General features: G+C 39.8%; 1 protein-coding gene across 3 annotated transcripts; it reads right to left on the reverse strand.

The window, feature by feature from the left end:
* Window positions 1-7,891: 7,891 nt before the first annotated feature.
* On the reverse strand, window positions 7,892-159,307 carry RUNX2 (RUNX family transcription factor 2). 3 transcript variants are annotated; one of them, XM_059830384.1, is made up of 7 exons: window positions 159,250-159,307; window positions 95,876-96,159; window positions 88,397-88,553; window positions 82,634-82,738; window positions 43,650-43,823; window positions 33,471-33,632; window positions 7,892-8,370 (listed from the first exon to the last, which is right to left on the reverse strand). In XM_059830384.1, exons 1-7 carry the CDS (start codon window positions 159,305-159,307, stop codon window positions 7,892-7,894), a joined length of 1,419 nt encoding a protein of 472 aa, XP_059686367.1. The 3 variants fall into 3 exon arrangements, with proteins under 3 accessions (XP_059686367.1, XP_059686376.1, XP_059686384.1); XM_059830393.1 differs by lacking the exon at window positions 159,250-159,307 and having other exon boundaries at window positions 95,876-96,052; window positions 96,083-96,175; XM_059830401.1 differs by lacking the exons at window positions 33,471-33,632; window positions 159,250-159,307 and having other exon boundaries at window positions 95,876-96,046; window positions 96,083-96,175.
* Between the last annotated feature and the right edge of the window lie 129,051 nt (window positions 159,308-288,358).

Raw genomic sequence — 288,358 nt, forward strand, 5'->3', positions numbered from 1 at the left:
ACTATCCAATGGTGTGAGACCAAACATTGGATTTGTAGTAAAAAAAGCTAAACGCCAACAACAAAAAAAAAGTTCAAAGCTCTCTATAAACACTGACAAAGTAGGGAAATAGTAAATTCCCTGTTCTATATTTAGGGAAACTGAGGCATAAAAAGAAGAGTCCAAAGCTGCCTGGAGAATCACAGATGACGCCGAAATTTCCCATCTACAGAACAAAAGCTAATTTGTCTCACCTTTACCAGTTCTTACAAATATAACTATAGGGATTTTATTTTATTCTCTCACCCGGATTGCAGTAGAGAAATTCAAGTCCACTTGAATTCCCAACGAGGGAAATTCAAGTCCACTTGTTATTTAGGTAACACGCTCGACATTAGAAACGCAGGTTGCATCTACCCTAAGTAATATATGCAAATAATCTGCATGAAAGTAGCAGGGCAGGCCTGAGAACTTCCATTTTAAATTCTAGCGTAGGCCCCAAGTTACTTTGTTTGCACTCCATCAGATCACCAGATGTGTTCTCTTTGTATCTCACAGCCTTATCTGCTACTGAGGCCAACAGCTTCCTACTCCCAGAGGGGTAGATGCCGACGTCTCCCCCTCCAAGGCCGTTATAAGTATCACAAAGACACCCCATGGGAACAACTCCATACATCCCAGACTGATATTGCACCAGTAGATCTACAGGCAAAAGATTATAAATAGAGAAGGCCAAAGACAGCCCTTTTGAATGCTAAATATTTAATTTTTTGCTTTAACCTTGTGCTAAAACTGTTCTTCAAGATGTTGAGTAGAAATGCTCAACCTGCTCCCAGTATTTTATCCGCCACGGAATTTCCTATATAGAATAACCTAGTCTAAGATTATGGGTTTCTAGTGGATTTGCTTATAATTTTAACCTGTCCCACAAATATTTCTGGTGAATAACACTTTTGGGCTGTTCTCTGCGAGCGTTCAGCCAAATGGTGAGGGCCTGAGCTGCAAAGCTGGTCACCCACACGGCACCATGCCCTCTCCTACCCAAATATACGATCTAGCGTGACCCCCCCAAGTGCTTCAGAGCACTGCTGTGACTTCTGCAGAACGTTGGCCATCTGCGAGCGGTCGCCCAGGGGAGGGATTTCACCCCAAAATACTGATTCATTTCCTCCTGACCACGCAGAAGGTAACTAGATGGTACACATCAATGCTTGGATATAGAACCGAGGTTATTTCCTCCTTTTCCCCAGTAAACAGCTTGATGAATTTTTTATTTGGGGCCAACGCAGGGCTTGGTGCTGAACCATAAAGTCAGACCCTGCTCCTTCTCTTCCCCCACCTCTCCCCAAGAGCTTGTTTTAGGCACAAAAAAGGCTGATTGAGGCCTGTGGCTGCCAGCACGTGGCTGCTCTGAGCCCCTCCGGTGTTGCTCACAGCCACAGGAAATTAAAAAGTTAAACTCGAGGCCAACAGGGAGAGGCAGCGCGAGATGCTGCCCGCCGTATGCACGCTGCGTGGGACCGGCAAAGGCCTGACTCCAGCCATCCGGAGCTGACGTTCAGCCGCACACCCAAAAGCAAGAAGCTATTTACTGACATCAAAAGATGGGGAAGACAACGGTCACCATCCCTTGTAGGAAGCGGCTTTAAATCTCCTAAAAGTACTTTGAGTTTGATCTCCCCCCATCGCTCCACATGTCTCCGTATTGGGCAGTCCTCCACGCTGACCAGTGGTGGTCATGTTGCCTCGAGAGCGATTGGTTTCTGGCTAAGGCAAGAGAACGAGAGTCACCTTCTCAGGCTGCAAAAGGGTAAATGAATCAAAAAATCAAAAGCAACACCCCCAGCACGATGTATGATGGGAATTGCTGTACTGGATCAGTGATGGTTTGGCTCTTCCAACCCTTGTGCTGACCATGTCTGCCGCAGATATCCCAGGGAAACGTGCCAGAAACCAACAAAAGAGAGGGATCACTGTAACTCCTCAATAACCTGCCGATGTAAGGATTTCATCCTGTCAAACCTCCTCCTTCAGATTGGTTTTAGCTGAATATGTGTTATCCGTACAGCCACGCAAGCAGTTTTTAGCTTAGACAACAACCTGTAGCAGGTAGGTCCTAGCCTGACTCCGAGGACCATGGGATAATTTGGAGAGGACCGTAGGAGGTCTCCAGCCCAACCTTCTGCTCAAGCAGCCTCAGGTCCGGGGTCAGACCAGGTTGCTCCTTGCTTTACCCAGTTGGGTCCTGTAAACCTCTAAGAACAGAGGTGGCACAACCTCCCTAGGCCCCTGTTCCACCACTTGACCATACAAAATGGTGAAAAATGGTTTATTTCCCTTTATGATCATCTGGCTTAAGTGACCACGAAAGCAAGAATATAATGAACGCCCCTCTGTGCTCTGACTAGCTGAGATGGGTTAACCTATGTACCAGAGGGCAGCAGAAAGTCTTAGTCCCTCCAAAACAATTTATATAGCGATTACACCACAGAGCATTGATTGGTTTGCTTGGTTTCTCACTCTTGGATAAAGCTTCCTTAAAATCAGGACTCAGATTATGGGCTGGAATGAAAGCACTCTTGAAATCCCCCAAATATTATCTCAATCTTCAACCACCACGCAAGAAATGTGTAGGTCCACGGTAAAGCCAACAGAGCTCACAAAATCAGTTATTAGTGACATTTAAACTTCAGAGCTTGAAATGATCAGAACCTCCTGCCTCTCTGTGCTACTATTTCTCTTTTGCAGACTCAAGAAATAGCTAAAAAGGGTAAGAACTCACTATGAAACCATGCCCAAGCTTGCAAACAACTCCGGTCCTCTCCTTTCCTCCTGCAGACGGTCTTGGGTGAACTTAACCTCACCTTCATTAGCTGCATCTCCTCCTACCCCTGACACTAGGCTGGAGGAAAAATAGCCTCCTCCCTCAGTCTCCTCCCTATCCATATATCTTTTGCTGCTTGGAAACTATTCTTGCCCCAGGCCATGCAAATCACAAGATTATCTGTAACTGCATTCCTCAGGTCTGACCAGGAAGAGGTGGGGATAGCACAACCCCCATCCTGGAAAAGCACCATAAACCCCAATCCCCCTGCCCCCAGTTTGGGAACCTATCCCAGCTTCACCTATACTTCAAGCTCTGCCCACAGCGCCATAGCACCAGGATGTCCTGGCTACTGTCAGTTGTTAGGTTTCAGAGTTAACAACCTAGCAAGATGAATGGAGCAGTTTGCACTCCTCTAAGAAACACAAGTTTCGATAGTGTGCAGACTCAGGAAAAGAAGCAACATTTGAGATCAGATTTAGAAGGTGTCCTTCACCACCCACAGGCCTGGAAACTTGCTTTTTATATGTAATTGAAAACTCAAGCGTTGCAGAAATTGATGGGGCCACCACGGAAGGGCGGCTACTGTGTCCTACCGTGTACATACTTTACCCTGCCTGGTGCTAAAGAGGAGACAGCGGAAGAAAAAGAAGCATAGAAGAACATTAACAAAAAAAAAGCCATTTTATTGAAAATGAAATTCAAACTTCAAATTAATATTACAATCATGAGAAAATGCCAAACAATTCAATTTACAGTTGCAACATACAATACAAATAGTCCCTTTGAAGTTGAAGTAAACTGATCCACAATCATTGTCTGTGGCATAAAGCAGAGTGTGTTTGTACAATATGTGCATGAAAAGCAAATCTCGGGTGACAGCGTTTGAAAAAATAAAAAATTAAAGCTTGTATTTACACAAAATGCTACAAATATTTTGTTCCAGCGGAAATTCAAGACTGGTAAAGCATATTTAACAACAAAAAAAAAATTGGAATGTCACTCATATTACCTAAAAGAAAAGTAACTGTAAAAGTATGGTTTTGGCTGATATACTTAAAAGTACTGCATTAAAAAAAAAAGCAAAGAGTTATCTGTAAACATGGAAGTAAACAAACATCTAAAAAAGTTCTCAGAAAATGTTAAAATGAAATGCATTCTATTTAAAAACAACAAGAAATTCAGGGGGTCAGAGAATGGGGCTTCTTTGAGCTCATGGCTGATCCAGGTTTTAATTATTGCTTTTGCTCATGGCTTGTTGGCCGCGTGCAGCCCGGCGCGGGGCTGAGCTTTGCTTTGCTAAGTGTGAAAGTGCAAAATTTTCCCCACTCGAGATGGTACCTGCGGAAACCGGTAAATCTTTGCTCGGGGGACTGCTGGCAACGCAGTTCAATGCTAAGACGCAGCAGCTGGTCTTTTAAAAGAAACGACAAATGCCACACGCATGATGCCGTGGGTTAAATAATTTGCTTTACTCTTCCGTCCCGACCCGCTGACCCCGATCTGGTTACCCTTAGGAGGAGGGAGAGGAGGATTTAATCCTCCGTTCGGCAAAAGGGACATCGTGCCTGTTGTGCTGGAAGTAAATCTTTGGTAGGATAAGAGAGCTGGAAAGTAAAAAAAGGCCATTTTTTTCTCTTTCAATCTATGGCCGCTGCCAAAGATTGCCGCTCACTGAAGGGAAGGGCTGTCGTACCTTTGAGAAAACTCCCTTCTGTCGATGCTAAGCACCTCGCAAAACGTCAAATCATCTGATATGATTTACTACATGGCGCCGGTTGGGTTTTTTTTTTTTTTTTTAGTCTGAAATCCTGATTCAAGAGCATTTCCAAATGAACTCGGAAGCATTTCCCGAAAGCTTTGATGAGCGTCTCTGCCTCAGCCTGTGCAACTCCCTCTGTGACCAGCCTGACGTACCGCGAGAGATTTTCCAAAGGCACCAGGAGGGTTCAGGAGCACGGGGGTCTACTGAAAGTCAAGGGGCTGGTGCTCCTCCGTCCATCAGTACTTAGAAAATCCTTTCTTTCCTATCTCAAGCAGGCAGAGCCAGACACCTGCCCGCACGGCCAGGGAAGCGGAGGGCACGGATCGGGCACGCGCACCTCGACCGGGCAGAGAAAACGTTTTCAACGTCTGTCCCTAATGGTCCAGTTGAAAAACCGCGGGGACACAAACAGAGTCCTGTCGGTACTGAGCAAAACAAAAGTCTGGTTTGTGCTGGATTTATCCAGAAACAAAAACCAAGTGCTTGAATTTTACAACAAAGTCTTAAAAAAAAAAAAAAAAAAAAAAAATCTGGGTTGCTGCCTGCAGCCACTCTTAACAACATTTCAACACAAAAGCACCCTAAAAATTACTTAATATGCATACAGTAAACCTTAAAAAGCCCTTCTCAGCAATAACAAATAATGTACAAATATAGTACCTTTTATTAAATAGGAAACAGCTTGCACTGGCAGTACATCTTTTTCTCTTGCTTACTAAACAAAAAAGAAAACTGAAATGTGTAACCAGACACTGGCTTTTTAAGTGCTGCTGAGACTAACAAACGTATTTTACAGTTACAAATAAATGGACAGTGGTATGCTTCAAGCTACCACAAACCAACAATAAATAGAATCAATTACAGCTTCCATCTTTGAAGGAAAACTAAGTATTAGAAGGAAAAAAAAAAGTGTCTTACTTATACTTTAAGCATACTTGGTATACCACCTTTAGAAGGCAAAGACTTTATTATTTTTTTTTTAAGAGCGCATCATCACGCAAATCGGAGGGATGTAGCATGCTAATGTCAACTCGTTTAACAGCTTTGCTATTAACGAGCGGTGACGGCGTTGTCCGGCTCTGTGTGGCTATGCCCACCGTTGAGTTATTGCGATACTTTGGAGGTAGCCAAAGTACAGCCAAGGAGCGGCGTGGTGGCCGGCAGCCCCCGAGGAGGCTGCGGTCGGCGGTGGCTAAGGCAGGGGAAGGAGGGAGCGCCGGCAAACCCCATCAGCACGTGCCAAACATCCCGCTAAGCCAGGCTTAACATAACCCGCTTGGGGACGGCACGGGGAGGGCGGTTCAGCTCCCACCGCATCCAGCCGATGCCGCGTCGCCGCCCCGTTTGCCGTAGCAGCCCTGGGCTGGGCAAAATTTGGAGAGTTTGGCGGCAGACGGGTTGGTTTAGGGTTTCGGGTGCAATTTGCTTTCCCCGAATCGCGCCTGGGAGCCCCAGGGTGGCTTTTAAGGTGACTTTTTATCTTCAGCGTTTGCAGAGGTGAGTATCGCTGCCCTTGGGCTTCTCTCTCTAATACGGCAACAGCCACATCGGCTTCAAAGTCAACACAGCATCCTTATGGCTCTAGCATTTAATGCTAACGGGCGGTGATTCGCTACCAGGCAGTTTCTGTCTCAAGTTTTGAACCTTTTTATTCCATCTAGTGGGCTGAAATTGCAAGGGGAGGGGAAAATGTTTCCCCAATTCTCCCTTACTCCCACTTCTGAGATATATGACAATTCATTATTTGTAAAATACGGGCTTTGAAACGGTTTTGATTTTTCTCTGGGGAAAAAAAAAACCCTGTCTAAATTCAAATCATGCTGCCAAACCAGAACATTTTCAATGTGAATATTTTCAAATTTTGAAGTTCTGAGAAAAATCCTGGGAGAAGAAGAAATCAGGGGAAGGGTGGAAAATATTTCATCCTTCCTACCATTTTTCCAGTGTCTCCACAACTACTGATTAAAAGGCAAGACTGTGTTGAAGGCAACCAGACAGCTAATAAAAATATTTTAAACACAATATTTCCTTCATAAGTTATATAAAAAGATCCTACATCCAAAAGCATTTGATGTGGATGCATTTGGGTTGGGTTTGTCGTTTTTAAGTCACATTGTAAACTGGTTCACACTGGAACTGCTTTTCAGAGTTGGGTAAAGGTTTGAGGTTTGCACCATTGCAGAAATGTAATAAGTAAAAAAAAAAAAAACAAAACAAACTACTTTTAGAGACCGAAGTCAATATATCATTACATTAAGAAACGTTTAAAGGGTCCAAATGTTATTAAATAATTATAAATATTCTTTTAAACTTATATGATGATTCACGTTAGCAAACAACCTCAAATTTTACACATTTATAATTTAAAAAAAAAATAAAAAAGAACGTAGCCGAACACAAATACTATGTATACCATTTTGGCTCTAGTAATATATATTGCCATTTTCATATTTTGCATAAGTAATAACATTTTCCTTTTTGTTTTTAAAGGTTTTGGTTGTTATTTTTGGTTTTTGGCTAATCGAAGGCAAAATGAACGGATACAAAAGCAAAAAGGAAACCCCAGGGTTGTCTAACCTAACTTGAAGACTTGTTCTCTTTAAGTACCCAAAAACAAACCAAAAAAGCAATGAACACAGAGAAGTTCCAACTGTTATCTGCAGCAAGGCTCGGACAGAGTTTTTTGGGACAGCTATTGTCATCTGAATGTATCATGGCAAAATGGAAGCAACTCGATCTTTGCTTTCCTTTTTATGTGCACCAATACAAGGCAGTTGAATTGCACTACGGGTGTGAAGAGGGTCCCATACGTTGTATGATTGCAACTGTATCTGGAGTTCATGGTTAGGGTTTTTTTTTAATTAAAAAGTAAAAGGGAATGCAGCCTTTGCCTTGCATCACCATGTTTCTCCTGATAGCTGGGGAGTCCGTTCTCTCCTCATTGGCAAAAGTACTCACTAGTTATTACAACACTCTAGACAAAAAAAAAAAAAAGGGAAAAAAAAAGGAGGGGGTGATTTTTTTTGGTGTGTGTAAAAAGTACATTTTAAATATAAAACAAGGCAAAATGGTTCCAAGAAAAAAAAAAGTATGTGCTTTGATCCACATAATCTGAAACATGGATTGTGGTGTGTTGGTAACTCTTGTGTTATTTATGGCCATTATCATCCCATCTACACAGTTGCACATATCGGTAAAATCTATTTTAAAAAAAAAAACAAAAACCAAAAAGCACAAAAACCAGGCACTTCGTAGTTAGTCGACCGTTTGTTTGGTTTGGTTTTTTTTGGCTGGCGGATGTCGGGCCGGCTACAGAAGAAATCTCAGTACGGCCTCCAAACGGACTCATCCATTCTGCCACTAGAATTCAAGACGGTTGGGGAGCTGCTGTGGCTGCCATCCGCCTCCACACCGTCACTCTGGTTGGGCAAGTTAGGGTTTAACAGCGTGCTGCCGTTGGCCGTGGTGGTGCACGGAGGAAGCATCCTGGAGGGGGAGCGGTCCCCTCCCGGCACCATGGGGAACTGGTATGATCCTGACGAAGTGCCATAGTAGAGATATGGAGTGCTGCTGGTCTGGAAAGGTCCACTTTGGTTTTGGGAAGAGCCGGGGTAGGGTGGTGGTAGGTAGGTGTGGTAGTGAGTGGTTGCGGACATACCCAGTGACATGCCTGAGGTGACTGGCGGTGTATAGGTAAAGGTGGCTGGATAGTGCATTCGTGGGTTGGAGAAGCGGCTCTCAGTGAGGGATGAAATGCTTGTGAACTGCCTGGGATCTGAAAATGGGCCCAGCTCTGAAGCACCTAAAAAATTATAACAAAAGACGGGGGAAAACAATTCTGTAAATACCAGTTTTTGTATCAAGTGATGATAGAATTTTATTTTGCTAAGAAAACCCACTTCTTTTGGCCCCCAAGAGAACAGCAGATCATATCAAATAATACATTGCAAGGAACAGAGTCATACACCTGTTTTCTACAAGTGCTGGGCCAAACTCAGCCCTGGTCTAACTCCACCGATGCCAATGGAGGGAGCAGCATTGCCAACCTGAAGCGTTCAAAGGTCACAAGTCAGGCCGGGGGGAAAAAAAAAATCTCAAAAATCAAGAGATTGAAAGAGCCAAAAAGAGAAAGGTGGATTTGGAGTTGATTTGCCTTCTGGTTTCCGAGCTTTGAGGGTTACGTCTCTCTGGGTTTTTGCTACAGCCTCTCAAAAAACTCAGGTCTGGTTGCACACGAAAGCCGAGATTCCCACCTCAGCACACGCCGTCGGGAGCTGGGGTTTCAAGAAAAGCAGAAATTACCGTGCAACTTGTAATAAAACTACAAGAGTTGGCAACACCGAGTTAGTTGCACCACTGACACCAGGGGAGTTACACTGGGGGTGACTAAGCCCCTCTTCTTGCCTTAAATCCATTTATTTAGGTGAGAATCTGCTCAGCTACTTCCTATGGCCAAAAAACATTATTTGCTGCATCTGAAGGATGAGCGAGGCCACTGAGCTGATAGCAAAGATGCAGATTTTACTTTTCAGTGCAGTCGATGGAAAATTACAAGCCCAACACTCTTTTTGCCATTGAAAGAAGTTCTTTTCGTACGTAGCCTGTGCAGTCTGGTTGAAAAAAAGACCACACAGTTTATGGCTACTGTGAACGTCTGGATGGTAACGCTGTGAATTGGAGTCTAACGCAAAACAGGGATGGGTAAACTCATTTTGCCTAATTTCTAATCCCACATCAAACACCCACAGTTTCGGAGCAGAACTGGAAAGCAAACGTTAGTAGCTTGGTGATCTCCTTAGGAGACTGTGGGATGGACAGGAGCAGAAGAAAAAGATGGTGAAAGCTCACGTTGAGAGCCAGAAAAGTGGCAAACAAAAAGGCTGTGGGAAAAGGGACAGGGGGAAAGAGAAAAATCCTAACGAAGAAGTACCGTGCAAGAGGGAGGGAAAGGCATCGGCCAGTATGCAGTAGGTACATATATATACATTTTTATAGAGATGGAGCTGGAAAGAGCAGGGTATAAATAAAGGGGAAAAATCATGAAATCAAATGGGCTCTCCCTGCGCTTCCCAGCCGACCCTTCTACAGCTTTACAGTCCTCTAGATCCAAGGGTTCACCCATCTCTTTCCCAGTCTACTGAATCCGATTTACCTAAAGAGAAAACGCGGCATCTTCTAGATGCCAAACTGACGTGCTAAACACTGAAACACCCTGTGTATCCTCAACGTAAGATGCAGCAATGCTTTTCCTTGTAGATAGGCTTTGGATCTGACCTGCCGATACTGCTGCGTAGAAGGAAGGTCCCTCCAGCCCTTTTGCCCTTGGCCCCCTATAGCACCCACAACGATGGTTGTTACCGTAAGCCACGGACTCGGCAGACCCTGCCACCTTGTGTGGCACGTTTTGTGATTTAGATCACTATTCTCTCCTGTTCTACCAGCTCATTCAACCCACGCCTTCAACGATAGCTAAAAGCAGCAGGCACAGCTCGGGTTCAGGCTGCAGGACCTGGGCCACCGCCAGCCAAGCGGCCAAACCACACAGCCTGAAACCCGGGGATTATAATCCGCCGTCTCGAAAGATGTTGAGTACACAACTTTAAATGGGCAGTAAAAGCCCATTTTTAACTCCGATGACAATGTGATTACTATTATCTTTATCTGGAACCGAATCAGTGACCTACGGGTGAATGGGTCTGTCTCCATCATCAACCCCTCCAACCACAGCACCATGGAATGTAATATAACTTGTACCTTTACAGCAAACACTCTACTACTTGATGCAACTTCTTTCGTTCCCAACTGCAAACAATAGCCAGAGGCAATACCACCCAGATTCAAAGCTGTAATTTTGGAACACTATCCTTTATATTGTGAACAGGTCTGATACGTATCTGGAAATATAAGGTTAGAACATAATTTCCCCAGCTGCTCAAAATACTGAGTTTCAATCTGCTACCGCTTATACTCTTTTTTTTTATTGTTATTGCAACTCTCCCAACATGAAGAGAGTTGCTCTTAGTTTACCCTGATAGAAGCTAAACAAGAATTTTATAATCAAAGGTAGAATTGGTTTGAGTGTAAGGGTGTAGAAGAACACGGGCATTTTTGGTTTCTTTGCAACCAATACTTCTTTTTTATAAATAACAAACTATCCACACAGTTCTACACATTAAAAGGCAAACTCCCTTTCAGGGCTAGGTCCAAATATTATCTGCATGGGTGCTGCCAAGACATCACGTATGCGTCAAACGACTGGGAGTGTGCACACCACACGTAGGCATTTCTACTGTGGGGCTACAGACCTCCTTACATACCCTAGTAAATCCACACTTGTTTGTTTTTACTGTTGCTTGTAAAGCACAATCCTATTTACCCAAAGGCCAAATAACCATAACCCTTTCTTATCTCACTCATGGCTGGGTCTGCACGGCTCCTGCACACTCACTTCTCCAACCCCCCTTTTGCCCAAATGCCTTTTGCCGTCTCCGTAACTCCCTGCACTAGACTGCGATGTGTTCCCAGCCTTCTGCATCTCCGTTGTGTAAAGGCATTTTTGGAGATCAGAAGAAGTTTTCTGTGATGCCTGTTCTAAAGCCTCCTTCCTAAGTGAGTCCAGAAACTTTTTAAGAAGTCACCTCCAAAATTCAGCTTCTTGCCATCCTCACCGCTGTGCAATCTCACTGATGCATTTTCACCTTCCTCCTCCTCCTCTCTCTGTGCTACCTCCTTATGTTAAGGTTGCTTTTGGTTCTAACTTGCAAACACCAGATGCATATTCATTTATATATGTTTAGCTCTTTGCTGGACTGGGAAGATAAATAGCTCTTGCGGGTATGGCACCCATCTTTGTATATCTAGTTGCGTACAAATAGCGATGTCGATCAGCAATATAGTAACATGACAGCGCAAGTAAATAATTTATTTATTCCTTTCCCCAGCAGGATTAAAGATTTATGCTAATTTTTCCTCCGTCAGAGCAAGAAAACAATTTGCATCTGTGAACTCCCACTCTCGTGATAGCCTGTATTAAATGGGTGAAGCACAGATCCTCCGCCCTACATCGTGGCCGCAAGATTGTGAAACCACGCTTCTGTAAAGAGAAAAGACTTTATTTTGTGCCGCCAGAAAGAGGAACACTGCAGCAAGCACAACAAGTGATCGTCTTTCCCTACGCAGTCTGATCAGCTCACCGTGCTTGACAATACCAAAAAAAAAAGAAATTAAAAAAAAAAAAACAACCTTTACATCTGAAGGAGCCCGGGTTAAAGTGTTTGTAAATCTTCCAAGCTGATTCCTCCCTAATGTAACCTGGCACTCAAGTTTTCTGAAAGCTATACCTTTAGAACAGAAAAGAGGTAATGTTAATATACCAATATATATGCTAACATCCTAGATTCAAGAATACTGCTCCAGTGTGTTTCATATTTAGAATAAGAACAATTAAAATTCCATGTGGTTTCACTTATTTTGATGCAGAAGCCTCATTAAAAACCCTAGACTTGGGCATTTGCCAGCAGCCGACTAAAATGGTTTTGCATTCGTGCTTAAAAACCAATTTTACCTGTTGCAGCTTTGCAGCTCTACCGTTTACAGCTGAGCGTGTACCGTGGTCATTTCTCTTTTTCGGTTTACAGATGCCAGCTAATGCCAGTTAATGTTCATTTCTCAATTAATAAGCTGTGCTTGTGGTTTGCAGAAAATAAGGCAACAAATTTCTGCCAGGTTTACAGCACTTTGGCCAATCGCTTCCAATTATTGAAGATCATAACGTACTGTGAATAGATTAACTCCTTGTGGGTATAGCAAGCTGACATCTACTTTAAAGGGTTACAGGATAATTTTATAACTTGCAAATATTGCAATTTGCTCTGTCATTTTATGCTATAAGGTCACTACCAAAAAAACCCCGTCCCCTTGGCATACTGCACATGTCTGATAGGGAAATTTCTAGCACATCAGGTCAATGCATAATCTTTGGATGCAAGAAAACAGAATGGTGCTGTATTTGAAAGTCACCGAATAGTCTGTCTCAAGGAAATTCAGCTACATATAGTTAAATAAGTTTACCAGTAGCTAAATTTGTTTTGGGGGACTTCAGTGTTAAGACATTCGCTGAAGCAGATACTAGATTTTGTGGTTTTTTGTTCAATAGTTCAATTCAGGCTGGGATGTAGCACTAATTGATCTATTAAAATCGTTTTTTTCCTTCCCTAACATCTACGTCTATGAATTATATGTGCAGCTTGGATTACTTACAGCTGATAATATCGCCTCGTATGAAGCATGCCACACACTTCACACGATGAGACGATTTTCAGTCTCTCCCAGCTTTGCCAAACTTTAAACGTTCTGGCTGAAATTGTCCATGCTGGGCGTCTGTCTCAGGCTAAATTGTGATTTATGCATTTATTTGTTTTGAAAATTTCAGCTGAAACTCTTCTGCTGGGAAAAATATATTGTTTTACTAATCTTAAACTCTGAGGAGCCTGCCTTTGAAAAGCTGTACCAGTTCCATGCTTTGAAGTAAGGACTTGAACTTTGGAATAGGAGTGGCTTTTGTGTGAGAGACATTGCCATGAAAATCCAGCCAAATATGAACAAATCATAAGCATTCTGCCTAAAAATGGGCAGAAGAGTCTGTGCCCTACAAAGCCACTTGTCCAGAGGCTGGAATGAAACCCAGGAGTCCCAAGTCCCACTATTTTTTCTGCAAATATTGCTGAAATATGGGGACATCCCCCCCACCCCGTGCCAGTCCGGATCAAGGATCGGTCCACGGGTGGCTCCATTCACCGGCATGGCAGAAGCCTGAGTAAAAGGAGTCCACGGGGATGTTTGTACGATATTGCAAAGAAAAATTTGGCAAGGCGGGGTTACTCGGGGTTTGCTTTTTTTAGAAATCTGAGAAACTATAAACACAACTAGAGACAAACAAAAGGATATTATTAAGGTTACCATGTGAAGAGTGAGAAAGTGAGGAAATAACAGCATTCAGGTTACTTCTCCGTATGCACTGCGATACAGCGTTCAATTACAGGAGAGGTGCTATTCCTTCTGCACGACCCCTCCTGCGGGCAGCACACAAGCTGACCTCCTCTGGAGATGTATCAGAGTTGAGGAACAGAGAAGACCCTCGTCTCTATATCCCCCAAATCCACGGCTGGAAGAAATCAGAAGGGGTGAAGTGAACAAGGCGAGGGAGACCCGATTATTTTCCCGAGCAAACTGGATTTTCTATGTGTTTCTGCCGCACAGCTCCTACGTGACTCAGCTGAAATCTCTCCGAATCACATTTTTATTTCTCTCATTTTCCATGCCCAGCAAAGACGTTGCCTTCCAATTTGCACGTGCGCTAAATATTCACAGCTGCTGCTGAAGCCAACAGGAGCTCAGGTCTGAACATAAGGTTAAAGACAGAAAAAAATTCGTGATGTAGGTGTCACAAAGAAGGTGCACTGAATTACAGGAGACCTTAGAGTCAGTCTCAGTACTCTTTTTAAAGCGGGTTCTTCCTTTCTTGGGAATATTGCACTGCAACGCACTGTATACAAATGCAATGGCAGAAATATTAAGAGCAAAGCCCGTCAAGAAATTAAGAATTCCTTCTTCAGAGCAGAATTTAATGCTCTGCAATAAACAAGGCCTGGGGAAATGCAAAGAACAAGAAGAAAACAAAATATTGAAGAGCTGCTCATTAAGTTAGCACTGTCCATCCTGTGCACTGAATGAGACAGGAATCCCGTGGGAAAAGTATCATGTGATCCTGTAATTAAAATCTGTAATATAATGCATAAGCAGAATGAGGCTGATTTAAAGTAACACCGGCAACAAAAGTCCTGACATTTCCCAATTTCTGAGCACTTAGTTTTGCAATCTTAAGGATTCTTTGCAATACGTTTGGATGGAGGGGAGTGATTATTTGCTAGCTGGAAGTCTGTTTTCCCCAAGCATCCTTCTGTATTGGGGGGAGAGCGCTATTTTGATCCTCATTTTGTTAAATTCTTGTCACCTGCCTCTGCTAATCAGTGTTTAGTGAATCACACAGAGCACGATCCTTCTCCTGCCACTTTCCAGGCAAGACTTTGATTCTCCAGAGGTGCCGTACCACCTTCCCATTGGATGCCGCTGCGGGATGGAGCCTGGGACTGCAATTCCCAGGGATCCCAAACCACTTCTTCATGTATCTATTCCTTGCTGTAGCCATTAGGTCCTGATCCCACAAACCTACGCTGGTGCTGAGCTTCGTGCTGGAGCGCAGGGATGCTCCTCCCACACATCTACCACCGAGCACGCGTCTCCGTGCTGCAAGGGCGAGAGTCCTGCGGCGCCGCAGAAATAGCGCACAGGGCTTCTCCCTCCCGGGTTCTTTCGGGATGAGCGCGCGTCGTCTGGGTACTTGCAACCATTTATCGTAGGAAATGGTGTGTTTTCCAATGCCCTTTCCCTCCCTTTAATTCAGGAAAAAAAATATCCGGAAAATAAAAGAAAAAAAGCATTTTACATCTCTTTTTTTTGCATTTTTTTCCCCCTGGTTACCCCAAGCAGGTCTCCTGGCAAACAATAGCAGCAGAAAAGGTGTGAACTGAGCCCCCCCTCTTTTCTTCACCTCAACAAGGTGTTAACTTCAAGGCCTAGCTGGGACCATTTAAACTGCAACATTATTAAGCACAGCAGTCTCACAAAAGCCAGAGGGAGGAAGGAACATTTTAACCCCTGCAGAGCCTCGCACACAACATGCAAGAACCTAATTCTCACGTATCTCGTCTCGCCGTCCCTCAGCACCCCGGTTCACACGGTAAACTGCACGCTTGTGCCTTCTGGTATTTAGGTAACAGGACTTTGGCACCTAAAATACCACAGATTAATTTGCAGATAGATGTTTTCACTGAATTTATGGCACGGCACCTAAGCCCTTTGCTGGGAGAAACACCCCATAAATAACGTAATTAGCAGCGACCATTAAAGTACCGCTCGTGCAAATAAAGGAGAGCGTTTCCCAAGCTGAGCTGTTACATTGCTTAACGGCAAAACCGGGGTTTCTTTGCACTTCTACAGCCTGGGCTCCATCATTACCTGCCCTGCTCCCTCAACAGGACTTTTCTGCTGGTTGAACTGTGCTGGAAGAAGGCAATTTTCTTTAGGCACCTAAGTCTTGCTGGGTGATGCTACGCATCTAAACACAGGCGGCTGCTGCCTGCACCTCCGGAGGTAGCTCATCTTAAATTCAGCAGCGTGAATGGGTAGAAATTCCTCCCCTGTGTGGAAAAAAGCAACAACAAACCCCTCCTAGACGGACTGTTGGGAGCACAAATGGAGCTATGAAAAGCATCAGTCCTCACTGTCTCATTTATAGACGTTGCCTCTTGTGCAGCTTCACTTACACAGGGCTCATAAACCTTTCTAACGAGAACCACAGGAGGGGGACAAATGGTCACGTTACAGAAATACGTCCTCGGTTGGCGATTGTGACCTGCCACTCACGGATGCCCGTTGACCTGGTGTGATGCTCATTGACCTGGCGTGATGGGGAGTCTCTGAACTTCTCAGTCTTTGCTATCTCATCTCAGTGACTTGAGTCTTGAGCTGTGGTGGGTGATTCAGGTGGAAAGGCATTGGTAGTATATCAAAATCCCCCCGCCCGTTAAAGCCTCAGGCCATCTACGCGCTACGTTGGAAGCAAAAAGTCAATAACGTTTCCTGGAAATAAGTCTAGCAGCTTTGCAACGCTGCATGGCACAAACACGCACACAGGCGCGTATCACCCTCCGTTCGGTTTTCCCCAATTTTTCCTGCCTGAATTTCAGCCGCTGCTATTTTTTGCCAGCCCCAGCCGAAACGCATCAGAAGGAACATTTGAGGCTTTTCTTGGATAGCAACCTCAGTGGTGGTGTGTACAGCAAGGGGGTGAAACCGCAGGGTTGAGAGCTGCAACGCATGCACGGCGATGGCGAGCGTCAGTACAAGAATCCTGTATGAATCCAGTGAATGGGAAGATAATATACATTGGGGCTAGCAGCCGACTTTTTTCTTTTTTTTCAGAAAAATGTGCCTTAACTATCCAGTATAAATATTTGTTTCCAATGTTGTCATGAATTGTACTTTTCCACTGCATGCTAGCAACTCAGAAATACCATCTGATCCTCAAGCAAACACAAAGAAACTATGTTTTGCAGGGGCGGGGGGGGGAAGCCCTTGGCATTGCTCTGTAATTTCACCCTTTAAACCCCTCTTTTTTCCTCCCCATCCAAATTTTCTTTTCGACTCTCATTCAACTAATACACGTCCCTCCTGAGGACAGAGGATTCCTTGCTGGTTCTTGATTAAGAGTTTTTAAGAAGCCGGGAAGGAAGATAGTCTTTGAAACTGGATCTACTGTAGGATGGGAGCCAGCACACAGGACACCGTGTCTTTCAGAGAGGGCCACACACAGTGCCACTCCAGTCATATGACTTCTCTGTCACATCCTGAAGCCATTTCCAGCTCGTGTGCGAGTTTGTACTCCCATTTAGAAGAGGATGGGATATATTGGGAACACACATATGGAAACACTTTCAGGGAATCAGTTTCCATGAAATCCATAATGAGCCAAGTGGCTTCAGATGTGGCAGCGTGCCTCAGATTAGCCAAAAAAAAAAAAAGGGAAAAAAAAAGAAAAAAAGAGAAAAAAGAAGGACAAATCTACCCTTTCAGCCCTTATTTCAGTTTCAAGGGGCAAAAAATAAAAAAAAAAAAAATTACAAACCACTAATGACTTATGGCTACCAAAACAGGGAGCCACAAAAAAATACAACTAACGAGAGCACTCCTCCCTTCCCCAAATACCAGCGCTGCTATCAGCGCTCCCGCGGCTCCCAGAAAGCCCTCCCGGCATCCGCCGGCGCGCCGAGCTCGCGCGAGGCCGGCAGAGCCGTCGCCCTGCCTGCGCCAGCGCACGCGGGTCGGGCAGGGCGCCCGCCCTGTGAGAACGTGTGCGGGCAATTAAAAGCGTTTCCAAAAACTGCAGCTCGGTGATAAACTGTTAGTAAATCTCCCGAGAAAGGCTGGATCCAGGAGGGACGTCCTCTGGATGGCGTCGACTGTACCTGGGTCATATTAAAAGCAGGATTTATGGTGGGGATGATGGCTTGGGTGTTAGGCAGCGATGGCAGGCGGGGAGTGGATATCAGCTGCCTGACGTGCTCCAGCAGCCCGGAGCCGAAGGGCAAGAGCAAGCCCTGGTGCCCTCGCCGATGGGTACCAGCCAGTGGGAGCCGGGGAGCGCGCAGCCCAAGCCGTGCCGATCCCAAAAGGCACGGCAAAGGACCGGAGGCCACGTCAGTCCTGGGCAAGAGGGAAGCGGCCAGCTCATCCGAGCTAGTGTGGTGCCGGAATAATTTTCGCATGGCTGAGGAAACGGGAAGAAGCACGGAGCAAGTGGCAGGAGTTCAAACGGGAACTGAAGAGATGCTACGTGCATCTCTGTGACAGCTAGCCGCGTTTTTATCACGAGAAAATAACCAGGAATTTGGCTGCTAATTGGGGCCGTATCCTACAAACCCTACTTTTCCTGACAAACAAATGACTCCACAAATAGTCCCTCTGTTTTCAATAGGGTTATTTGCGGTAGGAGGGACCACCCAACACGAGAGGATCAGGCCCTCTGCTCCCTCGCTCTGCAGCTCGCTTAAGCCTTCCACAGCCAAATCCGAACACAAAAGCCCCCACGAAGTGCACAGCCTTTTCCTCGCTGCTGCTGGAAAAGCCCTGGATGAGAAGCTCTGTGGAAAGGTCTCGTGTGCTATTAATATGATGCTCTCCCCGACTTCCGCCTCCGAAATGGGGATTTGCGAGTTGTTTCTCAGGCTGTTTCTTTCCACACGAGCCTCAGCACAGTAAACTAACTGAAAACTTCTGCATCAAGGAGAAGGTCTCTTTTAAAGTTTTGCTTGGCTTTGCTTTCAAAGAGTTGTCTGTATATTTTAGAATATGTAGAATTTGCCTTTGATTTAAACCTCTCTCTTAACAATAGACAAGAGACGATTTCTCTACTGAGCGATTTAAACAAAAACAAACATATTTTGGTTACCCAGGCCTTGTTCTCAAAATGCCTTTTTTTTTCCAGAGAAAATCAAACCCTACAAATTGTTACGCTTCTGGCCAAAAAAACTTAAATTCACAAATGTAGATAGTCCCATTTTTTTTTTTCCTGAACAATATCCTACACGGAGGAAGAAAAGGCACCTCCCCAGCCCCCCGACAACCCTAAAACACGAAACCCCCCATCTAAACAATTAAAAACACACTCTTCCCCTTGAAAATAACTTCTCCCTTCAACGGACATTTTCAGCCTCGGTCCCACATCCAGGACCATGATGTTGGGTTTTTTTTCTCCTCCCTGGCATGAAGTCCTGTGTCCCCGAAGGGAAAACAGACACACCTCGTCCGGCGGGGAGGCAGCTGGAAGCGGCTGCTTGTGTTCGGAGCGGGAGCTGCGCGGGAGCCTGCAAGAGCAGCCGCTCCGGAGGGGATAAGGGCGCTTAGCCCATGGAGAGCTTCTGGATACTGGAGAAATGAGAGAGGAGATACCAGGGAGGCATTTCCATCTTAGGTTAAGGATTTTAGCAGCAGGCAAAATAACGCTGTTGGAGTGAAAACAGTGGAAAATAACTCACCCAGTGACGGCCAGAGTTTTTTCCCTTACAGTGAGAACACGTTTCCCCCAAGTAACACGAGCAGCGGTAACGTCAGGCTGCGACAGAATTGTCAAACACATCAGCATGACTCAAGACCCACCGGTCAAAAGAGTTTCAGGATGCTCAGGGTGTGAAGGAGCCCTGTGGGGAGATGTGTGGGCAAACACCGAGCCAAACCCCTCTCACAGGGCAGAGCGAGAGCGGCTCAGGGACGTCACGACCCTCAGCATCGCAGAGGCAAAGCTGTGGCTCTCGACAAGCCGCAGAGCAGGACTCACCGCTGTGCAATGCAGACGTGCCCCGAGTCACCACGAGCTTCGGGGAGACGGAGGAAATCTTTGCACGCGACCGCTGGGCTGTTTTCACTAGAGCTGCTGCTCTTGTGTCTAAGAGTCAAAACCACTGACCAGTGCAAAGACCTACAGAGGTTTCAGTCCATGCATTTAGGCACTCGATTAGATACCAAACTGCCGTCAAATTCAGCAGGACACAGATTGCTGAACACGGCTGTATAGCAGGGCTAGAGGCACTGTATCCCTTTGGATATTCAGCATTGCACCACGTTAACAATATACAATTTTCAATCTCATTTAATAAAAGCAGTGTAAAGCCCTCCGCATTATTTTTTCATTCATTTCAGATCCAACCTGAGTTTCTTACTAAGTTAAGGCAAACTACTGTAAGCTAAGTTTCAATCCATTTTAAGCTTGTCCACACAGCATCTCCATTCATCAGCTGAGCTGAAGCTTAAACCTGCCCAACTTTGAACACCTCTAAATAAATGCTTCTTCTCCGTAGTGTAAAGTCTGAATATGGTTTTTATCCTCCCAGGAAACTGGTGATGAGAAAGAGAAACAGACTTTGGTCTGTAATAGCTCACATCATAAACATGCTTTAGGCTGTTTGCTCTATGGCAACTTAGGCTATCCCACTGGCAGCTCAAATCACTATTGGTGCTCTAAACTGAAAATCCAAGTTACCACGTCTCAGATAAACCACAGTAACAGTCACTTGAATGGCCACAGCTCATGGTAAATGTGAGATTCTACAATTCTGTGACAGGCGATTAAGTTAAGACTCACCGCCTTGCGCTTGCCATAGGCTGTCGAAATGCACACTCCTACCGAAGTCTAACTAAGCCTGTAGTTAAGTCAGGATAACCTGGCTAGTCTCTGCATTTGCTATATTCCAAAAGAGAGCCTGGAGAACTTCTAATGGGGCTGGTAAAAAAATAAATGTATCATGGAGATATTGCACAGGATAATTGCATATTGGTGGGGAAAAAAAAGCACATTATTTCGAAGTTTAGAAAGCCCACTTATCCATTAAGCTGTTAAAAGGGGAAATGTGATGCATTGCTTTCTGTCTCTTGCTGCTGATTTGTTTTGTGACTTTGGGCATATAATTTGATTTTCCTGGCTAAATTTTGCTTGCTATAAGATGGGTATTTTAATACTTTGTACTAGCCAAGTGACAAAGGTCAGGAGCACAGTTTGGAAAATGCTATGAAATCCTTTGTTGGAAGATGTTGTAAAGTCACAAAGATTAAAGGCAAAACCCATCAGACATTTTTTATAAGCTCTTCAACAGGTGAAGACACAGAAAAGGTGAAAGTCAGACAGAGTAAAGAGAACTTGGCTTAAAATAAGCTTTCATATGCAATCCCGATATCTGAAATAAAAAAGAGGCGTACAAAGGCAGCCTGAATTATCGCCTTCAGTTGTCTTCATCTGCTTGAGAAAGCAACGGCTAGAATTGCTTTAAACTAAACGCCCTTCCAGCTCATCTGCAGAGCAGACCGGCGAGAGCAGAAGCTGGCCCGGCTGAGGACCAGGCGCCGTGCTCCAGCTCCACTGCGGCTGGAACGGTTTCCTCCACGGGCAAGCAGCCTGTCCTCAGAACAGCTCCAAACCAGTCTGGCCCACCTACGTGGGCCAGGCCAAACTAGGAACTGCTTGGGCTTGGACTACCCTTAAATCCAGCTTCCTATCTAATTTTGGAATCTAATATGACGGCTCCTAATTAGGCTCCGGTGGTACTTAGATCCTCCCCTGCGCTCCCTTTCACCCATTAAAAAAACAACATGGGTTGGCTTTTAGCAAGAATCAAAAAGAAAACAAAAACAAACAAAAAATCCCTTTAGAGGGAGATATTTGAGAGGAAGAGGGAAGAAAGGGGGAAGAGAGGTGCCTTTTTCCCACTGCCAGGATTCCTTCTGTGGCTCCTCCGGCCATGCCAGCATCCACATCACAGTTCCCGGGGACTTCCTCTGAGGAGCTTCTGCGAGACGCCTCTTCCAATGAGCCATTTCATCTCTGGCATGTGTTGCAGAGATTTGGGGTCAGCAGCCCTCCTGGTGTTTTTGAGGCACTTGCTTCCCTTCCTATTTGGTAAACCAGCCACCTTTGCAGACGGTCTAATTTTCAGTCCTCGGTCCCTAGTCCAGACCCCAGCCTTTGCAATCTGCGCCCTAGAGGCTATTTAAATGTTTATGCTCTTTCACACAGAGGTTTCTACTCTATACCTTCCCTCTGTCAATGCTGACAAACCCTACGCAGCTCTAGGTCTATTCACCACGCTGCAGTGATGACTCCCACTTTATGGCCAGCAGTCTCGTTCAGAAGCCCAGGGATATTTTGAACGTATTCATAAAGCCCCCAGCAATTCTCAAGCATTTACTCATATATTCATTTATCATGTTAGCTTTGAGTTCCTTTGTTTTTAAGTTTATTTTCTAAAAACCTTTTAAACTGCACCAAAATGATCTATTTCAACCTTAGCGAAGTTTTTGGCTGGGATTCTTCCTTCTTTGGGACATGGTTTTATTTTTGTTTTCAGTGGCAGCAATACACATAACTAGTTGGCTGCACTTAACAGCAATGACCTGCAGATGTTCAATCCTATTTCTGCACAGAGGGGCACAGATCATATGATCGCATAAGGTCCCTCTCAGTCCTATATGACTACGACACTACAGACCTATAGGAAATAGAAGAACTGATCTAGCGGCTCCTCTGGGGTTATTTGCACCTACCTAAGGGTGAGTAGATTCACAGAGGTCTACTAAATACAATGATGCAGATATAAACCTACAGCTTTGGAAACCCCTACAACTTGGGAATATAGGCTGGATATTAGGAAAAATTTCTTTACTGAGAGAGTGGTGAGACACTGGAATAAGCTGCCCAGGGAGGTGGTGGAGTCACCATCCCTGGAGGTGTTCAAGGAACGTGTGGACGTGGCATTGTGGGACATGGTTTAATGGGCATGGTGGTGTTAGTTGATGGTTGGACTTGATGATTTTACAGGTCTTTTCCAACCTTAGTGACTCTGTGATTCTGTGTGATTCTGTGATTCTGTGATATATATTCAGGTTTTGCACTCCAGGGGAGCTGAGTGACCACTTTTGGCCATGCTGAGAAGGCGATGGGTCCTGGATGGACCCTTGGTCTAACCTGGTGGGGCTGATCTTCTGCCCCACTCAGCTTTTTCAATGATGATGCTGACCAACACTGCTTGCTTCTTCCTACAAGCTGTAACAAGCGGCTTTGTGCTTTCTTTCCTGCTGCCCTTGAAGCCTGGTAGGAGGTGAAGAGCCACAGAGCTATCTCAGTACCCTCCTTCAGACATCATCCTTGCACTCCCTTCTGACCCATGCTCACTACCAGCGGCTCTAGCGAGGCTGCAGCCACTCCTACCACCTTGCTGCCTCTCTTCATCTTTCCTCAGTTCCCTCTTGCATTCTGTTGTACATCTTGTAACCAGTCGTACTGTATTTAAGAGTGCAAATCCATAGAGGACAGAGCTGACCTCTCTGTTTTTTCTTCCTCTTCTTTAATTGTATAGTCCTTAGCACTATGGAATCGGACTTCCAGACGCTACCGCAATACAATATTAGCAGCCGCTGCCTATCGCGTGGTCAGCGGTGGTTCCAGCAAAGGCCCATTAGCTACTCACACACACAACCATTACTTTGATCACTGAACCACAGCGCCTGCAGTAGCCAAACTTGGGTGCTCCAGCTAAAGTCAAAACCTCACGCGAAGCCTTGTCAAGGGGACTGGCAAGGGGACTGATCTCCAGTTCGTGGAAATCTTTCAATCCCACGTTCAGCTTTCGACACAACACAGAACATCATTACAACAGGGAATTAAAAACGGCTAGCGGTGTTTTTACAGACACCTATCACCTAAAAATGATGTGCCTTATACGTTTGGTCATGTACCTGTGCTGCAATCCTGTTTTCCAAGCAAACCCATTCGGCAGCCTAATTATATAAACTTAAACCAAGGTGGACATACCTTTAGCTGCTGGCTTCATAATATTCTGCCAATTCTAGACAGTGCTTATTTAATAGAAAAGGGCATAAAAAAGCACTGATGCCTATGGATCAGACAGCGATGGCCCAGTTAACCTTTAAAAATAATGAGTGGAAACCACGCATGTGGCATCACTAGAGCTTGTACAGCGACTTTTCATCTGCGCTAAATGAAAAAGGCTTTGTGGGTACTGCTCTTAATCCAAGCATACCACCCTCCACTTACCACCACCAGAGAAATGTGATGTTAAGAGGCAGAAAGATCAGCGTGAGATGCCCTACCCCTCCATTTTGCTTTCTGAATTGATCCTTGTTTTAAATCCCCCGGGCTGTTTTTCTCTGCTGGTGCTCCCCTTCTCTCAGCATGATTGCTCCTCTTCCTCACACAAGCTCAAGGAGGCTTTCTCCAGCTGCCTACACTCAGCACTTCCATATTACAACATAACATGGCAAACAGTCATGGCCATCACAGGATAAAAGGTCAAGTGGGTGGTTAGAGAGATCTTTGGGAAAAACGACTGCGAAGCCTGGAGGTGACATGGCCCAGACAGGGCTGAAGACATAGCACACTGACTCCTCTCCTCCTCCACAAGCACCTGTAAAATGCCACAAACCCCCCTGCATTAAGTGTATGATACCTCTTTTGCCAGAACTAAACTTCTTCATGCAATGACAGCATTGCCCGGTCCAAGTAATCCCAAGGGTTTAACGCAGTTTCAGCTCTCTAGTTGCAAATTTGCCGGTGGAAGAATTACGAACACGGAGCGCAACAAGGCTGCTCTGGCTGGGTGTCTGCCACCCAACGGGGCCACAGCCTGAGCTCTGAGCTGCAGGCTTCTCTTTGCTTTTGACAGAGCAAATGCTAACTAAACCTGGAGGAAAAAGCCCCCGTGACTATAGCTGTGTTTCTTAAAATGAAAGGTTAATCAGTGTATGAAAACTAGGGGAGAATGCGTATCTCGTTGTCCTATTCCTGTATCTCCATCTAGGGCAGTGGGTGAGGAATTAAATTCATTTTGTTAAAAAAAAAAATGGGAGAGACTTTACAATTGGGCAAATATAAAAGCAGAAGAATCCCTAAAGGAATTGCAGAAGCCCACAAAGTCAGTGAAAAATGCTTTCTCAGTGCGTTTTTTCAGGTGGGTTGGAAAAGTAAAGTCCCACTAGTAATTCAACCAAAAATAACTCCTTTTCAGCGGATACCGTAGGAGTTTGGCTGATTACAGGAGGGAACTTCCACTATTTGATAGATCGTAGCAAACCTACAGCAAACTTAAATGACCAAAACATTTTTGCACAGTGCCCCTCCAGCCTCCCTGCAAGTTAAACCAGTTCTGCGCCCCGCAACGTCCAGTTCCCTGTGGCTTCCGCCGTCTCCCTGAGACCCACCACAGCAACCTCCTTTCTTGACCACCTCCGCGTTGTATCTGTCGCCGCCACAGGAACCCACTCGAACCTCAGAAATAAAAATCGGCGCTGCAAACTGGCAGACAAAGTTATAGCAAGTTCAAATGAGTGGAAACTAAAGTTAGACAAATTCACACTAGTAATAAGACCCACATTTCTAAAGCGAGCTTAATTAGTGTTTGTAACCAAAGGTTGCGGGGGAGTTTGCGTCCCTGGAAATTTTTAAACGAAGACCAACCGAGTTTTCATGGTGTTTTTTTTCTCAAAGTTTATCCTCAAGTTCAAATGAGAGCTAATTTGGGGCAATCTTACAGTTCAAAGCAGATGATAACATGGGCTTCACTGTATTAATAAGCTATGAATCTCTCTGTGGAAAGCTCTTTATATCAAAATTTCTGCCCTGAGCTTTATAGACGAAGCTCCACCACTGCTAAAAATCCTTGCTGTCCCCAAAACCTCCCTGGAGACAGAAGGCCCATTGAGCACTGCGTGGGTGCAGGGTCGGGTGCCCCCCGAGGGGACCCTGCACCGCCCGCACACCGATCCTGTGGACATGGGGAACCTGTCCCAAGCTCGGGAAGGCATCGCCTGCTTTGATCCCTTCCCTCGCTCTTTTTGAGTCAGTCTGAAAGCAAGTATTAAGAGATTTCCAGATTAGCGTCCCCAAATACCCTCCCTTTATGCATATGAAATAGTTCCTTCTCTCTTAATAACATCCTTCTTTATAAGCCACGTGAAGGTGCGCACCTTCATTTTATCTCATTCATCTTCCTCTCCTTCGCTGCCTACGCTGTTTTCTTTTGTACAACCACAGAAAGCCTGAACCGCTTGCAAGGCTCTTACCTTCTCTTTCGGTCACCAGTATCAGCCCAATATAACCAATATCAACGCTCTTTTAAATCTGACAGCCAAGCTGGCATGACAAAGGATCCTTTTCTGCTAAAACATCCATCAAGAGGGGAGGAGATTTGCACATCTGTAAAACGGGGCCAACAACCATTACTAAACCACTTGCAAAAGGTGTTGCGAAGCTCTGCTAGGCTCTAACACTCCCTTCCCGACCAAATTCAGCATGCTCAAGTTCTGCGTGGCCAGAAATGCGAGGGAATTCCGCCGAAAGTCAAGGCAGCTCCAGCTAATTTCTACCAGCGGCAGTTTTTGCCTCTTAAATTGTGGTTTTTAGTGTAAGATTTGCAGAATTGGGCCTTTTAAACCATACAGCTCCCGGAGGGCATAAGATACTTTTCTACCTATCTTGTACCAAACACAGTCCCAGTCTGAGAAGGACCAAATTCTCCCGCATTTTATGGAATCATTTCATAAATTCAGCTTGTGCAATTCATCAAACCAAATTCAGTGCAACAAAGAGTCAAGGCCACAGAGACTTAAGGGCAAAATAAGTGGTCCTGATCACCCTATATGTACCAGAGAGCTTCATGTACGGAGCTAGATTCCGTCTACGTATCAGGACACACGCGGCCCCGCATCAGCCACCACCGCTGGCTCCATCCTAAGTAGAAAATCAACAGCGATTCCACCAAGGGAATGGAGAAATCATCATATGCCTTTGCGCAAGGATGAAACAAAGAGCTCGGTCCCACAGCCTTCCTGTTAGGAGCTTATTGACTTCGTTGGGAGCACACATCTAGGTAATGGCTCACGATCTGGCCCTTTGAAAGTCTGGAATCGAGCGCCCGGTTGCCCCGTTAACAATTAGCATTCTGTTTACAAAACCCAGCAGAGTCAGTAAGAATAATCATTACAAAACATGCTCAGACTGTGATTCCGGTTTAAGTTAATATAATTTTAATGAGTTCTTCAGAAAAGGCCTGGCACTTATGGAAAAATTTCCTTAATTAATATCAGACCCTAAATTAGTAATAAAAAAAAGCCTTGAATATCATTTGGTCTCAAGCTGGAACTAAAGTATGTTTTGGCATCATTACTAACTGTTAGCAGCAAGTTCTGGAAACAGATGCAAATCTTGATATGTGTCCTAAATATAAAACACATTGCAAAAAAAAGCTCAGATAAAAATATATCTATACATCCACATATATTTGAGTGTGCTATTTCCTGCCTGTATCAGCAACAAATTTATTCCATTTAAAAACATTCCACTTGTTTCTTTTTGGTATTTTTTAAATCCCTTATTTCAGGAATAAAACTCTTTCCCTCTGCCTTCATTTTTCCTGTTTATTTCCTCTCCCGACAGCTGTTTTAAGTAAATGAAAAGGGCTTAAAGACACGCATTATAATATTCAAACGTCTGAAAATCAGCCCGCTTGTTTTACCACCTAAATATGGGTATAGGTGCCTAATTTGAGGCCACCCACGCTAGAAAAATTTGGCCGTCGTCCTTGAGGTAGGGATCATGCAACGCATCTTCTGGACAATTACTCCAATGAGAGATTCTACCCAGCAGAGAGGCTGCTACTGAAACCCCACAGACGAGTGCCAAGGTGCCGAGATTCCCAGGTGGCACCAAGTGGGCAGGAGACTAAAAATGGAAAACCTGCGGTAAACAAAATAAATAGAACCACTGAAAAATAATGAAAAAAACAAGGACAAGTTACAAGTTTAGGGAGGGGAGCAAAATGAGCGGGTTGTTTCTGAAGACCCGAGCTCCCCCAAGTTCTTTACTTTGCCTTAACTCAGTGTCACCTCGCAGGGAAAGCATTGGAAATTAGCTAGGAGAAATGGAGACAGAGACAACCTTGAGTCTTTCAGCTTCCGTTTAAAAAAAAAGGAAGACAGAGTGAAAATTGTTATAGTCACCAAGAAAAACATCACAGCGTAGCGAGTGCACCAGAAACAGAGCTGGCTTCTTGGGTTTGCCAAGAGCCTGAGACAATATTGCTGAAGCGTGAACTGCTCATTCATTTCAGGAGCTGCTAAGACCAAGGCCGTTGCTGGCAATAGCCGTGGTATTAACCATTTCTCTGCTTCCCACAGCACATAAAGAGGAAAAGAATTGTATTTTGGAGACAGCACTAATGCCTTCTCTTATTACAGGACCCGTCCTGAATTGTGCTTCTTACCCACAACATTTAATGAAGTTAGTAGGAATTAAGGGATGCAAGAATAGCTACTTCACATAACCACAGTTTTTACTTAGCGGCTGTAAAGTTTTCTGAGCTCCTTAGGAGAAAATAAACAACTTTTCTTTCTTAAAGTTAATATTTTTCAAAGACCAGCTCCCCCCCAAGAGGGAAAATCCTTATTATAAAGTTCATGCGTGTATGTGACATTAAGCAAAATCCAAGGCACTTCACATTCAGGGTTAGAAACCAGTACAGGACCCCAAGAAAAACCAGCCCATCGCTGTGAGCCACTTTCTCGTTAACACAGGAACACTAAATCCAGAGGTTCAGCTGGATCTGCTTCCGTTGTACGTGGGTTTTTTATTTTAAGATTTGTAGACTTAGAAGAATGAATACTAAATTGTGTAAAGGAACAGTATTGTCACTGATTAGGGCATGGCTGACATTCGCAGGGTTACATTTACACTTGCCAGCCCTCAGTGAGATGGAAGAACCAGAATGTTAAACTCAATATCTGATGAAAGTCCAGGATGGTCCAAAACGATGTGGTGGTATCTACAGAGCGAGACGAATTAATGGGGAAGTTTGGCTACACTCAAGCTAGCAAACAGCCCAGGGTCAGGGCCCATTCTCTGGCTCTAAATCCAGCTGGGATGGTCTGGCCACAGCTGTAATATTAAATCCTTTTAGCCTCCACAACGGGGTGGCTGCCTCTGAGCTACTCACGGGAACAGCTTCGGGACTCTGCTCATTTCCAAACCACGGCTGAGACCCGTTTGCGACCATGCTGGTCAACCCCACTCAAAATGAACCTCGCTGACAATTTTACAGTACCGGTATTTAACAGCCCAGGCCCTACCACTGTGTAATTTATTGACAGAGGTACTACTTTCTGGCCATTTTAGTTCAGAGGGATGGGGCTGCAAACTTCTTTTGTTTAGAGGTTGAGCCTGGCGTGTCCCTCACCTATCTCAGCATGCCCCTCATCTATCGCAGCGTGTCCCTTTTCAATGACACAGTAAATACACAGACAGCAAACGCCGCCCTGCACGATGCGGGGTCTCCACCGCCTGGGACAGGAGAGTTTGACCATGGTGGCACAAGGCCAGCATCCCCAACTGACAACTGGCTGCAAAGGGTGCGAGCCCGGGGCTGGGAAAGGTAGGTTTGGTGATTCGTCCTGCTATTTAGATTCAGTTTTCATTTTCTCCTTTGTCGTATGGGCATTTGTCAAACACAATTGTGTAGGACAGGCTCTTCCACAGCCAGCACTGAACGTGCTCATGTTCCACTTGCAGGGCAGGTCCTCCAGCATCTTAAGACCTTGACCCCGCAAGCCTCTCTCAAAGGTGAAGCAAAAAGCAAGAGACTAGTGTTTACACAGAAGGGTGAGGAGGTCAGGAAAAGTGTAGGGGAAGAAGAAGTCTCCCCACCTCCCTTCTCAGTATTCTCAACAAAATTAAATTCAAGCTCAAACCTTGCAATCGCAGAGTAGGTAGAGGTCAGGGTGAGGCTGGGTAAAACCAGGACTGAAGTGTAACAAGGCTGTGATATGGATATGTTTATGGGACAGTTAAATCAGCTCTTAAATCACCTCACCAAAGGCAGACTATCAGATCAGACGTGCCTATACCTGAACTACTCACCTAGGCTCTCTTTAGAGCCTGTGGAGACAAACAGGCTCTTCCAAGGCACTGCCAGGGACCAGTACAGCTCATCTCCAGACTGGTCAAGTCCTGCAAATGCCAGTTTGTCCCCACTGACTCAAAAGGGAGCTGAGGGTGACTGTCTCAGATACGGACGTCTACCCTGGGGACATCTATACCCATACCTCCTTCACCGGCTGCAGAGCAGCCCGCTCGTGACTGCAGGATCAACCCGACCTGTACTCCCTGCTCTGAACCTTGCATGTGCCGAGGACCTGCTGGATCAGTCCCAAAGCTTTATGTAAAATGGCTGTGATGTGTATTTATATGAATCATATACATTAATTACATAATAGACACTCATGCTCCCCATCCCACATGCACTTTGGTTATGCATAGGACACAAAGACTGAGTGCATTCGCTATGAATCATGCAATAAGACTATGTCCCTCAGGCAAAACTCTCTCTAAAATGACCATGTTCATATATTCCCATGGTTTCCACTACAATATTGTTTAATTAAGAATATTAATCTGCTGGGCCACCAACTTTCACTGTCTTCTGGGGAAGTCTGAGCAGACAGAAATTTTAATAAAATATGGGGAATCCTGCTCTTTTTATGACTGAGTTGGTGCAATAAGGTAAGTCTATTGCATGGCCTTGTGAGCTTATTTTTTATTTACTCTTGATAAATGAGACTTATGCACTCGAGAGATCTTTGGTTCAGAAGTTGCATGAGTGATGCCAGATAATCTTTTTTTTTGCTTTGCTTTTCAGCTATTGCTGTTGAATACTGCCCAAATATGTGTGACACATCATTAATTAGTTGTACGACATTGCCAATAGAGCACCGGTCCCCATTTGGAGAAAAAAAGATGAATACCTGAAGTCTGACAGCTGTGGACACTCATTTGCACGTGCCTGCCGCATGCATGCAAACATTTCAGTCGTACAAAGAAATCAGTCTCGACACCGACATGACCAGTTCAGCCACATTACACCAGCCTGCCCGAGGAACTCCTCAGGGCTGCAGCCTGCTGCCCTTTTCCCCTCTCCCATGGGACGGAGAACTGCACCAACTGCTACGGCAGTGCCCCGTCACCTCCTGTCCTACAGCCCCAAACCTCTTCTGAGGCTCAGCCTAATCTGGGATTGAAACACAGGCGTCCTCATCACCAAAAGATGTACCCAGCCCAGGACGGGGAGGAACATCACCATTTTGGCCATGAGACGGATGTGTTTCTGGTCGTGGGAGTACCAGGAAAAATAGCTCTTGAGGGCTGCCACTGACAATACAGCCAGGAACCACTCTTTTGAAAGACACATTGTGTTATTAGATGGCATATTTTCAATGTCTGGGTGAGCACAACTTAAGCAGTGGTCTAGGGAGAGCCGTGGAGGCCTGTGGAAAGGCTGGGTGATGTGAAATTGTGGCAGGTAGGAAGTCCTGTGCCTGTGGCTGCGACATCCAAGGCCTAAGGGGAAAGTTTTCCCCATTTTTCCTCCTGCATGATGTTAAGCAACAGGCAGTAAATATGGCATTCATTAAAATTACCTTGTATACTTTTAACAGCCTTGATAATCACATTTCTGCCACTGTATCGGAAAGCAAAGTTTGTTTTTATTCAAGGCCTTGTAAAACTAATTTCTCCCTCATGCACAGGAGGTGCCTGAAGTTTTCTAATGTTTTTAGTGTTTCTTAGCAGTCATTTTTTCCCCCATCAAAGCTCTGTTCTCCTCTGAAAGACCTATCAAGTAACCGAGTGGAGATTCGCATTTCTCCGGGTGCGAGGGACAAACTGGTTGCTGTAAGGAGTGGCTTTAAACTTGCATTTCTCTCTCTACTTTATCCACAAAAAGGGTCGGATCCCGCCCTCCCTGCCTGTGGCACTGCTAAGTAGAAACCCTTGAGAGGAACCGCAGGGTTTGCAGCCGGGGCTGCAACGTGCCTCCTTGCAGCCTGAGCGTCAGAGCTCATCCTCCACCCGGGAACGCTGCTCTGTATTTCTGAACGTCAGCAAACACTGCAGACAACCTCTGGCACTTGTGGAAGATCAAAGTCCCCTTTTTCAATCTTAAATCTAACTGGAAGCAAGATCCCCACGCTGGGAAAAGGTAAGAGCATTGCAGAGGCGTCGGTCGAGCCCCCAAAAGATGAAGGGCAAGAAGCGTGAAGGCAACCGACTGTAGAATACAGCAGGAAAGTTCAGTCCGCGGCCACATAATGTACACAGCCAGGTCTTTTAGTCATTCTGCCTGTGCCCACATGCCAGGCGCTCACGTCTGAATACACACAGACAAGCAAGGGCTGCAGGGCAAGTAGGCAGCTACAGCTGCCGCAGTCCCAGCCCGGCCTCTCCTGGAGGTATCGCTGGGGGCACAATTGCAAAAATAACCCATTCGACAACACAGACCATCAGCAGGCTCCAACTCAAAGGGAACCTGTTTCGGGCCAAACAAAGCATTTCCTCAGCATCAAGCCGATCGAGTTTTTTGAACCAAGTCAGCGCATTGCACGGAGAGCCCGCAGGAACCTGCTCCACCACCCTCCAACCCTCGGCCCACATGGAGACGTTTGGCATCTCGGAGGAGGCAGAGCACGCTAGGGCCGCAGAGGTTTTTGCAGCTGTTTGTTCAAGAAACAAAGCTTCTCTCCTCCAAGATGAAAGAAATCAAGGAGTCTACGCTAATCAAATCCTACATGCCTGCTGGCTGAAGTTCAGCTTGTCGGTGATGCAGCTCAGTGGAGTGATCAAGGTTTCCAGCGCTATGGGCTTGGTGGAAGGGGAAGACACGACAGCAAGAAATTCACCTGGCTGCGAGTCAAACAGGTGTATGGCAGCAGCATCCAAGATTATAATAATATCTTGCAAACATGCAAAAAATAGATGTAATAAGACTGATTCTTTGGTTTTCATTAATGAATCATAAAGGCTTTCTTTACATTACACATGCTTTTTTGGCATACGCTGCTAATATTTCCACACTTGCAAGGTTGGAGTTTTAATACTGAGCCTCCCTCCCCTAAGGTTCCTCATTTTTGGCAAGATACACAAGGTGACTGTGTGCCATGACAGGCTCTATCTTACTTTGGGGCAATCAGATTACTTCACACAGATGGTTTTATCACTGAGACCATTAGAGATGAATTGCACAGTATGTAAATGTACATTTGTTTGATAAAAAAAAAAAGTCTTAGTTCCTCACTGCTGTCTTGTCTATGTTCCTAAATGTGTTTCCTCTCTCCTGCATCATTCCAAAGCACAATTTGTCCAATCTTTACCCTAAAGTGACTCAGCTAGTTTCTGATAGGCATCTTAAGTACACATTAACTAAGGCAATAGGCTTTCTTGAGCTACTGGATTGAAATGCAGAAGAATGAACCTTAGCCTTAACTATTGAAGAAATAAAGGCATCTATCTGTCAGGATGCCTAACATCACACACAGCACAAAAGTAAAGCACCAAAAAATAGAGAATATCATAATTACTTTAAAACATGCAAGTAAACATCCTCTTGTAGGGCAAAAAAAAACCCCAGAGAATTTGTTCATAGAATCAGGTTCACGATTTAAAAATAGTCTGATCTGAAATGGACCTAGAGACATTCAAATGATACATTCTCAGAGCAACACAGCAGCTCTTCCACTGCGGGAAAAAAGGGACTTTGACCCCTGCCCACCATGCAGTAACCCTGTTATCACCGACTGAGCTTTGCTTTTCTTATTAAGGTTTGTCTGAGGCCATGGAGGCAGCTTCTGCCAGTCCTGTTCCTATCTGCATAATTGTTTTAGGCAAAACACGGTCTTTACCTGAGAGGCGTCTGGGCACATCGGTAATGGCTGGAAGTCCTGTGCCTCGAGTGGAGGACAGGGGAGTTGTGGAGTGAATGGACGGTGAAGTCATCTGGCTCAAGTAGGATGGGTAAGACTGGTCATAGGACCATGGCGGAGATGACTGCGCCTGCCTGGGGTCTAGGGAAAAAAACAAAAAAAAGAGAACATTTTTAAAAAAGGAAGAAAAATTTTAGGGCATCAACAACCTAATTGAAAGAGGTGGGATTACTGAACATCATAGGCACATCAGGAATGAGAACGTAATGAAACACAACCTGTTCCTCTAGGACTCAACCCCTTCAAGCCTCGCTCTGTGCTCTTCCCTCCCCATACCAATTTTCTGGGGAAATGAACAGAGCAGTGAGCAGAGTTTTAAAAGATCTAGCAGCTGTGCTGCAAATTCCTGGTGTCTCTCATCCAGGTCTAACAGCGTGTTACACCAAGATTCGCCAGCCCTCGAGGATTCGGACAGAGAAGCGGACAGCAAGTACAAGACGCAGGTCTGAGCTTAGGAAGTGGACTTCAGAGGTGGGGAGACTCTACAGTCAGCGCTTGGCATGCCCGTCAAGTTGTTATCCAGTTCAAACATTACACAGTAGTGTTTTCAGTGCTGAAAATACTATCCAAGAAGGAAAATGTCATTAATCTTATCAGCATCCGCCCAAAATGTCACATTTGGATGCTGGCCAACCTACCTACAGTCACCTCAATTACAACAACATGAAACCAAATGGTTGGGGTAACTATCAGAAACTAATGATGCCTTGTAATGTACTTGCTACAGCTTACTATGGAGGAAATGATTTTAAGGATAAATACAGTTTATTTTTTGCTGAAGCACTGGTGGATTGCACTAAGCGAGAGAGAGTGAGACCTAGTTTTACTCAATGGTGTTTGGATTTATAAACCATTTGCTCTCAGTTAATATCTGGTGATAAAGATATCACTGAATGCCTCGTAAATTATTATTTTTATTTCTTTACGTCGATAAAAACAAAGCACTTTCAACCCCAAAGTTTGTTTTGGGCACTGCACGATAAACAGAAAACTATCTCTGAACTGGCTCATAGAAGTTGTAGCACATCCCTCCAAATCCGCCCCAATATTTTCAGTGAAGCACATCAGGTCCACTCAATTTGGAGAAGCTGCTATATCAGAGCAGTGTGCTAAGGCCCGACTTTGTAGACAGCAATGTGATAGCCACATGGCATAAGCAAAGGCACTTTTTCAGGAAATTCAACTTTTTTTTTCAACTCCTTTCCCGGCTCTTATACACAGCAAAACCTTGTAGTTTCAGCTATTCCTTGTTTATTTTTTCTGTTCAGACATGATTTGTTTGAAGAGATGTCTGGAAAGCAGATACATCCTTGAAGCAAAATAACTATACAGATACATAAAAAACCCACCAACTTTCCAATTTAATTTTAAGAGGATTTTCCTGGAGTTTGCCATTTATATTAGAGCTGAGTAATATAAATGGTTAACGTAAACTCCTCAGAAATCCGAAGGACACTTGATCATTAAACGTAATGAACTTCTTTGTTTTAACAGTTTCAAGGCTAGGGTTGTATAGATTGGCGCAGGTTCAAATTTGACTGACTGTTCATTGTTATATCTGATATCGACAGATTTCTCTGCCTCATTCCACTACTGTAATTCACCATGCACTCAATGGTAAATGATCTTCAACTGGGAACGGAAAGCCTAGGCTTGCTGGGAAAATAATCTTAAAATTAATGATGTGTCAGGAGCACAATCTAAAATCCAAGCTCCTTCAAACTCCAAGAGCTTTTCAAACTCTGCTTCCGAATCCAAAACAGAGTCCCTTAAAGTTTTGGTTTTAGGTCAGCTCCAATGCTGGAAGGAAATTATATAGCAGGTAAAGACTGGGAAAAAAAAAGTCATGGCAGAGGATGTTTTTACAGGATTTTGGTCTAAGATGGTGAAAACCTCAAAAAAGGAGCTGTCTTCTGGAGGTTCATGCCACTTCTGGCAGTGCAATCCTCATGGCATGAGAAGATGTTGAGCGTCTCTGGCACCCTCACCACTTTGAACACCCACGCTAGACTTGGGTTTTACACCTAACAACATCCTTAATCCAACAACTGTGAATGGCTGTGTGGACACAAGGACAAACGGCCAGAAGTGGTCTTCCAAAGGCTCACGTGGTCTTTCAAAACAGTATCTCATACTGCGCTGTCAGAGGCAGAATATGGGGCTGGATGGACCATCAGTTGACCCAAAAAACATATCATATATTCTTACAACATCTAGTTTAAATTTATACACGGCTTCTATAGCTCATTCCAACCTCAGAGCGGCAATACCACATTTCTTCTTTAGATATATATATATTAGATTTCAACTCTCCACAAGTCCAATACTGTGAGATTTTAAACTGCAAAGTGTTTTACAGAAAGAGAAAAAAGAGGATGGACTGTTAGTGAAGACACTGTGCTGTGACTTAACTGCTTCTGGCCGTAAAGCAGTTCTCCTGTTGGACTTGGGTAACTCACCCAACCTCAATTTGACGCAATTTCTACCTGAATTTAAGGACAATAATGATATATTGCATATTTACTTGGTCATTTCTTTAAGGTGCAGGCACTCTCTGAGTACCTTACTCACCAAATGGGGTGCTTATCTTGGCTGGAAGCTTTCAACCCAGATATTCAGGTGCAAACTTCAGCCCCTCTGAAACTAGAGTGCAAGCAACTTAGCTCCAGGGAAAGGAGATCATGTCTTCTCAGGGAACAGGAAATAATAAGGAGGAAAATCCTCAACCAAATCGAACATCAGATGATGCATCAATGCTCAGTGACTGAGGAGAAGGTCAGAATACCCCAGGCTGGAGGGTTACTGCGATTCCTCCACACCAAGGCACAGCTGAGGTCATGGTCGAGGCAGGGTGGGGAATTTTGCCCTGGGGCTGACTGGCTTCAAGAGTTATCTTTGGCCCGTTAGGAAACCGAAAAGTGAAGATAAAAGTTTCACCAGATCCTAGAGCAAATGGCCTAAAACCAGCCTCTGCTGACTGATAGCAGCCAAGGTTTGCATGGACATGAGAGGAGAGAGCAGTGAAACGCCCTCGCCTTGCCAAGTCAAAGGTGATCTGTTGGCCCACAGGGTGAATGTCACTGCTCAGCAGCGTTGCCCAATCCCAGAGTAAAATGTCGCAAGGCAGAGTCCAAAGCTGCCCCGTCTAGTCCTTGAAGGTGGACATGCAGCTGGGTCTCACGTGGCACCCTTTGGTCCCACCAGCAGATGTTCCTCGCAATGCTGCTGGAGCAGAGACTTTGGCCGCTGAGGCCCAACCAGCCCATCTCCTCTGGTCCCACATGCCTCCAAACCAAACCTCCTGAGGGGAAGGAGGGTTCTGGGGGCACCACGGGGAGGTGCCAGTTGCCAGAATCACAGAATCACTAAGGTCAGAAAAGACCTGTAAGATCATCAAGTCCAACCACCAACCCAACACCACCATGCCCACTAAACCATGTCCCGCAATGCCATGTCTACACATTCCTTAAACACCTCCAGTGATGGTGACTCCACCACCTCCCTGGGCAGCCTGTTCCAATGCTTCACCACTCTCCCAGTAAATAAATTTTTCCTAATATCCAGCCTGAACCTCCCCTGGCGCAACTTGAGGCCGTTTCCTCTTGTTGTATCGCTAGTTACATGGGAGAAGAGACCAACACCCCCCTCACCATAATCCCCTTTCAGGTAATTGTAGAGAGCGATGAGGTCTCCCCTCAGCCTCCTCTTCTCCAGACTAAACCAGGGCAGATCCATGCAGATGCTTCTGAGGAAAACACAATGATGTCCTTAGGAGGGTCACCTCCTCCTTGCTCGGGCACAGAAGGGGTGGAGTGACTATTGAGCACATACCAGTGGGGAAGAAGCTACAAGCAGATTTGCGAGAGGTTTTCCTTGGCTGCCTACACCAGAGACCAGTTTCCCTGTTTGCTCCAGCTGGTGGGATCGCATGTGTCCACCGGGTCCCTGCGGGCCAGGGGCTTTGCTCCGTCACCCGAAGCACCATATGCTCTGCAGGCACAGCACGTCTTCCCAATTGTGAAAAGCCCAGAACTGATGAGAAACCTTAGAGCTCTGAGGCAGAGCGAATGTGGATTCCTCCCTAAAGGAATCCTCCAAAAACAAGGGAAAATGCTAATATAAAAATACAGCGAACAGCTCGGGAGAAAGCCCCCCATCTTCCCCTACGGCAACCATGGGGAAGGGCTAGCAGAGCATTCAACACCAGTAAAGGAGGCAGAGGGCCACTCTGAGTTGGCATTTGCACTTGAAAATTTTGGAGTGATTACTGAGAGCAGTCCTCCTTTTGTAAACATTTCTGTTATGCCTGCGTGGGTGTGAAGAAAAGTGCGGCTTTCAGCATATTTGTTCACAACCAGGGCATATCGTGTGTATGCTAAGAAAGTCTGGGCACAGCTCGGCTGAAACAAGTCAGTGGGGCGAGGTCTAAACTAATGCACAAACAGCTCCGTCCTGTCTGCACTTCCAGGTAAATCTTGCCGAAGCAGGAAATAGTGAGTATTGCAAATTATTTTGTGTCTAGGTTTTATTGCCACATTTAGAGTCAGTGGGAGATATACACGGTTCTTGACCCTTGTGGTCTGCGATTGACTGCATCAATGGACAATGGACATTGATGCTTAATGGACAACAAGCAGTTTTAAAAATCAGTCTAAGATTGGACGCACTGTATAAAGCTAAAAAAAAAAAGAAAGAATAAAAAAAAAAAACCCAGTGACCTGTTCTTCCACTGATGACATTGGCTCTCCAGCAACATGACTTCTCTTCCTTCAATGAAAATGTTCTGAAGTGTCAATGGAGAGAAGAAAAAACCCACAAATAGCCCTGAAGAACGAGTTTTTCCACTGCTTTGGCACTGGATTATGAAGCACACAGATTTACTATAGAAAAAAAAAATCAATTTCCCATTTCCCAAGCTGAGTTACGTGATCAGAGCACGATCGCAGGCTCGCAGCTCCTTGGCGTACCGTCTATAACGCTCCACATCACACGCATGCACCCACTTTGCAAAACCACCCTCATTTAAATCCAGCCATCAGTTCTAGCACTGGCTGCTGCTGATTGTATTAGTGCTACTGTCGATACTAAAACCCAAGCTGTCTGGAGCTATCTTTGGTAAACACAAACCAAATATCCTCACTTCTGAGCTTAACAAAGCCAAGATGACTTTTTGCATGAGTAACCCGACTATTGTTGTAACACCACCCCCCAGCAAAACAACAACAACAAAAATGCAACCTCCTCCTCTTCTCTGCCTATTTCTTAGACATTTTTAAAAGCCCAGGGCTTGATCTGCATTGCTCAGTTCAATCAATGAAGTCAAATCCAATGGAGTTACACCCCAATGTACAGAAGTGTAATTGAGACCAGATTTTGGCCTGAAGAACCTCTAAAACCATTTCTCCTCCCACCCCCCCAAGAGTCACTTTTCTAAGAGAAAAAAAAAAATAAACTGAACAAGTCATGCCAGTAGGACAACTAAATTGTAAAGGCGGGGGTGGGGGGGGATAAAGTTAAAAGAATACTTTAATAGGAGGGACACAAGCTTTACCAAATGGAGGTTCACGATGGCAACTCGCCAGTCGCCTGAAGGATGCAATCAATTTGCATAAAATACAGCAGAGTGCAGCCACCCTTGCGTTCATGGCAGCAGAAATCCCAACTCCACCACCTCATTCGCTGAGTCTTGTAGCTTTTATTCCACGTTACAGTGAGCTGAAGGCATAATTCAACCTATAAGCCTATTATTTGGGCTATTACTAAATTATCTGTTCCAGGCAACCATGTACTTTGTCTGATGCGCTCTCAGATTGATGTGCACCAGTTACAAACTGGTGTGTGCTTCAGCGTGCTGCTGGTCCCAGGTGAAACACAGCCAACCCCTGGCAGGGCACTTGCATAGTGTCGGTCTAGTAACAGCTACACGGTTTTAGTTTCAAACCTGTCCTGCAGCTGATGGTCTCGGAGAACAGACACTGGTCTTTGAGGCTGATGCTGCACAGCTTCATATCCAGAGCCCAGACATCCCTGTGAGGAGCACGGCTTTCTGCCTTCTTCCTGGCTCTGCAAAAGGGCAGCAGGGATGGAGGGATGTGGGGCAGCGTCCAGCCCATTGCCTGCAAGTCCTGAATGGGGGAATTAAGAAGGGCCCATCCTCATCCTCCATCTGAGAGTGCTTTCTGCCCACGGTCTTCCCAGCAGACTCAGTTTACACTGTCCCTGAAGCCAGTCCCTGCCTGCCAGGGGAGACGGGTCCCCTGACTATCTTCCAGGTAAGCCAGCTTTGAAGCCTTTAAATCTGCTTCCTACAACCCTAAAAATGATGAGAAATGAAAGCGTAACGTCCCTGAAGTGCGTGGGGAGGGAAAGAGGAAAAGGAAAAAAAAAAAAGATTTCACAGGACCTGCTTTTGAGTGCTGTTATTTCAGTGATGAAAGTCACAGGTTGCCTATAGATCAGACGGTGCCACAGTGGTGATGGAGCATGAAACCTCACTTAACTCCCACTTCGCGGTCCCTGCAGCCCAGCCGACGGGGTCCTCGCACCAACCGCATTCCTGCCGTTACTCCCGTGACTCTTCCTGGCCGATAGAAGCTAATCCTCACCGGCTGCGTTTTAGAAAAACAACAGTTTTCCTCGTTTCATAGTGAAACACTGATGCAACAGCTCAGTGTCTGAACGGGAACGTAATCGGATACATGAGCAAGTTGTGCGAGTGCCGTTAGGGAAAGGGAAAAAAAATAAAAGAGCAAATATACCAGTATCCAAATGTGAACAGACAGGATTCCTGATTTACGGGCAGCAAGCGGGGTTCAAATTGAATCTGCATTGCCTCAGCGAAGGCATCTGCTTATTGGACGATTTGTTTTTTAATGACCCTTCAATGTTGCTTTTGCAGAATCCTAGTTAAAATGCCATGTTGAATAAGGGCAACTCTGTGCCTTGTACTGCCACAGCCCAGTCCTGTGGTAGGTTTAGGACTGTGCCGTGATTTGTAAAACCTGTACTCTGATACTCTGGGAAAATAAACAGAACCTAGGCAGAGAAAAGAAATACAAGAGCGAACCCCGAAGTGCTGAGTTCTTTCAGACTCAGGTGTGGGCCAGCCAGGCTTGAAATATTTTTTCTGTTTAATCATGCAATAGCTATGCAGGACCTCAAGTGGAACGAAACAAAAACAGTTTATGTGCTTACTAGCAATAATATGGATTTTGGCGTAGGAAACCAGTATTTACTGTTAAAGTTATTAGGAATTAATTATTTTCCCTAAATTACTAGGTAAAAAGATTAAGAAACAAAGGTATTTCTAAAGGAATGCTTGGTTAATTCCAATAAAGGTAATAAAAAAATCCTTGTTTTTCAGACAAGGGTCTATTCTCCTTTCAATACATACTCAAGCCAAACCAGCCCAGTGACCATGTTAAGAAGCCAATGGGTAATTCCCACTGAATATCGCACCACAACAAGGAAACTGGTGGAGGTGGACAGCCCAAACAGCTCACTCCCTACTACCACACCAAAAGGGCGGACGTTTAGCAATTTCCCATGGTCACCTAACACTCGATCAAAGAGGTGCCTCGTCTGCGGCGTCAACTTTGTCTCTCGTTGGCACGGTTTGTGTGGCAACGAGCATCCATTCATCCCAGAAGAACTCGGAGGGACTGTCCGCAAACAGCATCCGAGCACTTTGGTGGAACATCAAAGCGCATAGAGCTTTAGAGATTACAATCAACGTCCTGAAGAGCACCAAAAAGCCTTGTGGGGATGCCAGCACAATTCACAGGGCTCGCACCGATGTAACATGCTCACGCTCACCACCTTATTAAATGGGAGGGCTACCGGAAAGGTAACGAGTAGCCTTTGAGGGCTGGGTGTTTGACTTCTAAATCGAGCAGGAGACAAGCGTGGGGAATAACGTGGCAAATACTGTATTGGACCACAGTACAGCCCCGTATTCACTGCAAACTTAATCAGCAGCCGGGTCCTCACTGTTTTGGGGGAAATGAGAACAATTTGGGTGGGATTCTAAAGTATCCCACGGCTGTGAGTTTATTCGGCACATAATCCACAACCGATGGGAAAATCAGCCTGCCTTCCTCGGTTCAGCTCACCTCCCCCTGCCCTACCAGCACCACATCTTCCCTCTCTCGATGAAGTCTCAGCTGGTACTGCAAACTGCTGACTCTTAAATTTGCAGAGAAGACAGCGAATGCCACACATCTTTGCTTCCAGTCAGGCTTATTTAAAGCTCATCTGAAGTTTTCACCTCCCGGATCTGTAAATGCTGCTGCTGATTCACAACGAGGCAGAGAAGTACTCCAGTAATCAAAGCCAGCAGAACATTTTCTACAGGAGGCATTTATGTGAATGGGAGCAGCATATGAGGTTACACTTAGCTAGGAAGAAAATTACAAGGGGATCTCAGTTCTCGTGCTTCAGGGCATAAGCTGATCACCAGATGGGGTCAGGAAGAATTTCACCCTCCTTCGTTCCTAGATACAGTGTTGCATAATAGGTAAACTATGGAGGCACGCTATGGAAGAAGGAAAGAAGCTGATCATAGCCCTGGATTTTCCCCTTGCTTTCTCAGGAGCTATGTCCCCAAACACCACCAGACACAAGACAGTATTAGAAAAAATATTGGGCTTTAGTTTGGCAGTTCTTACCCAGAAAATGATAAGCACAAGAGCCCTGACTTCACATGTCCAGCTAACAAAACATTAAGCCTGGCCAAAAAACCTGCTCTGGGAAGCTGGTGGGCAGCAGGTACCTTGTAATGGGTACTATCGACATATTTAATATTTTATAAACATTTTACACAAGTTAAAGCTAGATTTCTAGATCTGGAAGAACTTTGCCACAGCTCATGGGAACAATTTTTTCGTTTCAATTCTCTGAATGCTTTGGGTTCAAATTAACCCACTTACTTCTCTTTCTTACTGCAAATTAATAAACCAGTGGAACTTAAAAAACAAGAAAAAGAAAGAAGAAGAAAGCCACAACACTTTGTTAAAACCGCTAAGTTTCAGCTGGTATCATGTCAAAACCACTTGAAACATGAAACCAGAAATCTTCCTAGGTTGACTCAAAGACTATGTCTATACTAGGAGTGCTCTACCAGTGAAGGAATACTGGTATACAAGATTGGCAAAGGTCTCCAGGTATAGAGGCAACTATAGCAGCAAAACTGAGTTTTAAACTGGTCTAGTAAACTGAGCCAAGAGTTTTGTTGATGGACTTGCATCTAGGTGAAATTCTCCAACAGCTCTAGCACGTGAGTTGGTCAGGGGCAACACCTCTTCACATCCTGGACAGATACAAACATGTCAGCACAAGTTTTGAGTGTAGAAATGGCCAAAATTAGGTAGAGGTTGTTTTGACGCTCTTTTTGAAAAAAAAAAAACCCAGCTCTGAATTTAGAAAAATGACAAAATCAGTTTATTTTGTAGGCTTCACAGTTCTGTTGCGAACTTCTGGCATAGCTGCAGTTAAACATCTCATTTCGGTCTTATAATCTGTGACACATGGTACTTTATGATTTCTCTCAGCACAATGAAATCTGTCTCTCAGCATGCAATCATAAATGTTGCATGCAACCCTCACAAGCAACCTTTGGAGATTTCTCCATAACCCAGTTCGTTTATTGTAACAGTGGTCAGCACTGGTGCTAGAAGGAAACCGCCATGTGAGAAGATTGTATTATTATTCCAATAGAAAGACCATTAAATGCTGGCTGCTTCCCTCAACACCAGTGCACAGTAAAAAAGCTGAATAAAAATGTTCGTTCTAATATGTACTATTGCACACACGGAGGAGAAGGCAGAGCAATGTGGCAGTTAGAATTTCATTAGATTCCTACTCAATTTACCCAGATTGACTATTTTGGACTATTTTGGATTTACAGCAAAGAGATGTTTTAAAAAAAAGAAAGACATTTTCAGCTTCAAACACTATAGAAAATTCCACTTCCCGCCTAGCTTTGCTTGGAACACATCTCTCACTCTGTAACAGCCTCTTTTACTGCAGTTGAGACACAAATATCCATAAGCAATTACTACCGTTGCCTGTGCAAGTCAAACCTATGGTTCTGTCTCTTACCTGTAATCTGACTCTGTCCTTGTGGATTAAAAGGACTTGGTGCAGAGTTCAGAGAGGGCCGTGGGCTCTGGGTCGGGACCCCTACTCTCATACTGGGATGAGGAATGCGCCCTAAATCACTGAGGCGTTCAGAGAACAAACTAGGTTTAGAGTCATCAAGCTTCTGTCTGTGCCCTGGAAACAGCAAATCATAAAATAAAAGCGTTAATAACAAGATTTAGTAATTTAACACACCCAAAATAACCCCAAAATGGCCTCTAAGGACCTGTTATTAGATTTAATGGACTTATAGGTATCTCAGCTACCCCCGATAACACAGCGACATCGGTGGGGGGATTTGTGTTTTGGGCATGGTTGTGCTGGTGAAAGCCTTATCGAGCACAACTGTGCCCATACAGATGTGTAACACGCTGCAATTTGGATCAAAGTAAACACTTATGAGGACACCCACACAAGGTCTTTTTTAGTTATTTTTTTTCCTCCTGCTTTAACTACACTAGGTAGCTAAAGGGGCAAACTTTTTTTCCAAAAGCAAGCCTCATACGTAAGTACAAGTTATCGAGTGGGACAATTACATGACTGGTTTATATGTTGTGAATTTTTGCTACGAAAATGCAAGCTTTTCTTCTCCCCTTATTTTTTTTCTTTAGCTCTGTCACAGTTAGTCATTAGCTTTCATTCTTCGGGTAGATTTTCCAAAAAGTGAATAGTCGCTGTCGTTTGAGAAGAGTGGTATCGCAAGGAAAACCTTCAAAGCTGCTGGCCAAGGTTGGGTCCTACACTCCCTTGCATGGTCAGCCTTCCTCAGTGCTCCTACTTCTCCCCCCAAAAGCAGGCTAGCTGCCCTCGTGCCATACGGCCGCCTTGGGAAAAGTCATTTACGGGTGCTCGGTTGTCAAAATGTAAAGGGGAAAAATGACAAAAGCAACAGGATGCCCCAACTGGTACTGCTCATATTGTCATCGAGATGTTTCAAGAGTAAAGGCTTTATTTCTCGAATTGTTGTATTTTTGCTCCTAGGTTTAATTTCTTTCCAAAGTAGTTATAGGATGCTCCTCGCCCAATGGCGCCTTTGAATGTGAGGCGCAGAGGGTGTTATTTCTATCATTCAATATATATGGAGAAACAGGCATGCATAGAGATTAAGGTCAGGACTAATTTTACTTAACTTCAGCCATTCATAAATCAGGCATCTAGTCTAAACTCTTCTAATGTAGACTTCCTCTACAGTTAATGGAAAGAAATAGCTACTTCCAGAGGGCAATTCATCTCATTTGTCTCTGACACCAGTCTTAAAAGGGGATGAGTCACCTTCTGAATTTGCTTTCTCTTCCTTCTCTGATCAGAGAGGGAGCACACATGACTAGTTTAATTAGACACCCTCACCATTAGTCAACATTAAATGGAATGAATCGTACTCTAAGTTACCGACCAAGGTCACACAAAAGGCCTCTGACAGAGCTGAAACGGGGGCCCAGACCCCGTGATTGCAACCCAGAACCACAACTGCCTCCATCTCTGTAAGCAGTGCCGGGGCACAGGCACGAGCAATAGGTGGGTAGGATATTTTTATGCTTTTAACAATAAGAAGGGTCCCTGGTAGGGCTTGGGCTTGAACCCTTCCAGATGGTCCCCAGTGGCTTCAGATAATCCGCGTTGTCCCTTAGCAGTGTGAAAACAGCCATCTGCCTAGAGGCTATGAGACTTCAGCTTTGCAGACATGGACAGATTGTCCCATCGGTCTTAGGGCCAGAGAACCAATTCTGATACTGGTATTTATTTTAGAAGTATAAATGAGGCCACTGAGTCTTGAGACTGAACTATCAGACCACTGCTCTTAAAAAAAGCACCTTTCAAAGGTATCTGTCATCACAGTACTGATGTACATGGGTTCACATCGTTTAATTGGGACCATGGTGCCTACGTGACATATAGGCAATGCAAGGTCAGTACTAGATGGCTAAATCCAAACTAGATTCAGAGGAATCATGGTTCTAGGTAGAGAAGTGAAGGATTCAGGTTGAGAGATGAGAAGAAACTGTATGGAATTTAATTTTGGAGAAACTTCTCTAGCAATTTAAAAAATTTAATTAGTTGACCCATTATTTTGTACTTTGAAGTATGATATTTCTCCCCCAGGATGACTCAATGTAAAAGCACGGGGTAGGCGGGAGCTTTCTCATTAAGGAGAAGGTGCTGCTCTATGTTAGAGCTGACACTGGTGGCTACTCCTCTCTTCAGGAGGTATCAATCACTTTAAATGGGGAACCATTTTTGGTGGACTTGTAACAACTCCGTAACAGCAGCTTGATTGACAGAGTAACATCTAACCTGGTAGTCTTTAGCATTATCTTTTCAATCTACTTAAATTACAACTTGTACAAGTTGGGTGCTGCTAAACCTGAAGAAATGACTTTCACACACACACACACAGAGTCAGTATCCTCTTGGGATTTCTCCTTCTCCATCTTCTTTTTCTCCACAATTTTTATGTAGTTACTTTTCCCTTTGCCAGTCGTATTTTCCACTCTGTTTTTTAAAGACATCTCCTTCTCCTCCCCTTTTCTCTTCTACTCATTCCTAATCACATTTCGGCAAATTCAAGAGGGCTCAAAATAAGGCAAACATGATTAGCCTATCTCTGGCCCCACACGCCAGGGCTGACTTTATCTGGGGATGAATCTACCCCCAAAGTGAATTTTATTTTGAATTTTCGTAGAAAAAACCTGTGCTGTGTTCATAGAGTGCCTTTTTTTGCTAAAGAATCACTAACAAACCAGTGCACAAGCTATTTTAACTGTCTTCAGATAACTCAATGAACTCTTGTTCTATAGGTCACCACTCCTGCACCAACCTGTGCCTGATAACCCCCGGCTTTGTTTTCAACACGCCCTGTTTGCCCATGCATAGCTTTGCTAGAAAAGAGTTCATATTTAATTATGTGTATTATTATTATACTGCACTAGGTCTATCACAGAAAGACAAAATTCAGCAGGATAGCAGTGCACTTTAGTGTAGGCAGGGGGAAAAATAAGAAAAAAGAGGGAAAAAAAGAGAGGAAAGAAAAGAAATAAGAAGAAAGATTCCCACATCTGCTTGAATTGAAATGATCTAGAGATGTGTGGGTTTGGGTGTTGCCACCTCCCCCCCCCCAAAAAAATGTAGGGAAAAGAGAGCTCCATGCACATCTGGAAGACCCCAGGCATCAATGGAACTGCAAGTCCCCAGAAACCAGCAAGGGGCTGAAGGCAGACTTGCCTTCCCCTTCTGGACATTTAAAATTTAGGGTTGTAACACGGAGTCATGTTGTGACAAAGAGATCCACAGAAGGAGCCACACTCCCCCAGTGAAATGTCCCAGTGAGATGAGATTACACTGCAGCTTCGCACGTTATGGGTTACTATGCTTTGATAAAAACTAAGACATGCTCACATGGAAAGCAAGCAGAAAACTCAACAAAACCTTCATATTCAGGAGGTGCTCACAAAGAAGTGTAGGCAACTTAAACAAATCTCTTGCCCTGATTCCTGTGCAGAAAAAAAAATCCTATTAAGTACAGAGGAGCCATGAGGTACGGGCTGAAAACACTCTAAAAAGGCCTTCCGAGTAGCACATAAGCAGCAGCAATGAAATATGCGATACATGTTTAAAACTCATTCCGCAAGCTGCTTTTCATCTCTCATTGATATATGTGTCCGTTGACAGAGAAATTCCTGATCCCAGGGGAGTGGGCTAAGAAAAGCTGTATTCCTTGGTCTCAGTCATGAGGCGTAATTTTATTTCAGGAAAAAAGATTAGGGTAGCAAGTGTGGATAGCTCAAGGAGAATCTGTGATCTGCTGCAGCAGCGAGTACATTAAAAAGCAATATAAAAGCTACATAAAAAATAGAATAAAATAATACTGCAGCTATCCCACTGCCTGCAACACTGCATTTAGGGCCAGTTGCTCTGCTGCAAAGACGATTTTGTGGAATAGATTGGGCTTGGAGGGGGTCAAAATGGTTATGGACACAGGCAGTCTTGGGTACGAAATGCAGTCAAAAAGACTGAGGCTGTCCCGTGAGTTACTGAATAAGGATGGGACCCGGTGGCCATTGGAATAGATTAGGTCACAGGCAAGGAGATGGGAAAGAGATGAGAAAAATTGGGAGTTAATAGACAAAAGCTATACAAGCTGTTCTGATTTGTCTGTTGTGATAGTACGAAACCCATTAGATATTAGAAATCCATTATTTGCTCCAAAATAACGAGAAATGTTCTGGTCTCTCACCGCTACGCAGCTGTTTCAAACCAAACACCAACCTGAGTATTAGTTCCTGGAGATTGAAAGCATTGCCATTAATCCACCCCAGTACCAATTTTGGCCATTTTACATGACCCAAACCAAAAAATAGTACTGAGAGAGTGCAATAAAGTCAGGGCAAACTGCAGCTAGCCAGACAGTGCCTCCACTGCTGCTTGAGCTCGCCAGTCCAGGACGGCCTCAGATCACGTTAAAATGGCCCATGGAAGCCAATGTTCAATTATCACATCCCAAGCATGGCAGAAGATGTGAGGAGGCTTCATCTCCAGCTTAATCATTTCAGTTTAAACTAAACGAAGGAATGTCTCCCAGATCAAAGCAAGGCAATCTTGAGTCTGCTGGATGTGGTAACTGGAAAGGGACGTGAGCTCGTCTCTCATCACTGAACTTCCACCGCTCCGCTGCAGAAGTCAAGATGTAAATTGGGCCATGGAAGAGGCTGACTTGCAGAATGTAAATGTGGTGTTGATGCTTGAAGATTTTTACCTCCTCGGGGAGGAGGGGTGCGCGTTTTTATCTTTCAGCTTGTGGGTGTGGAACTGAAAACTAATCAGATTATGCTACACGTGGCCTCGCCAGATGCTGACACTCAGGGACTCCCTTTCTTTGTACCGTGTACACCACCCGCCAGTTTTTTTGTGTGTGTGTTTTTTCTTTCTGGTACCAAGGAGATCTGGTTACCAGATTTTCAACAGATGCTTTTATCACTCTCAAGTGGGTTAGCTATTTTCAGTCATCGCCCAGTTCTATCTTTTCTGCTTTTGCCTTAACAACAAGAAGTATCGTGGGAGTCAGGTGTCTCTGTAAAAGAGCCAAGGGAAGGCAGAAAGGTCATGAAAGCAAGAACCTGGGCTCTCCTGCTGGGGACACAATTGCTGCGGCATCCCAAGCAGAACGGAGGGTAACGACCCAACATAAAATACCACCACGGTTTGTGTTTGCTGTATGTCATGAGGGTGCTCAGCATCAGCTGGTGAAGTTTGGAGAGTCACTCCATGGGGTGACTACAGCTGGAAAGGGCAAACACAATAAAAATCCTTTGAACGCCAGGGCCAGTAACCGAGGCTTTCTATGGCTCTGGGTTCAGTGCTGAGATTGAGAAAGGAGAAAACTTTAATGGAAAAGGGACTTTCCTTCAGGCTAAGGAGTGGCAGAAAGAAGAAGAATCACCTGGTTTACAAGCTATGAATTTCTAGCCTTCCCTGACTTCAAGAGAAGCACATTAGAGCCCAAGAACCCAAGTTTTGATTATTCCCAATGTTCTCCAAAGGTGAAGTGCTTCTCCAAAGGTGAAGTGCTTTAAAAAGGTAAAGAATGGGCACATTTTTTCCTACTAACGTTTTATGTCTTTGAGACAAGCACTCTGATTATGTCTCTTTTAACACTAGCACAGTGGTGACACATTTCTGCGTACATGCTGTAGAAGACAATTTCACGCCGCAAAAAAGATAAGTTATGTGTCCTCTGAATTTCATCACAAAATCTCCTTAAATTCTTTTTAGATGTCTTCCTGCGTTTCATCCCATTTGGTCCTATGGATCAGATGTAAGTGGGAGATACTGATATGGGCTTGACTATGAATTCAGCTACAGGCTTGTAAAGCTGAAGTCAAGAGAGCCACGTTTATGCCATGGTAAAAGAGTTGAGACCTGAGCCTAAGGCTTCTTCCACAGCTGTTGTGCTGGGACTGAATAACGCTGCGCATTCAGCATGAAGCAAAAATAGTCATTGTTCTGTTACAAATTTCAGACAATACATCATTGCAGCAAGATGTCACTCCAAAGCAGTGTCAATCTATGCACTGGAGGTAAAAATAAGAGAGCCATAAATCAGCAAAAGCCCAGAAGACGAACGTCAGCTCTTTGCAAAGAAAAAAATCTCTGAAGCAAGTCGCAGGAGTCCCTCTTGTGTCCCTTGTCTTGTGACAAACTCTCATCCCCGGGCTGGCTTCCCCCCCCAGTCCTACTGAATGCACCCAATCCAAAGTTCATGAAAAAAACCCCAAAACACCAAAGAGCCAAACAGTTTTTACCCAGGAAAGGGAAAAGTTTGGAACCCTTCCAGTCTCTTGGGTAAAGGCACAATTATGAGAAGAAAAATATAATCCACCCAAGAGACATAATTACATAATTAGGCCATAGGCTGTGCATAGGAAAGGTTCTTATAGTTCATAAAACAAGGAGCTACATAGGTGCAGTAACTGCAGTTAATTCACTCAATGGAGAAAAAAAAGATGTTTGTTTTTTAAATAGCTGAGGGCACCACTTTGCATTAGACTGAAGAGCTTATTCTCCTGACTGTACACAGAGCCCTGTTAGTGTCAACAGGAGTCACTCAGACGCAGGCAGAAAACAAGACCCTGTCTCTTTTTGTTCTTAAAAAAGACATATTTTTTACCCAAAGCAGGGAAGCCCTGTGCCTGAAACTACTGCAGAGAAATGGGAATAAATAAAGACAGAGGAACGTACACTGTGGATGGGCTCAGTTCCTATACAACGGATCTAATGTGGCCCATTGCCAAAACCCCACTGAGCTCCTCCTCCCTGACCCCTGCTCTCCTGAAGGTCTGCAGACTACTGGTACGGCTCCAAAAGGGCCAGATCCAGCTCCCAGGGGAACCAGTTACGCTACCGGCTTCTCGGAGCTGTGGCTGCAACCCGGGGTGAGCAGAGGCAAGGGCAGGTTTGAACCTCAGCCTAGAGGTCAAGCCCGTGGAGCATCTCTGGTGTCGATGGTCATCTCCCCACTGACTTACTGGGAGCAAATGCCGACTCAGCTCATCTCGCAGGCAGCCCGCCCAGCACGGGACGCAGCCAGAGCTTCCAGCGGGCTGCAGGGAGGAAGGGGCAGGAAGGGTGGGGGGAAACAATCCCATGGGTGTGTAAGCTGTGTCCCTTCGTGCCCACGGGAATGACTCTAACTCAACCATTGCAAAGCCTTTGAGGATATAAAGCGCTATCGGTGCTTTTTAAAATTTAGCTGGGGTCTGCGAAACGCACGCATCCAGCTGAAAGACAGACCCAGAGGTGAGGGTTTTTCAGCAAATGGCAGCAGCTGCAAAGGAGCCTCTCGCTCCCAAAATTTCTCTATGTAGAGAGGTGAAAAACGCCTGCTCGGAGCAGGGCTCCAGGCCGCTCCTCTGGCAGACAAGGGACTGATGGGGGGCACGTGGCAGGGGCTGAGCTGGCCAGGAAGCTGTGTCAAAGCACCAAAACCAGAAGATTTAACGAATGAAACCAAAACGGTGCTTTGAGAAAAGGGCCCAGCAGAGCAGGAAGGGGCTCGAGCGGGATTGCTTTTGCACCGGTTCCCTCCCACCCTTCAACTCATCCCAGCGTTGCAGGACCCCCGCTGCCCTCTGCTCTGCCCCTCTGCTGCGGTACGGCTCGGCTCGCCCGTAAACGAGCAAGGTCTCCCCTTGCTGCAGTGTTTTGGTTTTTTTTTTTTTCTTTCTTTTTTCTTTCTGAAAAGCTTTTGAATTCTGATTTGGATCTTACGCTTGATCTCGAACATCAGCACAAACCGGCCGGGCCGGGGAGGGAGCAGGTGGGTGGGACCCCCTTGTGCGCGATGCTCTGCCTTCACCTTCACGAACATAAAGGAATCTGTGTGCACGTGTGCCAGGAAACCAGCTAAACATTGCTGGCATCGCTGCTCGGAGACATTCAAGACAACTCATATAAACAGAGACTGTCACGCAAGTCTCGGTCCCTGCCTTAATTCCCTTTGCATGCTGGTACCTGTTACGCTCTCCCCCTTTTCCTCCCCCTTTTTTAGCAGAAGGGGAGAAGAGGGAGAGCAAGAGCTGTCCCGCAAAAGCGCAAGAGCTCCTCATTCTGACTTTATCATCCTCATCTTAACCCAGCAGTACCTTTGAGGAACAGGGTTTCCTCCCCTCCCAAAGGTAGCTATCCCATAAAGAGCCTTCCAACTTCTATTGCTTGCTGCAGCGACCGGCAGTAAAGATCACAGCAAACGAAGGGGGCGAGAGGAGGGGGGGGAGAGAAAAAAAATCTCCTTGAACTGGCCTCCCTCCAGCTGGCAGGAGGGGATGGTTTTCTTAACGCTTGCGAAACCTGATTACTTTAGAGGAATGAAAAGGGGGGGCGATGTAAACACAGCTATTAAACCAGATTTAAGGCGCTTAGTTTAAATCTAGTCTAAGCGCTCTCCGATGCTACGCTGCTCTGCTCTCTAGAAATCAATAAGGTGCATTTTCATTTTTTGGTTTTGTTTTACACTCCCAAACCCAGGAGCGTATTGCAGGCTGAACACTGCCGTTACAACGGGATTTCAGGCATGGACGAAACAACAGTTAAGAATAATAGATGGATGTGTGCGTGTTTGCACTGTATCTTTCAACAGTTTTGCTGCCCTAGAAGACCACCGTGTTTATATCCATGCAGCAGGTTTTAAGCAGGTTGTTTAAACTTGATTAAAGTGGGATATTTCTAAAATAACCTTACTAATACAATTCAGATGGCTAAAGAAACCTGAAAACATGGTTAAAAATAAAAAAGATGCCATTTCAATCTACACTGGCAGGGGTAACATGATATAAACTCCAAAAGAAAACAGTCTTTATAAGTTCAACTTGAAGGATTATCTTGTGTATCAGCACCCTCTGTGGCAGAGTAGCTTTTATCCACGTATCCACCCATGTTAATGCTGTTGCACAATTTACTCCAGCCATGATAGACAGATAATTGCTTTATCCACCCAAGTGTAATAAACGGAGTCTACTATGTTAATCCTTGTATTCTTATTGTCTGCGAATGCCAAGTAAGGGAGAGACGTACGCTGAAAACCCTACCCTCTCCTTCCAAAACTACTGGAGTTTACTCACCCTCAGATCTGCTAAAGTGTTCTTATTGCATTCCACTCCTCCGCTTGCAGCGCCAAGTATTTTGAGTAGTGTCAAGTTATTGTTCTATAAAGGGCACCTACACTCAGGCTATACGGAGGCAGAAGCCAGGATGCAGGAGCCTTTAAAAAAAAAAAACCCCACCATCCTCAAACATCTTTTCCTACTCAGTAAGTAAAACAGGCCAAGTATTATTTGTTCCTGGGCATAGCACAGAAAGTAATTAACCTGTCATCCTAAAACTGGACATCTATTCAGTTTGTGTGGAGTCTGTCTGACTGTCGAGAAATGTCATTTAGCTGCTGGCCCATCAGTGTTTTCCACAAATATCTATAAAGATTTTTTATTCTGAATGTCAAAACCAGGCGTATCCTTTAAAAGGTTTACAGATTCCTGGTGGCTCCATGAGCTTAGGTTTGTGGCATCAAATTTGTAATGACAGTTTGATGGATGTCTCCCTTTCTTCCTCCTGAAAGGTATACAGAATCGGTGGTTCCCCCAGTAAAAATTATGCTTAACGCTGTTCTTCGCTCTTATTTATACACCCAAGTGTGTCAAAAAGTCTCGTGCTGCTGGCAATGAGCGGGTTTATTGGGGCAACTTTCACGTTGCAGAAGGTATCCAACTTTCTGTGTAGTCAGAGCACTTGCACAAGCACCTACACAACGCGCAAGTTTTGAAGACGGACAGCCTTAAGCAGCACATAAATGATGCAGCTGGGCTTAAGAGAAGAAACGTTGGCCTAAAGATCCTGCCAACAATCCGAGAGGTGAGCTGCAGTTTTTATTCCCTTGCTATGCTCCACCTCTATTTGCCAACGCCAGCGGGGGCATTTCTGTCTCAGGTGGAAGCTGGGATGGACTAACCTCGGCTTCCAAGTTTCTGAGGGAAAGAAAGTGTCCTTTAAAGGCTAAAACACAGCCATAGGGGATGCATAGATGGGAGTTCGGTGTTACAAAGTTGCTTGCTAAATATCACTAGCGATATTGAAAGGGAAGGTATTTTATGCGTCTTCGGCCAATTAATATTTATTATTTTCTTTAATAACTTGGACGACGCAATGCAAAGCACGATTATAAAATCTTGAGATGACATCCGATAGGGAGGGGAGCCCTCCAGACTTTGGAGAAAGGGGTCAGAATTCGAAACGGTCTTAGCAAATTGGACAAATGATCTTTGACCCATTGTTAGCAAAATTAGCATGCAGTAAAAGTTAAGCGCAGTGTATTACACTTGGGAGCAAGAAATCAAATGCTCAAACGCACCACAATGACAAACCTATTAGCCAGCAGCACTGCGGAGGACGATCTGGGGGTAGCAGCGAGTTGCAAGTTGAATGTGAGTCAATAATAGGATTCTGTCTTTTTTTAAAAAAACAGTGAAGTAAATGCAGTTCTGGGAAAGATTACTGGGTAAGTTGCATAGAAGACACAGAAGGTAACTGTTACGCCCCGCTCAGAAGTGGTGAGACATCAGCTGGATTGCTTTATCCCGTTCGGGACACCACCCTCTGAGAAAGATACAGACAAATGCGAGAGAATCCAGAGAAGAGCAACAGGAGTGATAAGAGATTTAGAAAGCATGACCTACATGGAAAAGTTGAAGGAAATACATTTGTTTAGTCTAGAAAAGAGACGAGCAGGAAAGGACATGATAAGAGTAAAATGTTTTCTAAAGAAAATGGTAATCAATTGATCTCTATGTCAGCTGAGAACAGAACAAGAAAAAGCTGGCTTCATTTGAGGTAGAGGAGATTTAAGAGATTAATGTACGGTATTAGCAAACTCCTTTTTAAGTATAGAAGAAAAAAATACAAAACCCAGACTTGGTAAGTAAGTGGAAGGCACAGTACTGGAGGATTTAAGAATTTGGACAGATGTCAGTGATGATCTAAGTATATATAATACTTCCTCTGAGGAAAAATGGACTAGGTCGCCTGAGGTTTCTTTTAGCCCTACTGTTCTAGGCCTGAGCGATTGTCTGTGCTTGGTTAAGTCACGTACACAATATTTTTAACATGAGTACATTAAGTCAGGCAGCTCATGCTAACCGTGGGTCTGATGCTGCAAAGAGTTCAGCATCTCCAGCTGCCACGAAAGGGCACAGTGAACTGCAGGCTGCGGCTGCTTAGGTATTCCAGACCACGAGGCACCTGAGTTTGGAATCGTCTTAACCCCTCTGGGCCAGGGTTTCCTACGGCTCTAAGTTCAGAATAACCGTCATTTCTTTGCCTCACAGTGGATATTACCAGATTGATGTCACCCTTAATTTAGCAAGCATGACTCTGAGCTTCCACTAGTTTTCGGGGCAGACCAAACGAAGTAAAACTAGAATTTCACGCCCAATGCTCGGGAGTGTTCCTGCATTCCCAGATGAAGGTCCAGAAGACCATTAACATGTTACTAGTCCACAACTGGTTTTGGTTGTTGCTTTTCTGCTTTGCATCTGCTGGTTACTCGAAGAAAGATGGTGCCATGCAGAGTGGCCCTGGCCATCCTCTTCTGCTAAAACCCATGTGCTCCTCTCCATGCCAATATGAAGAACAAGGGACATCAAAATGACAAACTTCTTGGGGGAAAAAAACCCACTAAGCCTGGAAGCAAATGTTTTGGACAACCTATGTCTTCTATGAGAGTGTAGGGAACTCCTCAACGCAGTGAGAGACTATAAAATCCTGGGATTTTCCAAAAGACAGCCTCATTATTTGCATTATTTGCTCCTGGAAGTGCTTCATTCATAACTATCTCCACTGGATTTTTTTTTTTTTCCTTTGGCAGAAAAGAAAAGAAAAGCTACATTCTGCTGTGAGCTACAGAAACACAAATCCCATCCTTGCTACAACAACTCCAGCCCTACATACATTCATCTCACAATAAACCCCCCGAGCCCTAAGGCTGGCTGCCTCTACCCCGGACCGGCTGCTTAATAACATCATGCCCAAAACTCAGCAAAGCATTGCAAGCGCATGAGATGCAAGTCGTTGGCCAAAGTTAAGCCTGTCCTTACGGGCTTTGCAGGTAGCTAATTCAGTGCCTAAGCCGTGTGTTTAACCCGCTCAGGGGCGATACCTCCTACCAAAAGCCCCGGGGGGACAGAGGGGAGGGAGATGAGTGACACAACTGCATTTGGCTGCAAGGAATGTAATATTTTTTTGAAGGGTTCTGGCAGGGGGCTGACCCTTTTGCCGACAGTTGTAAAGTTTGTTTAGTAATGGGGAGCCTCCCGTGAACTTAAAAACAATAGGAAAACAGAGTCCTGGAGAATAAATCTCGCCCCCTGCCCCAGTTCCCTGTGCGTTTGGCTACCAGAAGGTAACAAATCCCCAGGAATGTGGGCGGTGGGGGGGGGGATGCGCCTGCGAGACGGAGCTGGAGGGTGGCCAACACAAGCAGTGGGTGATGCCATTCACGGCACCGTGAACTGCGCCGATGAACACTCGGGGAAAGCCTGGGAAAGGCTGGGGCTACCGCAGGCAAGATGTCCCCTACGACTGCTTCTGCGGGAGCTCTTCAGGAGCTCGTCCCACAGAAACCCCAGATACCTCTTCTACTGCTTCCAGCCCTATCAAATTTAGTAGAAAGTGGGCTTCTCCTCAAGGCATGGAAGAGAAGATCGGTCCAAACAGGACCTGATTTTTATTTCTGAATTCATGAGTCTCCCTTGCCCATACACCGGGGGAGCTCAGAGGGCATTAATTTCTAGTCACTGGGCAGGACGTAGCATACGAGACAGGGAAACCTCTGTCTTATCACCAGTCCCCTGAGCTGCACAATCCTCTCCCAAGTTCATTTTTTAAAGAAGATTATAGCTCACAGGCTTTACTTTGACCCTGTTGTAACTACTCAATCATTTCACTGCTAAACAGAAATCCACTGGGGCATTACATTGTGGGTGCAACCCAGTGGAAAAAGGAAAATCAAAGAAACAGAAGCTGTAAATGCCTAGTTATAAAAATCACAAGTCGTTCAAATGGGCAGCTGTGAAGTTGATAGTTTTCAAAGATGTGCACAAGCACATACATACAGCCCTACCTATATATATATATGCTTCGAGCTTGGAAAGACGTTAGAACGCGTTGGATCATCACTGGCACAAGCTTTGAATAATCTCTAACTATTTTATTATTATTTTGGTGAGTCATTAAGTTTGGATGCCCACTACAGTGCACCAGTGGAAAACATCTCTGCAACGCAAAAGTGGCAAGGATATTTTATTCTGCTCTCTTAAAACAGGCAGAAATAACACTAAAGTACTTAAATTCTGGAAATACTCATCATCCCTGTGCTATTAATATCGCCTCAATAGCTCATTCTATTTAAAGACAGTTTCTTTCTTTGGGTTTTATTTTGCGGGTGGCAAATCCTTATTTAATTCGCAGGATAAAAAAGTATGAACCTACAATTGGAAAAATAGGATTGTATGGGGCCCAAGCCATCCACCAGAGCCATGAATAGAGGCTTTGCCACCGCCTTCAGTGGGAGACAGCCTGGCCCTGAAGTCTTTACAGCTTGCACAAATTTGAATTTTATTATTTGCTTTGTTTTTAATGTCATATGACTCATTTTAAGGAATAATATAGCTGCTTCCACTGCAATAGTTACAGTTCTGTCTCTGCGAGGCCAAAACTTGATCCCTCAGTTATGGAATTTTAGATACAAACTGTGCAGTCTACCTTTTAGCCCTACTGCTTGCTTTTTTTCCACGGACAAAATAAGGCACTCCCAAGCCACTGGCACCATTTATTAGAGGACAACACATACATATGAGGGTTTCCTTTTTCTTCAAGCACAATCCTGATTTAATTCCATCAAAGAATAATGGAAAATAGAACGCAAAGTGTTCTTCCCCTTTTCTCCAAGAAAAGTAAAAGAAGCAACGCTGGTGATGCTGAAGAAATTGGATATCTTTTAGAGGTGCGTTGCCTTGGGTTTTTTTATAAGTGAAACTCATCTGTCTTAACCAATTTAAATGAAGTAAAAAGGCAACAACAGAAAAGAGGGATAGAAAACTTTTTCCAGCTTCAACACAAATTATGAGGAAGTCAAAGCTTAAAAAAAGAAAGTGATTTTTTTGGTAAAAGTCTACAGAGAGCTCAGGACTATGACAAAGGAAGAAATTCGGGTTTTAACTCTTCTTCAGGTAGGATGGATTATTTCTTCCCCTTTCGCTCCAGCTTCCCACAAGGCCCATGGGATAGTTCTCCTTTTGGCAGCAGAAAAGGAGTTGGGCTGTCAGTGTCCCCATCACTGACCAGTTTTGACGCACACTCCCTTGACAACTCCCTGTGTGCTAATGATTTCCCTTCGTCAGAGGACCAACATTAGACTAGGACTGAACCCAATTTCTAACCCCTGATGGATTTAGATGGCCAAACTACTGCTGAGGGTGGTCTTCTGTCAAGAGGCCAAGTCTACCCCCCAGCATCTGGCAGCATTGCCAACAGGACATTGGTTTAAGATTATGTATCTTCTACACAGTAGACAAAATATGCTCCCTTCTCCATGATAATGATATTTCACCGCATCATTTGAACAGTGCATCTATTCCTGACACTCACTCTCTCACCAGGTGTGGTGATAATTTACTTCCTGCACATCACTCGGATTTGAAAAGTGTTTTTTCTGGTGTTGCTTTCCTTTTATAAAGTTTCTCGATAGTGTTTGAGAATGGCTGATATTACTGTTTGCTAATGTTTTGATCATGCTTCTTGCTTTCTTGTTGATTGTGGCATAAATCTTCACTAAAATAAATGGATACACATTGGTATAAAACTTATGTAAGAGAGAACTGTGGCCGCTGAATTTAAAGTGAAAGTCAAGGCTTGCTCACTTGACAGTTAAGATAACTGTACCTTTACCAAGCTCTGTGGTTTTCACACCTTCGTATTTAGTGTTTGGACACTTCCTTCTCTGCTTTCACAAAAACAGTGATACGAAAAACTGGTCAAAGGCCTTCTCCTGTATGGAGCAGCTCCTCTTCCCCTGCCAGGCAGCGCTGGGTACCCAGCTCCTGATGCCTGCTGGGAATATCCTGAGCACAAGGAGCCAGGACCTGCCCACGCCATCCCCGGCGCAGGACTGCGGCACCACGGTCCCACAGCACGGCAGGGTCAGAAGTGCCGCTGCATTGCCAAAAGGTATCACATCCCCCATCACGTCAGACCAGGGTAATCCCACCATCACCTGGAAAAGTGGCAGGAGATGACATGCCAGGGAGAAGGATGAGGCGCAGTGTAATTAAAACCCACCCTTTGTCTTTTATTTTGCATGTGCGTTAACTGGCCTCGTTTAAAGTAAGGTAACATCATTTCCACCGGCTGTAGTTTCTAGAAGTACCGCTGCTTATCCTAAACTTAAGCGTAACTCCTTCTGATGGAGTTTCTCTGTTATGCAGTTTCGGTATGTACACGTGATGGTACATTCCTGCCGTGTCTCTAATTTTGTTCAGAGACAGCACCATTCATTGCTGCTTCAGTACACTGAAAAGCAAGCGTATGCGTGTATGCAAACAAACACACCAGCACCCTCACACATGCTAAAAATGACATTTTTGTGTCTGCTCACAAGGAAAAAGAAGGATTAATTATGCACAAACGTAACAACTTTCTCTAACTCTGCCTGAAGATGTGAAGGAGAAGTGGCCCTGTAATCACGTCTCTTCTGAGAATACTGCCATATGGTTTTAACAGAGGTTTATTTCCTGAAGCAAGAGAGGACTGCAGATTCTCAATCCAACTAAAATAATTATGCAGACAATTTCACTCCATTACTTTCAGTGGAACCCAAGCTGTGTGGTCCTCACATGCTTGCTGACACCTTTAAAGAGACATTAAACCATTTTTACATAAAATTCCCTTAATGGGTGGGATGTAGGATGAATTCCCTGGAAGATTAGCACCTGTCGCATCGCATAAGGCTTGCCTCTGACTGCTGCATTAATTCCCTTCGGTTGGTAGACAGCAAAACTGTGCTTGAAGCCTCCAGAATACGGAGCAGCGAAGCATCAACCGTATCTCTGCAGAGGGAAACTTCTCCCCTTGCTGAGGTTCGCAATTATTTTACCTCCCACGTTTGACCCTGAAATAGCACAGGACTGAAGTACAAATGGATGCCCCACGTTACAAGGGAATTGAAATATAGCCTTAAATGACAGCGTTGGGTTATGCTATGAGCACAATGTGGAGACTTTGCTGAGAACTTTTTCAGAGCTACCCTGGGCTGCTGATCTTTCCCCTCAGCTAGACAGATCGCAGTATAAAACTTCCAATCTTTCAATCAACAACAGGTAAAAATTCAGGCAAAATAAAACTGCTTTGACTCGAAATAATAAAACATGTATTAAAACATCACCTATCCAACTTTGAATGCAAACTACAGGAATCCTGTAAAAACAGGGATGGTAACCAAGACACACAGTGATTAAAGGATATTTTAAAGGGAGAAGAGAGACCACCCTTAAAGCATGGAAATATCCCTCTTGGACTAAAACGCAATCTGGCTTTTTTTTGGTAACTGTGTCTGATTTTAGTTACAGTAGCTAGTTTACGGAATTAGCAAACATACTACATTTCAGACTAGCATATCCAATTAAATTGGAAGAAAGCATACACATACTTCTAGTGTGCCAATCTGCCTATGGTGTTAGAAAGACATAATTCCCGGTAGCAAAGGGGTGAGGGAAGGGGAAGAAGGTTTGCCACAGGATCAGGGGATTTTTCATAGTGTAAAACACTAATTTCTTCAGATCAAAAAGGTAAATCTAAAGGAAAAAGCGATCGGCACTATGAGATCGGATCTGAAATCAGGTATATACCAGCGGCAAACCACAGGGCACAACCGAATAGTGCCCGGGGTTGTTTTCTTGATGTTTTGAAAATCTTGGTGCAGCTTGAGGCCGCTGAACGAGCACCTTCCTCCACCGGGCACGGGAGCTCTGCAACGGTTAATGGCACGCGCTGCATGTGTGTGGCCTGAGCGGCGAGGAAACCGAGCAGGAAACATGTTTCTAATCTTTTTCTAGTGGCAACTTCAACATTATGCTACAGATAAATTATGGTAATGTAAATAGTAAAATCCAGTTCTCAATTCTTCGGCTCTGCGTCTGCCACCACCTTAGGTTTCGGCAGGCAGGACGGGCACAGGATGCTCTGCTACGGGGCGGAGGTTTTGTGCTCAACTCCTGATGGTGCCATGTGCAGGGCAGTCTCCTCTCCGCCTTCTCTCCCACGTTTTATCCCTTTGCATTGTAAGCTCTGGGGAATTTTCTCCCATTTCAAGTCTGGAGAGCACGGTACCGCAAGATCCCCCTCCTAGCTGTGGCATCGATATGTCTTACTACAAAGCAATTGGATCTCTGATAAAATTGTAGAAGTGTATTGACCACTATCAAAGCTGCCCTTACTAATACAACCAAATAAGGTTGATTTGTTAAATCAACAGTACTTTCTCGGTCCCATGCCCGAGCAAAATATTCTGACTGAACCTTTCAACACAGTGAAGAAATACTGAAGACGTTAGCAATGGCATTGTCTTTCTGTAATACTCTAAAAAAAGCTAGGAACATGTTTTTGCCCAAGCTCGATTTAACAATGCTCTCTCTCCTCCCAAACCTTCTGTTTTCAAAAACAAAACCTAAATTTCGGGCCAACGTTTCCTGTGGTGATCATTGTGGTTAAACAATATTTGTGAGTTTTGCATGCTTGATAAGGTCTCTCAGCAGAAGAATTGCTTGTCAACTGAGGTGTGGCAAATGGAGATAGAGGTTAAACCCAGCAGAAATGGCCAGATCCAGTTTTCCTCTGAGCTCATGGCAGAACTCCCACTTGCTTCAAGAAAAGCAAGATTTGGGCCAATACAGCTATTCCAGTCAGCGTTGGGTTTTGTGAGAAGAGGGGCGGCAGCTTTTCTTGCGTTAATCACTGAAACAGGAGGAAAATGCTCAAAAGGATGAGTGCTGGGGTTTGGCCAGCTGCACCTACTCTTCACGCTGCATGCCACAAATGTCTAAAGTGGATCTTGGGGAAATTACCCATAGCGGTTTTGAGGTTTTAAATAAGGACCCAAAAAAAAGACAGGAAAACTGCACTCGAACACTGATTCACTCTATAAATTGATTTAACTTTCTGACAGTTGAACTTAAGGTTCAAAGGGGCAACCTGTTTTAGCAAGATGCCACCCTGCTTTGAAATCATTTAGCCAAAATGCCACCTTCTTCCTCGAGAAGATTTTGGCTCTCCAAAAGTGTTACCCATTAATTTTGAAGCACTAGAAGTCATATATTCAACACACTTTCTTCCCAGTCTGACATGGACAAGTGAGACCAAACCTGCATAGAGAGCTGCTCAATAGGCAGGACCATGACTATAAGAAGTCAGTCTTAGATTAGTAATAAAAACAAGCGCCAGTGCTTTACAAATGATCAGGAAGGATTAGTGTCCTCGCCACTGAATAACGTCAGGTAATTTGGGGACTTTGCCCAGGAGTTAGGAACTCGGCAGTCATATAAAAAAGTGCTAATCACATGAAGCAGCAGTGAGAACTCCTACGCCTGTGGTTATAATGGCTGGCATTCATGGGCCAACATCAACGTACTGGTGAAACTACAATGAGATCTCTGACCACAAACGATAACAACCTTAGTTTTATGCCACGCCCTGAAGGCAAGACTTTGGAAAACGCCAGTCTTCCCTTGGTCTTTTCAGAAATGGCACAGACTGTTGGTTCCTTATCTTGATGGGGATTTCCAGTCATCTTATTTCTTTAAGATGGAACCTGTAAAGCTTTTTTCCCCGTACCTGAACACACTGGATGCCTGTTTACCTGACTCCTACATGCAAGTTTGGGCTCTCTTGTCCATGTCAGACTGGGGAGAAAGTGTGTTGAATCCATGACTCATAATACACCAAAATTAATGGGTAATACTGTTGGAGAGCGAAAAGACTCTCAAGGAGGGAAAGAAGTCTATCTGCACCATATTGAGGTCTACAGGAAATTGCCAAAACTGAAAATAACGATTTAATGGGACATTTCATCAATTAATCTTGAAATTATGGGCTTGTTAGACATCGTTCCCTTCCCATCAGCACTGCTCAGAGTTTATTAGCAGGTTCTAGAGCACTCTAGGTTATGTTCTGTCCCATGTCTTAGAAATTACTGAACTTAAATCAATGTGATTAATATGATCATTCAAAACGTGCTGGATCCTTGGCTTTTAATGGAGCAACTAAGAGGGAAACAATTTATCAGCTAGCAGCACAAATAAATAGTATTCACATATTTCTTTCCCTGCTTTTTTCCATGTTTGATTCCTTACAAACCTAATCCATTTTTTTGTCTTCCTCTTTTTTATTTTTCCTGCGGCTCCCTCCAGAAAACAAACCAACAGAGACCAGCAAACATTTCTTCTTTGATGTTTTCCATTCATCTTATTTTTCACTCCTTCTCTTAGCATTTGCTGTACAAGTATTTTTGGGTGCTTTTACCTCCTCCCATTCACTAACAGTTCACTGCTATAGCTATAATAGCGCTAGAAATTTAAGTCTACTTTCTCAAAAATTACAATTTTAGTAATCTGCTCTGCTTCTCTGTGAACTGTAAGCCTTTAGAGATGGGTACGCTACTGGAGAAGTTGTTAGTTAGTTATTTCTTGGCTGTACCAAGTACCCTTTACACTATGGTTGCACCCTGGCCAACGTGTGGTCCAGGAGGAGAGAATTCACCATTTCCACAGCTTTCCTTTTCTACCTGAGCTTTTCTACACCAGCACTTCAAAGAACGGGGGGGACATGTGGGACAGTAACACACAGAGGAACACACCCGGCATCCCAAATTACTCCCATGTGTTCACTGTTGCTAATGAAAGACGAGGTTAGCAAATAGGAGAGGCTCCATTTCAGAAATATTTATATGGGCAGTGTGAAGAAGTGACAGAAAAGTAAGTTATTAATTACAAAAGACAACAAAAAAGGTCATTGCAATACTGTGAGCCAAATCGAAATGGGATTTCACAGTGACTGTTCTGGTACCTTGCATTTAGAAATGCATCGAGCCAAACTTTTTATAAACAACTCGACAATTTATTACTGTCTGTAATGTAGAAATGAATTGGCCAAAAACTGGCAAAAAAAAAAAGTTTTTCTCATTAACGTCAGGCTGCAGAATTCCAGATTAAAACAGCCTGGAGGCTTTCTCCCCTCTAATAGACCTCAATTATTTTTTCCCTCTTAGGGGAGAAATGACCAACGAGGCCTTGCAGCAGCAGGTTTACGGCTAGCACCCTGTCAACATTTCCAGGAGAAGCCTCTCTTTTCGGGGTTTTCTGACACTGTTGTAGAGCTCACTCAGACTAACATTTTTTTTGCCTAACAAACTCTATAAATTTTTAAATAACGCGTTAAAAAATAGATCTTGCTTAGGCACTCAGCTAATGGGAACTGACTTTTTTGGAGCTCGCTTTCCGTTCCCGAAGCAGAAGCCGATCTCAGCGAGACGTTTAATCGAAACCTGGTCACTGTCCACTTCACAGCCCCTGCTATTCATCACGAAGCTCGGACGTGCCGTCAGCATGGGGGGTAACCCAGCCCAACACAATCGGGGCTGCGTTCAGGCAGCCTCTTCAGGTTGCAGCTGTGCCAGCTGACGAGGTTATCGCGCCTGGCCTCTCTCCCCTGTTAATCACTCAGCTTCGACCGCAGCTACCGCTGATTTGGAGCAGGACTCTGCTAAGCCAACTCGTTTTGACTGATGCTGATTAGAGGAGCACTGGGGAATGGTGTCCTCCCCTGACAGCACAGCCGTGGCTGGAAGAGGACACACACGGGTCTCCCAGCCCCTGGGATTTCTCCTGCTAGAGGACGTGCAAGGCAAAGCGATTTGCCTTCCTTGGCATGGATTTATTTTTGCCCCAGTCTACAGGGCTCACAAATTTCCCAATTTCCCTGGCGACCTGCAGGGAGGCTGAGGCACTTATGGCAGATGCCTCCACCTTGACATCTTCTGCCTTTCCTACTGTATTTGCAGTAGGTTCTGCTATCAGCTTCCTGCACTGGCCACGTCCTTGAGAAATGCTAATGCAAAGTCCACCTGAGCTCAGGAAAGAGCTGAACTACCTTCTTCTCTTTTCCTCCCTTACAAAAATTGTATCTTAATCCCCAGGAAAAGCATGGAAGTTTCCCCATGGACATGCATGTTTATGAACATCCACGGACCGCCCGTATTTGCATATCATAAGAATCAAATGTCGTTATGGACACCAAAAGGGTAGTACAGGGACAGACACCACTTGCTAGACCATCGCAGACACAGAGTAGAGGAATGACCCAGAGGACTGCGAGTTTAGGAACTGGAAATCCTGCCTGCTCAAAGGGGCTGCAGAAAGTGGAAAAACCAAACTCACCTCTTTCTCAAATCCCTTGTCTATGGAGGGTTATAACATGTTAAGGAAGAGCGGATTAAGGATATGTTCTAATAAATCCAGAGGTACAAGTTTAGATAACTCACTCTGAGTTGAAACGACTAAATGAGTTATCATTCACACCGCAAGTCAAAGGCAACGCTAAGCTGCGACTTACTGAGCCAGACTCAGGGCTCAGTGCCCACACTCACGGTGCAGTCCCACTTTCTCGCACGGAGCTCAGAATCATGCTCATTGCCTATGCCCCGGAGAAGTGTTGCAACTTCGCCCTACTCAGCAAGCAAAGGAAGCCACAGGGGATTTCAAAAGCAAATTTCTTAAATCAGCTCTTGGCTGCTATATACTAAATATTATAGATTGTGGGAATTAGAGGGTTCAAGGTAAACAAATGCAGAATATCTGAGAAGTCAAGGCTGGTAAAATTCAGGGCCTAAAATACCTATCAAAGTCTCTCTAAAGAAGTCTCTCCCTGACCAAGCTGAGAATTAAAATAATTTCTGTTTTGAATGAGCCCCTCAAAACGCTGTTATTCTGTGAGCAACAGTGCTTGTGGGGCTGAGAGAAGAGAACTGGCAAATTGTTTTTAGGTAAGCCAACAAACCCAGCTATGTTAAGGGATTCAACAACTAATCTTTAAAAGAGAATGTAAATGTTGATCTAAAAATTGGCTTGACTATTGCCAGTACAGGACCATACTGATACACAGCCAAATTCCTGGGGTGGAATGGGTTACCAATGTCCCAGACCTGGATGGTAACCATCTGCGTGTGTGCTCACTGCCTGTGGCAAGTGTGTAGTGATTCTACTTATCTTAAGCCTCTTTTATTGAGGGCTAAGCTAAATCAAATCAACTTACATTTATGTGGGGCCAAGAACACCTACCGGGCAGCTGCTGTGGTTCAGCTGACATGTGGAAACACAGACAACCCCTGTAACTTGATCATGCGTCTAAGCCCTGAAATTTTCTCGGTATGGACTCAACTGGAGGCTGAAATTAAGTACAATTTCAGGTCTACCTTCTTTCAGACTGAAGTGGTGCACAGGTCTAGTGTTAACACTTCACAGTAGAGCAAATTCCATGCATACATACCAAAGCTATAATGATTCTGTAAGTTAAATATAAACAGTTTTGTTTGTGTTGAAATATTTGAACATCTGTCTACAGTGTTGGGAGCCCGAATAATAGAAGTACACTACTGCACAAGAATCAAATGATAATAATTATGGAATGGAAAACAAAAACTCATGATAGGCTGTTTCAAAAGCACACAGTACTATTATGTATATGTATGCATATGCAGGCATACAGCATAATAAAAGAAAATGCAAAAAACTCAATAAACATCAATAAGAAAAATTTAAATGTTGAAAGTCTGTCTCACTGAATAAGTGAGGCTGTGGTTGGAAACACAGCAACAGACATTTATACTCAAGTCTTCAACATTTCAACTGTCTTTGCAATGTAAAAACAAGGAAAAACAATGGTGCTCTCATGAAAAGGCCAAATTCACAATGCAGATACTGCTCCTCCCCATCAGGCAGGGTATTTGTTATTATTTTAAATGTGCAGAGTCTAAAAAGCTATAAAAATATTTGAGCGTGGTGCGTATCCTTTTAATTCTGCACATACTCATCTTGTTGTTCCATCAAGCACTTGGCATCAAAGGTTTTCTTTATGTGCAGGTGTGAAAGGTGTGTGCACAAATCAAGGAACTATCTCACTAGCTATTCAGTCTGAAGGAGCACATGAAAGAACCTGATTATAACAACCCAAGGGATTCATTTTTACTCTGAACTAGGATTCCTGGGCTCCAGAGCTGCTCCTGCCCTCTTTGCATATCCAAGACTCACGCTGACTTCTGCAGGACTTTTGCAGGAGTCCCCCTGCTAAAGAAATGTGCCCTTACTGCAGAGGGGGATACAAACAGCTACGTCTGCCTTTTCTGTTAGCAATTGCCGTCTAAAAATGTCAAATGTATTGGGTGAGATTCATTTTTCAGATGAGCTGCACCTCCTAACGGGTGCACGCGATCTGTTCGAATTTATGTATTTTTTCAGTTCCGATAGGGAAGTCGCCTTGCCCCCGCGCAGCGAGGTTTGCCAAGGCCCATGCCCTCCCTGCCGCTCCAGATGGCTGTGACTTCAGTCATATATTCTGGCCAGTCGTCTCAAGGCTGGGGTTAAACAAGCAGTTTGTTCCTCTCTTACATAAGCACCGAAAGACAATACTACATTCGAGCTCATAAAAATATTTTAATTGGTGATGATTTCCAGACAACTATGTCAAAATTAACTCGGAGTTGATGCCCACTTGCTTAAATTTCATTCATCTGGGTTCAAATTATTTGCTTAAAAGAAGAAACATTTCCTTTTATACACACTTTGGTTTCAACCTCCAAAACCATTGCTAGAAATTAGTCCTAACCACCCAGTCAGCTGCCTCAGAAACCAAGCTCAAATCCATCACTTTAATGACATCAATAACAAATACACAACTTTAAACCCTATTGTGAACAGTGGCATACCGAGGAGCATGTGTAGCTGTCATCTCGTTAGTCACTAGAAAAACACCAATGAAACCAAAAGAGCCTAACCATGACAAATTATTCAAGAGTTTAACCTGAGACATTAATGAGAGCTAAATAGCTTGTTTTCATGCTTGCTTAAGGAGATTTGTTTAAAATCCCACCAACCTCCCCTGAACGTCGCTTGGCGAAGCCGTTCATTCTTGTCAAGCTGGTTTTCCTATTCCAGCTAAAACAGCAGGTTGCAAATGTTTGGTTAAGGATGCCTGCCTTCCCCACCCCTCAAGACACACACGCGCACGGAGGCAACCGCGCCAGCTGTAAAGCTTCCTCCCCTCGCCTGCACAAAAGCGGCCGATTCACTCCCCAAAGTCAGCAAACGTATGGTTGATACAGCATATGCATTGCGATCATTCAACAGTCAGGGGTATAAAAGAAATGTGGAAAGAATATCTATCTATCCAGGAGTTTAATCTTTCCAGACTTTCTACTTTGTCTGGTTTTCAACTCTCCGGGCTGTACTAGCGTAAAGCTCCTAAGCAGGGACTAGAAGAGCCTGGTACTTGCCATTCTCTGAAAGCAGCACCAGGTATTTTACTCTGAGTAAGGACTGATTTAATGAGAGGCTCACTCCTACATGCCACCTTTACCTCCTGCAATGTCTTCAAGGACTTGAAGGAATTGGGGTCTGGAACAACTACGTATACGTACTACAACTACAAACACAGAGCAGCAACATATGGAGCTCAAAGCTAACAGGATAGAAAAAAAGCCTACTTCTTCCCATCTTGAGGATGGACAAATATGAAATAAAATAAAATAAAAAAAAGTTTCCATTTATCAAGGGAAACTGAGACTTTCTGACTCATATTGAGATACACCTTGGGTGGGAATATGCCTTATAAACATAACTCAGGTAAACAAACACTTTTATTTTCACCATCTTCCTATATCCATATCATCCCTGAAGTAGGGCAGTGCCCCTATTCATACTTCACTCAAGGGGAACTGAGGCTGAGAGAAAGAGGTACCCAGTTTCCACTGATATCAGCAAGTTTGGACATCTGCTTAGAGGGATTTTCAAATGCACGAATGTCATAAAGACGGCAGAGGCAGATGACAGACCTGGAGGTCCCACGTTCAAACGCATCCGTCACTGAACCATCTTCCTACATCCCTGCCTTACTCATCTGGCCACAGAAAGCTGGTCTTCAAAACTTCCTGACATGAGAATTAAAGAACGAAAAACAAATGGCATAGCGTAGGAGTGTTCTCTTTAAAAAGAAACATTTCTTCTAACAGACAGCCTTTATGCTGATGTTCCAAATATGCTAACATTGCTCTTTGGTATATACAGTCTAAATCGTCATTCAAACAAGACATGAGGAGGCTTCCAAAACAGGAGCAGTCTCAAATGCACTCCAAAAAACTGCATTGTGCTCCAATGTAAAACTATTCTTCAGTCCATATGGGAGATCTCAAGTATTTGCTGAGTCTGGCTTTACTTTTAATGGAATTTACGTTGGAAAAACCATTTTATTTTGACCAGATTGGATTTTATGCCAAAACTTTCTTTTTCTTCTTTTAAATTTTGGGCCAAATTTCACTTGACAGTATCCACTTTGAAGAGATGACCAAGTATAGGCAATTGTTCCATGTTGCATTTGAGCCCTAAAATCTAATCTCTCCCCAAACTCGTGTCCTTATAAAAATGTGAAGCCTTCTCATAACTTTAAGTCGTTCTGCATACTGAACGTAAATTAAGTGAGGGGTTTTGGAATTTTTTTAATAACTCGTAAAGTTGGGAGGTTTTCAGCGTCGATTCTGGAACCGAAGCTCAGGGCACACTGAACTAATTTAAAAATGTAAATGTAAAAAGATATGACCCATAAGTGACGAATTAAAGAGGGAACGTAAACGGTTTGCAGAGCGCGCTGCCCTCCACCGCTGACTGCTTACACAGCGCGGCTACTCCGGGGTCAACATTTTCTGGCAGCGCCAGACAATAAAAAACGCATAAACTCGCCGCGCATGGTAAAGCTACTGTGTCTGACAGAACACTAGCGCAGAGGCCCGGAGAGGTGACTGAACCCTGGCTCCCAGCTGCATCAATCCCTATTTTAATCACCCTCCTGACAACACTTCTCTTTCAGCTCTCAAGCTGCTTGGCTCCCAAGGATGGGAACACCGTCATAGTAAAAGACACGGGGAAAACCTTAAACAAAGTTGTAGTAGCGGGGGGAATAAAACTGCCTGGGAAGGTGCCTTTTGCCCAGCACTGAAATGGGTCTCCAGAAACGGTTGTTTTCGCTTAAAATAAAAAACAACGCAGCAAACCGCTCATCCCTGAGCCCTGTTCCAGTCAATGGCAAAGGACTCGCCACGCAGCGCCCTCCCCGCAGCGCCATTTCTTGAGGCAGCTCCAAGTAAGAGTGTGTTTTGCACAGAAAGAGGGAAAGGTTTCTGTGCGGGAGCAGATCTCCAGTATAACTTGCAACACTGCCTGCTTCTGATCAGCTCCTCCAATTTACAAGCCCGTTAAAACAACGCTTGTCGCTGGTTTTAAATGGGCCCAACATCTTCAGCAGCTCTGAGTCACGTAAAAGAGGAGAAGGTAACGCCAAGTTTTTTCACCGCCTGACACCAGACTATCCAAACCACCACAGACCGTGCCTCTGGATGCCCCCATCGCCCAGCTCAGTTGTGCAGAAGGACTGGTCATTTGCCCCGGATTTTACATAGCTCCGCACCCTCCCCGGGAGGCTCTCGGGAGCCTGAAGTGCCTTCCTCTGCATTCACTGCCTCCAGCTGCGCCTCGGCGATGAGACTGGCTCCGGGTTTTGCCCACCCGAGGTTTGGGTGCTGCCTAGACCCGGGTTGTGGGACTCAGAGCGCAGTGCACAGCCGGCCCCAGAGCTATTGAGGGCAGAGTTTGGAGGGGTTTTTTCAATGTTCATTTCCTGTGGTGGTTGTTATTAAAACACAAGGGGGTTTTGCCTAAGAATACTCCTTTTCAGAAGCACGGGTGCCCAGGGTGGGTCTCCCAGTGTGGCAGAAGGGTGCCGAGGCGCGGGAGCACTCGCAGCGAGGAGGCCCGGCTCCGCACCCCGGGCCCGCTGGAGGAGTCACGCTCCGCAGCCCAAACCTCTCTCGGCCCACGCTCCCTGTGCGTTACAGCCTGCAACGTCTGTGCGGCCTGTGCCAATTCAGTTGAAGTGTACGCACACCAAATTACCCCTCTGAAGAGGCTAAGGGTGGGGAAGGAGAGTCCTGCCAAACGCTGGTGCCTGGAGGCACGCTGCCTTCTCACCCGCAACGCCTCCAGAGGCCCTGCAGGCTGCGGTGGCCATGGCTTCATCTTCTACAAAGGCTGCTGCCTCCTCCAACACGTCCCCAGCACGCGGGCAGGAGTCACATCATGCTCTCCTGTGCTGCTGGAGATGGCACCTCGTTCATCGCCCGTCGGTCACCAGCCAAAGACCTGACCTGTTAAGTCAACGCCGGAGCTGCTGCAGCCCACGGGGAGACCCTGCCAACTGCCGAGTTCATTTTCTATGCAGGATTTCCACTGAAGCTAATGGATTATTTTTCAGTGCAAATTAATACCATGGTAGATTAAACATGTTAGAGGTGGGGCTGGTAGGACTGCCTATCGTTAAAGTTGCCCAACATTTCCCATTACAAGACCCAATTTTCAGCCGCTTGCAACTTCACTGAACTTTGACTGTTTGCACTCCGTTTTTTCTTACATGAGTAAGGAACACATTTCTTCAGTTTCAACCAAAATGGCTCAGACATTCCTGGAAATGAGTTAGCTCAGGGAAAATGTAGCGCCTCGAAAAACATTTTTGGCAATCTTTTCTTGAAGGAGCTTTTTTGTCACTCTGTTTTGGAGTGGAGATTTGAAACTTGGCTCAGCAGGTTGGGTCTTTTTTTTTTTCAGAATCTCTACGACAATCCAGCCAGATTTGGTAAAACTATAAAACTTTGAAAAATAAAATTTCATAGAATGGAAATTCCTTAGATTTTATCAGCTAAAAGCTTTGATTGCAGCTTGGCAAAGGTAACTGATTGCTAGCCCACAGATTTTATGCTCCTGCCACACAATTTCTTGTTGTGACAATAGTTAAGCTGCTTAAAGTGTTCACAGATCATATTCACGGCATGTTCGTACTCTTCCCAGTGCCTGGTATGAGACCTTCAGATTTATTCTTCAGAAGCACTGACCATTCACCACTAACTCAACCTGAGAGTGGCATTTTGAACATATAAAGCACTATATATTGTTAGATGTCTAAAAAATAAGTGGGTGTGCTCCATCCCACAGGACATTGCTGTCCTATGGATAAATCAGCACATGATCTTACAGTGAAGGACTGTTTTGTCCCACACACATGAGAGGCATGAATTAAAGTTGGACTGATAACCATAATCTTGGCATTTCCCAATTCTGACGTGGACTTTTCCTACTGTAATTTTTGTCTGTAGCGTGTGCGTGAAGTAAGACTTAGAGCTAGAGGTATCTGCCCTTTAATCAAAAAAGATCTATTTCTTTTGTAATTTATCTGATGTGTAAGTACCCCCTTGTTACATACTTTAAATCTACTGTTTATTCCCTTTCACACCAAATCACAAGAGAAAAATAGTTCTCATTTTCATTCTTAATGTTGCATGGCATGTATATAGTTAGTGAGGTGTTTACTTTGCATCCCACACAGAAGTAAACATGCTTCTTCAGAAAGCTTCCTTCATCCTTGAGCCGAGTCTAAAGAACAGTCACTGTTATCTGGATTTTGCAAGCACCAAGTCCCCACTGCTCTCTCCTACCTGGCTGTAATAAGGACCACCTCTGCAAGCCAGCTGCTATCGGGTTTCTCTTTTGCTGCTATCTTTCCGGAATAGCAAATATCAAGAAGAGTGAAACGAATAGCATAGATCGGTAAGTCCGCATACACGCAAAGTGCAAACCCTACTACCTAAATACCGAGCCTCAGCATCCTTCACGTGCTGTAATTCTGCTGTCCTAATTCTCAGGGATGCTTATGACTGTGTGTCATACCGCAGGCAATGCATACTGCTGCGTGAGACCTCTTCATGGCACTAATAGGCATACCCTGGGCTCACTCTTCCAAAGCAAAAGATAAAGGCTAATTAAACTGTCTGACTTTGCCGTGAAGTTGATGAGGATCACGAATAAAAGCCAGACTACTGCTGAGCTGTGGGGGCCACAGCCTTTGGGAGAGGAACAGTAACAAGCACATCAGCATGGGGAAAGACATTTTAAACCACGATGGACATTTCTGCACCGAGTGCCTGAGAGTTTCAACCAAGCAGGCACGGAAGAGGACAACAGAAAAGATCACGCATTCGTTATTTATGTCGAACGAGGAGGGGTTCACCAACATCCTAAATTGTGACAAACTTCAGAGAGCAGCCCTTCAGTGTGGCTTTTGAAAAAGCAGGCACTTAAGCCCTCTTTAAAAAGGTTTCAAGAACAATAAAAAGGAGTATAAAGAAGCATTTCAAAGCTGTGTGCTGCTGCAGTTGCTGGTAAGCCAGGTAGCTCGCTTACAGCCGATGCGGGTATCTGCACGGCACTGGGTGCTGGCCCTGTGGTCCCCACTGCTCCACGGTCCCTCTGCAGTCACGAGTTCACCGTCACTCACCTCCAGAGATCTGCACACTGTCTCTTGTAGATACTTAGGGTGGGAAAAACCAGTTTCGACACATGCATACATCTCTCTCTTGACCGCAACGGGCCAGAGATGACTTGCTGAGACACCGTATCTAGTTTTTCGATAACTACAGTTAAGGACAGTCAATCCACCCTGCCTCTCTCTGAAAATTTTACCCTTATGCCCTTTTACAAAAAGGATTTTCATTTTGACTGCTTAGCTGATGAATTAAAACACTGAATAATTTACATTCACAGCTCTATCGCTGAGCTCTCCGCTGTAGTCAACACTTCTGTATACAGAAGTGGTAATTTTATTATAGTGTTGGTTTATACACAATTGTTCAAAGACATCAAAAAGGACCAAAAGTGGGACTGGACCCATAGTGCAGATCATCAAAGTCGAAGGTGACCAGTGACCAGTGTGAAAGCAAAAAGTATGTTCCACAAATCCAGAGTTTATGGTGAAAAGTGACCCAAGGAATAAAAAATCAAATTATTCTTAATTTAATTGGCATCCTAGAAACCCGGAACCAACTCTATCGCACTTCATATGTCTACAGCGCTTGATAAATTCACTAGGTGAATTAATTGAAGTATGTTGTCGTCTAAGAATCTGAATCTGAGTCCTTGATTACATATGTACATATGGAAAAAAAATAAGTATTCCATGTATAATACTCTCTGTACTCCTAACCAGTGGTTTGTACCACACAGTGACTGTGTATTGTATTTCCAGGCCTCTATTCTTTTCCAGCTTCTATACTACTGAGAAACACAGGTCTGAATTTTCAAAATACAACAAACAATTGTGAGTACCATCCCTTTTTGGTGGGTAGTCTCTGGATTTCTGATCCCTTTTAATACAACCGGTTAAAATTGGGCTTCTTTTGGAAAGCTAATCTAGGATTTACCATAGGTAAACAAACACATACCTGGTACTGCATCAGTGCCTGCAAGTGCCTGCTCCTTTCCAAGAACATGCTGCACCAATGTGAAACTGCTGTATATAATTGTCTACCTGTCTCCTGACATGTGAAGTGATTCTTCTGCTTCCATCATTCTGACGGAATATAATGAGCTAGAAGCCTGTTTCTAGCAAATTAAACTACAAATGCAAGAGCTGGACTCATCCTTTTCTTCCACAGCACACTTCTGTGGTGCTTGTGGAGGCGATGATTTTCCCGTTGAGCTTTACGAGTAATGAAACAAAACACCGTCAAGTGCCTCTGACTGCACATGACATTTAAGACCGTGTCTACTACTGTGGGAATGCAAGAATGGGAACGTGTATGAAGATTTAAGGAAGCAGACAGCTAATTGGCATTACTCACATGGATTATAGACAGGCAGGAAGAAGATTCTACACTTGTAAGCACCCTGATTAATACCTGTTTGGCACCCTGAAGTTAAATTAGCAGGGCTACTAAAGAAGCACGGTATTATAAAGTGGGAGTAAAGTTCACAAAATGCAGGTATGAGAGCTTGAAGAGTGATGGAAGCAACAAACATTTATGCCGGCCATAATCAGGTAAAAGGGTTTGCCTTCCCACGCTGCGGGAAAGATTACATCTCAGAACCAAAGGAGAATGGGCAGCATGTTAAGTTTGCTTAAGGAAGGAACAATTAATATGTTCTGATGTGAAGCAGGAACACTGGAAACATGGAGTATTTCCCAGTGTTACAAAAATCTTTAAATGTGTTCCCCAATATTCTCCACCTTTAGGTAACACCTATAAAGTGTATTATCACCTTTATATTGTTTCTTATGCAGCTGCAATATTTCAGTTAGTGTGAGAATCTCATTGAATACTATGCCTACAGCTAAATAACCTGAGTTTTCATCTCAGCAGTTCACACAAACCAAGCTGAGTAGGACCTGAGCAGTACCTGACCACCGAAATCCTGCAAGAGGTGATAATGATGCCTTAGTAGGCAGCATCATTTTTTTACGGTACATCTATTACACTCATTATGGCAGCTGTATAGGCACTTCAAAGTCAGCTTTAAACAATTCTTTACATTGTCAGAAACGTAGCACGGACTGTTCACAGTTTAACCGAAGACCAAGCATCCACCCAAGAAGCTGGGCAAACGGTTAACCCATGCTGAGCTCTGTGTTATCTGTGACCGCACTGCTATCACTACCTGGGCTACCTGCTTTAAAGCAGGTCCTCTGAATTTCACAGCAGTCATTAGGTACACCTTAGGACTACAGTATCTCATAATCTCATCTGATTTCAGCCATCTCAAAACCAGGGTGCCTAGTCTAGGCTAGTCATCTAGCCTCCATTTATAATCAATGGAAAGGGACGGATAGCTCTAAAGGGCAATTCACTGCACTCTTAGATAGACATTAAGATAGGTGGGATGAATCACTCTCTGCAAGTGCCTGTGTCTCTTCATTCACTTCAGAGGAAACCTACCCTACGTGTCTAATTTTTGCAGAGCTGAAAGCCACCCTCAGTCGACAGTGAGCCACTATTGTGCTGAGTAAGGTGGTCCACTGTAGATGAGATATGTAACAGGGGATCTGAGCAGACACACGCATTAAGGAACCCAGTTCTTCATAAGAGTAAGGTTTCCAGCGTCCCAAACACACTGCAGCATGAGATCATTACTAAGTTTCTTCCCCTGAAGTTTCAATTACGTATGATATTCTTCCTCATTTCCTCTTCTGCATTCCTTGTCTGATTAAATCAGCATCTGTGTTTCACGTCTGGGATGACCATGTTTCAGCAGAAAATGAAGTTTATATGGAGAATAAAAATAAATTTTATACAAAATTTATAAAGAAATTTGCCATTACCAGCAAGGAAGAACTGTGTAAGTACTCTACTTACACTACTCTGATGCAGCGTCTCCCAAACGTATTTGCCCTGTTCCCTACTTCCCAAACCAGTCTGGAAAGTAGAGGGAGAGGTGTAAGAGGTGCTACATCAAAGTGTGAGAAAAAATCCTTATATTATTAGCAACAAGCTAAAGGCATCACGCAAGTGAAGGTCTACAAGAGTTTAAGTTCTCTTGGGAAGAAAGTATGGAACAAAATGCTCTCTTACATGACTATGCAGCACAACTATAGCAGTGTGGGGCCATGTTTTTATTTGTCGCTTGGAGAGACCTTTTGAATACAAGCAGCAATAGCTGCAATATCAAAAAAGCACTGTGATGGTCATCTTACATGCCACATGTACTACGAATAGACTGTTTGGGAGCAGTGTTCCCTCTACAATGGGATGGAAACAATCTGTTCTGTTGACAAATACAAACCAAGACTGCATTACTATTGGTGAGGACGTCTTAGGGAATGGTTTTATGCTCAGACTTGCCCATTTGTTTTACATAACCTTCTAAAAGTCTTTTCCCTCTCCCCGTAACAGTGAATACGTGGTCACTCTGTCACCTCCCTGGGCAGCAATGTCTTCCTATGGAGAGAGTCAGCCGGTGTCACGTAGATGACTGAGATTTCAGAACTGCAGCATACAAATTCAAGCCATGAGTGAACTAAGTAGGTTTCGCTTTCATCTTACCCTACGTACTACACCAGCAGATAAAAGTTATGATCACCGGAAAAGAAATTATTTTTACTCTCATAGTCTATTCCTCAGACGATGAGTTTTTATGCACCAGCCCCTCCCCAGCCGCAGTGGGAAAAATAAGAACTGACTGGTCCTTGGGATGCAGCTACCACCTCCGACAGCCTCCTGGTCACCTTGTTCCAGAGGCATGCATCGTGGTCGGGGTAACTGTAAGAAGCTCTGCTCTGTGGGTTACACACCCATCTCAAACGTAAACCTAAACCACTGGCATATATGATGTCTGCCACCTTTGATGAGGTACACTTGAATCATCCCACCAGTTTCTTACAGCCTCTGGGAACGCTCAGGAGCTCCTGTCCCCGACTAGTACGGTTTTGTGAAATTACACATTTGCAAAAAATAAACCAGCAGCAAATGATAGTGAGTGAAACTATGATGTCTTGCATTTGACACTGCAAAAAGGACCTGGTGCTGTACCACTGAAATCAGAAACACTACAAGTCCTTACTGGGGACCTGAGCACAGGAGGTCAGGTCCCAGCCTGGGAGTGGACTCTGGTCATGCTCAAATATGCTAACGATAGTCACAGAAAAGAACCTAAACCCCATAGCATAGCCACGCTGAACTTTTCTTTGGCTGTATAATCACATTTTGCCTCATTTCTTACAAAGGGGCATTATAACACAAACGTTAAGCTTTACAAAGTCATTTAGAGCAACTTGCAAACCGCCAGACCGCCCACTCTGCCTTCCTCTGCTCCCACTTACGCTGGGATAAATCCGGAATAACCCAGCCGATCTCAGTAGAGATTTGTCACTCTGAAAGACACCAGTGCGAGTCACAGATTTTCTAGCTTCGGTTTGGATGAAAACCCAGGACTCGTTCATCGTATCTCAGGGTATTTAGCATTGCCTGTAATTAAAAACCTCCTCGCCGTGCCAAAAACGCATGCAGATGCAAACTTCCGTGTTCAGTGTCTGCAACGCAGCGCTTGAAAAAACTGCGACGCTACATTTACAGTCTGAGGAAGATGCACAAAGTAGGACCTGCCTGTAAAATTTCCTCTTGTTCTGCAAACTCTCTCTCTTTGCACTGCCCCAATTTACCACGGTGCAAAAACCCCACAGTCAAATCAATATATTCTTGGGAAGGAAGGGGGGCTGGTAGAGTGGTTTTTGAAGGCAAGCCAGAGAATTTTCTAAACGGGGGACACACAGCGTGTTTGAACTGCTGTGATAATTCTGCATGAAGAGATGTTAAGGATCTAGCTCCTTGCTGTAGCATGCCATGTGTCCCTGAATAAAATTACTGCCATGCAGGCTGTTAGCAGAGGAATGCGTAAACAGACAATGTATCCTTGCATCAGTTCCACAAAATGTTGCACAACACAAATGCCTCTCGATGTGTCATTTCCTGCTTGGCCACCAGCCCAGCTCCTGACAGGCAGTCAACAGAGAAAAAAAAAAAAAAAGGGAAAAAAAAGAGAAAAAAAATTAAAAAAAAAAATACTGAAAGATTTAAAGCTGTTCTACTCCAAAGCACATTCCACTAGCCCCAGACTTATCCCTCCACCCTCTGCCTTTGAAAGAAAAGAGGGAGAGCTTCCTAAAAACTGTTACTGTTTTAAGTGGAGGAATCTCAAAAATCTCAATCAGTTATCTGTGTTTTATAAGCCGGCTTGGCCAAACAGTTAATACAAAGGCTGCGCAGAACCTCTCGCTGGCTTTCGCTGGCTTCTGCAGCGTGCACAGACAAAAAGGCGATGTTTGCTCATACCTTTCATCACGTGTGCACCTTGCAAGCTGCAGAGAAATACTCGGGAGCTGAATGAAATAAAGCAGTTTTCTCCTACTGAAACGCTTCAGTTCAAAGCTCAGAACTACTTTTCCATTCACGCTGATAAAGAAAATTGCAGTCAGTGACTTTGGAGACTACCTTCCATTAGAGACGAACTAAAGTCTTTGGAAGCCAGGCAAAATATAAAAAGATATAGACTTCTCCTCCCTCCTTCCACATAATTTCCCTCCTGACAGGGTTTCTACCAAAAGCAGTCAGAAAGGAGGACATGTCTCCTCTTCGAAAGGTACCACTACAGAAGGGCAAATCATTATTTCTGTATTTGCAATGAGGTGAGGCAAAGGCGTTAAAGGGGGGCTTAGGTAAAGATTTGGGGGGGTTGTTGTTTTTTTCCTCTTTTACTTCCTTTACAGTGATCTCTTGCTATCTGTTGGTCAATTATGACCTCATGACAACTTATTTCTCCGGAAAACTTCTTTCAGCCCTCCCAGCTGGAAGGCAGCTAGCTCTGCTGGCTCAGATGTGCGTATGGCAGAGGTTTTATCCTGGATATGAGGAGAGAAAAATATCTGCCAGATTTCCCAATGATTCCCGAAGATCTTATACAATCCCATCTCTAGAATCCACCACTCAGAGTGCAATGCGCTGTCTCAATCCAGCACAAAGACTGTGCAACACAGTAGATGTCCCTGGATGGTAATCTAGATAGACTGAAATAGATAATTAAAAATAAATAAATCTTTTCCGAGGAAAAATCATCAGAAGACCTTTTCTCATATAGAAACGGGCAGGTTTTCCTAACAGAGCAACCTGACATCACTGTCTCTATTAAAATATTTTAAAATAATGACGGAAAGGCAAGGCAGCAAGCTTCTACAGGCATGTGTTTAATACGACTAAATGGCCCTTACATTTAAGAACCTGACTTTCTGAAGTGCTGAGCATCCAAAACACCAACTGGAGTCACGGCATGCCATGATGCTGCGGCACTCTTGAAGTCAGGCTCTAAATGATTGTGATATCTGTCACGGTATTGCTGCCGCTGGAAAGCATGCAGCATTCGTTCGCTCAAGTCAACTTGCCAACAGAAGGTCAGAGTGCCTTGCCTATAAACAAGCCTTACAAATTCACGATCTAAAGCATGATGTCATGTCTTAAAATGATAAGCTGGCAACAAAGTATATGACATTTTGTAAAGATGTGCATAATTTTATGTTTACGCTACTTAGAATGAAGGTTCTAATAAGTCATCAGTTGTGTTCCTTTAAAGGGAAGTTTTATAACTGAGATGAATCACAACTGCAAAAGATCAAAGTTAAAAAACATCAATGATGCCATGGGGTACTTTTTAATCTTGTAATGAATGATGATCATGTGCTCTTATGAAGTTGGTCCAACTGCCAACGCCAGATGTGTATATTAAGAAAAAAGTTGTTTGTGATGTGACAGCTCTGGTTGAGCTGCCAGAGAGAGGAAAACTAGGATAACATGCTTGACATGTCGAAGTGAAATACAGATCCTGGCAGAGAGGGGCACTATTTGCCGATACATAACTTGTGAAGAAAAACACATTTCCTATCAGAGCCGCTCGTTGACTTGAATTCCTTATTGCCCCCAACCACCTAATTTTCCTTATGCAACATAAATGCCAGATACACTTCTTGAACAATTTCTGCCAAACAGTAATAAATCTGCACGAGTGCAGGGGCTCTCAGAAGGAAGCAGAACTTCAGTGAAACTCCCACAGCTCACTGGAGCTACTCTTTCCCTGAAAATTCAAGTTTAATAACTAGTCATTCTGGAGGTGTCGTAGCCTTGAAAGTATCAGACTGCAATAACAGAACTTGCAGAACCAAACAGACCCCAGAGTAGAGCTTCACTAAGTATTTAAGCAAAATATTAAAATTCAAATGGACATTCAAGCTCAAATTTGGCTTTCTTTAAAAAAAAAAAAAAAAAAAAGATGAAGAAAGATGCAGTAACTCCATCTAGGCTATAAGAACTAAGTTACTGAGCATTCCTAGGATCAGCTATTCAATGAGAATAGCAGACAGGTATCACGTACAGAGGCCTTTCAGGTCTCAGTTAAAAAAACTCCAGCAGAACTCGGAAAACTTAGTAAGTTACATGAACACAGCCTCACTTTTAATCCACCGACCACCAAAACAGTTAACCCCAATGCAAGCAGGTTCCCTTTCTGTGCTACACAGGGTAGTCCACGCTATCCTCCACATCATTTTCAAAGCGCTCTGCTCTTTCACAGCACTTGTGTCCTCTGCTGGGAGATTCCCTCTTTTGCGGATGCCTCAATACATACATGGAAGCAGCTTCCACATGGGAATGGCTAAATGATATATAACTTATTGCCTGATTTTTACTCTGTGAACGCAGTTTGCCCAGTGTCTCCAAGTAGCTCCTTCATGGAGCACGAGCTGCAGGTGAAAATTAAAAGTGGGAACTGATTCAGCTTGGGAGAGAAGACAGAACAAAAATCCCCTCACTATGACAGACGGACACCTCAGCTGTGAGCAGGCAGCAATGCAAGTATCTACGTAATGCAATTTATCCATAGCTACTTGCTTTTTCTTTTCTGTTATTCAAGGTGAAACTCTACAGCCTGGACACTTCTTACAGAAGGCATTTCAGTTCCCGTCTCTCAGTGTAAGAGGAGGTGACACCACAGCGTGTATTAGCCCGAGAAACACTTAACTGCATGAATTCTGTCTACATCTTTCTACTTCTTCTGTCTTTGTGGTATTTTAAACAGAACTCCATGAAAGCTGCTTAAAGGTCTCATTTGTATGTGCAGATCAAAGGCAAAATAATTATTTGAAATGCTTCCATTATAGGGATTTTTTTTAATGTGGTTATTCATAAAATAATTCTTAATCTCTAAATGTAATTTAAATACAGCTATACCTGGTTAATCCAATCAATTTAGAAAGAGTCGTTCTAGTTAGATTAAGAAAAAACTCAGAACTGGCTCATCAGTGATACCCATATGATGTGAGACTGGTTACCAGCTAAATGTGCTAGACAGAGAGACAGATGTATAAATCATGATGGATTAACCAGACTTGACTGTATCTAAAAATAAGTGCTACCCATAAAACTGCTAGAACATGGCAAACCACAATCGTCATAAAAATATAGCCAGTGATCATTGCAAATAGATTCCTAGTGAGTTAGGAAGGTGCACTGCTATGAGTTAACACGCTGACTGAAAATCTGCTGGACTGTGTTTAAATAAAATATACTTTCTGTGCACAAATAAGAAACAAAGACTGTGCTGTTGATGATACACTGTTTTTTTATCTTCCTTTGGCCCCCAGGGGTCTATGATGAGTCCATAGCTGAAAACCAATTTCAGGTATGATGAGATTAACCAGGTGCATTAATTATCTGATGGCAAAAGAATTTAAGGGCAAACAAAAAGGCACTATATTATATGTTTTCTCTCTGCGCTAGGACTGATCCTGAAAGATCAGTCTCCTATTTTGTTCTAAGCATCTTTAGTTGGAAGCTTATGGGAGTTTAGGGAATTCAGCATGTTGCAGGACTGTATCTATTATGCCTAAATCAGATTACATATAAATGTAGTGGGTTTAGTTCTCATTTACACTGGCAGATAATGTATCAAGACCTTGATGTGAATGAGAATCAGGTTCGTGATTGCCCAAATTCAGCCAAGCACTTAAGTGTGTGTTTATTGCAAGTATGTGTGTGGTCCAATAGACTCCAAATTAAGCATGCGCTTACATATTTTGCTGAGCAAGAACCAGTGTTTGACAAAGATATATATTTCACTTATGGGTCTCTGTTAAACAAAATTAAGCAGACATAAGTGCAAAAATAAGAATATAATACTCACTTCTTGGCTCCCTTGGCCCATCCACTGTAACCTTTATAGCTCTGTGGTATGTAGCGACTTGGGGGGGATTTGTCAGGACAGTTATTGTCAAAGTAAAGCTCTTCCCTACAAAGGGAAAAAAACAACAAGGAATGAGTGATTACAACATGAAAACAGTCACATGCATGTTCAGTAAAGAATCAGAGACGTTTAAAATTATTCCCTGTCGTTACCACAATCGTGAAAATTAAAAACATAACTGACCATAGGAGTTTTCCTCCCCTTCAGTTTTACTCTATGTCAAGAATATGTCCATGTGTTGACAATCTAAATGTTCCTTATTTAATAATGGGTCATCATACAATGACAGAACAAAAGTGATTCACTGCTGAGGACAAGCCAAATTCTTTGCTGTATTGAAAGTGGTGTAAATCCAAAGCAAGTCAGATAATTTAAAAATTTACTCCAGTTTTGCAGCTGTGTGACAGAGAGCAGAATGTGGCCACATGTTATTTACTTCACACAGTTTTATCATTTCATTTGTTTGACTTGACTACAATAAGATGAGGAAAGAATATATTTTCCTCCTGGGAAGCATTTTAAGAGGGAATCAGTGTCTCCTGTCCTTCATATGCCAGGGGTAATGCGATGACATCATTATTACTGGAACATCATACATACTTTTTTTCCCTACATATATTCCATCCATGAAACACTAAGAAAGCCCCCCAACTTTCCCGTGAGGGTGAGAAACTGCTGTGTGCACGTACGTTGCTATCGTAAGTCTGCTTTTTTTTTTAATTTTTCAAAGTTCAAATTCACACAGAGATTGCACAAGATCATCCGCAGCCTTTAGCTGAATGAAAACGTTAAAAAGAAATAAATAAAGGGAGCTGCCTGCGTCTGAGTGCACATTCTCACTAGGCGCTGGCCCCCGTTCGGGAGACTCACTGACAGTTGTAATCTGTTAGATATGCAACGGTTAGTCATGTCAGATAGTCAAAACTGAAAACTGTTTCAAGACAGGAAAAGGTGGGCGTACAACAGTGACTCAATAAAACAGTCAGCAATCTTCAGCCTTCACGCTCATTTAAGCTGCTACTTTACCAGACACTTAAAACTCTCTTTCCCCCCCCTCCCTGTGCGTATACGTGCATTTTTGTTGCTAGGGCTTTTCCTCTTGCTGAACTCTGAAGGCATTCAATCAAGACACAAATCTTAAACGATATGTAACAGCGCAAACTTAATGCAGTTTTTTTGAGCCTAATATAGAACAGCTTATATGTAAGGCATAATACAGAACAGAGCTTTGGCTGTCAAATCTAGTAATTGGTCTTTCTTTCTGGTCCAAGTCGTATATCCCCCAAACCTGCCTGAGACACGCATCATTTATTATCAGGAGTGCAACTTCAAACTGTCTTGGCTATATTTTTCACGAACTAGAATGTGACATGGATTTTTTTCAGGGAAATATAACTGTCATTTAAAGTAAAATGATTTTCCAGGTGTAGCTGCGCTCCAGCTGTGCCCACCTCTCCGAGAGATGCAGGTTGGGGGGGGGGGGTCAGGACCCCAGCAAAGGGGCAAAAATCTCAGGAGGCTGAATTCTGCCTCAGTGGAGATGCACGGCTGAAGGTGGCTTTCCCCAGTTTCATTGGGAAAGGGATTATTTCTCAGATCTTTTGAGAGGGATCATCACAGGAGGAGAGTCAGGTGTATGTAGGACGTCCACTCTTTGTCCAGTCCTGCCCGTCCGCCGTCCCCGGAGGTAAACTGCGTGTCCTGCCAGAGTACAGCGTGTGTGTAGGCAGCCTTCAGACACAGAGCAGCAGCCCTAAAGAAGCATATAGTGTCTCCACGCCTGCTTGTTTAGGGCTGAAAAGGGTCTGTGACTTTTATCCTTCTCCAAGCAGGAATTCAGCCTGTTGCTTGGACATATATAAATTCGCCAGGGTCAGGTTTAAGGCCTCCTTCAGCGCTAGCCTATCATGTCAAAAAGTTCTGACTATGCAATTGTGTGATGATGACATTCAGATCACAGTTACCCATATAAAATCAGTAGAATGTTATTGGTAACAAAGATACTAAAGGGATTTTCCATATACCTTTGAATGAAGAATTTGGCCTTCCAATGCTACCATTCTATTTATATGCCAAATCAGTATAAAAGCCTATCATGACTAAAAATTCACCTGACAAAATACACTCTTTGTAAGACCCTGTAAAATCATGTCTGCGTGATTTTCTGCACTAAATATATCTCCACGGGATACAGTGGCCAGAAAAATTGCGTTCCTTCATATCCAAGAGCTACGTTTTGACCTCGCCTGTGAGCATTTCTAAATTATCACCTCTCAGCAAGCCTAAGCTGAACAGGTAAGCATCTAATTTGAAAGGGAAACTGGTTTTGTTCCCTAACTGGGATTCTACCAAAAGCATTCACGAAGTAACACTGACGAAGCCCCACCGCGCTCCGTAAAGAATACGTGGCTTCGTGGCGGGGAGCTGCGCGGCCCTGCCAGCACACTCAGGTTCCTGAGCTTTCAAGAGATGATTTACATATCACAGGACTAAGAACAAAATAAATTCTTAAGGTCCCCTGTTTCAGTGATGCTTATGCCTTCCACAGATATTTCACAGATATCCCTCCTCAGCTACAAAATCCTTTAATGCACTTTTTATCACCTTTCTTTATTGCCCTTAGTCATTTCAACTATCCACTTTTAGAGGCTAAAGACTAATTGTAGTTCTCTTTTATTAAATTCCCCAGCCAAGCAGTCATCTGGCACTATTGCTTCAGTGTGTCTAAACTGTGCATTCTTTGTTATTCACACATGTGAGCCGAGCTGACACAGAGGAGGACGAGATGGACGTATGCTGAAGCACAAGGCAAACCCCAGAAATTAGCCTGAAAGGAGACTCGGCAGCTTGTGCGTGTTGCATATTTTTTCAGTTAGATGCTAATGTGATTAAAGTATCAGGACACAACAAAATTAAGGTTATGATCCTTTGCTTATTGAAGACAGGAATTCTTTCTTCTCCGCGCTGTGGATGGGGCTTGTAAAAGTGAGCTACCGCCTGAAAACCACATACAAACAACTTCTGCATTCACATAAAGCGCCCCGGTTACTTATTCTTACGGATCCAGAAAAGGTGTTTAAGAGAAATTATACAAACAAAAACGTGAAGCTTCTGTCAGGCAAGCAACATGAATATGTATAAAAATCAAGTTTCTCCATTGAGCCATGGGAAGCAAGAGAAAACGTGGGAGAGGAGGTGAAGTGGTAAGTTGATGATTCAGACTTCACAATCAAATTTAGAGATACAGAGATCAAAGAGCAAGCTGTTTAGAAAGATGTAAATCTGAAGTCAGGAACAGGTGTGGATTAGTTTCTCGCCACCGAAAAATGATTTCTTTATTACTTTATTTTTCCTGTTCCACTTCAAGACCTGTACCTACCGATATCTGTCTACGTAAGGAGCTTTCTCACTTCTGTTTGCAACTACTGCTTTCTTTCCCTGCTATTTTAAGCAGAGTTCTAAAAATCTATCATTAATGATAACTCCTTCTCCTTCGCTCCCTCTCTCTCTCCCCCCCTCTCTGTTCTAAGTCTGGAAGACAAGTCTGGACCAATTTCTCCATCCTGCCTCTGGCAGCAGAATGCAGCATTTCAGATCCTCCACCGAGTCCCGGCTGCTTCAAAGGAAAAGCCCTACTTTCTTCCGTTAAGATCATAAGAAATATAGGGGGAGGGGGTCAGCTCTGTTTGGACATAATTACACTTCATCAAAAGAAGCTTTCTTCATCTTCCATGCGTGAAAAGTCTGCAAGCAGTTAAGTCTGTCTTTTTTCTTCCTTTTTTTTTTTTTTTTTAAATATAAAAATTGCTATTTGGGAAACTAGCCAAAACTCAGAAAGCCAATATAGTAAAACAGTGCACACCCTTTGTTTTTCTTTGAAGTCTCTTAAATAAATATGTTGAGGGTTTGAAAAGTACACTATCGCTTTTCCATAGATTCTACTCAGATTGATCAGAGAAAAAGTCTATTCCAAGTCTGCTAGGTACAGATAGAAATTAAACTACTGGAACTAAATTTTAGGAGGTTTGTGTTTGTATGTGTCTGTAGCCGTATCTACTGAGGCTTTAGGTCCTCTATTTCATTTCCTATGCTTTAATCAAAAGTATATATCATAGGTTTCAAATGAAATTCACAGATCAGAGGTAGCACGTCACATTTCAGTTCTTTTTCAGCACTACTGAAAGACTGATACACTACTGAACTTTTACTGTAAGGCAGCAGTAGTGATGGAGCCAGAGAATTTTCAATCCTAATCCATCAGCAGAATAACAAAGCAGACTGTTTTTTTTAAAGAAAGCAAGACAAATGGAAGAGTCAGGTAACACCTTATCCAAAAGGGCAATGAACTCCATATTTATATTGCATTACTTTTGCAATAGTTATTCTGTATTTCAAGTTACCCTTTATTATTGATACTTTTCAAGTTGTAAAATGATAAAGAGAATCATTGGCCAGGTCATTAAAATAAAAAATAGCCATTGTAAGCCACACTTATGGAATCATTTTCACACAGCACTTGCAATTGTAAAAGTGTGCCAACTGATCTAGACTATCTAGGCCTCTGGCATATGTTTAATTTTTTTTTGGACAAATACTCTTTCCCTCCTTAAGGTGAATTACAACTGCTTTCTAAAGAATATTACTGTAAAATTAGCTTTAGTGCTAATTTCCCAACACAGTTGTTCAGCTTCTATTGGTTTGTTTTGCCCCATGCAGGGCTAGTTTAAAAAATGAATAATTACTTCAAATACATAAAGGAAAAAATATGTAGGTTGAATCAATGACTGATACAACAAACCCCTCTGAAGATTCCCGCAGCAAAAAACTGAAGTGCCAGCTTTCTTTAAGCTATCCTTTCCATCATTACCTCAAATTTGAAAGCAGCTACCAGACTCTTAAAGAGGAATTCTTGCAAACTTACAATGATTACAAAGGCTTTCCATAAGTGCAGTGCACTTTCCAGATTATAGGAAGCTCCTAAACAGCTGGAAGACAATGACAGCGCTCTACATCTTCAAAAAAAAAAACAACCTGGAAGTTACCCTGTCATTTAAACTACAGGTTAAGCTTAGTTCAAGGCCAAGCTTATCAGCAATTCATAAAAAGTCAACCAGTTTACTAAAAAGAAAAGTACAGCTTATTTTTGCAGGTCATATGCAGTTTGACTGTAAAGGGCAGGGAAGTCACTAGAAAGCTTCCCACCAATAGCTGTAAGCCTTTAAAGATGTAAGCCCTTAAAGAATACAACCTATAGCACATGTGATATGCAAAATCCCCTTAATTACAGGTCTTCTACAACAACTTCAGAAGCAGCTCTACTGCTAAAGGGAATTCTCCATCTCTCATTGCCGTGGCCTGAGATACGCTCTCTGACGCCACATAACCCAGATCACAAATAACCCCATTCCCTTCTACCTTTGCTGTGTGGTTAAAACAGGGAAGCAGGTACTCTGCGAATCGTTTTTCAAAACCTGTGTCTGGTAACAACGTGCAGAGATGTGAGGAGTCAGGAAAACTTAAGAGAAACTCTTAACTTGGTTTGCACAAATGCTGAGGTTTGCAAATAAAACATGCATTCATCCCTCCAAATGAAAGGCTGACAACGATTTATTTACAGATTAACCAGTATTTCATTGCAAAGTAAGTTTGACGTCTAGACCTTGCTCTTACTTCATTACGGACATGTAAAATGCAGTGGCCTACCTCTTCCACTTCTGCCCACAAATCGTAAGTCATTAAATCTGGCCACCTGGTTCTTCATCACGGCAGAAGCGTTTCGCAGCTCTGCAGAGTAGTTCTCATCGTTTCCAGCCATGACGGTGACCACCGTCCCATCGGGCACTTCTCCTAAGGCCACCACCTGTTAAAACGGGAAGACAACCACAACGCGTGAAGCAACCCTTGGAAAACGCGTGTCTCCATCCCAGCTTTGCAGGCTGCCACGCTCATTACGAAGCTCTGTGGCAGCTTCTCCAGCCCGCTGTGGTGAAGAGTCATATATTAGCTGAACACAGAACAAAGTGCCACATCAAACAAAGAAACATCTTGTATTGTCTCCCTTTCTCATAGCCTAATAGGGAGTTTCTTCTTTGTTACATTTCTTCAGAAACATTCAACATCCTTATGCAGAGTGTATGGTTTAACGCTTCCTGACGGCCAACTTTGCTCTTAGCAACCAGCGAGAAAACATGAGGCATGGCTCGTATCCATAAATTATACGCGGCAGCGCATTTGAAATGGAAAGTTAGAAATTACTATTAGCAGCCATATCACCCAGATTCGGTTCTACTTCTCTGCTGGTTGCACCCATCACTCTGACCCCGGAGCTCCTCAGGCTTCAAGCTAGAGAGAGAAATCCCCGTCTACCCATCCCAGGAGCGGCACCAGGGGCATCAGCAGACAAAGCTCTCCACCCAACGCGCTGCTGCGATGGAGCGCTTTGTGGCTGGAATTCAAACTCTTCAGATGCAATATAAAACAAAGGCTGGATTTCCTCGCAGGCATGTAAATTTTCATAGTGCTCGCAAGAGTCGCATGTGGTTAGCGCTGATACCTCCCTCAAATTCCGGGATGGGTGAACAGAAGATATTCAAGTATTTCTCCTTATGTTTCAACTAGCTCATAGTCTCAGTTTTATGCTTCAGTGGTTGTATAGTTCTCCAACACCTGATTAGATAAACGCCACAGAGCAGACAGCTCCTGTCTTCTAATTTGAAAACACCAGGGATATCCACAGTGTTACTGCACCGTCACTTTTTAAAGTAAAAATAATGATAAACAGGAATACTAAGTTACTAGGAAGAAAACACACTTGTTTCTTCACATGGGGCAAAAAAGTCCACAAAAGTATCAAGAAAATAAGTTCCTTTTGCCCAGTTAGCTAATACTGATGCTGGAAAGAAATTTATGACAAAAAGAGATTCACAAATATTGCATGACTGAGCTCTAACTTGAAAAAAAAGAAAAAAATCTTGAGATACAAAGTCTGTCCCATTGCGGTTTCTACCAGTTTACATGGTCAGATACTTTTTACATTATTCAGAGTAATTTATTCTGCCTCCTGAAATATATATTACATTTTGTCATAAGCCCTGCTTGAAATGCCTTTCCCATAAATGACCCTGTCTGAAACTAATAAATGCAGGTTGCCCTTTAATATTAATTGAGTAGAAAGAATGAGGAGTTCTGAAAATATCGGGAGAGCATTATGTGGCCCAGTGCACTGTACAATGTTTCTCTAAAACAATAAAAACTAATCACAAAGGTATACAAAATCTGAAAATATTTAAAATAGACTATATTACTGAAAATTAGAGCTCATCTTATTTAAAAGAAATATTGAAGAGAAAGAAGAAAGCAAAGCCAAAGCGCCGTATAAAAAGGATCTACCCTGGTGCTTTTCTCTTTTTCCATGAAACACCAGGTAATACCACCCAAAACTGTAAACTGAGTTTTGCCGCAAAGTACTGTGAGGTCTCTGTCTATCGAGCAAAGGTTTTACTGTAAAGCAGTATGAACGTCCCTGAAGATAAAAACACAGGAACCACCGTTGTGGGTAAGATCTGAGGTCCCACTAGCTCGCTGCCTTGGGTCTGACAGCAACCAGGTCTGACTGCTTCAAAGCGAGGTGTAAGGAATAATAAATAATAATCAAATGACAAATAATAATCTGCTGAACAGACTAGAGGGCTGACTCTAACCCTTAATAAAGGGATATTGGCTTAAACTCTAAAGCGTGGGGCTTGAGACTACTTATAAAACACTCCCTTCCCAGTTTGCGATAGAGCACGTTATCTCTGGACAGTCTTGTCATGCACATTAGCGGCCAGGGGAGTTGCAACCTATGCTTTTTATATCTCACGAAAGAAAAAAATATCACATTAACTCCAGAAATGCAAAGAAGCTGAGAGCACAGGAGGAAGTGCGAGTCTGCCAGGGGCCTTGGAAGAGGGAGCGAAATGACTGCAGCCTCAGCTCACCTCCTTCTCTCTAGGTACCCAGAGCACGGAGCGGGCGGCAGCATCCCGTCTCCATCTCAGCCTGGTCTCCCCAACACGGGTACAGCTTGCAACACCTGGGCACGAGGCGGCAAAACCTCTCACAAGGCCCCCCCGTCCCCCGCTGCTTTTCAGAGGCTTCCTCCCTACCCTTCCCACTCGACGATGTCAGTTCAATTTGTCAGCTCAGACATCAGCCTGGAACTGCACGTGCCGCTGCCAGAGTCACCGGGCCGATCGCGCCTCATCGAGAACTGCATCATCACTGAAGCGCACCGGCTTTTGGATGCAGTATGATGCAATGTCGCTATTCGTCTCGCTGGGAGAAGACCGAAGGAAAAGACAAACTGAAATCAGAGGTGAAAATAAAAACTCTGGCTAATAAAAGAAAGTGATAAAGGAAGCTCCCCTGCTATGCAACAGGAGTAAAATGCTTGTTCTTATCCTAATGTCATACTTTTTGGCCGTGAAATACCAGAAGACGGTTGCACACGTACATAATGGCACCGGTTAGAAAACAGCTCTGGAAAACAAGTTGGAAACCTGGCGAAACACATAACATTTTGAGAATTCTATAAAGTAACTTCACATACTGAAAGGCTGTTGGCATAAACTTTGATTTGGTAATTTTATGCCACGTATCAATCCAAAATTATTTACACATTCGTCGAAAGAGGATTGTAAGTGCACTGTGAAATGAATAAGGACTGCGTAAAAAATGAAAGATTAAAAGTAGCCACAGTGCACATTCCTTACCTATTCTTCAAACACAAATATCTCTACTATTGCAAAATCCTTATTTTCCATATTAAACTACCTACACATTTTGGTGATTAAAGGTAGATTTTGCTTTTGCTATTTTTTTAACTAAAGCTCAAAAAAGGCACATGAAGTCAGATGAAGCCACAAAAGAAAACCGAACCAATTCTTACCAGTTGAAAATAACTACGTATTTTTTGCGTAACACAATTCTCGTCTGGTTGGGCAACCTGTTTGCCCAGTTTCGGTCCAGTGGGATTTGAACTGGCCAAAGTATGTACCCTAAAGACGGAAGTTATAAGCACGATGCAAAACTACTATACAACAACAGGTACTAAGACTTTCTGCAGAGTAAAATGCTTCTTCAAAAAAAAGCTAGTGTACATGCTAAATAGTTCCTCTAAACATTGATATCCACCACTTCAACAACTTCTCTTGGGAAACACTGAATTCAAACAGCCTCTGAATGAAAAGTCTCCCGTATGGAGAACGCCTTTTCCAGAGATTGCCAAAAGAGCATCTGATACTATTAAAAATATTTTAATGTTCTGTAACTTAAAACAGAATAACTGATTTGCACTGCTTTTTGTTTCAAAATATACATCTGGGCTGACAATTTATACAGCAGGTTTCAGCTTGAAGCTATTTAAAACAGCTGAGTTATAAACTCTGAAAATTGGGGTTTGGAGTGGAAATGCTGACAGACCCTTAACTACTGTGGTGCTACTGGGGAGAGGTTTTAGACTTCACGTCCCTTCTTTTTCCCCCTGCCTGTAGGTCCTCTAAGGCTCTTTGCTACTATCAGCATCATACAGAAGCCCCTTGTGACATCTACCGCGGCAATTTGGGTCTGTGTGACTTTCAGTAAAAACTCCCAGGCAGACACATAAACAGAGGGCCAAATTCTGACAACTCCACTCCAAGAAAGTACCTCTGGCTATTAAGATTAAGAAGCGAATATGATTCGGACGTGGGTGCATAATATCCATTATTTTATGCCGGAATATTAATAGATAGTTAGAGCTATATTAATAGGTACATGTCGAATACTCTTCCCCACAAAACCAGTTTGCATTAGCAATCTTATTATTAGTACACCCGACAGGGACTCCCTCCCTGTATGTAAATATTAATACTTAAAATTCAAATCTAATACTAAGCCAACATTATTCCAAAAAATTATAATCAAACCCAGCACTGTTTATAACACACTTCCTCTCCTGCATATGATTTATATCTGTTTTTTTAAATTAAAACAGTGCTATATCCAGAGTACTTTTTAACTAGAGATCTCTGCGAGAGAATTATGACACACTTAACACACCACTCAAAACATTATCATCAACATATTATTTATTGCCAATAAAACTTCAAAAAGTGTGTTGTCTGTGAGCTATTTTACTTTCAAGTTACTGTTTAGCCGAGATTTCTCTAGCCCAAATCTGTCTTTTTTTTTTCCTTTTCAGAGATCATTCCCATTCTGCTATATCACAGTCAAGTGTTTCACTGTATGATACATGCAGCTTCTTCCATCTAAATTACCAGTCAGCTTCACGCAAGTTACATTTGAAAAATGAAATATTTTTTTTTAAAATGGTCAAATCACTTCAACTGAGTTTCAAATTAATTTACCAGTAAATAAGGGCATATCTGTCTTCGGCACGTTTTAAAAAGTACGCGTCGCATACTGCGTGTGAAAACACCGAGGCACCCACAGCGGAAGGGTGCGAGGGGCGACACATCCTCCTGCTGCATCAGTAAGTTGGGCAGATCTGTATCTCCCTGTCAGCAATCAAATATAGGACCCAAACATACCACGGATAAATATATATATATATGTATGAACACAAAAAGATTGGGAAATGGTCTAATGCTTTTTCTATCCTTTTATCACACGTATGTATTCTTATTGTAATAATATTCTAAATACTTTAATATTTCATTTAGATCTTTCCCTTATTCTAATGAACTGTGACCGCATCCTTTGAATTGCTGTAAGGTAGGAGAAGGCTCAGACGTTTCAAATGAAAACTGTGAGTACGATAATGTAAGAGCTCTCGCGTCCCTTCCATAAAGATTAAGTATAATACCAACTTAATCTAACGCTCAATTAAATTATAATCACAATTCTCCAAAAGCTCCTCCTCCTCACCCGGCAGCCCCCGTGAATCAGAATCACCGTGATCCACACCTGGAGAGCCTTTGAGCACTACACGGAGTTACAGAAAGAGAAGACACCCCGTTTTTCTCCTATTTCCACCCAGTCCGACCATCGCGGCCCGCACAAGCAGGCCCCGCGCAAAGGCTGCCTCTGCAACTCCAGGCTCTCCAGGCTGCTTCCCCCATGCGAGAGCCCTTTAGTCAACTCTCATCCGCGCCCCTATTACACTTCCCAAGCAAAGCTTCGTCTTTATCACCAGTCACTTTAACGCCAGCTCATTTAAGCGCTTCAACTAATTTCTCCCGGCTAAAACGGTCGTGATAACATGGCTAGCAATCGGGAGACGCAAGAACGTGCTGGGTGAGACCGTTTCCAAACTCTTCCACCTTTTGAGCGATTTCCAGGCGCGTTCTTTTTCACGCAGCGGGTGTGGGAGCGACGAGCCCCTCGCAGGGCCACCCCACCCCGGCTCCGACCCCACGCCCCGCTTGGGCAGGTGCTCTGGGGCACCCGAGCCATCGCCCTCGCCCTACCAAAGGCCACCGGAGAGAAAAACCCAGCGGGAACACTTTCAAGTATTGCTAGGGGAGGAAAAGGGCTTGCTTTAAAGCATGCGATTATTGTTGTTAGTATAGTTTTTTAAAAAAATCTTTTCCTCTCGTTAGCACGCCGCGGGATGTAGACAGAAGATTGAAAGCGGGGTCCCCGGTGGAGATCGGGGTGGTAGTTGCGACTGAAGCGTGCGAGCCCTGCCAAGGAGAGCGTCTTCTGGCCAGACACTTCCTCGCTTGTCCACCAGGAGAAGTGAAGGGGCCCCGTGTCCCCCCCCAGAGCCCCGTCGCCCCCTTCCCAGCCCCATCTCAGCCCGGGCTGCCTCTGGGGTAGGGGGGCAAAGCCCCGGCCCCCCCTCTCCCACACCAGCGCCCCCAGCCTGACCCTCGCGCCCCAGCCCCCCCCCCCTCCCCCAGCACGCTTCGAAGCCACCCCAGATCTCCCAGTTCCACCCCCGGCAGCGGGGGGGGGGGGGGGGGGCGGGCAGGGACACCCCCGTGGGTGAGGTACTGGTCTTCTCAGTGGGGGGCACCCACTCTGCACCCCCACACTGAGCTCCGGCGGATGGGTGAATCCCGCCTTCCTCGGGGGGGGGAAGGTGTTTTTTAAAAAATAAAGAAAAGCCCAGGAGAGGGGTCTATGGGGAGGTGGGGGTGTCCCTGGGGGTGCTGCTGGGGGGGGCACAGGGTGCCCAGGAGCTGCGGGGGGGGGGGGCCACGCCGGCACTGCCCCGCGGGGATGGAGATAACGGGACGGCTCCCGGGGGCGCGCGCGCTGAGCCGGCGGGGCGAGCGGGAGAGGGGAGAGGGTGCACTGCAAGGGGGGGGCAGCGGAGCCGCTGCGAGGGTGCGGGGGGCAGAGCAGGCACTGCAAGGCGGGAGGGCAGAGCAGGCGTTACGGGGGGCACAGGGAGCATCGCAGGACCGGGGGGCGCAGGAGACACGGCGGGACGGGGGGAGCACAAGACACTTTGCAGGACGGGGGGCAGGGGAGCCACTGCAGGACGGGGCGGGGGGGGTATGGGAGGCACTGCGGGGGGTGGACAGGAGGCACCGGAGTGCGGTGGGGGGCGAGGACGCTTGGCAGGACAGAGGGGGGCACAGGAGGCACTGCAGGACAGAGGGCACAGAAGTTACTGCAGGACGGGGGGGCACGGGAGGCACAGCAGGACGGGGGACGGGGGGGTACAGGAGGCTCTGCAGGACGGGGACGGGATACAGAGGCCACTGCAAGACTCGGGGCGGGGGGGTACAGGAGGCATTGCAGGACTCGGGGGGCAGAGAAGCCCCTGCAGGCCATGGGGGCACCGCAGGCATTGCAGGACTCGGGGGGGGGGGACACACAGACACACAGAGGCCCCTGCAGGCAGGGGGGCACAGAAGCCCCTGCGGGCGGGGGGGGACACCGGAGGCACTGCAGGACGGGGGGGGCACCGGAGGCACTGCAGGACTGGGGGGCTGGGGGGCACAGGAGGCAATACAGGACGGGGAGGGGGGACACACAGAAGCCCTTGCGGGCGGGGGGGGGGGGGCACCGGAGACACTGCAGGACGGGGGGGGCACAGAAGCTCCTGCAGGACACAGGGGGCAGGGGAGGCATTGCAGGCCTGGGGGGGGGGCGGGCAGAGAAGCCCCTGCGGGCCGGGGGGGCAGAGGCGGCTCTGCGGGGGGAGGCATCCCCGGCCGGCGGCGGCTGCGGGAGGGGGTGTCTCACCTTGAATGCCACCGGGAGGGTCTTGTTGCAGCGCCAGTGCGAGGGCAGCACGGAGCAGAGGAAGTTGGGGCTGTCGGTGCGGACCAGCTCGGCGGGGTGGTCAGCGATGATCTCCACCATGGTGCGGTTATCGTGGGGGCGCAGCCTGGGCACGGCGGCCGCCGCTTCTTGCTGCTGCTGCTGCTGCTGCTGCTGTTGGGCTACTACGACCGGGCTGACTTCGCTCATCTTGCCGGGCTGCAGGCTGCTGGAGGGGGGGCTGAACCTCCGGCTGGTGCTGGGATCTACGGGAATACGCATCACAACAGCCACAAGTTAGCGAATTGGGGGGCGGGGGGGGGAGCGGTAGGGGGATCGCTCGAGGAGGCGTGTAGTGGGGGGTGGGGGTTGTAAAAAAAAAATATCTGGCGAAAAAAGGGGTGAATGAAAAAGTGGAGGGGTGAGGATAAGGGGCAAAAAAGCAAATCAGGCAGAAAAAAACAAAAAAAAAACCAAAAAACCAAACAACCAGGAGCGGATTAAACGCACGAGAAAAAAAAAAATCTCAGTCTGTTTTTGTTTGGGTTTTTTTTTAAAAGAAAGAAGGACGGGGCGGGGGGCGATGCCGGTGGGGGCGTCTGCAGCCTGGAGCAGCGAGGAGACAGAGTCTGGCTGCGGGGTCCGGGGCTGCCCCTCTTAGCACAGCCCGGCTGGAAACTGCATGGTCCCGGCTTCTGCCCAGCTGCAAAACGCTGCCGCTTCTCCTCCTCCTTCCTTCCTTCCTTCTCGCAGAGTCTCTCTGCTCTTTTCCCTCCTTCTAGCCACCGCTTCTTCCCTCAAGCGCTTGAATTTCTTTCCTTTTTCTTCCCCTCCCTCCCCGTCCTCTTTTCCTTGTCGGATTTTCAGAAGGTTGTCTTGGGAGAAGTAAAACTGGCGGCTGGTTCAGCTTCCCGGGCTGCTGCTGCTGCTGCTGCTGCTGCTGCTGCTGGTGGCGGCCGCCAGAAGAGGAGCGTAACTCCCAGACCCGGCGAGGGGGTGTTCAGGGGAACGTCCCGGTTTCCTCCGAAGAAATCTTCCTCCTCCGGACAGGGAGGGAAAAAAAAAAAAAAAAAGAGGAGAAAAGGAGCAAACAAAAAGTCTCGCCGGGACAGAGGCGAGGAGCCGCTGGGCTCCCCCGCTTATTGCCTTTGGCTTCAGGAAGCGGAGGGAAGCGGGAGCTCGGGAAGGGGCTTGGGAAAAGTGGCTCCCCCCTCCAAAAAAAACCCCAAAAAACCGGCGCTCCCCAAGCGATTTCGGCGTGGAAAGAAAGTTGCTGGGGTTGTTGGGGTGAGGGGGAAAGTCACAGGGCTAATAATTAAAAGAGAGGCTTTAGCCGGGTCCTTTGGGAGGATCAGGGCTTAAGAAAAGTTGAACTTTCGGATTGCCAGGGAAAAAAAAGCGGGGAGCATAGTTGGGAAAAAAAAAAACCACCAAACCACCCCAAAACACCCCTCCTTAGGCTGATTTCTAAAATATGACCAAGTAAATTCTGGGAAAAGGCAGCCTCGGTGCAGTCCGGTCCTTTTAATTAAGTCGCTGCTGGATCCAAGTCCGTTGAGTTGAACAGGCTACCAAAAATCTTTCTTTTTTTTTCCGCCCTTGATGAACAACAGCAGCAAAAAAATCATTAAAATGTCGGTTTGTTTGAGTTATTTTTCTTTCTGAAAAATCGTGTTTTTAAAAAAAAAAAAAAGCAACAAAAACCAACAAACTTCTTTTGGGTCCCAAGAAGTTGAGGTCGGGGAAGATGAAGGAGCCGAAAAAAAAAAAAAAACCACGCCACAGTTTTTTGGTCCTGAATGTGGTTTTTGGAGGCTGGGATTTCTAATGATTAGGTTTTTGTGGTTTATATATACAGGACTCTCTGGTTAAGGCGATCATTATGCTGATGAGAGTCAGCAGCACGTGGTGCTTCAGTCCTCAGACTTCTGCAGCCTTCAAAATAAATACAACAATGTGCATCCCCCACAGGAGGAGAAACTTCGCTCTGAGCCGCGCTCACCCACGGGGAGGGGGACGGGGACGGGGACGGGGGGGAGCAGGAGACGGGCTCCGAGCTCCACTTCTCTCCGGGTTTTTTCCATTAACACTTTTAGGCTTGTTTGTTTAAAAAAAAAAAGAAAAGAAAAGGAAAAAAAAAAGGCATGAAAAATCTTGTTTGCAAAAAAAATAATAGTAAGAATAATCTGGTGCCAAAGGGTTTTTTTTTTTGCTAAGTCTCCGGTAGTCTAAAGCCTAAACCATTTCCTTGAATGAATGAAAGCTATAAAACCCCCCTCAGACTATTAAGGTAAAGGGAGTCTGGTTTGTTTTCTCCCTTAAAAAAAAAGGGCAGATCTTATTAAAAACAATTTACATACCCAATAGTAAAAAAGTGTAAACGCCTCCCAGCGCAGATAACAACCTATCACAACCCTCCCTCTAATTTCTAAGGCTTTACTCCGACTTGCTACTTCCACCTTCTTGTACAAAGTCGGCGCTGCCTGGGTGCTCCTTGCTCGCCGCCTGTGTGTGACTCGGGGCGGTGTCTGTCTGTCGGTCGGTCTGTCTGTCTGGGGGGGGGGCGGGGGGCATGTGTCCTTTCCACGCAGCCTTTGCAAACCGTAAGTCCGGCACTCTGACCCAGCAGAAAAGCCAGGTTTGTCCTGCCTGTCCCCCCCTTCTCTTCTCCCCCCCCGCGAAAAGCACGGCGGAGCAGCCCGGCCGCCCCACGGACACGGGCACGGGGGGGGGTCTATGGGGGGGTGAAGAGACACCCCCGGGGCTGTTTCCGCGCCCTGTGGACCCTCCGCCAGCCCGGCCGGCAGCGCTGCCCACCGCGCACCCCGCGGCCGCCTTCCTGCCCCCCCCCCCCAATTTCTGCCCCCCCCCCCCCGAGGGCAAACCCCCCGGCTGTGCGCGGGGGGAAGGTGCGTGCACAGGCAGCAGCCGGGCTGCAGCGCTGCTCCTTCCGTCCTTGACTTTAAAGAAGAATGTGAAAAGATCTGATGTTCGGTCACAGGGGAGAGCTCTCGCTCCGCGCACCGCGGCTGCCGCCTCCGCTCCGCTCCGCTCCGCGCCCGCCCGGCGCGTCCCGCCGGGGACGGCGCGGCGGGTACCGGTCTCTGCCGTTACCCGTCCACTCCTCTGTCTTTCCCACGGGTAAAATGGGGAGTAACAGCCCCTGACCCACTGCCTCGCAGGGATCTATGTCCTCTTCTTTGTTTTTGTTTTTCCTTTGCTTTTTTCCCCCCCCCTTTTTTTTTTTCTTTTCCTGGCCCAGCCTTGGAGGGACCGTGGAAGTTTTGTATCCCGGTATGAAAATGCAATCGCTCTGGATAACACCGCAAACCCCTCCTGGGCTCGCCCCGCTTCTCCGACATCCATAGGGGTCTGCTGTTCCCCAAAAGTGGCCACAGGCATTTCCAAAAGGCAGTTACTCGTCACCTCTAAGGACTAGCATATTCAGAAGCTCGTTTGCTATAGTTGCAATACAGAAAATAGATTTTTTCATAATTATTTTGGTAAAATGTTATGACCATAGGTTCTTTCGGCTTCCCCGCACCCCTTTAGTTGGAGGGGAAATATATTCCATTAGAGCCATTCCAAAGGTGCTAGAAAGGAGGCAAGAGGTTGTCCTATATCCAAATACTATATAAGCCTGACAATCATGATTGATTTTATTTCAAACAAGAAGATACATTTCCACTTTTAGTCACAGTAAAAGTTTTACAGTCACCTCTCTTCCTACTAAAATAAAATAAAAAGTTAATTAGGATAAACTGAAATAAGTTATTGGAAGCTACCAGTGTAAGGTCACTTAAAATAGTCCATGGTTATTTATAATGTCGAAATAAAATTTTCCACTGAACGCCCTAACAAAGTTTCAGGTATCTGGCACAGCTGATTTTCAGTCTCTGTGCAAAAATATCTTTCTGCTGAACATTTACACATTTAACAGGAACTTACTACAGCTTGGAACAGATCACAGCTCGGAGCACTAGAATTTTATTTAAATGGTTATGGACAAATTAATAAAAGTACTAGTAACGTTTATGGACCTGCATAAAAGCTGGATGGGATTTTTCAGAAATAGTAATTTATGTTATGATATATATAATCTGGAACGTTGGCTTGGATCTGGCTGAAATGGAGAGCAACCCTGCTGCTTGGCTTTCCTCGGGTTTTATTTCAGAACTTCTTGGAATTTTAGCACTGGTTGCAAAATGGGTCATATTTTAAGATGTTAGAGAATTGTAGGAGGTTAGTGAAAAAATGTGCTTGCACGGCAAATTATGTCTTAACAAACACCTTCAGGTCCACCTTAGAAAATAGGATTTTCATTAGTATGGCTACATTTGCTGCAATTTCCATTGTCTTTTCGCTTTTTCAGTTAAACTATGTTACGAATACAGCCATAATTAGATTGCTTTTGGACAAAAAGGTAATGTTTTAGAGAGCACTGAGTTTGTTTACTGTTACATTTATAAAGCATGGGCCCAGCACGCTCCTGTTGCAAGCATCGCATGCTCAAGGTGAAAAATAATTGTCAAATTTGAAAGATTCTAACCTGGATGATGTTCCCTGAATAAATAGTTTCGATGCCAGTTTGTTGGGCTGGAATGCGCTGTAAATGCGACGAATACAGGATTTATTTTGAGCTTCTCTGTATGTGTAAATAGCCTTTGTGAAACGGGGGTAAATGAATGGGTTCACTGGGTTTGTTATTGTGTTGGATATTCTTAGTCAGAGCAACTACAGCAATGTCAGCAATTATTACTATAGTTAACAACTTGCCAATATTCTCTTTCCAAAATCTACCTTCCCAGAGTTTTTTATTCACTTGTGAAAATGTTCATCGAGCCAAAACGTGTGACTTAAGTAAGCGTAATGCTAGAGAAGGTTTTGCCCAAATTTCCATTCATTTCAGTAGGGGTAAGATAAGCTCCAGTGTCTCTTGGCAGCACTTTACTTTCGCTTTGGTTGTGAATTGACTTTTTGCCCAGCTATTCTTTGCTTTTTCTTAAGTATGACAAATAGTAACTCTAGATTTGCAGGTTATTTGGTTTGTTAAGCAGGCATGTGGTAATGAGTTCTGTAACGACAACATTCCTAGTCAGACTATGGACTACTATGGTTTGTTTAACTACTGTGTCCCTGCCCCACTGCTTTACGGCCCAGATAAAAGAAGATTCTTTGTGTCCCAAAATTAGTCAAAAGCATTTAATATTTCAGCACCACGCACTGGGTTTTAGTGTTTATAGTCCCTGATACAAACATAAGCATAAAGGTTTGAAAGACAGGGTAGAAAATGATTACACAAAAAAAGCCATCTTGAAAATATGACTTTTCCCCCAGGATTTTCAGTAGGAAGTGAGGACCGAGAGCTGAGACTCTTGTGTTCTGTCTCAGGATTTGATGCTGGCTTGCTCTGTGACCTCGGACAAACATTTTAGCAAGTTGTCCTTCAGTATAAAATAGGGTACTAACTATTACCATATACTTTTGAGATATAAAAATATGTGTTAAATTCTCAGAAGTCCAAAGATTAGCAGGGTTCTGTGTCTGTAAAGCACACCAGTAATACCAGGAGGAAAATTCTAAAAGCTGGTCAGAAACCTGCTGTGTCACTACTGAAAAACTGTCGGCTTTTCCATGGCACACAGTGAAACGCACGTTATTCAAACAACAAAGTAAATAGTTCCTGCTTCTGATTTTTTTTCTAAATGATTTATTTTCTGCTTCTCTAATAAGGATGGACTGCAAGCCTAGGTCTCAGTCCTACCGCAGGGTTCTCCCATTTCCCTCCCTGTCTGCAACCTCTTAACGCCCCATTGGAACTGCGTGTATTTCAATGAGGTTTAAAGCAGCAAATGACCGTGGCATCATTGCGCAGGAAAGAAACGTGGGCCTACTTGTCATCTTATAACAGCGTTTGAAAGAGAAAGTATGGCCTGTGTTTTCTGGCAGTAAAAACCTGAATGTATAGTATGATTAGAAAAATGTTTGGCCTTTTTTAAGTGATTTTTTTTTTTTTTTTCTTGCAACCTGCAAACTAAATATTAACTGTAGAAGGTTGTCAGGGTCCCCATAGTTAGGGACAAACTCGTTTTTTTCATGGCAAGATTGACTTTGTCCCTTTCCATTAATCCTCCCCCTAACTTCTGTGTAACTGATTTCAGAATCGGGAAAAATTAATTTTTTTTTCCTTGAATGATTTCAGATAAAATCAGCGCATTGTTTTAGAGATATGAAGGCTAAAATATGAGAGCTTAGATTTTCTTTTTTCCCCCCTTCTTTTAGCATATATAAAACCAGCATGAGCCAGAAACTTAACGGTTATTTTTTCTGTTGACCTCAATGAAAACTGGTTCCTTTGACTAACTGTGGGGAAAGTGGGTGGTAGAACTGTTTGTAATTAGAAAGGGTTTATACATTTGGAACCTTGCAGAGTCCCTAAATTTTGCATGCTGGTTTTTAAGAGACTAATGAAGTGCACTCTGGCCAGATACAAGTTCCATAAAGCTCACACAGAAGATACTACAAGATGTAAGTCAGTCGCGAGTGGGAGAGGTTGTTTTCAGTGCTCCCAACCACAAGCACACCACCAGATTCTCGCATTTACTGTCTCAGCATTGCAATGGTGAGGATTCTCATTGTAAAGCTATTCTCAAGAGTATGAAAAAAATTTCAGGCAGATTCTTTGTTAATAACATGACTCTTGAAGCTGGAGCAATAGAAAAACAGCGAATAGTGGTAGACTTGTTCTAAAAAGGATGAAAACATACAACATTGAAAGAGGTGGTGCAGTCTACAGGAGTGTAATAGAAGAAGAAAGCATGTGGTAATGGCAAATGTAGGGTAAACATAATGGACATAGCAAACCAACTCTTTGAGGAACTATAAAAATTAGCCTATTTTTGCCCTTTCTTCCCTGAAAATTCACTCATATGATGAACTAAGCGTAGTCAGACCAGACCAGAGGATCAAGAACGTAATCATATTTACAGTATGACATAATGTAATCCTGAAAATGCTGAGCATCCTGCTCATATTTTAACATAATATATGTGTGCCCCGGATTAGGTGGTCTTAAGACCTTGAGTGTGTGGGGCATAACACAGGATCAATCCCTTAGTTGACTGTTGCGGAGTTGGCAGCCAAGTCACAGGAGACAACAACATCAGTCCAGAAACAAGCCATAAGAGCAGATGACAAAACATTAGACATCACAGGAATGATTCTCTCTAGTAATAAAAGACAAAGATCTGGCAGAAAAAATATTATAGGTGAAGCTGCCAGCAGTATCTGCAGTTAAGCTTGTCTACCGCTTTCCCGTATAAGACCTTGTTTTCACTCACATAACGTTGCCAATTTTTAACTGTTCAGGATGAGCTTTTCAATCCTGAGTCTGCCTCAAGCTGAATTTTTTGGAAACTTCCAGCAGAAATACTTCTGCTGCTTCTAAGATCGGCTTGAAGAGAAAACACATTGTTTCACAACAGTTTAAAATTTCTTAGAATCATCCCAATATCTATCTCAGAGCCGGGATGGGAAGTTTTACTAAGGAGGAGAGGAATAAGGCGGAAAATTCAGATAAGTTCCTTTTGTAGCCCTTGACCAAAAGGATCCACCCGAACTTGGCCGAGTTAGAAGTTGCTGCAAATTGTTGAGGTTTCTCTTGCGCGTGCTCAGTACAGATGGAGTAGTTGGCAGCTAAATTTTGCAAAGCCTCCATAGCAGCACTGGGCTTGCTAGACTGGATTGGATCTGTAGTCAGTCTAGTTTGACAGTAGGCTGCACTAGATGTTTTAGAGGAAAGGATAAGAAACCCTAGAGTCAGCAGATAGATATGGGATCTATTCCTCCTTTACGGTCTCATCCTAGTTAATAGTAGCTTATAAAATATGATCAGAATGACTGTCAGCAGTTCAGTTTTAAATTGTGTCTTTTAGAAGTCTATAATTCAACCATAAAAATTCCTTCCAGGCTGAAATCTGGCTTATACTCTCAGTTCAGAAGTCAAAATTCTCTACAGATTTTTTTAAATAGTCTGTTTTGAAGTGATAGAAAAGAAAAAATAGTCATGTACAAATTCTGGACATTTCTTTCATAACGCACCTCATAATTCAGTTATGATAAGTATGATAAGTTTTAAACTATTTGTTTCAAATGCTGGTCAGGCCCTAGAAGGAACGCAAGTCGTTAAAATCTTCACCATTAACACCAGACATTCAAATGTGAATAAGATTCTCTGAGCTCAGGATATTAGTAGTAGTATGATATTAGGAGCTTATGTGATGTAATACCAAAACCTGTTGTTCTAGTTTATCTTATAAATATTTAGATAATTTATTGAATGCATGCATATTGAAAAGCAAGGGAGAAATCCTTCTGTCCTTTCACGACAAAACTCATCGTGAAGTCAGTCACTCAAATGTTTTTCTAATTTAAGCATAAGAAGAAAGACATGACCTGGAAGTATCCAGGAGGAACAAGTAAGAGGTCCTCAGAGGGGGCAAAGCAGATGCAAAACCTTTCTTGGAAGACCACAGCAGCTCTCATTACTACCAAGCTTCCCTTTGTAGTGGGGAAGATAGAGCAGCTCTTCCCATCCTTGGAACACTTTCAAACATACTGTGCTTGGCACCCTGAGGTTAGCGTGATTTTTGAGCAGATAAAAGCCCGTTACATGAAAAGGCAGATCCCACCCTCCTCCTTTTTTTTTTTCCCCTTGGTAAGAAAGAAAAGCCTTATTCTGTCTGCAGTTCCACTGATTTCAATGGGAGCCTTCATGGAATAAGGTGCTGCTTCACAGAAGAGAAGCAGAGGCAAGCCTTTAGGTAACTTGCGACTTTGGGTTGCTCTCCTTATCCTTTCACATTTCCGTACCTAAATGCCCATCTTGCTGAAGAATATGTAAAGTCTTACAGCTTTTCATTTCCACTCCATTTTAAAGAGCTAGAATATTTTGTATTTTTAGGCACGAGAAAACCATCTTCCACTGTTTTTGACAATTGAAGAACACAGGCTGAGGGAATCAGAGGAAAGCTCTATTTACTAAACACCACATGTAGATTACCACTGATAGTTTTTCTAAGGAAATTTATGACCTGTGTGAAGTAAATAAACTCCCTTGTTGGTAAAGAATCTGCAAGCCAATCATTCATGCTTGCTTAGAGACGTTACTGTTCATGTTGCTTTTATGTGGAAGGCTACAGTAAAAGGTGATGTTATGTCTAAAATAGACAGTCAGCAGCTGGGGAAAAAAAAAGCCATTTCTGACATTACTTATCATGAGATTCTTGCTAGATTATGGCACATTCACTCTGATTCAGGAAAGAAAGAAAAGATAATCACAGGACAATTATAATTCTTGTAACTAATATGTTATCTTCATGCACGCACTTGCATGCCTAGCTACATTTACTGGCAAGTTATGGCATTTTACACATCTGAAATAAACACAGAGCTCTCAGTATGTTCAAAATGTTTAGTAAGTCTGAAAGCTGTTTGCTCTGTATCTCAGAGTAAATGAGAATGGGACAGGCAATTTTCTTCTCCTAGCTGCCCATCCTGTACTCCTATCATTACGCTCCTTCCCTGCTCCCCTTCCTCTCCCCATTTTAAGCTCTGGATCCAATAGAGACATAACTGTTTGAGGCAATCATGAAAATCAAATTAAGTGTTTGTATATCATGTTTTCAGAAACATTTGTGTTTTTCATGTACAAGTAACTCGGTGGCTTTCAGTGGTACCCCTCTTGATTTATGCTAGTGTGAGAAGAGAACTGGGCTGTTATTATCGATGAAGTCTGCCTAATTTAATAGATGCATGCAATACATGTGCTTATTTTCTTTAAACTCTCATACATGAAATTATTAAAACAACCTTTAGTAAATACTATTCTACCTATGCGAGTATTCTGAATTTAAAACAAGTCAGTGCCTTTCTGAGTGATGATCCCATGTCCTTAACTCACCCCAGTACATACGCCAGCACATATGCCATGTAATGTCACTGGGGCTTTGTCTTCTTTAGAAAAATGATCTGGTTCTGACGAGGGGTGTCAAAAATAGTTTTGCACCCTCAGATCCACTCAAGTAGTAGTAGAAATGGTTGCCTCACTGGTGTGGTCAGGTAAGTTCATTGCTTACCGTAGCAAATCATGCCTGTCAAGGGCTCATGGCACAACTTGCCTGCGTAGGGTTTCGCTCAGCATGTCTAGAAGAATTTTTTACAATAGGTGTTGAACTCAACTGACATTGTCCACGCTGGAAGAGCAGTTGTTTTCAACACCACTCCAAGACGTGCGGACAGTGGGCAGGCATTTTGACAACAGTTGTCAAAACCATGTGATTTGTCTGGGGTAGGTGCATACCTGCTGAAATATTGACACTATGAAAGGCTCAATTCAGTAAACCTGGGACAGTGCAAAGTCTGCAGCGTCAGCATGGACTGTGACTTTCTAAGCTGACGTACACTTGCAGGATACCAGAAGATGATGAACAGGATTTTTAATATGTTGTCACTTATCATCTACATAAGTATGGTATGCAAGGCCACAAGACAATCATCAAAACTGGATGGTTCTTATTATTATGGAGTCTAATTTAAAGAAAAGTTGACTTTGATAGAACAGTTACTGGAAGAAAATACCCATGTTACAAGTAAGTGATCAATACTCTCATCACATGAAGCTAACAACATAACGCATAATGCTGAATCTTGCAGCCCCTTCATATGCTAGGTGCTCTTCTGTGCTCTTACATGAAAAAGCGTAAGAAACTATTTTGCCAAACCAGACTGGACCTCTGCTGGTATTTCTACTTCTTAGATGTTTGTTAATAATTGACCCGCTCCATGGAAGCATCATGAAAGAAGTGGATTGTAATAGAAGTTTTCTTTTCCTATGGTATTTATTTTTGCAATTGTGCAAAAAATAAGCTAGTATATGAGGAAGGAAACTGAAGCAGAAGTTATTTTCAAACTTATAAAAGATGCTGTTTTGTATGGAAGAACTTCTAGTTGACCTTTGCGATGAATGCCATCAAATAATATTTTGGCCACAAATGAAACAACATTTTTAGAAGGATTAATGTTTAATCTATCTGTCTGTCTATCTGTCTATCTGTGCAGGATTTTAAAAAGACTGAAGGAAGCTAGCAGCTCACTCTCACTTAAAAATGCATCTGTAAAACTTGAAAGCTGCGCAAGAGCTTTCTCTACTGCACTGGATGCCATTAGCATTAGCATATTACCACAGAAAAAGAATCTGAAGTAGACAGTGAACTTCATAAGAAATCTTCCAAAAGCCTTCCATCCCTCAAAAACTTTAATCCCCAACAAGAACCTGACTTTCAAAAAACCCACTAAAATATATGAACTGTTCAGTACGCTTACAGAGTTGATAACAGTAAGAGTATTTTTTGATAATGAGAAAATCCAGAGCTATATTAGATGGGAGAAAGTAATTTTTGAGGAATTTTGAAACCCTGGAGAAATTTCAGAGGGGTCAATCACTGCACTTATACACGGGGGATTTTTTTTTTTTTTTTTTGCATTGTCTCTTTTTTTTTGGCATTGGTGCAGGTTTCTGTCAGACTATGTATCCTATGGCATTCACACAAGATTGCACAAGTACCATGCAGTCATTCTTTGTTTTTCCTGGTCCTGGATGTTAGGTGAATGTGAGCGTTATAGAGAAAATGGGCACTCAAGAATCTAGCTACTTTACAAATACTTTGTAACAGAGGGATAAAAAAATATGGCAAGAATGGGGACAGAAGCTCTCCAGATTCAAGCATTCTGTATTGGCACTCTGTAGCAATACCCAGTAAAAATGCTTTAGCTGATGCCAGTTGTAATATTGGTTCATTGGAAAGGGTGACTGGATACGTCCTTTGGCTGATCTGAACATATTGCCTATAGTTTAAAATCAACATCTTAACTTTTTAATGGTTTAAAAATGTATCTAATTCATTAGTCTAAGAGTATTTTAAAATGCTTCTGTATTTTCCATCATGACGGTAAGTTGAAACTGGCAGAATGGAAATTGGAGAGAAGTAGCAAAGAAATAAAAAAGTACCCTGCTCTGTTTCCCAGATACAGAAATGATCAAAGCTGCCAGAGAAGCACCTTATACAAAAGGAAGACTGTCTAGAGAAGAGGTAAGAATATTCTCAAGAGCTCTGCTGAAGGCAGTGCTTCTTATCCAAAAGAAAGACAGAAACGTGGAATTGTACCCTTCCTTTAAAACTAGGTCTTGCCACTTTCCTCTGTGTTACAGATCACATGTTATTTTACACTGGAAGCTTAGTGCTAACATCTAAAACCTAAGGGCCAGGTTCTGCTCTTAGATATAAAAGCACAACTCCAATGAACTCAAAGAGAGCTGTGTTCACATGTTTAGCAATGGAATTTGGCCCTAAATATTTAAACATTTATTCAGAGAAAAAAAAGCTTTTCTGATACATTTTTATCTCATATCTAATGTACACAGATTACCACCACTGGGCACCCATGTTACGGGATAAAAAGTTTTGGGGAACCATAAACTCAGCATTCTACCTGCTCTGCATGGTCAGATAACATGAATTTGTTTCAGGACATCATAGATGAAATTAAATCCTTCGCAACCTGTGGCAGATGTTAGTTATTCTGCAGTCCAGGAGTAATTTGATGCAAATTCCTGGCACTATTCCTATATTTCAAGAAATTACTGTTTTGAATGTACTGATTCTCAAAATTTTAATTATATTAATTTGCAATCCAAAAAGAACTAATATCCTCTGCTTATATTTCCTCTGCGGAGGAAAGCTCAGTGTTCTGGCTAATTCTCACTTATCTTTCAAAGGCTTATGACAGAGTCCATAATAACCAAACCATGCCATTTGGAAATGGTTAACCTGAGGATCCCACCTGCTCTCCATGGCAAAATGACCTCAGATGTATTTTTGTTAAGGACACAAAGGATTCAGAAACTTGTAAATTTTCTTCAAGCAACGTAATACTCCAATTTCTATATCTAACATAAGAAAACAATAACTACATATACATATTATTTTCCTTGGACAAATGACATGTGGAGGAGAGCTGGGTTCCAGGTTCAGTCACTTAGATTTGGTTGTCTACAATACAAATGTTGACATTTAAGCTACCTGTTTAAGTTCCCATTATACTCAATAGTGATCTAAGACTCAATTCACTTGCCCAAAATTATGTCTCTAGTGCCATTACAGATGCCTTGGGCTACCTAAGACATCACCATGGGGCTGGCACATACGAGTCAGGACCTACGTGAGGCTCTTTCCTCTTTGGAAAGGCAGATGGAGGCCAGACAGCACAGCCCAGAGTGCTTGACATCATAGGTAACTAAACTCAGCCCTAGTAACTGCATGCAGTCAGTGGCTTCTAGAGAGCAAGTCTAATGAGCAAACATAGGTGTCTACTTTTGAACGAACTGAATCGGTCTTTTGCCTGCACTGATCATGTTGGCTGGGTTTCCGTTGACCGTAATGGGAAACTAAACACAGCCCACACGTAGACACCTAATTGTAGGTGACTGCACCTGACATTGAAACCTACTCCTGATATCGTAGTTGCCAGAATATATACTTTTATTAGAGTAATGACTATGCTTTTGGTTCAGCCTGGGTTAAGCTACTTTGGTCATGCATTTTGTACAGTATGGTGATTTCAGTTAAATGGTGGCAGGCAGGAGAGCAAGAGTAATGGGCAGATGCGATTACATGGTGATGAAACTCTCTTGAGGTTGTTTTGCTTCAGTGAGTTCCTTGATATCCATATGGACAATGTGTAGCTAAAGCTGCGACCTGCTCCCTAGCTAGAGGAGACTCTGGCTGCTAGTGTTGGCTCTTTCCCTTGCTTGGGAGAATTGGAGCTTTGCCTCCTCTTTACCGCTCTCGTTTTCAGGTGACCAGAACATCTAGCATACTGCCAGGGTGCTCTTTTCAGAGCTGCATGTTTTTTGGGCACAGTCAGCTTCGTAAGAAAGACTTTGCACCAAGACTTAATTTCTGTTGTTAGAGCCTTTTGGCTGGAGCTCCCTAATCATAGAAGTCACCCTTGAATGTCTCTGGCTATAGAAGTGCAATGCAGGATGTTGCCAAAATGCTGTGACCATTGTAGGAAGTAGGTAGGAACAAAAGCACCTGCAGATTTGTAAGTTCATCAATAACCACTTGGGCCTTCTGTCCAGGTCTTGCATCAGTGCTAACAAGGTAAGTTAAGAATGATCCAGGACCAAGAAATTCTTTGCTGGTACAAATCATGATTTTGGTTTGCTCTGGTGGTTATCTTGGTTGAGATCAAACCTCAAGCATTACTTCAGATAATATATACAATTATTAGCATAAGTTTCCTTGACTGTGTGTGGAAACTCCCAACCTCATTTGTGGAAGCCATGGTTTTGAATAGCGTACAACAAACTAGCCTTATTTAAGCTATAGTCTCAGTCAGTGCCGTTGACTGGAGAGGCTGAAGGAGTAGGTGGCTGGGAAAAGGACCCCTCTGAGTAGTTTTTCTTCAAGTGAATTGACTCAGATCAGTCAGGAACAAAATTCTGCTTTTATTGCATTTTCTATTATTTCATTTGTATGCTGCTTACTTAAGGGTGTGCCTACGGTGTTGACTTCTGAGAGGAGTGTTAATACATGTGCAAAATTACTATTACAGATTGAAGCTCTTGGTCACAACTGGATTACACAACACACACTTCTATCTTCAAGATCACGATGCTACATAATTCTGTTTCTCCAGGTCTTTAATTTCCAGTCATTGGAATTGCCTTAAATCATTTTGGCACAGAATACATAATTATTTTCATATTGTGCTAGTCTACTCTCCTGCTTTCATCCATATGAGCCAGGAGTGAATAAGAGTTGGCAACTTCATACTCAACTATTATATTGCAGAGTACACTTTAATCAGCACCCTAATAAATAGCACGCCCAATTAATTGGGACATTTGCCAGCAAATCAATTCACTTCCCTACACTTAGATGGCTGTAAATGATGGATAAATAGCATGCTTGCTGTTGTCTGCGAGCGTATTAGCTGTAATTAACAGGTATGATTTGGTGTTTGCTGGCATGTGTTTCCTCAGTAGCAGTCTGCTCATTTTTGAGTAGGCTCCCTGTTCCAGTGCAGTTGCTAAAAATAAATAAAGGACAGATTTCCCTTTCAGTATTTGCTTAAATCTATGTAGTGCTTTTGTATTAAAAAAATAGTTAATGTAATCTGTGTATTTCTATGTATTATATTCCTATATGGTTTTGACAATAAAAGTGATAATTTAATTAGCATGTTTCTGGTTTAATTAGTATAGCAAACAGGACTTTGCCATACCATGGAATAATTTATAATCAAGGGAGAGATTTCTGCTGCAGCTTTCTAACGCTACCTTTTTTACCAGGGGTTGCATGGTGGTTTGCTTTAAAGTGGTATTTCCTTGAGGGAGATCCACAGAAGTACAATCTATTTTCTGATACTGGTATACGCTATGATTTACTGTAGGCACGTGACACTTTCTCTTATTTGGACACCCTTCGCCAAAGAATAAAATAAAATTGAACACAACAATCCTTTCTAATCCCTGCATTCCTCACAGATTGCTTTAATGGAGATTGAAAAAAATATTGGATATAAATGCATATGAAAAGGGAAATGGTACTGGGGAAATCTCAACAAGGGATCTTAAAAACCAGGATGGCTATGGATCAGCAAAGGGTAGAAACATTTGTGTAATTAAAGGAGAACATCGTTTGTGGGTTATCTGAAAAGGATTGTCCGTGTTGGCATTTACTTTGATGTGTTGGCAGGGGGAAAAGAAACCACCCTGTACCACTGCATACGGTTCCTTATTAGTTGTGGCTTCTGCAGAGGCTCCATCTCTCCTTCGGAGCATGGAGGATTTCTTTCATTACATAATCTGGATACTTTCTTTTTTTTTTAAACAGATTAATTTTTTTTTTCTCTTGTGTGTGCAAATTCTCTTTGCACCAATGCTTCTATACTGAAGTTATGCCAAAGGAATGCAAGCGTCTAGAGTAACAATGGTTCATTTTCCTTTAATGACTTTGTCGACAGGATGGAGACATTTTTGTGGTGTGATGAATTCACTCGGTCTCCCGTTGTGTTTTCTCCACATGCTTTGGAAACTCTCTCCCTCTCTTTCTCTGAGAATTGTGGCCATCCACTCCAGCAAGAGCTTCATTATTTTATATTCATTGTATTTAAATGACACCCCAGTGGTACTGACCTCCTGGGATGATTGATGTAAATTATATGCTATGTAGGGGAAAATAAAATCTTTTTCTGACTTTTTATGTTCTGCAGAGAAATAAAAAGTGAAAACAAATGACAGAGAAAATCAGGCCTATTCAAAGTGAAACTTTGTAAGCATTATGGTTTGAGCAGACTCCAGTTTGTAAAAGTGCTGAGACAGTTTATAATGACCTTACGATCCGAAAGGTGACCTGAAAAGGGAAAATAATTTTGTATGTGCCCTTTTTTGGTTCTGTATAATGCATAGCAAAAACTTGCTCAGTTTTTTTTTCTTGTCTGTGAAGTACAGTAAGAATTCAGACTCAAGTAGGGAGCAGCCACTGCACTTTTACCAACAATAATGCACAGTACTAGAAGGGACATTGTGCCTCTGTCCTCCTTCCTCCTGTCTTCTACTGAATTTGTTTGTATAGATTTAAGATTCCATAGCCAGGAAGTATCTGTCCTGCTCAATTACTCTGCCAGGAGTTACCACCTATTGAAGCAGCAACAGAGGGTATGTTCTTTCATCAGCCCAGCTCATCACTGGGCACTAACTTCAATCAGTTCTGAACTAGCAACCTCTCACTACGGGCAACATGGTTTTGCACAGCAACAAAATTTGTCAGAAAATGTTCTGTCGGTGCTTTTTCAGGCACCTCACCAAGTCACACTGCCTCTATTCAAGCTCCTGGAAATTATGTAATTCACATTCAACATGCTCAACCATATTATCCCAGTAATTCCCTTATTAAAATTACCATATGGAATTGGCATAGTAATTTCTCTCTGTTTTCCTACTAGTCTGTCCTACCAATTCTGATATATGCGTATATATATGGTATATATATATGGTATAGAGACAGGCATGGTACATATCGTAGAAATGTCACCAATACGCTGCCTTGCCTTCCTCAGTTTAATGTAAGGTTTTGGCGAATCACAGAATTTGGCTAAAAACTTGAGTCGCCCCAAGGAAGGCTGCAGTACCTTTCGTAACTTGACAGAACGCTTTGGTTCTCCTTTTGGCCAGGAAAATGCTTATCAATAACCCTGTTTTGGCTGGGATTGCCCAGGTGTTTTAAAACGCGTAACAGGATCAGGCCACCCTCCTCGCAGCAGTAACTAGACTTTGCTGTGCATGCCAGAATCAGCAGCGCGAAGCCCCTTATTCTCTAGATTATCTTAGCTGCTTGGTGTTTTGCCCTGTTGCTGTCAGTGCTTGGGCTGGTATCGGCTTTGCTTTCATAGTCGTAAGCAACAGCAGAAGGGAGAGCGGCTGGCAGCGCTCGGCAGCGAGCAGCAGAATCGCCTCGTCTTTCTGAAGCTGACGTGGGAGGTGGGAACGGGAAGGAGACAACGCGGAGGGGGCTGATAGGGTGTTTACATGAAGTAGTAAGAAGGATGGGGAGTGAATGGTAGCCAAAGAAAAAAAAAATAAGGGTAGTGGAAGGAAGCTAAGGGAAAAAGGCAGAAAGTAAGATGACTTTCAAATAAGCTGATGGCCCCTAGAGAGTTAAGAACATTGCAGGGGTTGCCAGAGCTTTCCTCCTTCCTCCTTTTCTTATCCCTCAAAAAAAGACAAGTAAAATGCTACGATGTCCATAAAATTACAAAGTCTGTAAGCTGTCAGTTTCTTAGAACGAATCTGGGCAGAAATAATATGGATACTCTTCACTGTGCAGGCAGGAATTTGAATTAAAGATGGACTGAGAGGGGCAAGGCAAAAGTGACTGTAACTTTGGAAGTTATACACCCTGCAAACCTTCAAGAAAAGCAAGATTTTTGCATATGTGGTGAAGAAAGCACTAACAGTTACTCCATTTACCTCTGTTGGTCACATTTATGAATTCCTGTTTATACCACGGTACAAATCAGCCCGCCTCCTAACAAAGGTGCGCATGTACTGGCAGATGAGTGGGATGACTGAACGGAACTCACAAAACCCTACAACTGTGAGGTGGTGAAGAAAGAAAAGGAGAAAAGAAAGGAAAGGGGGGTTAAATGCTCCAGCTCGCCTAGTCGTGCCCTTCCCCTTCAGGCTGTTGAGCTGACAGGAGATGGGAAGAGGAAAGCCACCACTGCCAGGAAAGGGAGGGAAAACGTAGGCCCCTGCTGATAGATGGAAGGTGTTTAACCACCTCGACGCATTTAACTACCCTGGTATGGTTGAAGGAGCACAACTTGCTGTGTTGTAGTAGGGATCCACTGGTATTTCCAAGGGCAAAAATGTACGCAGATAGCTATTTTACACAGCGGGGGGAAGACACTGTTTTCAAACACCTCTACAGTGCTGTAGCTGCAGACATGAGGGTGCACTGAGGTCAGACACCTGTGTAAGCGCACACATCCCTCTGCTACCGAGAATCCACCTCCTCTCCCCAAACCTCTCCCGGTTTTTAGCACTCGGAGCAGCCCTGAAGCCTCTTATCGCCACCCTCCAGCGACGCCCGGCGCTGAGGGGGAAGGCGGACGGCCATAGCTGCCCAGGGCCTCCCCTCATGCGCCAGGCAGCACCTGAGCGAGGCGGGCCGGGGAGAGCGATCCCGCGGCGGGCTGAGGAGAGGGGCGGAGGAGAGCGGCGGAGGAGAGCGCCTGAGGAGAGGAGAGCGGCGGCAGCTGCCGCGGCGGCGGGGAGGAAGCGGCGGCGAGCCCCGCCCCGGCCGGCTCCACCCCTCGCCCTGGGAGGCCGCGGCTGCCACACAGCAGATGGAGGCGGCGGCGCGCCGCGGCCGGTGTGTGGCGGAACCGGCCCCTCCCTCCCGCGGGCGGCGCCATTTTACCCCCCCCTCGCAGCGTGTGCGCCTCAGCGCCGGAGCTGCAGCTGCTGTGGCGGCGGCGGGGCGGAGAGGCCGCCGTTTTTCGTCCCCCTCATTTCTTGCCTCGGTCCAGGCAGCGCGTGGAGGGGAAGGGACGAGGTTCAGTTCCTGCCCCTCGCTTTCCCCTTTCGGATAGCCGCACACGGGGTGGGGGGAAACTGGGCACCACCAAGCCAGGCTGCTCCTTCCTTCCTTCCTTCCTCCGTCCCTCCCTCCCTCCCCTGCACACCTCAGCCTCCTCCTCATCCATCCATCCATCCATCCCCGGGGGTGAGCCTTTGAGTGAGTCACCAGCGAGGGCACGCAATTAGACAATGTGTTGCTGTTAACTAACTTAGCAAGGCTGCTCGTTTTCGGGGCCTTCAGAAATATTAACCTCGCGGGTTCCAGTCAGCGATACCTGTGAAGCGCAGCTTGGCGGGAGGGGGCGGCGGGAGGCGGGGGGGTGCCTGTGGGCGCGGGGGCTTCCGCTAACCCCATCTATGCTCGCGGTTTTGCGTTCCGCAGGTCGCGCTGGCCAGAGGTGAGCAGCAGTGCGCGGAGCGTAACCGCCGCGGGGTATGTGGCCGGCAGCCTTGCGACGGGGCTCCTCCGCGGAAAGCGATCCGCGCTGGTGTCGAAGCCAAGATGCTGGGAAGCCGCCCTGCCTTCAGCCCAGGCAGCGATGCTGCCCGGTACCCGGCTGCCGGCTCGGTCCCAGCTCTGCAGCCTCCTAACCCTGCGATTTTTGGGGGGAAGCGCTAGACCTGGCGTTACTCGCTGCTGGGAGGTTGCAGCGAGCGGCTCTTGCCGTGTTTCGCTCTTGCGTTGCTTTTCTTGTGGCCTGCGGGGTCGTTACACACGTTGGACCTTGCCCTCTTCGTTTTGTTGTCTTGCAACTAATCGTGAGGGTGTTTCTAGAACTTTTTTTTTATTGTAGGCTTATAATGATGTGACGGAGGCCAGGCTTTGGCCTGCAGTATGCCATGTACTGTTGGGTATTACTGATTTCTTGTCACTCTGATGCTGTGTAATGTCCGTAGTTTGTAATTTTTCTCTGGAGAAAGTGGATTTTATTTATTTCACACAAACAGGTGTGGCAGTTTATTAATAGGAATCCTGTAATATTCCTTATAGAAATTATTAGTCCTTACAGAAACTACTGGTAAATGCTAAAAACCTAGGAATAACAGCTCGTCGAGAAGAACACTTCTCTATGTAGGCTTGAAGTGGTTTTGCCACTTACTAACTATATTTTTATGTGTCCTATGTACAGATCAAGTGCTTATAAGTGCCTAGAAATTACACAGATGAATGCTTCCCAGTCTATGAAGGCAAAGCACAATATACATGCAAAATATTTATTACTGCGTTTGTGAAGGGGAGGAAAGAACCTGATGTTGCAGACAACCGAGTTGGCTGCATGGCATTAGTACTAATGATTTATTGTGAGACATTTCATTTCCTAAGAGTGAATCTGTTTCAAGGTTTGCAGTGGTGTTGGTGATATGCTTAAATTTTCTTTTGAAGTCTTTGATCTAACTCCCACATCATTCTATTTCTTGGTACAGGCCTCTCTTTCCCTTTGGCTTAAGGCACTGCACGGTGTGCAGTGCTAACTTACTTGGCAGGGTGTGATGCACCCTCCCTTTCTGCCGTTTTGCATATCTTTCTTCTTTGTTGGCCAGATCCAAATGTCATGGAAGGCAGTGTCAGTCTTTCTGTTAACTTTGGTGGACTTTGCACAGGCTCATATTTGCATGTTACTAATATGCAAATGAGATTTTATTTTATCTTGGTTCCTTTTTGTCCTGTGTATTGTTGCTGTATAGATGGGAATGCTGATGTTAAAAGTAGCATTTCCAACTGTAGCAGTATTTATTTATGGTTTTCTGAGAGCCCCATCTCTGTGAGCCTTGTGAAAGTGCGAAAATGTTAGGTTTCATTTAAAGGAATTCTTAGCCATGATAATTCTGAAGCAACGCTTGAGGTCTAACCAGAATATGCTAAAAAGACATAGGAGGGAAAACTCAAAGTCATGTCTCTGAGAAGTAAATAATAAATCCTTCTATGCTTTACTGGCGTTTTACTTGTGATTTTCAAAAATACGGATTTGGAAACATTGCTTAAGGTTTAACAGGATTCAGTAGCCTTTAGATTATTTGCTAAGCCTCTGAGTGTCATAACCGACTGAATTACTCTCATGGGCTCAATTTTGAATAACAGAATGGAGCTGTCTGAAATTTGATTAGTCAATTAGTAACTTGTCAGCATAAGCAAGCTGTAATTTAGTAATCTACAAGTGTTTTAAGAATTACTTACATATAATAGTCTAGAGCAATGTTCTACTGAACATTGTTCATGTTGTTATTGCTGCTCTGATGTGATGCCCTTAAGCAGTGAGACCAGCTAGACAGTGTCTTTCTAGGTCATTATTGCAAGGGTGTTTTAAGGAATGAGGCCAAACCCAAGCAGTGTAATTATACCATAGAAACTAATTGAGTTGATGCTCTTCTTGCATTTGTGAAATATCCAAATGTGTAGATATATGAAGTATGTAAAGAAAAGGAAACTAGTTAGGCCTGTGTTCTCATGGAACCAAGCAGGAGTGACTCAGTTATGAGCTTATCTGGAGCTGATCAGAAAACTATGTCAAAGGTACTGAAACGTATATTGATTAGATCTGTAATCTGTGCTTCAGATACTTGGCATTTGTAGTGCTACATGTAATCATTATTAATTTGAAGTAATCTTAGTATGTATTCATTTGCAAGCTGACGCAGAATAAATGTCTACTTATAAATAATCTTTGGCTTTTCTCTACCCCTGTATTTTGCATACGTTTGAAGTATTACGTCTGATTACAATCAGACATTCACAGAGTCAACTGCAAAGTTTCTAGTGCACACAGCTCCTTAAACTGTCATAGCAGATGTAACAGTAATGGTAGAAAGAGGCCAAGAGCTTGTATGGAAAAGGTTATTTGAAGCACCTGGGTATTGGCCTGACTCTTGCAAATGTCTCTCAGGTAAATAATAAGAGTTATTAATACAGTTCTCCAATGTTAAGTGCTTTTAAAAATCACATGCTTAAATAGCAAAGAAAAATGTGTATTTTTGAAATAAAGAAGAATACATTTTAGGAGAAACCTACTGGACATCGTCTGTGACTATGAGATCACTGAAGGGGGTTACTGTCCTGAATGTTACTGACTTGCTGTTAGAACTACTTCTTAAGAACTAATTTTCATGGTTGTAATTTATGTTAAAGCTGTGGCTGTTTTTCCTGTAGCTTTCCTTGTGCTAGGTGTTGTGCAAATAAGCAACAATGGAGGTAAACATTTTCTGCTCTAGAGAACTTAGTCTTATGGTGGCAAGCAGTGATTTCAGAAAGGAGATGAACAGTTCAACAGTAAGAATTGGAGAAAATTCTTACCATCTCAGCTATGTATTTGGCTAGTCATTCTTGATTAGGAATTTTTGATACATGCATTGATGCCCTAACTTGAGGGCAGCAATGGGGCAAAGTATGAAATTCCTTATACGCCAGAAAGTTCAATGAAGGTCAGGGTGGAACTATATTACAAAATTATTTTAATTGTTGTTCAAATAGTGAACTAAACACAGTTCAGGGTGGTGTGAAAGGAGGAGGATCGATGTAATCAGTGTGATAGGTTGGGAAGATAATACCATCTTGAAAGGAGTTGAACAGGTGAAGGCAGGTGAAGGTCTAGAGAGAGAAATTACACCCAGGAAAGTATAGTTTAAAGCTAATGGTTAAGAAGGGGGTAGATTTGGTTGTGCTTTACAGAGAATCCAGCTGCATTAGTGAAACCTTGAATTTTAAGTTACTTTAGATGGAACTAATGGTAGAGGGGAACCATGATGACTACAGGATCTCCTTGTTGGCAGATGAGCAGTAAAGCATACTGGCAGAACTAACTTGACATCTGCATATTCATATAGGAGTGTTTTATTCTTCAGAAAAAGCAAAATACTGAGTAAGTTACAGGTTGGGGTCTGTTCATCTTTGCATGCTGGAGTCAACTATGTAAGTTCCTAATGATTTGAAGCCATTTTCTATCACAAGACTTGCAAGCACACCTTATATTTCCTTCACTGAAAATTGTCAGTGGTTACCCCAGGAAGGTCATGGTTGCTAAATTGCATGTCTATACAATTATTAAATAATTGGTATGGAAGATTCAGAATACTACTAAAATAATGCATTTTGAAAAAATAATTGCTAGTCCGAACAAAGTTATGGTCACAGGAGCCAGATTCTGGAAGCTATGGAAACTTCGCTGTTAGTTTCAGGTTGTCTGGTCTTCCCGCTGTTTTGCTAAAGCATTTTTAGGAAGCAAGAAAAAAGTCATTGGTACTTAATTTGCAATGCCATTAACTGCCAAATGTGGCATGGAGTTCTGCAAAAAGTGCTGCACGTTCAGTTCAGAGGGAGGTGGGCATATACATCAGATTAATTTTCCCTGCTTTCTTGGTTAAAAATAAATTAATTGCTTCTGGGGAAGGACAGAGCTCTGATTAGACTAGAGTTAGAAACTCTGAGAGAAGTGTTTGTAAACATCTCCAGATGTGGAGGCAAACCTCTCATGTAAGATTATGCTGTATGTTTCTCAATCTGAAATAAAATAGTTACATCTGTGTGTTAATATTCTTTCAGTAGTCCAGACCATTCTGTGGTCTGTTTCAGAAAAGTCTTAAATAACTGTCATGTCTAACTCATGGATAGACAAATAATAGCTTAAAATATGACGACATGCAGAGTAATTTTAAGTAAAATGCAGCAGTTGTTATGCAGAATAGAGTCAGAAGGTTATGCTTTAGTCTGTAGTTGGTTAGTGACTCTTCTTTCCCTGCAGAGTCGGAGAGAGAGAGTTGTACTTATTTACTGCTTTCAGTTAAGGTCTTCAGTAAAATGAATGCACAAAGATACTTTCTAATAAGATGTAGAAATGAACGTTAAGGATTATTTTATCTCCATGGATGTGGAACAGGACAGTTTTAAAGATAAAATCAATAAGATACATTTTATTCCTTGGACCAGTATCTATGCTTACCTGTATTTGAAAATGTTTCAAATCAGACATGCATGTTTCTTCTAAATGGGAATGAATGACTGAGTTGACTTGTAAAAGGAAAGCGGGAAATGATGTTCAGTTGTGTCGCTTATATTTGTGTGGGCTTTCCAAGCATGTTTCATTCCAAGAAAGAGTGTCACGGTTAAAGATGAAATGCTGATTTGTCTGGGTGGTGAAAGCTGGGCTGTGCATTGACAGCTATAAGATGAATATTTCTTTCTGGTATTCACTTTAAAATAAAACTATCATAAGCATCTAGTCTATCAGGTAATAAATGGAAGCAGCAGTAGCAGATGTAATGTGTTACCCTTAGCATGAATAGTGCATGCATTCAACTTTGTGATACTTTGTTAATTAATTAAAAAATGAAAGAAAGCTGAGATTGCATCGCTAGCTTTGAACAATATTATTGTATGCAGACCTGATGCAGATGTGTCACTGCCTGCCCACAGATGGCTTCTAATACTGGATTCGGTCTGGCTGTTCCTTGAAAGTTTGTGCCTTTGCTTTATCTGCTTGGCTTTTAAGAGGCCGTGTTTAGGGAATATGGAAGTTATCTTATAGCCTATAAGCAAAGCCGTTTCTTAATTCTTACACGAGAAGCTGATTTTTTGGACCTGAACAGGTTAGAGAATGATAAAGGAGGTTCATTATACATTTTGAATCATTAATTTGTTGTAAGATCTAGGTCATCTGTGCATTGTGCTTATCTGAGACCCTTTAGAGTGTTTCTAGTTCCAGCCAGCTTCAACAGCTCAGGAGAACTTAAGGACTTAATGCTCTAGTGTTTTAATTTTCAGTTATTCCATGCTACTGGGATAGTGGGTGATCAGCAAAGCAATATATGTACTCCAGTATTTGATTATGGATTATTGGGTTTTTTAACTTGCCTTTTTTAAATTTTTTTAAATAACTTTGAGCATACATTTAGAAAGCCAGTCTTGCATGTGTTCAACAGGGTTTATGGTTGTGTTTTGTTTTTTAAGAGAAGTGCACCAACAAAAATCTGTGTTTCCTGTAGGTAATTAAGTTCTTACATCTCCAATTCTAGATGACTCTTACCTTATACTCTCTTGTCTGCTGGAGAGGCCATGCATACAGTTAACTAGTCTGTTACCACTGAGTATTTTATCTAATTACTCTGAAGTACAGGGTGTGCAAACAAAAGCATTCATTTTAATTTTGTATTAATTCATAGTCATCTTGGCTTTTATTTCCTTCCTGTTTTGTTTGGGTTTATATAAATGAAAATACATAGTCTTTAAATTTTTGCATGATTTCAGGTTATATGCAAAATGTATTTGTGAAAGGCAAGAAAAGAGGACTGATGCAGTAACCACATTAGATGTATGTTTGATGAATTAAGTAATCATAACAGTATATTCTACTCTGATGTGTTATTTAATGTAAAAATCTATGCAGAGACACTGCTTTTTTGGGTAATTCTGCACCTCTTTTTAGCCTGTAACAGACATCAGATAAAATCTGTGAGATTCCACTTTTGTTTTAAACTTACCCAGTTTAGACTTATGTCCTTTTTTTGTGAAGTGAAAGCTGTAGTATTATTAATGTTTGTGCTTCCTGATTGAGTTTAGAACAACTATTGAACAGATGTATTGGAGGACTGTTCTGTAGTGACTGTGTGGATGCACCCTTCTCTTAGATCCTCGTGTGTCATTTTGGCAATGGTGGTTACTGAAAGTATTTGAGTAGTATTTCAAAAGATGGAAGTGTTGACTCTGTGTGCGTGTATATATGTTATTTTAAGACTGCTTACGTATGCCCCAAATGATACGAAATAGCCTGGAGATTTGGTGCGCTATAGTAACGGGCTAAATGTATAGCCTGTATATTAAAATCAAGTTTTAGGAGCAGTAGAATTTCAATTCTTACATGTCTCTCAGCTGGATCTTGAATAAATAGATGGGTTATACAGCTCACTTATAGATTGGACAACCATCAATGTGAGTTAGTATTGCTTGGCAATTTCCGAGTGGATATGGGTATGAAGGATGGCTATGAAATGAAAGTCTGCCCAGGTATCTTACTTTGGTGAGAAGGATGGGCCTAAACTTGATGAGAAATGACAGACTTTGTTTCCCTCAATGGAGAACTCTTGTTCTGCTGATTCATACGGAACAAGTACTGTTTCCTGTGTGACTCTTTAACGTAAAAGACATTGAGATTACAGTAGATGCTTTTATATATTTATACTAATATATATACCTTTTAATGTATATTTTTTTAATTATACATTTGATTGCAATATTTGACTTATGGGAAAAGAATTTGTAAAAGCTGGACCTATTTGGATAGGAACTCATAATTACTAGTCCAAATAGTGTTAATCAGAAGTTATCTTCTCCTTGCTAGAGTTCATGATTAAAATACGGCATGTTGAAATAATCTATGACCTAATCTGAACATCTGAATTCATTTTGTAGAATATGGCAAACAGCTGCATTTCAGTTCGGAGCTAAAACAAATACAGTATATTGACCCATTGAAGATTACAGTAGGCTTTTCAGTTCCATGTTAGCTGTACTTATTGAAGAAAATTGATTTGAGAGTGCTTCTGCTTTTGAATGATTTTTTTTTTTAATGTCCGGAAGAAAGGAAATAGAACATACGGACAATGGGACTTTGATGTGTGAAGAAGCTAATTATCTAAACCATCAAACAAAACGTGGGCTGTGGAAGTAATTATTGTGAAGGGTCTGACGAAGCCTGACAAGCTGTTGGGTTTTTATGTCAAGAAAATGCTGTACACCTGCTTAATTTGAAAGTTAAATCATTTGATTGCAATAGGAAGACCAAGTTTTTAGTGAAGCAGTAGCTGATAAGCTTTCAGCTCTCAAACCTGATACTTACACAGATGTACAACCCTCCAAGTTTTTTTAATTCAACTGTTCTTGTCCACTTGGAGGGCAGGAACCTTAAAAAGTGTTTACTCCAAAATAGGACACGCATGAATCACAAATGTTACGCTGTGAGGAGGCAACTATGGAATTGTGTCCCATGTTTTTTGGGAATTTTGGGAGAATGCTTCATAAACTAGCGGAACAGAACCTCATGGATAAAGGAAAATGTCTGCCCTGGATTTAAAAAAAATAGCCATATGCTTTAAAAGATGTAGTTAGTTGAAAAAAATTTAAAATTAAAAAACTAAGTCTTTGTATGTTATTCAGTTTTTAAACTTTAAGGCACATATGATTGGTATGTTTCAGGATTTTTTCTACAGCTGTTTTAGAAAATATTAACTGAGGCGTTCCGCTAACTACTTTCTTGAGGGTCTCGGTAAAACATGGAATTTACAGTGTATTAATTTATATTTAGGAATATTAATACTGTGATATTGGATATAAATATCTAGTTACTAAAATGAATTGTAATCAGTCCCAATCAAATAATGAACAGTAAAACATGTATAAATTTCCAAATCTTTGGGCTGTTCCTGGGTACCATTGCAGCTTCCTCTTCACTCCCTTCCATGTGTACATAGACCTTTCCTAGAAATACTGTCACCTTCCTTCACGTTACAGATGGTTTTTACTTTTTTTTTTAAACTCACTTATTTGACTGTTTAGATTGTATGACTCTTTGGTAACTGCTGATTATGGCAGAATCCTGCCAACCCTTAAGACTGGTGTGTAACTACTCGTGATTAAAATCAGACTTCAGTGGGAGTCAACTTGTGATTAAAGTTACACATGTGCATAAGTGCTTGCAGGATGGGCACCTAAATTAGAATCTGCTTGAAGATGAACAGAAGTCTGTGAAAATCTGCTTGAAAGCATTAATAAAAAATGTAAACTTATATCTGAATGCATAAATTTCTTACTATTTTTGTTGTTCATCCTTATGCTGTTATGTCATTAGCCTTTCAAAACACTAATTCTTTTGTTACTTTTTGGAAGTGTCTTAAACTTTGTATTTGGAGTATTACAAGTTTTCTTAAACCAAAGCATAACATCTGTGATTGATTGCTATGCTTTTAATGGCATTTAATATAAATCTAGTCATGTACTTTTAGATTGTTTTTTAGAAAATAAATCTATCTTAACTGTAAAATTTCGTAATGGAGAAAGGTAGGACCTCTTTAGAGGTCTTACAGCAAAGCAAGTTATGTAAACATACGGTTTTCATTGTCATTATACTGCTACTACTAATAGTACAAGAAATGAGCAGTACAACTCAACTGTTACTAGTGTGCAGCAAACTAGAAGAGGAAGAAATGTGGGAATATATCCTGTTTATTGGGAGACTTACACAGTGTGTGCGCATCTTTGTTAAAAATTTCTTGAAGGGAAAAATGAAATTCCCTATTCTATATTCATAGAGTTTTCCAGAATTAGATAAATTTTGGTTTGTCAGTGTTTTAGTAAATTACGTTATCTTTAAAAATGAAATCATTTAAAGGCATTTGATTTGCCTTTTATTAAAGAGGAAAATGTAGATGTGTTGGTTAATTCATAGAATAAGAGCAGAACTGTCCTGGGTTTGGTTTGGAGTTTTGAATGAGAAATTTGTAGAGAAAAGCCATAAAATCTTTTGTATAAAGATAGTACCTTTAGTGATATAAGTATTATGATGATGATCAGGTCCTGATTTCTAACACATTTCTGTTATGAGAACTTGAGTAATACATGTACATAAAGCTGGTGATTTAGAAAGGAAGCTTGTGATCTTAGTGCTCATCAAGTTTTATCTGGCTTTTTCTGAGATTCTGTTTTACTCCTTTTAGTCTCAGTGGAGACAGTATGGATGTGATTTACTAGTGCTTAGGATACCGCAGGAATACAAAAAGGATGTTTTGTGTATCAAGATACTGGTGTCTAGAATACCATATATTCCAGAATAACAGTGTTTTTCTCTTAATACTTTTCCATTGGTTGTCCTAGGTTACCTCTAAATGGGTTGCTGAGATGATATTTTTAAAAATAGCACATATTTCCAATACTTTGCTTACAGTAAACATCAACTCTCTTATGTTTTCTGTAGTGTCTCAGATAGGCATCTTTTTGCATGCAGAGTCTGCACATTCAAGTCTACCCCAAAAAAGCTTTTCTTCCCTTTTGAATATCTGCTATGAAGCATACATATGCTCTCTTTAAAATAAAATGTAAGTATTTTAAGTGTTGTTATTTCTTTGTTTACTCAGATGAGCAGCACTGTGGCTAGCCCGATGTCAACGATTGCCTCTTCAAGCAGTGGAAGAAAGTCGACAAGCTTTACGCCTGAATTGCAAAGTATGATGTAAGTAATCAGTCAAAATAACTGGTGATGACTACATTTTGTATGTGTCTTTTAGCTGTTTTTTTAGGATGTGTGGATAGGGGGGATGGAGTGGTGATGGGGAAGAAGAACAGGTATTAGTGATGGAACTGTTAGTATTTTACTTCTGATTTGTAAAACATCCAGAAGTGAGTTAGATTAATAAAAACCACATGCTGTGTTAAAGGGAGAGAAAGTCTTGCTGAGTAAAGAAATGCATTTTTAATATTACTTTAGAAGTCATTAGAGACCTATATTTCTCGGTCCTTCATCAAAGAAAGCAAAGCTTCCTGTTGTCATATATGCTTATTTAAATAAATATTTTGTATTACCATCTTTCAGTGCTGCTACAGAGAGGTAGACTGCTGAGATCATAATATTGCTGATGAAATTAAGATATGGAACAGTTGTAAACAACTGGGTTTTGACAGATAGGAAGTAAAGTTGTTTAAAAAGATAAGTTATTTGTTGTAAATTAGCAGTGGGCTCTTAGAAACCCAGCTACAAGCTGTGATATTATATGACTTTGTAGTTTACAACTTCTAAAACCTTGAATGTTATCTAAACAGGTGGGGTTTGTCAGTCTTAAAGGTACTTGCATAATCAGAAGGATTCCTTCTGTACAAGAGGTCTTTATCTTGACTGGTAACCTGATACACTGGGCTGACTGCAAATCTTAATTTTCTGGAAAGCAACATATTAATCAAAAAGTTTCACCTGCCACTATATGGCGTTTTCCCCCCTTCCTATGTGTATCCAAGACACTGTACTGTCAGGATGAGGGCAAGGGGAAAGTAATGAGCTTGTTTCCGTGTGGATCCATGCTGCTGACTTATCAAACACTTTAAAGAATATCTGAACCTAGAGCTAAAAGATATCTAACCACTAAGGTTGCTGATAGCTTGGCTGTAGTGGCTCATGTCTAAATTGTACATTTTTTAAAAAAAAATATATGATTATAGATGTTACTTATGGGAAGGGGAGAGGATGCACATTTGCCAATTGCTGAGGTCAGCTGCACATAAAAGGGAGCTTTTGTTTTATGAAATCTTGCGAAAGTGTCTTAAAGGGTTTTTCCCTATGTTCATTTGTCAGAGTTGAAAACGAAATGAAGAAAGCTAGTCCCAGAGTACTGAGACATAAATCCGTGGTTTCAAAAGATAGTGGTAATCGTTGGCTCTTTTCACTAGTCTTAGCTCTGAAACACTGTCCAGGATGTTGTTTAAGATAGGATGAGGTAAAGTAGGATGAACTTAACAGGGAATTAATTTTGGGCTACTGATCTTTGCTTTGGCAAGATAATTAAAAACACTCAATATTTGAGAGCTGCTTTTTACAGTGTTTCTTCATATTTTTTAAAATCAATTTTTAATCAGCTATATAAAAATCAAAATAGTTACACCATCCACCTTCTGACCCATAGATGGGTATTTATGTTTTAACGACAGGGAAATTTTATTTATTAAAATTATGGATGCATCCTGACTCTTACAGTGATACTATTCTTTTGGTCATTAATTGTTGAATATCTATTAATTTGTTTGCCTGTGGCTTCTAATATATTACCTTGTGCGAGTTAAAATTTTTAGATAGTCTTGTCTGAAGTGTTTTACTCACCTCTTTCCCCTTTCCATTGTGTTGGAGCTGAAGATTAGGATAGGAAGAATGTTAAAGCTTTATTTTTATTATATTTATAAAAATGTATCAATATATATAAATACTTTTTTCTGCCAGTTGCCTTCCATAACTATAAAGAAGTTAAAGTATTTCAAGCCTTCACAAATAATAGTTATTTACCTGCCTAAAAACTGCATTTTGCTTTTTAACGTAATGGAAATATTTAACATTTTAGTATTGCTATATCACCCTAGATATGCTCTTTGTTTTTACTTTTTTTGTCCTCGTGAAGGAGTTCATTAAGGAGCGAAAAGGTGTTTTAAGTCACTTTAGGCTACATTTGAACTGCCGTTTTGTTTTGGTCAATTATGGACATGACAGTGCAAGTCCCCCTACTTTCCCAGCTCTCTCTCACTCAAACTGTTCCAAACAGTCTCCTCTGAGTCCTCATGGCTACTTTTAGGAAATACAGGATTTTACGCAGATTAAATGATGTTGAAGAATCATGTCTTGCTCGTTCCGTCATATGTTGTAGATTCACCTTCACTGTTGTGTAACATTTTCTATATGGGCAGTAAATAGTAAAGGAATGACTTGCCTCTGTTAAATTCTACAAAGAGTTCCCTGTCCAAAAGTAGAAGATGCAATTTGTTTTCAGTTAAATGTCCTTAAGAGACTACTAGATTGTTGTTGAGTGGAGCATGGGATACATTCCACTAGAATGTTTTTCAGTATAATGTAAATGAGATCATGAACTGTTTCCTGTGCATTGAATCTTCTGAAGTAGATGACTACTTTGTTACAAACCCAGTGGTTTGCTGTATTGAGTTCTTTTCAGATGGAAAAATACTAGTCCTGTCCTTCAAGAGAATTCTCTTTAGTTATTGTTCACATCTATTGTAGTCATCTACACTGGAAAATATAAGTGTTGTTCTTGGTGGAGAAAAAAACCTGTAGCTGTGTTTAAAAAAAACAAAAGAGCAGCCGTGAAGTGTGGAGTCAAAGAAGCATGTGCATCAATTCGGATCAGTATCTGGGGATACTGCATTTTCTTTAATTGTGGACTTCCTGATAAAGTATTTTGAAACTACCCTCTCCGCCAGTATACACACGATTCTGTCAGAATGTAGAAGTTATTGTTGGCCATATAAATGGAAGAAATAGACATTTTCCTTTTGCTTTAGAACTGGTGCAGTTGTACTTTGAAAGCTACGCAAACAGATCTTCTGTGCTTTAGAGTAACCATTTTCACAGTTTCATTAAACTGGTAGGAGCTGATGAAATTCCTTGAATGTAATGACCACATTGAAAGTTACATTTTTATTGTTTGCTGGAAAAAAAGGAGACTTTTGAGATGATAAAGTGCCAGGGATGAACCATGTGGAGAAAAAAATGACAGTTGTTTCTTTTGGCCAGGACCGCAAAGTGAAGTTACCACTTTAAAAAAACTTTCCAGGCTCTGACAGAAGCTGACATTTTTTATAAACTACATAATTTAGGAAGTTACAGATTCTCCCATTTAGGCAATTTATAACAAATCCATGCTGACATATTCAGATCCTGGGAAACAGTAAAGGCTGGAGCATTACACTGCAGAAAAGGTAACAGCTTTCTTAAAAGAAAATAGAGACTATCTCTGCATAGTTTGTTACTGTGAAGTTGAGTAGGAGCACCTATTTCCTATGGATTGTCATCCATACGGAGTAATGTGAAGAGTAACTTCAACTTGTCCTGCCTTTCTCAACAAGAAAATGTGTGCAGCAAGAAGATGAACTTGTGAGAAATGAGTCACATAGGGACACTGGGTGCGTGCTAATCCAGAATGGCATTTGGTAGTTTGTGCTGATGTTAAAAGATAGTCTGTTGGATTGCAGGGACTTAAAAGGCAGAAGGAACGTAGAGAAACTATCTTTTTGAAGTAAAATAATAAATCCTGTTATAAGCCAGTAGTGAGATCTGAAAGTTGGTGGATAACAGTGCCTCATGGTCTGAAGGTGGTATCTTTGATTAGTTTACCATTTGTAGCACTTAAGTGTTGAGTCAGGGTTTCATTCCCCAGAATGCTTAAATTTATATGTAATGTTAAGCTTGTGAGTAATCTCATTTAAGGTGAGGAGGTTATTCATATGCTACATCTGTTACGTATGCTATGCCTAAGTTTTGAACTACAGCATTAGGGAATGAGCTGAATCCTTTTGTAGAATTGTGTTTTTATGGTAAGTTCATGAATATTTTTCTGATATATTTCAGAAGGCAGGAAATGTATAGCAATCCTGAAATGAAATCCCAAAATACTGCAGAAAAGCTGTCTTAAAATATATAGAAGTTTTTCACAGTATACATAAATATATATATTTTATTTTATGAATAAAAGGTTCTGTATTTCCACTGATTAAGAATATTTTAAATATGCACTTGAATTTGAAGAAATCTTTGTCAGAAAAAAAAAATCTGTTCTGTGTGATGTCTAATGCCTGCATAAACAGTATTAAGTATAACTGGTGATAATACTTAATATGCTAATTACCTTAAGAGGAATACATATTTAATTAAAAGTATCAGACTGTCACAGACGACCCAAACACATGTCAATCTACAGTGCACTACCTTTTACAGGGGTTAGTTTGGTTTTTAATTGTTAAGACCTTGGAATTATTTGATATTTATCTTATAATAATTCAAAAGACCACAATGGTATGTAGATTTTGCTTTGACTCCCACATCCTTTATTTGTATTTGGATATTTTATTATGTTACCATAGAACTTACAGCAGTAGGTGTTAATAACTTAAAAAAAGTTTTCAGCATGTCTAGTGCATTTTGCTGAGGTTTGTTTTACAAAGCTTCATTTGGCTGATCTACAACCTGTTTCCAAACTAACTGCTAACCTTAGGTCAGTTGCACTTAAATTACAGTTCTGCCCAGTAGGTTCACAATCATGATGACTTCACAGTAGCTGTTAAAATTCATAATTTGGTTGAGATCATCTATTTTGTAATATAAGCACTACTTACAGAGCAAATTTCTGGAAACTGTTACCTTCTAAACACTTGTGTTGAACAATTTGCAGATGAAGAGAGAGGGTTTTTTCCCCTCAGTAATATATCTTGATTTTTTTTTTCTAAGCTATTTTAACTATTTACAAAAATACTAATTACCAGGATCTGAAGTTAATTGAGAAGTTGTTTTTATTGATTCAGTGTGGGTTTCTTTTTTCCCTGAAAAGAGAGGCCGCACTCAAGATAGTTCAGGTTATCAACAGATTACTTTTAAAAATCATGTGAGTAAAATTTTCTGATGGCAAACATATATTTAAAACTAATATGAATCAAACACCTCCGTTTCCTACACCCTACAACTTGATCCTGCAGGTGACCTAGTGTTTAGCTTCACATGTTTCAGTAATTTTATGACAGCTAAACATTTGTAGGATTGGGCTCCAAATTGATGATGAATCTTCGAATGATATTGTATAAAATACTAGTCAGTTAAACTTCTATATCTAAGAGTGTGGTTTCTGTCTACTGCATTTTTTTGTGCTTCAATATGCAGCATTGTTCGTGATGGTAGGCTGTATTACCACACTAATGCAAGGTGGTTGAAAATGCTGTTAGTTTTAATTCAGAGCAAAATACAAATATGTGAGGAACTGATTTATTTTTGTTGCTCCTATGGGCTGAAGCACATAGCTTGAAGACCATCAGTGTGGATGCATGAATGGGCCATGTAAAGCCTTCCTGAAGTCACTGGAATTCATTTGATGTGCAGGGAAGTAGCTGTGAGGATGCGGTTGTAGGAAGAAAACCTTAAAATCTGCTTAAACTGGATGCTTTTCTGATATCAAAATTTTGTAAAAATACATAGTTCAAGTAAATAGATGGCCATATTTATCTTTCAGGCTTGTGGCAACATGAATCATCAGCTTTGATAATGCATTACTTAAATTGAATCAAGAGGCTGAACTATATCCAACCACAATACCCAGATTGTGTCTGATAACATTCTGAATTAAGTGCATTAAAAGCTGCTTTTTTCTTCCCCTTTGTCTGCAAGTTGAATATATATAACATAAATTAAACCTGGTTTCATAATTACCTCTTAAGGTAGACTTTGTACCAAAAATCAACATTTGATGTTACAAGGTTATGAAAGAAAAATGTAATGATGGAGGTACTGGAAAAAACAATGCTTCTGTTGGTTTTATGTAAGGCTTTCTAGTTATTCATTATATTTGCTGTAGTTAGTATTAAAATAATCGTATCCCTTGATATAATATCAAATTTAGTATTGCTGCTAATCGATTGTTTCTTTCCAGACAGTGAAAGTCTGTCCAGTTCTTATTTCATGTCCAGTTCTTATTTCAACTTCCTCCTGCTTGTACCTTATACCCACCTCTAATATACTACAATGGTGTGTTAGTGTGCAGTAGAGATCTTAATAAAAAAATTAATATTCCCTTTTTATTTATTTATAATCTATTCTTTCTTTTTTTAACATGTAGCAAATTATAGGAGAGACATGGTAAGAATTGGGGCTAGTTCTTAAACCTTTATTTCATTAATAGTCCTTGGACATGTCTGCCCAACTCTTGGGATATTTATGTGGTATCCGTTGCTAAAGTATTTCAATGCTTTCTCAGTAGTCATAATCTTTCTCCTGTCCTTCTCCATTTTTATGGATTGGTGTGTGTGTGCATTTTGTGTCATTGTTCATCTATATATCACAAGAATCAAGTAAGGAAAAACTAAGCGAAAGACTTCAGTTTTGCTAGCACACTGTCTGTTTTGTTCTGTTGAATTAACATATTTCATTAAGGTAAAGATTACATATGATCAAATCTACTGACAGTTCTGTTTGTTCAGTGTCTCTTTCCCCAGCAAACAGTGGTAGAATAACCAAGTAATATCAAACACAGCTATGTTGAATGTAGGACAAGAAGATTAGTAAGAAGAACAACACAAATTTGGAGTGTTCAGTTTGGGAAAGTGATGAAGAATCATTTCGGAGATGAAATTCCTGCCTGAATACTTTCAATGTCTAAAAAACCTCAGAGAAGGTCTTTCCTAAATTTAATGAAGGCTACATCAGGTGAAGAAGTCATGATTCGGTCATGTTTTTCTATATATACATGTGTGTGCATTTGGAGGTACATTTATAGCTGTAAGGATAGTGAATGCTATAGCTAACTAGCAGCATCTTAAACATTTCTGTGTAGAAGGGTATGGATAGGCACTAGATTTGAGTTAAGAGTGACTTAAAAAATGGAACGCAAGTTTTTCAGATGCTTGTAACTCTAAGGCAATTCTGGTAAGAAAAAAGTTTCTTTCGGTACTTTATGCTAAAAGGCAAATTTGAACAAGTTTTTTGTTTTAGTTCAGAGTTATCAGATCATGGAAAACACACTTGTATTTGCTTATATTCTTTTTATAAAAGCCTACTACAAAGGTTGAAAAATAAAGTTAGAAACTTGTTTTGACTGACTCTGTGGATCTGTAGCATTGCTGTTAGTGGAGAAGTTGCAGTGCTCTAAGGAAGACTCAAAATCATGGTTATATTCTTGCCTTTGTTAATTTTCAGTTTACAAACATCACAATTACAGGTAGTTATTCAGAAGCAATAGAGGATACAATGCTCCTATCTTCTATCTCCCTGTTTTTTCCCCTTTTTTCATTTTTCTCTCTCACCATTTGTTAAAACAGATTGATAAACTGCAAAAACTAACATAACATACCTTTTAGAAATCTGTAAAGCTGATAACTAGTGACTGTGAGTTCTACTGGGGCATGGTGTGTTTTTCATTGTACTCAAGAAAAATGGGGGAAGTGAGTTAGGCTTTGTCTTTGTGTTGCTAGTGTTACTTCGTCTTACTGAGATTTTGATCTTTCTAATGCTACTGATTGTGCTGCACGAATTGCCCACAGGAAAGTGATAGAAAATACTTTGTGTGCGTATGTACAGTGTAAGAAACTAAAACAAATGGAAGGCTTCCCTGTTGAGCTTAATACAATGATATGTGTCTTCTGTTCTCTTTTATTTCCTTTTCTACTTGTGCATCAAAATACTTCTGGGAATATAAAATGGAGCGTTATGGAGAATAACATCTGTGTTGCTGACCATGAAAGCTTTCCACTGGAGTACTCTTTCAGTAATAATTTCTTATGCACTGGGGCTTCACTGTGTAATGGAGCCAACTTTCATGATCATTCCCACTGTAATATTTTTAATAATATTTGTCAGTTCAAACTGGCTAGTAGAGAGTGGTTCTAGACCTCTGGTCACTCATGGGGCGTCTAGGTTGAGCGTACTTTTATTTTAGACTAGCAGACACTGCATGGTATGAATTTTTATTTTTTTCTTTCCTATATACAAGGTAATCTTATAAAACCTACTCTTTATTGTCTGTTACAACCTTGTCAATCAAATAAATTATTTTTAGGGATTAGTGTTCCTAGAACTCTTTTCTACTTACTTAGGATTTCTCATCCATTCTCAGATGACAACATCTTGAGGACTAACATTCTAAATTTTTGAATGTGAAATGAAATTATCAAAAGTATGATCTTTGAACTAATCTTTTCTCCCACTGATGTATTTGGATAACCCATGCTGACTTGAGTTGGATTACAGTTTGTTCAGCACTGCATGCCCGGGAAGATCTCACTGTTTTCTTCTAGTATCGGATGTTAAATTTATTTTCAAATACAGAAATACAAAGTCCGTTTGATAATAACAGTGCTTACGTATGCTAAAATAGTGTTTTCTTATCAGTTAGAAAGTCCAGGGAACTTGTTGCTCGCTGCTGAACGAATGCACACCACATGTAACATTAAAGAAGTGTTGTGATTCATACAGCTGTGCTGTGCCAGATTGGCTTGTGTTTGTGTGTTAATCCAGTTTTAAATATCAGAATAATTATAATCTAAGTACTCTGAGTCATTCAGATTATATGCTAACTAAAAAAACCCCCACACTGTGCATTTTGTGCTGCTTGCGAAACATAATTTACTGTTGCATATTTTACCTGAAGTATTTTATTGTATGATTTAATAAGATAACTTTTAAAAGACATTCTCTGTCTGACAAAGATTTTGGACAAGAGCTAGAAATCATTCTTTTTAGCTGTTACAGTCAGCCAGCTACTTGGTTTTTGGTAAACATCTAATTTTGTTATCCTAGTCTTCAAAACACAAATGGGGTTTTTTATGTCTCTCTGTGATAATGGGTTTTGTTGCTGGTAAGTCCAGTTTGCAGTTCTTAAACTATGGCCTTGATTATTTTTGTGTTTTTATGATTTATTTTTTTTTCTGTCATACCCAAATGCATAAGCTTGACTCACCCTTGTGAGGCAGATATAAGCATAAATACAAGGGCTGCCATTCCCCCCATGCCAAGGTTCCTTGTGAGGTTTCCCCTCATGCCAGGTTCAATTCTTCCCCGGGAAGAAGAGAGTTTTTAGAGTGTTGACTTTCATATGTCTTAGGTTTCTTGGAATGCAGAGCACATGCAGTCCCTGATTCTACTTGAAACAAGTAAATGATTATAGTGACTAGGAAGTTATGCTGAATAGACAGTCTAGATGATTGTTTTTAATAAAATGGTCCAGAATTTATATAGCATGCAACACACAATGAGTGTGTGCCTGAGTTGAATATTAATAATAATTGATTTTATCTTACTGTGTGATTAGGTATGGCAGTACTCGCATAACCCTATTATGACTGTTACCTTATGACTTCAGTTGGTCATATGCTTATCCTTCTCTGCTTTGAAGTTGATCAGTAAAATCATCTGACTTTGGATAGTTCATTTGGAATGATAGTAGAAGAAAACAGCAGCAATGACCTGGCTGAGGGAGCACTCTGGTTAACCAAGCTGTAATTTGGGATGGTAAGGAATTTCTCTATTCCGTCCCATACTTGTTTACCATATTTGAACCCAGAATTGTGCTGAGATTGCATTGTTCAAAAATAACCAGTTTAGCCTACTGAGCTGAAATCCTTCTCTGCAAACATGCATAGAAGACTTTTTTTTTTTGACCTCACTTTTGTAATACTGCAGTTTCATTTTTACCTTTTAGTAGCAGAGTTCTCCTGAAAGATGGCCTGAACTTGGCCTTACTAGTGTCAAACATCATGTCCAAAATACATTCATTTTTATCTCTTGCTTCTCTTGTGGTTTTTTTTTTGTTGTTGTTGAGTATCCTGTTCCTACTTAGGAAGTGAACAAAAGGTGATGGAGGATTTTAATTAACATGCGGAGTAGTACCTGGGCAGTCTTTTAGAAAGAGCAGATAACTCGCAGAGTCCCTTTACAGACTTATGAAGGAACATTCTCATAACTAATTTCAAAATTACATTTGTGCTCAGAAAGCTTTCAAAATAAATACATGAAGGATGTTTTTATGAGGAAAGACTGGAGAGATTAATCTGGGTAACAGTTTTTACTATAAACAAAATTAACTGAAGTTTAGCATTAGTCTGGGTTATGTGTATCTTGTATTTCTGCTCTACTAGTACTGTATTTCCCTTGCCAGTTCAAAGCTAATGTAGGTTTTGTAGTTAATTTGTGAAATAAGTTTTAATAAGTATGAGAAGAGTTCCTGTGAGTGAGTCAAACATCGTAACCTTAATTTGTTCTGAGTTGCATTCAATTTCTCAAGTAGATCCTGTGTTTGAAATTTTGTTTTGAATTGAAATATTTTAAGATATAGGGTTCCAGGATTCCGAGCTTAGATTCCCAAAGCTTTCTGGTTTCAGATTTTAACAAGTTGCTTTAAGGTATCATCTAATACCTAAGTAAAAGATTTTAGAATTTAGAGATGATCTGTCCTACTTCACTGAAGACATACATATATTGTAGCCAACTACTGATTAAGCCATTAACTAATACATTAATCAAGTTCAGCATTTTCTACTTTTTTCCCCCAGTGTAATAAACTGTAATATAAACTGTAATACATTAGTTCTAGCAGGCTGAACCTGAAAATCCAGTTTAACTACGGCTATGACCATAACTGGCAGATGTGTCTGTTCTTAACTGCTGAAGTCTTTAAACTGCAGCTACTTGCATAACTTGCAATCTCAGTTTATTTGTTTTCGTCACGTTTAATTTGACGGTACAGATAGTACATGTCAGTGCGCAATGTTGTTATAGAACATTATTCATCCATACAGAACAGAAGGGTGATAGACACTATAATTACTGTTGGCTTTTTCAGTCTTCTGAGGTCATTCCACCCCATGGAATTATTTCCAGTTGCATCAGATAATTTATTGAAAATTTACAGTTAGAATGTACATAAGTGACTGGAGTTAGAAAGAGCAGAAGGAAACTCTGCAGATTGCACTGTGTACTAGGTAGCTAACTCAGAGGACTTTCTCATCTAGGTGCTATTTCTGGCTCATTCAGCTATCTGCTCTGTGGCTTTGGAGAGCAGTACTTCTCTTTTTTTTTTCTTTTTTTTTTTTTCCCCCCCCCCAAAGGCTGTATAGTCCTTCCCAGGTTTTGCTGGACTGATGCTGAAGTCTGCCTCCCCTGGTACATGGCTGTCTCTTCGGAGGTACGAGATAGGCCTTAGCGGTTAGAGAAATGTGTTTATGTGTTTTTCTCTATCATTGTGAGTTCAACATAGTAATTTAGATTATGACGTTCTCCCTAAATTGGTCTGTGAGGTGATTAGTTTGTCCTCAAATCCCACACTGGCTCTGGGGCTTACAATAAACCAGCTAGATAATGATAGATGGAGTAACTTATCCACTTGCATAGTTTCTAGCACTTTAAGTAACACCATCTTTTTTTTTAATATAACTAACTGTATAAATGGCTTTATTGTACTCTTATTTCCATCAGATTACTCTGCTTACTCTTCCATTTGACTGTGTTATATATAAAATAGATATATATACCAAATATATATATAGTATACTACATATTAAATCTCACCGTCTCTTTTTTTTTATTTTTAGGTTGATTTTAAATCCCATAGACCAGCATTTGATCTCTTTCTGTGTTTCTGTAGGACCTTCTATAGTGATGCATTAAGGCGTTGCAGTGATTAGAAGGGAACCCACCCTCCCCTCCATATCTCCCGTGGCTGTGAAATCAGTGAATACTGTTTCTTTTAGCTTGGCTGTAGAAATGGTAAATAATAGTTTAGCAGCTGTGATATAACTGCATGGCAGAAATGTCAATAAGACTAATGGCTAAGTGGGAGGTGGGTGGAGAAAGGACAAGAAGGAGAATAGTCTAATGGCATGTGCTAGTTTATACTACAAAATAATATTGGTAGTTTCTTAATATGTTAGCAATTATGAGCTTTTTTAGCTTTAAAAAAACCCAACACTACCCAGAACATGTAGTTTGTGCTTAAAGCTTCTTTTTTTTTCTTTTTTTAACAGAAAATGCTGAGCAAACATCTTATTTGCTCTCCTGATTTGGTGATGGTGACAGGTTTTTTTTCTGCTTCAGTTTTTGAACAGAAAGCTATAAGCACTTTATAGTGTTAAAAAGCAGCAGCTTCTGACCTAATGTACCCTTCTCTCAACGATAATGTTTCTTTGTTACTTATTTTTAGCTCAGATTGTTTTTCTCCCCTTTTCCCCAACATGATTTTTACAACCTTTAGAAAATTGAGTAGTTGTGGTTTTGAATCATCCTCCGTTTCTAGACTGAATGAGTATTTCTGAAGAAGCACTGGCTTGCTTATGAGTGGGTCTTTTTCTTACTTAAAAAGGCAACAGCCATGACACAGTCCTACCCCCTGAAAAAAGAAGATGCAATACTATAGACCCTTAGTAGACTGTATTGTGACCCTGGAAAGGACAATGTGTTAAGTACTCATTTAATTTTGTACCAATGTTATATTGCTAGCAGATGGCCTGTTGTTTTCCTTTAACCATGATTCAGAGTCATTTGGATAAAATATCTTGAAGGAGTATATTTTGGTCCTGAAATAAAGCATGACTATCCATTTTGAAACTATAGTAGTACTTCACTATGAATCAGTCTATATTTGACTCCTTGTTTGTGTGTAAAGCCTTCAGTATATCTAGTATGAGTCTAAGTACTGTTATTTGTGCTTTTGGTGAAGTACAGGAAGATAGCATAAACATCTGATGTGTACACACTGATTTAAAAAAAAAAAAAGCCTTACAGGAATAAATTTGAATTCCACGAAGCATAGATAAAAGTGACTGGCCATTTTAAATGTGGGCGAAAACAAATAATGAATTTCATGGAGAACTATTTTTTCCTATTAATAAAGTGAATACTTTTGTATTAGAAAAGGTTCCTTTTAATTCTACAAATCCCCTGTAAACCAAGCTTGTAGTTTTTAGCTGTTGTGTAGTTTTTATATTCTGAGTTATTCACAGGAAACCAAGAACCTGAGTGGTAGGCCCGTGCTTTTTTTGTGTGCTCATATTGTATGGGTTCTCATTTAAATGAGTGCACACACGCACGTGCACACACCCACTCATTTTTAGTAGTTTGGCAGTATTTCTGCACTGATTAAATAATAATACCATAGAATGGAATTGTAGAAAAATTTAGGGTGGAAGGGACTTCTGGAGGTCATTTGGCCCAATCTACCTGCTTCAGACCTTAGATCGGGTTGCTCCACAACTATATGTGTGTGTTTATTATATAGTCTACTTTTTTTAACTGCTATAGCCTACCATAGTAAAGTGCTTTTTCCAATATAGCTAAGCTAGTGTAATTACTCTGGAAAAACTTTCAAATGTAGGCTAGACCTTAATATTAAAGAGCATCTAAAATTAGTAAATAATAATTCATTTTGATTTTCTGGAAAGTCCCTTTCACTAGCCAAGTTAAGAGGAGAAAATATATAGTCCTTACGGAAGGTGTGTATCAATGTGGTTTAATATGTGACTCCATACCTATGACTACTTTTTCTGCTAGACTGCAAAGCTACTGCAAATCTATATTTTAAAATGTAGACATCAGAGTAATTCTGCATATTTCCCTGAAAAACTATGATTTAAAGTTAACGCCTCCCCCCCAGCCCCCAACACTCTCTATTATCTATTTCTACTTTTTGAGGTCTTGCGCAAAAGATCGCAAAAAAGCCTATTTTACAGACGTGCTTCTCAGTTATGATAAAACATCTTGTGTTACTGTTAAAACCAGAGTTTATTTTATACAGCTGTTACAGTGCTGAAGGTTGCTATGAAGGAATTTTTCTTTTTTATTTAAAGTAAGAAGTTTGAGCAAACCTGGAGACTTGATAAAGTGTTTGGAAAGGATGAAAAAATACCCTTCTATTCCTCCCTCTTTTTAGGAAAAAAAGTATGCATGTTTTAATTACAAAGGAATAAACAGAATTTATTTTCTGCATGTGTGTGTATATATATGCTTGTACAGACTATAACATTTTGCTAATTTCCAGTTAATGTTAATCTATCTGTCTAGCTATCTAGGAAGAAACATGGGAATAAAAATGTTAGCATGCAGGAAGAGGTTGATCTGCGAGAATGCATTTTCTTAACATCCCTCCACATCTCGAAAAAGCTACTTAAATTAGTGTTTTGTTCCTCTCTTAGTAACTTTAAATTGAATGCGTAACTATATAGTTGGCAGATTCAGTACAGCCAGATCTCTCCTCTACAGTTATGTTTCATCTAATAATTTGGTAAGGCAGTTCAGTCAATAGCAGTGATGGCTGCTGAATAACTTGGTCTCTTGAATTACAGTCTCAGTGATGAGGACTTCACTGTGGTATACTGGGTAGTATAAAAAAATGATTGTGTAGTATTTTTTTTGGGTTTTTTTTTGTAATGCATGCATGTTTGTGTGTGTGTTTACAGAGTTTAGAGAAGGAAAAACACGTATTAGTTGTGGTGTGCTGATATAAGGGGGTGATTATTGACTACTACTTTAATACATTGTCTTTGTAAAGATTGTATGACCATAGAATTGAGTATGACTTCATATTACAAGTTTTGATGTAAGAGAAACCGGCTTTTTCTATATTACATACTAGAAAGGAATGTAAACTTCTTGAAGATGATAATAGTAGTCTTTTGGTTTGTTTGTAATGCACAAAAATATTGTTATCTGTTTAATTTCCTAAGCCTCTGCTGATGTCCCAGTAATTCCAGTTTTGCTTTTGATAGTGGACAGATTAGTTGTGGAAATAAAATTTTATGTAACTCTGAAACATGTAATACAAATCATGTAATTAAATTTAGCTGTATGCAAATTAACTTTAAGAACTGTAGAGGTATAAATACTGATTGTATCTGAATGGGATGTATTATGGGAGTTACAGAAATGCTGTTGAACCTGGACTAGGCACTTCTAGGTCTGTTTACGCCTACTGGACTGAAATCGCAAGTAAGTAGCCCTATGTAGTGAATACTGAAAATCTGCTAAACTGAACCAGCTTTAATACATGTTAAATAGGGCTAGATGTATATCTTGTGACTTGCAAGAGAAAGGCTCTGTAGCTAGTTGGCAAACTTTTGTATTCTCTGTTTCTCTATTAAATGCCAGTTTTATTCCTTCAAGAATGAGACTCTCTTTTTGGAAAGAAATGTATTAAAACAAGCTCTGCCTGTGAGTTTGCACTGGCAGGATCTTCCATTCTGCTTGCCCAGGTAGGACCCTTCACATGCTGCTCTAGTTATGTGCCCGGTGCTGACTTTAAGGTGACAACTCAGTATCTATTGGGTCCTGTTATGGTTCATATGACTGAAAAGATAAGTGATCAGTTTTATATATAGGAGGGATGAAAGTCTGGGTGTTCTTTCTAAGGAATTATAGAATGATTTTTGAAAAAGTGCTGCAGTGTTTGAATAATCAAAGTCAAGTACATTTCTGGAGCCAGGGTTAGGATGGCAATATTTATCTTTGAATTCTTAAGACAGATAAAAATCAAAAGCCCAAACCACCAGCTATTTTTTTTTAATGTTTAGATTAATCCAGAAAAATAGACCAAAATTTTGAAGATTGCTTATTTAAACATGGATTGAGGAATTATATACAGGGTGTTTCATTTCTTTCTTAAAAAGACTTCTCTATGTAGCAACATAGAGTTTGAGGGAAAGATATTAATTGATCTATCATTATGATCCTTTTGAAACAGGGAAGTCATGACACTGTTTTATCAATTGAAAATTGAGGCCCTGGGCAGAAACTCCTGGGCAACATTTAGTTTTAATGGAGACTTTTATCTTCTCTTATGCGTTTTAATAAAGCTTTCTCTAGTCTGATTGATGTAGGCGATACAGTGAAATGTGTTTGATATCTGTAAGGATGTCTGATTTTTCTGTTGGCAGCACTATGTCCTCCATTCATACACAAGTGAAGATAGTTGTCTTATTCAATACAAATAAAATAGGAATTAGACTTTTTTTTGGTATCATTATTTGCTACATGTAAGCTTGCCATGTGGCTTTCCACATGTGCCACATGTTTCTTGTAATAGCATCTACTATTAAAGAGAAGTGTTGGTAGTTAGTATCACTAACAATTCACATGCACTAAGGTGAAAAGCTAACATCTTCTCCAGCTGATGGTAGCTGCCATTGCTATTGCTGTTTTGGTAGTCTCTTGTTTCTTTAAATGTGGGATGATAAAAGCATGAAGAACAGTTGCTGCTACTTTAATACTGCACAAGAGGTACTATTTCTGTATTTCTCTGTTTTTTGTGGTCAGTGAAACACTAATTTCTTTCTTATTGTAGATGAAGAAAAGGAGGTTTTAGTTCCGATTCTAAGAACATAGCTATCACTCCTGCAACTGAGACATTCAAAGAGCAGTCCACCTGTTACACCCAAAGCTGGAGAAAAAAATTTTTCTGGCAGTTTTAAGCTTCAAAAAACAACGGAAGGAGGGTTTTTTTTGTACTGAAGGACTGAGTGAGTGTCAGCATGCTTTAAAACTCTGCAGTTTACTTTTTACGTATAGTACAGTAGTTTTAAATTTGATTACTGAGGCTTTTCTGATAAACTTGTTTATAATTCATGCCACAACATGTGTGAGTGGTCTCTATTTTTTGTGAAATGGAAAGGCCAAGTGGTTTTTTTTCCTCAAAGAGGTAATGATGAACTGCTGCAGTCTTTCCTTTCACCTTGTCAATATGTCTCAGTTCTGATCTTTTGAGGCTATTGGTAGAGGGATCTGTATGATTGTCTTTGTATTTTCTTAACCTTCGGGCTTGGTATGATCAGTCTCGGATTAAGAATTGGAGCCACATCTTCTATGTGTTGGTTAGGACCTCTATCTTAAAGTAATCCATTTATAAGCCAAAGTAAGGTGGATTAAATTCAAATCTACTTAGAGTTGAAAGGCTAGAAAGCAATTTATCTGCAAAGCTATCAGTTTTCAGAAATCTGTGCTACTTTGTTAAAATTTGCAATGGATAGTCCTTTATCAAAGGTGAAACATACTTTTTTTGGCAGGATTTTTAAAATTTATCTGAACCAAAACAGCACCACTCTGCAGTGAAGCCCATTAGTTGAGTCCTCTAGCCATTTGTGCCATCTGACTGCAAAAAAAAAAGGCAGCTGTAAATAAGACTTAACTAGCTAGTTAAACTGTCAGTTCAACTGTTATCTGTTACTGAAGCAGGACATAGCCTACCAAGTAACCTTTTGTTGAGTTTGAATTTTCTGTTTTAGTAATGCATAATGTTAAAAAAAAATTCCACTGTTCAGTATGTTCTTACAATTAGGTTGTGCACCTCTTCTTTTTTGTTTGCTGAGTCAACATTCAGGTGCGTTAAAACTTGAGTGAAGTTGTCTTGCAGAAATTTAAATCTTACTCTCAACAGGAAAAAAAATTGTGGAAGTGATTCCTATTCTTATTTGACTTTTTTGTTGTAACTGCAAATTAAAAATGAGTTGTGCATCACATACCAAATTCAGTAATAGCAACTGGAAACATTTTATATACACGTTACATGTTGAGAATAAACTTTGAGCAGATTATCTGGATGATTTCAGATTTTGAGCAGGATATTAGCATTGACTTTGGGAATGAGATACAAATAGCTGTGCATGTACTTAAGTGTTCTGCTGAGTAAGGTCTATTTATAAATAAATAAAACATTTCACTGAAATCTAGAGATCTCAAGACTCATACTTTCTGGTACAAATTATTGCTAGGTTTTGGGCATGCAAACAAATTCCCCGTGGATAAACTGGGATGTGAATTTGTACTGCCTTATGCACTCTATCATATTTGCATGTATACATGCTTTTTCCCATACTAAATAGAAACTTGTTCATTCCCCTTTCATTTGGGAACAGTATAACCAACTGAAGAATAAATGTGTGCACCTGAGCACATCCTTCAGAGTAGCTGAGTCACTGCAAGGTTTCCATCCTACCTTTTCTTGTGGAAAGTTGATTATGTATCAAAGCCCTAACCTTTATCAATGATTGTTACTTGTTAGTCATTGAATACAAGAGGTATAGGGCTGGGAGGGAACTAAAAGAATCCACTTATTCCAGTCCGGGTCACTGAGGCAGGATTCTGTATTACCAAAACCTTCCTGACAGCCAGCTGTCTCATCTGCTTCAAACTCTGTAGTGAAGGAGATTGTTGGGTAATTTCCACAGAACTTTACTTTCTTTCCTCATAGCTACTCCTCTGTTTCTCTAGGGAAATGATGTCTGTGGTAACTTGACTTTTTTTGTTGTACAAGGTTGTTGAGAGAGTATGACTGATAAGTGTTAGTGACTCTGGATATAATGTGAAAATAGGTTGGATGTGGCGGATGTATTTCATCAACTTTCTCATTCTTTAAAAAAATCAGTAAATATCTCAAGATATGTAGATATTCAAGATATTCAACAGGCTTTAGAAGCTGTGTAGATAGGTTTGCAGACTTAAAAGGCCCAGAAAATCCAAGCTGGCAAGTCCTTTTGTGGCATACATGGCATAGTTGCAACCTAGCCATGGATGTCTTCTTACATCCTTTGCTTCTGATTTCTTTTTGTCTTTCACTGCAAGACCAAGGAAGAGTTGATCACCACTCACTTTATGGTGACTGGCCCGGTTTCTTCAACCTTTTCACATTGATACTAACGTGTTATTTTCCATCAGTGTGTTGGGATTATTTTTTTTCCTCCTCCTCTCTTAATAGATGGTATCCAAAAGGGGGGGAAAAAAGTTTTCTTGTTGAGCTCTTCTCATCAGTGGGACATGCAGAAGCCATCTCCTACTTTTTCTGTATGTGGCAGGCCTGCCAGCATCTGTGTGAATGTGTTGAACATCTGCCACCAGTTTAGTTTGTGACCCTTTTTAATGTACAGATTTTCTTCCAAATTAGCATTTTTGAGAAAGTTATTCACCTTTAAGTAGTTGATTCTTTAAGTTTGCCTTTTTACACTTGTCTGTTTAAGCCTGTTGTTTTTGAGCTTTCTCTAATTGATCAAGACTGTCATGTTCTCTTCAAATGTTTGAGCATCCTCCAGCTTGATGTCATAGCAAATTGCAATAAATATGGTTCTTGTTCTCTCATCTATGCTGAATATATTAACCTAAACAAAACTGGTCATAGCGTATCTCTGTGGGACTCTTAAAATATCTTCTATTTTGATAGAGAGTAATTGTTATCAACTACAGTTTGCAGCACCAGATCTGTACTACAACACTTACTCTCTTCTGAGTTTACAAGTTCCCTTGGATAATGGGTAGGCAGCATCAAATTTTTCTGAAGCTAGGTTGCTTTGATTGTGCTGCTTAATCTTTATTGATAAAGTCAGTTTTTCTGTGAAATTAATCGGTTAGGTTGATATGTAATTATTTGTGCTTAATTAATCCCTTTTGGTTGTCTTTTCACCTTGCTACTCTGTTTATGTGTTGACTGTTTCAATTTGTTCAGAATCTCAGGTGCGGCAGTGGTTTCAGTCAAGAGTAGTGGTGTATGAGGACCAGATGCAAGACAATACTTTGTATACAGTGTAAACTGTCCTTTTAGGAAACTGGCTAAGAACACAATAATCAACCCTTTTTAATCAGAATCCTGTATGGTGCTGTTGACACAAGCAAGTTGGTCAGTGAGGTTTTAAAAATCATAAATGCTTTGAATTTTTTTCATTTTTAGTTGCAGTCAAAACCAGTTTTCTAGTTGAAAATACCTTCAGGATCCTATCCAAAGCAGGGAACAGCTATATTTGGTGATGGCACAATTGTTAGCATTGCTATTTTCAGGTTTAAAATATGCTTATGCAAAGAAAATGGAAGCATTTTGCTGACAGTATTTGCTAAGCATTTTTCCAGAAAGAACCAAAATTACCAAGTCCTGACGATGTGAGTCATCAGTATGTCTTTTTAAATGTATTTTTTTTTTTTAGAAGAGACTTCTCAAATATACATCAAAGTAAGTTAACCTTGAAGGAGACAGCTTTACTTTGGGCTAAAACAAACAGATGCTCAGCAACGCTGAACTGATGATGCTGTTCAAAAAGTTCTGCTATGGGTATTGATTTATGCTGTCTTATAAGGGTCATACCTGTGGATCAGTGTTTTTATTATGGTAGGCACTGAAGATTCTATTTTTGTTATATGTTTGTTCAGAATTCCTGCTAAAGAAATGAAGGATACAGGTTTTTTTTTTTTTAAGATGTCTAGAATTTCCACATGGCTCTGACTTCTACATGAGACCAGGATCTCTGAAGGGCATACCAGATAACCACTGCCATGTGGATATAAGACAGTTGAAAAACCTTTAGTCCGGTGGTTGTATTCTTTTTGCTGATTTTGAAAGTAGAAGAATATGTTTCATGATCTTAATATATTCAGGTAAGTTTGGAATAAGCTTTTTGTGGGAGCTATGCCCTCTTCTATCTGAAAACAGAGGAGGTAGCAGGGTAGTATGTAAGTGTGAAGATGTTTAGGAACATTTTTGAAAGAGAAGACCAATGGCCAAGAACTGGCATTTGAAAGTAGGGAGTATAGCTCTGGCTCAATTTTCAAGACCTGAGCTTGAGAAGGTCAGAAGTATGAGAGGTGGGTAGTAAAGTGCTAAGGGACAAGTTTGCCAGAGTCAAAATACTTGGCTGTGAAATGGCATCCTCCTAGTACTTTCATCACTAGAAAACGTGGGGAGAATCGTCAAAGCAAAAAATTGATCCTTTGGGAAATGTGGAAGAATTGTCAGAATCACCATGAAAACAAGCTGTGTTACTCAAATTATAAATTGCCAAAATGTGTGCGTTGCCTGACTTGTAATGCTCCCATCACCCTAGCCCTCCGTGTATATCACCAGAGACAAGTACTTTTTGGTGCTCCTCTCTTCATTGTATAATACCAGTCACAAGTCAGAAAGATAGCTTTTCCTTATCTGTACAGTTTTCCTGCTTGAGTCCCTGTAAAACAGCCTTGCAAAATATGTTCCTAGAGTTTGCTCTCTCCTTACTTTGTCTTCCCTTATTCAAAACACCGAAATCAAGTTTTAGGGTTCCTACTGCTCTAATAGTATGCAGACTTGAGCAGTCAATTATGTTGCTTTTTACAGACATACATGTATGGATATATATAGTGTGTATATATATGTGTTTATATAAAATCTTTATGAACTGAAAATCTGGAGGCAATTTTTCTGTGGCAAATCTTACTCAGAGAGTTGCCACGGAGGCCAGCACTCTTGAAGGTGAACGTGCACATGTTCTGTGCAAAAGGTTTCCTGCGTGAGTTCTTGGAAAGGCTGTGTATCTCCCCTGCTAGGACAGTTGTTAGTAGTCAGGAAAGGAAAGAGTTTACAGGTCAAGAGCATGAAGTTAGTTTTCCACTGTCTGACCTTTCTCACATGCCAGCACAGAGCAGCTTTTCTGTAGCATCAAAAGATGTTATTGTTTGCCAGGATAACTATGCTAATAAATCCTCTTGTACAAATGTATCTATTATGTTATAAAAAAACTGTGTGCTACTATAAGTAGTTTTGTTGGTGTAACTGCATTTAAACTAGGCCTTTTTCCATCATCACTGGCTGTACAAATTTGCATTTCTAACATATTTTACTACTTTTCAGTATTGCCTAGGCCCTTCCTTAGAGTGCACTGTAATAGCAAGTGACAACAGAAGTTCTGGAAGAAGGATACAGGTCTCAGCACCAGGCTGTTCATTACAAAGATTTGCAAACATGTATCATCCAAAGGATTCTTTTCTAAAATCTAAAGGTTGTTTTGTTTTCCTCTTGCTCCATTAACTTTTATTCTACAAGTACTAAAGTTGAAATCGAGTAAGAATGATCTGATGTGCTTCAACGATCTTTGTAGGATCTTGTTTTGAGTTACTAGTTATTTATTCATGAACATTGTCCCTGGTCTGCATGTGATAACTGCTTGTTTGAATGCTTTCAGTCTACTGTAGTACAAAGCAAACTGGGTTTGCATAAATGCAAGCACTCATCTGGTCAGATCCTTGATGTGCAGCATGAATGAAAGTAGAACTAGGCCGTCCTTAAAAAAAATCACTGCTCCGTGTCACATTAAGTTTTTAGTTTCATCTGGTTTAGCAAAGTGTAAGGCTTGTGTCAAGGGATATTTTATGTGTGGATGTTATATATTTGGGCATGGATTCATCTTTAGAATATTTCTTAGAAAAAGAGGAAGAAGAAACAAAAATAACGATGTATTTTCTGAAAGACAAGCCAAGCTCTTATTGAAAAAAGAAAAAAAAAAATCTGTGAGAATTTGCATATATATTGTTGAAATGCCATACATTCTGATTACAAGTCGTTGCTTCGACGTACTAACTCGACTACCTTACGTGTGTAGATAGGCACTTACCTCACTAATGAATTGTTTTAATGTTTTTCTTTCTTTGTAGGATTGCTACATATTTCTTTGTAGATGAGAGAGACCTTAATATCAGTGGTTTCTAGACATTGTCATTTTCAGAAAAAATGTAGGTATAAATCTTACTAAAATACGTGATCTGTGTTATAGTGTATTGCCCACCTAAACTGTGCCTGGCTATGCTTCTTTCTGTTGTGAAGAATAACGTACTAGAATTTCATGCTAGTAGCTATTAGGAGTAAGAATAATTTTCTTTACCAGGTTTTCGCCATTTATGTTTGTGTGTGTGTTCATTTGTTCTTTTTTTAAAAATAAACGCCTCTCCCACCCCCTGATTTTCTTTATAAGAAATATACCTGATGTAATTTGTAACATAAATGTATTTGCTTTTGCTTTACTATCTCTTCAGTCACTGTATTCACTTCTGCTTTATACTGTTAAGAAGTTTACCATAATGAGCAGCTCTGAACAGTTTACTTTCTGCAAAACAAGTGACTCCTGGTAATGCTCAAGTGTGGTTTGTAACATTCCAAAGAAGAACAAATACTAAAATGCACTATTTTTTTCCAACCTGAGCTTCAAAATAATAGAATATGAATCTGACATCAAGAAATACTGATTTGAAATACATATGAAATAAATCTCTGATGAAGAGGGAATTTGAGAAGTACTTCTTTAAGAATTCTGGTGAGATACACAAACCACCTTCTGTAAGCTCTCTGAACATAACTAGCATGCTGCTCAGTTTATTCAAAAAGGACTGTAAATTCTGGAAGTTTTAACTTGATATGTTTGCAGGTAACATGATTGATGTGTAACTCTAGAATGAAAGGAGTATTTAGAATCTTGGCTATCAGTTCACCAGTTCTTATTCCTTAAACAAAGACAGGTCAGATATTAGTCTTGTCCTCTGTAAGTGTACAGTTTCTGACTTCATCCTATGAATACAGACACATGCAAACTCAGAAAATATTCTAACACGCGAATGCCTATCGATCACTAAATCAGAAAAAAACATAATAGTGGAGGGGGGCTAGCCTATCTGTCATAAGATTTCTTTTTTTTTTTCGTAACTTCTCAGAGGTATATCATATTATAAATGCATTAGAAATGTTTTGCTCTGAGGATATGTAGCATTCCTATAAAGGTTAAATCAATAAAAATGATTTGGCCACATTCCTAAGCATGGCTAGAACAGGTAGCCCGTTGTTTAAGGTACCCTTGAATTTCTGGATCAGATTATTATGGTGCAGCAAAAAGGCTTACTAAAGGCTTCTTACTGTCTGCAGACGTTCTGTGTTTCTATGTGAAGATATCGTCAGCCCAAAAAAACCTTCAGATTTTCTGGGCTACTGAAAAAAGTATTTTTATGTATGTAGGTCTCAAATGTTGTGCTGTGTGTGCTGTAAGTTTTAAAGGAAGTTTTGCAACAAGAAGGGGTGAAGACACATCAGTAATTGATAACAACCAGGTACGTAAAGAAGAAAAAAAAAGACGTCTTTTGAGTCAGTGTTGAGACGAGTAAAATTGTTGCCCATCTCAGTACCTTTATTAGTTTGTTTAGATTATTCTTACTTTATGCATATCTGGTCAAGTGGAATAGCCGTTATATTATGTATATTTGCTGTATCTAGCCAGTTCAGTAAGCAAGTAAGATTATTAAATGTGATGGTAGAAGACTTCAAACAATTGTTAGTTCAAATTCTTCTAACTTTATACATAGCTGATAAAATTTAGTAGCCATTAAGTAGTGTTTATTCAGTACATCTGGTTGATTCAGTAGACAGTGTTGAAGTCTGACAGTAGACTATTTTTATAGATTTAGTGCATTTTAAAATCTTCCATGCACATTGAGGTGCTACTGTATGTTATTGTTACAGGGCAGATTTGTGTCTTACATTGCGTGCATGTGCTATGCATCTATGCTCCTGACATTTTTATATAGGTTTTATGGAGCACAAGGTTACTGTAAGAACATGTCACTAAGATCAGTGTTCAGATTGTATGGGTATTTTAAATTTATTTCACTTAGTCTTACTGTGCCCTTTAAGAATACTGGAACTGAAAACCAGTGCCTTATCTTTTTCTTTGTTTCTTCCTTTTTTTATTTTTTTTGAAGTGTGAGGAAAGAGGTTATATTATTTTTAAGATATGTCCTAAAATGTAAAATGATGAAGAGTAATTCTGATGATAAAATAAAAAGCGCACACTACTGGTAACTAGGACTGTATGTTTTGATATGTGAAAATTTGATCAGTGAATTAACCACACATCCGGCTACATACATCTTTGATCAGAATTGGAACATTCCAACTCGTCTCTGTGTGTGTGTGTGTATGTAAGCTGGCTGCATCAAGTAGTTTTTACACATGTGCACTACACATGTGCCTTGAAATTGGTTAGTAAATTAATATTATAATTTAAAGTAACAAAATTATGTTCTTCCAAGCCTTTGTTTTGTACTTAATGAGTATTATAATAATTTATCTTTGTATCTGGACAAACTCAAGTCTTCATTTATTTTAAGATGTATTAATATGCATTTAGATGGCTCAGCTGTAATTAGGATTTTGCATTTGCTTTTAAAGGTAATATTAAAATGTTACTTTAATGAGCTTAGAACCCTAAATTATTACAAGGTCATGACTGAATTAATTGCTATACAGAATAACAGAGCATGATTTAGGTGCTCTTGCTGAAATACTGTAAAATTAAAAGTTGTTCTAGTGTTTGCATATGCAATACACAGTGTTGCATTAGAATGACACTGTTTTTGCTACAGCATGAAAATGATTTGTGCTGTGGAAGATATACTTCTTCCAACTTGATGCTAAATTAATTTTTTTTTTGATACCTAGATGGTGTTATTTTATTATCCACAAATGACTGGACTTTGTCTGAATGTTGGTTTCTTTAATAAAATGTCAGTATAAAGAGTGTGCCCTCTGAATTTGTTTTAGTGTTTCTGTTTATGCCTTTTAAGCAGAAAGGGGGAAATAAAAATATACCGAATAGCAAGAAAAATATAGCACTTAGTTTTCAATGCACAGAGCTGGATGTAAGAAGGGTGGGAAGGAAGCAAAGTGAATGCCCTTTATGCAGAAAATCCTTTTGGGAAAAGAGAACATTTTTACTGGTGTATACTAAGGTACGCCGCCCAAGCAAATAGTTGCTGCTTTCTGGTCCTGTCAGTTTTAAATAAACCATTCATTGTTATGGCTTGGTTATTCCACAAATAACCAAACCCAGCAGAGTTAAACTTTGATACCACTGATTGGAAAAACACAGATGATGAACTCTCTTAATGTGAATTTATACTGGTGGTCTTTACTTAGAGGAAACAAGTTTTGCAGATTGTGTTAGGAAGTAAATATACTGCAGACTTTAAGTACTCTATTACAAAGCTGCTCCTGTGCTTGAATATTATACAATAGCTAGTAGCATTAATTCATCAAACACTTGCTAATAAAGAGTCACTGAGCTAGACCATATGTGTCCCTTCAATGTTAAAGAGCAAATGTGACACTTTTTTTTCCCTGAAAGTTTTCTATTTAAAGGTGGAGGATTCTTAGTTGAATAGATGATGCATTTGAATGAAAGCAGTTACTTGTGGAATTTATATAGAAAATGCAGCAACAGCATAGATGCTATAGCAGTTCAGTGTTATGGCTCACCTAAAAGGCTTTTTGAGACATGGGGAACTAAAATAGCAAATTTTGACAGTCTTCAGGATTAAGTTTTTTGTTGGTCATGTCTTAAAATGCCTTTTAAGTTCTGTCGAATCCTAACTGTTTAATCTGTGTAGCATTACTTCTGCTGATTCTGCATGAAGGTTGGTGTTATACTAAATTACTGACGTATTATAGTATTAATATGAAAATAATAGTGTTGTGAAGTAATATCAGTTCTTGGCAGAACAACTCTGCATTTCACATCAGAATTCTTTCAACATAGATATGTTGTGCCTTGGTTTTTTTGATCACTTTAAGAAGAAATACATTGCACTGTGTCAAAAACAGCAGCCAACCTACTAATAAATAAGACTACTTTGGCTAAAATGTATGGTTTCACTTTGAAAGTTGAGGTGAGTTAAGATTGGCCAGTCTAATGTCCACAAGAAGATACCAACATCTATAGACATCTATTTCCTCAGAAATATTGCGAAGTTATTCTAAAATGAGTACTTCTGTCCTCTATTACTTCACTGCTAGCACTAACACTTACATTTTATGTAGAACACTATAATAGTATTAATAGATGTTCTTCTTTACAAATATTAAGGCAAGACCCATGCTGCAAGTTCCTACATTGTAGAGATGTGTGAGGAGTTGTAAATGTTCTTTGGATAGTTGTACTGCTGGTAAATCCGAATGTGATAGCACATTCTCTTTTATAACTTCAGTGTTAGGGTAAAAAATATTGCACCAATACAGACATTTTCTAAATTTACACTATTACTGTGTTTTTATTTTACTTGAAGAATTTCAAAATTTTGGAAGTATGGATTAGTAGGAATTAGAGGTTTGAACTGTATACATGTGTGTGTTTGCACATACACAGCTCATTAGCATTTCTTAAAAGAAAGAATACCCTGTTCTAATATCGCACATGGATACATTGAAATATCATGCTTTTTTAACTCTTGTCTTTTCTGATTTGTGTTTAAATGAATTACAGATACTTGGGGGGATAAACATTCTCTGGAAGTGAATGTACTTAGGCATAATTGTTTGTCTATATTGTTTGTGCTTAAACTCCAAAAAAACAAACACACCCCCCCCCCCCCCCCCCCTTTTGCTTAAGCGTGTAGGGTTGTATATAGTAAATGTGTTTGAAGAAATTCAATTGAACAATTAATAATTACTTGTAACATCACCCTGCTCTGATTTGTTATACCAGACCCACTTTCAGAAGAACTGCATCCAGCCTATGGTCATTGGTGTATATGATATACGTGCATATAGATGCAAACACATCTTACTAGTGTTATAGTTAATTCTTACTGTGATTGAGGCTGGGTCCTTTTCCTCTGAACAATGAAATATTATGTAACTGGCAGTGGGTCTGTCTTTCTGTTTTAGTAAACCACAGAGTGGATTTAGATGTAAGATATCTGACCATGAGGGATAAGTAAACAATGGTTTGGCACGCTTACGGTTCAGATACATTTATTTTCCCCAGAATTTATGTAAGGTCATCAGCTTTTAACTTTCCTTATTCAAGAAAATGAATGATAATAAATTTTAAGTCATTATGAAACACTAGCAATTCTGATGAAATATAATATGTGAAATAAGCTCGTGTCTATCAGAAATGTAGTAACCATATTTGAATGAATTCCTGCCAAAATATTTTTGCTACGGGGTTTTTAGCTATAACATACTATAACTTAAAACTATTGTTAATTCCACAACTGCCTGACCTGAATGAATGTGGCATTTTTAAGAGAGACAGACAGCAGAAGAAACTGTTTTTAGCCTTTGCTGTATAAAGGTAGCTTATTAGAGATGAAAAAAATATTCTTAAAGAAAACTGTGAAGGATACAATAAATATGAAAATACTTTTAAAGCATCATATGTATTAAAAGGAAAACGTAGCTTTTTTCCCTTTTATCTTTTGCTATTCTAAAATTACTTTTTATAAATAAAAATGTTTAATAAGGAGTAGGTTGTGCAGAATAATTTAATTGCTCTGATTAAAATGACTTCAGCAGTTAAAGTGAGTCAGTAGAACACCTATGGTTTTTTCCCTCCTGGGGCAAGTTCGTACATGAAATAGGAAACTTATAGCTACATGAGGAAGGCTAGAACAGTACACAGTATGCTAACAAGCAGAATAAAAAAATATATGCAGGAAACAGATGCATGAATAATGGATTTTTTATTGGAAGTGTTAAATTGTTTTACGATATAGTAACCGGAGTTTATTTTGTCTTTGTGCTCATCTTTAAAATACTCTCTTTAGGGTGTGCTTTTCACTGTGTTAAGTGGCAGGTCTTATATTTATTTGTAGAAGAGAGCATGTTTATGTAAGGAAACCTGCTCTTAGATTTAAGCTTTATTAACTTAAAAACAAAAACACCTGACAGCAGAAGATAGACCTCCTTAGTCTGTTCCCCATAAGACCGTAGATGCCAATTTGAAATCAACGTATACAATAGAAATTAAAGCTATTGTGTATATAATGTGAGCAAAAATTAATTTTGTCGCTAACAGTAGTTTCTTGTGGGGGTTGTGTGGTGGAGGAGGTAGATGTTTTCTTCATTTTGTGGGTGTCTGCAGTCTCTGGATGAAAATCTGTGGTTAATTCATAAGTCTGGCAAAATTTACGAGGCAAAGCTCTTTGAAATAGCGCACACTTTACTAATTTATTTTTAAGTCCATTTATCAGAATAAATGTTTTATTTATTCATTTTAGACAAATTAACTTTTTTATATTTAAAATGCCAATTGAATATTTTCATGTTGAAGTTTCTTAGCTGGTTGTATGAAACGTGGATTCTGTCAGTGCCGAAGTTAAGACCTTAAAAGGCTTCAGGTTTTACCATCTTAAACTCACTATTTATCTTGAGGCTGCCTTAATTAAAATATTATATACTCTAGGGCATATTAAACATGGCAATTTATTGTAATTCTTATTAATGGAGTGTATTTAATGAGTTTTCAGAACCAACTCCATCACCTACAACACACAATGTTGATTTTTATTGGGTACATAGAGTAAAACATACACATGGTCTAATTTTCAAGAGGTAGCCAGCACGGACAGCTGCCCTTGGCTCCTGTAGTAGCCAAGCAGGAGAAATGTGGGTGCTCAGCACCTTTGCAGCCTGGCAAGCACGGGATGATTCCTGCCTTCCCTCTCTGCTTTAATTTCCACCAGAGTGTGCTGGACTAGTGCATAAAAGAATGCCAAGTTTTGCTTGTATTTTCAGCTTCTTGTGTTCTCTTACCGTTTTAGAAAGTATTTCTTCGTCGTCGTTATTAACGCTTCCCATCAATGGGTGTGTGCCACAAGGTGTGACACGTCCTTAAACACAGTTACTATCTAGCTTCTGTTTGCTGTGTTGAACTGTCTGCACTGCATAGTTAGCGGCTCTTGCAAGAATTATTTACTGCTTTATTTTTCCCTTTATGCTTAAATGGATACAGTATTAGATGTTCATTATTTACTTAAGACTGCTTGGAGCTTGTTATTCATAAAAAGCACAACTGTGTTCTGAAAAGCAATCAAGAAAAATAAAGGTATAAGGTGCAATTTTAAGATTAGTATTAGTCTGACCATGACTAAGAAATCACACTGCTTGAGAGGAATTTCAGTATTATTGTTATGCTCTTAATGTGGGGTGGCAGAGCCTTTAAATATTTCTGGTAGAGTAGTTAATACAGCATGGAAGTTTGATATTTGTACAGTTTGTAAAGGAATTTGAGGTGTTACCCTATTTTGACTTCAGTTTTCAAGTATGCACTGGTGCATCATTAATCATAGGAAATGCAAAAATAAATAATATAGTCCCTTTGGATTTTTCATGTGAATACTTACCTTTTCCTTTTTTTGTATATACAGTTGAGGTATTTAGGTAACCCCTAACCTTTTGCTTCAACAAGGAGGTACAGTATAAAAATATTACCACAGTCTTCATATGAGCAGTTCTCTCTAAGAAAACCTCTAGATGAATATTTATTGGAAAAAAAGCAAAGTTGCAATACAGAATGACTTAGCTTGGCCTGAATATTATATTTTAGACCACCAGTGAATAAAATTAAAAGCACATGGATTTTGAATAACTAGAAAAGGTTGTAATTGATTAGCACTGCATGAAAGTATTGAAGTGGAGTAAGTTTTGATTTGTGAATGGATCTATTCAATAGAGATTAATCCTGTATGTTTGATAAAATCTTAGTGCCCCTAATGAGTTAGGGTTTTTTCTCTCCCCTGTTTATTTAAGCATCAGATATTTTAGTGTTCTTCTAACAAACTGGAACATTTCGATCTTAGTGAATTTTACATCAGTGTAGTTGATTTAAACAATATTGGCTATTAATAGTTCATTTGAGACAGATAATTAAACAGAGCAGTGCATTTTGCTGCCTAGGAGTCCTGTAAGGGGCGTAGTGCAATTCTGCATGGTTTAGGGGTTTCATATACCGAAAGCCTTAGTGAGCAGCTTGCAGCTTTCTTCATGCATGTGAGAATAGTCATTCTTGCATAGTTTTCAGTGTTATTTTTTTTAAGTCCTAGTATTTTGACTTTTATTTTATGTAAAGGGTAGTGATTCCTGAGATTTTGCTTAACAATCACGGTAATATGAATATGTTAAACAGAGCTGGAACATGGAAAATTTCTGCTTTATATACATAGATAATCAAAAAGGATCTGTTTCTCTTTTATCACTATCTTAATTAAAATAAACTAAGATTCCTTACCAAATAGTAAAGCAGTTGAGAATTGAAATCTACAAAAGGTTTGTTTTTTTGAAGAATAAATGAGAAGATACTGAGTAGTATTTTAATAGAAGCAGAGTAAATTTTTTGTTGTTAACTTGGAGACTTTAATTCAGTTTTGCTCTGTCTGTCTATTGGGATCAGCTTCCAGAAGTTACATGTGAAATAATTGATTGAATTAATCAGCCAGATTTACTTTCTTTGGTGAAATCCTTCTATGAAGATGCACAGAACATATTTGGAAACGCCTTTTTTTTTTTTTTTAAATTGTAACTGTTGTGGGATGCATTTCAAAAGTATTTCATTCTCTGAAATAACTTTGTGTAAACAATGCTTACCAAAATTTCTAATGAATATATAGTCTGGTTTTTTGCATAGTGTTTACTTTGAGCATTTTTTTTCTTCAAATGATATGGATGTGAATATAATACCCTTTGCTGGTTGAAATGAATGCACTTGTATTTAAAAGCTTAAGAAGGCTTACATAGGCATGATGCATTCAAAACCTGTGTATAACTAGAATAAAGTAGAAATACTCTGGGTATGAAACATAGTTTCTATTTAATTCAAATGTACTAAACTGTAGAGGAATATGTATGTTTGTATTAATTAGGAAAGGATCCTTCCTCTTCACTACTCTTGTTTTCCCTTTCAAATGAAGTCAAAAACACATAGACAAAAATAAGTGAAATAAGAATTTTCAGAAATACGGTTAATGACACAGAGCAGCAACCATGCGAGTTAATCATCATAGCGCTGTTTTCCTTCTCTATTATTACTCATCGTTATGTTTCATCAGCTAATTCTTGAAGAGAAACATAATTAAATTCAACAGTCCTGAAAGGAATAAGGTGGAGATGGGAGCAGAAGGAGATACAGGCAGTACAGAAAGGAAGAATAGATCGTGCATTCTGACATACTGCTGCACCGTTGGTAGGAAACGGCAAATTCATGAGTAACTTGGGTCTTCTGGCTTTTGTTCTTTTCAAAATACACTCTGTCTCCTTTTTGTAAAGGTGGGTTTTTTTAGTTTTGTTTTTAGCTTAAGATATATTGCTTACATATTGATAGAGCTGATGAGGTTTTGTAGTTCCTTGCATCCATTGTTTGTGTCCAAAGTGAAATCTGTGTACCCAACCCTATTTAGTGAAGTTTGGGGAAAAGTATTATTCACGTTACAGTACTTCTCACTCGCTTTAGGCATGATCAAAAGTAGATGAATTAAGCAGTCAGCACTCCGTGTTTTGATAATTTTAGCCAACTAAATTTCTTCTAATCTCTTTTGGAAGTAAAAGCAAAAGAAAGTCCCTATACATGTAAACTGTATTTCCTGTTGTAAACATTGGGATAATGTGGTCTGGCTACGCTTCTGCTGTGCTTCATTAAGACAGCAGTTTCAGTAGAAAAGCTGCTTACCAGTTTTGCGTTAGCATTTCAGCTCAGCGTTCGGTGTATTATAGCTACATGACCAACCACAGGTTATGTTATCTCTTCTGGTATCTATAGATCATGAATTAAATTGGTCTTTCTCCTGGAAGAAGCTATGCTTCATTTCTTTTCCTACACACGGTCTTATAGCTTATTCATGTGCTTAACTGGGAACCAGTCAAAGCGTGTGAAGTAGGAGGGGTAAAAGGAACTCCAGTCATCAGTTCATTACAATACAAGCTTAATCGGGATGTATATACTGAAAATGGTTGTAGCATTGTTGTTTTTCTTAGAAGGGGGGCAGGGGAGGAAAAGAAATAGGTTTAGCTACGGTCCCAACATAGTTTCAACATGATGGACACCGTTAAGAAAATCTTGTAAGTTTTCAGAATTTTTTTTCTTGATCTTTCAGAATTTTCAGTTAGTTTTCCTGATCTGGTTCAGTAAAAGATGCTTTGAAAAAAATTTTGAATATACTCCTTACTACTCATCAAGGGCGACTAGAATACAGCTTTTTCCAATAGGCTTTAAAATATAACTTTATTTTACTTGTGGATAAATCACTTAAAGTCATACTGAGTTTTATTTAATATTTTGTGAGTGAGGTGCTCTGTACTGATTTTAAGACTGTATCTGAGAGGAAGAAGCTTTTCAAAGTAAGCAACGATAGAGGTGCAATTTTATAGCGTATTTATGATTTTTATGGGCATGTATGTATGCAGTGCATATAAATAATTACCTCAGTATACATATGATTTCTTAAAGGAACCTGTGTTTACAGTTCAGAATATTGAAGTAAATATTTGGCAGTGCTCTTCTATAGAGTTTTTTGAATCCCACTTTCAATTAAAGCTTAAATTCATCAGCATGTTAAATCATGTATTTTTTTATTTCATAGCTTAATATTTTTATGCATGAATGTTTTGCCTTGTTCATAGTAAGTGTAACGAGAAGAATTTGCTTTTACAAATGAATATATTATCAAACATGCTTTGCTGTGAAATGAGGGCAACAAAAGACTAGAGAACTGCAGATTTACACTGATAACGTCATCTGATAGATGTGCTTAAAAATGAGATGTCTGGAACAATGATAGGGCAGTTATGGGTAGGATAGGCTGCTATATGCTGTATACTACTCATTTTCATCAGGTTTAGAGAATAAGCAGTCTTAAATCATATAACTGAAGTCTCTGACAATATCTTTCGTTAACTAGTCGTGGTGGATACATCTAAAAGTGTTATACTTTGCACCAGAGTTCTTAGTAAGATATTCTGTGCTGTTGATTAACTCACTAAATACTTTATCTTTTTCCCTGAGGTAATATTAAACATTTATACTAGATCACATCGGACTCTTCCAAATTTGTGTAGCTACACCCTGACCCAGGTGACAGCAGAGCACACCTGCTGTCAAACACTAAGGACTAAGCCACCAACTTCATTTTGCTCAGCTTGCCAGCTAACAAATTTGTTCACAAGTCTGCAGAAGTTATTTACGGTGACTGCCCCCCCCCCCCCCCCCCCCCCAACCAGGTATGCTATTTTAACACCCTAACATCCCATTCAGCAAGTTTTTGCTTAGATAACTATAACCAGCATTGTTAAAAGTAAGAAAACTCCCCACAATGGAAAACAGAAGCTCAAATATTGCAGTACTTACCCCAAAAGAAGTTCTGCTGACATGGTGTCACTGAACTGAACAGGCTGTTTGATGCCATAGTCCCTCTCGGTTCACGCAGAGCTTTCACCTTCTGGTGTAAATACCTCTTGGATCCTCAAACTGAAAACACAAACCATAGCCAAGCCTTGTTTTAGTTTTACAGTGTTCCTGGATTGCATAGACTCTATAGTTGGTTTTTTCCCTGTCAAAAAATTGTGTAGCACTGGTAACATGTGAAAAGCAAGGCAACAAAACAAAAAAAAAGAGAATGAGCAAATATTTGAAGGACCTACTATTACTGCATAGACTGTGGTTAGAGAGCACTTACTGACTCTGTTGGTCTCAGTGGCTGGTAGTGACCTGCGGAGATTAACCATTTAAAAACCAGAGACTTCCTTGCTGTCCTCCTGGAGAAAGTTTGCACCGCACTTGTGGTTCTGTGGTTGTTTGTGAGGCGAATGAAGCATTCACACAATCCAAAAAAGCAAAAGCTTTAAAACTCCTTTTTTTTTTTGCAAGCACTGTTACTGGAGCGAGCGAGTCATGTGGCTGTGACATCAGAGGACTCCAAGTAGGACTGCCTACACTGTGGCTTTTTCTTTCTCTCTCCCTTTTTTTCCCTTTTTTCTTTTTTTTTTTATATTCTGACAAAAGGCCCGTGGTAAGGCCCTTCCTGGCATCCAGAAGGATATAGCTTTTTAATTTTTGTGACTCATGAGGATTTGGAGAGAGTACAAAATGCTGTAAGAGCCCAAACTTCTGTACAGTTAAAGCATATGGACAGCAGAACTTTATTTGTACTCTCAGTTCAGGTTCCCCCCACTCTTCTTCCCCCCTCCTTTTTTTTTTCTTTTTTTTCTCCCCTTCCCTCTCCCTACTTCATTATTGTATCTGTGGAAAAGTGAGCAAAATTGGCACAAGTGGTTGTGTGAAATTCTGAACAACAGTGATGATTTACAGTAATTTACATCTTTGGATTGTATCACGATCTTGGGTCTGCTTCATATTTGCTGGGTGGCTGGATTCCTTCTGTTTTACTTTTTCTCCTTGTCTTCCTATACTTGTGAATCTGTAACTCATTGTAAGAAACTTTACCTTTCCTAAGGTCTAGTAGCAGACTGCTTGTTGGGGTTGTGTTTTTTACTGTAATTGGCTGTCACAGAAGTGTTAGTCTGGGGATTCCTTTGCAAATCTTAAATCATGTCTGCCTTGCTTTACATGCCTTCAAAATGACTTGGCAGTTTTATGTAATGCAAATTAAGGGCAATTATATTTCTTTTGTATTTGGGGCAAAATATGTCATTTGGATATCATAACTACTTGTCTACTGCAGCCTAAGCGATGCTTTTGAATACCAGTATTGCTAGGGTTTAATGTAGACATTGCATAACAGAACGAACTGTGAGAGCTGGGAGGTTTTGATTGCGCTTACATTAATTGCTTATTATAGTTTCAGTGTTTAAGAGAAATAGAACAGTCTTAGACTTTTTGGGAGACTATAAATAACTTTATTCACCAGTTAATGTTAACACTTAGTTTTAAAATGAAACATAAATGTGATGCATATGTAAGATTTAAATACTTAATATCATATGTGTGCATGTGTGTATAATATTTTTATATACTTAACATATTGTAACTTTGACTTTGATTGTGTAATATAAGCCTTTACTGTACCAGTACGGAGTGGGTTAACAAAAGCAGTATTTTTTTGTTTATAATGGAGGCTTTGAAATAAATTGCAAAATGCTGTGTGTAGTAAGGAATAATGTGCACAGACAGTGTGTATTAGTAGTCTTGATTTGCTCACTCAGATTCAGAACAAAATTGGAAACATCTTTGAGAAAGTATCTTATTTTTTACCTCTTTGGACGTTATGTCTAGAACTTTTCTTATTAGCCTGATTGTATCACAGATGCACTGTATTTTCTAGTTTTAGCTGAGTGATTTTTTTCATTTTTTTTTGTCATGTATCTTTTTGGGAGCAGAAGAATCGTGTAAAACATTTTATAGCTATTGTTCATTTTTTATTTGTAAAATAAAATACATCTCTTTGAAGCTGCCATTCCTCCTTTTTTATTTTTTTTCTTTGTCCTCAGCTTTCCCAGTAAGGAATTGGCCAGGAATGTTGTGAGGTGAATAGCTGGAGGTGTGGGTAGAGAGCAGGTTCTCTGTTTTGTGGGGATGGAGGGAAAAGGAGAAAGGGAAATTCAGTAAAAATTACAGATTGTATGTTTTGATTTTCATTATATATTTATCAAAGCAACATAAAACTCTGTTCATAAAAACTACTTTCATAATATTTATTGTAAGGTAAATGCCGTTGTTCTTAATTCAGTACTTTGAAAGTTACTAGATACTGCCAAATCTATAGAATTCGATCTGAAAGTGAAAAAGGAATATTCTCCAAATCACCCACCTCATATAAAAGTAAGGGTGATAGTTAATTCTAATGATGGATTGCTTTTCTTTCTTCATATTTTCACAGTATGGTTAAGAACATCAATGGAAAAAAGTTAAGGGTATGAAAATGATGGAAAGAATGGTAATCTTTTCATATAAATGAAATATGTTTGTGTGCATTACAGTTTTAATCAACTTTTGATGCAGCAAAAGCTTTTTGAGGTTGCTGCGTCCGTTATTTGTGGAACTCTTAATTGTAAGCACAATGTTTCTTCAACTACAGCTATGCATTGAAGATATTTATCAACTTTTGTTTGATGGTAGGTAGATTCAGTATTTTTATTTCATAGATAACTCATGTCTTGATCTTAAATACTTGTTTTCATTCATATGAATGCAGTTGTTTGATTTTTAAAACTCCAGACTTTATTCTTAGTCACATCTTTAATACTAGAATATTGAACTTCCTATGGAAGTCTAAATTTTAAAATTTATTGCATTGAAATACTGTGCTCAGGCTTTCTCTAGAATGGCTTTTTAATGCTTTCACTTGTGTACACAAAGTTACTCTCAAACGTTGTTACTGTGTTTTGATATGATAACCTTTATAAGATTTTTTTACTGTACATAATTTTTCACCTGTGCTGTCAAGATCAAGACTGCTACAGTGAAGTCTTCATCTAGTGGGGCAAAATCCATTAAAAGCAGAAAACCAAATAGTTTAACTGAGTAATCTAGATGCAGTTTGAATAAACTGTCACTGAAAAAATGCTGGATTTTTAGTATAGAGACATTACAAAGCTAAACTTTATGCAGACCTAATACCTGTGAAACTGAGGGCTGCTTTCAGTATAGTTTTCACTTCTAATAAGCAGATGCATGAATCCTGAAAATCCACTGTATAAACCAGTGTCTTGATTGCAGACTTACACTTGACAGCCTTTTGTTTAAAAGGTAGATAGATCTACAAAAATCGAAGTTAACTTCTGTGTTCCATAGGGGATGCTTTAAGTCACAATTACGCTTACAAAGGAAGTATTATGCTAAGGAATTTCTCTGGTAAACTATGAGCTTGATCTTCGATGACAAATGAAATCTTATTTAAAGTCAATTGTAATACAACACTAAAAGATAATTACATCTTTCACTTTTTTTGAAATGTGTTTTGGAACTTTTAAGCCATGCTTTATTTCCAAACATTTTGCCTTCTGTTACTCAAAGTTCTTACAGCATATAAACAGTATGATACCCTGCTGAAAGTTTATTTGTACTTAAATGTTTGTTTCTATGCTACAACTGGAGAGATATAAATATTCTGCTTAAAGCAGTATGATGACAAACTTCTTAAATTGCACTTACAAGTTTTCTAATATATACTAAACAAGATGCTGATTTTTATAATGCAGAAAGTCCTAATGCAGTTTCCTCAGATGTAGGTATTAATTGTAGGTGTTATTAACATACCTGTTTCTACTAGAGCAACATTTTCTTTTTAGGAGTGAAACCTCTCTCCTTGGCTCTGTTTTTCATAACTTAGAAGTAATTATAATTTTTAGAGGGGTAGTACTGTGTTTTCTGATGGTTCTTAGTTAATACATTTAACGTAGTGTTTGATTTAAAATATTTGCACATTTTATAAACTATTGTTACTAGACTTCTTGATTTCCAACAATTCTGTAACAGCTTAAAGTATGCTGATATCACATACATAATACTAATCTGTTAAAGCAAAAGCTAAAACTGCCTGTTAAATAAAAAGAATTGTAACAGCAAAGTTATTTTAGCAGTCCATTTTAAAATGCTGCTTATTGGTGTCTGCAAGGAGTAGCACTGAACATCTGAGTTTTACTGCTGCCTTTTTATGACGACTTTCTGTTCTCTGCCTGATAACCTTTTTCTGAATAAGATATGGTTTGAAGTAGACAGTGCCTGGGACCACTAAGCATACGGAGGGGAAAAAATGCTGTTACATTTCTAGTGCACACAAATGTTGTATGTTTTCTGTACAGTGGAATCAAGCTGCCGAAAATCAAATTAAACCTTTAACTGAACTGTTATTTAAATTAAAAGGATGGTCATCTTCTGTTAACCAGTGACTACATCATATAATAGCAAGTAGCGAGAAATTGTTTTCATTCATCTTGAGTTGCCAGGTCCCTCGCTTCTTTGTAGAACAGAAAAGATGTTCTCCAGTGAAACAATCTAACCCCTGATCAGGCTTTGAATAAGGGGCTACATCTTAATGGTCAAATGTGTCTCAACTTGATTATTCTTACTGCTCAGACATTCTTTCTGACAAGTGTTACGTTTCTTGTGTTCCTCAAATACATGTCTTGTAGACTGTACATTAATTGAGAAAGCCCTTTTGATTAGATGCACGCATTCTAAGCAGTCAATATATGGTGTTTAAGCTCATCCTAACCTTCTAGCTATTTTCTTCTGTCTGTTCTTTTTTCTTTTTTTTTAAAGTCAACTTGCAGAAAATATGGGAAACTTGTCTCATATAACAGCTGAGGATGTGGCTAGGTTAAGGCAGGAAACTGCTACCCACAATGCAATGTTACATACACTACCACTTAATAAAATTTATTTCAAACATGCTACTGACAAAACCAAAGAAAAATAATATCCTAACTATGCTAGTTAGTACACTAAATATATCTAGGGAAAAGTGAAAGTAATCTCTCTAGAGCCTTTCTTGCTTCTAGGATACAATGCTACCAGTAGTTAAACCAGAGCAGATCTCAGTAGTTAAAGCAGTGATCTATTTTTAGCAAATATTCACATTGCTCTGGAAATTAATGATTATATGCTTTTTAATAACAGTCAAAGTTATTTTATATAGACAGAATTCAGATAAGCTCTCTCCTTAGATTTTTTTTTTTGGTCTTCAAATTACCCTCTTCTGTAGTTTCAAAACTGGCAGCTTTTCTTGCTTCATCCTATTTTCACTGAATGTTACCTTTACTGTAGTCAAGCAGCCTTTTACCTCTCCTTCCCACTTAATCTATTTGTAGGTTGGTGTGAAAATATTTTCCATGTCGTATGTGGGAAAGGAACTGAGAAGAGGAAAGTTCATCTTCCTAGATTATATGAAGATTTAAGGGTTCCAGTTGTTTTATTGGATTGCCTGCAATTTGAAGAGTGTAATAATTTGTGAGAGGTAAATAAATTTAGTGAACTTCTAAGGTAAATTTAATAGTCTTGAATCTTCAGTGAATATTTCCAAATATCAGACAGAGATACGTATGAGGTCACTGATGCTGCTCTGCCGTAAATGTCCTGAAAGTCTTGTTCTAGATATATTTTTGTTTCTGTTTGTTTTTTAAATGCACGTATATTAAGGGTGATCCTCTTACAGAACATTTCTGAAGCATTTGCCTCTATAGTTAGAGAACACTTATCAAGAACAGCTGCTGTAGCGCTGTGGATCCTATCCATGGACTCATGGTGGTCTGCTGAACAACGTTCTTCAAGTTTGACAGGTGAGACAGAGACTCTCCAGTGCCACTGCTTTTGGATGAATCTAGCTGTGGTTGGAGAAAGTGCATCTTGCCAAAATATATGGGTAAGACCACACACAGTCTTTAAAATAGTTATTGTAAGCTTATTTTTAGGCAATATACGTCTTGACAGTTCTTTTATTTGCATGCCAGTTTCACTGCTGCTTATAGATTTTCTCATTTATTTTAGTAATGGCAATTGCAGATTTAGATCTATGTTTGTAAAGCTTTTGCACAACATTTACACTGGAAAAATACAGACTTGCTACTTTCAAACCTCAGTCAAGATTAGGGAACAGATTTTAAAAAATACTAAAGGAGAGTATTCACACTCTTCAGATTTGGTGTCAGTGTTTTCGTATTGAACCCCATTTTCAGGGGCATAGTTCAGCAATAAAAATTTGCTTCTGGTTTTAAAATTATACCAGTTTCAGTAGCTTCTGTGCTTGTATAAGTCTGCAGCAATGTAGATTTAAGACATGAAATTAATTCAGTAAGTAATAAAAACGAAATGTTTTTTTTAAAATGGCGTAGTTATTAAATACTGAATTTAGAATCTGTATCTGATTTATGTTATAACTCCTGGACAGTGTTTTTCATGTGTATTTTAATGTGTAGAATATTCTTTGCATTCTAAGTGCCTGCTTCAACAGTTGGCTCTGTAATGTGTATTTTAAATATTGTGTGTTTAACTGACAGTATGGAAGGGGGTTGTACCCTGTAGAGTTTCTGGGTAAACAATACCCATTCGGTAACTTTCAGAACAGATGTTTTTTAAATACCCTAAGAGAAATTAAATATAATACTGAAACGGAATATCATAAACCATTCATTGGGTAGTGATGCTTTAAAGTTATGGATTCATAACGACATAGTTTTTTCCCTATTTCTATATTTTCCAGATTATCTTGCATAATTAATGCATGACTGTTTTTCAACAAAACATTACTCATTTTTTATTACTTAACATTGCATAGTACTGTTCTTTATAGCAGTGGACTTTACAGACAATTAAGGAAATAGTCACTGCCCTGAGGAGTATACAATTAAATATATGCAGTAGCCATTTAAGAAAAGTATGAAAAAGAGGGAGGGGGGAAAAACCCCATATAATGAACTGTAATAAAAATGAGTGATTTGAAGAATCTCATGGAGAAGGGAGAGTAGTTGGCTTTAATCTTATTATTAACTTTCTTCACATACTCTAGTATGAAGAGTGTTAGTTTATTTGTGTGCAGTTGGCTGGTCTTGTTACCTGCTTGAACTTGAGCATGAGCATGATGCCTGATCATCACAGTTGCTTCTCTTTATTTTTATTTTTTTTGAAAACCCAACCCTGTAACATTTCCTTATGCAATGAATGCAAGTTGAAATATTTCTGTGCTGTTTATGATGTTTACATAAGTTTGAGATCCTCAGTCCTGTAAACAGTATTTTTAGAAAAAAAACAGTTTCATCCTTTCTCCCATTTCTCTCTCCACATCCCTTTTTCTTTTTTTTTTTTAAAGTGTTTAGTACCTGGATCCACTACTTTTCCACAGCTTGTCAACAGTCTAAGCTTTCCTTTGTAATTGAAAATGTATTGTGGGTTTTTTTTGTTGGAGGAAAGGTCTGAAGATCATTCATGAGAAAGAGAGTTGAAAAGAAGATGAGAGGTGAATGGAAGCAATAAAATTGGAAGGAGGAGAGTTAGAAAGAAAACCTTGTTGTTTTTTTAATGAGTTTCTGTTTTAACAGTATGGGTCCCATTTTGTAGAGAAGGAATACTGAAAGTGAGGAGAAACAAGGAAACTGAAACAGGATGAAGAATAAAAAACGTGCACCCCTTTTCATGGTGACAGCATACATAAGAGAAAATTGCCCTCCAGTCTCCCAGGCAATGCGAAACCCAGTTTGTTCTGAAGTAGCCAGTTCAGATACTGGAAGCAGCCTAGCTGTGTTCAATGTGGTGTTGAGCTCATTTGGAGTAAATTGGGCTGTCTCTGCACAGCACTTAAAATGGCCCGTATAGGTATGCCTAAAGAATAATGGAAGAGAATCAAACTTAAGTGAGGTTGGGAAGAATATGAGAGATGTTGGTATTAAATTTCCAATGTGTGATGTGTTCTGTGCTGGAGAGTTGGTAGGGTGATTTTTCACATCTACAGGAGAAAGCAGGCAGTATTTATAAACAGTCCATTCGCTGATGTTCAGATAAGCAGGTGTCAATTCTTTTTAAGATACTTTTTTTTGCCATGCTCTGAGTAACAGACTGCTTAACTGAATGGTGGTAATGAAGAAAAAAATATAAAAATTAATTACAATCATTCCTTCCGCTCATACCTCCTCCTTCTCTGACTTTCCAACCCCAAAAGTGAGGAAGCAGGGCTGGTTTTTCAGAGAGACCCTGTGGTTTGGTTGCCAGAATCCAGACCTATAACTTCTGAGATAGATAATTCAAGCTTTGAGGAAATGTTCTGTGTGGGTAAGACACTATATGCATTATTTGTTTTTTAATACTTTAGCCATTTATTTCTGTTCTGTTTAGATGGAAGAATAATCATTTCTTTTAAGAAGATACACCACTGTGTATACTTGCTAGCCTCATGAGGGAAGTGTCTAGTAAGCACCCAAACCAATTGGCTCTTTGGAGTCTTGACAGTTGGGTGAACAGGGTGCTTTTAACCTGGAGACCCAGCCTATAATCAAATTGAATTGTTACGTTTCCATTTCAAGAGCAAACGCAGGTTCTGGGTCTGCCGCTTGGCTGGATGTACTTTGAGGGGTCGAAGGTGCTAAGCAGGATGAAATTCTGCATTTTGGCATAAAAAGATGATGGTGGGCAGCCTAGAGACTATTGGGTACTGCCTATTGATTACAACGTGCATGAGGAGAGCCCGGAGCAACGAATGGGCGCTTAGTACCCGAATCCCTTTTGGAAGTGTACGGCCAAATTCCTTGTTAGTGATTGGAATAGGAGTACATTAGAACAGGAGCACTAAAAAGCAATTTTGTTGGAAAATTCAGCACTGTAATCACAAATTACTCCAGGCTGAAAAATAAATAGCGGTCTCTAGTATTTTCTAAATTCCTTTCCTGAGAGCATTCTGCTTCTGGAGTGGTGTCTTCTAGTTTTTCTGGGCCTGAAAAGACTTTGGTCTCAAGGTTATCACTCTGTCTGAAAAATCTCTGTTTCACATATTTGTATATCAAAGAGCATGTTGGTTGGTTAATATTTGCATGGAATAATAAAATTTCTTTGTACTTTATAAGCTTGATATTTTAAAGAAAGCTGTATTTTAGGCGTGTGGTATCTACATTATAGATTAATTCCTATAACACTTACTTTGTACCAAAATCCATTAGATGAGGTTATTTATAAGAGTGACATCCTTTGTGACATTTCTCTCCTTTGGATTTCATACTCTGTAATCATGCTGCCAGAGCAGGTCCTCGTAGCCAGGCTGCTTCATGTATTTGGGGAGCCCATGGGGATGTACAGATTGATGCTACCAGACCATTTTGTAAGATCAAGCAGTGCTCTGGGCAGTTTGCTGCTCTGCCAAAAACCCTGATGCTAAAGGAAGTGTGGCTTTTCGTGAGCCAGAGTTCATTCTCGTGGCATGGGCTTTAAGGTTTGGGGCCCTCAGAAATAACCGTATTCTCTGTAAAGTGTAAAATGAGCTAACCTTTATCTTTCACATTTTGTGCCTTTACATCTGTATAGGTGGACTATAGCTTTTCTTATCTTAAACAGAAGAAGCTTCAGTAACCGTTGGGATTTGGGAATAAGGCAGAATATGCAGACTATGCAATTTTATTTTGCCATCTTTATCTTGCTTATTCTGTAAAATTTGTAATTGTTGTCCTTTCTTCAAAGTCTTTTTTTATTATTTCTATTTTTTATGAAAATCTAAATGTTTTCTTTTTAAGTCCAGTTTTACCCAGTGTGGGTTTGAAGCAGCTCTGCAGCCGAATGTTTATATTTCAGTTTCAGGAAAAATGATACCAGTCTGTTCAGAAATGGAGTATTTGCAGTAGTAAGTGGCATCTTTACAAGCTAAACATAATGATCAAAGAGTTGAAGAAATAACAAATTTGGTTGTCTTTTGGACAAAATTACAATGGAATAGCATTTGGTTTGTCATTTAGCTTCAGTATGATTTATTTTTCTTCTCTTTTAATTGAAGAACAAATCCAATTCATAACTGAATGCAATTCAATCTTCTCATTTTCTGATGTGGGTAGAAAATATCTGTTTTATCTGTGTATAGGAGCTACAGTAATTCAAGCTTATTTTTCCTTTTGAATAACTGAAATAAACTGAAAGAGTCAGACACTCATTACATGACATTATTATGCCCAGACACATTTTTAGAATTCATGAATTTTACAGAACAGTAATTCTTTGAGTGCTTTTCTTTTCAACTGTCGTTAGTAACTATTCCTAGATTGGACATATGACAGATATGCAGCTAAAATAGTAAAAATTTTTTACAAGATTGCCTATTAATTTAGAAACTTATGTTAATGCTAGAATTAAGGTTTCCAGGGATCCTTTGTAGAGTCCCATTGTATGTGGTACACTATAATAGTGTTAATTGATTGCATTTTTTTTTCCCGCCTAGAATTCCTGACTCATTCTTTGCATGGAACGAATACTACTCACTTCAGAGTTAGTTATTCAGTGATTTTTCTTTTTATCACTCATTGCTCATTATATGGCCATCTGCCATCTTTCCTGCACAGTATTCAAACTCTACTATGAAGAAGCATTACTAACTTTCATGTGCTCTTCTGTGGCACATGTCGCACTATGAGAGCACTTAACAAATACTAATTATTTATTTTTCTTCACAGTACTCTTGGGAGAAATATGTTATTCTCTATATCATATATACAATTTGGTGGAGGTACGGAGAGAATAAAATTAAAAAAAATAAGGCAAATTAAACCCTAGACTTCTCAGTCACTCTACAGTACACAACTATGGTGTACTTTTTGTGAAAATGCTTAGCTTTATCTATACTTGGGGACGAGTGGCTGGAAAGCTGCCAGGTGGAAATGGATCTGGGGGTGCTGGTTGACAGCCGGCTGAAGATGAGCCAGCAGTGTGCCCAGGTGGCCAAGAAGGCCAACGGCATCCTGGCCTGTATCAGAAAGAGTGTGGCCAGCAGGAGTAGGGAGGGGATCGTGCCCCTGTACTCGGCGCTGCTGAGACCGCACCTCAAATGCTGTGTTCAGTTTTGGGCCCCTCACTCCAAGAAGGACATTGAGGTGCTGGAGCGTGTCCAGAGAAGGGCGACGAAGCTGGTGAGGGGTCTGGAGCACAAGTCTGATGAGGAGCAGCTGAGGGAGCTGGGGTTGTTCAGTCTGGAGAAGAGGAGGCTGAGGGGAGACCTCATCGCTCTCTACAACTACCTGAAAGGAGGTTGCAGAGAGGTGGGTGTTGGTCTCTTCTCCCAAGTGACTAGCGACAGGACAAGAGGAAATGGCCTCAAGTTGCGCCAGGGGAGGTTCAGGCTGGATATTAGGAAAAATTTCTTTACAGAGAGAGTGGTGAAGCATTGGCAGAGGCTGCCCAGGGAGGTGGTGGAGTCACCATCCCTGGAGGTGTTCAAGGGACGTTTGGACATGGCACTTTGGGACATGGTTTAGTGGGCATGGTGGTGTTGGGTTGATGGTTGGACTTCATGATCTTATAGGTCTTTTCCAACCTTAATGATTCTGTGATTCATCCTTATAATTTTAAACAGCTAATTTTTTCAATGATGGATGTATGAACTTCTACAAATCAAATGCCATGGTTTAAACAAGGAATGGATAATTACTGATCACTTCCTAAAAGGGGGTATAGTTTGATGGAGTGTTGTCCTGATCTAGTATGATGTTTCTTTATTCTTGTACATAGATGGGCTTCATTTTATGTGTTTTCCAATCATAAAATTAACAATCTGGAAGTCAGCATGTCCACTTTTATGATCAAGAACTTACGCAACTTTTTGTAGGTTGCAGTGGGTAGCTTCATGGAGACCAAATGGTTTCATCACAGTACTGGAAGTAATAGGTTGAGGCTACAAGTCATCTTCACCTGAATACCAGAATCTTCATATGAACTAAACTTCTGACACATTGGCTGTGTAGGTTGTTGGATAACTTACAGGTGGCTCACTGGTAGGAGATGACAGTGTTCACTATGGTCCACTACGTTGTAAAACAGGGCAAGATGAAGTAAGCTGGTGGGACCTGAGATGTTGTTTCCATCTCAATGGTTTGTATCTTGCTTAAAAATCTTAAGGATTTGATTATTGTGGCACCTTTCATGCCAACAGTGACCTCTTGATGATTCATGGATTCATTTTACCACAGTCATAAGACAGATTTTTGGTTAACAAACTCAAAACTGTTGGTTTTAGTGAGATGTAGGGTATTTAAAATAGCTCTTAGAAACTCTGATGTGATTCTTCTTGATTTGCATGTGGATCTGTGAAATGGGGGGGGGGGGGGAGGCGGGCGCTAAAGTGACTTTTGGATATTGCAGGTATGTGCAATGTATGTGCTGTGATATCCCAGTAAAGGATGTAACTAAGTAGTCAGGATAAGGAATTCAATAAACAGCAAAGCCATTGTTTCTCTGAGACTGTGGAAAGATCATTACAACTGCGTATACTGTGTATAGGACACGAGGAAATGGAATGAAACTGCGTTGGGGAAGTTCAGATTGGACATTAGGAAAAGGTTCTTCACTGAGAGGGTGGTCAGTCACTGGAACAGGTTGCCCAGGGAACGCACCAAGCCTGTCAGAGTGCAAGGAGCGTCTGGATGATGCTCTTGGTTGTATAGGGTTTAGTTTTAGGTAGTCTTGCGAGGAGCAGGGAGTTGGTCTCGTTGAACCTTACGGGGTGCTTCCAACTTGAGATATTCTGTGATTCTATGATTTTTTTCTTTTCTATATTTCTTTTGATGGCTCTATAGAAGGCTGTACAGAATAATTCTCCTTTTCCAGAGTTCTTACATTTCTGTGGAAAGAGACTGAACCAAGAAAACAAGGAGAAAATGTTTCTTCTGTCTTCTCTGTTGCTGCTTTTTGCTTTGTTAACTAAGTAGGGTATTTGTTAATGGAACTTACTGTGACTTATGTTTTCAGATATTAATTAGCTTTCTCTGTCCTCCTTCATGATTGTTTAGGAGGTAAACAAGTTAATTCCCAGTTTACAAGTACATAAGGGAGGGAGACAGATTCTGGGTCTGAATTTGGGAGTTGGTAGTAACTGTTCCAAAATCAGTACTGGACTTGCTGTTGAAAATACGTGGTTATATTCAGCTCTTAACATGCCTGCAGTCTTATTTAGTTTGTTATTATACTATCTGTATTTAAACATGGAAAAATATGAAAACGTGGTGGTAGAATCAGTTCTTATGTAACCTCATTAAATAAAAATCTTTATTAGATGTTTAAACATAGGATCTTAGAAGTTTCAGTTCAAGCTTTGACCAGTGTGGTGGTTTGGGGTTTTTTTGTTGGCTTTGGGCTAGTCACTTGAACTTGGCATGCATCTGTCTTGGCTTGATTATTCCTTTCATTTACCATAAATCAGGAGTAATTATGCTGAAGTTACTGCAATTTTGTGGAAGTAAGAGAGCTGTGAAAAAGCAGAGAGAATGCTGTAGTGGCAAAGGACTGTAGTCTGGTGCTTGAGAGGTGAGTTCAGGTATGGGGCTGAGCCACAGACTTCTCTTTGAACCTTCATGAAGTTAGGTAAAATTTTCTGTCCTTCAGTTTGTCATCTGTAAAATGGGAATGATAGATTTCTTTTTCTTTTTTAAAAACTTCAGTAAGTTTAAATAATTTCATTTGAGGGATGTTCAGATACCAGTCATGAAGGTCATGGGAACACCAACATTAAGACTGAGTTTGTCCCTGTTGAGTTTAATAGTTTTAATAGTTTTTAGTCCTCCTCTATTTCTCAGAGTTATAGGGAAGACTGCCTGATATTTTACTGTAAAAGTGAAGATTTAAACAAATAGTTGAAGTGCTAAGTAATAATATGATCTTTTTTGACTGTGTCCAACAGTCACATTTTAGATTATTTGTTTAGTAGAGTATTAGTATCTTTCAACTGGTTTAACTCCCTTAATAGAATCTCTTACAAGTAAAAGGCAGGTTTTCTCAGGCATTTCTTCCCACTATCAAAGTTAATATCCCGGGAACTGCTTGAGTTAGCTAAAGAAATTGCTAGTGACTATGGTACTTCCATATTTGTAGATTTATGTTGCTACTGAGCCTGTAACTCTAGGGATTTTTTAAAATTTAAGGAGGGTGCAGAACATAAGCAAGTGTTATACTTAATCCTGTCTATTAAACATCACCATGGAGTCATCAGAGTACAGTCATTGCCTTGTGCTTTTCTCAGTATAACTTATTGCTTTGTTTTAAAAAAACAAAAATCAGAGCACTTACAAATCTTCTGTAAAACTAGACATTTCAACTGAGATCAACATTTTGTTGTTCAAAACAGGATAACAGCTGTGACTTTGTAAGCTACTGTTAGTGGTTTTTAGAAGCTAATTTGTCAGCTAGCTGGCACACTGAGCTCATTTGCCGAAAGAAGTTGATGTCATCTCCCATATCGTTCTTTGTCAAAGCTCAGCGTCTCTTTTTCTTTAACCAGTGATTCTCAAATAGAATGTTACAGAACGGGGCTGTTTGCCAGTGGCATTAGTTTTCTGTTTATGTAACTTCAATTTAGATCATTCATGGCTTAACACAAAATTCACTTGTCATGTGAGAGTTGATTACCCTTTTTTTGTATCCTGTTTTCATGATATGTAGCTCCTTTTTGTGTGTTCTGAATAAAAAAAAATGCAATGAGCAGAAATGTTTATTATTTTCAAGTATTGCTACTTAATTTATTCAAACAGTATTCTATGTCATTTATTATTGCTTGTTCCTCATATAGCACAAAATAAGGATTTATTTAATGACTATAGCTATTGATTAAAAATAAGGTTTCCTGGAAGAATGAATGAATGTCTAAAATTAGTGATTATCAATTAAATGTTGTGTTTCAACACAAAATTATTTATAATTTCTATTGAACATCCTGTCTAAAAAGGAGCTGCAAAACTGCATGTTTTCAGGTTCTTATTGCGAAGAAGTAAGTAATTGCAACATTGGCATGGAATTTGGTGGAACCCTCGTAGTTTTAATCTTTTTACTGAATTGCTTAGTGGCTTTTTTGTAGCTTCAGTGTCTGAGTAGCTTTACAAAATGTTGTGGGATATAAAGAAGAGATCCTTTCGCAAGATACCAGTTAAATAAAAGATGAGAAATTAAGGGTAGGAATAGTTTATTTTCACACTAGAGCAAAGTTACTTGCGAGATCTACCAAGGATCTTGGAGAAGCGAGAAAGCTTGCTAATGGCAAAGTTATTTAGAGTATTGAAATCAAATACTGATTGCGTACAGCCACCCAAGGATTTCCCAGAGTTGAGTGGCTGATAAAGTAGGTGAAATCCATTGCTGATAAACCTGAAGTCATGTGCATGAACGCTGAGCTGTTTATTTTCATAGAAAAAGAGATCTGAGATTCACAATGAATAGCTCTCAAAGCTCAGTAGTTGAGGCTTAGCAGTTGTCAAAAATTGATTAGATGTTAAAGGAATTGAGAGTATATGTGGAAAACAGTGTTATTAGTGGATCTGCTGTTGTGCTCACCCTATTATAAAAACAACTTTCTAGTATTAGAGAAGAATTGAATGAATTCCTTACAAGGAGTACCTAAACTGGCAGGGTGTTAAGCCTGGAAAGAGACAACTGGGAGGGGATTGTGATAAAAATCTAGAATTAGGAGTAATGTGGAGAAGGTGAATGGGAACAATTATTTCCCTTTTTCATAACAGAAACTTGGGGCACCTAATTAAATTATCAGATGGCAGGCTTAAAATGAACACAAGGAAGTAGTTTTTCAACAGTGCATAATTAAATTTTTGAATTCATAAATTCATTGCCACAAGGTACTGTAAGCCAAAAATTGTAGTAGCTTAAAAAGGAATAAGAGAAGATCATGGAGGTGAAGTTTATCTATAACTATATAAAACACAGTTGTCTAGTCATAACCTTAGGCTAAACTTTAGGTCTGTTGGAGAGAAAACCAAGTAGGGGCTTTCCCTAAGAATTTGGTTGCTGGCCTTTATAGAGAGTACTTGATCTCTGTACGGATCCCTATTCTACAGACTTTGTGTATAGATAGACTGATAACAGTATCTCTGGTGCTACATACTGTGTAACAGTGTATTACTATGGGGGGAAAAAAGTCACCAAATCTTCAAAGATTTGATGTTAGTGTATAAACGAGTAACAGATGTAAAATCAGGATGCAGAAACTTAAGAATTTTAATTGCTTATGCATGTAGAGGTAAGGAGGTTGTACTTCTACAGAAGTATTTTCAAAAGGATATAACCTCAGTAGTATTAATTTGATTTGTAATTTAGTGGTCATCCAAAAATTAATATTTCACTGTGAATTTTTAAAACAATAAGGTATTTTCCAGTTTCGTTTTATCAGGGTAGTCAGTCTGAGGTTTATCAGATTCTTCCCTTCCCCCCCATTTTAATTGTCTTTACTTTGTTAACGCTTTTAAGTCTGTTTCTTTGATGATATTTTATGCTCTGGTTGTTGATCTTCTTAATGGTTTTGCCTGGTCTTTCTGGAAGAATTGGCCTACTGAAAGCTATATGACTAGCCTCAGTAGCTGTATGTATCATAAAAGTGAGGCTTTGAATGGGAGATGGATTACAGCTTTAAAAAGTCTGGAAAATGCTGGTTTTGATAATCTGCACCTTAATCTTGTAGTTCTTTTCTGAAGGAAATAGGCCTATTGAAAGCTTTGTTAATACCCATGGTATTAAGGCTACTGAAATTCTATTAATTTATCTAAAATTACTGACTTTTGGGAGAGATTCACTTGTGTATTTACTACTATCCTACTTTATTTCCTGAAAGTATGCTTTGATGAAACTCTTTGGGCATCAGTTTGGTTCCATTTCATCCTTAAGTATGAACAAAATTAAGCCTTAAGATGTGCTTAATAATAAAAAAAGCTCCAGTAAAGTTTCAAAATATAACATTGTAGATGATAATTTATAATAACTCTTAACATGATAAACAAGCAAAATATACTGAAAACATAATGTGTGTATCTGTTATTAAACAATTGAGGGTTTTTTTAATTTCAGTTTTGAGTCCAGCATTTATCATCATAGATTGCAGCCATGCTTTTATATATGCCTGAAGGTGAACTTTATACATCTTTTTATAGATTAGAAAGACAAAAATCTTATCACACTGCCATCTGCACTGATTTATCCTTATATCATCACAGATTTATGATGATTATATTCAAACACTTAATGTTTTCTTTTTCAAACATTTCAACACAGTAGACTAGTAAATCAAAACTTCCTTTTAAAAGACTGATTGGTGTAAATGTATCTAATCACATCCAAAGTGTGTTCAGAACTCTATTCAAAAGTGTTGATACCATGTTTTTGGATTACAGAAGGACCACACATATTGCAAGTGGTTCTTTAATCGTTGTATAAAACTCAGTCCTGTTTTCCCTGAATCCTGATTATTTCCAGAGGTTGTAGGTAAAGTTTTCTAACTTCCCCTTCCTCTTTCCCATCCATTATAGAGTTTTGTGAGGTAGCAGTTTTGTGGCCTGACTTGATTTCTGGATCGCCATGTGATTATATAAAAGCCTACACCTCTATCAGTGTGATAACAAGGTAGTTGAGCTGCTTTTCCTATCTATATTTCTTAGATTTAAAATGGAGTACCTGTAATAAGGCATGCTTAACTGTAGACTTCTCTTCCTCCCCCTCCTGCCCATGAACGCCTCCCATCCCCAAAAAACTTTAAGGTGGTCTGTTGATTTTTTTCTTTTTTTTTTTTTTTTTTTGTCAAGTGACACTGAAAATTCAAAAGAGCAATTGTCAAACGTATTTTTATATTTTGAGAAATTACTTTACAGGGCTGGATGGTAGGATGAAATATTCATTCTATGACAACCTTTCGGGGTATAGCCTACGCACTCTACAGGCATGCTTATCGGTGTATCTGGCGAAAGTGGACTGGCATTACAGTGTGGCTGAGGAGGACATTTGAGGTGAAATTGTTATCTTTTTCTTGTTTAAAAGGAAAATAACATCTATTTTGATGCATAGACTTTATGGACCTTTTAAGTGTCTCATGTTACTGTAATAATATAAGACTAATAACCAACACAACCCTCTCAAATAGCAAATTCATTTTGATTTTGCCAAAATGACGTTACACTTTTTTATCTGCTTAGTTGTTGTAGCAATGTGAATAGTTTGAAAGCATTTGAAACTGAAAACACTGTCCCGGATGTACTTGCTAAACTCTGGAAAAGCCTGGAATATGGGTTGAGCAAGACAAGTAGCATAATATGGGGTTATGTGTGGCATCATTAGTAATTTCAAATAAGTATCATGCAAATATAAATACTTTTTTTCCCTAGAATTAGCAAGAAAATAGCTTTGTTAAAATGTAAACAAAGTGTTTAATCAGGAGGAATTTATGGCTTGTTATAACAAACCCATATTGAGTCTCTTGTTCATGTATTTCAGTATGTTGTCTATAGCGGTGGCCAGAATTGGTTACTTAAGAAGAAAGTGTAAGAATTGTGAAAGAGGACAGCTGTGCAATAGCCTGCTCATATGGGAAGAAAAAAACACCCAACCATCAGTTAGTGATTTAAGTTTCTGAAATACAAGCGTATTTCATAAGTTGTATTTAGGAATTCTTTAATTCAACTTTAACCTGAGGTATTGTGTTGTATTATGGCCATCACCACATGTTTTAGAGAAAGATGAAAGACACTTTGCAGTAGATGTATGGGATAATCAGCTTTCCAAGAAGCTCTCACTGTAATCCTTAATACTGAGATAAAATTTTAAACCTCAGATCATGAGGATTGTATTTCTTTCAAAACATGTTTGAATACTAGCTCTCAAGGATCTAAGACATGTTTGAGTACTAACGGATAATTGTTGTCTGTGTAACCATTCAGTTATAAAATCATTGAACAAACTACTCAATTAACTTATTTTTCTTGATATTTGAGTCCTACTTTTCTCTTGTCCAGAAGCTCCAGCTCTAGTTTTTACTGCTTTGATTTGGCAAGGGAGCTGGATCACAGCTGATCTAAGGCTCTTTTCTTAACACAACAGTTTATTTTTACAAAACTTCTGCATCACTCTTACCCCTTTGTCAGCTTTTGCTGAAACGGGCCAATGAGCAAAATTAAGAGCGGTGGGGGTGGTAGATGGCCGGTCAGTGCAATTGCATAAGCCTTGTTTCTTAACACTACAAGCAGTGCTGGAGAAGGATACTGAGAGATCGGTGAGTTAATGTTCCCTTTTTAAATAGCAACTGTACTTACTATTGGTGGATGTTACACTTGCAGGGCAGGTTAGTGGAAATTTTAGAGTCTCCCATTTAGTCAAAACAAAACCAATCCATCAGTTAATCCTAAGGTCTTATATGACATTCATCAGGTTTCATCTTTGAAACGTATCTTGCATGCACTTTTGTAAATGAGCATCTTTGCTTGTGGAAACAATTCAGTGAGGCTTGGCTAGGGTAGGATAATCTCCTGTAGGTATTACATTTGGAAGAGCAGCCCAGTAAAGAGACTTTTGCCCCAATAGAGAAACTACATCTGGTTTATTGGAACTTGTGATTTCGGGATCAGACCCTAGATTCTTTGAAATCTTGGGACAATCTAGTATTAGTGACGGTGTTAGTGACTGCAACTGCAGTTTAGCTTAGTCTCTGAGCTAAAAGAAATAACTTACCTTTCCTCTTAAACCTCTCCTCTCTGTTTGACTGTAGATGGTATGTTCCCTGTTTCCCAGGTTTGTGATTTAGATGTCATCTTCAATTTCTCTAAGATTTACCTCAGAGCAATTATGGTGTATCTTGCTGTTAAACAATTTACAAGATAACACTATTTCCTTCAGACTTTTAAGTCAAAGTTTAATGCCATGTGATTTATTTTAATTAATTCTGAAAGAAGTCGATATTTTTTTCTTTGGCACGTGAACTCCTTTGGAAATGTGTCTGTACAATTTCTTTATACTCTGTGACTGGGGCATGTAAGTAATCTGTGATAATAGAGCTTAAAGGCCACTCAAAGAGGAATGAAAATAGTACATAAAACAAAATGCATAATCTAAATTAATTTTTGTGGGATAATACTTAAAATGAGAAATTCTTTTAGTGCAGGTATTTGTTTTTTCTGACTTAATGTTTCAAGTTGACTTTAATTTGCATTGAGTTATGTACCTAGTCATCTAGGTAGCAATTGAAATAGTGAATACATTCTCACTGCCCTACTTGTATTTGTGTTGTTTTTAGAAAGTTTATTTCTTCTGGGGAAAAAGAAAATAGTTGATGTTAAACATTTTGTCATTTCAGGTTGAACTAAAATAATAATACAAGCAAATCTTAGCTCTAAGCTTTGAAGAATATTGTTGAAAAGCAGGAGATTCATATTGGGACAACTTACAATAAACCTAATCAGCAGAGTTGTGTTCTGTTTAATGGAAAGGCTCTGTTGAGTCATTCTCAGCTAAAGCCGAGAGCAATCACTAGAGTCTATGCTGCTTAAAAGGACTGACTTTTTTTTCATTTTTTCTTTTTTTTTTCTAAAGAGGAGGTTCATGTGGACTGAATTCCCTTTTACAAAATGGGCATGTTTCCCAGGGAAAACATGATACTTCTTCACTAATCAGGATGGAGCCTTATCCTGCAATGGGACCTACATTTTGGTCTTTTTGCCACATCATTGCTGTTTTCTACATGGACAAAAATAGATATAGAGTAAACCAACCCAAAAAGTCAATTATAGGGTTTTATAGTGATGTACTGTGAAAAATTTGGTCATGTTTTTCATTATACAGAATGTTCTTTCCGAAGACATAAACAGAAAAAAGCACATATGTTTGATTTTAAAAATAACTTTGCTTAGCTGTTTAAAAATGCTGGAGACATTTTAGATAGTTCTAAATGATCAGCATCATAATTATATGATAAAACTCCTGTGTAAAGACCTATCTGGTTTATAATTATTTAACTGTTGGGATTTTGGGGTTCAAGAAGTGTACTTTGAAAAATTCTCATCCATATCTGAAAAGTCTGAGTTATTCATCTTCCTCTCTAATCAGGAAGTAACTGTTAAATCTGTGATGTCAGTTTAGGGGGAATGATTTAATTTAAAAAGTATTAACATGTGAAAGAAATATAGGAATGAATGAAAACAGTTTGGTCCACTGACATTTAAACCAGTGATTATCCTAGGATAGCGCAGTGTAGGAGAGATGCAGAAGTAATAAAGACAATTACAGTATCAAAGCAATAAAGATTAATATGTAATAATAGAATTATAAATGAAAGCCACATTTTTCAGTTGCGGGTGCCTGACGTTCCATACATAAATCCATATTTGAAAATTACAGAGATGTGGTGAGACTTTTGTAGGTGTGGAGCTCTGGCACTTCACGTTGTTTTCATGGCAAATTGCAAATGCTCAGCACTTTCGCAAATAAGTCCAAATCTGTTTAGTTTTCTAAATACAGACACTTATATTTGAAAAATGAGAAAGATTTAAAGGTGCTAAGAGTTCTACAAATGAGAATAACTACTTTTTGAAGAATAAAAGGTGGTGGGTTTTTTAGATAGTTTAATTTGTTAGATTTAATTCTTGCTAGATTTAGCTTGGGCCTGATCCAGTTCCTAATAAAATTAGTGGGAACTTTGAAACCTTTATTTATATGTTTATTGCTAACATGTTTTCTGACTAAATTTGCTTGTTGTTTTGCTTGACACTGAAACTAAGTAAACAGCTGATTACTTAGATTTATATAAAAACACCCTTTAATCTTATATTTTAAAGAAAAAAAATCATTAAAATTGCAATTCCTTGAGATTATTACATATGCCAAAATTATCAAATGTATAATGTAATAATAGAGATACTACTAAGCAGGTTACTAATTTTTTCATGATTTCTAAGCAGTCTGTTTCCAGTTTACAAATACTTTGTGTTTCCAGGAGAGTGAACACAGTCAAAGAGTACCTTTACACGCCAGCAGTTCTTGTTGCTTGTGTAGTGTCCTCCTACTTCTCTCCATTGTCAGTCTGCATCATCCTTTTTATTTCCCCACAGAAAGCAGACCTTACCACCACCTTTTCATTTAGTTGCCATATTTATGAGGTGCTTTCTTTGCATGTTCTGGGTAACCCAATACATATTTCCTCCTACTTACTTCCTCTGTTCAACTTGATTTCCCGAAGCGATACCATATTTCACTTCCTTGAATATCAGTATTGGATACATTCTGAATGTCTTCTAATAAATCCATGGATCTCTCAGGCTTTCTTATGCTCTCACTCAGCCATTGGACATGTCTTCAGTTTATGCATTTGAAGTCCAAAAGGCTATTTTAGTGTATCTGACCTAACCTATTAGATCCGTTATCCCTCTTAAAAAGTACTTCCACCAAAAATGTTAATGAATGTTTGACTAAAACTTTTCTTCCAAAATGTAGTCCAGATTGGATTTAAAACATGAAAAGATAATGAAGCTACCATGTCTCTTGGTATACTGTTTAATTAATTAATCGATCACTTAATTAAGAAGTAGCTGTTTTAAATCAAATTCGAGTGTGTCTAGTGTTGATTTCCAGTCACTTAGGCTGTCTCCACTCTTCCATGCATCTTCCTCCAGGAAATATAGTTTCATTAGGATATTGCGTCACCTCTTGATGGTTGTTTTTTCGCTAAGCTAGACAAATTGGATTTTCTCTGTCTTTTGCTATAAATATATTTTCTAGTCAGTAACTTGTATCTTTTATCTTCTTTTAAAACTGGATTCTGGGACTGGGCACAGGATTTTGATATCTGTATCACAAATGAGGCATAGAGAGATGAAATAACTTTCCATTCTTACATCTGGTGATGTTAAAAATTTTTGACTTGTTGTACTGGGCATTTCTATTACATTGAGTATCTGCTCTAAATCTTCACTTCTTTTCAGTGTTGTCTTCTAGAGTATTGTCCATTTTGCAGGTATGGTGTGTATTTTTCTCTGAAATATGTAGCTTTACTTCGAGATCTGTTTCAAATTGAGTTTTGTTTGAACGGACTCCAATTTGCAAGGTAATCCACATCACGTTAAAATGACTTTACTCTCTTGTACTGAATGGTGCTGGGATGGCGTCCCGTTGTGGGGGCAGCGTGGACTGGGAGGAGGATGAGGGGGTGAGCAGCTGTGTGGGTGCTTAGCTGCTGGCTGGGGTCAACCCACCACATTTTCTTCAGATTTTCTAGTCTCCCAACTTAATAACCCTGGGCAGAGGTTGAAATGAGCATAGACTTGTGTAGGTGAAGCAGGATGAGAGAGAAGATACAGGACAGGAGAAGCTGATGGAAGAATTGAAGAACGGAAAGGAAGGCTGGGTGGAATGGAAAAGAGGTGAATAAAATGTGAAGGGAAAAGCAGAAGATAAAAACGGAGAGGCGGAGAAGGGAGCTCTAAGAACAGCCAAATTTGCTTCATTCCTCAGCAAAAAAGACCAGAATGCGATGAGGAGGTTTCAGTTGCAGTGTTCCTTGAAACTCTACTGTGAACAGAGATAGTTTAAAAAAAAAAAAAAAATTGTTTTTTTTATAACGAGGTTAAGTTGACTCAGAAGTAGAACTGGATGAGAGGTCCATGGGGTCAAGGTGGTGCAGAAATTCCAAAGACAAAATGAATTATTCTGATGTATGCCCATCTATATCACTTTTAGGCTTAATAGAATCAAATTGTGGTTACAATAAAGGGAACTTTGTTGACATTCTCTGGATCCATTTTATGCAGTTAAATCTAAGTAATGTTTCTTTTATAGGGTTCATCACACACTTTAAACCAGGGCCCAGCAATGGAATACAACAAAAAAGAGAGAGTGGCTAAAGTATCTATGAAATTCACTGTTAAGTCTGTACTCAACTCTTCTAAATTTCCATAATTCACTAATATGATAAGTTAGTCTGTCCACCTGCCTTGATATCAAACTTTCTTTCAGGACAAGAAAACATTTTCAGATTTCTGATTGCTGGAGAAGGTCAACAAAACTTTATTTTTTTGTTCATGTGAATAAATACATTTCTCGGTGACCAGAAAGTAGGCTTCAAATAGTGTACGGTGTGGAATGAATTTAAATTATTCAATTTGTATTTTGTACAAGTAAGAGTAGGATTCTGATGCTGCATTTGAACTGGGTGAGACATTATAAACTGTATAGAGGTGATTACCCTTGTTTCTAGCTCTTTGAAATATTTTCTTGTTAATATGACGAGAGGTTGTGTATATAGGTAGAAATTGTGTTAGCATGGAAATGAATTTTAGAATGACACATCCAGTCACATGTGCTCACATTTTCGTGCAAAGGCGTGTAATGACTGTAACATTAATGGAATGTCAGAACAAAAACAAGGTGTAAGCCAAGCTTTTAGAGAAGACCTTTTGGGGTGGCCTCTTGCTGTAAGAACGTGTTGTAGACAAAAAACACTTGAAGGGTAAAATAGCACTCTCTAAGCACAGCCTTCTTGTCTCTGCTACTGGGAAGTATGCTCTCTTCTAATGCTTCCTGAGCAGCATAATCTTCAGGCTTCATCTCCTCCAATATTTTCTGAGGGCCGGCTTTTTTCCCCCTTATTTTGAAATTCCTCTATGATGCCACAAATAAATCGTTCTCTGTCATTTGTTTTCTAGTCTGGATCATTCTTGGCTTTCTAAGTACATACTGTATATTAGCACCACTGGCCTTGTTTTATTGTAGCACCTTGGATTTGTTTTTATGGACCAGAACACAGTTATTAGGATCTGCGAAGAACAAAACCGCACTGTTGCTGTCTAAAAATAAGATGAGGTAAAAGAGGTGGATCTAGATAAGTGAACTCAAATACAAACAATCCATATCTCTGCATTTTGCTCTCTGATCTATGACAAAGAGGAGGAACCCTCTACCAGATCATTCATGTAGACTATTTTAGGATAAAGTGAATCTCTTGAGTTGCTTATTTGTCTCTGCTGACAATGTAGGACAATTAATGTTAATGTAAATGCAGGTATCTAATGTTTATCTGCCAAAGTTTGGGCAGGTGAAACAAAACATTTACGTAACTGAATAAAGAGTAATGCTTGCCCTTCCCTTAGCATTGGGAGTTCTGTTATTGGATCTCTTCTCTGTCTAGCTGCTGATTTTTTTGTTTGTTTGTTTTAACCTGAACTACAGAAGGACTTAATTTTATTTGGGTCTTTTACCTCTTAATAACATGTTAATGAGCTTGCGGTTTGCAAGTCGTTAAGGAGAACCTGGTAGATAGACAATATAATATAAACATGTTTATCATCTGTTTTCTTAGAAAACTAGGCTGAAGATGGTAAAGGTGTAGATCAGTGCTAATCTTGAGTCTGGATGTAGGAGCAAGTTGTAGACCAGTCTGGAAAGCACTAAAGTTTTGGAAACAAAAGTGAAACAGTTAGTCAGAAATTCTTAGAAGAGTTTGGGGAAGGAGACAGAGAATCATCTTCGTCTGATCGAGGGATCAGCAGCATGGTCCCTGAAACATACACTTTTCTGTGGATACCTGTGTTGGTTAAGTGCCATCAAACTGTAAACAGAACTGTTTGTGAAGTGGAATCAATTTGGAGTAGTCTTTGAGTTACAACTTCATTTTTCACTGATGACAAACTCTAAAATTTGTTGAGATCAATTTTGCTGTGAAGCTGATGTTCACCTCCTTTAAGAACAGTGTGGGTAATTAATGCTAGCAGAATATAATTTCATCCACGGGTATTGCACTGAAAATACAGTCCTTCAATTAATCTTACGTAAGTTCTTCTCTTCATTTGAGTTTGTATTCTGAGGTGCTGCTTGGTGCATTGCATTGCTTGTTAACTAAAATGACTTACCTTGCAGATTTGGGCTGCTTGTTACTGTTGTAGCATTGTGAGGTTCAGCTGACACCAGGACCATTTTATGGTAGGGACTGTTTGCTGTTGTGGTAACCTTTCAGTATGTAAAAATGAATTATGAAGAGATTGAAAGAGAATTAAATTGGCATATGGATAGAAATTAGCTTTTTTTTTTCCGATTTAAAGTTTGAGTTGCCCATCTGTCCCTTAGTCTATTTGCCAGTGAATGGCCTTATGCTTGCTAAGGAACTGGCCCATAAGTAGTACTAGGGGAACAATAATGATGGCATCTTTTGGTAGTAGCATCTAACACTCAAAATATCTGTTAGTTGATTTGAGTAAAAATCAGATAACACTTCAGGAATGGAAGGGAAGAAGAAAAAAAGTGCCGCTAAGACTTTTCAGAATGAAGACTTCTGATACCTTAGAAGTTAGAGGTAGACCAGGAGAAAGTGATACTCATCCTTCTATTATTTCTTCACACTTAGTACCATTTTATCTCTTGTAATTTGTACACTTTCAGAGTTCTGTGTGCCTGATGAATGTATTCAAAAGTTCATTCACTTAAGGAACAATCTGGTTCCCTTGAACATGGAGCTGGGCAATGGCTGAGTCTTAACTCTGTTGTTTCCCAAGGACTAGCCAGTCTTTGTTTTCCATGAAGGGCTGAACCAAAGTCTCTACAGTCTTTTGTCTTTGAAAATAGAAGAAAGCTTGCTGGAGGTGTTCTTTCTTGGAATGTTTTTGCAATTTTCCAATGACTTGAAGCCATTTAACTCTGAACAAAACAGTGAAAAGGGTACATGATGGTTTTTATACCCAGTTTGCTTTCTTTCTGCAATATTGTGTGAAGTGCAGGTTAATTGAGAGCCAAGCCCTTGGATGCCAGTTGTTGACCACTAACTTTGTAACATACTGCTTATGGCAAAATACATGCTTGAGGGTAGGGATAAAACTTGGAAAGAAGAAATTCTTATGTCTCAACAGGATGAAGCAAAGAACATCTAATTCCCTTTACATCTTTAGCTTTCCTTCATGTATATTTTTTTCATAAACCGAACAGTCACAGACACAAATTACTTCTTTACTGTTAGGATGTTGCTAAAATGTTAACTATACTAATTCCATAGTAAAAATGACAAAGTTTGTACACATGGTATCTGTACCCTTGCACCACTATCAACAGACTAGAATAGGTAGAATAGGTACACCTGTTGGCCCATGCAGTGGATTTTGATTGCAGAATCTGGCAAGAAAAAAATAACCATTTATGCAAAGAACAGTATAAACTACCAAGATTTGTATTTGACAGCTATGTACATACCAAGAAATACTTTTTAAACTTTGATGTTTTAAGACCACCAAGCTAAGAAAAAGGAGTAAGCTTTTCTCTTTAAAGCAAGTGTATCTTTGCATTTTATCCCAATATGGTACTGCTGGTTGATGTTAATATTTTTCCTTTTGGTTTTCTCAATTCATAGGTGAAACTTTTTGGATTAACTGTTGCCCTACGACTTTCAGAAAGTTTATGGTGGTAGTCACTGCTAATTTAAGGAAGGCAGTATTAAATATTTATATTTATCCTGAAGGGCTTTTGATCATAGCTCCATCCCACTCCATCTCAGAAGCCAGCATTTTTCTCCCGTCTGTATCAACAATCCCAACTTCTTAGAAGTTGGAGATCATAAATAAGTATTTAAAGATATCTTAAATCTATTTAGTTCCACAGATTCCTCTCTATTACCCTCCTCCATGCCACACACATACATGCAAAGGCAGAGCTTGGTGGCCCCATAAAAACTCAATATTGACCCTAAGGCCCTCTGAAAATCTGCTTTGAAATCTTGGTTTTATTTTCTTCAAGTTTTTAATGGTTAAAGTTCATATTCACAAGTATTTAAAAGGTGTGGATCAGCACCTTATTTGCAGTGTTATTTAAAGTCCTTGGTGTTCTCAAATCTGCTCTGAGTTTTTTTTCATTGGGTTAATTATAGTGGGATTTTTTTTTTTAAATCAAAAAGTATTTCTTTGTCCTTATGCCTAAATCTTGAAAATTCCCAGGAGAGAAATTTTCACATTCTGGAGTTTAGGACAGAGTTTTGCAAGACGCCTACTGTGTTTGGCTATTTCCATCTTAATAAGAAGGGCTTTATGTCTACTAAACCACTATTTCTACGTTTTTATGGAATTGGGCAGTGCCCAGTTCCATAAAAAGCCATTGTACCATAGCTGTAGCAGCAGCATTTTTGCAGATCAGCTACATGAAGCAGTCTGTAGGTATTTGTAAAAGGAGTTAAAAATTGAATATAGAAACTTCAGGAAAAATAGCTTTTCTTAGAAGTAGAGAAAAGCTTCAATTGGTTAAGTTTGTTCATGTGATTTACCTGGAGTATTTTTTATGTTTATGGTCACTCAGGCACCTCACAGAACAAGAAGATAAGGAAAAAAAAATCGCCTTTCTGGAACTGTGAATTACTTCAATATTTTCTGAATCACTACTGAAATGCTTTGAAATGTATTTGTATTTAGTATAAATTGTTGCTTTATGTTCAGCATAGCATCTTGAAGCTTATATTTCTAGGCTTAAAGTTGGTTTTTTTTCTGTAGGTTGTGGTTGTCATTCAATAGTTCCTTGTGTTTATAATCTTTTTATCCTGAATATTTCCATATTGACTTAAGTGAAAACAAAGGAAGGTTTTTGTGATGCTGTTTCAGTGCTGGGAAGTAGTAGTCAGGTAGAATTTGGTAGCTTAGTAGTCTGTTTGGCACCTGTCACATCTCAAAACTCTTCAGTGCTTAAAAAAATTAAACTCAGTAGCGTAGATACTAATATTGCTAATATTCTAAGGACTGCTGTGTGCTTAATAATTGCTTCCAGCAATACTGAAGATCTTTTAAACTCATATAGTTAAATAGTAATTTCTGTCCCAATAATCTCTAGATTTCTCAGGTGGTTAGGACTTCTCGATAGAAAGTAGAGGGGTTAATATGAAAAATATGATCTTAGCACAAGTGAAGTTTCTTTTTCAGCAATTTATAGTGCATAGAAGAACATCAGGCTATGGACAGAAACTACTCATGGATCAATATAGCGGTTTTAAAAATATAACAGAAATGAGTCTGTTAAGACCAATTTGTTCTTTTGCAGGATTTTTGTACATTACACGTGTAATTTTGCAAGAATGAAATTCTTGTAAAATCTGTTTTATAGAAGTTGGTTTCCTTTAGAAATGTTTTTGATCTGGTTTTATAAATGGTGTTAAGTATAAATGCAACATGTGTGGTACTGAAACACTCATGAAAGTTTTGGAAACATTTTGATTTTTGAAGCACTATTTGAATGCTATTCCAGATCCTCCGTGTGAATTTATCTGAGAATTTATCTGCGAATCCATAATGAAGTACGGCATCATATCCTCCTGTAAATTCAGCATGGCTGTATGTAGCATTTGTCAGAATTTTGTTTGCATCCTTGTATTAGAAGTTAACCTATCTTGGTCCTTTAACACCCTTAATCAAACCATGTATCTTGTGCTAAGATTGGAGCAGGAGCTGTGCTTTGAAGGAGCTGTGAACTGGGATGTAAGTCTCCGTATTATCATGCACAGCTTAGATGTATTCTAGTGTGTTGATTTACTTGCCATTTGTTTTGTGGTAAGCTGGTTACCTGCACTCTAAGCACAAATTGCAGAATTGGGCAGAGTGTGTATGTATCAGGAACCAAATATATATTGTTAAAGAAAGTTTACTTTCTTAAGTTCATTATATTTTCCACAGAATTTTATGAATCGTTTTTTTTTTATTAAGGGTCATGATTTCAGGAGCTTTTAAATGCTGTTTGCTGGAAGAATTTTGATGAAATAACAGAAATGAACTAATTTTTCATCTCAACTTTTTTTTTTAAAAAACAAGAAATTGCTATTTGATATCAGCCTTTTTTAGTAAAAAGGCCACACTGGAAGTTAATTCCAACATGCAGTTGGTAAAAGACACATTATCACACATAGGTTCATTTCAAGAGATGGAAAGAGAAAATTATATCAGACATACTAGCTATAAGAGTTAGTCCTGAGAAAGCTGTGTTTTTGCTGAAATACTCTATAGGGTTGTGGGTTTTTTTCGTAAATTTAGTCCTCTGATCATTACTATTGTTTCAACTTAGATAAGATGGAATACATTTTTTAATCATGTATTTTTTCTGAAATATGAAAGTATTTTTCTGCTTATAACACAATGTAGCCATGCCAGCGTTCTTAAAGGATCCTGCTGAACTTAGGGAATTGGAGGGCACATAATAGACTTTGGTTATTATGGTGAATTTACTAACTGTGTATTTTTATCAACTTAGTATTGACTTAATTATTGCAAATTTCAGAGGAGAATCCAATGAAGATAATAGGACAGCTTATACGTACCATCAGACATAATACTTACGTCATTTAGAGCAATAACAATACATTCCTACATTTTTGTGTTCGTCTGTCCTTTGACTTTTGAGGGTGCTGCTGTTTCAACAGAGATATGCTATGTAAAGTTATATTAGATTTTTTTGGATCTAAGATGAGCTAACACTAAATATGCTGTATTTTTTTTCCTCTCTTCTCTTGATGGTTGAACTTGATGATCTTACAGGTCTTTTCCAACCTTAATGATTCTGTGATTCTTTGTCATAGGTAGTTGATAAATGTCAGTGCTAATTGATGGAATTACAGCATTAGAAAAAAATCAGGAAAAATCCTTTTAAATATGTGAAAGGTGTATTTCTCATTGCATGACTTTTATTGCAGGTATATACAAGTACTTGGTTTAATAGGCCTTTCTTGGGGACAAGTGTGTTATTGCAAATCTTGCTCATGAAGATAATGATTTTTTTTTTTTTTTTCATCTTTGAATTGGCTAGGCAACTTTTCACTGTCAACTGATGGTCTTGTTGAAAAGGGCTGCTTGGATTCAGTTCTTACTCCACCAAGGTGACCAAATGCTGTTTTGATGTTCATATGCATCACAAATCCACCTAATTAAAGTAGTCATGTAACATGTATTTTGTCATACTGAGAGTGATGGTCATTCACTGGTCAAGGACAAAAATATGTTTGAGCTGAACAGAGACAAAAAAAATGAGTCACCGTCAGTCAGAGAAAACTTAGTTGTGAAATATGCTTTCAAATACAACTTCAGGTTTTATTTTCTCTTGCTGTCACCAGTTGACTGCGTAAGTGGAAGAGGACTACAGGCTTGGCCACAGGTAACATGACGCCTGACATCTGCCTACTTCCCACTCAGAGGCTTCGTTGTTGGTGATAACCTAAGGGCCAGAGTAACAAGAGTTCACCTTTATTGTCAGCCAGGTGATCGTTAAGGAAGATAGTGAACAGAGTCGGACACAGTATTGATCTCTTGGGTGCACCTCTAGTTACTGGCCTCCAACTAGATTTTGTTCCACTGATCACCACTCTCCGGGCCCAACCATTCATACAATTTTCAACCCACCTCACTGCTCATCCAGCCCATGCTTCAACAACTTCATCTTCCCCTTGTACATGCAAAGATCAGAAATTTGTTACCCTATTTGGTCAGCTAGAGTGTGCGAACACTGCTGCCTCTGGCTTTGCCCATCAGATCTGCTCTGTCTTACCATGCTGCAGACTTCAGGATAATGATGTGTTTAGCAGTATTTCGTAAACTATTAAGGAATCTAGAGAATGTGCATCAGTGCTCCTTAGCTCCTAATTGTTAGTCACCCTCACCTGTTCCCCTTTTTTTATTTCTTATTTATTTTAGCCCTTTTTGTTCCATTATTCCTTATTCTTGAAACTTCCTTCATTACTAGATGAATGAAGCCTTCCTTTCTCTTTTCAGGATATCCCTAAAGCAAAAACTGTGTTCCAGCAATGTGTGCATACACAATCACCCATGTCTTTTGGGGCAGGAATATTTTTTTTTTGTCTGGTCTGCTTTCTTAAACTTTCTTAAATGTAACTTTCTATGCCTAGTAGGAGCATGAATAGACTGTATTCTTCTGTAGTCATGTTTTTTCCTACAAAATTTCCATGCTTTAGAACGTTTAGTAAGTAAAGGTATATTTCACTTTTGACCTTGTTGATACAAATTAAGGTGTTTAATCACGCTGACTACTACTTGCTTAATTTGTGACAACTTTGAAAAATTAATCATTATGGCACAATATATAGGACATATACAGTGCACTGAATGATTACTTGGGGGGAAAAAAAACCCACAATTTTTATAGCCTGTCTAAGTGGGATCACAGAAAAGTTGAAGTTGGAAGGAACCTCTGGAGGTCATCTAGTCCAACCAGCCTTTTTCAAAGCAGCGTCAGCTAGAGAAGGTTGCTCAGAACTGCATCTAGTTGTGTTTTTAATATCTCCAAGGATGGAGACTACATAAGCATCTCTTAGCAACCTGTTCCAGTGGTTGACTGCTTACAGTATAAGGGTCTTTTTTTTTTTTTTTAAAAAAGTGAAATTGCCTGTATTTCAGTCCATGTCCATTGTGTCGCCAGATGGGCTTTGGCTTTCCGAACCCCATTGCTTGGACAATGTCTCTCTACTCCTCCTGGGTCACCTGTCCCTGCTTCCACCTCTTCTATGCTTCCTTTTTATGTTTGAGTTAAGTCAGGAACTCCTTGCTCATCCAGGCAGGCTTCCTGCCTCCTTTGCTTCATTTCCTGCTCATCATGATGGACCATTCTTGAGCTTGGAGGAGGTGATGCATGAAAATCAGGCAGCTCTCCTGGATCCCTCTTCTCTCCAGGAGTGTATCCCATGGGATGCCTCTTTAGCCTTGTGTCCTTGAAAAAAAGATTGTGAGCATTGTCCTCACAGTCTGTTTTTTATCCCCAATGTATTTTTAATTTTTCCAGTTATAATTGGCAAGGTTTAAGCTTTCTTTGAATTTTTTTTTAATCATGGATAAGTTTTGGCTTGTTAAATTCATATTGTAAAACTAATGCTCTTTCCTAAGCCTTGGGGATATCCTGCCTGTGTAATTACAGGTTTATGCTACAGCTATGCAGACACAATTATTACCAATAGTATGAATAATTGCAGCACTTGGCTGGTTTGTGGTCAGGCACTGTCTAGTACCTAGATGTGGAACAGTTAAAATTAAAAATAAAACAGAAAATTGCTGAAATGCTTGTAGGTAATGCTCTTGACTGGCAGTTTTGTTTTCTATGGTTGTGCAGGTATGATGAGATTTAATTGACAATAAATCGTGCAGGGTGAAAACTCTTGGATTTTGTCCTAGATACTGGAAAGAAGTTGATATGAAGGGAGCGTTACACAATTTTATTCTTAATTTGGAAGCAGTCCTTTCCCACCCCTTCTGGAAATACTAATTCATATAAATAAATGTAAATAAAAGGCAGCGTACGTTACACTGGAAGTTAGTTCTGGTTAGGAAACTACTTGGGAATAGAATCAATGATTATATGAGCATAAACACTTTTGTTGCCTTATATTGATTAATGCTTTTTCTCATGTTTAAGTGACCCGATTTTTTCACCCATCCCTCCGACAGAACTTGACTTTGGGGACTTAAACCAGGATGTTGTTCCTGTTTCATGTTCCCCTCCTCCCCAGCTGTGACTGTGTAATGATCTATCATGAACACATGCCTGGTAAGCTTTAAATCCTGAGGTTTCCTTTGCACTCAGAAGCTCAGAGAAGATAGGAAATTAACAGTAGCTGGAAGTAGGATTAGTACTAGTTAGGAAAGCTGTTGACTGTTAGTATGTGATATATAACGTATCAATTTTCGTTGAAACTTCTGCCAGATAAGTTTCATTTTTATGTACTACTTTAGTGACATTTAAAACTAGGTAATTACTATGATGGGGTAAATGATCTTTTGGAAGATAATTTTTATTTCCATATAAATCATATGTTTAAGTCACAGTTAGTACTGTGTTTACTGGCTAGGCAGGTGATAATCACAGCTGATTGTGGCCAAGAGAGAAACAGCATTCCCGGTGTGGGAGTGCTGGTGAGAAAAGCAAGGTTAAAATACCTTTCTGACTGAAGTAAGGACTATTAAATAGTTGGGTTAGAGAAGAAGAGGAGATGTTCAGAGGGAGAAGGAAAAGAAATGAATCTGTATAAATACCAGTCCAAAATCTTGGGATGCTAATAAACCGTCACTTGGATCATATATAAATTGAGAGAAACCTCTGGAGCACAACTAAGTAGCATTTATATGCTTCTCTTTCCTTTCATTTTGGTTCCGCTGTTGATTTAATTTTCAGCTTTCTTGCCTGTATTTAGTTTCTTCAGGGTAAATGGCAAACATCAGTGGATCCTGTTGCTGTGGGTACCTTGATCATGATGTATGCTAGTGTACTCGAGCAGTGCCCAGTGTCTTCATTACATTGCTGTAAGGTATTCAAAGGATATTGAGAGGTTTTGCACTCCACTGCAGAGTTTAGTGTTGAAACTAGCAATGCAGAAATATGACAGAAAAGTTTCTGGTGGCTAGGGTTATCCATGCAAGCTTCCTCAGAGATTCAGGGTGGTGGGGAGAATAATTGAATCCAAAAGACTGTCAGAAAATGTGGCACTATACATAAAATCAGATCTGGAAAATCATCATATGATAACTTAAGGGTGAGAAATGTGGTTAAGACTGAGAAGAGCACAGGTAAGTTAGTGCATATACAGCTTCAATAATTTAGAGTCAGTTTAGTTCTGAAATAGTTTCACTCCCATGGAAAACAGTCCTTTATTCTTTCTCAAGCATTTGCTTTTTCTAAGGAATCCTGTAGCTGTAGTCCTACCAAGAGCAACAGAAGGACCTTTATTTATTAATTCCTGTAGAACATTTAATGTTTATTCCTTCTATTGTTACAGAATTTCTCCTTGGTAAGGGAATTCCCTCTGCTTCTGAAGAGGATTTGAGGAGGGGAAACTGAGAGGGGAAAATAGTGATTTGCAGATAAGCAAGAAGGGAAGACAGCCGCTAATAAACAGAAAGGGATGTTCTTGTGAAAATAAATGTAGTAACAAGTAACTATCTTTTTAGTCTTCATTTTTGTGGTGTTATACTATTCAGTGTTTCAAAAGTAATGTGAAAATCTCAGTTACACATGAATATTTAACTGATATGTGAGCTCTAAAGCTTTGGTTTGTGATTTGTCTCCAAAAATGGTACTTTGAAAGAAAGTATTCTAGAGTGGCAGATCACAAGTATGTGTTGAAGCTTAAAATGTTTTTCTTTGCCGTTAGTGGTGTTTTCTCATCAGCTTTATATATAATCGTTAGTTATTTTTGCTGGGAGTTAATTCAATTTAACGTTTGGAGAGAACAGTTCTCTCAGAAATAACAACCATGTTCTCATGGCTCATTTTTTTTTCTTAGTTAGAAGTAATTTTAAGATTGTAGCCATGTTGATGCCATGTGAGAGGAGAGACTGCTATTTTGCAGGTTCACGTAAGCACAAGTGGAAGGCTAAATGAGGTCAATTCAATTGACACAAGTTCCTGCTGTAGTTGGCATAACCTGCCCCACAAGTATGGAGAGTAAGGAGAAATAATTTAAGCTAGGTTAAATGTAAATCAGGTTTTATTTTTTAATATCTCACTTTTAAAACCCATATTGATACAATGGGGTGCTAACCTATCCTTTATTAACAGTTTTTTCTAATATCTGGAAGGATTCTTCTATTTAATATGAAGAAGCCTGTTTAAGCTCTTTTTTTTCCAAAACTGGACTGCAAATGCTGTGAGCTGTTGGCATTGGAATTCATTCACTTTGTTTAATTCTGTAACAGTTTTCAGACCTGCAAAGTGTCATGCTCTCAATGCGATGCTCATTCAGCGTACGCCTTTAACTCTCTCATCCCTACCAGGGCGGTATCAGCATCTTGGGCGTTTGCAGAAAGTAGTGCTGTTGTTTCTCCCTTGCCCCCAGGCTGATGCAGAGGATTGTACGCTGAAGGAAAGGTATTAGAAAGATATTAGTGTCGTACCTTTTGAAGTCATCGGTATCACACCACAGTCCTTTCCTGGTGGTCAGATACACGTGAATTCAGAGAGTGGGTGCCCTAACTCTGTTGTGATGTGCTGACACATGTTTTACAGACTTCAAGGAGTACTTTTTTTTTTCTTTCTCCCCATGCATATGGGAAAGAAGCTCATATGTGTAAGCATCCTAGATCTGGAATTTTGAGCTCGCAGATGCACCTGTAATCCTCAAAGGCCATTTTCTTAGATATACAGACTTTTGGTTTTCGACACTACAACACACTAAAGAATGGAGCAATTCCTTTGACTCAAATCCATAAGATGCTCATATTTCAGTTGTGTAATACTGTGTGTCCCGATAGCTAGGGTTGAAACTGCGCTGAATCTGGTGTTGCTCTCAAATTGGTTTGTCAGCTACAGCTACAATACACTTTGATGCTGGTGTTGAGAGGACTTTATATATTTAATAAATGGAAGATTATTATTTTGTTGCACATAGAGAGTTTGGAAGAATTTTAACAAATAGGATTACAGTACAAAAGGGGTTTTGATGCTGATTTATGAGATTTGATTAGTTTTGTGTCTACTTCCAAAACACCTTTAACAATTTTTCTCTTTTGTATAGCATACTAGATTCTTCATTCAAATGCTCAGTAAAGCATTTAGCTAAAGTAGTGAATATAAAATGAAAATTTTGTTTGAGGAAGGGAAGGCTCTGTTTCTGTGCTCTGATTTAGACACATTGTTTAGTTGTAATGTGTAATGCGATAATTCAAAACTCGCAATGTTTTAGGATATACCGGAGGAGAACCTTAACCAGGGTTGCAGTTTCCTTGCCTCAGTTCATTTGGGTGGTGGAACCGTGTAATCTGGGAGACCCAAATATTTCTTGGCAGCAGATGGAATCCAAATCTGTCTCCAAATTTTACCTGTATTAATGACAGTACATATTCCACAAACTTGGAAAATGTAAGTAACTCGGGTTTAAAACTTGGCTTCAGTTATTCCATCATTTGTTTAAAAAATGTAATAAATACAAGGGAAACAACAAATAAAAAAAAGACATAAGGATTCATCAGCTTAAGTACACTAAATCAAACACTGAATTAATCCTGTTTAGAAATACCGCTAAATAGCATGGAACGGTAGCTACCAATTACGTAAGAATAGGATAGCCTATCAACTAGCTTATATTAAGAATACCTTATGAGAAAAATTATAGCTTAATAATAGGATAAATAAATAGAAACAAAAGCTTTATTCCCAAGGTGTCCAGACTAAGATTGTCAAACTTTGTACTGGGATCAGACCAAAGGTTCATTTAACCTGTTACATCATCTCCTGTGCTGGCCAACAGTGGATTTTAAGGAAAGAATATGAGAAAAGGGCAGACATATAGGGATACTTCCACAGGATGCTTTCCTAACCTCTAGCTATGTGTAGTTCAGACTTCCTGAGCTAGAGGTGTCTTTGTTTTTAGTAGCTCTCGATCAATATTTCTTCCATGAGTTTATCCAGCTGCTGTTTGAACCTATCTAAACTTTTAGTAGTAGCTTGCAGGAAGTCCTTTACTTCTGTAAGTCTCCTCTTCCTGCTTACACAGCATGACTTTTGACGGTTATAAAAATTCCCTGATCTTTGGGTAGAAGGAGTGGTTGGAAAAGTTAATGAGTGTTATCTGTTATTTCTGTAAGATAGTCTAGTTACAACAGTTGGTCCATTTGGTGTATGATAAATAAAGCAACTACAACTTCAGAGCAGGACCAAAAAAATAGATACTTTTTTGTTGTTGTTGTCCTGTGTCAGTGGCTGATTAGCTGTAAAATTCTGATCAAGTTATGTCACTTTTCTGTGAGGCATAATATCCTAGTACTGACTTATAGTGGTGTTAATGCAGGTGAGTGTTTTCTGAACCAGGACTGACTCATGTCCAGCTGGCTTTGAGCAGAGTAAGTGCAAAACTTCCTACAGCTGTTAATGTAGACATGACTTTATTTCTCCTTTTATTAAATGAAACGGTCATAAACCTCACATTTAGTATGCTAAATCTGTGGTAACACACTCTGACAACTATGGATGGAAATGCTTTGAGAGCTACTTAGTCTTTTTAGACCATGTGAAGAAACTACAGTATTACTGACCCGCAGACCAAAAGTAATATCTTGTAGATATTTTTAATTATACAAGTCACATCAGCACTGAAGACTCATATTTTTAAAAATTGGAGGATGCTGCCAGTAAACCAAGAATAAAAACTTAATACTTTACACTTAAAATATATTCTGCTTACCTTCTTACTGTATAAATTCCCTAAAAATATCTGTAATGCTCTAAAGCTCAAAGTTTGTTTTCCAAATGCAATTAGCATAAGAAAATTTACCTTTTGTAACCTTTTCCTTAAACCCCATGTGCATACAAAAAAGTACAGCTGTAACCACAAAGGAAAACCTTTGACCAATGCCTTGTAAAGTTGTTCAGTGCCCTTCTACTCCCCCAAATGTAACTCAAGATGCTGTCTTATCACTGGTTGGCTTTATGGAATTTGGCTGAATTTTGAATCAGTTAAGTTAACGTTAATAACTTGTATGGCACAGAATTAAATTTATTTTAATTTAGAGGACAGTGAAATCAAGCGATTTTTTAACTGGCTGGATTAAAGGTTTAGTATATGCAATGAGCAGCAGCTTTTGGATAAAAGTTTGATTTTTCTCAGCAGAAGATTCTGCTTGCAAAGTGTGAAGTAAGCTAATTTTGTCCAATTTTTATTTTTAAGGATGTGAAACAGGGCTTCTTAAGAACTTAATCTAGTCATGTAAGCTCTAATCTTTATTTTAAAGATTCGGGAAAGTGATTTTCTGCATTTATCACCTGCGCTCTCTTGGGTGACACTAGGTTTTCAGTGAAGTTAATAGGATTTTCTTTTTCGGCAGAGTATTTAGCGTGGAGGCCAGGAAAGCCTACAAGAAAACAGAATTTGAAATGGATTGTCTGTTAGTAGGAATGGGTACGTAAAAGGCACAACAGAAGAGCAACATACTGCCAATTGCATGAGCTTCAGACCGTTGCACTATTATGAGCAGAGGGTTTCTAAGCTTTGTACTATTATAAGCTTTTTCGGGTTTTAGTCTTTATTCTTGGACAGCAGTCATGGTGATTAAAATATGTGGTGATAGATACATGTATCATCCCAGTAAATCCCTGCGTGTTCTCTGTGCATGGTCCTTCTCCGTGCTCTGGTGCTGAACCATGGACGCGAGAGCTGGGGGAGGTTGTGATGCCTAAGGAGCAACCAGAGTCAAAGGCGGATGGATCTCAGCATGGGACATAGTGCGATGTGATGTGTGCGTTTGGAGAGACTGAACTCTGGGATAGATGTTATGGGTAAATGCTAGGAAGATAGTTAAGAAGCAGAGCAAGAAGAACCTAAAATAAGATAGTGATGGCAGGTGAGCAATGGGAAAAAAAGGTAAGGGGGGGGGGGGGGGGGAAATAGAGTTATGGATAAGGGTAAAAACTGGGCTGTGAGAAATCAGTATGGTGCCTGTAGGCAAGAGAGAGGCACTGAACACGGGTGGCACTTGGCAATTCTGTGGATCGGAACGGAAGGGAATAAACTGACTCCTGAGGCGTCTCTATTGACGAATTTGGAAGTAAAATGCGTTCCGAGTTTCAGTATTTTTCTGCTTTGTTTCAAACAGTAGTAGATCTTTCAAGTATCCACATGGAAAATCTTCAGAGCTAATAAATGACCTTTCATTTTTACCTGCTACTGTGTTAAATCAAGTGATAGGTGATAATTTCTTGACTCTAAAGATTCCAAAATTGCTCGTGATCCATGCATGCAGTAAATGTTTGCCTTGAGATTAACATGTGTGTTTATTACTTTTATTTTGGAAAAAAAATATGACAAATTGCATTTTATGAACTATGTTAAAAGAACATCAGTGTTATGAAATGGCGCATTAAAAATTAGGAAATACTATAATAAAGGTTACTCTGTAACCTTGATTTATCTCCTTGTGCAGTGAAGAATGAACTGGCACTGATTACTGCTTTTATTTTGTGAGGACGCTGCCCTGGAAAGCTGCAGCAGTTCCTTAGCACTGATTAATACCATCTCACTAACTGACTTACCCGGACATCAGGCATTTGCTGAAGCCGTTTACGGTTTCAGTTGCACTGTTGATAAGCTTGATATGTGGCTTTCCTCTCTCAAAGGATTTTGTGAATTCTCTTCAGTCAGATACTGGAATCTTGTTTTATGTAGTACTGCCAAATCTGGCACCTTAAATAAAAGTATAGTGCCAAACAGTGAAATGCACTTGTTCTTATTATCTCATAACATGCAAACAGTAAGGATTTATTCTAGTTCTCCAGACTGAACTTTTGCAAGAAACAGATACCAGGAATAACGATAGGAATAGAATTTTAAGAAACAATGCTGCCCTTCTTGTATCGTGGGTTTATTGTCATCTCTCCCACTTCCCAGCTTCAGAAAACCTTTAATTCTGGTAAGTCTACTTGGACTTGGATGGATCTGCCACCGGCCATTTTACTCTTTCAGTCCCAAATGTTGGAGGTACTGGTTTCCCAAGTTCCTATTCCAGTTTTGGTAGTGCTTAGTTGTTTTTCTCTTCTTGTCAGTGGACTCTAGCTAGTCACCAAGCATGGCTACAGGAAATTCTTCTAAAGAAGCAGACTCCCTGCTTTGCAAAGACAGACTGGCTCGGCAAAGCCTGTCCCAAATTCTCAGCTAACTGAAATCCATAACCCTAATTCTTTCTGATGGGGAAAAACAGGAAAGAAATAAGTTGCTAAAACTTGAGCACATCACTGACTAGGATGCTCTATATCAGCTGAAAAGCACAAGCGAAGATGCAGAATTGGCATTTATTTAAACCAGGTGCCTTCAGTCCTTCAATACATGATAACATCTTCTGGGGGTGTGTTGTGGTCTTGTCATAAATGGTTAGTGTTCTTAATACCTGAATGAAAATTCATGCTTGTGATCATCACTTCTTATCAGACGCTCTCTAGAAATGTTTATACTGTGTAGTTATTCTGTAGAGGTGTTGCTACAAGTTTATGGTGAAACTTGTAGTTTAAGCTTGATTGAATCTGTTTTCTAACCAGACATGGTTTATTTGAAAAAATCTGGATAAAAGATCCTTTCTTGCAATGCTTCCCTTTGAAAGCTATGTAAAATCTGTTTTGCTAACTCGGGAGGCTTTATTTAGCATAGCTTGATTACGTTTTTCCATTATTTTTCTACTGGCTGTTAGAGACCATTATATTTTATACATATCAGCATGTTGGTATTTAAAGGCTTATTCAAAATTTCCATTCTTGGTTCATTATCTGGAAAACCATTGCTAAATTTCAGTTATTTACATTTTCCTATTCCTTAAATTTGGGCATTCAATAAAGTCTTAACTAACCTGTAAATAGTCTCCATCAGGATATTTGGAAACCACCCTGTAAGCGCTTTCAAGCTTTCTGTTAATTTTGGTAGTTTGAGATAATAAAGAGTGCTACTTTTATTTTTATGATGCTGTTGCATGTTTTAAGGGTGGAATTTATTTTAAGTGGATAATAGTACACCACAGGTTGTTAGTTTTTCCCCTTATGATGCTGAACAGTTGAGTATGTTGGTCAACTGCTGATGGAAATCTCTCTTTGATCAAGTTGTGCATGTGGTGAATTTTAAGACAGAAGATATCTAAAGAGATTTTTCTTTCCTAAAAGGCCTCCTCCTTAAGACATGAAATGAATCTTGCTGATGAATTATGTGTTAATATTTGGTTTTGAATGTGTAGCTCTCCATGACAGAAATGGTTTGGAGCAGAGAATATTATATAGGAGTTAAAAGTTCTATGGCCAACTCAGGAAGACTGGAGATTGTTTTGATTAAATATTTAATTAAGCGAACACTTCATTTCAGTGATCTGAAATAATAGGTTTTATTTTCAGTAATTTTACCACAAAATGTAGGTGACTATAAATAACCTGCTTTGAGTGAAAATCATTACTTAATAGTCTTAATCTGTTGCTTTTTGTAGCCAATGAAATGAGTCAGCATCAGGATACTTGAGGAAATTACAAGGAAGAAATGAATTATGGAAAGTTCATTTCTGTAAAACATTAGAAACGAAATGCTGGTCATTTTCAATACATTCATGCACTTTCATGGCTGAAAGCTAAATACTCGCACTATTTTTCAAGATTTGGAGACCTTTTGTAACACCTGCATTTCTAGTATTTTTATTGAGTGCATTCTCCTAGTAAGGAAAATAAAAGCTTATTTCATTGTAGCTTAATTCTTTTAACACTTACAAGCCTAGAGACAATGCTGACAGAAACGGGGTATCTTTACATATTTTCTGAGGGACTTAGCCAATCAAGAAAATTATATGTGATCTATAGTAGTAGAACTGTATTACTACTGTATTTTAATATGTACTACAGGTAATACAAGGCATCTCCATGTATTAGAAAAACAATTCTAAACTAGAAACAGATTTTTGACTGCTTAAAATGTATATAAAATGCTCTGCTTACCTATAGTTAGTGTAATGTTGTTATAGGAAATGTATATAGCTGGAGAAGAAAATGAGTATAGTCCTAATTTTCAAAAAAACCCATGTCGAGTCTATATGTATGGTTAAAGTATTAGTAAATTCCAACATTGGTGTATTTTCTTGGTACACATATAGTACCGTATTTTGGAGACAAATAGTGTCCTGTCCTATATATAACATGGACGTATTTTGTTCCATAGCACCATGTAGATCAATAACAAAATTTGAGTATTTAATTTTTACGTTAAAAATAGCTGAAGAATAAGATTATATATTCTAATAGGGTTGTATGCTGTATGTTAAAATTATAGCTTACTAAAAAGCTCTTCTTAATTTTATTTTATACATACTATGAATAATCTATTGTATCTTCATGCTACCCTTCAATTTTACTTGTTCACTAATGTCATATAAAAGCTTGTATTTAAAGTGATAAGTAGATTTTAACAACACTGGAGAAATAAAGATTGATATACAGTGTTGGCCCTTAAAAGCTTGGCATCCCACACAGATGAGGGAAGGCAAAGTGTCATTAGAACAGTCAGCAAAATTGTGGTTCTCCAAGAACCTTATTTCTACATAATGAAGGAAATTTGGGTGGAGGAACAGAAGTGTTTTCTGAAACAGAAGAATGTTCCAAGATTTGCAGCGGGGAAGATAAAAAAGGATGTCATCTGAAGTGCTAGAAAGCAGCAAAAAGTCAAGGTGAGCCCTGTCATTGGAAGTGTTCAAGGCCAGGTTGGATGGGACTTTGAGCAACCTGATCTAGTGAAAAATGCCCCTGCCTGTTGCAGGGAGGTTGGACTAGATGATCTTTAAAGGTCCCTTCTGATCCAAACCATTCTGTGATTCTATGATCCCTTTAAGTCCTCAGGTTGTTACTGGAATAAAAAAAAAAAAAAAATCAGAGATGCTCTTTTTGGTATCTTGAGTACAGGTTTTCAAACTTGTATATGCTACATACAGTGCTTCTATCTATGTAGACTTATTTCAATGTATTTTGAGGCTGATCTGCTTGACATATAGTTAGAATGCATATAATAACTATAGATTCAAATTTCATTTGTAATTAAATTTCATGATAACATTTCAATCCTTTCAGTGAAGATTTCGTTAAAAAGTGAGAAATGGTTCATATCCCCTCATGTTACTGTCACTTTTTCATGGCTGGCTTTTCCTACTCGTATTTCAGGTTCTTGGATGTTATCAATGAGGATTTTTTAATAAAACACACTTACAAACTTCTGTTTGCTTAAATTGTTAGATTGTTTTCCTTAATATTTTTCTTTTTTTGCCACGCAGCCTGTGTGTGTTCAGAAAGTTTTGAGATTGTTGTAGGAAATACGTTCCTTGCTTCTAAACTTCGGTACTTGGGTGGTCATTGAGAGGCTAGATACTGTCACTGTGAGCCATGCTGCTCATTTATACACAGCTTTAGTGTTTAAATCTCTTCCTGCAGTTAATTGCTCTCATTATATTGACATTTTTCTGGTTTATAAAGGTTTAATTTTCAGGTTTATGAAGTTTTTGACAGTGTGCTCTTGGCTTGCTTAAATTCATTATGGTACAGCAAAATTTAACTTAAATTTATGTTAAATAGTATGTATGGAAATACGGTTTTCATTCATCTTTCTGCAGCATCTTTTCATCTTTCTGCAGCATCTTTTCATCAGCCATACTTTTCAAGTGATTAGGAGGGTTCATAAGAATATTGCACTGTTACTTAATATTAGCAGTAGATCAGATTGGTATCTTAAATCCTTTTTTCTTTTTTTTTCTTCTGCCCATATATCTGTAGTCTGAAAACCAAGCTGAAAAGACGTGGGCTTGTCTGCATGTGGTGTTCTCTACTAGGGGGCACCTCGTTTGTTTGGTGTTTGACTTACCCACTTTTCAAAGGAGGACAGATATACTGGCTTTTATGAACACTTTCAAATTTATGGTAGGATGTTCTTTATGGGATATAATGTAGGGCTTTCGGTTTAACATATGTTGAGAAGTTTTTATCTATAAACCTCTTTGGTAAGGTGAGGATCATCCTTTCCTATTAGTTTTGAGCCACAGAATAAAATTTGAAAAGGAGACAAAGTAAAACGCCTCTATATCCCATAATCATTTTGGTGAAGCATCCTGTCTTACAGCTTTTGTATTATTTATTACTATTATTTGTGTAGTAAGTTTGTATAGTTAACTAGTAAAAATTGTCCAAACCAGGTGATAAACCTGGTATTTGAATTTTCAGCATGGTAAAAGTATAAACCCCAAAGGATAGTTGAGTTTGTTTATATTGTTCTCTGTAAGCAACAGTATCTTTCAGAGGTGCTAAGTGTTAGGTGATTTTTACTGTTCTCTTCCTGTTTACTGTTTGTCAGCATAATGATGTCCATTGAAGCTGGGCTGTCCTCGCTTCCAATCCCTATTGTGACTAGCTACAAAGACCTAATAATTTAAACTAATTTTTGTATTGTACCTTTATAGTCTATGGCATTCTCAGAAAAAATAAGACATACCTTGTTTTGGAAATCTTACTGTCCAAGCTGACTTAATAGGCAAAAAGTCCAGTCGCCTACCAAGGAGAAAGTAGCTGAGTAAGTCTGCCAGTCACGGAGAGCGTAACACTCCATGGGTAGGAGATTGTGATTTCTTAGTCTCACTGGATCATCTGTACATGACCTTCCAAAATAAAAATAAATAAAGTGTATTTTCATGAACAAAAGGTTTGTTGGGCCTAAGGGTATTGTGTAGGAGTCTTCATGGAAATGGTGAGTCCGGAGTGGCCAGGGGGAAGGAAGTGATAAAAAGTTTAATACTTGAGAAAGAATAGACAGAAAGAAGGTGTTGAGCAGAGGGAAATGAGTTGCAAGTTTTTGCAGGAGCATAGTTACAGTGTGAGAGTTAAGTAAAGAAAATTTGAATTTGAAGGGGAGGCTAAACCATTGGAAAATCTTTTGCTGACAGGTTGAAATGCCTGTGATGCCTTGAAGTGATAGCAATGTACAATGGTTTCATCAGCGCGTGGAAAACTTTGAGTAAGAGAAAAAGCCAGAAGAGAAGTTTAAGGAGTTTAGGTGGAAAATGAATTGCATACGGTTTGCTAGTAGGGATAAAGACAGATGGATTTTGGAATATACAAATTGTTACTATGCTCTGTTGGAAATGAAGGTAGAGCATTTCAAATTGCAGCTGGCTTTATAGTTGATGTTTATTTGCAATGGCAAGACACTGGACTGTGCAAGTAAGTAGGTTTCCATTAATGCAATTCATAAAGAATGCTTGAGGCAGAAAAATGGAAATTTCAATATATGTGAACTTATGGATTGCATTAATGAAAAATTAGCCTCAGTATTGGGCAAAATTTAATTGGCATGAGTTGATATTTGGACACTGAAATCCACCTGAGGCTCAGACAGCGGTTAAGTCCTATAAGCTTTTGAAGACTACCTGGTCTTTTATATAATAGTTTACCACCTCTTGTGGGAATTTAAACTGAATGATCAGAGGTCCCTTCCAACTTAAATTATTCTAGATTTGTATTTAGTATGATAGTTTACAGCATACTTAGCTTTGCTTCCTCAACATACGCTCAAAAATGCCTGTTCTGGGGAAGTGGGCATCTGTCTCCCATCTGTCTCCTACCTACAAACAGGTTTGGGAAGACAGACGCTTGAATTCTGTCCCTATATTCCAGATAAAAGTTAAATGTAGTATGGACTATATTGTTAATAATGCCCGTCTTTTTTCTCAGAGTGCCCTCATGGCATCTGGGAGGGGTTGTAGCCCGGACTGCAGCCAGCTGGATGGGTCTTGCGTCCCAGGGGTTTGCCTTGCGTCCGCGGAATGGGTATCAGGCCCCCGAGGCTCTTAATGGCTGCTCTGTGCCTTGATCCTATCGAGCTGGACTGAGGTGTGCCACCAGGGCCAGACGTCATAGGTACCAAAGTGAGAACCTGACCCTTCGTGACGTGCTGTTTATGGAGAAATTAGGGAAGGCTGGAGCTGTGATAGCTATTCATAGAGCTGGTTTTATCCAGCTGGGGTTTAAAGTGAATATACTTATATTCGGTAGGGAGGTCGTCTGGAACCAGCTTGTACCCTTTCCCAGCTGAATGTCCTGCGCATCTGCGGTGGCATGGATTGGGAACAGTATTATCTTACTGGTGTGGAATTGTCGGAGGACAAAAAATTATTAGAGGAAAAGATAGAATAAATGTAATAAGCAGAGGTGACACTGGAGTGTAAGAGGCTACTGTGAAGAATAGAGAGTTTTTTGTAGTTTAATTCTCTATAGAGTAGTGGCTCCTTGTAAAAGTTACTCTGTTAACTCAAATTTCTTCTGAGATGCTACAATTTAAAAATCATTGGGTAGTGTGTTTCAGAGTTAAACATATTGTAATTAGTACTTTTAGTCTGATTTATAATGGCATGTATTTTTCATTTAGTTTTAAAGTTCACCTGGTGCATGGTATCTCTTTTTTTCCTTTTCCCTTGAAGTACATGTTTCATTTAGTGTCTGCAGATCTTCCTTCAGTGCTGACTATGTGAAATCTTACTTGCTAGGATTTGAATTGTGGCATCATAAATTAAAGTCCTGAGAGGTTACCAGTTTTATTTTCCTGCCTGGCAATGTACTGCAGAGAACGTAAAAGAAATTTAACAAATATAGAAATTTAAAATGCATAGGTTTCTGTGCTGTTAACATAATTTTTGAATGTGAGTATTGAAGTTGAGACCTTCTCTTCAGTATATTGATGTTGGAAAATGAAGAGTCTGTGTGGTGACTGAATTTCCATTGACACTTTTTTTGCCATTTCTAGCAGTACTTACTTCAAACATTGAACGTTTAGCCCCTGTTATTTCAACTGTTCCTTGAAAATGGCTATTTCAAATCAATATTAAAGCTACGTGTCTCATGCTGGCCTGTCACGTGATAATGTCATTTATTTTCACTTTTAAAATCGCTGATCACAGTGGAAAATTACTTTAAATACATTTTTAGCGATTTTATTGTATCTATAGGTATTTTTACAGCTTAACTCTTTTAAGAGGTGCAAAAGAAGAAACTGATTTTTCAAGCACTGTTTCATGCTTTGATTTCAAGTACTGTTTTATTTTTTGCTCTTCATTTAAATAGTAATGTTTTCCTCAGAAATGCTACTTCTGAGTTTCATGTATTTTTATTTTAAATGCATTTAAATGAGACTTCATAACAAGACCAGTTGGGATTTTTTTGGTCTCATAATAAAAACGTACTTCAAAGATGGATTAGGAATAGAGTCCATATTGATCCAAATTAAAAAATATGATAGATGCAATTTTATCTTTGTAACTCACTGAGGAGGAAAATGTTATTTAGTGATTATTACAAGGTAGAAAAGCAACATTAAAATTCAGCTTGGCTTTCTAAGATGTTATTTAACTGTGAATTTATGTATTTTTAAAATGTGATAATTTAGAAAATTTTAGGGAAGAGGTTGAAGCTTAAAATTATTGAAAAAATGCTTCTCATTTAGAATAACTTTTTGGAATTTCAGTGTTTCAGCAACGTAGAATTTTCAGTTATTTGACTTCATTTAACTTATCTCAACAATGAAATAATTTTTTAATAAATCAAATTCAAACATCTGCTGGAACATTTGCCAAGATTATAGTGTAGTAACAGCTCCTGCTACCTAAGACATAATGCTACAATTCTGAAAAGAAATTTTATATAATTTTTATTAAAGCAGGAAAATGTTTTTGGGAAAAATAATACTTAAGCAGCCTTCTTCTCACTTTCTAAAATGTTGTCATGAGGCAGACACAGTCTCACTGATCCTTCCGTCATTCACCAGTTCTCACCCATTCTGCTCATGGAAATAGATGCCACCTTAGCTTATTCTTCCGAACTTCCAAGTATTAAATGCTATTGTATGGATACCGTGTGTCAAAAGTTGTTTGTTGATTCTGTTTCTAAAATGAGTATGTATATTCTAAATACTATTTTCTCGGAAATATGAAGTGGAATATACGAAAGCGCTATGTTTGGGTATTAGGCGGGTTTTGTTACGGATTCTGAGAGGCGTGATCCCTTCTGTTACGCCAAATGAAATTGGACTGAAATCACTGCATAAAGGATCCCCCTTTCTTTTGGCATCTGTACATCAGTTTCAAGTGTGTTATGTTGCTTGAAAGTTAGACAAAAGGTGGCATGGTTAACTGAAATTATAAATAAATTCAGCAGATAAAATTTTATAAAGTTTTTATGTGTGGAAAATCAGAAACGAGATAAACTGATGAAATAATTTCAAAATGTGATTGTCTATGGGCATTTTCCAATCACAACTTAGTAATGCAAGTTTGTTAAAGTTGTCAGGTTACTGAACTGACTAAACACTTGTATAAATTTTTCAAATCGGAAATCAAAGGACTGAAGTGACTTCAGCCAAGCTGCAGATGTTTGGGGGAGTGTCCCTTGGTGAAGCTGAGCAGCAGCACATGAGTATGTATGGAATAGCTGCGGAAGCAGCTCTGTTATTTTAGAATTCACTTTTGAATAAGATCGCCTTGGAAATCAACTTAGTTTGGTGCTTTAATCAGGTTTACTTCTTTGTAGGCTAGCAGTGTAAGCAAGGTGAAATTGATAATATTTATAAAGTTAAAATAAGGATCTCATAGGTGAGGAGCCCTAGTAAAAACCACTGTGCAGCTGTGCGTCTTCTAGTATCTTGGGGTTGTATTTACTTTACACATTTTAATATGATATAATTCAAACACTATATCCCCTCTTATAAAATGTTAAATGTGGCCTTTGAAATCATACTTTTTGATACAATGCAGAATGTCAGAACAGTGGGATTAAATCACAACTTATTTGAAATCTGAAGGCAGCAAAACTGCTTCTTTGACAGCTAATTACCCGTTTCAGATTTCCGAGAGGCTGGGCGTTATGAGTAGGCATTTTTAGGCTGTGCATGATGAACTCGAATAACTTGCATAGTAAAGCGTATATATTGAGGTATGGGAGGAAGAGTTCATTTTCCATTGTCAACTGCCAGGCAAGTCAAATTCCGAAAGAAGAATGTTATTAGTTACACATAATTTTATAGTAGTCTGAAAAGAAGCAGCACGTTTACATAATCTACACGCGAATATAAGTATACGGTTTTAAGCAATGTCCTTTTCTGAACGAAATTAAAACAAGAAACTGTAATCTGTTTTAAGTTCAGCTCAAGGCAGCCTGCTAGAAGTTAAATAACATTAATGTTTTAGTTGGAACTCATGTAGAAGAGGTATTATTTTAAACAGAAACGAAGTCTACAGCTATCTGGTTGTGAATGTCTCTCAATTACAGTGGCGTCCGTGGATCTTGGATCTGAATGAAGATTTGGCTAGAAATTCTCCACATCCTTATTCTGTGTTTTCCTCTGAATAAGAAACAGCATGTGCGAATTACATTTACTATAATCCGCTCCATACAGGAGGAGAAAAATTCTGTGAAAAACGATTATGCATGGTTTGAAATTATTTTGATTGTAGTGGATGGATTCCTTTCTAGTTTAGCTAGTTAGACGTTAAAGAGATCTTGAGCAGTAATGCTGAATGGCTAAGATTTTAATATTTAGCTAAACACAAACCTATGAATAAGAAGTAACTCTGCAGTTGCAGACAATCGCATTCCAATGGTGGTGTAACTTCCTGCATTTAACCGAACATGAAACATTATTCAGTGAAAAGGAAAAATACTCTTTTTCCTGAGTGTGCTACCCAAGCAATTAGAATGAATTGCTACTACTGTAAAGTGGGGAGTTACTGAATGAGATAATCTGTATTTAAGCTTCCCATAATACAAGCCTACGGAATCAAAACATGTTCTCTTATGCATCAACTTAAAATATTTTTACAGTTGTAGCTACCAAGTTTATAAAGAGGTTTTCACAAAAGCGGAACATTTTTGTGTGTTAAGGAAATAAATTTCAGTTTAACTGCTGCAAGCGCTGCGATGCATACAGCGTTTTCAAGGGAGTTGCTAGCTCCGAAGTTATACCCAGTTCCTCGCTTTCCCGTTTCAGTCAAAACAAAGGAATTTTTTCTCATTGATGCATGTATATGAATACTACCAAACTGAAATGATGGCTGCCTGGGCATTTTCAGCGGAAAGGATAGAGCTCAGTGAAAAAGTAGCGATTTCTAAACTTTTTGAACTATTACTAATGTTTGTAAAATGCAACAACGTGAGTGACTTTCAATACAGTACTGTTCGTTAGACTAGAATCAAAGAGTACAAGGAAGACCAAGAATTAATGCTACATATTTAGTGCCTCATTTCCAATTTCTTGTTCTGTAGAATATGGTGAGACCTTCATGTGGAAATTCAATCTAGTATTATAATTAAAAATGGCATTTGCTCGGTTTCTCATTTGGAAATGAGAAAAGGAACTGTCTGCGTTGATATAGTATAAATAATATTTTGTATACATAAAGCTTAGATTAGTTTGATTTTGGAAAAAGATACAATATGAATAATGATTGAGTTATAATGTATTCATAACTCCTGTTACAAAAAATAAAGAAACAGAAATTTGTCTTCATTCATATGGAACCATTTAAGGCAAAGGTGAAATCCAGTTTGTAAATGTCCAGTTTGGGCTGTTGGCTGAAGAGGTTACTGAAAGAAAAGAAAGTACTATTTAGCTTCAGATTCTAATTCATGCAGAAATGTTCCTTCTCAGATGTTACTTCGGAATTAAAAAGGCTAAATTGCAGCTTAGGCTGCAATTATCTGTACATCTTGGCTTCTAGATCAGTGAAGTCTGTCATGTGTGAGAGACCCGTATCTAAGAATTGGAAAATCTCTTGCGAATAAATGCTATATAAACTCATGTAAAAGAAATGCAGAGAGAAAATATTCATACTAGCTAAGAAATATAATTTTTGAGGTGCTGTTCCCATGTCTCCCAGCAAATTAAAGAGGTCAAACTCCTGGCAGCTTGTAAAACAGAAACAGTTAGCCCATGGCCTCACATAAAAATGTAGCAAGCTTTTGCTTATATTCCACCTTTGCGTTTAAACCAAGAACTAACTGCTGTTTGTATTTTTAAAAATAGAAGTCTGTTTACTTTGATTAAGCAATCTTGGGAGCTGCAAATATTTTTGACCCTCCCACACCTCTCCCATATTTTTTCTTTTGTCTTTGGTAGAAGTAATGAATCTCATGGATTGTATTTGGACTGTCAGTGGGATATAATATAATTTACTTTACTGACTGGTTCCCTTCCAGACGTCTGCATGGGTTGAAAACTGGATTATGGTATTTAAGATACAAACTGTCTGCCCTTACTTGTCACAGAAAAATACTTGTCAGTTAAGCCACAAACTCATATAAATAAGACTTTGGTCTTAAAGCAACATATTTCTTAACTGATCTTTGAAAATACAAGTTCAAAAGCTCTGTTCTGCAGAATTTCTGATTTATATATGCCTTATATGCCTAACAGGTAAAAGTATTTCATTTATGGAATTTTAAAAGACAAATAGGGAAACGGGAGATGTGTTACATGCTTCATTATTGAAAGAACAACTGTAGCATAATTGAGAAGAAATAAGAAATGACTAAATGCATGGGGGGATTAGTTAAAAGCACAGATTTTAACACAGAAGACATCATTCCTAGTATTTAGCCAAAGTAGATTTTACTTAACATATACCACATTAAAGCTGTAATTTTAAAAAAATATAAAATGTTGTGCATACCTTATCTAGGCATTTCTGTTTTGTTTCTTGAAAATACTCAGAAATAGAATAGTTAAATGATTACATACCTTTATCACGCTTCTCTTTTTTTTTTTTTTAAATGCTGACATCTACTTGATTAGAACTGATCCATACTTTCACATTGTATTTAGGCATTTAATATGCTCTGTAATTTCTACCACCCTCAAGGAAGCAAAAAAACCCCCCAATTTGCTGACCCTACCAACATTTTAACAAGATACTTCTTTGAGAGTATTTCTGCTATTGCATTTATTTTGTGTCTCTGTGACACTCCTTTCAGGAGGCTTCTCTGCATGGTAGAAAGATGCATATGATTAAAAAATAAGAAAATTAGCTAAACATTAGTTTTGCTTCATCCTGTGAAATATTTCTTGTCATTCACAGTGGATAGCCCAGCATGTTCTTACTGAATTGTGAAATATGTGATTCAGCCTTACTTAGGAAATTTGTTGTGTTTATTGTTAAATGATCTGAAAGAGCAGTAATTCTCAGAACAGAAATACGTAAATGTGTCCATATAAATAACCCAGCCACGGTGTCAGTATGGCTCACATCAGCACTGTTGCCTGTTTTAAGGTGCCTTGACCTGCTGTGCTGCTTCTGTTCCAGTAGCTTTGCCACACTTGAACCATCTGAATTGGAATCTCCCATACGGAAAGATGTCCCGAAAAAAGACTGGTTGCACATACTCAATGGAAGGTTTTCCGTTGGGCGGTGAAACGGTCTCACGGTTGCGTCCCTACAGAGCACGCTTGAGCTCAGGGCTGGGGGGGGTGTCACAAATGATTTTTCTGGCAGCTCGGAGAATCTCTAAGTGCCACCTTCTCCTGGTGCCCCAGGACCAGGGGGGAAGATTAAAATGGTTAGGTTGATTCAAATGGAGAGGATATTGAAAGAAAATGACGGCAGGCATCTGCTCTATGAGGAATGGGACCACACTTAAGCAAAGACTATATATTAAGTTGCTGGAGCAAAATAAATTGTTTGCAGCAGAACATGCGTCCCTCCATGATGTGGGGGAAGAACCCAGGATTTTGGCTTAACCCTGGCTTCTCATCATTTCTTTGCTGTAAGCAATTATTTGTGAAAGCTGGAGAGCGCCTGGAGGGGGTGAGACATGGATTGGTGGGGCAAGGAGACCACGCTTTGCTGGATGAGAGAAATGAAACCGAGATGAGAAGCCGGGGATCGGGAAGATAACGGTGTGGCACCAGGGCCCCGGTAGCAGGCTGGGACAGAGGCAGGCACTCTTCCAGTTGAAAGGGGAAAAAATACCTGTCGTCTTAAGACAAGCAGTCCGTCTTAAGACTGGCATATCCCAATTTATGAATGCAGGCTTTCGCAACTCTAAATGCCGTTTAATGCAGGTTTTGTGTGTGATTTTATTTGTTTGTGTTGTGGTAGTGCTCAAAGAGCCCAGTCATGATTATGGCTTCTTTATGCAGATAGGAAGACAGACCCTGTTCCAGAGGGTTTGTACCGTAAGGTTCGGCGTGTGCCAAATGTTACGCGCAAGAGTAGTTCCTTTTTAAGACGGTGGGTGTGCTCGCATGGTTCAAGTTAAGCAAACTCGTACGTGTTAGCGGGGTTTTATCCTTAAGAGCAAGCTGATCTTCAGCACTTGGAGCTGTGCCAGTAAATTCTAACGGGCTTCTCGTTATTTGCTGTTACAGACCAATGTATGTCTTCAAAGGACTGGAGGCCAAATTCTTCCGTGTTGGAGTTTTCTACTGAAGACGACCTTTTTAATTTTTAGGGTAGGGTCCTGGTAAAATTAGGAAGTATTTGCCTGCTGCCTGTTGTTAGAATGGTGATGCCATTGCCTTTCATTTCAGAGGTTACAACATTGCTAATACTGGGTTGCATGTTCAAGTGCATCAAATTAAGGAAATAATTTATTATGTGGAAGTTACGCCGATGTTCAGCACCAAAGAGCTCTTCAATGCAACATATAAATTTCATTTATTCAGCTTTTTCAGATATAGCTGCAGTACTGTCCCGCTGCATCTCAAGAATCTGCTCAGGAAATTTTGAAAAGTATTCAAAGAAAACTGTGTAACTTATTTTTCTAAATTGTAAATATTGCTGACAGATACTTACTGTATCCGGAGAAAGGACCAATTGCTGTTGCTGCTTGTTTGGTTTAAGCAGGCATATTTCTAGAAGCCAAATGTCTGACTATTCCTACAAGAATGAAGATTTCTCTTGGTTCCTCTTTTTGTTTTTTTTTTTTCTTTTTAAAATTTGTTTAGGGTGATTTGAAGGAAGTAATTGGATTAAATATTTTTCCCCTTTAAAGAAAAAAAATCCAAGATTTACTAAGTTCAAAAAACTTGTTTTCCATTGAGAAAGCCCCCTGGAAAAATGGACTGGAAAAGCCAATGGCTCTCCTGTTTGCTCTGTTACTGTATCTTCTCCCCTGCTCCCCAGTAAGAAATAAGGCTGACTTGAAACTTTTTTTTTCCTGTGATATTCCCAGTGGCATTCCACTTCTTAAATCTTCTGCTATGTTATTTCTTCTAAAGAATATTTTTGTAGTTAAGATACAGATTTGACGCTTGCTACACTTTACTTCTCTCAGTATTGCTTTGCGTGAGGTATGTAATTTTTTGCAGTGTGCATATTGAGTCTATAATTTATTTAACTACAGCTTGTAGAAGAAAACATTTTCTTGTGTAAGAGTGCAGTACGTTATGGTTAGAAGCATCACGTTTTTCTTTCTCTGGGTTCAGTGGGCTTAGGTTGTGTCTTTTACTATCTTAAAGATTATTTTTTTTTCGTAGCCTATTAGGTTGTGGTTTACAAGTGTAGTTCATCCTTTAAGCCCGTATTAACAGATGGGCAAACAGCACTGATTGTATGTTCAATTTATTTTTTTGTCTACCATAGCCCTGAAGATGGCCTTTAAGAAAATCATGTATTTAAATATTATTCTTAATTTAAGTGCAAAAGTAGGTACTTAAATTCTGAACGTGTAGATATTAGTAAACTGGATGGAGTATTTTTTTTTAAAAGGAATTAAATGATTCCTTTAAATACATTTAATCAAGCATTTATTAGTACTCTTGCCATTATTTGCTTCTCTCAAATCGTTTTTCCTTTAAAGTCTATGCATAGTATTGCAAAACCCTTTTGGGTGGCAGGTGCAGTTAACCACATCACAGTATTTCGGTTCTATATTTACAACAGGAATTTTCCTAGTTAAAATTATACTTTGCAAACAGTTTAAATTTTAAACTAATATTTTTCTTCTAATGAGCAGCAGTTGGGAAAGGTTTTCCATCACAAAGCATAATATCCAGTGAAAAATACCTGTGTAACACAAGGTTTCTGAAGCAAAGCAATTACTGAGTGTCCCCTCTGCTCCCCCCAGAAAAAAAGCCCACAGGTAATTCTATAGTAATACAGTGTGATGCGCACATCAGCTTATTCTTAGTTAATTAAGAGAAGGTTTTGTGTTTTCGCTTACTCTTTATTTCTGCAGGACATAATTTTCATTCTAAAATGTTAATGGTAGCTTTTAAAAAAAAATGCCAGGCTCTATATAGCAACACTAAAAAAAAAATAAAAAAAAAGTAAGGTTCTCTCTATATAACAAGTTAGGCTAAACAACACAGATAAATGCTAAATTGTGATTTCATTTTAAATTGACTTTTTTCTTTCGTATATTATAAGCTAATTGCTATGGTGCATTCTTAAAATAGAAGTTCAGTCACGCTCAGCTCATGCCGCCACCTCTTCAGGCAGTGATTGCCAGCCTGAGGTCGGGACCTCTTCCCGTGTCTGCAGCCGGGATCATTTGCAGGCTCATGATACCAATTTCATTGTTATTTCTAGACTCACGTCTCCTCTTGAGGCTTCAACTCCAAGCTTGGGAATTTTTATTTGGGTCGAGTACCAGTGGGAAATTCAGTATAAGAGCACTTTATCCATTTCCAATTTTTTCCAATAATTTACCCTGGGACTGTTTTAATCACAGCATCCTACTGACTGTCAGAAACATGTAGTATTTCCGATTTAGTAAATTGGAAAGAAAAAAAATTAAGTCAACAGCAAAAATATATCAAATAGAGTATTTGACATCGGGTTTGTATCCAATGTGTTATGGCCTGTTGGACAAATTTTTATTTCATAGTCTGCAACTGTCTTATCTCCACTTTGGTTTTTTTTATATAACATACATGGCAAAATCATGCAGATATGTCCGCAATTCACTCAAAGTTACTAGGAAATTGGTTTCTGTGAATACACAAAATATCTACTCAGGCAAAAATTCAGAAGTGTGTGGAATTGTTTTAAAGAACATAAATAGACGCCCATGCTGCCTCCAAACTGCGGGGTTAGTAAAGCTTGTAGTAAGTAACCTCTGTACCAAAAGAAATTCCTCCCAAATTATAACAAGTTGTATTTATTTTTAGCTTATCTTTTTAGCTGCACGTGATCGGGGGGGGGGGGGGGGGAAGTCTCCATCCTTTATAAAATATATATACAGTTTAAAAGAGTCTTTTTTTGGTGTGAACTCATGGATTACTGTACTTTATTTTTTTAGGACTGTTACATCTCAAAAGTTAGGGTTTCATTGATAGAAACAGTCTATTGCTCTAGAAACCACCAAAATGCTACTTTTGATCAGCAGGAATATTACCCCTTTCTCCTTTTAATTGCATTTATGGCAGGACAAAACAGTTCGCAAATAGCACTCTAAATAGATATTTTTCTTAGTGAGCTCACTTGAATTCACACACGCTCGGGCTGAAAGCTCAGCCCCGTTGACTTTAAACTCCCATCAACTTCCTTGGGATCCGGACTTCTTTCAAGAAGTGTACTTCAGACGAAAAAATATTGACATTTCCTTCAGGTTTTCAGACTTTTGATGTTCATCAAAAGAATGTAATCACACTTGTTAACATGTCTACTGTTACCTTTACCTAGAAGATACTTTGCCATTATGTGCTGTGTTTCTTGAAATAAATCCACGTAAAAATATGATTTTATTGGACTAGTTTAGCTTTTAATAGAAATAAGTACATAAAGCTCCGACTATACGAAAGTGTAATTGTGAAGGGTTGGATTATTTTTAAATGACCTGTGAAATTGGGGGAGGGAAGGAATAATTTGTACATCTCATTTACTGATCACCAGTAAAATAGTTTTGTCAAAAAGTAATGTGCCTTAGAGTATTTGAAATTAAACACAGTAATGCAAGAGGATATCTAAGGTGAAAGATGTTTGTGTAACGCTAAACATAACCAAAGAAACTGTGGTTTTAGCAAAGGTACCATGCTCTATTTTATCAAGTGCCAGAAGTTGCATAATGAAAGTCTTTCAGTTAAAAAAAAAATAAGTAAAGAAAACACAAAAATGCCACCCAGCTGGTAGAGATCTTCCTAATTTTTACCTGATTGTATTTCTGAAGAAATATGGCAGGGCCCTCGTAAATTTTCAACATGAACTGCATTTTTGTTGCCAATTTCCATATCCTTTTAAAAGTGCTGAAGCGTGCATTTGCTATTTATGTTTGCAGTAGACTGAGTACACTTTTACTATTTGTGGTTTCAGAAATTGGAAACAACCAAACAGTGGTGCTATGGTCTAAAAAAATAAATTTTAAACAGCTGTGGGACAGTATTTTTAGAATGGTAGGAGTCCTTCTGAAGACAGACTCGTAACTGTGTCTCTCTGCACAGGAATGCTGCGGAGGGGTTTTCGAAATCAGAATTGTGTTGTCTTCACACCTTCGTCTGTATTGTCTGGGGTAATCAAACTCTGGGACAAATAGAGCTACTCGGAGGAACACCTTCACCCCTATATTTTCGTGTTATCCGTATGGATATTTGAATTACTTTAAACAGTTCTTATATCAGATTCTGTATGGCCGGTTTCCTCTAGCTTAACTGTTCCTTATAAATGGCATACAAGACAGATAATGAACTATAATCTTATTTATAGAGATAATAAAAGGTTGTAGGAGGCCAGAAATCCCGTGTTACAATTCTGGCTTATTTTGGCATGCCAGTTTTATATGTTCCCTAGAATTTGTCCTATAGAGTAAATTATTTCTCCAGATATAGGAGCATTGGATACTTTAAATAATTTAATTAAAATAGATATGTTTAATTTCTTTGCCATTTAAATGGTGAATGTAGTCCTGCCACAGATAGTACCATGCTACGTTTTGGATATATTGCTCTGAAAACAGCTAATGATTCCAATTTTCCTTTGTTTAAAAAAAAAAAGTCTCTTAATTTTCAGCTTATAACATTTTAGAAACAGCAGGCCTAAGTTTTTCTTTTACTCAACCCACGTAATTAATTAAATTACATAATTAGTTTAGATTATAAACCTAGAAGGAGTCCGAAATGGTAACATGGTTTAACCCTCTGTATAAGCCTGGCATTGGAATGTGGCAGCGCCTTTGTGGAGGCTGATGAATTTGCTAACTAAATCATAATGCAAACCATGGTTCAATAATTTAACTGATTGCTCCATTGGATTTTAGTTGTAGCCAGTTTTTGATCTAGAGCTTTTGGTCGAGTCTTTCTTGGATGTTAGCTGTAATTACTTAATACCAATTTAAAATCAAATGAATTCTGATTTATAACAAGTTTTTCTATTTCAACTCTTTCTAGAACTCGAATTATAACTATATAACCATTCAAAACATTGCAAAATCTTTTTCCAACGTACAGAAGAAATACAGTTATGCTTCCGATCTCAGCAATGCCGTTGAGTTCTGTTCTTGCCGTGGTACTGTGCTGGCTACGTGGAGCTCTTTCTGCCCTGACCCCACAACTTAGTGGGTTATTTGCCTTTTTCTTGTAGTCGCACAGAGTCGTTGGCTTTTGCATCCAGCCTTCCAGCTGTGATTTCAGGTCACCATCCTTGCATTTGGATGTGAGTTTTACTTAAATAATTGATCTGAACACATGATCTGTTGTATTTTGGGATCTACCAGTAAACAGTATCTGTAGTAGTTTTTACAGCATATTCAAATTTAATTTTACCAGTAGTGAGTAGCAATGGTGTTGAAATGGTCATGTGTATGATTACACTCAGCAAAGAGTTAAAATTAAGCATACCACTGACAGTTACTTTCTGAGGTTGTGAATTACCTTACAGCAACAATATACTGTAATTTAAAAAAAATTATATGCCCTTGCAGTTTTTAGGAGTGGAGGTCAATTTAATATTAGTTTTAAATTCTGACAACGAATGGCACTTTATCTCAGTTCCAAGAAAGAAACTGTGTGTTCAATACATTTGCTGTCACTAAAAGATGAAAGGATCTATTGCAATTTTTTATTTTTTATTTTTAAGACATAGAGGAAGATAAAGCACATTCTTATGTGAGTTAGAGCACTTTGATAAAGATACTTTTTTGAAAAGTTTCGCTGAGTAGTTCTTTGGAAAAAAACCCAATTATAAGTGTCTGTTCAAAAGTGTTTTAACTAGAAAGGGATCACTCTGTTAAGCTGTGAGTAGGGTTAGGTAGTCTCATGCTACTGTCAGGGTCTCCTTATAACCCACGTCACTACTAAGCCCTGATAAAACAGTATTTCTTTCTACACAGCCTTCTTCAGATAGTGCGTGTAATTCTTTGCATCTTCTGCCTATCACTCTGCTGCCAAAAATAAGATTGTAGACATAAACTTGACGGTGGTGTGTTGAATTCGCTTTGTCAATGAACCTCCTAAGTCCAGTTCATTAAGTCCTTTTCATTCTCCCCAAAATATTAAAAATAAAAAAGCCCTCAGTATTTAAAGAATGTGTTACCCTTCACAAGATTTAAAAACTACTAGATAAGTGTATATATGTATACAAATACATACGAACGTGTAATTGAGATGTTAGTAACTTCAGATGGAAAGGTGTTGTAACAATACATTAGGAATAAAATGTAAGGAATGTTTTTCATTAAACGATAATATAAATTATTCATAGATGGAAATTAAATAATAAAAAGACTCCAGAAAGCTCTCTTGATAGTAATTAATTTAAATAATGGAAAGGTTTTCCATAAAAAAGAAAACCATATTTAGTATCAAGTAGATAGTTGGTGTACCAGCTTTAGAGCTGGTTTTGACAAAACGTTTTTGCTGCATTTTCAGGAAGTTGTGTTAATACAATTTTTATGACCTTTCACGTGGTCAAATATAAAAATACAAAACCCAAGTTTTGGGGAGATTGATTTCAGAACAGCTGTATTTCGGCTGCTGTTTGAATTATGTTAATTTCTACTCAGACTTGAATGCCAAAATCCAGACATTCTTGAATTCTGTGGACCGACAACTGAAGTTGGATCGTGAGTTAAAAGCATGTCATTTAAAAATGACAATGCGCCTCCAGTGTGAAAAGAATAGCTGTTAATTGATATTTTTTAACAAAACTTTCTAACTGGATTTGTCAGTAAATTGGTATATGCCCCAGTTTAGAAAATTTTAAAAAATTGAATATACTTAGACATTAAAGATAATTGTAATAACTTTTCTATTGATATGTCATTTCTGTTTTGCTATGCTCTATTTGACAAGATTTAAATGATCTTATACGCTGTGGAAATCTGATTGTTTTATCACGTCATTGCTTCAAAAGAAAGTCTTACGCTAAGTCAGTAGAAACTCAAGTTCTGTTTACATAATATATTCTCTACTCCTAATTATAATTGCCAATTAGTTACATAGCTGGTCTCTGATACTGAGAATTGGTGTCTTAATAGGATGTGTATATTTTAGATTACTGTGTGAATATCAGTTATCGTTCAAGGTAATGCTTATGATAAATGGATTTTATCCCACTGTTACAGATAAGGCAGAAATTTAGCGGTTTGCTGGATGCGTGATCCTGGCAGCAACCCTCTACTAGGATTTGGTGTTAAAACTTTTAACTACCTGTGATTGCCACTGAGATACTACGATCCTATAGTTCAGCTAATCTACTTTGGTCTGGGTCTGCTTTGGGTTTAAGCACCAAGTGCACCACTGCCTCTCTTTTTTTGAAAGATAAGATTGAAAATCGATTATCCCAGTGATGTTCAAACGGTTTTAAATATTGAAACAAACCTTATCCCAAATCCTGGTCTCTGTCCTAAGACATCTAGTTAATTGCTTCTTTTTTTTAGGGATTCTTAAATCTGGATCTAGCAAGTCTTGGTGGTCTTAAAGTGGACCTTGTTGGTGCGTTTGTTCTGTGATTCATGGTGTGATTTTTGTCATATTCAGAAGTGGGTTTATCCTTGGGACAGTCTGATGAATGCTAATCTGTAGGTCAGTTAACCATAACTTTTTAGGGTTTTTTAAGGGCATTAAGTTGGTCCCTACTCACTAAATAGAAAGCGTTCTATAAAGTCAATAAACTTACTATCTCTAAATTCAGAAAGGTATTTAAGAATCAATTTACTCTTAAGTCTTAGAAAGGGTCTCAGCTTTAAGGACCTCAGTTAGATCCACCATAGTTTCTTCTGGAAAGAGTGCTGTTTTCTTTGGTCCAGAGGACTTCCTCTTTAAATTTCTGAGCTTTGACCAGTTAAAATGTCTTTGTGTGGTCTGATGCCTGAGGGTTTGGAGGGGAAAAAAAAAAAAAAAGACCTCACCCTTACTTTTTTTTCATGGAAATAGCAACTACAGACATCCCTTTTCCATTCCCATCTTTTTAGTTACTTGTACATTTTAGCCAGATACTTGGTCATAGATTGGAGTTTTAGGATCATTTTTAACAGCGAGTAATTCTTCTTTGCTTAAAGGAGTACCTGGTAAGATAAGAGCAAAAATGAGAGATGGCTTAAGGTACAGCTGTGTTTCTATAGTTATATCAGAGCCTTGTTTTAACGTTTGAAACCAAATTGTAATGTGTTTTGTGATTAGATTAGATGAGATATGATCATAACTTCCTCAGTTATAAAAAAACAAGTGAACCAACCTCCCTGCCCAGCTCTCCCTCCCTCCAAACTTTTCACTGGTGAAATCTCCCGATCACAGCACGCGGTTTGGTAGTGGAGTACAGGAGCGCAGAATTCGTGCGCTTGTGCAGGGTCCTGCTCCTGCACCCAGCTTCCCATGTTGATTAGGCTTCAGACATCCAAGAACTGGTAATTCACGCTCTGAGGTTATTAGGTAGTGACAAAGGGCAAGACTGTATAGAAGGAGAGAATAAAAGCTTTTTTTAAAACCAGTTCCTAGGGTCCAGCCAAACTTCACATGAAAAACCTCCTTGAGGTCCAGCAATGGAAACTGTTACGTAGGAGACAAGATGCCATATGGTTGGAGTGGTGGCTTGGGTGTCAAGAGAACGGACACGCAGTCTTTTCAGCATTGCTGGTGGTGGTGTTTGTAATCTTGAGCAAATCTTTCAGCTGTGTTTGTCACAGTTTGCCTGTATCTCTGAAGTAACTTTACATGTACGGGAAGAGCACTATGTACAAATTAGAAAGCGTGTAACTTGGCCTCAAGTTGTGCCAGGGGAGGTTTAGACTGGATATTAGGTAAACTTTCTTTACTGAGAGAGTAGTGAGACACTGGAATAAGCTGCCCAGGGAAGCGGTGGAGTCACCATCCCTGGAAGTGTTCAAGGAACATGTGGACGAGGCATTGTGGGACATGGTTTAATGGGCATGGTGGTGTTGGTTGATGGTTGGACTTGATGATCTTACAGGTCTTTTCCAACCTCAGTGATTCTGTGATTCTGTGAACACTGATGGTGGTTATTACTTACAGAAAACATCAAAGTGTGTTTAAAGGACAACAGTATTTACTTTTATTACTGAGTGTTGAAATTCCTTCATGCACATTGGTTGTAACTAAGGATTTCCATTCTAGCATGGCATGCTAAGATGATGAGTTTACGCAGTTACACTGTCTTGCTAATGTCAACTAAAATCATTGGCATATTTTAATCGCATTTAGCTGAGTGGTGAAGATACCAGAAATATTAAATTCCCCCTTCATGGGCACAATGTATGGGCAGGGAGCAGTTTGTTTGGCCCAGCAGAAGCTGAGAGGTCAGCATGCACCCAGCAGCCAAGCGGCACCTACTTGCTGGTGGGTTAGATGTGGCACACGCTGTTTCTTGCCTCGCAGGTAAAAGGTAAGGGGGCATGTGACAGGGATAGATGGATAGATAGCTGCTTATGCAGCTGATGTGTCGTGGAGTCCACTGTTTGAAATATCAGAGAAATACAAGCACGAGCAAAAACTTACACGTTGTTTAAAAATTGGGTTTCATCACTTTCTTGCTTTGCCTCTCAGATTGGTCTCTGTCATGTAAACAAACTTCAGGCTCATCTTTTTTTCTGTCTTTAGGATGTTTTGTTATATTATCACTAATATATTTATTAAAGACAATGAGTTAATCCTTCTGTAATCTAAAATACTGTCCCAGAAGACTGGTTTCGCAGAGGTATCGACCATAGAGTCGAAAGTTACAACGTGTGTCTGTGAGAACTGTGGTACGCTGGGGATGGCTCACGCCTGTTGTATCGCTTACAAGGGCTCTTGGGATCGTGCTAAGAAGATAGGGTTGCACTTGGCGAGATGCAAATATTGCACGTCGTTCAACAAGCGTGTCTTGCTCAGGTTCTCCTTCAAGAAGATCTCTCTGGCAACAGATACTGCGTCTGCAAGAGCTGGGCGCCAGAGCTGACAAGCTGGGAATCCCATTCCTCTGCTCTGTTGCAGTGATGGTTTTAACCAGAACATTATCGAGGATGGAAAAAAACCCAAAAGAATGGTTACATAGCAGTAATGTGAAAGGAGTCTTAAGAATTGTTTGTGATTTTTATACTGAGTTTGGTTTTTTTGCCATCCCCTAATAGCCTTAATAATTAGTCACAATCATGGCCTATTTCCAAAACTTTGATTGAAATAAATTAGGTGACTTAAGTGGTCATAGAGTACTTATAGAGATTGATTTAAGTGAAGCAGGATTTGTAGGGAGAGGTGATTTATTACATAAACCAAGACAGCTGGTTACAAGTGAGAAGCTTTTGAGTGCTTCAGCTCTTTTTCAGGACTTCTTCATGCTGTTCTCTGGGTGATGATACATGATGAGCGATGCAGATTATGGGCTGAGGATAAAGATCTCCTTGAAGAACCGTTCTGGGTTTGTTATCAGTCTGGGGTCAGGCATGCGAGCATGGGATTTCTATCCCTCTTTCCTCCCTTTCCCACTCCAAAGATTCTGATGCTCTGATATTTTTCATTCTTCCTAGCTGCAGCAAGCTTTACGGATGTACACCTACAATACGAACTTCTAAAAAAATCAAGTCTTACCATAAACAATTATGAAAAATTTCTCCAAATCTACTTCTCTGAGCTTCTAAATCTCACGGGCTCTTTAGGATAGTCAGCAGTTCATAGAGCTGAGTCTCGTGCACTGCTCTGGCTGTGGTTGCATGCCTGTAACAGCTCACTAGCACTTTCTTTATGACCCTCCCCTAAGACCATAGCTTTACTTCCTACCCTGCCACTGCTGCAATTTCTGCTACTTTCACTGCTCTGCAGGAGTGTTTTGCTTTTACAGCAATGATTTGCCGCAGTTATAGAAATGGATCTGAAATAGCCAGTGCATAAGACCTATAATAAAGTCATTTGTTGCCACCCTTGCAGCAATCAAAATCCATAAGGATGGTCGTGGACAAGCTGGGGAATTTTGTATTTTGATGAGTATGGGCTATTTAATCAGGATAAGTACTCTCAAGCAATATTTTATCTTCTGATTTTTTTCTGATTATACCTCTACTCTTCTGAAAACGATGGAAATTAACTAATACTTCCTAGTAGCTGTGAGATTTTAGGAAAATGCCCTTCAAAACTTGAATCTTCAGAAGTCTTGCAATGGCTTCTGAAGTAATCCAGGGAAATACTTGCTTCACTGTGCTGAAATCAGCAGCCTTAACAACTGTTGCTTTAAAATGCATCAATACAGAGGAAGAAAAGGGAGATTAGCTCTAACCTGTGGGCAGTTAACAGTTTAAGCTTTATAAGGATTTTCCTGCTCAGGTAAACTTTAATACAAAAGCATTGCCACTTGGAAATTCGGAATGGTCACCAGCTGCTGGGAATACACCGATTCATTTTCAGGCAACCACCGTACCACCGAGAGTACAAGCAGCACGTCTCTCTAAGTGTAGGTTTGCTTTGGATGTTGACATGGTTCTCTGTGGAACAGCTTACTTAGACTTAGACAAGAAAGTGTCACTTGAAACAAAAATTTTAAATACATTTGGACAAATCTCAAAAATACACTGTGAGATAAAAGTGGACAGAGATGATGGATCTAAAAATGAGGCAATTACTAGAAATGTCAATTTTTTAAAAACAGCTCTTGAAGGTGGTAGAGAGAAAGTATTTTTGAGGTACACCACAATGTCATCTTTGTAGTAAATCAGACCTTTGATATACCTCCTGAACATCGTTGCTAACCATTATGATTTATTTTTATTTCCTCTGTTTACAAAAAGGTACATTGATTATTGATTGTTTTATAGGACCTTAATGTCTCTCCGTAAAATAATATCTTCATCAGAAAAGGAAATTGAATTCTGACTTTCAGTCAACCTTTTTATTACTCTTCGTATGTAAACTTTTCCACCAAGGGTGTTCAAATCTTGCAAGTAGTATAGAACCTCTTGCTTTAATCAGTGAACCTGTGATACTTATGTCTTCGTTAAACACCAGTAGGAGCTTTGCAATTAAGGAGTTTCTAAGATGCAACTGTATTGAAAAGGGTAAATTCCCCTGTGTCATTCTGCTGGTGTGCTTCTTTCATGAGTAAGTAGTAAAATGTGTGCAGTTTTATTGCTAGCTATCAACCAAGCTATTGGAGACTTCCGAACTATTCTGTTCCTTTGATAAACTTTTCCATCACAAAGTCTGATTCGGTCACAACCCTCTATTTGCTGTGGACCCAAATCTCTGGAAGCCTCACCTGAAACTGTTATCTCCACCTGAGATGTTTCTGGGGATCTAGTCCCTGTTCTTTGCTTAAAACAAAACTCTCGCTCTTCTTCCTGGAAGTTTTGCTGAAAATAGGAGTGTAAAAAAGACCATTAAAAATCTTGTTGGTCTTATGGCATGTGTTTGGCAAAGGAAAAATGTTTTGGAAAATGGATATTACTTGCCATTGAATTTGTTTTTCTTAATCATGAATGATCCTGAAAAAGTAGTTTCATTCGCTTTCACAGTACTTTTCCTATACTTCATTGAGGATAATGATTGTTCACCCTTAATAAGGGATTTCCTAATTTACAAAACATGATTGAAATGTTAGATATGATCATTACTCTTTCCTGCTCTTAGCCAGAAAAAGGCGGGGGGGGGGGGGGGGGGGAAGAGAAATTATTGTAAGTACATACCTTTCTAGTAAAATGCAGTGGTTGCCAAGACTTGTGATTTTTTTTTTAAATACATTTTCTCTATATTGCCAAACAGAGGGCATAAAAATATGAATTGTAGCATCATTTAGAAACTGTAGGAAGCAATCATGAGCTGGTTTAGTTGAATTAATCTTGAAAGGTCCGTACAGTGTACTTTAAACTTTGGAAGCTTGTGGAAACTAAACAATTAAATGAAGGATTGGGATTTATAATTAAGACACATGTTTGCCCTTTCTACAACAGCATTTCTATAGCCTCTGTGTTGAAACCAAATTAATTATTTTATCAATAGTTGTTTTTATCATTTTCAGATGCTGTTCCTCTCAGTTGACTTCTAAGAAATGCTAAAATCCCCTCTTCCCCAGGGAAAAAAAAAAACACAACACAGAAAGACCCAAAAAGCTGTTCATTACTGAAGCTAAATTACAGGCAACAGGAAAACCCACCATAATTCACTTACATATGCAAAAAGTTTTGTTTTCACCACCTAAAATAATATTTTTAGTTTCCAGTTCTGCTATGCTCTGCAAAAACCACTAATTTTGTTCTCATCCATTTTTATAGAAATGCTTTACATCAAGACTTTTGTTTATAGAAATCTGATTTTAGAGTAAATTGAAAGTGCATACTTGGATATGTGAGTCTGCTATCCTTTTTTCTTTTTTTTTCTTTGGCTTAGAACATTTGGTCTATGCTACAAATGTAAAATGAATTGAATTGTAAGTAGACTAAGAACTGAGTTTATGCTAAAGAAGTCATCCCTGGTAAGGGAAGCAAAGCTTAGCACTGGGTTAATTAAGATGGATGTTAGCAATTTGTTTGTTTTCATGTAAATTTGATCTTAATATCAAGGAAAAAAAAACAAACATGGACTTCAAGGAAAAAATGGATTTTGAGGGAAAAATGAATAAATAATCAGTTGATTAAAATTAAGTGATAAATCTTTTCTGAAAAGTACTAACTGAAGGAACTGAAGAAAATCTTTTTTTTCTCTTACGGATGTAGGCTGTTTAGAGGCTATAGATGACAACAGAAGTGTCAGAGGATGCAAAATGACCTGCGTGTATAAGATAGATCTGCACTGTGATTTTTATCTCTGAATTCAAGCTTAATTCTGCACTTAACACCGAAAGAATGCGGCTTAAATAGTTGGATTTGGTGTTCTTGCTTTAAAATGTCTATTTGAAACCTGGGGTTTGGTTCTGCAGGGCTGTGCCGTTGGCTCTGTGCTGGTTTCCATCACTTTCCTGCCTAATTACTTAGATTTCAAATGCAGCACGTAGGGAGTCTCGTAGGACGGTGGTAGCAGCCCTGTCCAAATGGAGTTCAGGTAGCACATGAGCTAGGAAAGCTCAGCCAGGAATTTGGGATTTTTTGAATAATTGTTTTTCATTATTTTGTATTCCTAAGCATCAGAAGATTGCCAATGTTGTCGTAAGGCTATCAAGAAATGCAGATGTAGATATTTATACATGGTAGATGTAAGATTAATCCAGCTCAGACTCCTGATGACTGTCATTTAGGAAAAAAACCCTGTAATTAAGATTCATTTTGTTCTTCAATTGCAGACTCTATGTTCATTTATGAATAAGCAAGATCTTAGGGAGTTTTTAGCTTGCCAATGTAAAATACACAAATTCTGGCCCTCCTCAGAGAATTGTGTTTGGGGAGTGGGGGGAAGTTTCATAATCTTTGGACTTATTTCTGCAAAAAGTTCAAAAGAAGGTAGATTAACATGTAAATTTGCAACGGTGAGTTGGCTGGCACTCTCATTCTGTGAGGACGTTCTTCCCTGGCGGGCCAAGGGAATTAACGTTGGAGTGTTAAGGGGCTAGAAGTTTCCCTACGGGTTATTCCACTGCCATTTCTCCAAAAGACAAGTGAAGCAGCTAGCAGGAGGTTATATTATAAAGGAGCAGGAGGGTCAAAAACCACAGCTGTGTGGTGATGTTGAACCATCTAGAACCGGGATGTGGCTGAGATGCAGGTTGTATTTTAGAGGTGTGAGGAATGTTTGTGTTACTGGTCCTTAGGGTTTCATTAAAGTGATAGTTTAATGAGGTTAGAATCTCATAATTACTTTGTCCTGATTAAATTAACCATCAGAATTTTTTTGAAGAAACATCACGTCTTTTAATTAGTTCCTTCATATGATCCTGAACACTTCTCAACGTTTATGAACACATAACAGACTAAGTTCAAGACAAGCATCTTTGAGTTTACATCTCTGAAAATGGAGATTAGACATTGATCGGACACTTCTGTACCACAAAGTGTGGTAACAAGAGCAGGACTTCCTCGGGGGAAGCTGCAGGCAGAGGATGACTAGAAATGAACACCACCACCACAAAATCTTCTCCAGCTGTTTTAGTTCTGACAACCCTCTCCGAATATGAAATACGTATGATTGCAGAGAGATTTCTTTCCGAGTTGGGATCAAAGAAACTTACCTGTGTATTTCCAGGTGATGTTTCTTTTGCTGATGAGAATATTAAGATCCATATTAACTGGTTCACTGTGACTGAGGCACGTAAAGAAGGGTTAATGGACACTGAACAAATGCTGGTATATATTGTGAATGTGAAATAAAGCTTGTGTAGTACTATATGTAACCCTCAATACAATTACAAAATGCATGCATTTGAGAAGCTAAGCAAAATTAGCTTTCTTGAAAAAAAGTTTGGAAAACTGAATTAGCTCAAAAATAATAATTAAAAACCACCTCTCTAATCAGTTTTATTCATTTCCCCAGTGACAGGACTGTGCAGGCTGTTATGTGAAGAAAAAAAACACCCAACAAACCCAAATCCTCATCTTTATTTAGATTTAGCCAAAAGATTTTCAGCTTCAAATGGGTATTTTTTGAAGTGCAATTTCTCATATTTATTTATACAAATATTTGCAATTCCTAGTAAGTTATGATTTTCAAGCTCAGATTAATGTGCTCCAAAACCTTCATTTTGGAGATTAAATGTCCCAGCGTAATTTTTCAAAATTAGGCTGGATAGGAAGTGAGAGATACCATCTACAGTGTTGTACTTCTGCCAAGCAGAAGTCTTACTCGTGAATGTTTTTATAGCTTCTCTGAAGGCAAATATAAAAATGAAGGACCTGTGTAGGTCAAGTAAGAAAGTTACTTGATAACATGAAACAAATCAATGCATTTTAATTGTTATTGTTAAATTATTATTTGATCTCTGACCCATAGGGTCTGAAATAAAATAAAGTTTAACCTCTCTTTGATTTGTGGAATGGTTTTGAATCTGATTCTTTGACTGTATAACAAAGCAAAACACTTTGCTGTGTTTTGTTTTTGCAAGAAAGTTAACAAAATACTATATATTTTTCGGTAAAATGTGTGTGAGGGCTGACAGAATTTGCCACCATGAAAACTATTTTTGGCAAAACTATTTTTTGGTTTATAGCCTTTGAAGTAAGAACTAATAACATACTTTATTTGCAAAAGGTCTTCAATCAAGCCGATTAAAAGCAGATTTCTTACTACATATTTGCCTGTGCATTATCGACTGAAGGAAATTATAATGCTACATGTTTATGCAGATTTCTTACTACATATTTGCCTGTGCATTATCGACTGAAGGAAATTATAATGCTACATGTTTATATCAGTGATTTAAAATTTTTGTATCATGTCAGCAGCGAGCCAGTAAATTCAGAAGTTAAAGAACAGTTAAAAATCAGCCATTTTAGTACAGACATTTTTAACTTTCCAGGGGAAAAGATAATGTTGTGTCATTTTTCAAGCTAGGTGTGAAGAATAATTTATAATCCTTCATTAGAGCTCCTAATTGTATATTTCGCTGATGGATGAAAGGATGGAAGGAGATTTCATTGATATTTCCTCTTTTAAATATCCTCTTGCTCTTCACGTGCGTGTACGCCTAAAGCCATCTAGTCCCCCAGCTGTGCGAGCAGGGTTGCATGAAGAGAATAAAAGACAAGCGTCACTAAGTCTTAAGAACATGTAGCGTATTGAGAAGTCACGTCATGAAGTGGTCATTTGTCTTCATCAAATCTACGCTGGAGAAGAGTAGACGAGTCTCATGCTTCACCCACCTTGACAGTCCCCTCTTTTTTCAAATGCGATGGTAAGGGTTAGGGAAAGAGCCGCTGATTTTTTTGCATTACCTTCATTGCAGGAAAGGTCAGGAAGGATGTAGTAATTTTGTTATTTAAAAACACTATACAAATTTTGAGGATGTCCACCTGACATTGGTAAATTTAAAGCATTTTGTCATCCTGTGTGAAGAGTTAGCCCAGGTGCCTGCCCGCCTGCGGCTTAGGATGTGGGTTTCTTTGGGCCGGCTACGTCCAGAGGCAGGGGAAGCAGGCAGGGTATGCAAAATGGGCAGCAGTTTGGAGCTGCCCGTAGCTGCGCTACGATCTTGCATACATTTTGGGTGTGTGGACTCTGCGGCTTGTCCTCTTGTGACAACTCAACATTCTCAGGCTCTGTGGCAGTGATATTAATGGCCAAAAATGAATTGTCTTGACCAGGTTATGAAAGAAAGTGTAAAGTCTTGCATTTGAAGCATTTCAAAAGGCCTTTCGTAGGGTTTTGTCTTATCTGTGAACTTCTTCCTAACGGTTTGGTGTGCTTTTTATTTTCTTTCACGTATGAGGTAGTTGTCTCTCAACAGTCTCATATTAAGTATTTAGTCAGTAGTAACTTATATTACAAATAGAATATGCTTATTAAACATTTTCAAATAGCTTTGCCTAAAATTTTAGTGAAATTTTAGTGATTTTTTTCCAGAATATAAGACATTACAGGGCAAAATTTTTAGTAGGTATCTAGTCACTTGCTATTTCAGCAGATTGATATTGGATGGCAGTTTTATTCTGGTTACTCTATGCCTGAGTGGTTACTCTTTACTTCAGTGTTTTGAAGTGAAAGAATTTAAATGTAGTAAAGAAAAGGCTGCTCTTTGTCCTGTCCCTAGATGTAAACCCCTTAATGATCGTAAAAAATTCTCAAGTATATGTAATGGCATTTTCATGGGGTTTTTTTCACCGAATGCCATGTAATTGGTTTCTGTGGGCTAGATGCTGATGAAAACAATTTAATTTCTGCATGTTGTTTAAGGTGAAGGGAAAAGAGGAGGGTTGAAATATGAAAGGAAGAGGGGAAAAAAAGAAGGGGAAAAAAAAAAGGGGTTTTCTTTACCTGAAAGCTGATATTTGAAAAGTTTCATCATCAGAGGCAATGCGAGGACTGCTGTCTGATTGATCGCCTTCTGAGGATGATGTCTGAGTCCCAGCATTGCAAGGGGGTATTTTGGTGACAGGATTGCAGCCTGTAGCTCTGGCTGGGACACAAAGGGCTTTCCAGCAACGTTTCCCACTTCCTTTTCCAAACTACAAATTTTCTGTGGCGTTTCCTGAGAGTGCGGCACAGACTCTGTTGTCTTACACTTAGTTATATCGTTACCTGAAAATCTTGTTAAAGATCATTTAGTTTAGCGACAAGAATTCTACAAATGAACAGATGTGACTCCACATGTGTTTTCCTTTGCAAATGTTATGTTGTAAAGGGAAATACACTTTTTGAATAATCTTAGGGGTCTTCAGAAAGCTGAAAAGGGATGGGGCGAGCTTTCTGTGCTGAGTAAGGACCAAGCACACACAAATGGTCTTCAGGGCATATTTGCTTAGTGTGTTCTTCACTGGGGACTTTGAGAGAGGTTTCACAAGGACTTTAACATCTGCCCTGAATCTTATTTGCTGTAAAGTTTTATAATGGTGCCCGTTCCTCCCTGGTACTCCACCAGAACTCAGGCCTGTGGGTTGTTGTTGTGTTTCCTCTGGTGAAGTGATTATAGGCATTTACACTCTATATTGAATATCTGTTCTTTCTGGCTTTGGTCAACAAGTTAGGATAGTTCTTTTACAACTTTCCGCAGTGCCAGGCATGGGAACAAGGTGCTCATATATTATAAACTTAAAATGATATAGTATTTTGTGCCAAGGCTTACTTTGCTAGGGCTTGTTGGTTTCTCATATGAAGCTTTTCAACTCTAGCACGTGAAAGCCTCCCAGATATTCTAAACACACTGAATCTCTGCAGAGATGCTAATGAAACAGTAGTTAAGAGATTAAAGGCCTTTGGAGTGTACAAGCTGGATGAAAACCAAGTCAAGAGAGGAACTAAACGGTCCCCTTGTATCCTCATCTAACCTGATTTCTTTTTGCTAGTTGTAAAGGTCTTTGTGATATTTGGAGTTCACGCATGCTTCGCTCCTGACAAGCATGAGAAACCACAGCAGTAATTACAGAAGTTCATTAATTGAGGCAATTTTTTTCTCCTCCCCTGTATTCAGTTTAGTAAAGTTTATTTTAAACCATCTGTCTAATGATGATTTCTGTATTTCTACGTTTTCTCTATTTTAAAAACATTTGAACAAATCTAGATTAATGCCACTCTTCCAATTTCTCCAAGCTGTATACGAACATCTAACATCTAGGTATGACCACAGCAAGTTAATACACTTTTCAATATTTCTTGACTTACATGTGCATGGACTAAAGTTGTAGTGGTAGTCATATTCTTTAAAACACGAGTTGGCATATTTTCAGACATGGTATATTTTTCTAGTTGTAGAAAGTCATCCATCTTAGGTTGCAAGCACTAAGATCAGTTGTATCTTAAGTGACATACTTAAGGGATTCTGTCAATGTTTAGAATAGCTGATGCAATTTAGGAAAGGGAACTTAAAAATATAAGATGACTGTGTTTGGAAGAATCAGGAAGTATAGGAAGAATTTGTTAGAATTATTATTATGCCAACTAAAAACCAACATAATCAGCTTCATTATTTACCAGAAGCATAATCTGTAATGATTTGTTTTTCTAAACTTATTTATGAAAGCTCTTTAGCTGGTCATTCAAAACATTCATTTCAGTGCAATTTTGGATGCAGTAAAATTCATGGATTCCCCACATTCAACATGAGAATCCATATCAATCTTTTCTCTGGGTTTTCAGTCCTTACTTGTGTTAATGTTCCATCAATTGGAATATAGGAATGTGATAAAAATACAGGGATGTGACTGCATGTTAATTGTGCTTGCACATTATTCATTCTCACCAGCAGTACTCTTGTCATTTTTTTTTTTTGGTTGGTAAAAAGGCATCTGAAGTTATTTAGCTGTATTTCCTCTGTAGTGTTTTCCCAAGCAGAGTACCTCTGTGTATTTCATTATACAAAGAAATTCAGAGTTACGATGACATGTAAGGACTCTGAGTTGACTCACTTCCATTAGCCTATGAAGCTTTTCCCTTTACCAGCTAGAGGTGTGCCTGATTTTCAGGAAAGCTTTCTGGTCTTTGTCTTATCAGTGTTACCTCAAAAGGGGGAAGGGTAAGGATGAAGGCTACAAATCCATGGTGTGGCTTTTTTTTTTTGTTTCAGAGGAAAGGGTTTGGAAGAGTCCCATTTGTCTTCATACTACTGAGACATTTTGTTTCCAGGATTCTTGTGGAAAGTCTGCATGTGCCGTGGTCATCAAAAGATTTCCAGTTAGGGTCATGCAGCCAAGATCTCTTCGGTATTTACAAAACAAGCTAGGGCACGGGTAAAGCTGGTTTGGAAATAGTGCCTTTTGCGTCCTCACTCCTGGGGTTATTAGTAACAGATTGGAGAATACTCCTCTTCAAGCATTTCTTTGGGTTTTGTTTGCTGGCATTTTTTGAGTTGAGGATTTTATTCTAACAAATATGGATACAGTTAATATAGTAGTTATTCTCAGAGTCTTCATAAAGGGTAGACGTGAACCTTATTTCATCTTCCGAAAAAGGAGACGAATTAATAAACATCGAGCCCTTCCTCTTAATTCGTTCCTCTAGGACAAAGCTACCACTGGCAAATTTAGGAAGTGCCATTGATTTTTAGCTATTTTTCCGTTTCAATGCATACGGATTAGTGGTTGATCTGCTGTTATCCTACAAGATCTTCACTAGTAATTCTTTGGCAACTTTGCCGTCGGTCCTGGTAAAGGAACTGTGGACTGAGATAGTTCTTGTTAGAGTCCGAGGCCAGCCAACTCGTGATCCAAGTACTCTGTCTAAGGAATTGCGGTTGTCTTGACGTATACCCAAAACCTATTTTTGTCTTTAAGTGCATTGGGGAATTTAAAGCAACAATAGTGGGAACCAAGAGTCAGAACAGGCAGAAACGATGTCAACAAGAGGGTAGCAACAACCTTGCTAGTACCATACAAATTAATGATATCAAACCATGGAAAGGTTTGAGGGTTACAAGAAAACACTCCTCCATTTGGCAGCTGCATTCAGATATAGGTATTTATATAAATCTATTAGGTGGTTTCAATGTAAGCCTCACTGGAAAGATATTTGTGTGTCATAAAACCACAGCATTTTACAGTATTCTGTCTTTGACAAGCCCATAGAAGAATTATGTTATTGTCAGTGCCGAGTGTGGGAGGTTGTCTGTTTTCTGATAGCATTAAAGCCTGCATTTTTTGGCAGAGACCTGTTTATTTTTATAAACACCTCGTTTCCCTACAAAGCCATTTGAGCTTCCCTTGCTTGGACAGCATCTCAATCAGGTTCTTAAAAGAGAAATGCCAACCCGCCCCGTTCCCTCCCCGCCCGAACAACAGAAAAACTTGTTTTCATTGGGTGAAATGCCTGTCAATACCAATAGCTCAAATCTCGACACTGCTTTCTGATACCGTGGGATCTGTAATGTTGTATCATTCACCCTCTCCTTGCTTAAGCTTCTGTTTCCTTGGCTGAGTTTAGAGAGAAAGACAGAGAAAGGATGCCATGACTTGTCTGCAAAACTTACTGATAGAAACGCGGAGCTGGGGAACTTGGGGAACTCTGTCTTTTTATTTTCCCTTTTATCCTGTAAGGTATGATGTCAGTTTACTCTTGCGCCTTCTGATGCCAATTCATTTGAATATTTGCATCCAATTGAAGTTTAAGCAAATAGTTTTCTACAGAAGAGGAGGACCTACTTGTATAATGTGAAAATCTTTCTGCTTCCATAAAATTGACTTTGCGAGCTGCGGTTTACATACACAAGCCATTCACACACATGCAGGAAGTTTTCTTGACTTTTGCTAACGACAGTAAAGTCAATGAAATTAGAGAATAAATGATTCGTTGTAAATATTTAGTGAACTGTGACTAAGCACCTTTTAATAGAAAGTGTCAGTGTTTTAATTCCAGAGGCTAGACTGTTTATGAATAGTTATATTTTATAAGGTACTTTGTCATGGCTCGCGAGATATTTACAGCAAATCTTTTTTTAGTGGGGTTTTTTTTTTCATTAAGAAAACTTATGAGAATTTCCTGAACATACAAAGCAGGCTCATGATTGCACAGTATGTCACTTGAAAACAGCTTTCCCTGCAGTTTGTATTTCCTTCTATCTTGATGGACTGGGGTTTCAAGACTAGTGTTATTACCATACCTACCTCTGTAGATAATGCCGTTGTGGGGAAGGAGTGGGGGGGGGTGAAGAGAGAAAATGTTTGTGTTGTTCTAAAAATATATTTCTACTCCCTACTTTTCTGTAACTGTCCGGACAGATGCCAGAGTCAGGATATACGAGTCAGTGGGATTATTTTTATTTTAGTTTTAAAAAAGAAAACAAAAAACCCCCAACAAAAAAACACCCCACCTTATTAGTATTATTTTTATTGCTTCATTTTTCAGCATTATCTGCTGCTCCCTGTCAAAGTGAAGGAAGAACAGTACCCCTTAGGTGATGATTAAGCTTCTGGGGAAGAAAAGGGAGGAAACCCCTCATACATGGAAGTGATTTTTCCATCCAGCTTTGTGCAATTTTGTGTTTTACTCTGTCAGCCATTGATGAGCAAATTTAGTTTTCCTTAAATCCTTCTTAAGCTGAGGTTTAGGAAGGCCCTCACTTGCAAAGTCTTGGAAAGTGGTTCAGCGAGACTGCTCTACAGAAATCTTACAGACGTCGAAAGCCAGTAAGGGATTTGGTGTTTTCTAGGCATCAGGCAAAAGCTCTTGAGAATTGTAAAAAATACCCCACTCTTATCTGGAGGAGGAGGGAGGCATTAGGAGCCTGGACTCCGCTGCAGTTTGGAGGGAGGCAAGGACTCCCTTTAATACATAGAGTCCCCAGCTCCAGAGGCTGTTTTCCTGAATAAGACTCACTCATACATAAGCATCGTTGTTAGAGTTGTTAGCAGAATTCAGAAGCTGAATACTTTAATTTGTAACTTCTCTAATATTTAGTATATTTTTCCTCAAAGGTAATCTAAAGCATGCTTGCATGGTTAGGGACTGGCTTCTCTCATCTGTACCTTCACAAGCAGATTGGAGTCAGTGTAGTTTCATGGATAATTAAATAAGAATGAAAAAAAAAAAAGTATAAAAAGAGACTTTTCTTTGTTCAGCAAATGTTCCCCATTTTATATTTTTTCCATATAATATTTTTTAAGTTGTCTCCAACTGATTTGATGAATCTCTTTCGATTAGTCAAAGGCAAGATGAAAGTCAGTAAATATGAATTCAGGCAGTGGAGGCTAACTGGGGAATTCATTTGAATCCTAGAAACTTTTCAACTTTTGTCAAAAATAAATGTTAAAATAGCACAATTCTAGTGGGTCGTGGCCAAATGTTTTTCAGAAGAATTTTTTCTGCTTTTAGATTGGCGAGTTAACTCTGCAGACGGTTCTCCTGTACCTGGTAATCTCCACTTGCATTATAAAGCTAAGGTTTTTAAAAAAAAAAATAAAAATCTATAAACCTGCAATTTCACATATTTTTTAAATCCTGTTTATAGCTTTTCTTTTTTATAAGCTTAATCGGGAAAACGAATGTGACTTCATGGTTTTGGGATTTTTTCGTCCTGCTTTTACTTCATAGCAAAAGGCCAAAACCTGCAACTTGTTTGTTCCTTCATCCTCAGTGATAATAATGAATGTGTCAGCAGAATTTTCGGAGAAAAAAGAAATAAATTGTTCATTCCAGTGAATGGAGAAATCGAGTTAAGACTGTGCCTCTTGGGTGGGTTTCCCCCCCACCTCTTAGTAAGGAGATTGTCTTGTGGATCTTCTCCGTACGCGGCTGCGAAGCCCACCGCTTCTCCCACTGGCTGCTGAATATCGCCTCTGTTGCCATCCCTGGTAACCACACTAATTGCTTACATGGAAAAGGAATATTAGGAAAATATTAAGTGAAGCTAAAAATACATTAAACATGATATAGCAGCTGGAAAGAGGGAAAGCCAGCACCTTCCACCAGCCAGATCTCCACGGACCACCAGCAAAGTGCTCCGGGGGCCACTGCAACCGTGCAACCACATAACGTGCTTTGGAACATTTACATCAAATATCACCTCCTGCTTTTTACCTTGACCTCAGAAGACTTCCCCAGCAAATGATAAACAATAAACTGACATAGTGTGCCCGAGAGACTTAGGTTCTAAATAAACTCTGTATGATGCCACGCATTTTCGAGGAAGCAGAACTTACCATAGACCACACAAATCTCGGCCACGAGCACCATTGCTTGTGTCTTGCGTGACGCCAAGCTGGAGCTCTAAGAAGCGACGACTGTGCCTGGGTATAGAAGCACAGTCAGGGTGTTTAAAAAAAAAAAAAAGAAAGAAAGAAAAAAAGAGAATACCTCTGCATTTTGTGGCTGCCCGCTCCGCGGCACCCAGGGTACCCCGGAGCGTGGCTCTTGCTCTCTCTTCTCCGACTGGGAAACTGAAAGGAAGGAAATGAGAGGTGTTCAGTAACTGCAGCACGAAGGGAGACATTAATTACTCTCCTGTAACAGATCATTCTGATACCAAAAACGACATTTGCTTTTGCCTCTGTAGTGTGTGATTCAGTGAAACCGCAGCCTTTCTTGGAGAATTTGGTCTTTCCCTGAGTCCAGCATTGCTTCCTTGGCTCCTGAGGAGGAAGAGAAAGGGAAGGGTGGGATGCTGAATACCAGTTCCTCAAGCATGGCAATTCCTGACTTTTGTCTCTAGAGATTAATTCTTATTTTGGAAGTTTGGTTCTTCTGAAAAACTGCACGCCCCTGAGCATCTGTCGGTATTGGTTAGGATGCTGCACATGTCCTTAATTTCTTCAAGAATTTTTTCTTTTGCTATCATAGAAGTGTGCTATAAGTAATTGGCAGTGTTCATTGGAATGACTTTGGACTCTCTGGTATGCTTTTTTATTTTGTCTAGCTTATCTGTTTTGATAAATAACAGGATTAGGATTTTACCTGGTATCATTTCACATTGTGTTCTGCAGATACAGATAAGAAAGCAAAGAACAGTATGCATGACAATGATTTTCTTTGTTAACTCGTGTACCGGGCATAATGCTGGGTGGACTGAGTATAAAAAAAAAAATAAAAATCCCTTTTTAAATGCTTATATTTGATTACTGCTTTTGCCCCTACTTGAGCAGACTGAAATTTGTAAATTGAAATTATAATTTCGTATTAAGATATTAATTCAGTCCAGCTATAATTTTATAGTAAATTTGCTCCAAACTGTCAATTATTCAAATCTAAATGCTTGTCAATAAACAGCAATAGTTCTGCACATTTTGCCTGAATGAGCACAGCTGATGTTTGTCTGGTTTTTATTGAGAAAGGTCAGAAAATCTTTTTTTTTTTTTTTAAAAAAGGCAAATTTGAACGGATGCCAAGTTGTCCTTTACATTGACCCCTACTGAACTATCATTAATAAAGTGAAAGAATTACCTAACATTTTCTGTCATGTGCCATGCTGTTGAGCCCTACGAGAGTAATTCTTGTCCCTCTTTTTTGGTTTTTATTCTTGACTCATAGCTTTTTGTGCTGCACTATGACTTCGGATCTTTCTTTTTACTGTTCTTATCATATTATTGTTAAACAGACAGCACATATTTGGTACTTGTGATTTTGCTTCTTTCCTTTGTAAACTACATATTCTTCGTATTTTTGAAAATAAAATTTTTGAGTGAAGATTTTTAAGTGCTCATGCTTCAACCCTGATTTGCTTATGAGAAAATCTTTCTAAAGTTCCGATATTCACATCTTCTGTTTCCTACTTTCCACTGAGCCACTTTTATTGAAAAAAAGAAAACTATTTATTTTGAGAAATCTAAGCAAGCTGTTTCTTATCCCCTTTTGATCACCTCTGCACTCCAAGTGATTATATATTTAATAATTTTAGTGTACAAGGGGGTCAGTGTAGCCTATTGCTTCTGTGTACAGCCCTGTCCCTAAGTCCTGGGAGGGACCTGGAGTAAAAGAGAGGACAACTATCGATACTGTCAGTTGGCCATACGGGAACACAGAGGTTTGATACATAGATTATGTATACAGGAATAGCTTTTGCCAGTATTTTCACCCTTGGTTTTTGGTGTTTGGTTTGTTTTTTTTTCCAAAGCTCATCTATTTTGTTAAACAATATATTGTGTCAGTAATAAAATGAGAAAAATAACTTGCGTTTTTAATGAGGCATTAATTATCTAAGTGATTATTTAGTGTCTGTGCTCAGTATAACTGCTAGAGAGCACATTTTGGACAAAATGACAAATGAAAGTGTAATTAGTAGCCAAAGATGTGGTCATCTTCCAAAGTCCTTGCTTTTGTTTTTGTAGCATGTAGATCAAGACGAGGGTGACTGTAAAACATCAATATTTTATAAATCTTTTCTTTTCTTGTTCCAAAAATTCTGCCAAATTGTACTTAAATGAAGTCGTCTGAGGAAAAAGCCTGTGAGAGTTCTTTACTATAAATACATTTTTGTGATTTTAAGAAGAATGGGGTATTTATAATGGATTGAACCAGAGCTTCTCTGCTCTGTGTTATCTTTATAATGTTTGCCATAAAGTGCTTCCAGGCGACATCTTGACTTCTGTAATTTTTTTCTTCCTTTTCGTTGGTGCCTGGAACAGATTATTGTGGGTTATAACATTTAAAAACATTTAAGTAATCCATTTGAAAGCAGGAAAAAGAGCGCACCATTGATATGAAATTGCACTGACTTTCCAGAAAAGATTTTATCACAGAACTTCCAGTTTCTTACTCTAGGGAGAAGGTTGCATAGTTTGATTTCTGAAGTAAAATACGTTTCTAAAGCGTTGTCTTTTTCAGTGAAATTGATGTATCTGGCAGCAGAATTTTACTTTCAGAAAAAAAATGGGAGTATTAGTGTGTTCAGCGCATTCTGAAGTTAAACCTAAATTAAAACCAACTATTCAAAATAATTATTCTATATTGTAATTGTTGTGCATCTTTTCTTCTTAGTGGACAGGTTTTTATCTGTGCCTAGTGGGGAAATAATTTGTATTCCTATTTTTCACTCGCCGGTTCAGTGATAACAGAGTGTAACTACTGCAGCAGTTCAGAGCGGGTTTGATTTTTGGTAATTGGGAGGTTGTGGTGCTTCGTTAGTTGTAGAAGGCGTGAACTGCCATGCCCCCAAGTTGTTAACTGTAATTTAAAGCACAGGTTTCCAAGCTATGATCTGTGGACCACTGATGATCCAAAAGTCAAATTAAGTATTTTACAGCAGTTTTGTTAATATATATAATAGCTAAAACCACCTTATCTAGAAATACTGTGAATACCAATTTCATAGTTAGGTTTGACAGTGTTCATGAGAAATGCTGACATGTGTAACACTCTTTCCGTCTCAAATATTCCCATATTTTTGAGATAGGTCATGGTTTTTGACACCTCTTTATATTTCTCCCCATTATTACAGCGAGTACTGTAACATCTATCTGACACAAGTACTGCAAAGTTGAATGATGAGAATACAGGCTCTCTACATGTGTGGGTGGACTTCTGATACTATTTTTGTTTACTATTAAAATTAAATCTAATTTACTATTAAAATAAATCTAATTTGCAAAGCCTGATTTGTCAGTAGAGCACTTGTTACCAGCTGGCAATGGGAGGTATAGGCAGATAACTGTTACTTTTTCTGCCACAGAGCAACTGTGGACAAGTTGCTTCCCTTCTCCAGGCATTGACTTCAGGAGGGGATAGTAAAGTACAAAAACCTGATGTTATAAAATGTGTTAGCATCTGATAAGGAAGTGTGTTATTTGAGAATTGGATATAATTATCATCATTTAACACCCAAAGATCTCATTCATAAAGTTGTGATGTGAATTTTTAAAACGATGAAAAATGGTCTTGACATTTTGGAGACTATAAAAAGAAGAATAGTATTTCTCTAAAAATTAGCATAAAGCACTCATCCTCCTTTATATTTTGTATCTTGTGGATTAGTTTAAATTGTCTTGTGGTTTTAATCTAGATATAAAATAGCTAGGGATTTCCACATTTGGTTAACACTTACAATGTATATATACAGTGCAACGATGTTTTGACTTCCTGCTCTTCTCATCACTTTTTCGCCCTGTCCTCATGAGAGCAGACTGAAAATTCATCTCTCTTGGCTTTGTTAAATTCCAGTTGTGTTTGGGTATATTGTTGAGATGAACTTTTTCCTAGAGCAGAAATGACTGATCATAGTCCAGTCCGCATAGCCTAGAAAGACAGTTGTCTCATTTATTTCCTGAAAAACTGAAAGCCTTTGTGAATGAGCAAATGGAACATATTATGTTATACAACTGGAATAAATTATATCTTTTTCCTTTGCCAGTCAAAAGGATTTGTAAAATTAATTTATGTTTAAGACACTTAACTGTTAGAGTTTGGTGTATTCTGATTAGTATACAATGGTACTGAAAAGTGTTCTTGCCAGAGCTTTGTGTTGGGATAAATCTGCTGATTTTCAGCAGTTAGAGAGTGTTTACAAGTGTATAAGAAAAAAACCCCAACAAACAAACCAGGGTGAAGTCTATTGGTTTCCTTAATAAACAGGACTTTTAAAAGTACCTATATAACGTAGCTGCCCGTATTCTAGCATTTACGTATTTTACGAAATAGCACTCATTCTCAGCTCATGGGTATTGTACTTACAACAGTTTACAAAGAGAAACCAAGTTACTTCAGTGAATCCATGTGTAGAAAGATTATTCTGTGGCACTTTTAGCAAAACTTAGAAAATCAGGTTTTGACGGAATTTAGACGTATTCACCCTGAAAGAGAAGTACCTATAAATAGTTTGTTGGAAGTAGACCTGTATAACATCTTGCATCAAAATTGACAACATTTTGCATATTGACAGTTGCTAAAGTAATAGACCATGGGGGAGGAAAAATATTTTAAAAACAGTTTGCTCAAATGGATTTTCTAAGTTGTGTTTTTATACACATGAATTCATTCTTCATGTCTTAACTGTAGTCATAAAAGTTTAAGTACAGATAATCTTACAACACTTTCTGCTTGAAATCAGTTTAATTTACATGTTTATTCTTCCAGTAACGTAATATACAGTATTCTGCTTTGATTTTATGTATGATATTGCTCATGAAAAGAAGTCATGGCAACTGGGGGAACTTCCTTCCTGAGGAGTGGAAGAAAGCAAATGCCATTTCTATCTCCAAAAAAGACGAGGAGGAGGATCTGGGGAATGACAGACCAGTCACCCTCGCCTTGATCCCTGGGCAGGTCATCCTAGAAACCATTTCTGAGCCTGTTAAGGATGAGAAGGTGATTTGGAGTTGTCAGCATGGATTTAGGAAGGCAAAAACATACGTGACCAACCTGGTAGCCTTCAGGACGAGAGGAAATGGCCTCAAGTTGCGCCAGGGGAGGTTTAGACTGGATATTAGGAAAAAATTTCTTTACTGAGAGGGTGGTGAGACACTGGAATAAGCTGCCCAGGGAGGTGGTGGAGTCACCCTCACTGGAGGTGTCCAAGGAACGTGTGGACGAGGCATTGTGGGACATGGTTTAGTGGGCATGGTGGTGTTGGGTTGATGGTTGGACTTGATGATCTTACAGGTCTTTTCCAACCTTAGTGATTCTGTGACTCTATGATGAAATAACTGGTGCAGTGTATGAGGGAAGAGCAGTGAATGCTGTTTACCCTGACTTTAGCAAGGCTTTTTACCCTGTCTCCCGTAACAGCCTCATATGCAAGCTGACGAAGTAGATAAGTGGATGGACAGTGAGACAGCCTGAAAACGGGCTGCAGGGCTGGGCTCAAAGGGTTGATAGCAGCAGCATGAAGTCCATCCAGAGGCCAGTTACTGGTGGTGTACCCCCGGGGTTGGTCCTGGGATCAATACTGTATAACGTCTTCATTAATGACCTTGATGATGAAACACAGTGCACCCACAGCATGTTTGTTGATGATACAAAACCAGGAGGAGCGATTGATAGCCCAGACGGGTGTGCTGCCATTCAGAGGGACGTCAGCAGGCTGGAGAAATGGGCCAACAGGAACCTCCTGAAGTTCAGCAAAGGGAAATCCCAAGTCGTGCCCCTGGGGAGGAACAACCCCAGCCACCAGCACAGGCTGGAGGCTGACCATCTGGAAAGTAGGTTTGCAGGGAAGGCTGGGGGGGGCCTAGTGGACACCAAGTAGGACGTGTGCCAGCAACGTGCTTGCTCTTGTGGTAGCATCCTGGGCTGTATTAGGCAGGCTGTTGCCAGGAGGTGAGGGAGGTGAGCCTTCCCCTCCACGCAGCACTGGTGAGACTCATCTGGATTGCTGGGTCCATTGCTGGACTCCCCAGTACGAGACAGACATGGATATACTGGAGCAAGCCAGTGACGCACCACTAAGCTGATTAAGGGACTGGAGCATCTCTCATACTTGCCTGAGAGAGGCTGGGACAGTTCAGCCTGGAGAAGAGAAGGCTCAGGGGGATCTTACCAATGTCTATAAATACCCGATGGGAGGGAGTAAAGAAGACAGAGCCAGGCTTTTTTCAGTGGTGGCCAGTGACAGGATAAGAGGCAGTGAGCATAGATTGAAATACAGGAAATTTCACTTAAACATAGGAAAATACTTTTTTACTGTGAGGCTGGTCAAACATGTGGGAACAGGCTGTGCGGAGAGGTTGTGGAGTGTCCATCCTTGGAAATGCTCAAAACCCAATTGGACACAGCCCTGAGGAAACTTATTTAAGCAGGGCAATTGGACTAGGTATCTCCAGGTGTCCCTTCCAACCTCACCTGTTCTGTGATTCGTGGAGTAGCAGTGGTATAGTGGTATCTTCTTTTTTTTCCCCTTTTTTCCCCCCACTTCTCTCCTGCAAGACAATAATTATTTATTAAGGCAAAAATTGGATAAAAATTTCTTCCTGCATATATTATTACAGTGTATGTAAAGAAACGTTAACAAAAGTTGCCCTTTCTAAAGGGAAAATTTAGGATATTTTTTGGTTTCCACAAGTTATTAAAACATTCAAGATCAGCTTAAGAACATGATTCAGAAGGTTCATGCTTGAACAAAACACTTTATTGAGTCAAGACAGAGTGACCTCCCATGGAGCTGGGAGACTTTAGCATCTCTGAAATTCATTCTCTGAGGATTTTGTGTTATTCTTGATTTATGGTGGTGTCGCGGAGGACAGGGTTTGTCTCTATGTGAGAATAATCGGACTTTCCATTTGGCAAGATGTTAGACATTGTTAATCCTGCTGTCCGTCAGACCTTTCCATTTAAAAACTCGTGGTGTAAACAAGCTACTTCCATTTTCAGGTAAACAAAGTTATCTTGCAAATGTCTTGCCTTGTTTAGATCTTACCTCAGTGGAGCAATGAACTTGACTGATGCCTTTGGATGTTGCTTTCCACCATAGTAACTGAGAGGTATCTGTAGTGAAGACCATTAAGTAACCATTAATATGTTTTCAATAAGCTCAAAACAAATCTTAATTATGAAGTCTCTTCCTGGTTTTAGAATTTTAATAATTATAAGCATCAGTGAAGCTTATTTCAGACTCCAAATAGACAGAGTTCAAACTACCACCTGTTAGTTGCAGGTGACATATCGTTTTAGAATGTGATCATGTCTCATTTTTAAGTATTTTTAGTCACATAATCAAGATTTCTTTTTGTGTACCTGTTTAACATCACAAGACCCTCCAGTTCTTGGCTAAGCTTAGTTTTCAGTGTTTCCACCAGTGAAACTTCTGTTCCTTCTGAGATGGTTACAGAGGGTTTTAGCTCTTGTTTTCAGATGTTTTGCTTCTAATTTGCGCTAAATGTTGCTTTTCTAAATTTTATCCCTTTACTTGTCACTATGTACTTTTGAATAATTAAATGGTATTATGTAATGTTTCTCTTCTTGTTGTTTATGCTTTTCCAATATCTGCAGACATCATCACAGCTTAATTTTGTACTGAAAGAAACCCTTTTTGTAGCTGACATTTCCATTTCTTCCTGTGCTTGCCGTTCTCACTGCCATACATACTTTGGAAAAAGCATTTTCCTTGAGCTGAGTTCCTTTTAGTAAAGATTCAATAATTAATATTAACTCTAAGAATTTGATTACTGTGGTATTTAAACAGGTGAACAGGACGTCTCCACTTGCTGAACAAGTAGATGGTAATTGATTTTAGTAACTTCCTATAGCTTCTTTTGACTTCATAGAAGTAGGATAGCGGGGAGTTACTGTTGTTCACATCATCAGGGTAGTGAGATACGTTCCTCAGACATGAAAATGTAACTAATTGTCTATCAAAGTATAGGTCTAAGAAAGGAAAATGCGTGGTCTCCCTTCAGGAGTTAGAGAAGGTATCAATAATGCTTTCAAGCATTATAGAGATACAGGAATACTACCTGGGGGTGATGGAACGGGATGGGACGGACGGACAGAAAAGAGCTGGTAGAGGAAGCAATGCTGGAAGAGACTTTGAAGTCAATACCCTTTAACTCAGCTCCATACTTAAAATAACGTAATGACTGTTATCCAGTTAGCTGAATACTTTATAGCCAGTTACCTATGTACCTGCCTATATATCTACTTCGATGTACAAATTGCCTACCCCGTGCAGCTGTGTATGTACAAGCAAGTTCTAGTCTTGTGTCAGTGATGCTTATTTAAATACATGCAGGGTTAGCAGTTGGGACCATCTTCACTCAGGGGCAAAGGTGTTAAAAATGCAGGATTTTGACTGGAATTAAGGCCTGAATTTAGTTCCTGAAATATAGGCACTTCTGCGTGCATCCACATCTTTCTGTCAACTATAGGAAATTATGGGCTTTTGTATGTATTGTTCTGAGACATATCTTAGAATCATTTAGGTTGGAAAAGACCTTTAAGATCATCAAGTCCAACCTAACCCTGCTAAGTCCACCACATTTGGGAACTTAATAATGTCAAACTCTGCAGCAGTTGATAGAACAAATCCCCGTAGCTTGTCCCAGACAGGAGGAAGAACCCAGATTTGGGCACTGGTGAGTGCTCCCAGGTCCTGCAGTTTACATGTGATGCATGTAGATGAATATACACCTTATGGTTTCCAATGTCCTCTGGAGAGGACTGCTTGAAATTGGGAATTGTGGGCCCTGTTGCATTCTCCATTAATTGTGGACATAAGACTAACCATATAGATAGCTCATTTTAAAAGGCAGCATGATTCACAGTTGGCTCTTAGGTCTTCATATTAGAGAATGGGGCTATTCTACTCATCTCTTCTTGGGTTTTACGACAGCATGGTTGCATCCTAAAGTGATCAGAGTAACACGGAGTAGTTCAGTGAGGCTGAGAATAGGGGAGCTCATTATTTATCCTTGCAGCTCTTAAGTTATCACAAGGGAGAGTGCCATCCTGGAGTAAACTGAACTCTCAAAATATCCAGTCTACTTTTTCAGCTATTCTTTCTGTGAGGATGTAAAAAAAGTCTGTATGCTTTGTCTTCATGTAATTTGACACTTAAATTTGTTAGTACTTTTCTGTAATGGGTTTAGTGCAACCTCTCTGTAAGTTTACACCACCCCCATGTTATGGAGAAGCTGTATTTGCCAGTGTTAGTGCAGACCTTGCTTGATTATAGAGCATACAGACTGCACAAACTGAAGTCCGTGATATTGCTTAAATCAACATTTCTGGTTTCCTCTTCACATTTACAAGAACTCCCCGCAGTGCTGAGAGCAGATTCAGTTAGGACGGTGGTAAACGCTCCCAACAAGTCAAAACTCATGGAGAAATGTACTCTCCCGTTTGATCCCTTTCTCCTGATAGACCAAATGAGTGCTTGGTCTAATTCTTCCAAACAGGTCTCGGTACACGCAGTGCGGTTTGCTTTGGTCTTGCCCAGATTGGGTGAGCTCCTCGGTGGGGCTGTGACCTAGGCACAGCAATTGGCATTAAGCAGCCCTGGAGCCATGATGGCGTAAAGTGCAGGTAGGTTATTTAGAAGTTGCCACACAAGCATTTTAAAACCACTGTCAAGTGATTACTGATGTACCAAACAGCACAAGACAATCTGAATCTCCAAGAATTGCTTCTTGCAAAATGCTAGTATTTTCTTCCCAGTTTAGCCACTGAAGGTCTTGGCAGAAAAAATTTGGAAAATAACCCTAATTTTTGTAATTTCTGTATTAAAATTACTGTAGGTTTTGAATGCTTGTTTTTATTGCGACTTAAACATGATTCTTCTAACCTTTAAATAAAAAGCTATCACGGCTACAACTTGCAGTTTGACTTTATATCTCTCATACTTGCACTAAATCCTGGTAAAGAACTATGTTCAGTGTGACGTGTGAAACCTATGTAAACTTGGTTTCATTAATCCAAGCAGATAAATATATTAACAATGAACTCTGATTGGAATTAAGATTACGTTTTCTTTTTAAATGGGCTTTGGTGGAAGTTACCTGATGAGCAGATAAACATATAAATAGCAATAGAAATTCCAGTGCTTTTTCAGGTAGCACTGGTAGAACGTGCTGGTTAGTTAACAAAACTCCATGCTTTAAATTGTTCCCTTTTTCATTAAGCTAAGGCAATAAGCAAGCAAAATTGTTTAATTTTTAAATTAATGTCCCTTTGCTAAATTCACTGATAGGTGAAGGGTCTAGAGAACAAGTACTATGAGGAGCGGCTGAGGGAACTGGGGCTATTTAGTCTGGAGAAGAGGAGGCTGAGGGGGAGATCTTTCTGCTCTCTACAACTACCTGAAAGGGGGTTGCAGAGAGGTGGGTGTTGGTCTCCTCTCCCAAGTGACGAGTGACAGGACAAGAGGAAACAGCCTCAAGTTGCACCAGGGGAGGTTCAGGCTGGATATTGGGAAAAACTTCTTCAGTGAAAGGGTTGTCAGACACTGGAACAGGCTGCCCAGGGAGGTGGTTGAGTCACCATCCCTGGAGGTTTTTAAAAGACGTGTGGATGAGGTGCTTAGGGACATGGTTTAGTGTGGACTTGGCAGGGTTAGGTTTATGGTTGGACTTGATGATCTTAAAGGTCTTTTCCAACCTAAATGATTCTATGATTCTATTAGGAAGGAATGATGTCTACAAAACAACAACGTGTCACATCGTCTCTCTCTGATATAATGTATCTTAATGTAAAATAGAGATAATTTTGAGACCTTGTTGTTTATACCTCTTTCCCCTATTGCAATACTTTGGGCAATTTCTTCCTCCCGGATTTTGTTCTTTCTTTCCTCTTCCACTCCCTGTACAATGTGTCCTTCTGCGCGTGTCTAATCGATTTTCTGGTTTGGCACCAGTCATCTCTTTCCTTTCAGACTCTACTTCTGCCTAATTTGTTCAGCAACAGCTGTGGCAAACAAAATGGAGAGAGAAGAGCTAGCTTTAGCTTTTGAGACTTTGAAAAAGTTACTATCCTTATCTTACTTTCTCTGGGACATCCATTGCAATGACAGGCTCGTTCCTGTGCTCATCGGAATATTCTTACAATACTGAGGAGACGTGAGCCCAGATATTATTCAGTCCAAATATATCTAGTAGTTGATTTGTCCTCAGTTATTTTATGGGATCCTTGCCTGGTTTTAGATTTGTAACAGTAAATTAGCTGGTTCTGTATGTGGTAAGCAATTATAGCTTGATCATATTCTGCTTGGTTGGTCAGATGAAAACTCAGGGTGGGAATCAGCTTGCTGGTACAGACACTTGGGTTCAGATGTCACAAGTAGTTATCTACGTGTGAGTTAAGTCTAGCCTCTAGGTTCCCATTACGTGTTGGCTGAACACCTTGCAAGCTCCTTTGATGTCTTTTGAATCTCCTCAGTGTATTTTTGTGTGTGCAGTGTGCAAATGTGCAAATACTCGCCTTCACAGAGACACCTAGTCTGAGTCTGATACTTCAACGCGTGTCCTAAGTTAGCAACTGCCGAATGCAGTAGGCTGAAGCTCAGTCATTCAGTGCTGGAGAACCTCAATCTTCATGTGCAGAGACACGCATGGAAATGGGTCTCTCGAACAAGCCCCAGGCCCCACAGTCTCCCCAGCAGCTGGTGTGGACCTCCTGGTTCCTCCAGCTCACAGACCCTCTGGTCTGTCCAGTATCTAGCCCAGATTTATGTCCACTTTGATACATGGATCCCAAACATCTTACCCTACTCACCGGCTACGCTCCCACATACACAATGTGCACCCAGTCAGGTCTCTCCCATTGCTGGCACTGCAGGCACAGGGACCCCTGTGACCCACAATCCCACTCCAGTTGCAGGCAGGAACAAACAAATACCTCTGTGCTGAGGACAGAAGTATCTGCTTGCCCTACGTGAGATCTTCAGATGCATAAAAACCCCTCAAGTCTGGAGGTCCCATTCCTGCTGCTGCAAATCCTTCATGTAGAAACAGAAAAGGAAAATTGTTAGGGATTTCTAGAAAAGAAAAAAAACATATTCCTCACCAGTCTACCTTACTGCTTTTATACTTTTCCTAGGCTTAGATTCGTCAAATTTATTCAAGGTGGTAAATTCCACATGAGTTGGGGCAGCTTTGTTATGGTATGAACTCAATAGAAGCCCCAGTAAGGAAAACTATTTATTCTAGCTTAGTGCACTCCCAGCCACCCTGGTTATACTTCCTTTCTGGCCAGGACAGCTTTTCAGGGCTGTGGAGGATGGGAGATTGCAGCAGCTTTCTGTCTCCAAAAGTCTACTCTCCTGGTGGTCTGGCCACCTGGAGAGCTCTGCATCAGGGTTTTCGAAGCAAGCCTGCGCTGTGCCTGGCCCGATACCTCGTGCAGGCGTTTAAAACCCCGAGAAATGGAGCAAAGAAAGTGCTTTATCTATTTCTGTAGCTGCCCGAGATTTTGAGGTTCTTACAAATGTAGGTCTCTGCACCATGAGGAGCTGTCGTACCTTAGCATGTGCCAAGTATGTGCGTGTGTGTTTACACAGGGTATGCCATGATACTTCATGTAGGCATTTAGTGGCTTGGATATTCACCCCTTTTGATGAGCCTGGAAACATCGTTACAGGAACTGAAATAAATTAGAAATAGAAGCTAAAAGTAAACAATAAAAGAGCTGCAGCAGTCTTTTCTTTCTCCATGCTACTATTTTAATCCTCCTGTGAAAATCCGGGTAAGTTGATCACCCCCTTGTAAAAATGTTTCCATAAAACAGACAAACCTTTGAAATTGGATCTTCTGAGAAGGCTTTGTTATTGTACGACATGTCTAATGGGTAGATGCTTCTATTGTCAGGACGGTCTTCTATATCCTTTTACTGTTTTGATGCACTGCTAATGTTATATTTTGATATATTTCCTCTTCAGTATTTACCTGTGGGGAAACAGCTCTTTTCTATTTTCAACAGGATTTTTATATGTTTCATAGGAAGACTTATTTATACTTCTAGGGAATGGAAGGTTCTTTAAAAGACTCTCTAATGAGCTGTTAAAAGCAAAGCGCACGTGAAATGAAACGTGTAAGTTATGTTAAAAAATCAAGTTCAGTTTCAGTTCCCAGAAGCAAGGGCACCAAATTTTGGTTTCCTTTTTTTAGGGTTTTCTTTTGGTTCTTAACCTACCTCGTATGCTGCAACTTGGCAAAAATCTGAGTCCTCTGACTCTTAGTTCAGTGTTTATTCTGCTATGAAGAAGTACCATGGCAAAAGTGAAGAAAAAAATGGAAGAGTTTACTTCTTTAACTGCTTGTGCATTTGTAATTGTTACCTCTGGTAGCAGAAAGGGGTAAAAAATAAAGGTTGTGTTTGGTATCTTAAAGAATATTGTCCTATAATACAAATACAATCAACAAGTATTGAAGCTTTACACTTTTTTAGTGTCTAAAAAATCCCGTATCCATTGCAAAGAAAAAGGAAGCGGCTGCGGGTAGGTGTGGTGGTTTTTACTTTCTGCTGAAACCACCATGCCAGTATCTAGTGTTCTGTGTGTGGGAAAGAAGTTGGCAGAAGTTACGTGGGAAAACAGTGAAGGCAAACTGAGATAAAAATAGCTTTTGAAGGTAGAAAGAGTTTAAGTGAGGGAGGAAGAAAGTAGGTGCATCTGGAACTTGATTTTCTATGTAATCAAGTAGCGCCGTTGATTTGCATCTTTCTTCTTCACGTTTCAGCACCAACTCAACATATTCTTTTGCATCAGAATGGAGCAAAAAGATTTGATCTCTCTCTCCTCTCAGATCAACGTGCTGCATCTTCATTGCATCTCTTCTACTTCTCGTGCCATTCAGGGAGCTGAGAGTTACTTGGAGAGAGATTTCTAGACGCGGACAGGGAGGGCATCTCGCCGCAGAGGCAGCATCTTGCCTCAGAACCAGAGTTTTGTTCTTGCACTTTGTTGTCTTCGGAAAAGAAAATCAAAGCCCTTTCATTTCTATGTGTGGAACGCTCGGTAATAAAACTGTGACCAAAAGAAATTTATGTTCAAGATGATAATCCTGGCAACCAGGTCTCTCACATAGTTGTTTTGTTTTCCATTTTAAGTTTTAGAAAGAAAGAAAAATTAATTTTAAATATTAAAAGGCCAGTAAGTAAGAATGAACAGCATATTATGGTTGTGATAAGTGAATTCTGTTTGGTTTTATATACCTTGTGTGATTAGAACAAACAGTAAATTTTCCTGTTAATTGGCATATGCACCTTACTTAAAAAAAAAAGTAGTACTTCAATTTTATCCTATATGAGCACTTGTTTTGAGTCTGTGATTTTTTTAATATTATTTTACATTCCAGTGTAATATGGTAATAAATATTTCTATTTTTATATGTATTTCCTATATAATATCCAGGTATTTGCAGTTTATAAAATATTTAATAGGATCTAGATTGGTTGCTGTGCTTATAGTCCTGGGAAGTACCTGACATTACAATTCGTGGACATGGGCACTTCTGCATAATAGGGAGAAAATTATTTGAGTTGTGCTGGTTTTAGAGATGTTGTACAACACGTTATAAAACATGACCGTCTCTTTAAGACACTGATAGTCTCAACAAGAGAGACAAATGATAGGGAACAAATACAGAGTGTAATTTCCTCATGCTATGTCTAGTATAGTACAGTGGGTTATGCTCAGATGTTGCCTGAGTAGTTCTTGTTGTGCTTTTACAAGTATCAAGCTGAAATTTAATATCATTAGAATTTCAAATGCTGTTTGAAGAATACTGGATATAATTTCATTATTAGATAAAGAAAAAAAACCCCTACTATATAACTCTTTGGTTGTTTATAGATAAAAGATTGGTTTATTTTATTGCTGGGTAGAAGGATGCTTTTGTAAGGAAATAATTGATATATTCAGTCACCTATGAAGATTTGAATCTCTCTTATAAATAAAATTTCACTATTTTTATAAGAAACTGTAGTGTTATTTTTAGCCTGTGCTATTTCATTTACAGTGAATATGTTTTACTATACCATTTTTCTTATTCTAAAACCTCAGGTTTAGGAGGAGAGAGAACATTTTTTAGAAGTGCCCTGAGGAAATATTTGAAAGCATAACAAGTTGTCTTTCACTGTGATGATGTAAGACTGGAATAGCATTTTTTTATTTTGATACGCATGTAATGATAAGGTATTGTCCATAAGCCAACGTTGGGCCCCATTGAGACCATTTTGGAATTAACACCTTTAAGTTTTAAAAATAATATAGCCCAAAGTCAGATACAGAGGGACCAAAAGTAGAGCAACCAGTAAACCTTTAGAATGGTTAATGACTTTGATTTCATGAGACTTCCATTGATGAGTAATTTTATTTCAAAAATATTGTGCCTGTTTTAGGATGCTGGAATGCAAATACTAGATAGCAGACCTGAGCTAGGTTGTTCTGATTGAGAGATTCAACTTTCGTGCCAGCTGCGATGTGCAGGTGTCCAAGCAACTGTAGACCATAGCTCTCCACCAGCCTCGCACTACATGTAGGGGATGGAGAAAGTCAGTTGAGCAAATTTCTGGAAGTAATTTATCCATGATTCTGGCTGATTATTTTTTTTTGGCCGCAGTTCTGGGAAACCAAGGGGTTTTGCTGTCTCAGAGGGAGAGAGGTGTGGATATATGAGGCAATTGATGTGCCAAGAGGAGTATCCCCTTCTTCCAGAGCTCTCTTATCACTTATCCCATCACAGTCGTGGTTCTCTGGTCATTCGTGCATAGGTAGCAGGACAAAAGTTTGCATATACTATGAGAATGCTTGTGTCAGTTCTTGATCCTGTTCATCATAACATGGAAAAAGAGGTGCCCATCTTTTTTATGTAAACAAAAGAACTGAGATAAGAGAAAGTGAAGGATTTTGATGTTCTTGAATCCTCTATCACTTACGCAATGACTGAGTAAACAGGCAAAACCAGTATTACTTACTTATAGCATCCTTCTTGAATAGGTAGTATGGTTGATACATGAAGAAATCGTTTCAAAGTTGTGTGTAGCACAGAGAAATTTGTGAAGGGTTTCAATATATACATACATAACCAGGAACCATAGCTAGAATCCTTCAATACCCCATTTCTGCTATGTGGGACTGAACTGAAAATGTAGGTGTCGGAAGCAAAGAAGAGATGGTAGTCAACTAAAACAGACAACATCTTTTTGCACTTTACGTGACGAAGGGAAGCCGCATGGAGGAAGAGACCTTCTCCTTTCTCTAGACTGCAGTTCAACTACCCAGGTGAGGGTAGGGCTTAGGGAGGGCTTAAGCTCTCTAGACTCACTGAGCTGGACTGATTAGGGGTGGAGTTTCGTTGCAACCTACAGTCATTTTGGACACTAGAAGACCATCACTGGGTCTTCAACTGCCTCTCTGAAAGAATGTAGCTACCGACAAGTAGTAAAGCTGTCAGCCCTACTTGCATTTCTTAGACATTTCAAATTCAGTGCCCCTGTACCCCGCCTGGATCTGGAGCTGAGGCACACCATCCCAGTTTCAGATGAAAAGTTTCACAGGGCTTTGGGGGCATTGTATGGGAAATGCTCAAACTCTGCAGTGCGTCAGAGGTGCTGCAAACTTGAAGGTTTAGCATTCAGATTTTCTGCAGCATCTGCAGTCCCTTTTAATAGGCTGGTCATGGCCACTGCCCATCCCAGATCGAAGGAGCAGTCCCAGCTTTAGCAGAATGACTCGCAGTTAAGACAAGTGCAGAGAGCAACTTCTGGTATTTCTTAGAGAAGATAAAGCCTTGCAAAAAGCCCATCTTACCAATTTCTCATTTAATGATTCCTGTTGCAATGACTTAGCCTTTTGTTTGCCATGTACGAACACTATCATCTCTTTATGACCTCCTGTCGTTTCATCTTGCAGTGTAGACTTTTAAGAGCCTCTCATATATTATTATGTAAAAAAATGCTTACCTTTAATTCCTAGTAGTTTCTTCCATATCTTAGCACTGGCATTTAGATTTGAGATAAAATACCTGTTAGCATTTCACCTTTTAAAATAGTTATTTGGTAATTTTGTAGGTGAAGGGGGTTGCATTACTCCTAGTAGCGCACATGCTACAGCTTTGCTTACTCTATTTCTTTTTTTTTTTTTTAAATGTTCCTACAAACTGGATTTTCCTTTGTTTTCCGCAAGTTTCAGTGTTTCTCACCGTGTACCCTAATACACATTCTTGCAGCGATTTTGTTCCTTTAATCAGTTTACTTTGGTTTATATTCCTTGCAGCACACTGAGCGATCCATTTCCGTACATATAGGTGTATTAAGCTTGTTATTTTTCAGATTTGTTTCTTTTTATTTTGCTGGAGACCACCTACTTTGTTTTCAACTCTTGTTCATAACCTTGCAATAAACCTCTTTCTTTCAGGTTTTCCTTAGGAGATGCTCGCAGGCCGCTCCATGAAACTGCAATACTGGTGGAAGACGTCGTCCACACGCAGCTGATCAATTTGGTAAGAAAATAACTTACAAAATACTCTTCACTCTAAAACTCCTTGAAACAGCATGAAATTTTCCTGATCACGTGACTAATAACAGATTGTTCTGTTTTTCAAATAAAACATAGAGACTGAGGGTGATGTTCTGTCCTCAGTAATGTGCAGAAGCTACTCTTAGGCTTGCAGATGGAGTGTGTGCACTTTGCTTATGGTTACACACTGTATTTGTGTGATATCTGCAACCCCACCTAACCTTGGGAATAAAGCTGTTGTATTCTTTTCTTAAAAATTTCAAATTGTTAAAAAGAAAAAAGTGGCTAGTAAACTGAAGACCTCATTGCTAATTTTTTTCTTTTCTAGTATTTGTGTTAATGCATGATTGGCGTAATATTTGTGTTCTAATATTCTTACTATTTGATGTTTTGGTTTCTGTCAAAAAATAATGCAGAACTATTGAATATTTTTCCATATTGAAAGCCAGTGAAATTGTTGTATAAATGAGGCTGTTTCAAATCTCGTCTGTCAGAAGCAGTTCTAAATTTGAACCTCTCCATAGTTTTTAATGAAAGTTCAACACCACCTCTTAAGAAATCAACAACGGTATTTTACACTGTGGCATGAACCTGCTGTCTGACGTTTTGTACACAAAGGTATACTCTTATACGTCACCTGTAGCTTGGGAAGCATAACAAATGGTTTTTTTCTTATTATAGTGATTCTTCAAATGAAATTACCAGCATGTATGGGTATGCACATGATATGGAACTAATGTATATAAATAATACTAATACATATTATGACTAATATTTACATAGGATGAGTCCCTGGATCAGCTAGACCTTTGAGCTGCAAGTTCCTAGATCTTTTCTCTGTAATGAAGGGCTCATTATAGAAAGCAGCAATCAGAAGGTTTTTTTAAGTTTCAAGCTGGGTTCTGTTACTGCATTAACTAGAATGAAAACCTTTTGTAAACTGAGAAAATTCAGAATGGGACAGAACACATATTAGAAATACCGTATATGTGTGTCTGTATATATAAAGTATATACAAATATAAAATATATATATAATATTTATATATTATATATAGAATTATTTAAAAATAAAAATATAATATAAAAATCCTCCCCCTGCCCACTGTTTGCCTGCAGGCAGGTGCTGTCCTTCAGCTTCACGTTTAATCCAGCAACCTTTCGGTGGCTTCCTGAGTCGCAGCAAACACTTTGGGGTCCCTTCCAGCTCCGGGTAGTTTCTTTCTGCTCATACCTCTGAAGCCTGGCGGTGTGTCCCTGCCTCTGCAGGCTCCCGGAGTCTTTATGCTGCGGCTTCTTCGCTTATTATGCTCCTCTTGGTCTGCCCCGAAAATGCCCTGTGGCTCCTGGGGAGGGGACAACCTCTCTTCCCTATCCGGAGGTTTCCCGCTCGTTAAACATGCTGCTCCGGGCATATATTTGTAATTCTTATACTAGCTCAAACTACTACAAAATAACATTTTCTTTTTGTAATGACCTCCTTTAATTTGTGCAAACCGATGGCTGTGGCTTCACTCTTCCTTTAGCAATAATGTGGTGAAGAGTCTGTGCTTTTACGTCCCACCGAAGCTTAGCTGAGCTGAGCTTTGCAGCAAAACGTGCGTTTTGAGAAAATGCAACCTGCAGCCGTGTGGTCTTTGCACTTAAATCAAAGCCGGGCACTTATTTGGGGAACGGCCTTGACCCGGGGTTAACCCTGCGTGGGGTGTAGGAGCATGTACAATTTCCTGACAGAAGGAAGAATGGGAACGGAGCGGCAGATAAACAGCTTTTCTAACCTTTCCCCTCTGAGCCCAAGACAGCACTTTATTTCTGAGGAAGTGAAAGTATCTTTAATAGCTCATTGCTTTGACCTCTGACATTCACATGCCGGAACTCTTAAATCAGGAGCTTTTTACATGCTCCGGACTTCTGATAGGGATTTTTGCACGTTTATCATCCTTAATAACTGCACATCCTTATTGAGCTGTTATTATGTATATATACTAAATTTTTACTTTAGATGTAGGTGTTCGTGTGGGTATATATCCAGTACTAGAAAAAAGCTATTTTTTATAATTGAAGCTGACTGCAGATGTAAATTTATTGCTTACTACCTGGATTTTGTCATATTACTCATGTTAATGGACTACAGAGTTCTCTTTATGTAATTTAATGATTTCTTCTCAAAATTCATGTCCATTTTGCCATCTGTAATACATGTATAAGGCTAAACCACAGAAATTAATTCTATGCCTGCAATAAAGCTGGCGCGTTGCATACACCTTTCATAGTAAACATCTGTAAGAAGAGCTCACACTTGTTGATTAAGTCCAGGTTTGAGCTTCTGAATGAAAAAGTAAGTTGCCAGCGTGATTACCTTTGATTGGTTGACTTTTGATATCTCGGAGGTTTATAGTTCCAGCTTCCTATTTTCAAAGTTGATCTGAACTCTATTAAATCAGGGTCTGGTTTGGACAGATTTATATGGTCACTGCTTCAAACCACTATATACTTCATGAGGTCGGGCTGTTACAGCAGATGACTGCACTAACAAGTCAAATTTTTGAAAAACAGACTTTTTTAAGTCTGCATCACATTTTATGATCGATTTTCTTTTTTTGTGTTTTGAACAATATGTACACTGCTTTACATTAGGTTAAATTCTGCTTAAAAGTATATACCAATGTATAGAAGGAAATGAGCATCTCCAGAGGATGATTCGCATCATCCTAAAATTAGTTTCCAAGTCAGATGAGATTAATCTCCTGAGGAATTTATTTCCTCACTTGACTAATACAGGGATCCTTTGGTGGCTTGCTGGGGTTTGAATATCTAGGAGATAGGCATAAAAGTTGAGAGATAAATTCCATCCAGTTTGTGTCAGAATGCTAGCATGAGTTTGAATTTTTTTGCATATATTGTAATTGTAATAAATGTTTTGTTATTTGCATATCGAGCAATATAAAACAAAAAACCCGCACCCTAGAATGAGAAAGTTGGGTACATTTTTTGTTCGAGCATACTGTATTTGAAGAGCACAATGCATTGAAGTTTTAACTTGAAATCAAATTCACTGTTGACTGATAGTGTTTGTTTAGTAACTCATCTATATGTATTTATAGATGCCTTAATATTACTCCTAAAACTGTATTTATTTATGTGTGCTAAGACTAGAGGTTCCAATCCAGGCTATATTGTTCTTTTTGGTTAAGCACAAGTAGTAGATGTCTGTTACCAGGAAAATTGTGCCTACAAAAAAGATTCAACGGAGCATGCAAAAATATGTTAATCAGAAGGGCACGAGCCTTTAAATTACTTACCATTTGAAGTGGAAAGAGGCCTCTTTTAGTTCGTTCTTTCATCATATCCAATACAATTTGCATGTGCGATAAAAAGGTTTTGAAGCATCATCTTCTATGATAATCTATTAATATCTATTCAGACCCTTAGAAAGGGAACTCAGAGATCCTGCTTTAGGACAGATCAATATTATTCAGCACTTTGTCAAGAAAAAGAGGCTGTAACTAAGAGAATGGAATAGGAACTTTTCTTGGTTATTAAACTACTGTTGAGAGGTTTGGCGTCAAAATAGCTGAAGTCTTGCACATACACAGATGCAAAAACATCTGGAAACTGTTTCATGTAATATTTCGGAAAGAGGAAGAGTCTCTCCTCACCTTGACCATCTCTGTCCAGAGTTCTGTCATACTGGGCTGGGTAATAGAAAAATGTAGCATTATTAGACTGATATTAAAAATTAAAGATCTTTTTGCATCTTCTCTTGACAGTGCCATAGCTCTATGTTCGTGCTTCAGATGTCATGTTCAAAGGCTAATAGACAATAAGATCATGATGTGCTACTTAAATCACAAAAGCTATTAAGACGTTACCTCTCTTGGGCTGGGAATGTATCGGGTGGGCATTTATTATCAGAGTGAACTACAAGCAGTTTACTCTCTAGGCATGCTGAATATGGTAGTAGTAGTACAGACACCTGCTTTCACAGAATTTGGTTATTCAATTTAGCGCTAGATCTGAACTTCAGTCCTTTATGTTTTATTTCTGAGATACTGAATGGCGTCTGGGAAGAGAGTAGATATGTTTTTCCCCAGTGACAGACATGTTAGCAGTAGTAAGGAGTTCAGCAAGGGGATATGAAAAATTACACATATGCACACCAAAAATACAAATGTGCTTATAAACAGCAGAGCCCAGAAGTCCCTACCTACTGGTGAGTAACCTTTTCTGTCCATGAAAGACTGCCTGCTCAGAGGAAAGGCCACAGCTCATTGCAACAGCCTTGGACTGCATCCTGTAAATGTTTTCTCCGCTGGAATTCTTTGTAAAGTGTGATAAGTCATTGCGGAGACTGTCATGAATGATAGAATTAATGTTAATAGAGTTGTGGTTTACTCCCTGTCAGCTAAAGTGTGTCTGCTAGAAGATGGACTCTGATCTCTTCAATTGATGTCAAACAATTTAAGTCAAACCCACTTGGTTGGCTTTTTTTAGAATGCAGTAGCGTCAACTTCAAGGATCTTCAGTTGCCCAAAATCATGTTGTACATGGTATCTGTTAGGACTGTTCTGATCACTTACTTTTGTCTTCCTATAGAAGAATTTAATTTCATAGAACTTGTGCTGCTACCTAATACTTATGAACATTCCACTCTTGCTTCCTTTGTAGGAGCATGGTTTGGGTCTCGTGTTACCTGTATGCATATACGAACACCTTGTGTGTACACACAGACAATTTAAATTTTCTCTGGTTTATTACTATTGGAAATTAGTTGTCTTTTACACAGATAATATAGCTAATTCAGAATCAGTCCTTTGGTCTCAACTGAAGCGCAGAACATGGGTCAGCAGGGGAATAATCTATACTGGAAAACAGATTATTTTAAATTGTGGCAGTAATTCATAGGTAGAACACTTACAGTGAGATTCAGAGATTCAGCAGTATGTCACGTCCTGAGTAAGTCCGTAGTAAATCCATGCTGTGGAGTGAATTGCTTTTTATAGTAGGGACTTAAAGATTGGGTAGTCATTTGCCACAACTAGGAAAAGGAATGGTGAAAATACAGGGACAAGCGTAAGGATAGGTTTACTGATACGAAATGCTAAATACTTAATCATGATCAGCGTGAATTTTATATTTTAAAGGGCTGTACATTTTCTGGATGAACGCAGTGTGCTTTCTTTGCTTCCCAGCTTTATTCCTGCAGCTGTTAACCATTTTATTGCAGTTTAAAACGAAAGGAGAAGGAGGAGGGAAAACTCACCTTCACTTGCGCATCCAGAGAAAACGACAATGGCAATGGGAGAGAGGAGAAGGAAAAATGAGGATTTAAACAGAAACAGGGATAGAGCTTTCTTGTTCTTTACAGCCTTGCTCCTGCAGATTTTTTTTTAAAAACCAAATCACACTCATTATTCATTCACAAACTGGATTAGTCATTTTAATGTATGTAACCTCTGCGCTGTTCTGAAATCATACAGTTACAGGTTTGCTTACTGGGTTTTTGAACTGTTAAGACTTGTAACCCTTATATACGTAATTGTAGAATTTCTGGCATTCCTTTTAAAAAAGAAAAAATTGAAACCAGCTCCTTCATTAACAGAAATTGCCCACTGATAAAAACAAACAGTGTGAAGCACTGTTCACGCTTAATCCCAAAGTTACCTGCAACTGTCACTTACGCCACCCTAGTAACGGGAAAAGTCCTTGTTTTATGAGTCTGTTTTAAAGCAGTAATAAAGTTTCCTGTGCAGGACATTAATTAGAGGGGTTATCAAAATAAGACAAACTAATATAATTTGTGATTGTACAAAATAAAGGAAGTTGAGGGTACCATAGGGACCTAATGAATCACAGGATGGAAACAATCTTCTGGCTAACTAAACATTCAGACTTTGTACGAAGTCATAGGGTGTATATACAACTCAGCAAACCGGAACACGCTGTGTGTTTACATGAATGGGATAAAGGAGTTCACAAAAACCATCTGGGAAAAATCCTTCGACTATTCATTCTGTTCCTGCTGTAGAGTAAATTCAACAACATGCATACATTTGCAGCAAGCGCATGGCACACCTGCCTGGAAGAAATCAAACTGGAAAATAAGTCTGTAATATAAAAAATTCCCTGGGTAGCAGCTATGGGACCGGATGGGATCCACCCTAGGGGACTGAGGGAGCTGGTGGAAGAGCTCATCAAACCACTTTCCATCATCTACCGGCAGTCCTGGCTAACCGAGGAGGTCCCAGTTGACTGGAGCTTAGCAAAAGTGATGCCCATCTACAAGAAGGGCTGGAAGGAGGATCTGGTGAACTACAGGCCTGTCAGCCTGACCTCCGTGTCGGGGAAGATTATGGAGCAGATCATCTTGAGTGCCATCAAACGGCACGCACAGGACAACCAGGCAATCAGGCCCAGTCAGCACGGGTTTATGAAAGGCAGGTCCTGCTTGACCAACCTGATCTCCTTCTATGACAAAGTGACCTGCTTAGTGGATGAGGGAAGGGCTGTGGATATAGTCTACCTAGACTTTAGTAAAGCCTTTGACACTGTTTCCCACAGTATTCTCCTGGAGAAAGTGACTGCTCATGGCTTGGACGGGCGCACCCTTCACTGCGTAAAATCTGGCTGGACGGCCAGGCCCAGAAAGTTGTGGTGAATGGGGTTAAATCCAATTGGTGGCCAGTCACAAGCGGAGTCCCCCAGGGCTCAGTACTGGGGCCGGTCTTGTTTAATATCTTTATTGATGATCTGGATGAGGGGGTTGAGTGCACCCTCAACAAGTTTGCAGACGACACCAAGTTGGGTGGGAGTGTTGATCTGCTGGAGGGTCGGAAGGCTCTGCAGAGGGATCTGGACAGGCTGGATCGATGGGCTGAGACCAATTGTATGAGGTTCAACAAGGCCAAGTGCCGGGTCCTGCACTTGGGTCACAACAACCCCATGCAACGCTACAGGCTTGGGGACGAGTGGCTGGAAAGCTGCCCCGCAGAAAAGGACCTGGGGGTGTTGGTCGACACCCGGCTGAATATGAGCCAGCAGTGTGCCCAGGTGGCCAAGAAGGCCAACGCCATCCTGGCCTGTATCAGACAGAGTGTGGCCAGCAGGAGCAGGGAGGGGATCGTGCCCCTGTACTCGGCGCTGGTGAGGCCGCACCTCGAATGCTGTGTTCAGTTTTGGGCCCCTCACTCCAAGAAGGACATTGAGGTGCTGGAGTGTGTCCAGAGAAGGGCGACGAAGCTGGTGAGGGGTCTGGAGCACAAGTCTGATGAGGAGCGGCTGAGGGAGCTGGGGTTGTTCAGTCTGGAGAAGAGGAGGCTGAGGGGAGACCTCATCGCTCTCTACAACTACCTGAAAGGAGGTTGTGGTGAGGTGGGTGTTAGTCTCTTCTCCCAAGTGACAAGTGGTAGGACAAGAGGAAATAGCCTCAGGTTGCATCAGGGGAGATTTAGATTGAATATTAGGAAAAATTCATCGAAAGTGTTGTCAAGTGTTGGAGCAGGCTGCCCAGAGAAGCAGTTGAGTCCCCATCCCTGGAGGTATTTACAAGACGTGTGGATGAGGTGCGCAGAGACATGGTCTAGTGGTGGACTTGGCAGTGATAGGTTACCGGCTGGACTTGATGATCTTAAAGGTCCTTTCCAACCTAAATGATTCTATGATTCTATGAATGTGCATTTATTAGCATTTCCCGTGCGTGATGGAAAAGACTTTATCTCTAGCAAGCGGTTTTTAATTTTTCTCTGTGCATTTACATCATTTAAATGTGGTCAATATTTAGATTATGTTATTGCATTGGTGGGAGTCAGGTGGTTTTGTCTTTTTTTTTTTTTTAAATGAAATAGTCTCTGACAATTTTTGCGGTTGCTGTTCTCGAAATTGATTTTGGACAATTTGTATTGTTTAATTTTTTGAAGGATTTTTGTGCAACTCTAAAAGAAAGGGCTCTTTTCTAAGGAAACATTTTTGTTGAATTTGCAGACTAGTAGAGTACATTTTGTTGTTTTGAGTATATTTTTTTTCTATACTACAAAAAAATTTGACTAGACTCAACCCATTCACCGCCATTCTCGAGATCAAATGCTATTACTCCTGTACCGAAGGAGCTCAGTGGCAGTGTGTCTGTCATTTCTGTGTGAAGGTGGCACTGGTGCCACATCAGGCACAACACACTGTTTTCTCAATTTCTTGTTAAAAAAAAAAAAATTTTTTTCTTTTCTAGTATTTCTTGATTGGCAAAGACTTGCTTTTATATTACTTAAGCAAATGGACAGCATTTTGTCTTTAATATATTAAGAGTATTATAAAATGTCTTTTAAGGAGATGTTTTATGGAATATTTAAATTGGAAACAAAGTCTTTTGTCTGACTTTTGATGAAGTCTGGCCTTTTCTTCATTGGTAATTTATATGAAAGGTGATGTCCTCACTTTTCTACTCTAATACTGTCTACGACTTGTTCACCGTATTCAGACATATTTATTCTAAAGCACAGAATCTACTTCAGGAGACAGTTCACGAGTGCAGTCAGGGATTCTGGGCTCTCTTTGTGCTATCGCTTAAGATGAGAAAGCTCTTACTTGGTCAGATGTTTTCTTTCCCATGGATCTTTCTGCAGAGTCAACATGTGCTATGAGACAGAGCTGCTGCTTTTTGCCTGGTCATGCAGAGATGCTGCTCAGCATCCAGTGGTGATGCACTTCGCTGATCTAAAAAGTGGAAAGACTAAGTTACTATTACTAAGAACCCTAAAAAAAACAAACAGAAGGAAATGAATAATTATGCCCACATAATTGTAGCAACGTGTTCAATAGTGAAGAAAAAAAATCCAAGTCGTTGACTAGGTTGAATGGAAAAAGCCATGGGATCAATGGTTAAAGATTGTCTTGTAGTGCGTACAAAATACAAAGAGTGAAGGTAGTGCAGGCAGCTGTAATCCCGGCATTTCCCGGTTTTCTGTGTCAGTCTTTGGCCCTTTAATAACAATGATAGAGATTTATGTGTGTTGTACATGTATGCATACGTATGTGTCTATGTATACAGGTCTGTTTTTTTCCACCGTTAACACATCAGATTCCTGTTCAGGCTCTTGAGCAAGAGAAATTAAGTATGCATGAAATTTCACTCATGAGGGCTTTGGAATCTATGGCATTCTTAAATATATATGTATTCAATTACCTTGCCTTCTGGGGCTTTTATGAATCAACTGATAAGCTGATCCCAGCCCGAGTTTCCAAAATACAAATACATCCTCTATTTAATTTTTATATATACTGTTAGGACTATAGCATAGATTAATGGCTATTGAAATCTTGGATGAGCTGAGATGAGCTGAGACATTCAGTGTACAGATGCACAGTGTCCAGGGTGTGTTGGCTGCTTATATTGATGTCACTTAGTATTTTGCTGGAGCGCTATGAAAGTCTATGTGATTAGCTCACTAGAAAAGAACAAATGAAAAAGTTAAGAAGTTGAAGAGTAATCATGAGGTTTTTATCGCACAATATGATGCACTCTGGTAAATCAGTATTTTGCCAATGGTTTTACTCTCTAGTCTCCTTTATTGAAAGTGTTTATGATGGAACAAGCTTTTGTCAACAGTGTTTTTGGCATAGCCTAAAAAACATCTCAAATAATTTAGCTGTTTCTGGGTTGAAATGAAGTAGCAATCTTTCTTTTTGTCTGTGAAAAATCATAATTTCATCCCAAGCTGCAGAAGTCAAATGGAAAAATTATATTCCGGGTTTCATTCTTTCTTCAACTTGTTTGTATGATGTAAATGGAATATTATAAGTATATGAACATGTGATAAAGTCCATATCTGCACACAAAGACCCTTCTCATCTAGCAGTCTGATTCTGGCAGCAATTAGTAAACTAAATGAAAAGAATCTGAAATTTATCAGTGGTGTGCAACACATGGATATTTGATTAGGAAGATGGACCTCAAGACAACTTTCAAAAGCATCTGTGTATCTTTGAAATCATCTCCAGAATCCAATAAACATTGGGGTTTTAATTATTATTTTTATCATCTTACTTGCTTTGTTTCAAATAATTGTCCAAATATGTTAGCTGTCAGTGCCTGGTGGACGGTTATTTTCCTTCTGCTTTTTCTCTCAGATCCTGAGTGGATTCACCTGAAGAAACATAAAGGCAAACAAATATATTTTTCCATGCCTGACATAATGATGCCAGATCATCTTTTGTGTCAGGGGAGATAAATGGGTACTTCTAGGATGTGACTCCTTGTCTCCTAAAGTAGATTTTTAACATTCTGGCCGTCCATTTAATATCTGGACTTCTTAAGTGAAGTGGGGAAGCATCTCACCTCTATGACTTTCGGCACTAGCTTTCTATTTTTGATATTTTGTTTTTCATTGATTCTGTAACAAAACTGTAAACTTGAAGTTGTGAAAGACACAAACTGATTTATGGATGTCTGTGGCGAAAAAAGAGTAGTGTTAAATTCTGCATGGTCTTTAAGTGTAACTCGTAAACCTTAAAGGTCATCTCAGAGTGTTTAACAGAGCAAATTCATTGTAGTTTTTAAATCACCTTATCTGATTTCAAGCAAACCTGGTAGTTTCAGAATAACATTTTTTAGGAAGATTGGCTTGTTAACAGTGTTATGCAGTTACAAGGAAATGTGGTCACAGCTGGTTCTGGTTTCTTAGCTAATCCACCTGATTGGAAACAACAGGTTTTTGATATTTTTCCATTTCTTACACTGACACCTAGTGTTCAGAGGTCTTGAGTTTCTAATACTGCACTTTGTTATTAATAGATAACTGTCGATACCGAAGTTCTCCACCTTTGTCAACATCTTCCGTATCTGTTCTTCTTCGAAAGAAAACAAGAACTGAAGGCAAAGGTGTTACCGTCATTCAGAAAAATTTTACTTTGGAAATACAAGAAGTACACCACTACTGGAAAACTTGGCAAAAGCTATTTTACTTTTTGAAGCACTGCATAATTTGTTTTCTTAATATTTAAGTGCTTTAGTTTTGGCAAATACAACTCTTTTGTGTCTGTAAGTGTCACTGGCCAACAAAAACAGTGATAACGGCAGAAGACGTTAGATCAGTATTTATTTAATTGTGGGGGATGTCAACACTTTTTATTTCTGTGTTCTTTTATCTTCAAGCCACGAGGTCTACCTGATAGGAGTGTTGATGGCAGCACAGTCCTTGAGTGGACAGAAAATAACTTATACACAAAAACTAGCACAAACAGTCTTTTATCTCAGACTTGCAAATAAATGGAGCAATCCAAGTACGGACTGTAACCCGTTCCTGACAAAGACAACTGGCAGAGTAAAATTTGCTCTCTAACTCTTACACCTGTGATTTTGCTGTATGTTAACTGAAGATCTTTCATCATTTTAGATAATATATTAAGAATTTTGTGTGGCTGTATCGAAAAGTATCAATGAATTTTTGTGTTTTAGTGATGGGTTCCATAGAAAAGTGAAACATATTCAGGCATATTAAACTTATTCTTGATTAGATCATTCTTCCCTTTTTCTTTTCATGACTTTTCCTGCAGGTGCACCAAAAAGCTGCCTTTCTGCACCAAGTTGTATGTGTTTTCAGTTTCCTATACACCTTGCCTTCTCAGAGAACCAGAAGGTAGTGACGATTCACTGAATACCCACCTAGATGATGGTCTGCTCTTGAGGAAGCCCTTGATTCTTACCCAATTTCTTAACAGGCCAGAATTTAGCTGTAAAAACATTCTTTTCCCGTAAACTTTGGTAAACTGTCTTAGCCAGATGTCACAGTTGAATTCTACTACTTTAGGCTGAAGCTTTCCCTCCAGACATGTCTCTTTCCTTCCAGACCCATCGCCTGCACAGTCTGTAGATTCTTATGCTATTAAGACCCCAAATTGAAGGAAAAATAACTGTTTAAAAGAGCAGTGTGGCTGCTATAAGACTTTTTTGCACGAGGTGATGGAATTAGTGGCTTAGTCAGAGGAGGGCTTAAAGGAAATAAATTTGAGAAAACATGGCAGGAGCTCTGTACCAGTTGATACGGAGATGATCCTCTCTAAAAAGTGTATGCTTTACAGTCGATCTAATTCAGAAGAATTATTTTCAACACAGCTGTTAGGTACAGTGGACTCCGTGCAGTAGTTGCACCTGCGATTTACATAAATATTCCCAAACTCAGCTAGCCCTGTTTTCATAGACTCTTCCTTTAAATTACAGCATATAATCTACCAGCTTAGACTGCCCATTTTCTTAAAGCTTGGGTAAAGGCATTGTACTTCTCTGTGTGCACATGGCGTATTAGGTACTATACTACATCGCTGCCTATCAATAGTTTCTATTCCTGTGAACCAGTCATAGTGTGCTGATCGGAGAAATAATCGGAGACAACAGAGAGAAATATTACTTGTAGCACAGAATTTATTTGCCTTCCTTCAGGCATTTATTTTCAGGGTGAGGTGAATTTGGACCCAGACTGCTGAGTTGTCTCTAGTGACTACAAAGGATGCGTTAGGTGACGAGCTCAGATGTAGACATCTATGTTTAGTCAGGTAACTCCCACCTGAGAGTGGTAGAGTCCCCATGACAAAACCCTCAAAGCAATCCCCCCCAAAAAAGAGGATAACTGGAATTTCTCTGATGGCAAAAGGAGATGATAACAGTGTCAAAAGCAGCAGAAAAGTCAGAGAAAATGAAGACATACAGGAGGCCCAGATTTCTGGCCAGGAAGAGGCACATGGTGTCCCATATATGAACAGTTTCAAGGGAGGGGATTTATGAAAAGTCAGGTTGGAACTGATCCAAGACAGAGTTAGAAGAGGGGAAGTCTGTGTATTAGCTGAAAACTGCATGTTCTGGTTTTTTTTAACAGATGAAGAGAGAGAAAGAAATGGGAAAAGATTTGGAGAGACAGGCTGGATTGAGATATGGGTTCTTTTAAAGAGAGTATAGACCGAGGACATCTGCATGCCGTGAGCAAAAGTGCCAGAGAGCAAAGAAAAATTGAAAACTAAGTAAGCAGGATATGATGCATCTACTGAGGTGGGTCAGAGTTGGGAAAAAGCCCAGAGATTTATGACAAGAGGAGGTGTTCAGGAACAAAAACTAGGTGCAGCTTTGTGGGAATGAAAGTATTCTCTCTTGTAGCAGAAAAATTATGGAGCTAAAAGAGGAAGCCAGGTTGCAAATAAGGAATAGGAAGCCTGAGATTCAGCAACGAGTTGCTTACAGAAGTGAAATAAAGAAAGATGAAAACAAACTTGTAGTGGAAGGAGTTTGGAAGAGCATCCCATGACCCCCTCTCAAAGTGTTCAATAGCAAGAGAACAGAAATAATTGAAATGAGAGGCAGAGAGTTTTGAAAGAGAAACTGTGGCTGGTGCATTGGAGCTTGCAGAAGGGCTGGTTTCGAGAATGAGTTTGGGAAGTGGCTTTACAGGACATTAAGTGCTGATGACAGGGAAACCGTCAAGAAGTAGCAAATGGAGTGAGAATCAGCAGATGTTTTGCTCCGAAATTGAATCTCAGATGAGGCCACAGAATGTAGGTGGATAATGCTGAAACAGGTGGAACATGGCCATTGGTGTCACCATGAAGGTGAGCACAGGACTAAGAAGAAAGGGAGAGACAGATTTTACAGCCCAGTCAAGAATTCATGATAAAATGGAAAGTCTTGTGACAAGTGAACGTGCCACACGTAAGGAACGTGTGGACGAGGCACTGCGGGACATGGTTTAATGGGCATGGTGGGGTTGGTTGATGGTTGGACTTGATGATCTTACAGGTCTTTTCCAACCTCAGTGATTCAGTGATTCTGTGACGTGCTTCTTCTGTGGGCGTCACCTTACACATGGAAGTCTGAATGCATGCATCTTTGCGCTATCGCATACATGCAAGCATACAGGCATATATATTAATAATGAACACTTGTATAGGCATACCCAGCCTGATGCTGGTATATCAACTTCAATATAATCACAAGATACTGCTCTGAGCAACCATTCTCACAATACTTAGTAACTACATTATTTGTAATCTCTAATTCTTGAAGATGTTTTTACATCATTTGCAATTTTCATCTTACATTCTGCCATCATCATTCCGAATTAGGGAAAAAATTGGATCATTTAGTGCTGAGAAATTAAAGTACAAAGAAGACTAAGTGGATTTTCCCAATGTCATGAAAGGAATGATTGGCAGAGCTGAAAAAAGTCGACTAGTTGTAGTTGAGAGGGAAGCTGTGCAAAGCTATTTTATATTGATGGTCTACGTCTCAGCCAATTGGGTTTTTATTTGACAATCCAAAGGTGTAATAACTTTTATTGTAAGAGGAAGAAAAATACATCAAGGCTAATAAATAATGGAGGACCTACTAGGGATATGCATAAATGCGTATCCTGTTCCTATGTATATACAAGCTTAATTGTGTCTCTTTTAATTTTGCTATTTGATTCAATGGGATTGTCAGGTAATCGTCCTATTGAAGGAACAGAAGAGGATAAAATTTCAAATAACTTTGTTAATCTCTTCTGGCTGTTAAAAGAAAAGATTTATTGGTATCAAATTTTATTGCATTCTTAGAATTTAGGGATTGATTGGCTGCTAGTTTAGCTTACTTGTCTCTTCCAGTTAGAAACCCAAACACCAGAGAAGAAAGACATCGCATTGAAGCTGACATGCAACAAGTGAGTGAAAGTTCACTTGGCTTTTTCTCTCGGCACCAGGTGCAAAAGTTGGCTAAAAGTGCTGTGGCAGGCAGTTATTTTAAAGCAGTTTCTGGTTTAGTGTTTTATCAAGCCCAGGAGTAAAATATTCTGCAACTACTGCAGTTTCACAGAGCTGCTTTTTAAGGTAGAACTCTGAATTGTTTAACTAATTAAAAATGGCCCAGGACAAACATTAATCATATCATAACCGTTAATGAGAGGGTTTGTGGGCTTTATGGAGGGCTGTATATGAAGTTTTAAAAGTGTGTATCATTTCTTTGTTTCATACACAATACACTTGCATTCTGTGAATATACCAGAGGTTCTTGAAATCTTGAGTATTTGTGATTTTCGACATCCCCTCTTATAAATGCTGGAGGAGGTGTATTCATTGCTGGGGGAAGACGGCTCTAACGGTGTCCTGATTAGTGACTTAATCTGATAGGTTTTTTTCTGGAATAGCTGCTCCATTACAACTTTATAGTATGCTTTAAAATAATAATTCTCTAAACTGCAGCTTTCTCAAAGTGGGAAGGTGGTGCCTCAGTGATGACATAAGCTCCAGAAGCGTAGAGTTCAAGTGGTTTGCATGTGGGATTGCCAAATAACACGGGTTTGGTTTGTTTTCATTTTATTACACCAATTCTCCTCCCCAGATGTCTTGGATTTCTGTGGGTACCCCCCTTCGCCTTTGATTCTCGCTCCTTGTAACTAACAATTTTTATTAGTCATCCCACTAATACTCAGCGTTTTGACTCGGCACCTGTTGTCTTCGAAGCACTTTGCAATAATAGCTAGCTAATCCTCACACTAGTCCGGAATTTCACTGTCGTTCCTGTTCACGTGTGAAAAGTGAGCTCGATGACTTGCCTAAAATTGTGTAACGGTCTTGACACCTGTGGAGGACTTAGTCTGCCCATTCTGTGCCTGCAGTACCCAGGCTGATCCTCGGCCTCTCTCCAGGCTGAGTTTGTGGCACGCCAGTTATAAATTGAGCATTTCCTTTTGGCTAATGACACATTTTTACCGTGATTGCTCTGGAATTTCAATCCTGAACCTTGTAGAAGAACTATGCTGGAAGGAGCCTCAAGAGGTCATCTGAGCCATATCTCTGATCCTGAACTAATGTTGGCCTTTAGGAAACCTCTTAAATATATGTATAAATGGATATGTATGTGCATGTATGTGTATATATGCGTATATATAAAATTATTTATTGAATCAAGTCCCATTTTTGGAAGAATTATGGATAACTGCCTACTCAAAGTTTGATGTAAGCTACCAGCAATTGCTTTGAAATACTTGCACAGAATATCTTGGGTGGTGTTGCTGTGGGAAGTACTAGTACTACAAAGACATTTATACTGGGAAAGACGATGCTGTTAAATCTAGTGTTGTGACTTCTGGAAGTATTGCTTCCTTTTTTTTCTTTTCCCCTTTTTTTTTTTTTTAATAGACCTGTAGCAAGAAATCTATGCACTACCTCAAGTAAGGCAGTGATTTCGCTTCTATAATAAACCCTCGGCTAGTTTGACTATTCTTGGCCTGTCCATCTGAAAGCTACAACTTTATGGAAACAGAATGAAATAAAGTGTTCTCTAATATGTCACAAATCATAGTTAAAACTGGAAATCCAGTCTGACACTGTGGTCTTGATTTGTATGGTTTGCCTACACTTTTTTGTTTCTGCAAAGCAGTATATGCAGTATATTTGAAGGCTGGAGTTTCAGCCAGGATTTTCAGTCTTAACTGTGAATTTCCTTCCTTTAACAGGTTTAAAGCAAGCCTTTCAGATTGCTCCAGTATAGCTTTTAGGACTTGAATTTCCTTTGTGTTCATTTTGGTCCTTTTCCAATATTTATCCATACATTTGAAACTCCTTCAAATCTCTATGTATGGGAGCAATTACAATAGGAGGTGGTGGCATTTCTATTCTATTACTGTTAGAGTTGATTCAAATGATGCCTGATTTTGAACTCAGTCAAACACTGCAAGCCTAAAATTCAGGCTCTTGCTCAAGCATTACAGGGTTCATGAGGTCAGAGGTCTTTATAATTACTGCATCTGGCTGGAAAACAAGAATTTCATTTCCTGAAATATTTAGACGTTTTGAAATTTGCTTTGCTTCTTCAGCAGAACAAAACTAAAAGCTTTCAAAAAAATTTTGTAAAAATCTACTGAGATGAAGAAGAATCTGATCTAGCCAGGGGGTCTGGTGAGTAGGACAACAGTGTTGGAGAGGAAAGACCAGTGTTTAAGGAGAATGGAAACCCAAACCTGAGTGTCCCATGTGCTGAGTGCCATAATATAGGACTGATGAATACATCTTTTGATGTCATTATTTCTCTCTATGATCTGTGGACCTGTGAAATACTGCTCAGTACAAAATTGTTTGTTTCAAGAAATAGGATTTTTCCAATGGAAAAATATTTAATTTCGAGGTACTGACCAGTGCTCATGATTAGATTATTCATATATTTCACATGTGCATTTAATCCAAAATAATACTTAATAGTGATTATTTGTAGTTCAAAAATTCAACTTAATTTTTATAAATCTTTTGCTTCAGCTATAGCTGGAGGGTCTCATAAAAGCTTGACTGCTCCATGTAATGGTAATTAATTAATATTAGTGGTGAACGTCACTATTTACAAAAAGTTATTTTAAAACTTTTGCAGGTTTAAATCTGTTACATTATTATAATACAATACCAAGTGCAGCAAAGTTTTGTCTGAACAGATTATATGATTCAACGTTAGATTTATCTATTGGTAGTCTGATCTAGTGATGGAATTTCTTTTCTTAGCATAAGCAATCCTCTGATATTGCTTATAGATAAAGAAGAATGTTTCCTCATTTAAGGAGAGCTTTCTTCCCACTCCATTTGTTCTCCCTAGTTTCATATTAGGACAGTTTTTGAAAAGGTCATTACATAGAAAACTTAATCTGAGCAATTTAAATCTGAGGGGAACCATAAATGTTCTTGCTTTTCCAAAAAAAAGTCAAAGGACTTGTTGCGTCAACACTACATGTTTGCATGTTTGAAGTCTGTCACAATTCTGTTACCATGGGTTGGTGACCTCCATTAAAAAAATTACGTCAATCTTCTCCTTTAGAATAAAGTCAGTATTGTTAAAATTATTTTCTTCTATACATCCTTACGAAGAAAACGCACTTTGTTTAATTCCAAAAAGCAAATATTGGCTTCTTCCAAATTCTTTGCTAAACTTCCCATCTATTCTAATATCTGCAAAAATGTCCATAGCAGTTGAATTTCTAAGACTATTACTATTCATGTTGCATGTTATGTTTGTGTGTGTGTCTGTCACTTGCTGTCCGTCATCCTGGACCGTAGGCTTTATGTGGCAGTGTCCTTCTTTTTTATGTGACTCTGTGATGGCCAACATTGCAATCCTGTGACCACCAATATCCGTAGCATATTGTTGTATGCTGCTATGATATAAATAATAAATAACTGAATAAATATATAATAAAAATTAATAAATAATTTTTTAAAGGGTTTTATTGTGTAATTTAACATCTTTGAAGATATTAGAATTTCAAGTTAAGGACTTCACATGACTCCAGGTAGGCCCTTGTGATGTTTTGGTATAACTATATGGTCTGATATAACTAAGCTGTCTAAGCTACTTAAGACTCTGTCTTGCAGGACTACGTGTGATTGAAACAGCTACTCAAAATCATGGTAATGAAAGGTTTACATCTCACCACTATGCATTTTGTATGTATAATATGTATACTTACAGTCATGAAAATGTATACACACCTGTTTTGGGGAGCAGGAACGGGGCATTCCTTGTCCATAGATTTAGTTACTTGTTTTGCGCTCCTCTGCTAACTACAGCTCCTGCAGACCTTTTCACCCTGTACGCACAAAAGATGGGTAAGAGGTATGTCTAGTTGGATTTCCGTATCAAATCCTTCTTTATCACATAATTTTGGAGATTTTTTTTTTTGGGGGGGGGGGGGGGGGTTGGTTTTTTTTCTGAGCACTTTGGCCCTTCAGCAGTTACTCTAACAAAGACTTAATGTTATACAAAAGTTATAGATATGGTGCAGTTCTGGAGGATGGTTAACACAGAGTTTACATTTCGTGTTCTGAGGGAAATGTATTGCCGTTACGCCACTGTATGCAGTGCATTTCATTAGTGTTGGAGACAGCAGGAGGCTATTTTGTGGAAATGTTTCTGTCACTGTCAGTAGAAACATGCCCGTCTGGTTGAAAAATAGCCTGTGTCTTGCCAGTTCCCTACTTCTGAGCAATTGCAGTAGGAGGATGTTAATCTTAACCTGTCACAACCTATTTCAGATCTAAATTTTCATTAAACTTCCAAATGCTTCAGTAATATAAGTATGGGAGACACGACTGTGTTCTTATGCAAGAGCTGCTGCCATTCTCAGATGCAGGAAACCTTTTAAATAGTGTTTATTAGTATTTGGTAGTTAGGTGTGCTGGAACTCCCAACCAGGTTCTGCAAAAGGATGTGAACCCCATAGGGTAAGCTTGAGTCAACTCAAAAGCCCTGGATTGCAGATCTCTTTCTGTCTGCTTTGCTGACTCTAGAGTGGCAATTGCATCCACTCAAAAAAATGCTCTCTAGTGTATTTGTTGTAGATATCCATGCCTTTTTGCAGAAACCCTGAACACAACTGCTCCTATAGCGAAGTCAGGACCCTTTCTGGGAAATTCTAGTTGCCTAATGGAAAATGTAGTTTCTTACATCCATTTTCTTTGAAAATATATTTGTGTCAGAGGCTTTTCCTGTGACTCCAGGTTCCTTTTTGGGGTTTTTTGCATTGCAGACCTGGGTTGATGGTTGCACCCTGTGTTTGGTGGATGGGCTGTTGGAAATGTATTTGGAATTAGATACTTTATGTCCTGGTTGACAGGAGAGGGTATGCATGATTCCATAATGAAGAGCGAAAGGTAGGTTTCAGGTCTGGATTCAGATGCCTAAGATCAGGTCTATATGTCTGCTGTAGATATCTAAGTACCCACTGAAGCACAGTCCACTACTCAACTCTGTAAACCTACTGTCCAGTCACCTGAATAGCACCCAGGCTCCTTTAACTGTTTGAGAACTTGGACACCTACATACATCATGTGTGCATAATTTGAGGTGTCAATCTCCAGCTGAATTCTACCCCAAAATTCCCATTGCAAACCTCTGAAGTGAAGAATCATTGAATCAGAATGGTTTGGGTTGGAAGGGACCTTAAAGATCATCTAGTTCCAACCCCCCTGCCATGGGCAGGGACACCTCCCACTAGACCAGGTTGCTCAAAGCCCCGTCCAACCTGGCCTTGAACACTTCCAGGGAGGGGGCATCCACAACTTCTCTGGGCAACCTGTTCCAGTGCCTCACTACCCTCACAGTAAAGAATTTCTTCTAGTATCTAATCTAAATCTACCCTCTTTCGGTTTAAAACCATTACCCCTTGTCCTATCACTACCCTTCCTGATAGAGTCCCTCCCCGTCTTTCCTGTAAGCCACCTTTAAGTACTGGAAGGTTGCTATAAGGTCTCCCAGGAGCCTAAACAACCCCAACTCTCTCAGCCTGTCCAGCCCCCTGATCATCTTCGTGGCCCTCCTCTGGTCTTGCTCGAGCAGCTCCATGTCTGTCTTCTGCTGAGGGCCCCAGAGCTGAACCCAGTACTCCAGGTGAAGAAGTGTATGTTGAATTGTGACTTCCTCATTCTTGGGGTTCTTCATGTTTTAAATGCATTGCTGCTGTCATTATTGAGCAAAACCTTCTCTTAGCCCTATGAAACAAGCAGTTACCATTTCTTTATGTTTACAAATAGGTGACGGAATTCAATGGTAATATGTAGTGGTAGGAAGAAAAGCAGCATCTCTACTGTGTCAGGGCCAGATCTCTTCCTCCTAGCTATGGTGCCTTTCAGACTGAGTTGATGGGACATGCAAGTAGACCCATGTTCCTGAGATAGTTGTTTACGCTCACCTTATTGTCAGTGAGATGGAAACTCCTCTCACCTTAAAGTAAATGTAGAATCATAGACTCATTTAGGTTGGAAAAGACCTTTAAGATCATCAAGTCCCACCGTAAACCTAACCCTGCTAAGTCCACCACTAAACCATGTCCCTAAGCGCCTCATCCACACGTCTTTTAAATATCTCCAGGATGGTGTCTCAACCACCTCCCTGGACAGCCTGTTCCAATGCTTCACCACTTTCTCAATGAAGAAATTTTTCCTAATACCCATCCTAAACCCCCCCTGGCACAACTTGAGGCCATTTCCTCTTGTCTTGTCGCTTGGGAGAAGAGACCAACACCCACCTCTCTGCAACCTCCTTTCAGGTAGTTGTAGAGAGCGATGAGGTCTCCCCTCAGCCTCCTCTTCTCCAGACTGAACAACCCCAGCTCCCTCAGCCGCTCCTCATCAGACTTGTGCTCCAGACCCCTCACCAGCTTCGTCGCCCTTCTCTGGACACGCTCCAGCACCTCAATGTCCTTCTTGTAGTGAGGGGCCCAAAACTGAACACAGGATTCGAGGTGCGGCCTCAGCAGCGCCAAGTACAGGGGCACGATCACTTCCCTAGTCCTGAATATAGTCCCTAAATATGTAACATTTATTCCATAAAAGTGTGTATTTTTTTTCCCTTGAACATATGAACTCAGGTATTTTAGAGAAGATAATGAGCGATGATGAGTCATAGCCATTAAGTTAAACCTATAGATTTCACTGTTTTCTCTATAATTACTGCTCTAATTACAGCCTCGTTCCTGTGTTTTCAGGTAACAGCCATAAAGCGACATGCACAAGCAGTTCTAGGTGTATTAGCTGTATTAACCTTGAGGTACCCTGTCTTAACCGAGTCCCCTCAGCACTAGTGTGTGGGTCATTCTCCCTCTTGCTCTCCTTCAGATCCAGCGAATATCAAATCCTCGTGTGCAGATGTAGTCTCAGGACAGGGGTGCAGATCTCCCTTCCAGAGCCTGGCTTATGGCTCCTGGCTCGAGCACTACCCCAAGGGCTGAGAGAGTTGGATTTGAGTCTCCGCTGGCTCTGGAGGAAGGAATCGAACTCATCTCTTTGGTGACGGCTCTGATCCCCAAGTGATGACCCATAAGGGACTCACTTTAGGGATTCTCTTAGTCTGCATATGGATTTTTTAATTGAGGTGACCCTGACTTTTGAATTTTGTGCAGAACTCAGGGCTCCCCGTGTTTATTGAGGGTATCTAGAGGATTAAATCCTCCCAGGGAGAGAGTTGTTAGGTGAGAGGCCGGACCCTGAAGATTTCAGTCCTACTACAACGATGTCACTATGGCACATGGTTTTAGGTATGCTCATAAAATACAGTGGACATCCCTGGCAAAAATAGAGGTGCTTAAATTCCCTCCCTGTTGCGCTTGAGGAACAATGAGACATTTATGGGTATGGGCTGAGTCCTTACACTGGACAGATTGTAGTCTCGCTGGAGCGGTTAAAGGAAGATTTTGTTTCCTTCCTTTGCTCAAGTCATCAGAGCAAAGGACTACAGGGTGAACTTCTGCAAGGAGCTGTGGAGTTGTCTGGGCATTTTGGGGCTTTTCCCTTTCTAAGTAGATAATACTTGAATGAGATATTGAGATACTGATGTTCAGCAAATGCACCCAGGGTTGTTACGCACAAGGTATGTTTTCACCACTTTTAACTGCAATGCCTTAGCTGGTTACCTCTTCTCTGAAGTAGTATTACTATTTACTCATGACCAAATAATGAATTTAAGAAGTTTGGTGTTTTATTCCTCCCTGCCAACCGGCATCCAGGCAAGGAAAACTCATTTCTTGTTGCAAGAAAGATGGTTTTGCGTCACTCATTGCAATAGCATCTTCCTGATGAAATTGGTGTAGGCTGAGAAAATGCAGTATGGGATAGGACTGCAGGAATACCCCAAAGATCTAACAGCTGGGAAGTTGTACAATTTAACCAAAGCAAGGAGTTGATAATTAAGATGATATCACTACTGTATTTAGTATTTGCTAGAGCTGAGCAGTCAACATAAAGCTGTCTGAATTCAAGACATTTTTATGCTGTATGTTTTGGGAGTTTTCCACAAGACGTACTGTAGGCAAGCTGGAAAAGATGTGTCGTGCCACTGAATGCGAAATGACATTAGAAACTTTTTGCCAAGGTGCTTTTTCTTCACAGCATATTCCTTATGTTATTCCTTATTCCTTATGTTATTAAGCGTGATGTTCAGGGAAAACATCCCATCTGGATAGCATTACCTGTAGGATGTGCAGCTTGTATGTATCTTCTGGAGGTTAGCGTCTAATGTTAAACAAAGGAAGCTGATTAAAAACATCTGTAAAACATTTTCATAGTTCATATTTTATACAGTGGGTATTGAATTACCTTGCACATGACTGCATGTCTGAACTAAAAATAATAAGGTAAATCTTTTCCTTTTATTAAAATTAGTATAATATTAATTTTATAGTTAAAATACATTTAACGGTTTCCCTACTTGGCACTAGAATTTAATGCTGCTGACATCACTATGTATTTTACATGCCACTGAGAAATAATTGTTCGTTTATTGATGCAGTATGCTACAATAAGCACATTTTAGGTGCAGTCAAAATATAAACATTAGATTGGAATACAATTTCTTATGTAAAAGTGTGGCATTTATTAAATGCTAAAGGAGAGACTTGCCAGCTAAATGTGTAATGTTTCTGACCGTTAAATATATTCTGTGAAATAGTTATATAGAATATATAAAATGATTTTAGTACTGCCCACTTAGGTATTATGTTGATTTATGAATTCAGTTAGAGTCTCTAGTAAATACCAAAATTGCCGATTCTAGGTCAGTATTTATTAGGTTGGTAAATTTTATGGAGAGGAAGGATTTGTGCATCCCAGAACTGACAGAGAAAGGTGTTATTTATGTACTTAGAGTGAGAATGCAATTGTAGTTTCACAGCTGAGCCGAAAAAGGGTATGTACTTTCTTTGTTTGCTAAATTACTTTCTAAAATAGCTTATAAAACCATGTGTATTGCAATAGTAAATATTATTTAAAGATCTAAGAGGCTCATGCAGATTTACTGTTCAATATCATAAGCAGAAAGTTCTTACCTTTCCAAAGTTACATGCAACATACTGACTCAGACGCGCATATCAAAACAGAGAGAGGCAAACCTTATTCTCTGGGAAAATATTTTGAAATTCAGCAAGTGTTTTGAAAATGATTATCATTATTGTTTATTGTAAGTGTTCTAAGATTGTGAAAATGAAGTGTTGCTCATAAATACCACGCAGGCTGAATGGCCAAGGGCAGTTCTCATCTCTAACATGCAGACTCCTACCCAAAGCAGTTTCATCCAGTTTGACTGCTTGGTTTTATTATGTTTTTACCAAAGTTCATAAAAACTGCAAGTGGAGCAAACAATATGGTATGTATACACAGTTATTTTTATTCAAGGAGGCTGGATCAGCACAAAACCATTTTTTAGAACAACACAAGATGAACCGTTTCCATTTCATCAATTAGTGCCTTATCCATACTGAGAAGTGTCTGGTATCTTATCTGTGTGCTGAAAAGGCAGTGAGGTGTTTTATCATTTGAAAAATAAAAAGACGTGTTGTACCATGCTAGTGAGATTTACAGGGTTTATCTTACTATCCTGCTTGGGAAGGTATGTTTCGGCACGGATAATACAGCTCATTAAATGACTGAGAACAAATAATGCTCTTTTTTTAACCGTGTCTTAAGACAAAATGTCTTATGATCATTTCTTTTGCTCGCTGAGAGCTTAATATTTTTGCTTATGTTATTGCACCAGGTCTTTGGAGTTGACTGATCTCATAGCCCGAGAGAAGGGAGGCTGCTGCAGCTGCACGTCCCCAGGTCCGGCCAGTACGGAGGCTGGGCGTGGATTTGCCCACACATATACATAGGCACACTCACGCTACGTATATCATTATACACACCACCAGCCAGAAAGGTCAACGCAGGCAGAAAACACAAAATTCATGCTAACACAAACAGCACCGTTGCCCTCATCCTGTTCCCCTCTTTGGCTGATGGGGATGAAAGGGTGTTAGTGGACATATGCGCATACATGCACATGTACATATGTAAATATGTATACCTTTATATACCTGTATAAACACTGTAGAACCCTCCAGCAGCTTGGCTTACATGGTCTCATAATTCTGGAAGATTACTGAAGTACTAACAGGAATGTAGGCAGATAATTATTTTAAAAAATACAATTGGCAAAGTTGTGCTCCGGTAGTTATTGCATCTTAGAACCGAAGTTGTCCCAGGTTCCTGTCCCGTGAAGGTTTAGAAGGAAGGATTTTGGGGGTAGGTGGGAAAAAACAATTTTCAGTAGGTTTGGAACTAGATCAGTTCACCAACTGCGTGTCTCTGCTGTGTACATGATATTCCCCCGTCGCATACTGAACTGGATGATTACTTCAGTGGGTGGTTTTATGGCCAAAGCCAGCAGCCTTGGGGCTCCTGTGTCTTTATCACAAACTCTACTATATGAAGTGCAAAGTTGCAAAGTTTACTTGACAGTTTGAAGCCGGGGTAATTTACTTGACCGAGACCTTAACGCAACTCCTTACGGTACATCATCATCATTTGAACAGAAGGGATGTGCTTTAAAGCAGGAATCGGTGGTGGTTGCCAGACAGGGCTCCAAACGAAATGCCAAATGAATTGCCGTTACTGAGTTTGCTTACTTTGTAATTGCAAGTGCATTGGGGATACTGGACGAACTGTTTAAGAATGTTGGAACACCTGCGTATGGCACAGCACCTTTATTTTAACAACCCTATAGGTGCTCATACAGCAAATTATCACCCCAATGAATTCACTTCATTTTGAGTTGAGTCTTTGCCAAACAAAAGACTCAGCTGATAGAAAGCTGGCTGAGGCACAATTGATTTTGGATTATAACCCTGAATTTAACAGCATGGGTCAATGGATGCCTTTTTTTTTTTTTTTTTTTTCCTTAAAGATGCCATGGTTACAAACCTGTTAAAGCTGAATTAATTTAAGCACAAATTTTGTTTATCAGATCTTTTAGAACTGGACTGGCATATGTCCATGATTATTCGAAAATGACTGTGCTCATTGTCACACTGAAAAGAATATTAAAATATTAACGTCTAGTTTATGTACATGACTTTTGTATAATGCTTGACCTGTGGAGGGGTTGCCTTATGTCTTTATTCATAGGGCATTTTTATCTGTTTGTTCCTGAATTGTGTGCCAGCTATATCACAGATAAATTGGACCGAATAGTCTAGAATCATTGCTCAATGTGTTTTTCAAAGAAAGTGTCACGTATAAATCATGACTGCTAATTAAAATGAATAATGCTTTTAATTAAAAATAAAATCTGTGCAGGCCCCGACTGGGTAAAGATATTACACATATGCTATGCTTCATCACCACTGTAAGTTCGTTTTTTCTACCTTTTTTTTCTCTGTCATGAACTTTCCCATTATATTCTCCCCCCTTCCCATTATCCCTGTTCATTATTTCTGGTTTCATTGACAGTCTGATCTCTCAAGGTGCTTGACTGAGTGTTGGCTGATGAAAAGACATTGTTTTTTATCTCAAAATGCTGCACGAAAAGATACAATTCTCAGATTTAAAATTCTTAAGGTAGGGGTTTATTGCTTTATTTGTCCTTGGGAGATATAGATCTTTGTAACAATTGAATTCTTATAAAAGAGCCACCAACAAAACTATTTGAGCTATAATGGAAGGGTGGAGACAACTTGCCTGGCTATTGAAGTGCATCTTTCATCATCAGAACAATAGCTGGTTCTTTTCCCTTGTCAACTGACCATCTTTTTTCCTTCCATTAATTAGCTGAGATCTTGAACAATTCTGTCCTTGGCCTTCCGCTGCCTGTCCTGATAATCCCTCAGGATACTCGGGGTAGGATGACAAAGCACAAGACAAGACATTCTGGTTTTTGTTCCTCTGCTGATGAGACGGAGCTGTGTCTTGTACGTATGGAGATAGAACCAATTTCCAGAGTTTTGCACGGGGCTTCGTTGTTTATTGATTGTGGAAGTGCACACAAATTACCCAGAGCCTCTGAGCTGCATTTCTCTGTCTATGGAGAGGTATATTTCAATGTCTTTAAAACCATAAATAAAATTTATATAAATGCTATCATTAAGCATCCAGGTAGGAGGAGGCACCTAATAGGTCTCTCCCACCAGTCTTTTCGTAGGTGCCACTCAGATGGCTGCGCAGGGGGACAGAAGGGGAGGCACTGAGAACAGAAGGAAAAAACCTTATTCCTTTTCATTTCATGTGCCCATTGCTACATACAGGTGCCGGGGAGAGCTTTTAGGAGAAGAAATTGTAAGGGAAATTCTGTTTGACTTCCAGCCCTCTGGCTGCCGCGGATGGAAACTTTGCTTCTGAATTCCAAACAATTATCCACTGGCATATGCAAATACGGTTTTTTCATAAGGCCGGTCAACCGCATCTGCTGGCTGACTTTTTTCAGGTATCGCAAAACCCCTTTTATGAGGGCAACGTTTTATTCAGCAGAATAAAGAAGTTTGTAATTCTTAAAAAATCAATGCATAAGTTTTTAGTGTTTACCAAAATATTTTTTTTCCTTAAACGATGCCAGTAAAGTAGTGAGCTATTTCTGCTGCGCTTTATCTCAAGTGTTTTAAAGCAATCAAAATTATAGAAAGCACATCAGGCCTATGCTTAACTGCAGACATCCTTATCCCCGTAGCCTGTAATTTTAACAGATGACAGATAATCCTTTCTGGGCCATCAATGCAATGATTCATCATTCACATCTCTGCGACTAGAGGTGGCAAAGATCTTGAGGTAATAAAATTGAAGGTGGCAGTAATTTCTAAGAACCCAAGGAAGGTTTTGAGAACTTTCCAACCCATGTTGGTAAATGTAGGGATTCAGGAAATGTGTATCTATGTGTGTCATTTATTTTTGAGTACCAGATTTGCTGAATGTGCACTTGATGATTCTTGGTTGGAAAAGTCTATGCAGAAAAACATCGGAGGTGACTGAACATATGTACATTGCATTACATTAGCAGCAAAACCTTAGATTTTCATTTCTTCTAGGCCTGACTTATGAACCTCATCAGACAAAATGTTGCATTACCTGTAGTATCTGCATTGTCATGAACAGGTACTTTTGACTAAACAGACTGTAGGAAATTATTTCTTTTCTGTGAATAACTTAAGAGAAATTAATTAATCCATGTTTCCACTCAAACTTAGTGATCATCAGGCCTAAAGCTTATGGTGTAAGGTTTCCAGAACAGTAATTATTATAAGGCTTAAAAAGAGACCTGTCCTGTGTTTAAATAAGACTAAAATATCTTGAAGTTTTCTTAGAAATACAGACGAGAACCTCCTCTACACCAGGGTTCATAGTTGCCTGGCGTACACAGGAGGTTGATATTCAAGTTTCTGCCCAATTCAGGCAAGGAAATTGAATTCCAGATTTCTGTCTCCTAGATGAGATCCATAAAAGCCTGATTCTCTTTTGTTCATTTTTTTCCTGTGTGAGCCATTTCACTTTTTGTGAAGAATTAAATGTCTGTTAGCCAAGTAGAGTGACAGGGACCATGTCCTTATCTCACCAGAGTTTGGTTGTTCATGTATGATGTGCTTAAAAAAAAAAGGCTTGTTTCCTGGTAAAATAAAATAATGCAGTATTGATACAAAGAGGAGTCCCTGAAAGAGAGAGTGAGAAAGATTGCCCATGCTTCATAGTCGGGTTTTAGCGTTCAATAGTGGTGGTTGGTCTCAGCCTCTGGTATGTATGTTTCCTCTGAAAGTTCTGGAGAATCAATATTTTCAAAAAAAAATGCATTTTGTCAGAAAATTGGTAGCAAATTCAACTTACGCTATCTGGCTTCATTTTCCCTATTCATTATACCCTATGTTTAGTTGCTAATCTGCTCCAGTTTGGCAGTTGTGCACTCTCATGGTGAAGCTCCTGTTTTTTGCAATTTTCCAGAATATCGTGAGCCCAACAGTAAACAGATACTGCTACAATACATACACTTATATGTATAAGTGGTTCTCCCATTCTTTATGAATTCATCAAAGCCTTGCATTTTGCTTTACATGCCTTTTTGTTCACATGCACTGGAGAGAGATCTCTCTCTTTGTAGTTAATTCTGATTTGAAGATGGTCGAGAAGAGAATTGGTAATGCTAAAGCATTAGGAAAATGTCAGTCCCCTTGAATGGATTAAGAGATGGAGGTGCGTGATTAATCACTGCGTGATTAAGAGTTAGGCACTACTTTACTAAGAAATACTGCTACCTCTCTGATAGAACCCGTTTTCAGGTATGCATCTCTATGACTGGTCTTTTAAAGCTCAAAATCCAATGAATGGTGTGAGAGCTTTTCCTATTTTCTTGCCTTATTCTTTCCACCAGTGGGCAAAAGTGGTATATGTCATTTTCCAGAGTGCCATATTTCACACTTCAGTTTAATTTGGCTGATAATGATTTGTTAAGCAAATGTAAGTACGTAGAGCACATGCTGGCTCTCCCGCATAAAGTGTTCAGTCACTCCAGCAGTTCCTTTAAAATCCCACTCCTGCCTTATAAAAGCTGCAGGTGCGAAACAGTTTACCTCTGTACTAGCTCAAACGGAAGATAAAGGTAATATGGAGCTTTAGATTCGGTGTAACTCTTTGGTGAGTATAATGCTGTAAGAAGGGGACTGGGTTGGTAGTTTCCACCAGAAATACACGTTGGAATGAATGGGCTTACTCTTACCCCATGAACGGTTAAAGAGACAGGACAGCTGATCATGCCATGCACCAAGTCTGTGACAACTAGTAAGCATTAGCAATGGAAAATATGGCTCTTCTCCTGCTTGCATTTGGAGGGAAGAGCTATTTTTGAGACTCTTTTGATCTCCGGTCCCCTAACTATGAAGTGATTCTTCTCAGAGGGGTTACATAATTTCTAAATCTTATTTTAAAATGGAGAAGTTTTTTTCAACCTAAGGAGAAACACCATATTCTTCTAATCTTCCTCTCCCTCCACCATGCAATTCAATGTATCTTTCAACAGAATTTTCTTACTTTCTTTGGGCTTCCCACAAATTTCTCTTCTTATCCCATTTCCTTTTCATCAGCGGGCTTTCGAGCCTCATCTGCCTTCAAGGATTCAGTCTCATCTTAACACCGGTGTTTTGAATATTTCGCTCTCCTCTCGGCTCGTCTGTGTTTGCCCAGGACTGCATTTTGGCATGTTTCCCTGGAAGTACTTCTTTATCCACTGAAATTCAGGAAGGACCAAACCAAGCTCCTTATCTTTTCTCCCTTACTCTGTGAGAGTTGATTAACGCTAAAATGTTCCCCGTGACCTGGGGCCTTCTGCCTATTTTTTCTCTGTATCTTCATTCTGGGCCATACCTAAATCTTGCCACTTTTTCAACATAATATTTTAGATAGTTAATCTTCATGTCCATATTGCCGAAACCATCATCTGCTTCCATGTTCAATCATTCCTCTGTAGATTTTTAGAGTAGCATTTGACCGTTTTGTAGTTCAAGGAAAATGTTAGTGTCGTGATCAAAATCATACTTGCTGCTTTCAGCTCGACAGTATTTGGTATTTACTCTGCATCTATTTTCTAGCCTCTTAACAAAACCAGTAAAAGAGGAAAAAGTGAAACTTCAGAAAAACACTTTTTAAATTGGATTAATTACTTAGTTTGCTTATTTCTAACTTAATTGAACATTTATTAGTTTTTTGTGATGATTCTTCACTGAAGATTTACTTTTTCCAAAAATCCTATTATTTGACTACATAAAAAGCCCATAAGCCTTTTAAAGTAAGAAATTTATTTTCATCTTGGCTAACTTGAAAATGACCAAGTGCATTTTTCTCACATACTCAAACCAAAACATTTTTCTTAACTGAAATTGGGCACAGAGCATGGCAAAAGAAAAGCTAATTACAGAAAAATGAGAATAAGTGAGAAATGGATTTATAGTGAAATTTGCTTTTAAAAACTTAGCAGTACATTTTGAAAGCTAAAGAGTTTTAGAATATTAAAAAAAAATATAAACATGAAAGGACATTCAAATTAAGCTGTCATACGAATCGCGTCACACGTAGCTGTGGTTTTTTGTATTTTATCCAAAGAGCAGGAGTATGGAATGATTTTGAACAGAGACCATGTTTTACTAGCCAGCATTGGTGCTACTGGGAGAGATGTGCGGAGGAAATAGCAGAAAATTTTAAGAATACTGTAAAACACAGGTGACCTTTTGAAAATTAATATCTGCATTTTGTGGAAACCGTGCTAGAAACTGGAAGAGCGAGAGGCGAGATGCAAACGCGGTCCCATTTGCCACACGTCCTCGCCAATGACCTCAACCCTGGCTTAGGCTGAAGGGATAATTAGCGGAGTGCTCGTCTTTTCCTGAGCACAGGATGCCACTGATGTCAACTTGCAGCAAACTATGGGCAGGGTATTTTGTGAAGTGGATGGCAGCTAAAGGTCGGGTGCTGATTTAATTTAGGACTTTAGATCAGGTTCGAATTGTGCCAGCGGTGAAAGGGAAGCACAGAGCTCAGTTTTCCCTTAATCTTACTCATTATTAAAACGGCTACTGATGTGGGAGGTGGGAACACGGCTAGGAAAGAGAAGAGGGTAGATAAAAATAGTAAGAAAGGGGAGTGCTCTGATTACCTATTCCCCATCCAAGTGAACACTGTTTAGTTTATTTTCCTTGACAGAGAGGTAAACTGTGTGAGACATTATTATTATTATTCTGGTTTAGATGGATGGAGAGAATGACACACTTGAAATTATGACATATAATTATAAAATAGCTGTTCCAACACACCAGTGGCTACACCACTATTACCAAAAGTGAACTTGCGCTAGAGCGCAATCTATCTATCAGAACTAACACCTGCAGAAAATAATGATGCAGAAAATAAATACGAAATGGAAGACCAGGACAGGAAATCATTTCAGTGTTTAGCTCTGCTGAGACCAAGGGGATTCACTTTCTAGTAGGGAAGTGTGAGTTCAAGTGCATTGCTGGATTGCAGGAACTCCTTCTGACATAACTATAAAGCCTGAAAATGAAAATAATATTTATAGACTTACTTTAGACTTACACACTGGAAGTAGAAGCAAAAGGAAATTTTGAGAATGAATACATTTAATTTCTAGGACTCATGTACGCATAACTGTACTGAAGCCAGAAATGCCATTGTACGCACTGAGTGGATAATGCACACTATTAGTAGAAGCTGCTTATTAATATTTAGATGAGGAATTTGTCACTTTATGTTTAAGGTAATATTACTAATATGATCAGATCCACTGCTTTAGTCTGTAGTTGATAGAATACAACACTATTTCTACTTAGTTAAAACCCCCTTTCATTTTAAGAAGCTATTAGCAAAAGTACATTAATCTTTTAAGGATACAAATCCGCTGAAATTAAGCTAGATTTTCAAACTAGGTACTATTTCATCCTATGTCTGCATATAGTGTATGTCAAAGAATTTCCTGTTATTGCTACAACACTCAATTTTGTGTTTGGGCCAAATGTCATCCATCAAAAATTCATTTAGCCTTGCTTTGATTCTGTTGAATATAGTCTTCAAGAGAATAAATGCAGATTCACTAAGCAACCTGATGTACATCTTAAGCCCATATCGTGATGGATGATGCATTTCACGGAGACACGGGAATTCTGTTGGTGATTCTCTCTTTGTTTGCATTGACTGGACAAGCTTGAACTTCTACAACTGAGTGAAGGTTAAAGAAATGGGAAGCACCCAGATGCATGTTTCTATGCAATGTGAGATAGTTATGGAAAATCAGCATATCACATTATCTTTTTATGTCTAGCTTCTGACATTAAATGTCATTTAACAAAACATTCAGGGCTCATCAACTGCCTATACATTAGATGTCACTAAACTTGTCAGTCGGACAACAAAAGGTGGACGTCAGAGTGCTTTAAAGAATTACTTACCCAGATTGCCATCATACTGATTAGACCAAAGATGATTGGAGGGAGATATGTGAAATATGGTTTGTCTCTGAAGACAAGTAGCGGATAAAATCTATAAGTATTCTCCGGTGGGTCATACTCAGGAAGGGGTCAGGTACTGAAACGATGACCCAGAATCAGTAAAAGTAAAGTAACCTTAGATGAATTAATTTTTATTTGTGTGGGGATAATGTTACCAACTTTCCTTGTAAAGTACTCTGAGACTGTTAGAAAAGGGCAGTATAGTATGTACATTTTGTGGTGTTGTCTGTGTATTAACAACCTGAAATTTGTCCTGGAGTGGGGGACCTCAGTCTCAGTTCCATCATCCTTGCCACCGCTTTCACTGTAATTGTCTGTAAAAAGCAGAAACACTCTCTATGTTGCTGTCTTCCCATGAGACGAATGTCCTCGTTCATTCATTAGCTGATATATTACAGTTTGTTACATCTGTAAGGTATAAAGGGAATTATATCTAAAGAGAATCTAAAAACCCCAACAACCTTAAGTTTATTAACAATAGTAACTCTGGACTATAAATCACTGTTTACATGAATCCATTAAAAAGGCCTCAATTCTGGAGCTATTC

The sequence above is a fragment of the Gavia stellata genome, chromosome 2, assembly GCF_030936135.1.
Source record: "Gavia stellata isolate bGavSte3 chromosome 2, bGavSte3.hap2, whole genome shotgun sequence".
Classification (NCBI taxonomy): Eukaryota; Metazoa; Chordata; class Aves; order Gaviiformes; family Gaviidae; genus Gavia; species Gavia stellata.

What these genes read in the sequence shown, in the direction of transcription:
- RUNX2 (XM_059830384.1), bottom strand. Translation starts at nt 159,307, where the DNA reads ATGGCATCAAACAGCCTGTTCAGTTCAGTGACACCATGTCAGCAGAAC. An exon ending in TCAGCAGAACTTCTTTTGGG is followed by an intron (nt 96,160 to 159,249) that starts GTAAGTACTGCA and finishes GTATTCCCGTAG; the next exon opens with ATCCCAGCACCAGCCGGAGG. An exon ending in CCCTCCCGGTGGCATTCAAG is followed by an intron (nt 88,554 to 95,875) that starts GTGAGACACCCC and finishes CCGTTTTAACAG; the next exon opens with GTGGTGGCCTTAGGAGAAGT.